The following is a 247,990-nucleotide window of genomic DNA, read 5'->3' as shown; positions in this document are numbered from 1 at the left end:
ATTAAAAAATTAAAAAATTAAAAAAAACCTGACCAAACAACTGAGCCATTGGGTTGCTGAGCTGCGGTGGAAGCTCGACGGAGCCGCATTCTGAGGCGACGTCAAGACGACCCATAAGAGTGGTGACCTCCAGTAAACGCAAAAAAAAAAGAAAAAAAAACACAAACAAAAAAAACAAAGACAAAAAACTAAATAACATTAAAAAAAAAAGTGACAGGGTGGACTCGTCAGTCAGTACTGTTGTACATGAAAGACTGTGAAACTCCAGACCATGGCCCTTTGTAGCGACACCTGATATTATGCTTTTTATAAATATCTATAAATATACTTGGTGTTTTTTTTTTTCCTTTCTTTTTTTTTTATTATTATGCCTTTGCTTGTTTTCTCCCACGTTTTCGCTCCCTCTGTGTCCGAAGGAGGAAGAGGACAGAGGTTTTGGGCAGGCCTTCATTACCTACCGCTGCCATGAATCTTTTCACGGGGAGAGTAGAGACGAAGTCACTTCACACCACGGAGGCTCGGTTGTGGCAGCGCCTTGTTCAAGCAGGGAAAGGATGTTGGGTTTTCCCCCTTTCCACCATCGCAAGAGGCTGATCAGAGATTTCAAAAGGATCATACGATATTATCACCTAAAGACTGCACTTGTACAGGGCCTTTCAGTTCATGTGACATTTTTTGGAGGTTCAAACTCATGTCATTAAGTAGCATCAAAGTCGATTCAATCTGAAATCAAATCTACATTCCTTGGAAAATAATGGCTTGACTATTTTTACCACACAGTTTTGTGAAAAATGTTAATATTCTAGTCCAAAACAAATTCAACAAAAGTTTTGGCTGAATTGTATTACCATCTGCTCAACATGCGAGCAGATGTGTTGATTTGTATCAACGACTTTAAAATAACTTTAAATTTACATGGATTCGAGCTGCTTTCCCATTAACTGCAGCAGTGAAGGCAAAGCGTTTATTAAAACAAATCCAAATAATATGATACCTAATATGATTCCCTTAACATTGAATGAATTATTTTCAAATGAGAAATGAGAAACAATCATTCCTGTCTGGATGTGGCTTCTCTCTCTGCTCAGCCCAGTTGGTGGAAAGGATGTATTTGTGCCAAAAAACACCATGTATATGAAAAGAATGTTGAAAATGTCAACTGTTCTCACTTTTTGTGTGTGCGTGTGAATCAACCTTTTAGTGTCCGGAGAGCCAGCCTTAAACGGAGTACAAACAACAACCAAATACATTCAAATGAAGTCCAAGCTCAGAGGGATGTACTGTAACCCCATAGTGAGCTCCAATCCAATCCCGACGGCGCAGCAGGTCAATGTCGGCTGCTGATGTGCATTATTGAGCCCAATTGGCTCAACCCGGCAATGCGGAAATGCAGAAATATGAACCCCAGCTTTCCAGTGCTGCACCCTGGGCCCAACAGCTGGAACAGTGGGCTAGTTTTTATAAAGTCAAAGGATATTCTTGTCAGCTCCTCTGTGCCATACTTTCTGCCAGCTCAGATCCATAAAACTACGGAGAGCTTAGATTGTGATGAAGTGAAAGTAGTGCTCGGATCAGCAGTCATGGAGCCGTAGGTTTGTAAAATGAATACGAGGAATTGTTAATGAATCGGAATACGTTTGGACAAAAAAATTGCCATGTAAATATTACTAGCTCTCTTTCTTTCTTTGTTAATATATAGGTACAGATTCTTTAAGCCAAGGTTACCACATAATCATAGAGCAAAGGAAAATGATATAATCAATAAATGAAAACCTTTTCATAATGCTTTTGAGTGTAAAAATGTTTGAAAATTGAGGAGTAGCAAGCAAATGTTTCAACCCATAGCTTTCTCTGATGGGTGTTTTTTATAACATAGATGCAAATGATTGATTCTAATATTGATACTCTTACTATTTAGGCTTTGACTATCCAGGGCAGGCTCACTGATGTAGCTAAACATTACAAGTGCTACGGTTGAATCTTTTCACACACACAATATCTTTCAAATGAGCTGTTGACATACGATAAATCTAAATCGCAACCCGCTAAGACGTGAAGCGTGGACCGGTGTCGAGGTCGAGATGGCGCCTCTGAGTATCTCAGTGGAGAGAGTGCGTATTGTGATTTCAGACTCTTTCCATTGATGAAAAGAAAGAGCAGCATCCCCCCCCGGTAAAGTGACAGGTTTGCAAAGAACATGGAACAACACTCAAGGGCTTGTATATCACTGTTCATTTGTACAAGGTCTTTCTGTAACATGATTTACAGTGAAAAGGCAACAAAAACACGGTCTGTCGATCGCGCTACCAGATATTTTTACGGTTCGTTTGTTTTGTTTGAGAATTTGTAAAGCGTTGGTCTCAATTCATGTCTGTATAATGTTTTTTTTTTTTTGGTCAACAACCCAGTCAGTCAAAGAAAGTCTATTGCCGACCCGTCTATTAAAATCTAATATAAAATTAACCATTTGTCAAGACATTTCCCTCAAGGTAAGGTCGATATCACATGCCACAAGATCACGTGATATTAAAAATGTCATGGTATATGTAAATAAAAATCTAGTGGTTTAATTTTCCTGTTAATCACTCGCCATGTTCACCAAAAACTTATTTTGTGTCGGTAGGACCAATATTGAGTTGGCTAAAAAAGATTGACAAACGTTTATTATCACCAATGATACATGCATCTTATCAAACCATGATCAGCGCAGATCCATGCAGTGTTTTCGACTCAAAAATGAGGTAGTATCGGTAGGAGCAAGAGTGATGTTACAGTAGGGGTAGAGAGGGAGGGAGCGGTAAAGACTTCTCACCCAGAGGCCAGGTTTTCACACTTGCCAGTAATTTTAGATTTTCAAACAAAGGTGAAATTAAGGATAATCACCTACACCAGAGGAATAAGAAATCTTTGTCAAGAAAAAATACATGTAATTATTAAAAATTATAGCATATATTTCTTGTGGAGTCAAGATGGCGCATTGTCTCCTCTCGTGTTTGCGTTTTGGCTCATCCCTCATTACAACACATTGGACCATCAAAGCATGGGATTTTTTTTCATATTATTGATCCAACCTGTACTTCAATCTTTAAGTCGCCTGAGAAATTAATCATCCTGCGCATTTACAAGCATTTCTGGTCCACTCTGAAACCGCAAAAACATCAAGCGGGGCCGCACTTTTCTGGCTGACTGGGTTGGGAGCGCTTATACCTTGTGCTTTCCGCGTATCATTTCTCGTCACGTCGAGTATTCCTGTTGGCGGAGCGTCCATCACTTTTCCAACAGGGCTCCCGACATCGACGTTCGCTGTGGCCTGGCGCAATGGGAATTTACCATTACCTGTCCGAAAATCAATAAGCTATTTGCGATATGACCACCATCCGTTAGCCTCCGTATCCTTCTCAAGTCAAACCCCCTTTGGTTTATACATATTGGTGTTAACCACGCATTCTTATGAGAAACGATTTTCTACGTTTTGATGTCCGGTGGTATTTACGCATATGTAAATGATTATACATATGGCCCCACAATTCCTTATGAAGCGTGACTAATGTATTTTCTATGGTAGAGCCCATTTTCACTATTGTTGGCACAGTAGCGTATAATATGCACCATCGTCCTCAACTGTTTTCTAATTTGTGACTTTTATGTTGAACAAAGCTGTATTTTGGTACGAATTGTTAGAGATAAAAAACTATAGCCGACATTTTGAGATATATTCCCATGGTGTTGCTATAAATTTGTTACGGATCTTTTGGATTTTTCTTTTTGTTGTTGATTTGCAAAACTGACAGTATATCACCATTGTTCTATATACGACTTTCTTACGTGGCAATAAAAGATGACTTCTGTAAAAAAAAAAACTCTCTCTGCTTTTTGTGGGCTCTTTTTCATTGCTTGTCTCAAAGTCAAGCGCGTGATGTTAAATGAGCGCAAGGATGAAGAGCGCAGACTTCAGAAACGCGTTTATATTTGGAAGCCGAGACTTAACACGAAGTTTACGTAAGTGACAAAACAAAAGCGCATCTTCACAGTGTCTAAAAAAAGTCTGCACATTTTAAAGCTAATAATAAGCTGTCACTTTTTTTTGTTCATTTTTATCTCGAGTCATTGGTGTAGCTGGATTGTACAGTTATTAAAACATTAAATGGTCCTTCACTATGCTTTATCTAAGCCTTTTAAGCTACTTTTGGAGGTGGTCAGCAACAAAGAGTTTTTGAGGATCTGAACTTTACTTGAGTCGTTTTTTTGTTTGTTAAATATATTTTCTACTCTGCTACAGTTCTATAAAGGCTCCAGAGTGTCTTGTTCATTTCAAGTCGTAAAATGTACCCTCCAGAAAAGTAGGTGGCGCTGCGCAGGTGACTCACAACAAGGAAGAAGGTTTGTCCTTGTTGTCTTGAACTACTGAGGGTGGATTTGGGTGCAGTTTTTATACTTTTGGAGCTGCAAAGTGAAGTTATTATTCATACTATTTATATAGACGCACATTATATAACTTTATATGTGGGGAAAAGTTGATATTATAGTGTCCTGGGTGGAAGTAGTATGGGTGGTTAGCATAGCACCTCTATTTTCCATCACGGCAGGCTCTTGGACGCTCTTGGATCAATAGTTTTTTGGGGGGTTTCTGGTAGGTTTGTGCTTTATAAGATAGATGAGTTTATAAGCACATTTTACAACTTCCAGGGAGCAACACTCTCACGGTGATGTGAAGAACTTTACTTCACAATCGCCTACGCCTTGCATTTATATGCACATGGCTTTTCCCACAAAAGTCTGGTTTTATATACAAAACAAATTTCGGTCTGCTATGGATAAAAGCTCTAGTGGCGGCAGGGCCTTTGACTTGTGCCTGTCTCATTCTGTCTTTCTTTCTGAAAACAGACGTTTTAACTTTGCAACATTGTGAATTCAAAATGCACAGTCAACAAGCGGATTCGGCATCTCATCGAGCGCAAAGCATGCTGGTCCAGGTTAGAGGTCAGGACTACCCAGATCGCATCCCAAACTGTTCACATGACCGAGTGTGACACAGATATTGAATAAATTGAAAAATAACTCGTGGCCCTTGCTAAACCAATAAATAAATAAATCAAACAGTTGTTGAATGAAGTATATAGACGTATCAGTTACAAATAGCATTAATAGTTAGGTATGTGTCAAACTTACTCATTTAATCCATTTGCGTCACAATGTTTCAGATGTTTTCTTTCAGTAGGAAATGTGATGAGTACGTATGGCGGCTCGCATATACAACGCTGTGAGGTTCCTTTATTGCACTTGTGAATAAAGCAAAACTCTTCCATAGACTGATTAAGCCCACGTGGACAGTCGCACTGCAGTGGAGAATGAATGTGAACCTACATATCGCCGTAAAACCACTTTAAAGGGACAAATTGAGTATTTTCCTCCCCCTACATGTTTCTACATGTCCTAATGTGTAGAATGAGCCCAGACCTGTTCACCACAACTGCCTCTAAAATCCTGCACTGTCACTCAAAAAGGTGTTAATTCGGGTCCGAAGTGCCGTCATGCACGAGCTTAATATAGAAGCTGCAGTAACACATAAGACCTGAGGTGGCAGTAGTGAGTATAAAATGGCTAACTTGCATCTTGCCCCTTTAAGCGTCGTAATAGTCACTAATAGCCGGTTGTTCTACTATGATAGTATAGTTTTAATGGGCTTTGTTGACACCGTGGGCAGATGTGAACTTTGACCGGAACATTACCGCGCTGACAAAGCTGATTTGACTTATTGCCCACATAGGTGAGTTTTCCAAAGACCCGACGCTCTTTGTCACTTTAAAAATGAAAACCAAAAATCTTAAGAGGGTTTTCTGTTGGGCCTGACAGTTATAGAAAATAGAAATGAGCGCCATTATGGATTTCACTTCATTTTCCTCAATCAAACATCATCAGCCGACTTCAAAAACGCATTTTGGTCCTCTGCTACCTCGTGCCGAGCCAACGGCGGGGATGTCCTTGGGCTGCACAAAGGCAAATTCCCTGCCAAAGTACATCAAAACATCCCACACATATGGTGGGTAAGAGCTAGCTTTTAACTGCTAAAAACATTGGCCGTCCCAGCGTTTTTCGCGCAGCCACACACCTTTCCGTTGCATCTGCGCGCACGAGCTAATTGCTCGGGCTGACGGAGCGGTTGGCAGGGAGGGAGTTGTCCAGGGAATTTCCTTCAGAACCGGAGAAGCAAACGCCGCTTTATTCCCAGAGTATTCCGCTAGGCTGCCTCAGTTCAAGGGGAGTTTGAAACCATCTGGTGTTGGTGTGTTGATAGCGGCGGAGACGTGCCGGTGTTACCTGTACACTGCTCAAATCGCGGAAGCGTTGTTGGGAATTTGGAAAGGGGGAAATAAGTCTATTATTAAACTTTGACACATCCAAAACCACCAAAATGTTCTTCTTCTTTATCTTACAGAATAAATTGCGGTGGTTAGAAGAGTGAACGTCACTTCAGTTATTAGGCAGTTATGTGTCGATACCTTTCGATCTGACACAGCAAGTCTTTCTCTTCTCTCTCTCCTGAACCGATATAACACTCAACCAAGCAGCGAGGACAAGTGGTGGATCAGCTCCATCACAGCGAACAGTCATGTAGACATTTGTCAATGAAAAAGAAAAACGGTAATGAGGCCTAATATGATTTTACTGGCGGGGGGAAAAGCCCAAATGTATTCTGTATTTATGACAAATCTGAATCAGAAAACCCAAGGGAGAATGGTTTTCATTTAAAAGTATAATTTAAACTTGTGACCTTTGCAACAGTGTCCTGTCACAGAAAAATGGCTGAAAGTCACAGCTCCACGTACTCTGCCCACATTGAGGATTTGGTTGAGGTGGATAGAGGACAGGAGATAAGAATGAAGTGTGACTTATACATTCATATATCAAACACTATCTATCTATGGTATCTATCTATCTATCTATCTATCTATCTATCTATCTATCTATCTATCTATCTATCTATCTATCTGTCTATCTACGGCATCTATCTATCTACGGTATCTATCTATCTATCTACGGTATCTATCTGTCTATCTATCTATCTATCTACGGTATCTATCTGTCTATCTATCTATAGTATCTATCTGTCTATCTATCTGTCTATCTATCTATCTATCTATCTATCTATCTATGGTATCTATCTGTCTATCTATCTACGGTATCTATCTGTCTATCTATCTATCTATCTCTGGTATCCATCTCTGGTATCTATCTATCTATCTATCTATCTATCTATCTATCTATGGTATCTATCTATCTATGGTATCTATCTATCTACGGTATCTATCTATCTACGGTATCTATCTATCTATATATCTATCTATCTATCTATGGTATCTATCTATCTACGGTTTCTATCTATCTACGGTATCTATCCATCCATCCATCCATCCATCCATCCATCCATCCACCCATCCATCCATCCATCCATCCATCCACCATGAAAGGGCTGGAGAGATCCCTGTTTTGAGCTGTTGAGGTTTTTCCTGTAGAATTATGAAACTGAATATTTGGTTAATGAAATGAGAACAAATGCTTTGAATTTGAATCTTTTAGGTCGGCCAAGTATTAATAATTAATATGATTATTCGAGAAAAATGTACATTCAACACGTCGGATTAATCCAATTTAAAAAAGGTTGACAGCGCTACTAAATCTGGAGGAGTCTATTGTTCATGGCCCAATACGTTGTCATTCCCCAAGTGTAGCCCAGTCAAATGCATTAAAACACTGGCACCGCCAACCTGGACGGCTCTTTCTGCGGAGCTGTCCGTAGTGCTGAAAGGAACTTTTCATGATGATGTTTTATTTGCAGCGTAATGTGGATATTATTGTCCTCTTTAACAAAAGGAGTGGCTCTAGGGATGAAGTGAGTCACATTCAGTAAGCTTTACACGCACTCAATAAATGACAGTGATACGGTTATGCAATACCCACAGCAATAGGAAGCAATTACACCGTAGCCTCTTAAATACATTAGCAATCATCACTTGTAATTGGTAGACTAAACCCGAAGTAGGAGTATGTGAATGGCGAAGTCAGTCCCAATAGTGAAGATGTTTGGTCAGCCACTACCCCACAGGAGCAGAAAACTTCCAAATATGACACGGCATTTACTGTACGTGATGTTTTTTCTATTTATTTAAAAAAAAAACACACACACACCAGTAGGCTTTTCACCAGGGGCGAATGGCCATATGTCCATTCTGGAAGAGCACAGAAGGGCCACTGGCTCTAGGGCCACCGGTCCCGCCTCAACCGAGCTTTACCCAAATCTAAAAGCTAGAAAGAAAAGCATCAAAATAGCGAGAAAAAGAGGATGAAAACAAAACAAAAACATGAGAAAAACCCAAGAAAAAATGGTTTCAAATGAGGCGTTACATTGTTGCTCTCCAGTCGAGAGTCTTTTAAATTTGGGTAAAGCCCAGTATAAAAAAACATGAATCTAAAAGGAATTCCATGGAGTATGGTGCACCACAAGGTTCAATTTTGGGACCATTATTATTTATTATTTAAATTAATGATTTTGCTTCTGTTTCTACGACCACCTTTCCCGTTCTTTTTGCTGATGATACCAGTCAAAAAAATAATAATAAAAAGCCAAACTGGGGAAAATGCTCTCGGTTATGGCGGGTGGTAAAAGGCTAAAATATGTATTTGTGGAAGTGTCGCATTTACGCTAATTTGGGCCAGGCTGGTCAGAGTCCAGGGCTGTTTTTCAGTCCCAGTCCACCCCTGCTTTTCACACAATTTCATGGCCCTGAACAATGACAAACACTTTTTGCCCGCCCTGCACCTCCTCTGATTGGTCCATTGTGCAGTCAATCACTCTATCAGCCAATCAGCGTCACCTTTGCTGCAGTCACTCCCTGAAACATCAAAAGCCGCTCCTTTTAGTCTTTCTGCGAGCCTTAATAAAGAATCATCTCTGTTACTCCCAAAACTGCCTGTGACTTGCAAACACAACAAGCCTTGAAGCAGAACCCCCCGAGGACGCGCAAACCTCGCTCCCTTTTCATTCCTCCATCATCTATTATGTCCCCAAGCATTTGCGTGTGAAGTCCTGTGCTGGGCGGCAGAAGGCGGAGGCCGCGGATGAGGCGCGCTGTATTTCCATGGAGCGGCGAGCGGGCCCCGGGACACAGGGGCACGAGCGCGGAGCACCTGGACGCCAGATGGTCCATCAGCAGGTCTCCGTCCTCACCGACAGGAAGCGCAGCGCCGAGACGCAGACTGTTACCTAATTACTACAGGACCACACACGCGCCGTCCCCAAGCAGAGCACACTGCAAAAAGTATTTAACTAGATCAGTATAAACATCTTAATTTGAGCATAATAATCCAAATTTTTGTTGTTTTGACTAGTTAAGAAGTTGTTGGGCATTTGTCCTAGATTATTTCACTTGTTCTGAGATGTTTCTGACTCGTTTCGATACATTTCGTCCTTATTTCAGGTGATTTTCTTTGCCAATGGGGTAAGAAAATTGGTCGTATCTCATTGGCAATTTTACTTTCTTATTTCAAGCGAGATTTACCCTAGAACTGGTCTGAAATGTCCCCAAACAAGCAAAGTAAACTCGGTTCGATCAGGAAAAGTGTCTAAATGAGTGAAAACCGCTCAAAACAAGATACATTTCCTCAATTCAAGTCATTTAAGCCAATGCTTGATATTCACTTTTTGCAGTGCAGGGGCTCCATTTTAGCCTCTTTTTGGGGGACTTGGTGATTTCGTTTGGAGTGTGTTAGACAACAAACAAGTGAGTGTTTGAAAAAGCCTTACAGAGCAGGACGTGTTAAAGCAGGCTTCATCAAATTACAAGATAGTCAATAAAATCCATAAAATGTCGATGATTACTGACCATAACCTTTGTCGAAATTACCTAAAGCTACAGATTCATTTATGATTTCCCCCCGAAAACGTTGACATCTTTGCCACAGTTCTCCTTTTCCTTGCCCTTTCCTCTGTTATCATGCCCGGGCGGCGCTGTGCCAAGCCATTGCTGACCACAACCTTCCTTTGCACCGCCACAATCAGCCCCCCGCCGCCTCCCCCAAAGGGACTAATCACAAACGGTACGAGCGCCGCAGAAGTGAACTGAGAGCCATCGAGCCGACACTGAAACATGCGTCTAATAACGAAAGGTTGTGAATGACAGCGAGACATGACGTTGGGTTGGCTCGGATCATCAGGTTCTCGTGCGGGTGTGCATCAGCGAAGTGCGCGTCGACAAAGCTTGTTCACAGAGCGCAAAGAGTTCTAGCTTTGTACAAAGGGCTAGATTTGGTTAGATCTAACTTTCAGTGTGTGCTCTCAGTGCATAGTGGCGAATCAAAAAGGTCCCAGACCGGGAGGAGTCTTTCTGGACTTTGATTATCCTATGAGCGTCGGTATAAGTTAGATTTCCTCCGGGTGCTCTAGTGCCTGAAGAATTCATCCTGTTAATACTAGTAATAATGGCTTACACTTGAATTGCACTTTACAAGCCTGTATTACCAAGTTTCTCAAACCGCTACACTGTCATTTCACTCCATACTCAGCAGTGTTAATTTCGTCGACTAAAATTGGACTAAAACTAAACAAAAAATTTTTCATGAGACTAAAACTATGACTAAAATTATTTTAGTCGACTAAAATAAGACTAAATAAAAATGAAAGGGAGAGACTAAAATCATCCAAACTTCTATTGACCATCTGAAAGAGCCTCAGATCATGTAAATTCTCTGCCAAAGGATCAGCTCTGAGCTTTGTTCATGTGGGACCAGCTCCATGAAGCAGAGGAACAAGATTAAATATGATTATAATAAACATTATAAATGCAAAGTCGACTAAATACGTCTTAAATTTAGTCGACTAAATTTACTTGCAATTTTAGTCGATTAAAACTAGACTAAAATTGAAGATTTTTTTTTTGGACTAAAACTAGACAAAAATCAAACTACATTTTTGTCAAAAGACTAAAACTAAATTAAAATATGTTGTCAAAATTAACACTGATAAAAGTGGTAAGTTACTGTCTAGCCACGGCTGCCCTCAGGTAGACTGACGGAAGTGAGGCAACCAGTCTGCGCCATCGGCCCCTCCGACCACCACCAACCACTCACTCACTCTCTACATTCATTCTGGCCTATTTGTGGCAACACCAGTGGCGATAGCTGTACTTTTTTAAAGGAACAGGCCACCATTTTTTACATACTGAGATACTATGTTCTTACCTGAGCTTAGACGAGTTGATGCGTAACTGTCCGGTCTTTACTCGTATGCTCAGTCACGCAAAAACACCAAACATGTTGTTGGCATTTAGCCTCCTCTCCTCGGGGACCAAACAGGGGTGAAGTTAGAAGTGAGCTCTTCCACGTTTCCCCTATTTAAATACGGCTACGTGAAAAGTAACACGATCCAAGTACAGGCACACAAAATGAAACATGTTGATTTTCTAAGGGGATAAAAGGGGAACTATATAAAGGTGTAATAATAGCTTAGGAGCACTACAGCTTTACTGCGCGGACATGGAAGTGCTCCTAAGGTATTATTATGCCTTTCAATGCCTTATACAATATAGTTCCCCTTTTATCCCCTTAGAAAATCGACATGCTTCATTTTGTGTGACTGTACTTGGAGGTAAGAACATATCTCAGTATGCAAAAACGGTGGCCTATACCTTGAATACCTTGAAAAACAAAATGAAAATGAAACCAAAACACCACCCAGACTTGCTGAGAAAAGAAGGAAAATGCTTCAGGCGCACGGGTTCGTTCATTGGTTCGAGGCAGACACATTCCAGTATGAAAATATATGAAAATATATTTGCTAAAAAGGCTTAAAGGGATAGGGCACCGTGTTTCCATACTGAGATATGTTCTTACCTGAGCTTAGACGAGTTGATACGTACCCGTCTGGTCTTTGTGCCCGTGGAAGAGCGTGGTCGCTTCCAATTTCACCCCCGTTTGGAGCCATAGGAATACATTGGGAGAGGCCAAATGCTAACAACATCTTTAGCCGTTTTGCGTGACTGAGGGCACGCACAAAGACCAGACAGGTACGCATCAACTCGTCTAAGCTCAGGTAAGAACATGTCTCAGTATGTAAAAACGGTGGCCTGCTCCTTTAAGTGACAGGTGGCTGGTCTGGCTCCTGAGAATGTACTGGACAAAAATATCCCAGCATTGGCTTTTCTTAACAATTAACCTAACAATCCAGGGCCGTTTGAGCCGCGCTCTGCAGACAGTGGCGAGCGTACTTTTATTTTGGGCCACATCCTGTCATGTCTCTTAGTGTGCCACTGAAAGGATTGCCGGGGCTACAATAATGGCACTTGTTACTGTACAAACAGAGCCAATTCATCATTTGGATCACTCTGACCTTTACAGGAAATTGTTGCAGAGGAAAGAGGAGGGAGAAGCCGCAAACCGTGAGAATGTAATTGGAAGCATCCTGGACGCTGGCTCTCGCTCTGACGGCCTGTTTACTGTGGAGCCTGAGCTGTGACAGGAGCATTTCCACACTCGTCCGCCGTGATGCAACGCTCTGAGTCCACCGTCAATGCTTGGTTCAACACAAGAGGGAAACAGTTCGAACAATACTGTCCTTCGATATTCATTCGATTTTGTAATGCATGTGATTTGAGAGAAAGGGAAAAGATCAAGCTGGGGGTGACTGGAACAGAAAACCAAGATGTTAAAATGGATAAAAAATAAAAGGTGTGTAAAAGATCATTTCAAACAAAGGGGAGTAAAAAGGTGAACTAAAGAGCTGCTAAAGAGCTTTACAAGTACAATCGAAACCAGTTAACAAAGGTTGCAAACTAAACCAACAAAATCAAGGTACACAGACAACTGTACTGACAAAATTAGGCTGACAAACATAAACAAAGTCATGACTAGACAAACGAGTGTCACTTAATTCCAAGTCACATGCAAAGGAATATTCAGAAAGAGCAAAGAATTCCTCATTAAGAAATAATACAAAAATATTCAAGTTTCAACATGCTGTAAATAAACATGTTTTGTGCAAGGGGATGCACGTCTTGACAAGGGTACATGTCTCCACAGGAAACACTGGCCCCAGTCCCCTGACCAGGCTCCTCCTGAAACAACGAGACACCAGTTCTTCAGAAGGATCTGGAGAGATCCTTGTCATGAGGAATGGTTTCAAACTCATGCTCATGTTTTCTCCTCATCAGCAGTTACGGGAGTCGCCAAAGTCCACACTGAAGGGGTGCAAATAATAGTGGTGCACTGGTCAAAGGCAGACACTGCCAAGCTTGTAAAATTTCATTGCATCAAAGCAGGTCATAAAACAATAGTTACCACTAAGACCGTCCACAAGGACCAGAAATACAATCAGAAAACGCATTAGACTAATGAATGACTTTTACAATGGTACAGCTGTAATACCACAAATCTCTTAGATATTCTCTCAACCATTGACACGTTACAGCCCCTCTCGGTGCAACCTGTCAGTGTTCACTTCGCTGCTCTTTGAATCTCTTTGTTGTCAACCAGACAATGAACAGAGACTAAGGAAACGATCTGTCAATGCGTTTCTCAAAGAAGCACTTTACCGGATCTCCATTTGAACTTGACACTAATGTATGCCGCATTTCTCCGTTTAGCTAATAGGTTGGGATTTATCGCCAAAATCAGCCATTCGGGAATTTGGAAAAGGCAACAACGCTCATAGTAAAATTAGTCACTTAAAAAAAAGAACGAAAACAAAACAGTCGCTGAATAAGCAGAAAGAAACTAAATGAAATGCCTTACTAAAGCTACATTTTCATGTATATTACAGAATCTTGATCTCACACACAGGTTTGTGCTGGTCGGTGGGTCCGTTGGTGCTGATGTGTGTAGCTGCGCCTCTGTCAGCCTATACCCTAAGGGAAACTGTGGCTTCATCCGTAGCTTACCACCACCGAGCGTAGAGCGGATGAAAATCCCCTTCCCTTGTGTGAATCGCTGTGGATGACTTGTCACATGTGAAAAGTGCAACACAAATAAGATTCCCTTTCTACAGCACCATTCTTTCCATCTGAGAATCCATCCACCTGTTTCTCCTTCATCCAGGGTTGAGAGGCAGCAGTCTCAACAGAAAAGCCCATGGAGATCCCAGGGCTGGGATCTAGGCCTGCCATGTGATATAGTCTCTCCAGCGTGTCCAAGGCCTCCCCTGGGGCCTGCTGTGGATTTTCTTGCTTAATAAAGCTTAAGAGATGTTTGTCTAGTCATGTGAAGTTTATTACACAATGCATTGCATCACCTTTTATAGGTGAGCACGCCAAAGACACCAAAGGCACCCCACAAGGGAAGCACAGAAACACATAGAAATGGTAATACAGTTGGAGATGTCAGTGCAGGCCACCAAACGGCGCTTTGCGTGGTAATTCATCAAGGTGGCGTTTGAAGGCAGAAGGAGATCTTTGTTGAGACGGGCCATTTGGGCCCTATTGTCTAAAAGGTGCGAGGGCCTCGTCTGGAGTACAGGAAGAAGCCGGTCTCTCAACCTGGTTTAGTCAAAGGCCCAGCAGGGCGCCAGCAACAGGATGCCAGTGTGGTTAACAACTTAACTGACTAAACTTGTCACAACAGGCCTTCACCCAACAGGAGGATGACCCAACTCCTCACCACATTTCCAAGGGAGCACCTGGGAATCCATTTTGATAGCTTGCATTGTGATTGACATTGTTGAAAGTACAAACATAGATTGACCTGGTAAATCGACAAAGTAGGATTATCAACACAGCTCCTGCCACTCTCACGCTCCATCTCTCAGTCACTCTTGGTTGAGGGGACTCTCCAAACACCATGGTCTTGGATTTCGAGCCAATGATTTTAATCCCGGTTTCTTCACACCATCTGAGATTATTACATCAAACTCCAGATTCGTCGCCAAATAACAAATGCCCCCTAAACAGCGACACAATCATTCTCCACGCTCTGGCCTGGTTAAACAGATGAATCCTCTTGTAAACCACTCTGCCAGAGCGCAATCCCATTTACTGTGACATCTCCGAAGTGCGTTTAGTGGTTTGGCACGGTGCGTGAGAATGCCAGTCTCCTGTTGCTGGCGTAATAAGACGCGTGGTTGCCAACTGGTTTTGAAAGCCTCGTGAGTGGCACGGCATTCTGGGACCCGCTGTGAGGCATTAGCATGTGCCACACTATCTTTGCTTCCCCAGCACGGGGTTGCAGTAAATTTAAAGATTTGTCGGGACTTACTTTTGTCTCCTTAGCACATCAGAATGAATGTATGAGATCTTAGCTTTTCCTATTATCCTCTCGATGGGAGAGCAAAAACACTGGTTGTGTTAATTTTACTTAATACTTTTTTCTCTTTGATAGTAGCTCTTTTCATCTGCAGTTAATTAATTTGAACATATTTCGGGTTTTAGCTAAAGAGTGTCTGCACCGAAATAAATGTTTCTGAAACAACAACAGCCTTCAATGTGCCCGAGAAGGTAAGACGGCAGAACTCGTGTGCTCTTTTATCTGGTTTATCGTCTGGTCTTGATGCTTCGGTTTGATGATGACTTTTATGTTTCATAGCCCTGTTTTAAAGCAGTACTGTTATTAAGTAACAGTACTAAGTTACCTTAATAAATCCTTTTCGTAATGGTGATAGGATGATTGGGGGGTCTTTCATCTCCCCCGGCCAGAAAACCATGCTTGCAACTTTCCCTGCTCTGACCCAGAGCACCAATACACACTAATGGAATCATGAAGAAGAAGCTAACAGGCTAACGGGCAAAGCTAACTGCGGGCTAGCGCCACTTAAACCGTTTTGACAGCCATCCCTCTCTCCCTTTGTCTTTTCTGTCAGAGTAGTATTTACTCTCACGGACGATTAATGAGTGAAAAACCGTAACATGCTACGACACCTGCAGTGGCGCCTATGGCCTCTAGGGGCACGAGTTACGTAGTTCTGCTTTAATATTAATACAGAACTGCAAGTGGGCTATTGAACTGATTACAGTTTTGCTTTTTTTTTTTTTTTTACATGAAATGTAATTAACCTAAAGTGCATTTTCTCCAGTTCGGCTTTACCCAAATCTACAAAGACTTTGAAAGCTAAGACCAACAAACCCGATCTAAACTTTTTTGTCTCCGCGTTTATGTCACATACTTGTTTTGTGTTTATTGCTCTTTAAAATTGTGTTATTCTTGCTTTTCTGGCACATTTTTGTCACATTTTTGTTGTCAAATTTGTCACATTTCTAAGGTTTTTTTGTCACGTTTTTATTACTTTTATGTTGCTTTTTTGTTGCTTTTTGTCACGTTTTTGTTTACTGCCTATATGCCAGTGCATTGCCTCATTTGAAAGCTAAGACCCTATAGCATCTGAAAATATGTATAAGATCTGCGTGAGTAAAACACAACTGGTGGTGGATGGCAGGTAACTACAGTATATATAATAGCACATTTTGAAGTATATTTACTGTTAACAATGTAGACTTTTATTTCAAGTTTTTGTATGTCAGTTCCAAATGAATGACGTCAGAGGTGGGACAGGGGTCAGACCAGGTAAGGACCCCCGCTCTCCGCTAATTGGCTGTGCAGTGGCGCGTGAAGCCGTCCCACTACACATCCCGCCCTGCTATGTCTATATTAAAGCCTCCACTCAGATGTCGGGACTGCCCAGGACTTGAAACCCAAATCAGCCTGAGCTCAAGTCCTTCCGAAACTCACTGCAACTCCTGGTCAAGTCCCAAGTCCTCAGTTTAACGTCCGAGCCCAGTTTGGATATCGCCGTTACCATGGGGAACCACTCGTGCCGCTGAATCTGCCATTTCGCTCCTAAAATCCCTCCATCTCAGAGCCCACACTTCGAGTCCTGCTCTCCATCTCCTGGCCCGCCTTTGGACGGCGGTCATTCGGAGCGGCTGGAGTGGACCGGCGGGCGCTTCCAAACAGCGGCCTGGAGCCAAGCCAAGCCAAGCGTTGCCGGGGCGACGGGAGGAAAATGTTCTTTTGTATTGTTACCACGGCAACGAGCGCTGGATAGATAGCGAGGCGGCGCGTGTGAGGGAGAAGATGGACAGAGCGGAGAGAGAGGGAGGGAGGGAGAGGAGAGCAGGAAACAATGAGATAAGCGGAGGGGAAGATAAAGTCTTTATTATTGTTGACGCTGGATGCTTCTCGCGCTGCGTGGGAGAATTTACAGTCGGCTGTAACCTCATCCCAAACAAAGTTACTCAGCACATTCTTTTGAGGCAGATGGACCGAGCGGGGATGTTTTTAGGGATGCGGTGCCGGAGGAGCGCGGTAATCACAGTGATAAGGGTTACATCGAGGGAGGGAATGAAAACAATTGCTGTGAAAATGAAAACATACAGCGAAGGTTCACCCACTTTTGAGGCAAATATCAATCTGCTTCCAACAAATACATAAAGATACAACAGAGACATTATAGACACTCTTTACAATCGTTCAGTGTAGCAAACCCAATAGGAAAATTCCAAAAGTAGGGCTACGACCCAAGTCCGATTTTTTTTGTATCTGGTCTTTTCATGACTGTCCGGACGACACAGATCCGAGCTTTTCAAATGTGACCCAGGCCACTCGGATAGATACAGACGGCATCTCTGGAATCGCCCATATATGGTCATTTTTGAAAACAGTTAAGGGGGAAAACAATTTTGAAAAAGTGTAAATTTTCTCTAATTATTCAAAAATAACTGTAACAAATGCTGAATTATGAATATAGTTTCTACTAAATAAGGATATAAAGACTTTGGGAGGAGCAAAGTGGTTCAACAGCCCATAAATACATGAATAACGGAGAATGCTAACTTGATGCTACATGTTAGCATCGGGCAAATGCTAACGGTTAGCTAGCACAAGCTACAACTGCTGTTTTTTCACTTCTACTGAACAATCTGTTGCGACAAAATATCCATATGGGCCCGATTTACACTTGACTTAATCTATGTGTGATAAATAAGTTCCTATTCCACCAGAAAATGGCAAAAAAAGAGTGGAAAAATGTGTTTCTCTAAAGATTCTATTTTCCCCCTCAGTGAAGCCACGCCCCCTTCTATGACTAGATGCCGTCTGTATCTATATGTCCTAAATCCGATGTGATCTTTTGCAAAGTGACTTTAGTCTGAACAGCCAGGTCACATTTATCCGACCTATACGCTTCATCGACGCTCAATGCCATTCATTCTGCATTAAGGTAAAAACAACACGTGCACTTGTTATGAATGTATGAAGTTAATGCAAGTCGCCGCTCACCTCCCTCTCCACCGCTGAATTCCAAGACATCAGTGACTCTGCTCTGAAAAAGTCCACAGTCCAAAAAAACGGTCCCTCCCCCGTCTTAAAATGATTTGGTTATTGATGTACTCGCTCCGTTAGCTTCCAGAAACGTTTACATTGTCAGATCTGCGGCGCTGTTTCCTGTTTACTTCCTCGAACGGCACACGCATGCGCGACACATTCGAGCCGGATCCCGTTCCGACTGATCATCACATACAGGTCGCATTTGAGAGTCATATGAATGACCTAGCAAGCCCTGCAGTCTGAACGTTAGCAATCTATTCAAATTCCCTTTATCGAGATTATTCACAGTAGGACTAGGCAAGTTCATTTACATAAAAATACAAGATGACGGGTAAAATCAATCCATAAAACATCAATATAATCATTACTTAATTACATTTAAAGGGAAGAGTGCAGATAAAACACTCACACTTTACTACTGTTCAGCATCCACACGCTGATCTGTTCGATGCAGTGACAGAGTAAGTGTAATACAAGCCCATGTTGACCTGTCGTCAGTGACACAGAAAAGCGTGTCATCTGCATAGTTGTGATAGGACACATTATTGCAGCGTATTAGCTCATCCAATGGGAGCATGTGTAGATTGAATAAGAGGGGTCCCAGGATGGACCGCTGGGGAACCCCAAAGGTCATGGCAGTTTTGTCTGAGACACAGCGGGCCAGATCTTGTGACGGGCGCAGTCCGTGTGCAACTCTAAACGCAACGTGGTGCAAGCGCGATCTTGCATGTGGTGCAGGTTTTGCGCTAAAGGCTGCGCTGCTAGGGAGTGGCCGTTATTTAAGAAAAAGAGGCCGACTGAGGCGTGGTTCATTACAAGCAGCACAATTGAAAACAAAAGCGAAAGACGAAAGTCTGTTTGAGCGTCGGTTACGCACAGGCTTACTTTAATAGATCAACGCGCACGCCCCTAAAACCAAAACAACAGTTTTACATAAATAAACCACACGTACCCTCAAGTGCCACAACGCCACGTCTGATCTGCGCTTTAAGGAGACGTTTCCATCGTGTGTCAATCTTAAAAACTTTTTTTTTTTTTTCAATTCAGCCGCTCCAAGAATCCTGCAGCTGTAGCGCAAATGTTCCAATACTCTACAGTTTTCTTGTAGCTACTGCATAACTCTGCAACTCCTCCGCAGCCGATATGACAGTTTCTGATCATTTAAATCCTGTACATTTCGTAACTTAGCGCATTCAAGCGGTGTCCAGCGCAAGGCTGCTGCCTCTCTGTCCCGCCCGCTCACCTTGGATCTGCAGTGAGTGGCTGCAGCAGCGGAGGGACACTTTTATTTCTTCGATCTTTATTAAACATTGCGCGCTGCATCAGCATGTTACGCGTGTACAAGAGAACCCCCACTCGCAACCCACCGCCTTCCGCAGGTCTGGGGAATGCATGGGGAGGGGCGGAACCACAACATCGCAATGCAAGTCTGTCCCCCCCTCCTGTCCTGCCCACTTTTTTGCGCCAGGTATGACACTGAAGATTGCAAGGAGCGCCACCCGTCTGCGCACTCGTCTTCTCTACAGCCTGCGCCATGAACCACAAGATCTGGCCCAGTGTGTGCAGGACAATTTCTTCCACAAAATGCTCTGTCTATAATATAGGCCAATATGGAGGCTGACAAATGTACTCTAGAATATTGGCTTCCCTGCCTTTAACAACAAAAAATACATTACAAGGCATTGAAAGATCCAATACAAGAAACGACTTCAAAAGCGATTGCTAACTTACTCTGCAAGTCTGCAAAGTTGCCGAACATGCTTAAAGCTACGACTCAAAAGCTAATTCCGCTATGTTACTTTGTGCACTGACTTGTGGTGAAAGACTCCAACCTCAAGGCTCGATTCCGGTGCCTAATTCTCAGTTTCTAAATCTGCTCCTCTTCGGCTCGTCTCGCGTCTATTTTCTCTTCGGAGTGAGCCGAGCGAGAGTTTTAGAATCCTGACTTTTCTTCCTTCCTTTTGTAAGGCCTATTGTGATGACGTCTGAACTGCGTTGCTCCGGAGGGGGTTTGCTAATTCCCACTGTGTTTGAATCGACTGCATAAATCTACTTGGGAGAACGGAGAAGCGATTCCGGGTTCTGGCTTTGGCGAAACAAAATGGGCTTCATGACGCTATAATACATATAATGAATAATGGAATAATTTAGCTTTCTTCCAACGCGGCAGCAGTGTTGACAGAGCGGCTTGACGGGGGGAGAATGGATGACTTTATTTCTTCAGCTCTGAGTTAGATTTGGCAATGTATATTATCATACGGATTTACGCAACCTTCCCTTTTGCAGATTTTTTCCTTTGCCCCTCGACTTTTACAAATTCTACACTTTGCATTTTCAGAGACAGAGGGGGCGAGGTTCTTAAACCGAGAGTCCAATGTCCAATGTTAGTGCAATGCAGGCCTCCAATAGGTTATTCTTTTTCAGATTAATAAACAAGACAAGTCGAGTAATGTTTGTATTGTCTGGATTATAAATGCTGTCTGAGAGGGGAGGCTATCAACCATTCATCAGCTCAAGCTAAAGGCAGAAAGGTTTATTTAGTAGAGAGAGTCACCTTACATTCCAGCCACATTACTACGGATTCATTCAAATGAGCTCGCTGTCACTCTCGGCTCACCTTTGGCTGCTCTGCGCTCGGTTTGTTTGCACCGGGGTCAGCGCGGGAAGGACTCTTGGAGCATCTCACTGTCGTCTCCGCGCTCATGAGATACAAAGACGGATCACCTTTTTAAATCGATACCAGGGTGGACGGATCCGGACTGACAGCCACTCGGAGAACAGTGGATTAACTGGCGGCTAATGCCAAAGAAATCCAGCCAACCTCCTCATGCGGGACGCGCCACGAGAGCCGTTCTACCTGACCTACCTCTACACGCACTTCCTCAACCGGGTCAGTGTCCTCTGCTGGTGAGACGTGTTCATTTCATCCATGCGTTTTACATTGGGATGCTGTTTTGGTCCTGTAGTAATAGTGAGAGTTAAAAGGTTCTTCCTTCAACATAATGGAAGCAAACTAGGAAAGTCAGTTTTCTCCCGTCACTGACGCCGTATGGTTTAATTGATTGTCCTGAATCATGTTGGGAAGCTCGTGTGCGGCTTTCTGACAGAGACTGGCATATGAACGGCCCTTGCTCCTAACTATGCGATTGCTGAACATTTCAAATGGCGTTGTCATATTAACATCAATCAACTGAAAGTCACGGTAATCGAGGTCATTCCTCCCAATATTAGAGGAGGGGATGGTGCTCTCACAAAGGGAGACATATTGGATAGAAACTCCCAATACCCTGGTATTAATGAGGACTTGGACTTCTCTGTGCTTTTGTAACATGTTATGACATATGCTTTTTTGTTTTTTGAGCCATCGTTTGTACCATTTATTTTGCTATTTATTATTACATACATATTAATTATTGTCTTGTGCAGTTATTGAGATCTCTGTGGTTGTCATGGTTTTACCTACTGCTCACAACATACTTCTTCTTGTCTTGTTGTTATCTGGTCGGGATTGCCGGTCACATTCTTATCTGCAGATGAATATTGTTGCTGATGATTGTGCTCGTATGTTGGTCTGATGTATTTTTGATGTTTTATTGTTGTCTGGGATCACGTGACTTTTCTCACGCAATCCCCCGGTATATTAAAGCAGTACTAAGTAACTAGCTTACCTTAATAAATCCTTTTCGTAGTCCCTCTGGGGGTGATACAAGTATTAATGGGATGATTCATCTCCCCCTGGTGTCTCTGACCAGAAAACCACAATTGCAACTTCGCTGCCACCGGGTTGGAGTCACCAATACACACTAATGGAATCACGAGGAACAGGCTAAAGGGCAAAGCTAACTGTGGGCTAGCGCCACTTAAACAGTATTTACAGCCAAGTTTGAGTGAAAAAAATGATCTCCATTGTGTAATTGGATGTACAATATCCCTCTGTCCCTTTGTCTTTTCTGTCAGCGAAGTATTTACTCTCACGGACAATTAATGAGTAAAAAACCGTAACATGCTACGAACACCTGCAGTAGCACTTATTAGGGCTGAGACGATCCACTTTTGTAATGATCCAATACATATCACGATACTCAGGGGCCGATCCAATACATATTGTGATCATTATTGTTATTAAGTAATAATGATTTGTAATATGTTTTTGTTTTATGTGTCTAAAGGTTAGAAACCCAATGCCATTTGACATTTATTGAAGTGTTAAGATCAAAAAGTGCATTAATGTTACAAAGTGTTGTTACTGCAAAACAAAGCAGTGCAGGATAAAAATGCTTCCACACAAGTATTGAAAGTATTGCGATACTTGAAAAGTATTGATACTTGGCATTGCAGCACAAAGTATTGCAATCCAAATCCGATCCGATATTTTGTCCTAGCCATTGCGCTTATGACCTCGCGGGGCATGAGTTACTTAGTACTGCTTTAAGAACACCTGTGGTTTAATTGTAACCCCTGACAAAGACCGCACTGGTCGAAACGCGTTGGCTTCCCGCTTTTAATAAAGGACTTTTATTCAGTCAGTGTGACTTGGACTATTATTTCCACATGTTTTTTTTTTTTCATTAATCCCTAAACCTCTTGTTGTATTTGTTTATTCGTGCATCTCCTTTACCTTATTGTAAAAGTGGGGCAAACTTAGCATTTTCTCCAATGGTTTCCATACGTGATTGTTGTCGTTAGCATTACAATGACACTTACGATTTGCTGATTTATTCATATTCCTGTGTGAAGTAGCAAGTGCCAGACAAGGTAAATTAAACAAGCCTGAAGATTCAGAGGATTAGTTTGAGCACTTTCTGAAATCATTTCCCTCAAAATATTGACTCGGCAAAAGATCGAGCTAAGTATCTCCACAAACGCATACAGGGCGTGAACAAGCTCCACCCTGGGAGAAAACAAGCGAAACACCCGACTGAATGTGGGATCATTGATGGAAGCATGGCGGCCATCCAACAACTGTATGGATTATTTAGAATCTTTATGCATTTAAGGTTCATTACCCGAGTTCACACAGCATCCAGTCCAAACCTGGCAGAAGAGTCCCCTTTGTATTTGAAATTTTAACTTGTACATGTACGTGATCATACTGCAAAGGCATCTTGTTCGACACATTCACTGCTTCTTTTTGGCTGAACTGGTAACCCGCACACACAAAAAAAAGTCTCTTTTCAGTACGCGGCTTTAGAGTGGAGTGTTTTGACAGACGTCTTGGACTATTCGGTTCTCCATCAAGGTCACAGCAGGAAACACTCGCTGGACTGAAAAGCTCTGCATGAACTAAAGTGGAGGTGAGAAATGTGCTGAAAATGTATGTGCTTTTAATACAGACAGAATATGTCCTTCAAAAAGCCAAGTACTGCAACTTTACTGTAATGAAGGACACTCTAAAACTAGGGAAACTATTTTAATGAATGTTAGCAATAAACAGTAAATGATCAGTTGTATGCTCGCCTTGCCTTACTTACTCAAACAGTCGGTCAAACCCTCTTTACCCCCAGCTGAACCAAGAACATTTTCTCCAGTTACTATCCAGGTATCCAGGCTTTACCCAAATCTAAAAGCTTCTTGAAAAGAAAAAGTAAAATCAATCAAATAGTAGCCAAGACATGACAAAAATGGGACAAAAAAGTGACGACAGAGATGCCAACAACGCATGGAAACACAGCGAGTAAAAATCTAAGATCAGTTTTGTATAGGTGTTAGCCTGAGGCATTACACTGGCCTGTAGGCTGTAAGAAGCTTTTAGATTTGGGTAAGGCTGACCGAGAAAAAACGCTCCTTTAAAGTGGGGTTAGGAGGTTAAAAGTTGATTTTTTTTAAATTCCAAAATATGGTATTGTTTTATGACAAAAACATTACAATCCGATGGACAAATCATTTTAAACTGTTCTTTCAATATTTCATCTTTCTCTGTCATCATCTCCCACCAAAACCTGTCCGTAATCGAATATAAAACGCTAATAGACTGAGATTATGTACTGCTTGGGGATAAAGAGATGTTGTACACTGTGGGACAGAGTTCGCTCGCTGTTAGAAGGTGGCACATCTAGCGATGCAATGTTTGAATGCAATCCTGCCGGTCTGGCTAAATGTCGGGCTTAGAGGAGCTTTAAGCGGGCCAGGCCTGCCCAACGACATGCTTTTTCAAAGATTTTTCAATGATATGTAGTCTAGGAGCGAGCGTGATCTCATACATGATTGACAGATGGGATCAACCAATTAGAGCAACGCTGGATACGACCCAGGAACAAGCAGCAGGAAGCCTTTTCAAAAACGTTTTTTTCCAGAGGAAAAGCTTCAAACACTGTTTCTTACTCCGGTTTTAGGGATTTTATATTTTCCAAATGATTTAAAACAGATGAAAGAGCAGAAGAAAACTGTGTATCAGTCACCGCGCGTCATCTTTAATGTTTTTGGAAGAGTGCGGTGACGGTTTCCAAGCATCTGCCCAGACGGTTCTTGTTTTGAACAGAAAGGAGGAGCATTTGGCTGGCCAGGCAAGGTTTAAGCTAACAAAACTAATTGTTGCATGATTGTGGAGATGATTAATGTCATTTCATTGCATTTGCATATATTGTTGGAGATGAACACCATAGATCAAAGTAGTGCAGCATCAGGGAAATAAGCAGCTGTTCCTGCTGGTCTAACCTTCACTGTCTGTTTACTTAGAGTCACTGTCAATACTTTAGACAGTTGTCCAGGTGACATCACTTTTTGCAAAAACAAAATGAGTGCAATGACTTTGCATCTTGTATTGCATGTTCCCATTAGCAGTAATTGTCATTGGAACCGATCTAAGTAGCTATGGGCCTTAGGTGGGTGTCCTGAACATGTTTCCCAAAGCCACATCCAAGCAAAGATCAATCTGTAAAAATATGCTCTTTCTTCCATCAAAAATAACTGGATTTTATAGTCAAACACTATATACTGTAGATCTCCATTTGACTCACTTTATCTGATGAGTGGCTCATTTTACATGAACATTAACTGAAGACAATTCATTTCAAAAATGTGAAAAAACAAAGTTTTAAAAAGGCCTAGGGCCTAAACGATAATATTTTATTACGTCAATTTCATCTGAAAATATAAGTAATAGTCCACATTACATATTATGACCCCAATCCATTGCTTTATATTATTATCCCAGATGATTTACCAGAAAGTGGCCCATTTGTCCTGACATCCTATGTTTTAAGTTAATTTTCAATATTTGGCAGGCCATAGCCGTAAAGTTATACAACACTGAATTGCATGTTTTAAACCTATAGTACTCCACAATGTGTAGAATAGAATACAAACTGCTGAGTAGCCAGACACGCCCACTTAAAAAATGATTACAGAAACAACAAAACATACCAACTCCAGACACCGCACACACGCAGTACTTTATCAGCAGCGAACAGCCCGTTGTTTTTTTTTCCAAAATGATCTGCAGCCCGAGATATTGTCAGTCTTGCAGCACAAAGATGTTTCCTCTCATTCACCCTCGTGTTCTTACACCCACATAATTGCACTACGTCAGTAACAGGGCTCGCACAGAGGAATTCGCTGCCTTAAATCACAGCGCCATCAATTATTTCCACTTCTGCTCCGACACGTGTCACTATGGCAACCCTCACACACACTCACCTGGATCATTTCCGGTGCCCAAGAGCTTTGGCAAAGAGGACGGGGCTGAAATTGCGGTAATGTTGCAATAATGACGGCGTTTCCACCAATCAGATGGCAGCTTTCCCGTCGGAGTGCCACGAGGCGTGCATCGGAACAGCGCACTTCCAATTAGATTAGCCACGCGGTACAATCATCGGCCCGTTTCCTAATCCAAGCGTTCCAGCGTGATTCATTTGGGAGGCCCGGATTAGTTAGATTGAGAAGGCTTTTTTTTAAACTATTTATTTATTGAATTTGTCCCCCAGTTGGGACTTTTGTATTGATCCACTCTCGGGGTCCGGAGGTGATGGGTCGGCTAACAGTGGGAGAGATAAGTTGGCTATCCGCTTTGGGAGGAAATAGAGCTGAAATTACTCTTTTGAACACGGGTCCAGGCTGCAATTCTCACGCCATCTGGATCTGGCTTATACCGCTTCTGGCTTCTGCCTGAGTGCTGACCTAAGTGCACCGGCACAAAGAGATTGTCCAAAAAGCTTCAATATATATTTAAATTCAGTTTTCCATCTTCAGCTATTTTGAGTTGTGTATCTAAAGGCTCTCAGTTGTTTGGTCAAATACTGGGAGAAGACGCTCGCTTGCCAAAAGCTGTAAAAGTTTTTCTTCGTTTGACTCTACTGTCATACCAACTCCAGCCATAAGGGGTCAGAAAAGTTACAATATCTGCCTTTTTCCCATTTCCGCTCATTCACAAACGCAAAAGGCGGCTAAGGTGACGGTGTAATCCAAATATGGTTGTTTCCTTTCTGGGAGACTGCAGTGGCAAAAATGGGCGAAACATGTGCAGACGTTACAAAACGTTAGAGCCCGTTTTCTTAAAATGGCTTTACACTCTTGCAAGAACATGTCCACTTCAGTAGCTCCTACAGACTGCAAGCTTTCCAGTCTTGGACAGGTTCTTTGTTTAGATTCCAAACAGATAAAAAAAAACAAGATGAAATTTGAACTACAGAATTTTTATTATTATTAGAGTTTATTAAAGAACTAAACAAGACATCCAAAATCAACTCCAGAAAAAAAATCTTTGTAACTAAACTAACAAAATAAAACCAGAAATTTAAACCTGAGTCGATCCATTATTTAGATTTCACCTCTGAAAATCTAGTCAATTTTTTGCTATTTTTATGCGTCATTTTTATATGTTCTTGATAAATAAAGAGTATCTCGCTGGATATTTTAGCCTATTGCGCATGTTTTGTGTTGATAGGGGAAACCGTAGCACCCAATCAGACATGTGGAGAACATGACAACTCCCCACAAGAAGCGCTTAAGGCGAGTTACTGCAGTTCAACCTGAAGAGACTGAAAGACAGACTTCGTTAGAAAGGTTTTACTGAACATGAATCGTGATTGGAGAAGATTGCATTAACGATATGGAATAAACGGCGTCGATGGATGATGGCCAGAATCTTCCCCCGGAGCCCGGACACTGGTGGTGGTCGGACGAGACCCGGGGCGGCCGGTCGACCCGATGAGCAGGCCTGAGGAGGGGCGGAGGAGGGTTGCAGCACGGCTGGGAAATGGCCGAGTGATTGACCGGGGGGCTTAAGAAGGGGACCCTGGCCGATGAATGGCTGAAGCAGGAATAAGCAGCTGCGATGATTGGCTGATGCGAAGGTGCGGCTTGAGCTGGGGCCGTGATTGGATGATTAGGGAAGGTCGCCATTGATGAGGCAATGTCAAGCCAGAATCGGGCCTATATGGATGTTTTTTTTTTTCATGACAAATTGTTCAGTAGAAGCAATAAAACGGCAGCTGTGACTAATGTTAGCATATGTAGCATGAAGCTAATGTTAGCTTACTGGTTAGCATATAAGTATTTATAGGCTGTTGAACCACTTTGCTCCTCTCCATGTCTCTATATCTGTATTTAGTAGAAAATATATTCATTATTCATCATTTGTTAAAGTAATGGTGGAGTAATGTGAGAAAGTTCTTTCCTCTCTTTGTTTGCCGCCTCTGGCTGACACGACCATATATTGGCAATTCCAAACATGCCGTCTGTATCTATTGGCAGCATGCCTTTACTTTAGGGCTTCATTGGTGATTGAATTGGATTGATGTCATCCTTGGAGGTGTTGCCCTGAGAAAAATTACACTTTTGGCCAGGAAATCTTTGTCAACAGATTATCGCTCTTTTTGAAACACCAATAACAGTTTGATCAATGGACGGCTACCTGAGCGTGATCTGCAGCGGAGGAAAACTGCTGCATATGTCAGTGTCACGGGAGACTTTTCTTTCCTTTGAACATCTAACATAAGAGCTACAGTACATAGTGCTTGGTGAAGAAAAAAACGATGAGAATAATCCGAGGACACATTCAATCAAGGTGTAGGACTTGAATTGTGCAAGCTGCAGTGGTGGAAGTGGTAGAAAATTTGAGGCAAAATTCAAATTTTGCATGTCATGCCTCCTTTAAACGCACTTTGGCTCCGGCTGAGAATCTATACGATACTTTAGAGACTGATTTTCATCCCTCAATGTCAGAGCGGATCACAAAAGCTCCAGATCACGGCTCAAACAGCTTTGGCTCCGCACGACAGGACAACGCTGTACATCAGAGGGGAGAGTTGACGCTCACAACCGAAAAGTTATGTACGGCCGACTGATGAAGAGTGACAAGTGGCGTTTTTGTGACTGCACCTCTATGAGCAGTGGTTAAAGGCTATTTCCAATCAGCAATATGTTTGTGAAGGCTCTCATTGATCCAGGAAGTCATCGTCGATCTAAGCTTCGCTACCACCAATCAACAGTGTTCTCTTTCAGGCTGCACGGTTTTGACATTTCAGCTTCATGCAGCAATAAATCTGCAAGAGTCAACGAGGCATTTTATAGGGTTGTCAGAAAAACATGCTCAGTTTGAATCACCCTCTAATAAGAGTGGTGCTCACACCCTTTGTCCCTCGCTATTCAAGTAAATGCATTGTCTGAATCACAAGCTGCAAAACGCTGCTTGTTTTACGAAAATACGCCTCATATTGACTCTCTCTAAAGATGTTACAATTAGACACAGCTCAATACAGCACAATGGCTTTTTTTGACCTAGAAACACACTCTGTTTCTTACCAGCGGTGTGAATAGTTTGCACTGCGCGGGACACACGTGGAGTTTGTTTTCAGCGACTGCAGCACAAGCAAACTTGATTCCCCTGAAGCCACTTCTGACTGGCCGGCAGCCAAAGGAAGCCAGGCCAGTTCACTCAAAAGTCGGAGGAATAAAAACAAAAACTCAAACCCTAAAGGTTAGATTATTGCAGTTGCTAAAACCTTTAAAATTCGATAAAGGTTAATCGTACATCCTCATCCTTTCTGTTTTTAATTAGATCGGCAACATTTTACTAGAACTAGAAATGTACATCGAACCATAACGGGCACATAAAGTTCTGTGACGTTAAAGTCTCACCGATGCAGCGCTTTGGAACTCCCTCACTCTCATACTGTACGCTGCTTCTCTTGCCTGTAATCCTCTCCCTTTCCCTCCTGCTTGTCCTCACAAACACGCCGCCCGCCCCGGATAATTGACTGTGACAGTAACTCCTCGGGGGGGCTGCTGGCAGGTTACCGGGTTAACCTGTAAGAGTTGACCCGCCTGACACCTGCGGGTTGGACGGGAGACGCACTTGAATCAGAGCCATAAAGCACCGGGGGCACACACCAAAAGATGTTCCCTCCTTCATTACAGGTGTCACAGACAGCACACGTGAGGAGAGTGTGTCTGCGACCTTTACATAGAGATGAGATAATGAGGAGACATTCATCCTTATCAAAAGGGAAAGGTATTCTAGCATATCGGGAAACCAATGGTATTGTTTGTGTGGATATTGTGATGATGAGCAGATATAGATATATATTTATATATTTATATATATATACATCGTCATATGGAAAAGCACTGCAAACATCCTGCCTCACGGCAACAAGATCCCAAGCTTGATTCCCGAATCAATTGGAGCAACAGACTCTTTATGTGCAAGCTGCTTCTGATCTTTTCTGAACACATTAAGGGCTTTATTTACAACCGTACAACAAAATAGTGTTCAGGTGTTAGTCCTGAGCCGCTGCGACTGAGCGCGCCATCACTGTGGGCCAACCTGACCAGCATGTTTTTGGAGGTTGGGGAAACTGGCTGACTTTGGTGCTCCTCTGATTCTCTGAAACGGTGAACCGCCTCCTGGGTTTGTCCCTGTTTCAGAGCGTGGTGTCCTGCACTGCTCTGCTCCACCTTCCTCTTGCTCCTGTGCAGCTCCCTCCGCTCCACAACAGTCTTCACCGTCTTCTCCCCCCGGCAAACGCGCCCCATGCCACTTTCATACAGTCAGGTCCATAACTATCAGGACATCGACTCAATTCTTATCTTTTTGGCTCTATAAACCATCACAAAAGATTTGAAATGAAACAGCCAGGGTATTTACATCCAAATCAGATAAACATGTAGGAATGACAACCGTTTGTATGTGAGCCTCCCACTTTTTAATGGACCAAAAGTAATGGGACAAAGTAACAATTTTAAATCAAACTTTTTCCTTTTTAATATTTGGTTGCAAATCCTTTACAGCCTGAAGTCTAGAAGGCTTCAGACGTCAGCAGACGCTGGTTTTCATCCCTGCTGATGCTCTGCCAGGCCTCTACTGTAACTGTCTTCAGTTCCTGCTGGTTCTTGGTGCATTTTCCCTTCAGTTTGATTTTCAGCAAGTGAAATGCTGCTCAATGTCTGGCGATTGAATTGGCCATTGAATAACATTCAACTTCTTTGCCTTAAAAAGCTCTTTGGTGGCTTTGGCAGTAGCTTTGGGTCATTGTCCATCTGCACTGTGAAATGGCGTCTAAGCATTTGGCTGAATATGAGCTCATAATATTGCCTGAAACACTTCCACTTCATCAATAAATACAAGGGAGCCAGTTCCATTGGCCCAAACAAGCCCATGCCATGATGCTGCACCACCATGTTTCACTGATGGGGTGGGATGTTTTGGATCATGAGCAGTTCCTTTCTTTCTTCATACTCTTCTCCTCCCATCACTCTGCTACAAGTTGATCTTTGTCTCATCTGTCCTAGGATGCTGTTTCAGAACTGTAAAGGCTTTTTTTAGATGTTTTTTGTCAAACTCTAAGCAGCCTCCTGTTTTTGAGGCTCACCAGTGGTTTACACCTTGTGTTTAATCGTCTGTATTCTCTCTGCTAAAGTCTTCTCTTGTTGTTGACTTTGACACACATACACCACCTCCTGGAGAGCGTTTCTGATCTGACCTGTTGTTGTGAAGGGGTTTTCTTCACCAGGGAAAGAATTCTTCGGTCATCCACCACATTTGTCATCCTTGTCATCCATGTCCCAATATTTATGGACATGACTGTATGTAGCTCTAAATCCTATAAATAGCTCAATCAATCAAAGTTTATTTCTATAGCACTTTACAACTACAATACACCAAAGTGATTTCTATTCAAACAGAACAGAAAACTCCGGCAAAACAAGACAAAATACAGCATCAGGCTGTCCTCTCGTCAGGAAGTCTCGAGTCTGTGTCAGTGAAGACGCTCCGTAAACGCCCGAATCTGGCCGTCTTCCTCCTTAAAACAATTAGAATGCAAATGTGTTGGCTCAGTAGGCTCAGCGCAACCTTAACAATGCCAGATTTGCAGAGCCGTGTTTCAGTCGGTGTTTACTTCCTCAAATACTGTGCCTGAGACACCGTGTTTTCGTCTGCACATGCCTCACAAACGCCTTCGCTCAGATAAGATGTCAGACACATGTCGCCTTGAATTAGGAATGTGAACAAATACTCCAAAATGAAAACTGAGCGAAATGAAGTGAATGAAAGATTGGTCAGAGGACAGACTTTTCGACAAACACTATATATATACTTGGCGTACAAAGGAATGTGGTCATGCATAATTAAGATGTAGCAGACCATAATCTGGGTGCAAATGGCCATAAGTCAGATTTCATTATGCACAGGCAGATGAACAGATTGAATTTGGTAACCCTAATGGGAAAAGCCAATTGGAAAGATGAAGTTATCCATGGAAGGTGCGGAGGTCACCAAGATAATGAAAATGAGGCGGTGCCGAGGTTAGCGCAGAAAGAAGGTCCCTGGTTTGGATGGGGTCGTTCTGCCTGGAGTTTGCATGTTCTCCCCGTTATCGCCGATGGTTTCCTCCAGTTTCCGATAAGCACATGTACAATAGGCCAGGATGGAGGAAAGTGTGTTTGTGAGAGAAAGAGCGGGGACAGCGGATGGAAATCGAAATTGTCCAAGCTCAAATGTTGGCAAAACAAACGCAAAAGTTGCCATCTGGATTTGACTAACTGTTCTGATCTGGGGTTGCTGCAGTTGGTCAGGTCTCGGTTCAGCAACACCAAAGAATGATGAATGAATTATGACAGTTGCTTCATTGATTTATTTTTCTAGCACCACAGTAAAAACAACAAAACATTCAGCAAAAGTCCATATTTGAAGGCGAGACACTGCAGGTGAATAGGGAAAAAATGTATATTTACAGATATCAATTTGAAACTTTTGCTGTAGATCACTGGCATAAATGTGAGAAAAAAATACATTGCAAGTTTTCTGTCAATTTATCTTTTCATATAAGAACAAGGTGTTTTATGCCTAAAAATGCCCCGAATTTCCCATCTTTTCGGCGACAAAATCTGAATAATGGATTGAGCTACATTCAAATTTATGGTTTCATTTTATTGATGAATGAGTTGCCAACACTTTTGCAGTGGGGATTTTGGATTTCTTATAAAAATTTGTAAAAATGTAATTTTCGCCTTATTTTTTGACATTCAAAACTCAATAAATCGGGCTATTGATTAAATAATAAAAAATCCCAATCCCAAAAAAATCCCCAAAAATCTTCCAAATATTGTTCAGTCCAAGGCTGGAAAATTTGAAGTCTTTAGGTCCGACTGACGTGGACATAGCGTCGCCACAATGACAGAAAAATGTGTTTTGAGAAAAAGGCTTTTGAAATCGCATTGTCCCATATAAGTCTATGGGGGAACATTGAATCAGCGCAATATTTAAACATGTTATTGTGAAGATTAGGCATTTTTTCTGTTTCCAGGTGAAAGCTTGTATGTTCAGAGACCAATTTGGCCCAAAAACTGAAAAAATTGAGTTTTGCCTGTAGTGTCTCCCCTTAATGGCAAGTCAAATAGAATGTGGTTTTATTTCAGTCAGAGACATATCAATAACGTGGTTGAATCCTGAAACACTAACCCCATTGAGAATCTTTGGGATGTGCTGGAGAAGGCTTTGCGCAGTGGTTACACTCTCCCATTATCAATACAAGCGCCGGGTGAAAAATACTACAATACAACATTGGATCTTTTGACATTACAGAAGCTTATTGAGACAATTCCGCAGCGAAAGCAGGCTGGGATCAAAGCTGAAAGCGGTCCAACCAAATATTAGTGCGTGTGACATTTTTTGGGTCAGGCAGTGTATTATCAGTATCAATCTTTTTTTTATATTTAAAGGGGGGATATTCTGTAAAATCCCTTTCACGTGAATACAAAGAACTGTACTTGGGCCGGAGGTTGCACAAACTGTAAGCCAGCAGTGAATACCAATATTTTCCACCTTGATTTAGACTTTCAAAACAACAAATCCCCCCCTTGTGCTATCGCTTTGAAGCAGCGATCAATACTTTTGCACCTGTTAATACCATATGTTGTTGCCGTCAATTAAAAATGGGAGATTCTTTTGGCCCGAGGCTTTCGCGCTTCCATATTGACGAGTCAACGCAACTGGCGCACCTGCAATCAGTCAGGCATTTTTTTATCTCAACCTTCAAAAGTCTATCTAGTCTACTGTGCACCACCAACAAAGAACGAGTATGATGAAATATACTGCAACTGCTGGGTTGTGCTGGATGCAGTGTTAATGATGACGCGTCGAGGCACAGTGAGGGGAGACTGACTGGTATCGGCCGTCTTTGAGTCTTTTTCATGACCAAGTTGTCGCTAATTGATAGGATTTGCATATTGCGACGTCCCGGTGAGACAGACATCGTTCAGTGCAGAATGTTTTATCTGTTATAAAGGGTAACACACTTTTTGTAGCTTTCTAACTTGTTATAATGGCATTTTGTCATCCAAAACGCACCTAGATTTGTGTTTTGAGTCTTTGACACTCTCGCTCTAAGCTGTTTGAAGTGTCGTGACTTTTCCCTTGGTTCCCCGATCATCCTTATGGATTTCCATTATGGATTACAATTTCGTTGTACGGTTGTACAATGACAAATAAAGCACTTACTTACTTAGGAAGATTTAAATGGTTAGCTGTAAATAGTCTATACATTCTATATACACCCCTCCTGGAACCGCCACCTTAACGTGGTGGAGGGGTTTGAGCGCCGAATGATCCTAGAGCTCAGTTGTCGGGGGCTTCGTGCCCCTGGTAGAGTCTCCCATGGGAAACAGGTCCTAGGTGACGGGTCAGACAAAGAGCGGTTGAGAAGCCCCTTATGAGAGACCAACAGGCCCGGTTTGAACCATGACGCCGTCCTTCCGTGGACCCACCACCAGCAGGAGGAGCCATAAGGGGCTGGTGCAATGTGATTTGGGCAACTCCAACAGCTTCCCCCACGACCCGGCAACGGACACGTGGAAGAAAATGGATGGATGGGATGGGATGGAATGGGATGGCTCGATCTTCTGGTGGCGCAAGGACAGCGTTGCTCCAAATGAGTTGGCTATCTTTCACATGCGCAGCTGTTGACTACGACACTGGGGAGGAGAGGGCAAAAAAAGAAGAGGTCGACGAAGGTGTGGTTTATTACAAACAGCACTGAGAGCGCTGCTGTTTGTGGGCTTACATCTTTTTCTCATGTATATCACGCTGCCTCATGTTCTTCCTTTAGCATTATTGGCTTTAATAAGCTCCATCAGGTCAAACTAAAAACTTTATTTATCCCACCGTGGACACTGTCTGTGTCTGGTGCTGTAATTGCTTTAAAAAACAAAAGCACATGTTCACCCTCACTCCCCCACGCTCTTGCCCTGGCCACAATTGGCCATGGGTGTTTGTCCAGCCCACATACAGCCCACTTAATGCGCCAGGACTGGAGGTGGAAGATCTCACAGTGCGCTCCTACTAAGGGGAAAAGGCTTTGTTATAGTCTGCATTTAGCCGCCTCTTTTGCCACTTAGAACTTCTTCTGTCTGTAACCATTTGCCACTTATCACTTTGCATTAAACTTAGGGCAAACTCTGCTCATTTTGGAGTTGTATTTATAAGCATTGCTGACCCTCTCTCCTCTGCTTAGCACAATTCAAGAAGGACCAAGGTGTGAATATAAAAAAACTCGCACCTCTTTCGCACAACAAAGTGGGATCAGAAAACATGAAAACTGCCAGTAGCTCTTTGAGAAAACAGACAGGTTGTAGCTCGAGGAAGTACAAGCTAATACAATCAAAAACTAAGCACACAAATCTTGAACACAATGTCACACAGCTTCACACAGCTTCACACAGCTTCACACAGCTTCCGGAGACCTGGGAAGATTTAACCCTTCACTTTCCAGTGCAAAAAAACCCGGCAAGCCTCTAGCAAGTTTCATTCCGGAGACATTCGTACCGTCCTCTCCAATAGAGTAAGATTATTAGTATTAGACTCTTTTTATTTCAGTAGAGATTCTATAAATGCATTTCAGATCATGCTGATGGGTTTTTCTCCGATAACTCTTCTCTGCACTTTCTTCTTTCAGCATTAGAATAATATGACCGCTCCAATCACCCCTGGCCATTGTGATGAGTTCAAAAGCCCTGCACGTCTCTTTTTATAGCCTCTTCATTACCTCCATCAGTGATATTATTCCCCGGCCTTGCTCCCTCTGATTGCCATCTCCCTCTCCATTTTAATGCCCCTGTGTGATCTCGCCAACAAGAGCTCACCTCACAGTCTCCGCTGGTCGGGATCAAAGCTCTGACATAGCCTTAAGCTCCATGATATTACGCTTGTGAATTTGTTTGTTTGCCAGTGCATTCCTTGGCCACGCCCACCTGTCTTCCTCTGTGCTTTTGATAGACGGGAAGTCAGTCTGGGGCCTTGTTCAAACGCAGAACGATATTATTTCTTAAAATATAAGCGTTTTGTCTTCATGTGGATATAGCCTGGGACCCCTTGGTTTGAGCTGCCTAGACTGAAGGCGGGACTAACAAGCGCTGAGTGAAGCACAGAGAACCAATCAGAGAAACACGGCTGGGACGCGGCTGTTTGTAGCCAGTTTGTAGTTCGCAAACAATCTTGGGAATCTTGTAGACGCTCCAGTAAACGGGAAACAAATCTGAATACAAGGTGCTGCACTGATGTAAACATGGCCAAACACATTTCTGTACTTTCTGATATGAATGTGATGAACAGGCCAAAACTATTGGTCTTAACAGAACTCCACGAAATCAACACCAATTCTAAAGAACTGAGTCTGAACCCGGACTAATCCAAGAACTAAACCAGGACTGGAGAACGGAAGATTACATTTGATACAAGGCACAGTATTCCGCAGTCGAAGTTGTGAAACTGCTCCTTTAGCGTCTGCACTGGTTTCCACCGAAAGAGGGCATAACTTGTCCACGTCTGTTGCAAAGTTTAATATTATTTAAAGATGAGTAATCAAGCTGCAAAACACCTTCCCCGCCTCCCGCACTGTGATTGGTCCAGAAAAATCAGGCTGGAGACTTGATCCATTCAAACCTGAGGGGTCCCAGACTGTATGTGTCTAAAACATGGAGGGGCGTGGTCAGGCTATCATTTAAAGGAACAGGCCGCCATTTTTACATACTGAGATATGTTCTTGCCTGAGCTTAGACGAGTTGATGCGTACCTGTCTGGTCTCTGTGTGTGCCCTCAGTCACGCTAAACGACCAAAGATGTTGTTAGCATTTGGCCTCTCCCAATGTATTCCTATAGCTCAGGGGTAGGCAACGTCAGGCCCGGGGCCCCCAAGAGAATTTTGAAGAAACATTTATTCATAAATCAGAGAGCAAATACATGAAAGGACTCTAACATGTGGAAAATACTGTCAATATTTTCACATTTCCCAGGAAAACGCCCCATTACGTCATATATCATGAGCAAAACTTATATTTGTAGAGAAAAGGTGCTTTACTTTGGGCTAAAATTGTGAGTTTGGGCCCTTGGTGTTTTGGCGATGAAGAAAATCGGCCCTCCATGACACAAGCTTGCCTACCCCGGCTATAGCTCCAAACGGGGGTGAAGTTGGAAGCCACCACGCTCTTTCACGGGCACACACAAAGACCAGACGGGTACGCATCAACTCGTCTAAGCTCAGGTAAGAACATATCTCAGCGTGTAAAAACGGTGGCCTGCTCCTTTAAGTTCCTGATGTAAACGGTCAGGTCACTTTAAGCTCCTGTATCCAAATGTTCCTGTCCAAACTGCCGACCACATTCATTCATGTAGCCGTTAGCGTAGCCCTTTCAATTAGCTGGGGCGCTATAGTCTCCCACCTGCGACCCGACACATCTTAACTTTTCAACCAAACTTGGCCCTGCCGCTCACCTCCGCATCAGCTTAATCTTTTATCCTTTGGTCCACCATTCCTTCCAGTGAGATTAGCCCCAGTTTGGTTTGCTTTGATCCCCTCTATCACACTATGCACACCCTTCTAATCCATGCCGAGTCAATATGTGCTTTACCGAGGTCTGAAACAGCCTCGGGAGAAAGATCCCAGGCTCCTCGCTCTGCTCCTGAGCACGCTGCGTTTAATTTTGATTATAATTTGTTACAATGTTAATCTTGCGGCTTTGTCATAACGGCAACTTTTTTTTTCTTTTATCAATCAAAAAGATTCCGACCTGTCCTTCATCTCCATTTATAGGTTGTCTCGATTGTTATGGCACATGAAAAGAACCCATTACTTCTTCTGATTCTTTCTGGTGCACAGAGAGCTGAGGAGCGTTAGAGCGGATCACAGGTGGTAGGCAGACTAAACGCGTTTGTACAGCCGACCGTCACATCTTCATCTGTCGCCCCGGGCAACAGCTGTGGAAAAGAGCCAGAGGTTGCTATGGAGAGCCACGTGGAGTTGTGCATGTGTGTCAACATTTACGCCGGTTATGATCATCTTTCATGTTCTGATTGAGTTTGTTGGTTTAGTGGAAATGAATTTGACCATCCTCGGTGCCACTAATCAGAAAAAGGCGACGGTTTTCTTGGTCTTGGTCTTCAGTTATTAGTGTAGAGGGATAACATAAGGCACTGTGGACAATATAATATGCATGCACATTGCACACTACTGATGGTTTTGACTGGAGTCAGGACCAGGGGAAGCTAATACTGTGCTCAGCATCACTCAAAGCAGCATAAACATGACTGTGGAGGCTTCAGGGGCTAATGATATGACGCATGTTGCTTTAAGGTAAGGTAAAGTAAGGTAAGGTAAAGTGCTTTATTGATCCCTGTAGGGAAATTTGTTCTCTGCATTTGACCCATCCTCAATGCCGCTGGGGCAGCCTGTGAGCAGCCATGCTAGACCCATCTCCAGATGTGGGGTCAGGCTAATGGTCAGAAGCAGCAGGATGGAGGATTAACCTATTGTACATGTTTTTATTGGTAGAGGAAACCGGAGGAAATCTACAAAGACACGGGGAGAACATGCAAACACCACGAAGAAAGACCCCGTCCAGGTGGGAATCAAACCCGGGACCTTCGAGCTGTGAAGCACGAACGCTAACTGCTGAGCCACCGTGCCGCCTTGAGTATCATTAGCGAGAAAAGGGCTCACTAAAGATTCACCTCTTGGATGAACTCTGACAAGTTGTAGCATTGCCCGGCCAGCTTTCCTGAGCCCGGCCCCAACAACAACACGATGGAGAAGACCATGAAGAAAACCATGATGCAAACGTGGTTGAAGGATCATTTCCATCATCAGGATCATGTCCACTATCACCAAAGCACAAGCAAAGAATGAGGAAACAATTTTCATTCAGCAACAGTGCGTGCAAATCTCCTCCTGAAGTGAACACATGTGAGCGACTGATTGTAACCGTTTAAAGCGACCTAATAGAAGGTTAGGTACGCACCTTTAGAGATCGCCACTTCTTCATGTTGAGAGGAGCCAGCTGAGGGGGCTCGGGCATCTGTTTCGGATGCCTCCCGGTTGCTTCCCTGGGGAGGTGTACTGGGCACATCTCCCATTGGGATGAGGTCTCGGGGAAGACTCAGGATACCCCTCAGGGACCATGTTTCAGAGCTGGTGTCACCTCAGGATTACACCAGCACAGCTGGAGGAAGAGTGCGTGGATAGGGCAGTCTGGGCATCTGGTCAGATTGCTGCCTAAACGACCCAGCCCTGGATAAAGTGGAAGAAAGGGGATGGATATTCCTCTTTTATACTGTGATTTAAAATTCCTGACCATGTTGCCCTGCTCTAGTAATGAAATCAAGTACTTTGACGACCGCTTTCATTTCATTTCTGTACATTTTCCAGCACCCCCAACACTGAACATTTAATTTGGTTTACATAATGGCGTTTCTCATACTTCCATATCATTTTCCATCTCGTGTGCTGTGATCCCAATCAAAGTCACATCTCAAGAACTAATCCCTCATAGAAAAACAAGCCTCCCGTTAACGCCGCTCAATTCATCTCATCAGCGCAGACCTCCAGCTACATGCTCCTGTGGGAACTCACTCGGGATCTTCTGCCTGGTGCCAACCTCTTCATTATATATAGAGTGCACTGGCTCGCACTGGCAAAGCTACACACAGAATAATGATCGTAACGCCCCTCCGATGGGGAACGCGGGACGCCGGTGTTTATGCACTGTATATGCAGCCGCACGATCCAGAAGGGAATTCTGCGCAAAGGTGTGAGCCGGGCGTGCGAGGGAAGTTTTGATGACTTCAGAGACAGACGTGGGTTGTTAGAAGTAGGGATCGCGAGCCTCCCTGTGGAACGAAGGCACGCGGCGAGGGAGCGTATGGAAAATATAACGCGGGATGTCGATTCGGTCCGCCGGGATTACCGCGCCGACATGTCTGCTGATGGGAGTCACATGAAGAAACGTGTAAACACAGATGTTATGCATGACTGAAAGGGGATTAGCGGTTTTGTTGGTGGATTGCAGTTTTGATGGTGAATATTAAACAGGAAGCGTGTGATGAGCGTTCAAAGGGAAATGCTGCCTCATTCCGAGTGCACAGTGCAGAGAGAGAAGTACTTTGAGCCCAGGTTGTTCTTGGGAAATGGTGCACTTTGTGGCACATAATTAGACCATTTTTTTAAATCAAAATTGGTGCTTTTGCGCTTTTACACATTTCATTAACACAAGGGTCCAGGAAGTGTTTGTGTCGTTTTGTTGACGTCTGATACTGAAACTGTTCAAAATATGGGTTAATTTTCCAAGTGAGGGTGCAAAGCTTTTTACAGTTACAACACATCTGGACCACGATCCATATCTTCCAGTTTCAACACTGGCCCTATATTCCACTTCTCAGCAAACCTCTGGCTCCGTGGATGTGGTGCACTGTCAGGACATCAGCGCTCGAGTCAGGGTTGATTATTATGGTGTGACAGTGGCGCTGTTGGTAGAGCGGGTCGTCTCATGATCGGATTGTTGGGGGTTTTCAAATCCCAGCTCTTGAAAATGCACACCGTTGTTGTGTCCTTGGGCCACCTCACCTCCAGTGTCTGCGTACATTGGTGCACGAATTGGTGACTGGTTCCTGTAAAGCGCTTTGAGCCTAGGTGGAAAAGCGCTACATCTGCTGGGACCATTTATAATAATAAACTTGTATAGCGCTTTTTGGGACACTCAAAGACGCTTCACATGTGGAAAAAACAAAACAAAAAAGGAGGTTTAGGAAAAAGCTAGTTAGAACAGGTGGGTTTTGAGTACGGATTTGAAGGTTGGTAGCGAGTCAGAGTTTCTGATGGGCTGTGGGAGTGAGTTCCAGAGAGTGGGGGCGGCGATGGCGAAGGCTCGGTCCCCCCCAAGGTCCGGCGGTTAGTGCGGGTGATGGGAGTGAGGCGGTTGGCGTCGGCTAAGTGGAGGCGGCGGGTGGGTTGATGTTGTTGCAGGAGCTCGGTGAGGTAGGGCGTGGCCAGGTTATGGAGGGATTTGTAGGTGAGGAGGAGGAGCTCGTATTGAACACGATATTGAACAGGGAGCCAGTGGAGCTGCTGGAGGACGGGGGGGATGTGTTCTCTGGACCGGGTGTGGGTGAGGAGGCGGGCAGCAGAGTTCTGGATGTATTGCAGTTTTGGAGGTGAGTGGAGGCTATTGCAGTCGTCGAGTCTGGAAGTGATGAATGCGTGGATGAGGATTTCAGCTGTTGACTGGGTAAGGGAGGGGCGGAAGCGGGTGACGTTGCGGAGATGGAAGAAGGATGTTTTAGTGATGTTGTTGATGTGTTTTTTGTGGGTGGAGTCCATTATGATGCCGAGGTTGCGGACAGAGGGGGTGACATCTACCATTAATTGGCCTGTTGACGTTATCGGGATTGTGTAACTGTGCTACATTTGGGGAACCTGTAGAGGAGAGGGGAAGAAGCACTCCCAGGTTACGTCGGGCCGTGGAAGGAGCTGGCGGTAAATTGGAGGAGTATTGTATAGGCGGGCGTCGCAGAACTTTGAATCACCCAGGCAGAATATTCAAAGATTACTCAAACATGCGCAAATGAATTACAACGTCAGGCGTTTGTGATGAGGGAACAACGTTGGTAACATGGTAAAAACAACAAAAGTTGAAACGGCATAATACAAAAGATCCTCAATCCGGCTTATATGGAGGCTGCTCCTTTCGGCGTCATGGGCAATGAATGCAATTTGTTTTGTACAGGGTAAGAATAACATAACATTGTATCTTGAAGTGTCGAGACTGTCAACATTTCAACAACAGAAGAGGACTCAAGAACCTTCACTAAAGATGGACACCTCCTGTACGACCGAGAGCCTACACAGACAGAACACTGTATCTACGCAACTGTACTTTCAGATTTTGCTCCCACATATTTTTTCATGACTAATTTGTAGAGTGTTCAGAATAGAAAATAAACATAGACTGGTCTGAAAACCTCAAACTATTGTAATTGCCTTATTCATAATAATAATAAAATTGAAGAAGCTATGGTTAAACTAACCTTGTATGATTGAGAACAGTGAACAGACGACTCTTAAGCCTCAGGTCTCTCAAGGAACATCGACGTTCCTGTTTCACATACTGTCCAAACAGAGAAAAAAAGGAAACAAGAAAAGCTACTGTTCCAATTTATTCAAGGACGATGGAAGAAAACATCCTTTATCCTTTACACACTCCTTTACACATGAATGAGACGCTGCATGCACACACTCGCATACCACTACGACCACAGTAGGATGGACAGAGTATGACAAACACGTGCAGGGTAATTGGTAGAGTCAGGACGTTTCCAAGTGGGCCGCGCATGTTTTGGGTCAGTAGGGGAGGGCTAAATGAATTCATAACACAGCTGTGCAGGAGCTTGGCCCGCTGTTTTAGACGTAAAAAGGTACCCAAATGGTTTTGCCACGTAAATCTATCGGTAACACTTTACATCACGGGCCGGTAAGTCTGTGGTACTTACAGTGGTAATTACTAGTAATGACAGTGGTACTTATTGTGGTACTTACAGTGGTAAGTACTAGCATTTACAGTGGTAATTCTAGGTTCTTACTGTGGTACTAAAAGTGGTAATTACTAGTAATTAGGGTTAGGGGTTAGGATTAGGGTTAGGGAGACACAGAGTCACCACTGTATCTCTCATTACTAAGAGATAGAGTGGTAATGCTCTTAGTAATGAAGGTTGTACTTCTATTTACTTTGGTACTTTAAGTGATAGTTTCTAGTAGTTACAGTGATACATCTATGGTACTTATTGGTAATTCAAGGATACTACAGCAGCAATTCATAGGTAGTAAATGTGGTACTTCTACAAACAGAAGTAATTTCTAGGATTTTGTGACTATAAAACAACATAAATCAGCATAAATCAGAGAAAACAAGAAGTACAACCTTCATTACTAAGAGTTACCCCTGTATCTAGAAGTACATACCTTGTAATTCTCACTATAGTATCCTTTAAGTACCACATTAAGTACCTAGAAGTACCACTATTGTTACTAGAATTTACCACTGTAAGTACCACCATAAGTACCATTGTAAGTACCACTGTAAGTACCACCATAAGTACCTAGAATTACCACTGTATCACTGTAAGTACCACAATAAGTATCTAGAATTACCTCTGTAAGTACCAAGGCCCGCAATGTAAAGTGTTATCAATCTATCAAATAATGTCTGATGTATTGAAATCAGACGGTATTTTCGCATCGCACAGTACATTCATGCTCTGTAACGGGAGATACCCTTTGAGTTGAACTGCAGTAACTCGCAGGGGTGTTCCTGCTCCGAGTTACTTCTAGTGGGTGAAGAGTCCAACAATCTGCTGGAGAGAGATGTGTACGCGTGAGTGGTAGTAGTGGACAGAAAACAAGGCAGGTGGTATGATAAAGAATGGCATTAGGTACTCATGTGTTTCGGCCGATTGTGGAGATGCATGAGGACCCGATTATGTTGGCCCATGTGAAAAGAGAAAGTGTCATCAGGTGGAACCAATCCTAAAACGCCTGAATTACAAAGTTCACGCCATAAGAGGCCGAGGTGAGCTATAGCTCTTTCCTCAAAGCAGGAAGGTCCTGGGTTCGATTCCCCAATATGGAACGGGGAGGGTGGAGTTTGCATGTTCTCGTTTGTTTCTAAATGGATATACATGAAGCTTTCCGTCCGTCTTCTGTCTGAATTCGTCAACTCCATCAGTGGGAGGATCCGATCTGTACTACGCACTCAAGTGACGTGGCAGCCTGTGTGTCCAAGACAAATTTCCTTCGGGACAAACGAAAGAATCTTAACATACAACACTGCAAACGTTACCTCCAGCAATTGTGGTGTCAAAAACATTGCAGATGCCGCCATGTTTGTTTTCGTGGGTTGACCTTATTCTTTTCTTGGGGTAAATTGTCTATCGGACTGTGAGCGCCCTTTACCCAATTAGATAAAATGACGAGGACGAAGAAAATAAAGTCTCAGTGCTTAGGCGAGATTCAAACACCTATCTCTCCTCCGCCAATAAACCCTCTCAACTCCACACAGATAAACACCTTTGAAAGACGGCGTTAGAATGCCGAATTCACCGTTTCACGTGGCGGCGCGAGGTGAAACGGTGAAAGCAAATGCATTTGAGATAGCGAAAAGGAGGAGCTCGTCTTGGCCGTTTCTCCGCGATGGGATCTGTCACAGTGATGCATGGCTCTATAAAGACTAAACTGGAAGCACTGGGAGAGAGATATCAACTGCACTGGTGCTCCGGAGTACTCTCTGACTCAGACCCTTTCATCTCCTCAAGCTTATTCAATGTCCTCAAAGCGTTGCACCGCAGTACAGTAGAGCCAGTGTGAAACAGACTCCGCGGGCTTTGTTTTTCCAAAAAAAAGGTTGCAAAGAGCCCCATTTACGTCGTCAGTAATCCACTCAAAGCGCAGTGCCTCGGCGTACGGTCTTTCTTTCGTAATTGGGACGACAGAACATCTTGTCTCCACGAGAAATGATTACCTCACTTGACTTCACATCTCTGCTTAGCAAATTCACTGACTGGTTAAATCAGAGCAAGGAATAAAGAACATGGGGCTCGGATGTAAAATATGCAGTCCGAATTGTTTAAGTTAACGTTTCCGCTGTGTGCGAGCGCAGTTGTTTCAGTGGGATCTTTCAAGGCAGAGTGAATTTGGAGTAATTAGAATGGACCAGTGAGTCGTGACTAGTGAACATGAGCACATTTATCCACAGGACACATGCGAGAGCTGGGTTGAAAATCTCATTCTGGGCAGTTTTCTCACAATTATGGAAAGGCAATGTCTTCACACCTTCACCTGATCATTTTGGTGCTTCCTTCACCACAAAACTTGATGAATATAGTTGAACAGCCCAGTATGTATTACATCTAAAGCCACACTGCGTAAGATTCCAGGCTATACTGTATGTTTCTATATCAGGAGCAAATGTATTCGGTATTTTGCAAAATCGACTAGACATTTTTACGAGTGATGGGCGAGTGAAGCCTTGTGACACTTCAAGAGCTTCAGAGCTGCGTCATTCTGTTTAAATACTGATCTCTTGTGGATAAACATTATTATTGCGACTTCTCACGAACATGACAGAAGGACCAACACGTCAAATCGATGTGCGAGATACAAGTTTCAAACAGGCGTGTGGCATTTTCATAATTTGCGCAACAATCTGATATTGATGTTTGAGTGATCAGACAAGTCATTGGCCGATAAATAAGACCATGCTACATTTTTTTGCAATGTGGTTCTGTGCTCTGCTGAGCTCCAGTGGGCGGGGCCGACTCAGGCATCTGCAGCTCCAAGGCAGGTCATCAATGCGCAATCTTTTTGATTTCATTTAGTCAGAACTAATTCAGCCAACTGTAGATCGCGCTCCTTAAGTTTCCCATGGTGAAAAGCAGCAGATTCAATTATGGCTTACAACGCCAAAGTATGGACCAGAAAACATCTGCGTTAAACGTATCTTCCCCTGGCGTCCTACATCAGAAAATGCTTTCCTCATCTGTCAATCTCTTGCTTAATCCTTTCGTCAAATGAAAAGCATAGCTTCCCGACAGCCATGCCCTTACATATATTTTATATATACAGTATATACTGAAACTGCTGCACAGCGGAAGGGAGAAAGAGAAGGGATCAATATTACATTTTCTAACCAACAATTGTCTTTCCTCTGAACACGGCTCTACTGCACACGCCACGATATGTGCTCCCATTGTCACGTATCGACTCTACCCAGTGCACACGTGTGTTTCCACTATATGACACAAGCACAATTGCCACAAACACACAGATGTGCACGCTGCACAGAACGTCATTAAAGGTTTTGTAAGCCGCGATGAGAACAAATGTGGACAACTGCTGCCCTCTAGTGGGGATTATAACATCATTCAGAGGTGCCAAGGCAAATACTAGAGGAAAGAAGCAGCTAAAATACAAACTATGGAGGAACATGCAAATGTTATGCTAACACCAGCTAAAGTTGCGCTAAGAGCGGCTAAATGCTAACATTGGCAAAATCCCCTTTTAGATGTATGTATGTATGATGTTAGTATGATATTGTGAAATATTAAATCCGTATGACCTGCATGTTAATAATCCTCTCTCTCGTTTGCCATTCAGACTCCAGCTTCTGTTCACGTCACGTTAGTCACGGTTTAGCACTTTGGCCACAGCCAGAGGTCAGTGCCAATTCCTATACCTGGTCAGACCGGTTTGGCCCCTAAAGTGTGATATAGTGATACAGTTGTGTTTGCGGTTAGTCCCAAATACCAGCAAAAAGCATAATAATAGAAAAAAGTATGACTAATTTCGAATTGTAAGGTAAGGTGCACAAAAGTACAATCCCTAAATAATGCATAGTTTTGAATCTCTTGTGCCTTTGTTGCATAGTCTCCACCGCTTGCCATTTTCTTTGGTGCCATTCCGGTGTTTTACTTTTTTGTTGCGGACCACCGGGCCTTAATCGTGCTACTCCGGCTGATTAAAAACGGTGTGCTAAGCCAATTATAGGGGAAGCCACAGGTGGGCAATTACGCAAGTGGGTCAGACTGGCCTACAGGTCGGGGACACCGGCTCCTTTGATACAGAGACGCTCCCCGCGACGTCAGCAACAACTTTTCCCAAACAGTCATTAAGAGTTTGTGTGTTTTCTCAGGGAACAGAAAAGAGCCCCTATGAAAATAAAGAGGTGGGCTTTCGGCTTTTGAAATATTTAAATTGGTAAACATGAGCCGGTGCACTTTGGTGAACTTTCCCCCTGTCCCTCTTTTATCCTTTCAGTTCAAAGTGTGTGGACATTAGTTGACGGGTTTATTATTGTCGCCTGCACCTGCGGTCGCGTCCTAATGATGTTTACGGCCTGTATTTAGGCAGCGGATGGCCACGAGGGCGAGAATATAGAGCTCCATTTTTGAAGGTTGAGAATGTAAAAAGGTGGAAGGGAAACTCCACTAATTACTGAAGATTGTTTAAGTGGACGAATCATGTGTAATTGGTGCCTAAAAGAGCTTAACCCACGCCAGAATTGAGTGCATTTTCCGACCTACAAAACTCATCTAAATGGATCTTTTTCCTCACGCCGTCAACACTTTTAAAAAAAAAGTTTTTCATCGCTTTTTTTGGTTTGGTTTTCATCACATTTTTGCCACTTTTTCCATCGCTTTTTGTCACATCAGCAGCGGAAGAACAACGTGAGCCAAAGTGAGTAGTAGTACTAAACTGCAATGAAAGTAAAATACCACTCCAATTATTGTTTGTTTTAATATATATTAATAATAATATAATATAATAGATTTTTTTGTTCTTTTTTCTTTAATTGAATATATATATACAATAAATGAAAATCCATTAATAGAAAGCTGTGACGACGGCTGTTTTTTTTTTTTTTTACTTTAACCCTAGAACACTATTGCTGGGTGTTTTTCACCCGAGCAAATACATTCTGTGATTTTCATTATGATGGTTTATCTGAGTGTCCTGGGTCTCTGGGCTTCAGCTTTGTCTTTGACATCTTTGATGGCCTGGGCGTTTTCTCAATCAAAACACACTTTTTCCTACAGGCACAGGAGGGAGGTCAGGGTTAATGTATTTAATCAGGCATTCTTGCCCCCTTTCAAGGTTGACATTCAGGGCTGCCACATTTATTTTGCGACTTCAGCTACAGCTTTGCTCCAGTCGCAGAGTTCAGTGTCTCTGGCCTCACAGCAACTGAGCAACACATTTTAGTCAGCTGGTCATTTATACCCATTCAAAATATGGCAAATTTTGTTTCTCTCTCCTGCGGCTGTTTGTGCCAAGGACACTGAGCCTGAACAAGAAAGTCTCACATATCCCAGGAATGGGTGGACCAAAAACCAACTTCATTATTTTATTTTTTAGGAATTTTTTGTTCCCAAATTTCTAATTTTCCAGTAATTTAGGGGCATTTTTATATGGTCTCCTGATGCTTTTGTTTCATTTTATTAGACATGACACAGTTTAATATAAAAGAACACAACTCAAATGTATTGTCATGTTTTGATAGATTTTGATGGAAGCACTTTTTATCGGTTGTATTAAGAATCACCCGGCGTTAGTGATGGTGTTATGAATTTAGCTATAGTGTTCTAGGGTTAAGCATATGCAACTAAAAAGCATAGTTAACATCTTGTTGAATTTGCTAACTTTAATACAGTAGAGGTGAAGTTATATGTCTGACCTCTAATGAGAGCCTCAGTGAAAAAAGTTTGGACACCCCTGCTGTAGACCAAGGGTTCATACAGTTTAACAGGAGAGTGTAACATTACTGAGAATCACTGAGGTAGACTTCATTGGCCCAAGAGCAATATGATTTTTTCCACTCTTGACCCTCCCAAGGCCAGAGTGGGTTTTATATATACAGCACTTAGACTGCTCTTCTATGAGGCGAGAGCGCTGGCCTCTGCACCGCAATAAGTGACGAGCTTTCACTGACAGACATCATGTGTACATATAAACACGTTGCATAATAGAAATCAAGATAGCATTGTCATTTCATATTTCATAATCACAGTGCAAATCATTAAAGAATGGAGACTCAACAAAAACACATCTATTTACAATACAGTGATTGAACATTAGCCAGGAAGTCGTAATCTCACCATCTAATGACAAGTAATGTTCAATTTCCTTTTTGCGCCACAGAACGATATCAATCAATTTGCCTTCTCACCCGCCGCTGGCTCTTGTACTGATCCCATATATAGTGCGGTGGTGAAGAGGGATAGGGCCGAGCTGACCGCTGTGAGATTGATGTGGATAAGACGCCGCTCCCTGAAATCCCAATCACAAACACTGGAGTGGAGGAGATTGGACATTTATCCCAGTCTCCTCATCCCATGTGCCCCACGAAAAAGGAGAGATCCTCGAGAGGGAAAAAAAAGAGACTCGATGGTTGGTGGTTTTGGCAGTGGATGAACAGAGCTTTGAGGAGCGCGGGTTCAGGATTGTTGACAGATGTGTGTACCCATCATACTGCAAAGCCAGTCCACTTAGATATTTGGAACGCGTATACAGTCTCTTATTATGTCATTAGTACATGTTGTAGTAGGTCTTAGCTTTCAAATGAGGCGTTACACTGGCCTATAGGATGTCAGCTCTCAGGTCAAGAAGCTTTGAGATTTGGGTAAAGCCAAACTGCATTTAAAGGAACGCTCATTAACAGAGGCATTTTGGATATAGTAGTTCCATTAACAGCCATTAAACATTTTTAGAAGTATCAAAAGTACAGATACTTTTACATCAAGCTGGTAGATATTAAAATGATGAATTTAAAGGTGCATTATGCAACTTTTTATATGAAAATGAAAGTTGATATTTGTGCGTATTTGACCTTGTAGTGAACCAGCGGCTGTATGAGTGGTTAATATGGCGCCTTTACTTTCCATCACAGTGGCCTCTCCGACGCTCCAGGATCAAATGTTTGGAAGGTTTTCACTGATGACAGTGCCAATGTGCCATGTTAACTGCTCATACAGCTGCTGGGTCATAATAATAATACACACAAATAACCTTTTGTTGTTGTTGTTTTGTTTTGCATAAAAAGCTGCATAATGCACCTTTAATCCATAGCTGTAAGCTAAGTTAGCTGTTTATTGATGCTTTCATCTGCAAAAAAATATTGCAATATATTTCCAAATAATGCATTCTCCCAGCCTTAATGTTTATTATATTTAAATCATTTCTTTATTTTAACCTCTTAAAGCAGTACTAAGTAACTCATGCCCCGAGAGGCCACAAGCGCAACTGCAGGTGTCGTAGCATGTTGCGTTTTTTTTTTACTCATTAATTGTCCGTGAGAGTAAATACTACGCTGCTAGCTTCTTCATCGTGATTCCATTAGTGTGTATTGGGGCCTCCGACTCAGTGCAAGCAAAGTTGCAATTGCTGTTTTCTGGCCAGAGACACCAGGGGGGGATGAAAGACCCCCCAATTATCCCATTAACACCTGTATTACCCCCAGAGGGACTAGGAAAATGATTTATTAAGGTAAACAAGTTACTTAGTACTGCTTTAACCAAGCACATTTTCTCCAGTTCGACTTTACCCAAATCTAAAAGCATCAAAATAGCCACAAAAACGAGATGTAAATGAGCATGAAAATGCACCCGAAAAAGTGCCAGAAAAACGTAGCTTAGCTTTCAAATGAGGCGAAACAATAAATGCTGTAAGCTCCAGTCGAGAAGCTTTTAGATTTGGGTAGAACTGAACTGGAGAAAATGATTATTTCCACAACATTTCTCAGCTGTGGCGCCCCCTGGTGGAGTGGTCCCCACGTGCCTATAGCCTGCTTATCGCCAAAGCTCATAGTCCCGCTCTGAATATTAGAACATTGTACATTTGACAGTGGGAGATCTTGAATTTCAGAGTCCAATGTGCTTGCTCTCCTCGCCCCAGTTTTCATGATCATTTTTCAAACATGCCACCCGTCCATGCCTCCCATCTTAGAGCGAGGGGGGACCCGTAATGGCGCATCTGCATGAATAAGGCATTTTCCAGTGGAGATGAGAGCTCTGCACAAAGTACCTGAGCCTATAGGATATAGCTGAGGGTTGAATTAATCATTTTATCGTGTGCTCCGCGTGTGGCATAAATAGGAGGGGAAATATGTGTGTGCCACTTTCACTACTACCACAGTGAGAAGTTTCCTATAGTCCAAACTTTACTTTTCAATAATTCAACAACTGGACAAAAAAGTGAGGAGTGGAAGAACTTGTGGCAAAACCTCACCAGCTTGCGAGAGGAAAAATTTCAATTCGGAGAGTGTGAATTTATAACCGAGAGCCGCGGCTGTGTTACCTTCAAATATTTACTCGAGAGGGGAACAATTTGGTGATAACTTTTGATCAGAGCCGTTTCAGGTGTGATGCCTTTTACTTGCTGAAACGAGTTCCAAGTAATGTTTGATTTCAAGTCATCAGGGAATTGATCTCAAAATTAAATTGGATTTTAATATGATAGCAAAACACATCGTTCTGTCACTCAAGACAGGAGCTTTCCCAAAGGCCCTGAAAACAGCTGGAGTGGTCTTGATGCCACAGAAATGAACAATTATCGGCCTATATCAAATTTGCCCTTTATAGGAAAAGTCTTGGAGTAAGCGGTCTACAGCCAGCTTACACAAGTTAGAAATCTAGCCGTAATTGTGGACTCAGACTCAGTCATATTGAGTCTATTACATCAGCGGCCGGTTACCATCTAAAATAAAAAACATAATGTCTAAACCAGACCTTGAGAGGTAATTCGACTATTGTAACGGCCTGCTCACTGGCCTTTCCAAACAAACTGTTAGACAACTGCAGTACATCCAGAACGCTGCTGCTCGAGTCCTGACCAGAACCAGGAAATACGACCATGTTAGTCCAGTGCTCCGGTCTCTGCACTGGCTTCCTGTCGCTCAGAGGCTAGACTTTACAACAGCTCTGCGTGTGAACAAATCTCTTCGTGGTCGAGCATCAAAGTATAGCTGACATGTTACAGCCGTATGAACCACCTCAGGCCTTGAGATCCTCAGGGAGGGGGCTCCTGGTGGTTCCCAGAGTCGCGAAGCACGGTGAGGCTGTGTTTCAGATTCAAGCAGAAAAGGTCTGGAACAGTCTCCGTGACGACAGGCCTGAGAGCTGCTTATTTGCTGCTGCCTATGGCAATTGATAAGGGTGTTACAGTTCAGCTTTCTCACGGTTCGGTTCAGTTCACGGTGCAAGTTTTGAAATAATACGTTCACCATTGGGCAGTATTTCTAATCTCGGAATAAAATTGGCAAAGCTTTCTAATTTTTCAAAGCTGCTTCATAATAAAATGTGGCCCTGGATTCACAATGCAATTCAACAAAATAGAAAACAAAACTCAAAACAGCAGCTCAGTCAAGGCCATGTGCGCGTTAGAGCTTTGTGCTTGATGTGAGGCTCATGTTTGGGCTGTTCCTGTACGACATTACGCTTGGACATTTTTGGAAAGCGCTTTTGAGGCGGATTTGAACCAAGACTGGATCTTGAGCATGTTTTTGGCGCACTGGATCATTTACCACAGCCTTTTCATCAGCAGGAGAAACCTTTACAAAGTGACGCCCACGTGCTCTGTTTGTGAGAAAACACACACGTATGACACGAGCCACGCAGCTTCAATTTTAACAAATATAAACTAAAACTTGCGCTGTCACTTTCACACGGTGCATATCGTCGATTATTGAACCGCAGTGGCACGGTGCACCCCTAGTTTATTGAACATATTCTCACTATATTTTCTTTCTTTTGTTTTAATCTAATTGTATCAATTGATTTGGGTTTAATGGGTTTGCTTTTTATTGTATTTTCATTGTATTTCTGTGTCTAATCCCTTGACATTTTGTTTCTGCTTTGAACCCTAAAAAACAAGGCAGGAATTTAATTTTTAACCCGTCTAACCCGTCTCTGCTCACTCAGCTTTCACATATATTATTTTATAGTTGCTGGTATTGTATTGTATTGTATTGTATTGTATTGTATTGTATTGTATTGTATTGTATTGTATTGTATTGTATTGTATTGTATTGTATTGTATTGTATTGTATTGTATTGTATTGTATTGTATTGTATTGTATTGTATTGTATGCAGACCGGTCCTCAGAGCCTCAAGGTAAAAGGTCGCCCTATTGACCCGCTATAGAAAAGCGCCGCTCTGCACTTCCTCCGGCAATTAGCCATTTGCAAAACATTCTGTGTCTTTTTAAGAAAATCATCCAACAGATGTGAGCACACCTTTGCACTCAAATTCAAAGCACTGTCAAAAGGTTACCAACAAAGGCGCCAGGACGAAATCGAAACACTACCATTTGGAACGACAAACAACATTGTGTACATTTCCCGGGGAGCCAAAACATTAGCCGTGTTTAGATTAAGTCCGCTAGTCCAAAAGCTAATTTGAACAGCTGCCTCCGAGCCCCATCTGCTTCATGAGGGGGACAAACAGCCGCACTTTCACTCGGAAATAACCGCCGCACGGGCAGATTCTGGACAGACTTTCTGCCTGGGATGTACTTGATGGTTTGTTTGTTTTTTTAAATAGACATCACATGGACCTAATGACACTCAAAAGCTTGGAAGCCAGAGCGACTCGGTGCCGTCGCCGTGAGCCAGTTCTCCGCAAAGTGCTTGGCTCAGTCCATCGCTCCGCGTCCCGAAATAGGATAGATGAAATCGCCGCAATTTGTGGCCAATCACGGACTTGATTTTGACATTTATTGCAGTTGGCTTGTAAAATGTCATGTTAGCGCGGCGCGGGTAAATAAGATGAGAATGTATTTGATCACAGTGTGTGTTTTTCGTCTTGGCATTCAAAACATCTTAATTGGAGTCGCAGAAGCATTTACGCCTTTTTACACATAATCTTCAATTACCCATAAGCGTGTGTCATTTTTGTGGCTGGTTTTTGGAGTGTATGACATTAAAGTTTGGTATCAAAACTTTTTAACTATATTATAATGTTGTTCCATCGTGAAAATGATTCCTGAAGTCTCTCTTGTATCATTGATGAGTCGTTGAGTCGTCTTTGAGCAGTGGGAGGAGGCCAGGGGATACAGGTGACCACATGGATCATCTGAAACCCCAATCTCCTCATTGTGCACTTTGGGACATGATCCGCTACTCTCACTGATCCATCCATCCATCCATTTTCTTCCGCTTTATCCGGGGCCGGGTCGCGGGGGCAGCAGTCTCAGCAGAGATGCCCAAACTTCCCGATCCACACACACCTCCACCAGCTGTTCTGGGGGGACCCCGAGGCGACACCAGGCCAGCTCGGAGACATAGTCCCACCACCGTGTCCTGGGTCTTCCACGAGGCCTTTTCACTGAATCCTTATAAATTGGAGTAAAAAGCTGTATTTATGTTCATCTAATGTCCTCTGTAAATCGTGTCCTATTGCAGGTGACCCTACAGTTCAGACATCCACCAACATGTTCTCAATCGTAAGTAATTCTTGCATTATTAACAGTTTAGATTTTGTAAGTAACTGATCTCCTTCTGGGGTCGCTGCAGTGCAAATTGCGAAAGAATAAACTTTAGGCGCATTTTGTTGCTGATTGGCTAAAATGAGGCGCGCTTGAACCAATCAGAGCCAGGTATTAAAAGGACAAACCGCAAATCCATAAAATATTTAGTTTTGAAAAATTGTTGTGTGTGTATGTACTATTCCATCCTGTTTTAAATTAGTATCCATATAAGTGCTTCTTGTTGTCGGCAAACCTGTGGTGGTTCAGTTTTCAAACAGATCGCCGGAGCAGCACAAGTTGGATTCTCCGGTGCTTGTAAACTCACAAATACTGTGAGAATTCAGCTCGCAGGCAAGGCTTAGATTTCAAAACATGGAGAAACAGCAGAGACAGACGGGTCGGCATGAACTTGACAGCCCTTAGATCAGACCTGGGGGCCACTTCCAGCTTGTAGGGCATAAATTCTCGAATATGTAAAGTCTGTAGCCCATTCCTGTGCGGAGTTCCAGTTTTTTAAAGAAATCAGCACAATAGTCACTCCATCCACTAGGGGGCAGCTTCAATAAAAATAAAATAAAAGGAAAGAATTCCACACGTGTCCAGCAGAGCCACTGGCATAATGAAAGATCAGGATATAAACAACACATTATAGCCACGTGGGAAATGGACAGTCTGCCCCTGGGCGGCTGTGGCTAAAATAGTCACTTACCACCAAGTGTGGAGTGAATGAATAATGACCACAGTGTAGGAGAAACTTGTGACACCGGCTTGTAAAGTGCAATACAAGTATGAGCCGTTTTCTATGAGGCTTCAGTCCTGTCAGACTCATTATTATTCATTGAAAAAAACTTTCCTCGATAGTATTTTCCCAATCAAAACATATTTTTATTTTGGAGTTTTTGTTCATGGACCCCGGCAACACACTCCCCATATATTTTGGCCCCCAGGGAAATGGAGATCCCTGGTATTGTGTATCGCTTCATTTCCCACAAACTTCATTTGAAGGAAGCGCAGAGCAGGTGCTTTCAGTGCGATGGTTAAGAAGTTGAAAAACTTAAATGACAATGCACACACATGCGCGGCTTGAGATGGCTAGATATTTACAGAAAATAATAGTCCTATGAAATATCAGTAACATTCTAGCTCAAAATAAACAATTTAGTGTAATGTACAAAAGGATCAAATTGAGCAGAATAAGTTTGAGTTATTGTTGGCCCTCGAATTCAGGCTTCTCATGAGGCCCCTTATGAAAATTAATTGCCCGCCCCTCTAGATGGCAATAACAACAATAACCTAGTCCAATTTTTAATCAGGATGATAATGTTTCGGCATGAGCCTTCATCAGATCATTCTTTTTTTTCATCTTAGAACCAGAGATTTTCCTCAACATCTGCACCTCTGAGAGTACTTCTGGTGTGCGTTGCTTCTATTTTTTTCCAAATAACAACAATATCAACGTTTAAGCTTTAAGACACTCTGTGAACAATGAAATCCATCAAGCCAAATATTGCAGTTAAGTCTAGCTGAAGCTACAAGCTTTATCTGCATCAGTCTAATGGAGTAAAGCCCCACAGAAAAGTAAAGTGACTTTGATTTTGGGTCCTTTTTTTTTTAATGCAAAATGGCTTTTAGATCATATACTCTGGCAGTCACTCCAGTAAAATATTCGGCCTTTTGGATAGATATCCGTCTTAAAATGTGAGGGATACTGGAGCTTGGTTGGGGTGGTGGACGCTCGCAGTAGGTCCCTCTTTTTTAAATCCAAAACTTGACAGGTATGGGTTGTTTTTTTTACACCCTGCGGTAAAGGTTTAGTTTTGCTCCAGTTCTGTCTTTGCAAACTTCTGCTGTCTACCCCCCCTGTCCTACCTTGAAGTGACCCACGCCCATCTCTGTTCCCGCACCGGCTGCTCCGAGTGGCAGCGGGTCACCTCGGCTCTTCCCCCGGCTGGCAGGGCGCTCGGGCTATGCCTGACCGGCCGTTCCGCTCTGTTTAGCACACCTGATCGCAGACAAGCTCCTTACAGCCACCCCCGTCTCACAAACCCGTGTCGTCTCGTCTTTCTCTCTCTCCTCTTCTTCAGTCCCATCATGCACTCTGCCAGTCACCGAGCCGCGTCTCAACTGTCATTAGCCTAATTGTCACGCTGCCTGGCTTCTTTCTTCTTTCGTCTGCCAAGTTCGGGGGACTCGTCAACCTGAATGCCAAACAGAGGAAGTCTTCCAACCGCGGCATCACACGCCACCGCCGGCGTCTGGGCCCGAAAGGCGGGTTTGCTGAGCCGGGCCAATCCATCCCAATTATCCTAACAATCCTGATGGTCCACCCGCGTTTCAGTGCACAACAGTTGGCCACTCACTTCCACTCCCAGCACATAATTATCCGTTAGCCTGGACCACGGAGGCTTCCTTTTTGGGGAAGGATGTCACCATAGGAGGCAAATGTCATGTGTAGCGCCGACGTGACAGCTGTGCACGGGCCGACTGCACTACCTGTTCAGAGCCATAATTAAGAGCATGACTTTAAATTGGAAATTATCATCATGGACTAGCCGCGAGCTATTTTATCACATGTTCAAGTCATTAGCATTTCGTAATTTCATTTGGAATATGCAAATGAGAAGCAGGTATAAGGAGAGGCGTGTGAGGGCCTTGAGCAAGATTGATAATTTGAACAAATACTAAACGACAAATTTGAGTTCCCTTTGGCTTTACCGTGTCCAATCTCGGCCCGTCATCAATGACCTCATCATCAAAAACATGCCTGCAGTAGCATTTCACTTCCTTCAGTCATGTTTTCAGTTATCTTGCTTTCTATCTTGCTTTTTTGCATAATATAGATGGAACCCAGAGTCGTTCTGCTACATTACTGCTCTGCTAGAATGCTGTTAGCTATAAATGAAAGTTTGTATTTTCCGTTTGTCTATATCTCATTACCATGGACTAATTCCACGTACACTGTCAATGCTGAAAGTGTCCAACAGAATGTTCAGTCATTACAGATGATGTGTGTCCACACGTAGCAGGGCGTCTCATGATTTTCCCATGACTTGGCCTTTCATCTACACCAAACCACAGATTTCTGTCCTTCAAAACAAAGGTTTCTAAAAACCTTCAGCCAAAGTGAAGATTTTGGAAAACTCTGGTTGTGCGTTTGAGTGTGGACATAAATAGCCGGAGTTTTAGGCCAAAGTCTGTACCTGTGAGAAAACATGCTCTGATGAAACACACCGTCTGTGTTTACATTTAGTAACCAAATGGATGCCTCAAAACTATAAAACTTGGTTTTAAAGATTGTTCAGGCGCTTTCTGCTTGTTTATTTTTACAAGCTGAAGTACTGCTTCATGTCGAAGAGCACAGGCGAAGGAGCACTTCACAGTCGGCTATTTTCCGCCAAATAACCACCCCACGTCCAAGACATGTTCCTCGAAGACGCCAACCACCATTTTGGGTCGGACCGGGATGCGCTGCCAGCTACTGGGAGAACTTTGAGATGAAAGCCGTCCCCCAGAGGAATGGAGAGACGACACTGTCACGGTCCTCGTTTCTGCCATTGTCAGTCATTACGTACGAGAACAGTCTACTGTCAGTCGATCACCGGTCAGTGTGGTCAAGAGAGTCGCTTGCTCTGTTTATCCAGGAAAAACAGCAAATGCATTTTGTTCTGTAAATCTATACCAGTGCCCTTGAGACCCCTGTTCATACAGCTGCAAAAATTTAGTTTATTTTAGTTTTTTTCCAGACAGAGGGTGGTTTTAGAAGTATGGACCTCCTGGGCCACACCTAAAAGAACACTCTGCACGGCTCAATAACTGATTGGATCAAATGGTCAAAAAGCCTGCGACATGTTCCCGCACTGAGCTACAAAGCCCTGCATAATAACAAAAATGTAAACAGCAATTACTGGCAGCACAGGTGCACCTCAATGTGTTTACTGTGCTTCCTTTGAACTTAATGGAGATGATCAAGGTCAGCGGAGGAGATTGGAGGGGAAGGGGGGGGGGGCTATTTTTGACTGATAGCCCTCAGCATCCCTTTTTTCGGACACTTTCTTTGATCCATTTCGGCGGACCATTTGATTTATCAGGAGACAGATGTTATCATGAAAGGGAGATGCAGGTGACAGATGAGTGCGGGGGGGCGGCGGCGCGAGGAGCGAGGGACAGGAAACATGACAGTGAGTGAATGATTGGTGGTGGGTGAGCAGAATGGAGGAGATTTTCGGGTAGCAGGCAGGCAGACGGGCTCGGTAAATTGCCGACAGTGGAGGGGAGGCATGTGCCACGTTCAGGAAAGTGCAGAAAAGGTGAGAGAGATGTCACACGGGGGATTCGGAGTGAGGCGTGTAAACAAGAGGTACTGCTGAATGCATGGACGAGCAAGGGCATAACCAGACGTGGATAAATGAGAGTTTGATGCCTGGGTAGAAGCAGCCAGGACTCTGCTTTTTCAACCAGCCATTGTGAGCTTATAGATGCTACAATGCCGTCTCCTCATCAACATACCGGAGTCACTGAGGAGGGAGAGACTGGGTGGGTCAGGATTTGTATTGGTCTGGAGTAGGATGTCAAATGGGTGAAAAATTCCTGATACATTTCCGGACATTTTCCATAAACATTAAATTGATTCTTGAACTGCTCCACTCTCATCTCTGGTCATGAGATTATGGATGGATGGATGGATGGATGGATGGATGGATGGATGGATGGATGGATGGATGGATGGATGGATGGATGGATGGATGGATGGATGGATGGATGGATGGATGGATGGATGGATGGATGGATGGATGGATGGATGGATGGATGGATGGATGGATGGATGGATGGATGGATGGATGGATGGATGGATGGATGGATGGATGGATGGATGGATGGATGGATGGATGGATGGATGGATGGATGGATGGATGGATGGATGGATGGATGGATGGATGGATGGATGGATGGATGGATGGATGGATGGATGGATGGATGGATGGACGGACATTCAATGGAAACTTTAGCTCAGAAATTTGGGGAATTTAAAAAAATAAAAAAGGTATGTTTTTTTGTTGAATAAACAATTAGAGATCTATTCGTTACCCATTAATTATGTTTTTGAACCTTGCACCCCGACACATACATGAAGTGTGAGGACCATATTGTCATGTCAAAACACAACACACTTTCCTAAACCTACATTCTGCTTAATGCTCTTTCTAATGACTTCTGGGACAAACTTACACTGATTTTGTTTCATCACACTGTGATTGCATAAATTCATCTCTCTCTAACTCTCAAAGATCATCACAAATGGTGACCAATTCCGTGTCAGGAAGAGTGGGCGGGGCTTGTTGCTGAGCACAGAGCTGCATTGAACTGAACAGACCTAAACTATTGAACAATCTCTTCTGACACAGGGCACAGACTCTTGTAACAATGTTATATTGTAAAACTGCACACACTTGGACACAAACATGGAATAAGTCTTTTCCATTTCAAAAAGCCCTTCTTTGTATTGGCCACACACAACACTGTGCTCTTCAAACCCTGCTGCTCAGACATGGCAATGATTTATTTGAGACTTTTCATCTCTGGTGTGATAGATTATTCAGTTTATAACTATCAAATCAGATTCTTAAGCAGTAGGCTCTGTTTATATCTGTTTAAGTGGACGTATCATGGATATGGGGCTTAAAAACACACACATTATGCCTGGTGTCATTGCATTGATATTTTACGTTGCACAATTTGAATGTATGTCTCTGTAAGAATTCATGAGTAACAATGAAATCAGGAACTAGAGTTGGTAGAGACTTTGACTGGGGCTCCTCCTGCTGGAACGATTTATTGAAAAACTAAGTTTTATTTTCGGTTTTGAGGCCTGGCTTGAAGCCTTAGCACGCTGTGATAAACACACAGACCGACTTAGAACCAACATAATGTTGGATTATGGCCATAAAAATGTGGAGAATAGTTTTAGCTTTTAACAATGACACGATTGTATCCAGGAAGTACAGAAGTGCGGACAGTCGGACACCGTAGAAGAAGAAAGAGCCTCAATTTAACTGCTTGTTACATACTAGTGAATCAGTGACGCCGTGATGAACACATGAGCACAGAAGAGCTTAGAGGAAGTCCAATACAGATTGTAGCAGTCGAAGACGAAAAAGCCAAAGTCAAAGGATTACTTCAAACTCAGTGCTGCACGACACAGCATGGTGAAAGGCTCAAAGAACATCCGTCTCCTTTAAGGTTGCCTGAACAAAAGTGCCATGTGCAGATCATGTTGTTGTTTTTAGTCATGTTCATAATTGGACACTTCTAATAATAGCAGCAATCTGGATGGATACTCAAACTTCAATATGCTGTTAAGACACTGCATGAGCCTAGAGCAGACTTGCAAATTTATGTGCACAGTGTATATTTAAATGTGTAAATTGATGCAGAATTTGCCACTGTAGATGGATGTGTGATAAAACACAATGGGACTAATTTACAAACGTTACAGAGCCGTGAAAGTGTGAAGAACAGGCATACGCTGATCTCTTATCGGTCTGTTCAAAAGTATGGCTCGGTCGGTAGGAGTTGGATTGAAGCTTGATGAAGTGGGGACGCTGTTGTGAGTTTGCAGATCATTGTGCTTTTGGTGAATGCATTGTGAGGCAATAGTCGGCTGTTTGAAGCTGTTTGACTGCAGTGCACTGTGAAGACTTTAGCCTTGTTGTGAGACTACATGGTCGACACGTCGGTTCTGATGCTCCGAGCTCTGGGAATGAGAAACGCCTGGTCTGTGGGTATTTGCTGACGTGTGGTTAAATGCTTCTTTTTAGTCTGAAAAGCAGCTTTAGATGTGTTTAAGAAGATCTCATAAAGTTAAAAAATGTATACCCAACATGGTCTGCAACAGCCCCATCGAGTTTCCATCACCACTGTGGACATGCTCAGCCAGTCCTCTTTTTTCATGACTTAAAACATATGGTTGCAGGTGCACTAAAAGCTTTGCAATTTGATATATTATGCACAATTATTTACCAAAAACATTCCTGGTGTTCCTAAATATTTCATTGAGTAATCTTGTTTTGTCTTCTGCTACAGAAACCAGGACCAAACCAGGATTAAACTTGGACTAAACCGGGCTCATTGTTGAGCTGAGCAAAGAGGAGAAACACAGCACTGCATTGGCACATTGTGTATATTCTATTTAGAAACCCAAAATGTCATTTTAGAGTAAAAACAAAACTATAATGAATTGTGGCATTGTTTTCAAAGCACACAAATTATTGTTCCAGACCTTTGCTTGATCATTATTCAATGTTATTTTTTTGGATGGCCGTGAAATTAAACTCAGGAGCCCTGTTCTAAACTTAAGTTCTCTCCCCTCGCTGTTTCCCTTCACGAGGTGAGAGCTGTTGGTCAGTGTTTTCTCTCTGCAGCATCAGGCTGAGGTTCACAGTCTGTATCTGAGCGCTGCAGGGGCGGAGCTGAGAGAAGAATCAAGGGCCTGCACCCCATGAAAGAAAACTGATCCATTACATTATATTTAAAAAAAGCTGCACCCTATGTAAATTAACCAGAAGTTATTATTTTCACAGCATCATAATAGCCAAAAAATGTATTATTTATTGCTTAAAATGCACCAGAATGCAGAAAAAATCCACCCCAAAAGTAGCCGCTCTCCCCCACCACAGACTCATGTCATGTATTGTCTCACATAATGCTCTAGACCAGGGGTGCCCAAACTTTTGGTCTCCGAGGGCCAAAATTTAAATGTGCCAGTGGGCATTGTCAAAAGTGAAACACATATAACTGAAAATAATAAAAGTTACTTTATTTTATTTTTTGATATACATTTGCATTTGATTCTATCTATGCAAACATCATGCTACATTAAAACAAATGTTAACTATGGCAAAAGCCTAGTTTTAGTCAAACAAAATCAACTATTGTAGCAATTTAGTGCAAAATGTAAACAACAACACCACCTGCATCTGCAGCACCTTCAGTGACTTTACCTCATTCATTTAACTCAAAGAAAATGCCACATTAGATCATTTTGAAAGTGTCAGTTCGGCATAAATTCTTTTATAAGTCAATTTTTAACATGTACCTTTGTTGATGTCAAAAACCTTTGCAATAAAAGTTGGAAAACTGTGAAAGTTGATGCTACAACACTCTGTGATTGATAAACACCAAGACACCACAACAGTGTTTCCTTAACTTTGCGAAAGGAGTGAAACAGCGCCCCCAATTTGAGGCTGGTGGCCAATAAGTGTACTGCATCCATATTTACCATTGAGAATGAATAGAAGAGAGTTATATTAACCACACGCAGCGCAAAAGTAGGTCACTCTCGGGCGGGCCAACAGAATTGTTTCGGCGGGCCAAATTTGGCCCGCGGGCTCCACTTTGGGCACCCCTGCTCTAGACGCTACTCGGGTGCTTACAGAGGCTCACTCACTACATTTTTGACAGGACAAAGAATTACAACAACTTCATAGCTAAATATGGAGCCACCCCTGCACATATTATGGACAATGCTATAATTTTTATATGTAATATTGGGAGGATCAAAATTGCCTTGTGATCAAGCAAAACTTGCGTATCCCCGCTATAAACATTCAACATTGTAAAATGTGTTGCCATCCCAGAAAATATCCCTGACCCTGCTTGCCACCCCGTGATTTTTTTTCATAGATCCGCCCCTGAAGCCGATAATCCATCACCAATCCCATTCTGGAGGGTGTTGAAATTGAAAGCTCGTTTTGCACCATTTTAGATCTCGTCATTCCCACCAAGCAAAAGTCTTTACATAATAACAGAGATCAGTTTTATATCTGTTGTGGAGCGGTCTTTCATCCGGGCTCTCCTGTTCACTGCTGTTGATGTTTGCCAGACCTCCAGCCTGTGTTTCCGCAGTCTGCTCCTCCGACAGAAGCCGTTGCTTATGTTTACACCTTTTTTCCTGCCGTTGCCCTCTGAAGAACGCCGCTCTGCTTGACGCTTGCTGCTCCGAGCGTCTCCAAATGCAACAAGTCGGTGGCTGGACACACACGTAGCCTGCGTGCACCCCAGCCCCGGTCGCTATGGAAACAGGGCCCTCAGAAAACCGCCGCACTCTCAAAGAATTCAAAGTGTGTTTATCGAGTTTTTTTTTTTTTTTTTCCAGGAAAAGTCTCGGTATTAAAAGAATGTTTTTCATTTTTGATGCCGGCATGAAGTGTGTTTTTTTTTTCTTTTTAATGCAGCACTGAAAGCTTTCTCCGCCCTTTCACGGTAGTTTGGTATTCAGCTCAGCAAGTCGACGATGAACGGTGCTCGAGGAAGAGGCAGCGAACATTCACTTCTAGTCTTGTAACCATTTTGTAGTAAACGCTTATTTCAACATCCAGGACAGTGAACTAATAAAAGGTATTTAAGGGCCTGTTTTACCTTATGATCTCACTCTTTCTTTTTAAAGATCTATCCTCCCGTCTTTAAAGTGCAAATCATTTGGGAACTCGCTTGAAAGTTTGTGCTTTGTGTCGCACAGTGATTGAGATGGAAGATTTTCTAACTACACTGCAAATTTCAACTCATTGCGCTTACTTGGAATAAACAGTAACCCCGATGCGTAGTTCTTGTACCCAATGTTAAGCAATGGTTACGTGTAGTGCTAATATGACTAAGAGGGATTTCACAGCATTCATGAATTGATGATGCAAGCTCTGATAAACAGACATATTAGTACAAACAACTTGGAATTCCTAGTACTGACTACTATGGTTACTTAAATATGGTATTAAGGGGGGGGGTGTTATGCAAAATGGACTTTTTCAAGCTTTACATCATGTTATCATGTCATTCCCTCATTAAAAACATGCCTGAAGTGTTGCCTTGGCACATTCACATATTTTTGAGTCATCTGTAAAAACTCTGATGGCGGCCATTTTAGGGATAGCTTTGCCTGAGTCCTCCTAGGAACGCCCCCACCTCCTGGAGACGCCTCCGAGCTTCCGAGTAACCAACCACTGCTCCTCAGCAGAGCCCCCTCCCCACTGATGCCACAGACAGCGTGTGGAGGGGGCGTGTCGGAAAGAGTCAGAGGTTCTTAAAGAGACAGAGGCCTATTTCAAGACATTCGCTACAGCCATTTTGAGAGAGCAATTTTATACAAGGCAGTTATTCTAATTTACTGCATTTACAGACCAACAGAAGGTTTGGTCATCATTGTAGTGTGATATAGACTGGTGCTATGTGATTGAAAAAAGCATAATACCCCCTCTTTAAGCAATGGTTACGTGTAGTGCTGTATGACTAAGACGGATTTCACAGCATTCATTAATTATGATGCAAGCTCTGATAACTAGACATATTAGTACAAACAACTGGGAATTCCTAGTACTGACTACATGGTTACTTAAATATGGTCTTAAAGGAACTATACAGAGTTTAAAAATGTTTAAATGATGTATTTTCCTCCCCCTACATGTTCCAGCCATATCCTAATATGGAGAATGAGCTGTTCACCACAACTGCCTCTAAAATCCTGCACTGTCACTCAAAAAGTTGTTACTTCGGGTCAGAATTGACGTCATGCACGAGCTTAATATAGAAGGTGCAGCTACATATATGACCTGAGGTGGCAGTAGTGAGTATAAAACGGCCAACTTCATCTAGCCTCTTTAAGCTATTATTCTCAGTAATGGAATATTCCTGTTCTCTTTATGCATTACTTGTTATTCCCATTAATGAAGTTTTAATAATTTAGTACAAGATATAAATAAATGAAAAAGCAAAACAAAAAAATATACCAATGATCCGCTATACGCTTACATCAGTCCAAACAGGTAGAATAGTCTGTACTGACCTGATGAAGCCGAGGAGCTGAAGTGTCTCAGAAGGTTCCAAACAGAGCAGGAGGAAGAGGATCTTTGTAAGGTTCACTCCTCAAAGTCTTCATCAGCCTGGTCAGATTTCTGTCAGACATACAAAGATCAAAAACAATGTAATACACAGGATTACAATTACCTAATGACCTCAGGTAAAAAGCAAAGACTAGAGGGTAATTACGTCAGATTTATGGTCTCCTGGTAATTATTACACTTCATTTCATGTAATGACACTAACTGGAATTTACAGTGTAGCGACTTGTACCTCAGGCTGGGCGACATCTGATCGTGATCTGATTCTGGTGACGATTTGCCAATTTGGAGAGATTGTTTTGTGACTCAGTCTTAAATTGAATCATTATTGAAAGTTATACATAAAAAGGGAGCAACGTGAATGTCTGATGATAAATTGACAGCCAACCCCAAACCTGTTTAACGATTTCCACACATGCAATTTGTGACACGTGACGTCCGAGTGAATTCTCCGGGGGCCACTGTCCTTCACCATTACCCCTGAAGGGCTTTGCGACGTCTTCCACAGATCAATAACAGTGAGTTACAGACGGACAGTCGTGTTAAACGTGTTAAAGACTTTATGTGTGATGTAAATACTGGACTGGAAGCGTCTCTGTCGAGAGCTAATGGCTGATATAAAAATAAGTATTTATACTAAAGACAGGCTGATTGTTTTTTGAGCAGACTCGCTCATAATCTTGGTGCCATTTCTGTTTTTATTTAGTGTTAGTCATTAGCTTCAAGACAAAAACACCTACTGTGATGAGCACGGAAATACCCTCCAATCAAGTCGTGATGTTTTTACCATGATAATAGTGACTGTCCACCAGTACATCACTGCCCACCAAATAACGAGAGAAAGAGCAGCATTCACGTGTCACTCACGCTCATACAGCCCATGAAAACATTCAACTCAAAGATGATATGCAGACGTTCTTTTGGCTCCTCTCTTGGCCTCTGCACTGACTCAATAAAAGACACAGAAGCAGACGTCTAATCCCTTACAAAAAGCATAAATCCTTTTTTAAATTTTCTATCACCATACAGAGGAGTGAAAAGTGCCTTATTGCGGGCTTTCAGACGGGCCTATTGTTATTTGGAGAGCCCCCACCACCACCCACACATACCCGACTCATCCCACTGTGCCACCCACCAGCCACCCACACCAGCAGCACCATTCCACTCTCGCTGTGGGAAATCCTCCAAAAACACTCTTCAGACACGAAACTGAGACTAATGCAAGCCTTCTGCCTGTTGTTTTCAGTGCCTTTTTGTGAAGCACGAGCCGGAGCGGCTCTCGACAGACATGACGCCGAGCTGAATACAAGGATCGGGGGTTACGCAACCAGACAAATGTGTCTAGAAATGGTGTTACAAATTGGTGCGACGTGTTAAAATCATAATGTTGTAAACCAATTAGACTGGGCATAGCAGAGTTGCTGAAAATATTGTACGTGCAGTGCCCAGAGGAACGGACAAGGAGACAGTAGCTGCACCATCTGCTACGGCGATGGAGAGCGAGTGTTATGTTTTACAAAGTTTTCTTGTTTGCTAAAATAGCTTTTGTGTTGCTGTGTAGAAGTTTGAGAGAATCTGGAATATTTATTATAGGTGTTTCTACAGGTGTTAGCAGTCTAGACCAAGAGTTCCCAAACTTTTCATCCCACAACCCCTAAAACAACCAGGCAAACGATTGTAAAAAGAAATGGGCACTCAAATCTGGTTCAATTATATAATATAGATAATAATTATAATAATAGTAATGAGGTATCGAGGCAACCAGACTGTGTGCTATCGGCCCCTCCGACCACCACGAAGTGCTCACTCACACTACATTCATTCTGGCCTATTGTACATGTTTTAGTGGTAGGGGAAAGCGGAGTACCCGGAGGAAACCTACGCACATACAAGAAGAAAAAACTCCACACAAAGGCCCCGTCTGGCCGGGGATCGAACCTGGGACCTTCTTGCTGTGAATCACTGTACCACTGTGCCACCCATGTATAAATATAACCTTATTTCTGCACGGCACGGTGGCGCAGCTGTTAGCGCTTGTCCTTCACAGCAAGAAGGTCCCTGGTTCGATTCCCACCTGGACGGGGCCATTCTGTCCTGTTCACCCCATGTCTGCATAGGTTTCCTCCGGGTACTCCGGTTTCCCCTACCACTAAAAAACATGTACAATAGGTGAATCCTCCACCCAGGTGATTCTGACCATCAGCCCGGCACCACATCCGGAGATGGGTCCTCACGGGTTGCCCCAGCGGTATTGAAGGATGAGTCATTTGCAGAGGACAATTTTTGTACAGGGACAATAAAGGTAACCTTACAATGCTGCTTCCTGGTGCTGCAGAAGGTCGACTTTGCTTGTGTACAAGGCTGGTGCCCAGAGTCAGGACTAAACAAGGCTGTGTTTCAGCTGCTACGACTGGAACAGTCATGGGTTGCTCTATATCAGTGTTTCCCCTGGGGGTACTCGAGAATATAGCAGGGGGTACTTGGAACAATTCAGATTTGAAAAAAAAAGGAGAAACTGAACATTATATTTTGATAAGAAAAGCTATATTGTGCCGTCAAATGTGTTTGGGAGTTTTGGGAGAATTTTAGGTTTATTTTGAACCTTATTACATATAAATCGCCCGTTTAAGTGATTGCTTTCAAAATAAACTGCAACACCATTGAGGTAGGGGGTACACGGATTACCACTGAAAGGTCCAGGGGGTCCACAAGACAAAAGACGTTGGGAACCACTGCTCTATATATTGGAGTGTGTTTGAGCGCATAAGAGGAAGACTCAATAAGCAGGAGGAATACAATATTATAAAAGTCGATCTTCCATCATGATGAAATAACACTGTGTATATTAAAATATATTATATTATATTGGAGCAACATCTCAAGACATCAGCCAGGAAGTCAAAGCTTGGGCACAGATGGGGCTTCCAAATGGACAATGACCCAAAGCCAGACTGGTTACAAAGGGGTAGTCCTGATCTCAATCCTCCCAATTCTCACACTGAGAAAAAAATGCATGTCTTTTTACATATATAGTGTAAGTAAACATCTGGTTCCCACTGTCCTTAGAGGATCAATTTATGACGTCTAATTTTAATATAAGAGCATTAGCTTGACTTTCTTGTGGGTTTTAATTTTGGCATTTTATTGGTTCATGAGGTATTAGGATGGAATCTCTTTAGACTAGCCGCCCCCCAAAGTCGGAAACGACCCTTGCTCTCAATCCACCATTTCGGACACGTTTCGAGCAGTAGAAATGGTGTGCCACACGCGCTGTAATGTGCCGTGGGAAGGTATATATTTAGTGTCGAGTATTAAAGGTCACGATGGAAAGTGCAGGTGAAATGAGTTCTCTGTGGTCGGGTGCTTCAATCTCTAGTCCCTGGAGCAGAAATACATGACGGCTTCGTTTGTGCAGTGCGCAAAATTGTATAATTACGATATTGTGATTTGAGGATGAAGGATGCTCATGCATGAATGACGCAGAACACAATTGTGGGTATGTTTTTCATGAGGGAACGGAATGTTCTCAATGTTCTGAAAGTACCTCTGAATGGCATGTTTATAAAAAGATAATACATGTAGACAGGCAAAACCCTTCTTTAATGAGCTCCTTTACTCTCCCGCCACCAACCTGGAAGTTGTACAACAAAAATGACACAGTCCATGGATACGTGTGTGCACTGTGACTCTTTGCCCACCCGGTGATGCAACATACAGTGCCTCTCGAAAGTATTCATACACCTTGAACTTTTGCACATGTTTACAACCCTAAACATAAAGATTTTATTTTGATTTTTTTACTGAACGTTCACACACAAGTAGCAGACAACTGTGAAGTGAAAGCTAAATGATACATGATTCTGTTATTTTTTTTAAATAGAAAACTGAAAAGTGGGGCTTGCATAAGTATTCATACAGCATGCATGAATACTTCGTGGACCCCCTTTTACTGCAATAACAGCAGAAAGTCTATTGGGGTCTGACTCTACAAGGTTTGCACATGTAGAGACTGACATTTTAGCCCATTCCTCTTTACAAAACAACTCAAGCTCGGTCACATTAGAAGGAGAGCGTTTGTGAACAGCAGTTTTCAGATTATTCCACAGATTTTCAATAGGATTTTGGTCAGGACTTTGATTGGGCCATTCTAACACATTAATATGTTTTTATTAAACCATTCCATTGAAGATTTATCTTTGTGGTTCGGGTCATTGTCCTGCTGGAAGGTGAATCTCCGCCCCAGCCTCAGTTCTCTTTCTGACTCCAGCAGGTTTTCCTCCAAAATGTCCCCAAATTTGACTCCATCCATCTTCACAACTATTCTTACAATCTCCCCAGTCCCCGCTGAGGAAAAGCAGCCCCACAGCATGATGCTATGCTATATTTGACACTGGGGATGGTGCACTCAGGACGATGAGCAGTGTTAGGTTTGCTCCATACATAACGTTTTGCATTTGGGCCAATATGTTCAATTTTTGTCTCATCTGACCAAAGCTCCTTCTTCCACATTGAGCTGTGTCCTCCATATGACTTCTAGCAAACTTCAAACGGGATTTTTTTATGGCCTCCTTTCAATAATGGCTTTCTTCTTCCACTCATCCATGAAGGCCAGATTTGTGTAGATACGACTTATAGTTGTCCCATGTACAGATTCCTCCAGCTCAGCGGCAGCACTTCACAGCTCCTCCAGAGTTATCTTGGGGCACTTGGTTGCATTTCTTACCAGTGCTCTCCTTGTTCAGTTTGTTAGTTTAGATGAACGGCCGTGTCTTGGTAAGTTGGCAGTGGTGCTTTACTCTTTCCATTTCTGAATGATGGATTGAACAGTTGCTCCGGGAGATGTTTAAATCTTGGGAAATCTTTGTATAACTTAATGCTGCTTTAAACTTCTCCACAGCTTTATCCCTGACCTCTCTGGTGCTCCTGGACCTTCATGATGTTGTTTAGTGACCAATACACTCCGACCACAGCTCTGAGGGCCTAAAAGAACAGCTGAAATTATACTGAGATTACACACAGGTGGCCTCTATGTAATGGTTAGGCCAAGGTGTGAACATTCTGGAGTCATGAGGAATGTTATAAAGGCAATTTAATGCACTCAGAAATGCTGTATGAATACTTATGCACGCCCCACTTTTCACTTTTCTATTTTTTGAAAAAAAACAGAATCATGTATCATTTAGCTTTCACTTCACAGTTGTCTGTTACTTATGTGTGAACGTTCAGTAAAAAAAATCAAAATAAAATCTTTATGTTTAGGGTTGTAAACATGACAAAATGTGCAAAAGTTCAAGGTGTATGAATACTTACGAGAGGCACTGTACGTGGTCATAGGCGTCCTACACAGGAGCCCAGAGACAGTAATAGCTGTTTAATATTCACACAGTTAATTGCTTCCTCCTGGAACTTAGCCACTGACTTTACCCGTTTTGGAAGCGTTTCTTTATAGGAAACGTACCTTAACATGAGCTTACAGACTTTAACTACTCCTTTGTTCACGGTTTTATTCTAATTGAGTTTGCAACACAACACATCTATTTACCACAACAGAACTCTCCTCTCCCACTCCCATTATAATGTCTTCGTCAATACAACCATTAAACAGGTGCTAATAGTGCCTTGACACGCCGCCTTGTTGCATTAGCCCGCCGCTTTTTGCCCTTTGTATGCGCTCATTATCCCCCCGTTTTGTCAATGCAAAGTCCATTTATTTTCCCTTTGCCCTCCTCTCCTCCAACAAAAATGCCACAGCGACTCGCACGAAGCGCCCAAGTTTCCAAACCCAAACTGACACATGGTTTAGCTACTTATTGAATCCATTTATCATCGGATTGGCACTAATGAAAGAGCCATTAGCCGCTGAATGTGTGAGAAAGACCGCGATGATGGGTTCGCTCTCGCCCAGACGACTGCCCGCGCGATCGTCGTCAGCGGCTTCCAGTGTGGCCCCGCTGTTAGCGCTCCTCCGGGGGCTGTTACTGTGATGTATATGGGCCAGCAGCTCCACGTTAGCGCTGCCTTCCGTTAGCACTTAGCGTGACTCATGCTAACAGATGGGGAAGGGTCGAGATGGTGTGTGGACCTGCCTTAATGACTGTGGTTAGATGTGGTGTGGAGAGACAGGCCCAGATGCTCCTCTGTGAACACGGGCGAGCAACAGATAGTCGGGATTTACGTTAAAGAATCAATCAACGGGAAGACAAACTTGTCAGCCAAAAGATTCAGCGTACGTGTGACACTTTGAGGTGGGAAATTCTCAGACTCTTCCCATTAAGACGGAAGAAACAGAAGGCAACACCGACACATACAGGGTTTCAATGCGCAAGCTAATGTGTCGTTCTTAAAGCAGAGCTAAGTAACTCGTGCCCCTGGAGGCCTTAAGATCCACTGCAGGTGTCGTAGCATGTTGTGTTTTTTACTTATTAATTGCTTGTGAGAGTAAATACTACGCTGACAGAAAAGACAAAGGGAGAGAGGGATATTGTACATCCAATTACACAATGGAGATTTTTTTTTTTTTCACTTAAACTTGGCTGTAAACACTGCTAAAGTGGCAATAGCCCACTGTTAGCTTTGCCCATTAGCCTGTTTGCTTCTTCTTTGTGATTCTATTAGTGTGTATTGCGCCTCTGACCCGGAGCAGGAGTGAAAGACCCCCCAATCATCCCATTAACACTTGTATTACCCCCAGAGGGACTACGGAAAGGATTTATTATGGTTGCTTAGTTCTTCTTTAAAGGGACTAGACAGAATTTCAAAATGATGTATTTTCTACCCCCAAGCTCCAGCAATGTCTGAATATGTAGAATGAGCCCAGACCTGCTCACCTCAGCTGAAGCCTGCACTGTCACTCAAAAGTAAAAAAACAAAAAAACAACTTCCATCTAGTCCCTTTAACAAGCACATTCACTTCTCACTAGGACTGGCTCCCGTTAACCTCTGAACACCCGCTTTAACAAGTGCATTGTATCCAGTTTAGATTTACCCAATATAAAAGCATCTTGACTGGAATCTACAGCCTATAGGCCAGTGTAAGGCCTCATTTGAAAGCTAAGCCCTACAAAACTTATCTGAATGGATCTTTTTCCTTACATTATCGTCACTTTTTCCCATTCTTTTCCGATCTAATTCTTTTTTTGTCTCCTGTCGTGTCTTTTCATTGCTTTTTTGTTCTTGCATTTTTGTACATTTTTTGTTGCTCTTTTGACACTTTATTATGTCATTTTTGTTGTTGCGTTTTCATGCTCGTTTTGTTCTTGCTTTTGTCGCTATTTCAGCGCTTTTTTGTCAGTTTTTGTCGAACTGGAGAAATTGTGCTTGGTTCAGGTGGGGGCTAAGAGGCTAAATAGAAAATAAACATCTTCTATCTTTAGATCCAAGTTTTGATGGTGTTGGTCCAGGGACCGCATTAAAGGAAATTACTTGGTTTCAGCTCAAATAAATGGCTAATTTCCCCCATTTTTGCCCCAATTTCTCTTTTCCCTATTTTTACCCTTTTACCCTTTTTACCCGTTTGCCACATTTTTCCTCATTTTTTAATAGAATTCCTCTTAGTTTTAACCCCATTTTTTCCCCCTCCAATTTGTTCCCCCTCATTCTTTACTACATTTTTGCCCCATTTTCCACACATTTCTCAACATTGGAACTCGATATTGTCCATTTGTCCAATGACAACTATTTGAGCACAGGTATGTGTATTGAAAACCAAGCATCGTTAAAGTACTAGTATCAAAAAAACACTTCTTCTCATGAAATATTTTACTTATTGAGAGGATTAGAGAGATTAGGGCTTGGACAACGTATCGTTTTATAATATATCTCAATTTGTCTGTGCTGTGGGCTACAACTTGTACGCAACGCATTCAGGTAGGACATTCATTCGATATTCTCTCCAAACGTCTCCCATTCGTCTGACGCCTTTAACTCGTTTCTGAACTTGTTTTTCTGTGAATTTTGTTTTTGACACATCCGTCTTTCTTCCCTGTCAGATCCTCCTCTCGAGCCAGATTACGCCACAGCCTTTAGGGAACCTTCCGACTCGACACCCCCGTGCGCTCCATTGTGAAGCCCATCGACCACGTCTCGCACTCCCCGTCTGGCGGAGGCACTTCAACGCCGCTCTATTACCACGTGTAACATCCATACTCCTTTTTCTTTTTTCTTTTTTTTTTCCTTGAAACTTTCAACTCCGCCGAAATTGCGACATCAAGGTTCGATTCCATGTTAAATCAGGCCGCGCACATGCTCTCACCCTCGAGCCTCCCCGAAACTTCTCATTGAAGCAAATAGCTAATTAATCGCCGCCGTTGACGCACTTCATAGGCCTCGCGCTTCTCCAAAAAGAAGCCCATTATAATCAAAAGAACATGGGAGCGCTCGCTGAGGGGCGAGGCGCTGTTCGCATCAAAAGAACAAGTGCGGTAATTGACGATGATGTAGCTTTGCGGAGTTGCGTGCGTCGTGTTGAACTTTGATCGCGAGTCGGCGAACTCCAAAGACTGCGGGGTTTTCTCCGGCAGGAACTCAGGGGCGGCGCATAATGAGAGCAAGAGGGCAAAAGAACACGGATTTCGCCATAGTTTTTAATTAATAGCAACAACGCGCCGGCGGAAGTTCAAATCGCAGACAGCTGTGGTATTCAGAGCTTCATTCTGCCCCGACGCCGAAATCAGCGCGCGGCGAACAAAATACCATGATGAAAGAAAATGAGGAGATTTATTAATTTTTTTTTCCCACTCGTCACTCATTTGGGTCAGAGCCGCCGTCGCTCCTGAAGGTGTGACTAAATGGAAGCGTGTTGTCAAAGACGTCGCCATAATATTTGGACAGGCCGCGCGATAGGTGCCAAAGAGAGTCGCAGCTGGCGGCGCATTGGCAGGTTGCTTTTTTTTCTGTGTCAGGAAATGTGTAATTGTGCATCTGCCATCGCAATGTGGTTTTATTACACGCACTGGAAGGCGATGAAGAACAGCCGCTGACACTAAATTATACAGGACTGTAGTGTTTTCAACGTCTCTCTCTCTACAGTAATGTGTTTATTAAAAAAAAGCTTGTCTTGTTATAAACTGCTGTTGTTTTAAAGCAGTACTAAGTAACTCTTCCCCCTAGAGGCCATCAGCGCAACTGCAGGTGTAGTAGCAAGCTACGAATTTTTAACTTTTTAATTGTCTTGGAGAGTAAATACTACGCTGACAGGAAAGGCGAAGGGAGAGAGGGTTACTGTGCATCCAATTATACAATGGAAATATTTTTTTTCACTCAAACTTGGCTGTAAATACTGTTTAAAGTGACATTAGCCCGCAGTTACCTTTGCCCATTAGCATGTTAGCTTCTTCTTCGTGATTCCACTAGTGTGTATTTCTTTCTCCGGACCGGTGGCAGTCAAGTTGCAAGCATGGTTTTCTGGCCAGAGACACCAGGGGGAGATGAAAGACCCTCCAATCATCCCATAAACACTTGTATTACCCCCACAGGGACTACGAAAAGGATTTATTAAGGTAAACACGTTACTTAGTACTGCTTTAACCTCTGACCCCCCCGACTGAGCTGAGTGCATTTTCTCCAGTTCGGCTTTACCCAAATCTCAAAGCTTCTTGACTGGAGAGCAACAAGTGGAATGCCTCATTTGAAAGCTAAGATCTAAAGCTTTCAGGTTTGGGTGATGCCAAACTGGAGACGTGCTCAGGTGGGGGTTAAGAGGTTAACCATGTTTTGGGTATTGTTACTTCACTTTAGTTCATGCGCCCTCAGCTGGCCACGACAGCTTTAGCATAGACATATTATTAACAGACACAGGCCGTTCTCAATCTGTGTACTTGTGTGGACTTCTGTGTACTTGTGTGGACTCCTGTGCTCCTGGACTCGTGAAACATCACGCGCGGCCCGAGTCCAGTTCCAATTCGAAGTTCGCTTCTCAGTAAGTCCGCTGTAAATCCCCGGATGAGAACTTGCTCCGGCCGTTTTACCGAGGATGCATCAGGAGACTTGTGCGTTCTCCGCCAATGGCCGCTGGCTGCTCTGCTTTTTGGCGACAACACTAGAGGCCGCTATTGCTCCGCCATTTCTGTAGTACCTCCATATCGCCGCTAGTCTCCCATTGAAATGCACTGGACTTTAGACACATGAAAAACAACTTTAGAGCCTGGTCCCTAATTTTCTTAAACTTTCTACAGCTTGACATTGCTCCTGTGATAACCCTGGGTTAGTTACAATTTTGGGGACCAGGCTTCAACATTTTGAAACCTCGTACTAATGAGGGCAGGACTGTTAGCATTGGAGCTGCGCGAACTATATGTCACACAAGGGCCGAGTCTACAGTGAAGATCCCGCCCTTATGCCCTTTTTAGGAACATGCTTCGTTAGAGTCTCTAAATCCGCCATGATTTCCCCCTCGAGCGTGGTCATTGTGGCAAATGGGGAGGCGTGAGCAGGAGTCGTCCATTCCTTTTAACGCCAGCTACATTTCCTACAGTCCTTTTCACTTTGAGCATGTGGATCACCGCGAGCCTCCGCGCACCGAGCTGTGCTCCAGCTGAACAACGGCTGATCGTGATTAAATTGTTTTTAAATTGTAATTTGCAACCCCCAAATAAGTTAATAAATAATATTTGACCTATTTTTTATTATGGTTTCAGTTTGCTCATCAGAGAGATATCTTTTAATTACTACACATAACGCCTTATTTATGTAGGACATAATTGTATAAACAATTTGAAATTGGCTAAAATGTAAAAATGTAAAAATGTAAAACATCAAACGCTGAAAAAGCCGAGTCCCCACTCGTGAACTCTTCCCGTTCTCTGAGTCTGCCCCGCAAGTCCGTACCCCGGAGTTCACAAGTACAGAGTCTGCACTCTGAGAATTGAGAAACGGCCTCCGTCTCCTCGTTCCTCCCCGTTTGCCATAATAACTACGTCCGAGGGGGAACTCATGGCAGATTTACTGACTCCTACTGCATAAGAGTGGGATCTTCACTGAAGACTCGGCCCTCACATGACGTGTAGTTCGATCATACCCGCGCCATTAGCTCTAATGCTAACGGCCTGTCGATCAATGTCTGTCCCTCATTAGTATATGAGATTTCTAATATGTTCCTTATGAAAACCAGCCTGGTCCCTGTAATTGTGCCTAACCCAGCATTATCGCAGGAGAAAGATCTAGCTGTAGAAAGTTTAGGAAAATTAGGCATCAGGCATTAAAGTTGTTTTTAACGTGTCTAAAGTGCAATGCTAGCTTATGGAAGACTAGCTTGTTCTGCCGCCCCTGTATGGAGGTACTGCAGCAATGTCGGCCCCTATAGCATCATGGTCATAAAGCAGTGCAACCAGAGGCCGCTTTTAGTTATTTTCATCACAAACAACAACTCCATTTTGTTGATGACATAAAATGATGTAAATTCACTCAAATTCAACTGAATATTGTTGGACTTTTATATTTTAATTTACACATTTTTTAAGATTTTGAAGACGAGAAGTTGAGTCCCCTTTGATTCCTATATCTGAAACGCTAAATTAGTTTCCTGACATAATTCCTTCCTCAGTCGAAATTTCATTTTTTAATTCTGATTGAGCTTGAGGCGAGCTCATGATGCTGCACTTGCCCCAGAGGCATTGAAGGCAGGCCGGTTCAAATGCAGAGAACAAACTTTCCTTTTAAAACATATTCTATTCCTCACCTTACGCAACATAATACATATCCCCGAGTCATTCCAATCTTGTCCCGTAAAATGTGTTGTTTTATGTAAAAAAAATATTTCATCTTATGCAGCTCGGGCGTATAATACCTCGCTCAAAACACAATTTCCTCAGCTATACAGATGCAAAGTGCTTCCTAAACCCAACAGGGCCTTTTCTTCTGTGCAAGTCTGGGGCCTATATACGCATATATATGGCGTAATGCATATGAATTACGCTGCCCAGTCAACAAACAGTCACCTGCTGTTTGCCCAAGCCCACTAAAGCGGAGTTAGAGAGGGGGATAGAGAACTCCTCAGGCTCTCAGATGGTCTCGAGCAATCAGCGTCTTTTACATATTCAATCTGCCGGAATCCTCTTTCGATAAACAGAGGCGCCCTGTTCCCCACTGGGCTATGACTATGATGAGAGAGAGCTCCAGGGAGGGCCTCGCTCTGCTCCTACATTACAGAGAAACAACATGAATCGTTTATCGGATTGAATAAACGTACGCAGGTAAAGGTAGGTGGGTATAATGTAAGCTGTTCTGGACTTTCCGCCTTTTAGGTTGAACCATAGCTGTTAAAGGAACAGGCCATTGTTTTTCCATACTGAGATATGTTCTTACCTGAGCTTAGACGAGTTGATGCGTACATGTCTGGTCTTTGTGCCCGTGGAAGAGCTTGATCACTTCTAATTTCACCCCGTTTGGAGCTATGGGAATATACTGGGAGAGGCCAAATGCTGACAACATCTGTGGTCTTTTTTGCGTGGCTGAGGGCACACAGTTCTTGCATTCTGTGATATGTTCTTACCTGAGCTGAGACGAGTTGATACGTACCTGTCTGGTCTTTGTGCGTGCCCGTGGGAGAGCGTGGTGGCTTCCAAGTTCACCCCCGTTTGGAGCCATAGGAATACATTGGGAGAGGCCAAACGCTAGTAACATCTTTGGTCGTTTTGCGTGACTGAGGGCACGCACAAAGACCAGACAGTTACGTATCAACTCATCTAAGCTCAGGTAAGAACATATCTCAGTATGGAAAAATGGTGGCCTGTTCCTTTAAGTGTCCTGTTTTTTGGCTAGAAAATAACCGTATTTTACCCCATGTTGGAGCTTGGTTGTGGTGATGATCATCCAAAACTTGATAGGCATGGGCAGAACACGGAACTGTCCTGCACCTTTTCTAAATCCATATATAATCACCGAACCGTTCTGCGCTCACAGTCTGTTTATCACGGTGGCTTGATTAGCTAGCAAGCCGTTGGCTGATTCGAAACCTTGCATTTTCTGGCGTTTCTTTCTCATTCCCAGTGCAGCCTGCAGAGGGTGTTCCAGGCAAAATCTTTACCAACACAGTCCTTTACCAACTGTCTTTTCCATACATTACTTTTGGCCCTGAAATATAAATCCTCAAAAGAATACGCCACAATCATGCATGATACTCTACTGTAGAACGTAGGTATTGTTTTGGGCAACCTGTGTGAAATTCAAATTCAGGAAGTCAGGTTTGGCGAACAGCTTGAAACGGGAATACCATAGTAGCTAGTTTATATGGGAAAATGCTCACAGGCTTTCCCCCGCCGTCGCCGCGTATGTCAGAGGTTAATGCAGCGCCGGCTCGTAGTGGAAAATAACTAGCGTGCCACTGCGAGCCGAACACTCGCACCTGGGTAAGTATGGAAATTGATTCATCGGGCCCTTTCTGCCGCTTGACCACAATGTCCCCGCGACTAATGCCTCTTGCTCTTGTGTTCTCTGCGCCACAGTGAAGAGGCTGGAGACAGAAGATAAAAAATGCAGCTTGTGTATGAGCCCGTAGATCGCTTTAGCTTCTGTTTTACCTTGTGGAAAGTCCAACACAGTACTTTTCACTTCTACAAATTGGGTCTATGTAATTAATGTCACCTAAAAAAAAGTCAACCTTGCTTGTCTCTTTTAAAACAATTGCAAATTTGGACCGTTTTGTCTTCCATATCGGCACAGATCTGATCCACTTTAACCAAAACCAAGGCTGAACAAGCGCCGTCTCCCCGCATTCGAGCCATCTTATTTGCTCAAACTCTCTTTTCCCCACTTTGTCTTAATATCTTCAAAGAGAGCATAAAATTGAATGAACATCGGCGTTTCCATGGCGACTGGGCTGTGGGGTGAGGGGGAAGCCCTGCTGCCTTGGGGTTTGGGGTGTAGATTGAGTTAAAAGCTCCCTAAGTACTCTGTCAACACATTCAGACAAACTCCCGGGACAGACGGAGGATATTCCGTCACAGTAAAATCCCGTGTGATTAGAGATGGCCACATTTAGCCAAATTACTGAGTTAATGTTGGAGTAGAATTCATACACACGGAGGCAGGAGTCCCGATCACAAATCGCTTCAGCTGAACTCCCTACACAAGAGTCTCGAGTTTGCTTTGATAACTGTCCAAAATCGTGGGTTCTGAGTAAAGAGGTAAGGTGAACTACGGCACACCTGTTGCGTCCCTGTTGTTTTGGTCCCTCATCCACAGAATGATGTTGGGGGTGTGGATGTGTCCTCCTAGGGGCAGTATATTGGGTCTGTCTACTCGATCACAAAAACTGAAAACACCCGCAAGCGGCTGCATGTCATTACATCCCTGACAAAACATCGGAGTGTGGAGGGAAGAGACTGCGAGGCTTTAGAAGAACCGCCAAACTCAATCTGTCTCTTTACTTCAGAGCGTGGACGAAAGAAAGCACAAGTCCAGGTTCCAGTTATAAAATGGTCATGAAAAAGCCATTAACCAAAGTCTAGGACATTGCAGCCCCCTTATCAATACAGAAATCTCTTAGGGCACCCCCAACAATAATATATTTACTCTATTCAAAGAAATGTGGCATTATTCTATAACTAAAATGACATAAAGAGCAACATCTACCAATGACTGTAGTCTAAATACTGTTTTAGAGTTGTACAATGTTGCAAATAAATGTACATTTCCTTTCCAGATCGATTCTTTCATCTGTTTTTTGCATCTGTTTTGCAAGCAAGCTTTGGGGGCCCCCTTGAGTGCCTCTGAGGCCCCGGTCCCCACTTTAGGAACTGCTGGCCTTTACCTACAGAGCTACTGACTAGGGCTGGGTTTAACTACCTGTGCTTGGGTGCGCAATGGACATAAAAGCCAGTTGGTTAAGAAAACAGGCAGGTGCACGTGGAGAACGAAGTGCTGGAGACGTGGAGCCGCATGGGCAGCTGTGGCTGCCACAGTCGCAGCCAGTAGGAAGGTTGAAGAGGGGGCCGGGATGTCAGGTCCACATCGGCCACAGTAGCAGCTGTGTGTGGAACAAAACGGATGGACGAGACGGACGGAACTGGGGCGCGGTGGAGAAGGCAAGGCTGCGCAGCGCTGGTGAGGCTGGAGCAGCAGGCGGCTGGAAACGGGGGTGAGCGGCAGGGCATGAGCCCGGCAGCGAAGGAGGCGCAAGGAAGGACCCGGGAAAGAGCACCATAACGCGAAACACTACTGGATACTTGTACTTTGATGATGTTAGTGGTGCTCCAGAAGCTGGCCTATGGCGACGGGGTCTTGGGGCGCAGGTGCTCTGCTGTGCTCCTTCACTCTGCACAGGTATTCGGAGGTGGACGGCTCCTGCAATAGGGGATCGGTCCAGGCACACCGGAGGACGGCCCACCCGGTACAGCACTGCTGGAGCCCCAGGAACGCAGTGTTTGGAGGATCTCTGCTGGCCACACTCTCGTGTATGAATGGATGGACTGGGGAGCCTCACGGGAGATGATTCGTCTCCGTCGATTTAGTTTTAGCTTATCTGTTTTTAATAAATTGTAATTTAATACCTATTTAACAGCGTCTACCTTCTTATTGGTTACACTGCATACAGCTCCCACCTCAATTTAGTTATTTTGTTTAACCTAGAAACTGTTTTCAATCCTACCGTAGAACAGTCCACCCCGTGACACGCACATGTTTCCGTGTCCCGCATATCTTCCAAACAAAGATTTAGTGGTTTATTCCCAGAAATCTTGCAATGGACAGCTTCAATCTGACTGTAGTAGGGGGGCAGCCATGTTGTTTACTGTCAAAAGCCAACCTGATTGGCTGTGCCAGTAACTCATTACACACATGGCAACAAAGTGGAGTTCAATTAATTCCTAATGTAAATATTGATATTTTTTACTAATTTACCAAGTTTACCAAGTTAGTTTCTACTATTCACAGCATAATTTCTTGTAAGACTGTCTTCCATATCCGAGTAAAATTGGTACTGTGTGTTATCGAAAATCAATCAAATTGAATCGTGAATTGAAAATCCAAATCGATCCCCAGCCCTAATACTGACCTCTCTTGACAAGAACAAAATTTGACCCCACTTTAAGAATTTTAAAATTGTGATCTTCTTGGGGAAAAAAAATATTAAACGAAATACTGAATTTGAACATCTTTCAAATGTGGAAACAAAATCTATCTTTCTCAAACAGAGCTCAGCATGAAGCTGCTTCTAGTGCTGCTTCCAAAAGCAGTTCCAGGAATGTTTGGCGCTACAACACTCCTCCATAACAACAGTTAGAAGAAAGTGCGGTGGCCCTGCTGTGAGGAGGAGACGGCAGCCGATCGACCTGAGCTGGTGATAATGCAATTAGCACGAGAACCTAACTGGAACAAAAACAGCGCTTGTGCAAACTGTCAAAGTCTCACCCCACATTCCCACATACACACACCAGAGTTTAATCCAGATAACACAAATGTACGCCGTTCTAACACTTTGGAGAAGCGAGGGAAGCCTGTGTGGGCGATGGGGAATCTACTGTCAGCTTTCTAACAACACTTCAGAAATCACAAGACCACCACATCACTTTTAAAACTCTTACATCTACACATGTGATCCCTGAGAGAAAGTCTGTTCGATGAAGTGCCAGACGAATACATTTAATCACACATTACAGATGCGACGATGTGGAAGGAAGTGGCACTTTTCAGCTGTTGTGCACTCTCACTTCATGTTCTTGACTCAAAATGGCAAGATGTATTTAAAAGGAGACAAACAGCCAACAGTGAGATGTCAGACCCACAGTTTTATAATCAATAATGCACTTAAATAAGCTGGCACGCTGAAAAGTTGCTACGGTTAGCTGCTTACCTTTAGCTTGAGCTGTTAAATGATGGACAGCCTCTCTTCTCTGGCAAAGAGTTGTAAGAATCCAGGTCATTTGCTTCATGAATGTACAATCCATGAATCAAACATCTCTCTGTTAGGTTTGTGTTTCTCTTTGCAGAGCTGGGGGAGGTCAGGGGTGTGGCCGGCTCCTCCTGCAGCAGATGAGAACCACCTGCTCGATTTCAATCTAACAGATTACACGGGACAGTTCAGTCTCCTCGCTGCTAGATTATGCCATTTGGTTGTGCTTTTGTGCTCTTAGTCTGTTCCTGTTGAACTCGATCTATTTGGCATTTGTACAAAATAAACAGTTCAAACTTACCTGTGTTTGGGGTCCACTTGACAAAACCGAACAATCTGACTAATTAGTGCTTCGCAATCTCAACTTCAGTCCACTGTTTGTCATTGGGTTCCTGATATGGGAGTTCGGAGGAGGCAATGGAAGTGTTTTGTTTTTTTGCGTGTTAAATGATATTGTAGTACAGGAATATTTAATTAATTGTTTTGCTGGGCCAGACATTTCGGAGGTCATTAGCCACATGGCCGGTATTAATATTTTTGGGATAAATAAATAATTTAAAAAAATCATTAGCCTCATTGCTTATGTAGCATCAAACATAAAAAAAAATATTTTTGATCCTGCACACTGCTTAAAAAGGGGTGTGCGTGTTTTTTTGATTACATAAGGACGTACTTTAATCGCTCCGGTCAAAGCTGACCTCTGACCTCTGACTTCTAATGGAAGCATTGCAAAAGTACTAAGAATTCTCTGTAATAATGATGTTTTTTTTGCAGGTGCAGAGTCACCTCAGTGAGAGCATAAACTGCTGTGAACACTAGCTTTAGCCGCAGTAACATTAGCATGCACTGCACTAAGCCAAAGAGGCTATTATTTATTTGTTATAGGAAATTGCCAGTGGGCCTGACCAGAATATTTGGCGGGCCACCAGCTGAATAGGTCTGCTATAGTTTTTTTTGTTTAATACTATGCATATCTGGTAACATTCAGATTCAAATAATTTTTGTATTTCCTTTTCAGTCAATTATTCCAAGTACTCCCTAAAAGGAGATACACAGACTGTGGCTGTGGCTATTTTGGATCATGAGGTGCAATCCTTGAACAAAGACTTTCAACTTCTTCCATCTGGACAAAGGTATTTAGATCCAGTATTTAAAAACTCAATCACTGCGTCTGCCTGCCAATTCTACCTACAGGTTGAGCATGAATAAAGTTAGCTGAACCTGAACTAAGTTCCAGTGTTAAACTTTGTCATAGGCCCACACCAGTAGTTATATTTTTACATTGACGATCAGCTGAAAGGCTTCGAGTCATAAACAAGTAACAGAAGAGAGAACTTGTTCAAGGACTCTGCCATCGTAGTATCATTAATCACAAACGAGGGCGTTCCAGCCACTTTGTATGCAGCCATCTTTATTCACATTCATGAAGGGCATGTGCTCGACACTCTCATGTATTCCACAGTGATCGTCGTGTGGTGTGAGACAGAACACATCACAAAGTCTTCATGTCTCATCTGCTACAGGCATTGTCCTCTATCTAATGTCCCGCTGGTCTTCTGAAGGACTACTCGTCTCACTGGACAAAAACATCAGCCTGACCTTTGTTCGACGGACATGTGATGGATTTTCTACAGACGGTTTGGTTCCTTTTACCTCCCCATACTCTCACTCTCCAAGCACAAACAGAAGTCAGGATAGGAGAATGCACATTTTAAATGGACCAAAACAAGATACACACAGCATTTTCCACATAAATCTTAATTTACTTTTTTGGCATTCGTTATGTTACTTCTTATGTTTTCAGTACATGCCCTTCCACCTGTGTGTTAGAAAAACTGCAACTAGAGACTAGAGTATTTTTCCAAACTTGTACATCCCCGTGTCAGCTGATATTTCCACTGACTCTTCTCATACCCATTTACCAGTTATTCTTTGCTCTGTTGTGCTTTCTGCACCAACACAATAGAGATCTCTGTGGAAAAATTGAAGCACCGTTTGAGTCCACCAGTTTCTTTGTTTTGCACACTACTAGAAAACAGACAAGAAATAGACAGAAGGCACAGTTAAATGCACCACTGCTTTTTCTAACTTATAAAATGTAAGATTGTGAATGAACGTGATGTGTTTGAAATGACTAAATAGTTACAAAAATGCACTATACTCCCACATACATCTGGTTGATATTTATGCTTTTTTTTTTGGTTATGACAAGTCTGTGGCTGTAGATCATTGTCAAACATTGGGCACTAGGTGGTACACACACCTTCCTTTTAACCCCGTATGTTCCGGACCCTTGCTTGACCTTATTTTTATTCAGGACCCTTGCACTAGACTCCATCCTATCCATCACTTTGGGCCGAGTTTTAGCGTTTGGTCCATGCATTCCATCCCAGCGCTCAGCCAATTTGCCTCCCCTGACACTCGCGCCGCCTCTTGATTCCATTAAGGGTCATCAGTTAGGGCCGAAACACCACTTCCTGTGATTAAGTGTCCAATTACAAGGCCATTTCGCCACGACGCCTTTATCCAGCGCATTAGAGGGCATTCCGCATCACGCTGTCCTCCGCTTTTATTGGCTACGGCCCATTAGGAAAACAAGATGTATTTTTATAAGAGCAACAGCATGCGTAATTTGTTCAGGAGGGTTGGACATTCATTTTAAGGAGAGAAAATGGAGAAGATGACGCAGCAGATGTGCTTTGCTGAGGCCTTATAATATAATAATAAATAATATTCAACATGTTTTAGTTTGGGCCTTTTGTGAACAATGGTGTCTCATGTTTTGCCCATTAAAATATCCTTTCTAGTTTCTTTTTATCTTTTATTTCCCCCTTCACATTGCCATGGTGCGCGTTAGCCGTTAGCTCACCTCTGCTCAGCTTCCCGTCTCCCCCGCCGCAGTTTAATCGAAGGTGTCCACATCAAGCTCGTGGCCTTATCCAAAGCGTGAGCGCACAGCAGCTTACTGATCACATTCTGAACGATAAACAAAGTCAAAATCGAGGACAAAGCGCTGCAAAAGAGCCACACGGGAGCCGCTAAACCGCGCTAGCACAACAGGCTACAAGATAACCGTAGGAATTAGCATGCTGCCTCGGCCACATGCAACCGTGTTTCTTCTTATCAAGGCCGCTACATGCTAGGAATCAGCATATCTTTTATCTGATTGATGTTTGGGGACGCTGCCTTATTAGCGGAGAACTTAATAAACAGCTAAGGGATGAAGCCGTTCCCATGTTCCCAAAACAGATAGCATATTAATTAGCATAATCCGTTCTATGTTACGAGAGGTGCCTTGTAGATTGCTGATCATGTTGGCACTGCAAACTCAGCTGATGCAGCAAATAGAAAAGTTTAGAAGAAGAAGAAGAGCATTTTTAGCTAAGTCGTTTTCAAACTGAGTGCTTTTTTCTTTTTTTTAAACACATCAAAACTGTGTTAAAGTACTACGTAACTTGTTTACCTTAAATCCTTTTCGTAGTCCCTCTGGGGGTAATACGGGTGTTAATGGGATGATTCATCTCCCCCTGGTGTCTCTGGCCAGAAAATTGCAAATTCACTGCCACCGGGTCGGAGTCACCAATACACACTAATGGAATCACGAAGACGAAGCTAGCAGGCTAACGGGTAAAGCTAACTGTGGGCTAGCACAACTTAAACAGTATTTACAACCAGATTTGAGTGAAAAAAAATATCTCTATTGTGTAATTGGATGAACAATATCTCTCTCTCTCTTTGTTTTTTCTGTCAGCGTAGTATTTACTGTTATTACAATTAATGAGTAAAAAAACATGCTACGACACCTGCAGTGGCGCTTATGGCCTCTAGGGGCACGAGTTACTTAGTTTTGCTTTAAAACACACCTGAAGAAATAATTTGCTTTGAGAAATCCTTTTGTTGCGTCATAAGAGAATCAAATATATCAAATGAGTGTGAGGCTTTTAAAGTTGCGTTGCTGTTTAGTCCTACCTTTGTTCACTACAGTCACACCCAAAAATGAAGTTTGAGCTTTATCCATCACTAACCGTTTTAAAATGCAGCAGCAGTGGCGAGGGGAGGGGGAGCCTCCACGGGGCTGTTCTGCGCTGCTCTCTTTCGTCTTGTTGCTAAATAGGTAATAAATAGCAGCAGCCACTGACAGCCTGAGTAAATCCGGAGTGCCAGGCGGGCCGTGTCTCGGAGGGAAGAGCCGTGGACTGACAATGAGAAGTGATCGGGCAGACAAGGGAAAAATTGCAGTCAGAACAAATAGGGCAGAGCAGGGGAGGACATGAGGGCGATAGAGAGGGCGACGCATATCAACAAGTGAAACAAGAACGACGAGGCTCATGAAGACAAGTGTACGAGGTTCAGAAGCGGAACCAGGAAGTAATCTTTATATTCTGCCATGTCAAGTCAAGTCAATGTAAATACTCCACTTTCAGAGTGCTAGAAACGTTTCTGTGCACATTAGCAGGAATCACATATTAGGCCAGTATCTTCCAAAATGTCCGACTGTTCATTAAAACAAAGCCTGCTCGCTGGCGCCTCTGCCAACCATTGTGCAGTGCGCATTATGGAAAGGATACTATTATTCAGTGACCTTGTATAAACCAGGCCGGCCCACTCCGTCAGGTCCTTCGCTCAAAGGTAAGAGCTTGGTAATTATTCTATTGCCTTAAGATGAGTCCAGCGAGGATCTCCATATCTTCAAGGCGACGCCACAACAATGACGCGGAGATAGGTGCTAATGTAGTCGTGATAGAAAGAGGGAAAAAAACAACTGCTGAGAGCTGCATTTACAATTATATCAGTGTAAGTAGGCTATGGTTTTCGAAGGTTGTTTCTTGTTATGTTGCCTTTACTTTTATTATCAACGGAAAGAACCGACTACTTAGTGCCGGTTTGACAAACAAGTTAATCCATCAGTAATCTTTGAATCATCTCCATTGGCTGTTTGCAACGCAGCTCCCAAACAGCTCCTCCTGGTCCCAGAGTTAGAAATAAAACGTGCCACACAGGCCGAGCAGTGTACTTTTGTTTTGTCTTCCTTTGTTTTTTACTCTTTACTGAAACAGCTGCACAGCAAAGGGGAGCAAGGGGAGCGAGGGAGTGGGAGGGGCATTTGGTAGCTCACTTGGAGGATCAGGAAGTGAAACCACTGTACATTTTGTTCCAGCTCCAGCAGTCAAGATTGCATTTTACAACCAACAAAGTGTGTATATGTTTACATTATTACAAGTTATTATACGGCTCTTCACAATGCAAGGAGAACGCTCCATTGACTTGAATGGGATTTTCCAACATTCTACCGGTCATTATTTTCTGATAGAGGAGAGAAGTTAGGGGAATGGCTCGTGAAGTTAACGGGAGTCTGACTTTCAACTTACCCAGAGACTCACCACCATTCCTCTTCTCCAACTGCACCTTCAACTAAGTAGCTAGGCTAGCAATGTGTAGCTAGCCTTGCTGCTTCTAGCTAAGCCACACTGCGGGAATCATAACGTTTGGGAACTATTTGCCACGGAAGTCATTAAATAAACCTTTCGGCCTTCATAAAAGTGTATGAAGTTTATGTTGTGTGTGTTCAGTTGGCAACCCCCATGAGCTGCCACCTTAACGTGGTGGGGTTGTTTGAGTACCCGAATGATCCGAGGAGCTATGTTGTCTGGGGCTTTATGCCCCTGGTAGGGTCTCCCATGGCAAACAGGTCCGAGGTGATGGGTCAGACGAAGAGCAGCTCACAAGACTTCTATGGACGTACACCAATCAAGGACCGAGACGTCGCCCGGCATGGCGCAGCCGGGGCCCCACCCTGGAGCCAGACCTGGGGTTGGGGCCCGAACGCGAGCGTCTGGTGGCCGGGTCTCTGCCCACGGGGCCCGGCCGGGCACAGCCCGAAGGGACGACGTGGGCCCGCCCTCCTGTGGACCCACCACCCGCAGAGGGATCCGTAGGGGTCGGGTGCTAAGAGGACTGGGTGGCAGTCGAGGCCGGGTGCCTCGACGACCTGGTCCACATGCACAGCTTCTGGCGTTCGGGACATGGAACGTCACCTCGCTGGGGGGGAAGGAGCCTGAGCTTGTGCGGGAGGTTGAGAGATACCGACTAGATATAGTCGGGCTCACCTCCACGCACAGCTTGGGTTCCGGATCCCAACTCCTGGAGAGAGGCTGGACTCTCCATTTTTCTGGAGTTGCCCGCGGGGAGAGACGGCGGGCTGGGGTGGGTTTGCTCATATCCCCCCAGCTCAGCCGTCACGTGTTGGAGTTCACCCCGGTGGACGAGAGGGTCGCGTCCCTACGCCTTCGGGTCGGGGACAGGTCTCTCACCGTTGTCTCGGCCTACGGGCCCAACATCGGTGCAGAGTACCCGGCCTTCTTGGAGTCCCTGGGAGGGGTACTAGATAGTGCTCCGACTGGGGACTCCATTGTTCTACTGGGGGACTTCAACGCCCACGTGGGTAACGACAGTGAGACCTGGGAGGGAGTGATTGGGAGGAACGGCCTCCCCGATCTGAACCCGAGTGGTGTTCTGTTATTGGACTTCTGTGCTAGTCACGGTTTGTCCATAACGAACACCATGTTCGAGCACAAGGGTGTCCATAAGTGCACGTGGCACCAGGACACCCTAGGCAGGAGGTCGATGATCGACTTTGTAGTTGTGTCATCTGACCTCCGGCCGCGTGTCTCGGACACTCGGGTGAAGAGAGGGGCTGAGCTGTCAACCGATCACCACCTGGTGGTGAGCTGGATCCGCTGGCAGGGGAGGAAGCCGGTCAGACCTGGCAGGCCCAAGCGTGTTGTGAGGGTCTGCTGGGAACGACTGGCGGATCCCTCTGTCAGTGGGGTCTTCAACTCCCACCTCCGGAAGAGCTTCACCCAGATTCCGGGGGAGGCGGGGGACATGGAGTCCGAGTGGACTCTGTTCTCCTCCTCCATTGTTGATGCGGCTGCTCGTAGTTGTGGCCGTAAGGTCTCTGGTGCCTGTCGCGGCGGCAATCCCCGAACCCGGTGGTGGCGCCCGGAAGTAAGGGATGCCGTCAAGCTGAAGAAGGAGTCCTACCTAGCCTTGTTGGCTTGTGGGACTCCTGGGGCAGCTGAGAGGTACCGGCAGGCCAAGCGTGCTGCAGCTCGTGCGGTCGCAGAGGCAAAAACTCGTGTCTGGGAGGAGTTCGGGGAGGCCATGGAGGAAGACTATCGGTCGGCCTCGAAGAAATTCTGGCAAACCGTCCGGCGCCTCAGGAGGGGGAAGCAGTGCTTCACCAACACTGTGTACAGTGCGGGTGGGGGGCTGCTGACCTCGACTGGGGATGTCGTCGGACGGTGGAAGGAGTACTTCGAGGACCTCCTCAACCCCGCCGTCACGTCTTCCGATGAGGAAGCAGAGGCTGGGGACTTGGAGGTGGGCTCGCCCATCACCGGGGCTGAAGTCACCGAGGTGGTGAGAAAGCTCCTCGGTGGCAAGGCTCCGGGGGTGGATGAGATTCGCCCTGAGTACCTTAAGTCTCTGGATGTTGTAGGACTGTCTTGGCTGACACGTCTCTGCAACATCGCGTGGCGGTCGGGGACAGTGCCCCTGGATTGGCAGACCGGGGTGGTGGTCCCTCTCTTTAAGAAGGGGGATCGGAGGGTGTGTTCCAATTACAGAGGAATCACCCTCCTTAGCCTCCCCGGTAAGGTCTACTCCAGGGTGCTGGAGAGGAGGATCCGGCCGATAGTTGAACCTCGGATTCAGGAGGAACAATGCGGTTTTCGTCCTGGTCGTGGCACACTGGACCAGCTCTATACCCTCCGTCGGGTGCTCGAGGGTTCGTGGGAGTTCGCCCAACCAGTCCACATGTGTTTTGTGGACTTGGAGAAAGCGTTCGACCGCGTCCCTCGTGGTGCCCTGTGGGGGGTGCTCCGGGAGTATGGGGTCCGGGGCCCTCTGCTAAGGGCTGTCCGTTCCCTGTATGACCGCAGCAGGAGCTTGGTTCGCATTGCCGGCAGTAAGTCAGACCTGTTCCCGGTGCGTGTTGGTCTCCGCCAGGGCTGCCCTTTGTCACCGGTTCTGTTCATTACTTTTATGGACAGAATTTCTCGGCGCAGCCAGGGGCCGGAGGGTGTCCGGTTTGGGAGCCTCAGAGTCTCATCTCTGCTGTTTGCAGATGATGTTGTTCTGTTGGCTTCAACAAACCGGGACCTTCAGCACGCACTGGGGCGGTTTGCAGCCGAGTGTGTAGCGGCCGGGATGAGGATCAGCACCTCCAAATCCGAGGCCATGGTCCTCCACCGGAAAAAGGTGGTTTCCCCTCTCCGGGTCGGTGGGGAGTCCTTACCTCAAGTGGAGGAGTTCAAGTATCTCGGGGTCTTGTTCACGAGTGAGGGACGGATGGAGCGTGAGATCGACAGACGGATCGGTGCAGCGTCAGCAGTGATGCGGTCGCTGTATCGGTCTGTCGTGGTGAAGAGGGAGCTGAGTCGGAGGGCAAAGCTCTCGATTTACCGATCGATCTACGTTCCCACCCTCACCTATGGTCATGAGATTTGGGTAATGACCGAAAGGACAAGATCGCGAATACAAGCGGCCGAAATGAGTTTCCTTCGCAGGGTGGCTGGGCGCACCCTCCGAGATCGGGTGAGGAGCTCAGCTACCCGGGAGGAGCTCGGAGTAGAGTCGCTGCTCCTCCACGTCGAAAGGAGCCAGCTGAGGTGGCTCGGGCATCTGTTTCGGATGCCTCCTGGTCGCCTCCCGCGGGAGGTGTTCCAGGCATGTCCTAGTGGGACAAGGCCTCGTGGAAGACCCAGGACACGGTGGTGGGACTATGTCTCCGAGCTGGCCTGGTGTCGCCTCGGGGTCCCCCCAGAACAGCTGGAGGAAGTGTGTGTGGATCGGGAAGTTTGGGCATCTCTGCTGAGACTGCTGCCCCCGCGACCCGGCCCCGGATAAAGCGGAAGAAAATGGATGGATGGATGGATGGTGTTCAGTTGGCAAATGGCCGTATAATAAGCAGGGTAATGTATACAACGCTGGTCATTATCGGGAAAATTAGCACCCACAGGGCGAACCCGGGCTTTTCGCCCTGAAGCTACTTATTTAATGACCAGCGTTCTATACATTATCCCTTACATATCTGCAGAAAAGCTTATAAGTTATATATATATAAACCCCTTTAGTTGTAGCTGCTTCATTTGACAGACTATGCCAAGGTCATGCACACATGAATTGAATACGGAATTATAAAAAAAAATTGGCACTATCAGGAGTTTTTATGTGCTGAAACGCTTGACATTTTATCTGCAGAAACAGGTAAAAAATAAATAAAAATCCATTGAAATTTTTTTTTAAACCTTGGCCCGAGAGCATTCAAATTTTATACCTTTGTATGATTAAGTGAATGATTTTTGGTGGATGGAATGGTCGTATTATTCTTGTTGGTTGGGCGACTGTGGCTCGGAGGTTAGAGCAGGGCATCTCATCCTGACCAGAAGGTTGGCAGTTTGGACCTTTTAGTTAACATTAGTAGAAGGTCTAAAGTGGCAGCGGGTGGCAAAAAACTGGCAAAAACCAATACTGAGAATGCTGTTAAATAGCTATGAAGCCGTCGCAACAATAGCGCAGAAAACTGATGTACTATTGATGTGAAGAGGGAAATTGCAAACAGGTGCTGTGCTTTTGTGATGGCTGTGGCGCCCGCTGCTGTAATTATAGTTGAGGTTATTTCTTGTCATCAAGTTGCGGCAGGTTGGTGAAAACAAAAGCCACCCCTCTGCCTACGCTCGACGCCGGAGAGTGAGGAGACTGAGGAGACTGACAGGGGAGCGGCCCGTTCATGAACCGGCACTAACTTAGCGTCATAATGCAAAAGAAGAGGGGAGAAATACCTGCTTGGTCCCCACACCTTTCTGCGTTTACTCCGCCAACAGATAGCACTGTATTCTATGGTAAAGAAGTGTATCGAGCAGCGTGTGTCAGTCTGAGGCAATAATTTCATTCTCTTTCCCTATCTATCGATTTGAAGAAAAGGATAAAGAGAGTGAGGCCATTGTTAGGAACAAGAATGCTGTGTGTTATTTAATGATGTAGCTGGAGCTTTTATGTAAACCATCAATTAAAAAAATCTGACGAAATGTCTCTGTCATAGTTCAGTTTAGTCAACAGTAAAACATGCCTTGCATTTTGTGCTCTGGCCAGACAAAAGCAGTCACCCCCGAAGTGCACATCACTGTTCAGCTCAATGGAGACAATTCTAATTTGCCTCCATTTCTACCATGGCCATTGTTTCCACTGTTCGTAGCAGCGTATCATCTGCAGCAGAGAACAAGAAAGAAAGACACAGAGGCCGTTTAACAAGATACACTTCACAATCCCGACAGATAAAGGTGGTTTTGTTTGGCAAAATATCTCCTTCAGAGACTGTGGAGATTGTGACGAGGAGGAGAAGGGGGAGGCGGAGGAGGCTGATGGTTCTGCTGCTGCGGTGGACGTGGGATGAACGCTATAGTCTTGAGACAACTGAGAGGAGAGACGGTGAATTTATGAATATATACAGACGGCATCTTTGGAATTGCCCATATAAATCGTCATGTTCGAAGCAGCCAGAGGGGGAAAACAAAGAGGTGGAAAAAAAATAACTTCTTATTTCTCCACCATTATTTTAATAAATGCTGAATTACGAATATATTTTTCTACTAAATAAAGATCAGAGACAAGGAGAGGAGCAAAGTGGTTCAACAGCCCATAAATACATAAACGGACAATGCTAACCAGGAATCTACATTAGCTTCATGCTATGTATGTTAACATTAGCTGCGAGTGCCGCTTTTTGCTTCTGCTGAACAATTGTATGACGTGTTACCGTCTGTATCAAGAAGAACTGAAGCTCCAACAAGGACTGGACGTTCGGCGATCTTGGCCCGTCTGCTGAGGGACTCCCATCGCCCCTGGGTCTCTAAAGCCTGTCCATCCATGGGAGTGGATCACTCCTTCTGTGGTTCTCCCCAAGGTTTCTCGTTTCTCCCACTGGGTTTTTGAGTTTTCCTCGCCGTGCCGGAGAGTCTAAGGACAGGGACGCCCACACGGCTCGTCAACACCTGCTGCCGACACTTATTTGGACTTCATGTTTGCCTGGATGCTTCATTTGCCTGAACTTTACATTGTCTTATTTACTGTTCTGTTTTATTGCCTTTGTGTTTGGTGCAGCCCTGTGATGCAACTCCTGATGTGATATTGGGCTTTACAAAACAATTGATTGACTGATTGATCAATAAAGCTCAACAGTCCCACCCACTTGTGATCACATGTCTTGTCCGGACTTATAATTTCCCAAATAATTTTAGCATAGATTTTTTAAAACATTTTGAAAATTAAGAGTTTAAAAGCACGACGCCAGCTAATCAGGTATGTGCCAACTCAGGGGCGTAAAACATACAAGGTTAAATTGAAGATTTGACTAAAACGTTACAAATTGACCGGTACTCAACACAAAGCTGATAAGCCGGCAATGTAAACTTAAATGTTAAACTTACATTATTCAAAAAATCGACGATAAAAAGAAATGGGATATTTTTACGTCGGACCCACACATGTGACGGGAAGTGGGTGGGACTACTATTTAAGACATGATTGGTCAAAAGGCTCTGATAGTGACAGCAGAGGCAATAGGAACAAATTGAGAAAAATACGTGAATTACGCCCCAGCTAAATAAAATCAAATTACAATTCTGTGAGCCAGAGCCATTGTTAATGATGAGACTGAATTTACACCAATCTCGTGTTGTCGACAGCACCAACTCTCTGTCGACTTCATTTCTTCTACGTACCTTTTTAATTAAAGCCTTCTTACCTTTTTAATTAAATCTGCACCTGAGCACGGTTCAGTTGGAAGTGTTTGCTCCGTCAGCAGCAGCTCTGACGTATATCAGCAGAGGCTCAGGTCGTCTGTTTGGTGGATGCCTGTTGGTTTGGGGTAGGATTGCAGGTTATAGCGTCTCATCTCATTCTCTAGTGCAGCAAAGAAAAGTCTGCCTCATGCGCATAACTGGACGATGTTGTCAAAACAGCTGAAGGTTTCACATAGGCACATACACTGTGTATAAAATGACATACAGTAACATAGACCGAAAAAAGGCGGGACACAGTTATTAAAAATCATACTATGCGGTTTAATTTATTTCTCATAGACACATTGTATATGAACGAGTCCCTGTAAAGCCCCCGCTCTCCATCCTTGTGCGGCGCAGGAAAACTGGTCTCCTTCCTCCAATGGCTGTGTTGTGTTTCCAGCGCCGAGTTTGTAAGTTATCCGTACTTGCGTGTACGGTACTCCGATTCTCTCGGCTTTTTCGAAGAGCCGTCCCATTCGAGTGTCGAGTCGTGACATTCATCGGCAGCGCGACAATCTATATAGCCTGCTAAGACATAAGGGGTGACAACAATCTCGCAATGATGAATACGTAAAATCTGTAAGAACGGTGGCAACCAAAATATTCAAAATGAGCGCCATTTTTAAGGCAGTACTAAGTAACTCATGCCCCAGAGGCCATAAGCCCCACTGCAGGTGTCGTAGCATGTTATGTTTTTTTTACTCATGTCTGTGAGAGTAAATACTACGCTGACAGAAAAGACGAAGGGAGAGAGGGATATTTTACATCCAATTACAAAATGGAGATCATTTTTTTCAATCAAACTTGGCTGTAAATACTGTTTATGTGGCACTAGTCCACAGTTAGCTTTGCCCGTTAGCTTCTTCTTTGTGATTCCATTAGTGTGTATTGCGCCTCCTAGCTGGAGGCAGCGAAATTGCAATTGTGGCCCCCCAATCATCCCACTTGTATTTCCCCCGAGAGGGACTATGGAAAGGATTTATTAAGGTAAACAAGTTACTTAGTACTGCTTTAAGAGGGTTTTAAATAATACCAGGATTTCTACGGGTGGCAACAGGTCAAATATAATGGTTTGGAATGCCATTTTAATGCCTAAATACTATATATTTAATGCCACAAATGTAAAAAATCTTAGCATAATTCATTCAGTAAAAATTCGTAAACATGTAATCAAACAGGGAAATTTTGAGTAAAAGATGTAGACAATTTCAGCCAGAGAAGACAAATGTATGTTGAGCGATGTCTATTTTTGTAGAAGTTTAGATATGAATCCAATTTAATGCTTTTAAATGCCCTTTTAATGTCTTCATTTTGGCATAGCTCATTGACTTTTAATGCTTTTTAACGCCCTCCGCAGAAACTCTGGATCCACACACCCCTGATAACAACATGACCTCCTCTGTCCATTACAAGTTTGTTTGCATTGCCCCACTTTTGAAAATTCATACAAAGGTATGAGGACAAGATTAATAAAGAATTTAGTTTTTCAACATTAAACATTTGCCGTATTGGATTTTTTGGGGGGGCTATTCAGGCTTTTCTGAAAGACCAGGAGCCAGAGATTTCCTGCAAAATTTGCCGCTTTTTTGATATACTTTTGCAACCTACTGTTTTATGTTGAGCAGGCATTCTGTGTAAAGATAGAAAAAGTAGACGGTTAACAGATAAATTGAATGAATTACAGACAAACAACACATTTAAAAACTGCATTTTGTCGAGGAATAGTGAAATTAAGCTGATATGCTTCCCTGTCGACGATATGCTATTGGTTTCCCCCCCACAGCTCCGCGTGTTCACACCCGGAATGCCCAATGTCTAGTGGTCCACACCGGAAATTCATTGTAAAAGCGACGGCAAATATATTGGCACCATGAAGCGGACAACAATCTTTAAAGGGGACATACCGTGCTGAATTGAATGATCCCCCTCCTTAGAAACACACCTGGAGACCGATTCTGCAACCGAACGACATTCATTGCGGCGCCGTCCATTTGACAGCATGCCGTTAGCAAAAAATACTGCTAGTATAATCTTTTTAACATGTGCACTCCAATCTCATTTTCAGCAGGGTTAAGGGCCACAATAACAAGCATGATATGTCCACTTTAAATATAACTATAGGCGTGCGTTACGGCTCCCGTTCTTTACGTTTAAGAGCGGGAAGCAGCTACAAAACACTGGAGGCACTGTGACCGTCGACTACAAAACTATAGGCAAACGTATGAAAACGGTCCTTTGATATTCCATTACGGACAACTTCATGCCTGTCCGTTTGTACTTTGAGGTAACTGGTGCTGTGTCGTCAGCGTTTTAGGCAGCGTTTAGGATCGTTTTGTTTCTTTTTAGTCCGGCAAGGTAAAAGTGTTTTTTCCCCCTCTAGGTCCAAAATGGCCTCTGTATAACAAAGTCTTTGGCCTATAGGAGCTGACCCGGCGGGACAGCTCTTTAGCTCATAGGTCGCCGCTCTGGGGTTCGGGCCGCGCGTCCGGGTTGCGGCTGCGTCCCAGTCGCGGGAAACGGGACGCGGTTCGGGAGCGGGGCGTCTTGGCAGCGTTGTCGCTGTTGTTCTGGGGAGTGTCTCTGTGGAAGGGAGAAAACAGAGGAAGTTAGCTTGATGGTGCTCTAGACACAGGCACACACAAAAAGCCGCCATAAAATAGACCATCCACTTTTGGGAGCGGAAAGAGTGGGGAAATTGCTTTTTTATTGGCGAAGCGACTAACAACTGAAAGTCTTTGCATTTTCGGTGATAGGAACCAGGATAAAATGTAATTGGATGCAACGGGCAAACCTCTCAGCAAAAACTAATGTAAATCTGACAATCAATTTAGCAATGAAATGTGCTTGGGTCATAATTTTTTATTAACTTCTGTAGGAAAATTGTTGAGAGATGTCATCATTTTAAAAAACTAGCCGATTAAATCAATACAAACAATACAGACTTGGCTGGAAAGGGATGAGAATCTTAAATTTGCTGCTTTTTCAGGAATCTGTTTCATTGATGTATATTTCAATAAATTCTTCAAGCCTTATTGAATTCCATAAGTTTTTGTGTGTCTTTTAGTGTGTCTGGGTATATCAGATATCTGTGGAGATTTCCAAGTCAGACAGTTCAGCGAGAGGCTAATGCACTACTGCACAGTAATCTGTTGTTTGGTAAAGCCAGGGGACATTCTCCCTGGAAAGAGTCAAGCAAAAACAGTGCGGAGACTTCAAAGAAACTCTGCATTAAGATGCTGAGAGGAAAACTTATATTTAGTGATGACCGACTTAAGACTAACTTTAGTTTATCCCCAAAGATTTTTTTTTTTTTAATCTCACCAACTGATGCAGAAATGTGCACTTAATCAAGTAATACCCCTGGCTTTCAAACACAGATCTGATTTTTGAGCTTCTAAGATTGTGACAAATTTTGTGAAAAATGATTTAGCGGTCTATCTTTGTGCATGAGTATAAGTATGAGTATGGCAGGAGAATGAGTATGAGTATGGCATGAGTATGAGTATGAGTATGGCATGAGTATGAGTATGAGTATGGCATGAGTAAGAGTATGAGTATGGCATGAGTATGAGTATTGCATGAGTATGAGTATGAGTATGGCATGAGTATGAGTATGGCATGAGTATGAGTATGAGTATGGCATGAGTATGAGTATTGCATGAGTATGAGTATGAGTATGGCATGAGTATGAGTATGAGTATGAGTATTGCATGAGTATGAGTATGAGTATGAGTATGAGTATGGCATGAGTATGGCATGAGTATGAGTATGGCATGAGTATGAGTATGGCATGAGTATGGCATGAGTATGAGTATGGCATGAGTATGAGTATGGCATGAGTATGAGTATGGCATGAGTATGAGTATTGCATGAGTATGAGTATGGCATGAGTATGAGTATTGCATGAGTATGAGTATGGCATGAGTATGGCATGAGTATGAGTATGGCATGAGTATGAGTATTGCATGAGTATGGCATGAGCATGAGTATGAGTATGGCATGAGTATGGCATGAGTATGGCATGAGTATGAGTATGGCATGAGTATGAGTATGGCATGAGTATGAGTATGAGTATGGCATGAGTATGGCATGAGTATGAGTATGGCATGAGTATGAGTATGAGTATGGCATGAGTATGAGTATGGCATGAGTATGAGTATGGCATGAGTATGAGTATGGCATGAGTATGAGTATGGCATGAGTATGAGTATTGCATGAGTATGGCATGAGTATGAGTATGAGTATGGCATGAGTATGGCATAAGCATGAGTATGAGTATGGCATGAGTATGAGTATGAGTATGGCATGAGTATGGCATGAGCATGAGTATGAGTATGAGTATGGCATGAGTATGAGTATTGCATGAGTATGAGTATGGCATGAGTATGAGTATGAGTATGGCATGAGTATGAGTATTGCATGAGTATGAGTATGAGTATGGCATGAGTATGAGTATGAGTATGGCATGAGTATGAGTATTGCATGAGTATGAGTATGAGTATGAGTATGAGTATGGCATGAGTATGGCATGAGTATGAGTATGGCATGAGTATGAGTATGGCATGAGTATGGCATGAGTATGAGTATGGCATGAGTATGAGTATGGCATGAGTATGAGTATGGCATGAGTATGAGTATTGCATGAGTATGAGTATGGCATGAGTATGAGTATTGCATGAGTATGAGTATGGCATGAGTATGAGTATGGCATGAGTATGAGTATTGCATGAGTATGAGTATGGCATGAGTATGGCATGAGTATGAGTATGGCATGAGTATGAGTATGGCATGAGTATGAGTATGGCATGAGTATGAGTATGGCATGAGTATGAGTATTGCATGAGTATGAGTATGGCATGAGTATGAGTATTGCATGAGTATGAGTATGGCATGAGTATGGCATGAGTATGAGTATGGCATGAGTATGAGTATTGCATGAGTATGGCATGAGCATGAGTATGAGTATGGCATGAGTATGGCATGAGTATGGCATGAGTATGAGTATGGCATGAGTATGAGTATGGCATGAGTATGAGTATGAGTATGGCATGAGTATGGCATGAGTATGAGTATGGCATGAGTATGAGTATGAGTATGGCATGAGTATGAGTATGGCATGAGTATGAGTATGGCATGAGTATGAGTATGGCATGAGTATGAGTATGGCATGAGTATGAGTATTGCATGAGTATGGCATGAGTATGAGTATGAGTATGGCATGAGTATGGCATAAGCATGAGTATGAGTATGGCATGAGTATGAGTATGAGTATGGCATGAGTATGGCATGAGTATGAGTATTGCATGAGTATGAGTATGGCATGAGTATGGCATGAGCATGAGTATGAGTATGAGTATGGCATGAGTATGAGTATGGCATGAGTATGGCATGAGCATGAGTATGAGTATGGCATGAGTATGGCATGAGTATGAGTATGAGTATGGCATGAGTATGAGTATGGCATGAGTATGGCATGAGTATGAGTATGAGTATGGCATGAGTATGGCATGAGCATGAGTATGGCATGAGTATGGCATGAGTATGGCATGAGTATGAGTATGGCATGAGTATGGCATGAGTATGGCATGAGTATGAGTATGGCATGAGTATGTCATGAGTATGAGTATGGCATGAGTATGTCATGAGTATGGCATGAGTATGGCATGAGTATGAGTATGGCATGAGTATGGCATGAGTATGGCATGAGTATGAGTATGGCATGAGTATGGCATGAGTATGGCATGAGTATGAGTATGGCATGAGTATGGCATGAGTATGGCATGAGTATGAGTATGGCATGAGTATGTCATGAGTATGAGTATGGCATGAGTATGTCATGAGTATGGCATGAGTATGGCATGAGTATGAGTATGGCATGAGTATGGCATGAGTATGGCATGAGTATGAGTATGGCATGAGTATGTCATGAGTATGGCATGAGTATGAGTATGGCATGAGTATGAGTATGGCATGAGTATGGCATGAGTATGAGTATGGCATGAGTATGTCATGAGTATGGCATGAGTATGAGTATGGCATGAGTATGGCATGAGTATGAGTATGGCATGAGTATGAGTATGGCATGACTATGGCATGAGCATGAGTATGAGTATGGCATGAGTATGAGTATGGCATGAGTATGGCATGAGTATGAGTATGGCATGAGTATGAGTATGGCATGAGTATGGCATGAGTATGGCATGAGTATGAGTATGGCATGAGTATGTCATGAGTATGGCATGAGTATGAGTATGGCATGAGTATGAGTATGGCATGAGTATGGCATGAGTATGAGTATGGCATGAGTATGTCATGAGTATGGCATGAGTATGAGTATGGCATGAGTATGGCATGAGTATGAGTATGGCATGAGTATGAGTATGGCATGACTATGGCATGAGCATGAGTATGAGTATGGCATGAGTATGGCATGAGTATGAGTATGGCATGAGTATGAGTATGGCATGACTATGGCATGAGCATGAGTATGAGTATGGCATGAGCATTGCATGAGTATGGCATGAGTATGAGTATGGCATGAGTATGAGTATGAGTATATAAAGCATCCATTTCGTATTTCCAAGACCAGAGCTGACAGATACGACTACTGACTCTCACATTTCCCATTCCTGTGGTCGGACAACCCTTAGCAACCGAATTATCCACTCCAATTACAACTCAACAGGCCCAGGTTCAAACAACAAGCCACTGCATGACAGATCATCATAAACCGTTTGCTTTTAGTGTCACAAGCTTTCACAAAACAATCGCTTGCCCTGCCATCAACGGACTCTTTTTGTGTGTGTTCCTAAACAGTAGTTCTCCAAACGTTCCAAAACACCCTCCCTACAATCGAGAGTGCAGCCAACAGAAAGTCCAGTTAAAACTACAAGAATAAAGCTAAAACACTTTAAAAGTCCTGCGTTGATGTGATAATGAGTGGATGGGAGCGCTTAGATGAAGGTTCAAACACGTGGCTTTCGCGGCCGCCTTCATCCTCCGGGAGCAATCATGTGCGACGCGGCCGATCAAATTATGGCCGTGAGAGTGACATTAAGACTTCCCGCGCTCACGGAGAAAATCCTTGTGTTCTTCCCCGTCCGCCCGGTTACCGTGACGACCTTCTGCGCCCCATGTGAGCAGCTGATCCCCGCGTCTTAAGGGATGAGAGGCGAGGGGTAAGACGACGGAGAGTGTGGTGGATGGCGGATCTAATGTTTTCTCGTTGTGGGAAGCGATAAAGGAGGTGAGTTTGGCCCCGTCTCGCAACCGACCTGTAAAACGCCACAGAGCTGGAGAGGGGACAGAGGAGAGCGGGCCTCAAACTGGGATTTCGAGTCATTTTAGACAAATAAAGCATTTTATACACAACGCAGTGGAAGGTGGTGATGTAGATGTGTTTAAAATGATCAGATACAATTCAATTTAAAGGCTCAGTACCTGATTTGTTCTTGTAACTGTGAAAAAGGGGAGCAAGTAAGTATGACCTCCCTTTTTCCTAATACAGTTCTCACATCTCAATTCTTCCCAGGAATAGGGCTGGGTACCGTTAAATGGTACCAACTTGGTATTGCCTGGTTTTCTTTTTCTCTCCAGATGCCAGATGTCAATAAATGACGTCAATAAGTCTAAAAAAGCCTGAAAAAAGCCATAGGTATCGAAAGAAGTACCGTTAAGGCACCTGTACCGAAAAGCAGGTAGTGGTATCGACAAACATAAAAACTGTACCCTGCCCTACCCAGGAATCACTTTTTAAGTATGTTTCGCAACTTTGAAGGCAACAAACAACAAACCTGCTGGTCCATAGTCGATACAAAAGGCTTTGCAGAACCCTTAAGTATTTTTCCACAAATCACTGCCATAACAGTGTATTGAAAGACAAAACCTACAGCTTCACATGTAGCACGAGACTTCCTCTTGAGTTGCTAGCAAAGTGTTATAAAATGGCTAATGTGACACATAGTGACGAACACTTTCTATTCTGATAAAAGAGTGCAGGAAGAAGAGCTCCATTTCCTTTAAAGCACTATACCTGATATGTTTCTAATAGTTGAACGAAATGTGTTTTGTCCTCCTTTAGTATAATGTAAACTCATACAAGTGTAGGGGAAATCACTATCCATCTTAAAGCCTTTGTATCAATTTCAAGACGTTTCAGGCTAGTTTTCAAGCACTTTAGTGAAATTCGCCGTGAAAAGTGACCCTGCACGTTGTGAAATGTGCCTATAAACTTGTCCCTATGAAAAATTCGAAAGCTACAAATATGTTTGGAAAGTTAGGAATGAGGTTGGACCACAATTAACATTTTCATTTAGTGACTTCCCGTTTCATTGTCTAATAAAAAAGAAAACCCCTCCTAAAACTAAAACAAAAAACAGTTTATGCTTAAAGTCACATCGCATAACATTTCACCTAATACATAGAATAAAATACAAGCATTTAGTCTTATTACAGATGTTTTTATTCTTTAAATATACCTGAAAAACAATGTTTGTTGTGTGACCTATGACCTGACTGTGATTTTACTGTGAGTGGGACATCCCCAGCTCGTCTCCATGGAGATGTTGACTAATTAACTATCATCTATCTACTAATTAGATAGATGATATCACCATCCAAATCTTTAATTACCCACTGCCAAAATTGCCTTTTCTGTGTCGAGCAGGTCATTGGGAGAATGGTTGTATTGTTAGCGGCAATATAATCCACCATGTTACACAGTGTGTCTTTAAGTACAAGCATAAAATCGACTTACAATTGTGCTTTAAATGAAAAAATAAAAATATTAAGATTAATTTATACTTTTTAATTATTATTATGATGTTTATGATCAACACAACTTTGCTGCAGCTTTGACAATCACCACAGTTCATCTACTCTTCAAAAAAGATAGAGATACGTGCTCCAGTATGTGAAGTCAACAGTATTCATTATAATAATGTTCCTTTATGTAAATGAAGGTGAGTGAGGTTTACATCTGTGTCTTTCCGTGTATAAATGTTGTATTCCACTGGGCCTTGTCACTGATCTGAATAATGTGATTGGTTTCTCCATGTGCTGACCTCTTTAGTGCCTCTCAGCTGTGGTCAGGTCTATCTGGGACATGTCGCCGACTGCGCTCTGTCCCAGTGGAGCACAGCCTAAATAGCAACGTGCTCAGGCTGCAGACAGGAGACACAGAGCAGAAGTGATCGGCGAGGCGGCTTTCACTTTAGCTCCTCTTTAGATCCTTTTTCTACTAAAATGCATTTGCAACTAAAACAGAGTCAGATTCATTGTTTAAAAATCACCCTTGGTTAATGCGGCCCCACGAGACGTTGCCAAATCGTACTTTATTTTTGTTCAAAATCTAATAAAAGGTTTTGTTGAAGGTTTAGCAATGACATTAATATCACAAAATTTAAGACAGTTTTCTGATCATTTCAAATGAATTACACGAATGTTCAAGGTTTTTATGATGGTATGTCAACATTATATCATGGTAAAAGTTTAAAAAGTAAATTTTACAAGGAAAGCACTTTCCCGTTTTACAAACCCCCTCCTCCCTCTTCCTTCTCCTCCGGGTGCACCATCAGAGTGCCTTGGATTTATTTTGTCTGCTCTCTTCCATCAGACAGACGACCTCTTTTATCTTAGCTGAAGCAGAAGGAATCACCCACCTGCTTCCAAAAAACCTCTGCAAAGTTATTTTTTCAAATAGAACTTTAAAGGTTCATGTCTAAAGATTCTTGATGCTTACCCTTCTACAAATATTGTAGCGTAAAAATTAGGCATGGAACGACACTGAGCTTTTGGCTCACAATTATATTTTAAAAATAATTGTGTTTAACGATATTATCACGATAAGTACTGCGCATTTTCTGGAATAAGTTTACTATTTTTGTATTGCAAAACGGCTAGTCTTGGGCAAAATGCTAACAGATTTAAGTGCCAATCACCTGGTCTTTTTCCAAAAGAGGCACATAGATGTGGGCTGCTGCTGCTTTGCATTTAGCATTGTCACAGCTACCATTTTTCGCTAAACCCTGAGCTCACACGCCGGCTCAGACCTTACAAACTCTACTACTAGTTCACATCATCACGTAGAGTAGAAGCAGAACTTTGCCAGAGTCATGCTGCTGAGGCTGGACTGACACACTTTAGTCACCTTTCCACTGAACACGGTTCTACTGCACACGCCACGATTTACATACTCGCCTTGTCACGAATCGACTCTACCCAGTACACACTTGTGTTTCCACTACACGACACAACCACAGTTGTTGTGGGCGGCGCCCCCACAGATGTGCATGCAGTACAGTCATTAAAGGTTTTGTGAGCAGTGATGAGAACAAACGCTGCCTCTGAGGGGGGCGCTAGAGTTGCGCTAACAGCGGCTAAATGCTATCGGCAAAATCCCCTTTTAGCACAGCGGTATGATGTTGTGAAATATTAAATTTGTATGACCTGCATGTTAATAGTGAGGGCTGTTCACTCACGGCTCAGCGCTTTGGCCACAGGTCAGTGCCAAACCTGGCCTCGGCAGTCGATAAGCTCGCCCAACTGGGTTGACCAGGCACTGATGGCTTACACTTGTAGCAAAACGCGCTACACTGTAGTCATTATTCAGTCACTCCATACTCTTTGATGAGCTACTAATGTAGCCACAGCTGCCCTGGGGTAAACTGACGGAAGCAAGGCCATCGGCCCCTCCAACCACCACCAACCGCTTACTCACACACTACACTCATTCTGGCCTATTGTACATGTTCTTAGTGGTAGGAGAAACCGGAGTACCCGGAGGAAACCTAGCAGACACGCGGAGAACATGCAAACTCTACACAGAAAGGCCCCTGGAGATCGAACCCGAGACCTTCCAGCTGTGAGGCACGAGCAATAACCGATGTGCTACCGTGCCGCACTGGGCACTGGTGTAGCGTCTGCCAGTGGAAAATGGCTTTTGTTGATGTACCTAACTGTTGACCAGGTGCAGAGACTTTTCCGTTTCTATTCACCTTATTCCGGAGGCTCGTGTGGGCGCCGCCATGAATTGTGCCCGCCCCTTTTCTCCTATGCGTTAACATGGGACTGGAGGAGTCCCAAATCAGTCACTACACGAAAACAAAGCCGTTTTCAGGCCGCGGTGAGAAACGGTGCAACATTGGCCATTTTACACAAATCAATCGAGTAAAAAAAATCTGATTTGAGCGGAGAATATTTTCCCTCGTTCTGCGTTAAAATGAATGGGCTTCGCGCTCGACCGGAAGTCTGGACAACGGAAGTGCCGAGACAACGCAAAAAGTGGCAAAAGTGGGCGGGGCGGAATAAGGTGAATACACACATGAATCTTGACCTGGGGGCCGCTCTTGTCTTCAAACACATCACAGCTGCAGTTTTATTTGCCTCGGCCAAAGTGCTCGGCGACAAAATGGCTTCCATGAACTCTTCATTCCCCGTGTAGTTTTTGTCGTGCCACTTACTCCCATCTCCCTATCGCTCCAATCCCAACGCTATCACGACCGCAATCGAGTGTTCCCTGGCAACTGAGTAAATGGAAGTCAGCGTAAGGAGCTGAATCTGCGGCCGCCTCAGTTATTCATATCACACTGGGCAAAGGGGCAAAATGTACTAAATTAATTAGGATTATAGATTTTCTTGCCACTGGCTTTTACAGCGAGCATGTCCGCGATTTGGACACAATATCGACTTCGCCTCACAATAACTTGCCCTGAATATTAATGTGAAAGAGTGTAATTACAGCGACAAGGGCAGAAACGACAGCTCAAAATTGATTAAATAACAAATAATGGAGCCGGTCTAAGCCACAAATCAAACACTTAATCTTAATCAGTTTGGAAACAGCCGTTTAGTTGGTAGGAAAATCAAGAATAGATTTGCGATCTTTACTTCCACATTAGCGAGGGATGAAAAAGTTGATATATTTGGTGGCAGGCGGTCTTTTTTCCCCCACAGATTGTTGCATTTACAATATAGAATTTTACTCCCCTACAAGAGAGAAAATGAGGTATCCCAGACTTAACCTAAATCCTTTGAAGATCGAGCAAAAATCTCTCCCAACGGAGGTACTTCCATTCCATTGTAAAGTAGACAAACCATCCTTCTTTTGCCCATTTTGTGCCTTGTTTGAAATCTGAAACTTTAGTTAATGGTCCTGGTTCTGTTCGAGTCTTTTCCAAACCATTCAGAGAAACAAAGCATCGAATCATAATGCTGAGTACACACTACAAACTACAAACTACGGAAGCCTCTGAGGGACGCATTCGAATTCCCACAGGCTTTAGCTGAGTTCATCAAGTCACAGACCAGGAAGTGGCTGGTAAACAACTACTTGGACAAAGTCATTCTCACGATTCAAATCACAAAGCGCAGCTGATGCAGGGAGCGCCTGCCTGGTGACCAGCAGTAGGTCACGGAGGCGAGAACCCAAAGTTTAGTCAGAGTCTGGTGATGACGGAGTGTGAACGCGACACTGCAGTCAGCATAAAGCTCAATGAGACGGAAGCTAGAATTCTTCAGGCATTAACGCTGCTCTTAAAGTGGATGAATCATGTGTAAATTGTGGCTTCTGGCACTTACTTGGTGATCATTTATGCAGTACAGGCCAAAAGTCTGGACACACTTTTTATGTCTTGGCTTTTCTTACACACTACAGTTCTCATTGAAGGCGTTAAACTATGAATGAACACATGGGATTATGAAGGAAACACAAACAGGTGAAACAACTCCAAATATGTTTTATATTCTAAATTCTTCGAAATTGCCACCCTTAATTTTTGGCATTTTCTCCATGAGCTTCATGAGGTCGTCTTCTGAGATAGTTTTCCACATGTTTGAAAAGTCCAAACCATTTCTGTAACGACATCGTGAAGCTCACCGACCAAATGTTAAAAGTGTAAAGCACTAATCAAAGCGACAGGCGGCGATTTGGAAGAAACGTTTTTTTTGGTTTAAAACACAATTCCGTATTTGTTCACTCATAAATGAACGGCTTTGGTGAGAACCTACCATAGGAACAGTTTTGAAATGAAAGGAAAAATGAATGAAACTTTTGGCCTGAACTGTATGTTTGGTTGGAGCGCCCTCAGCTGGCAGCACAGGTACATGTAACACGCAAAAAAAAAAAAATACAAGCCTCCATTTTGACCCAAGGGCGTGCTAACAAAGCAATGGCGTCATGATTAAAGCAGGGTATCGATTTGGATTTACCAAATTGATTTCATTCTCTTCACAAGGGCCCGATATGAGCGATCGTTCTTATTGTTTATTTCCGCAATTTTCGCCGCATGTTTTGGTGAATGGTTGGCAACAGCTGATGCATCCAGGCCTCTAACATGGTTTTATAAAATGATCGATCTGTTACAGCGCAAGAGAAGCAATGCCCAGTTTATGAACACTGTTTGCTGATCATAGGACTCTTATCATTTGTTTAAAACGGCCCCCGGATGTGACGACATCGCGATCGCTTGTATTCGATTCATGATTGAGTTTGACTTATTTTCGATTCAGTTAAGGACATTATGCAGACATTCTCAGAAGAACTAATGCTGCAAATAGTAGAAACTAATTCTAACTTGGTAAATCAATGAGAATATAAATATTTACATAAGTAAAAATCTGAATATTCAGTCAGGTTGGCCTTTGACAGTAAACGACATGGCTGCCACTACAGACATCAGACTGAAGCTGTCTATGGCAAGATTGTTGGAAATCAACCAGTAAATCTTTGTTTGGAAGATTTTTAACTAACTTTTTTGGGCCCAACGTGGTGCAAAAAGTAAATCTCTTTTCTCTTTTAGTTCCAAAGTTATTGTTAGTGTTTTTTGAATCAATATCGGCCTATTCAAAGGAAAATTTATTCGAATCGAGTAATTAAACCCAGCCCGAGTCATGATGAATGAGAAGAAAAGCTCTCCTGATGGTTTACAGGCTTTAAAAATGTTGAGAACTCTTTTGGATTCAATCTATTCAGCAACATTATTCAATAAATAATTATTGGAGCAGTTTTACAGTAGAAAAAAATCACCCAGGTAAAGACTGTTGCTGTAGGGAGTTGAACTCAAACCATGAGCAGTACTGTTATCATTCTAACACAGCTGGCTAAATGACTTTACAATACATTAATATAAGTTATAAACGTGAAATACCAACGCAAAGGTGTCCAGGACAGCTACACTAAATCAGCAGTAGAAGAAGAAAAGGCCAAAGTGGACGAAAGAAGCACTTTCCCCACTCTTTATAATGATCAAAGCTACCTCTTCATGTATCTAGTTCAATCAAATCAGTCCAAACCCTCTCGTTTCCGCCGCTCGCTTCTGTCAAATCGGACTAATTGCGAGAGAAGAGGGGCAAAGGAGCGGGAGATTTTTGACTGACAGAACTTTTCCGCTGATATTTAGGCGAGATGACAAGAGCTACCCGGCGTCTCGGAGGCCGGGGAAGTGGATAGCTCAAAGTGATGATTCAGAGTTAGCTGGCCTACTTTAGCAGATAAAGGTCCCCGCAGCCAAACGGGCTTTCGGAGGCGCAGCTAAAAGTCTCATCTCCCAAGCGCTCACCCCCACTTCATCCGTCTCCTCAGCGGACCTCGCCAGTCTACGGGAACAAAGCTGCGCTCGCAGTACTGTAAAGCTAAATGAGTGAAACAGGAATTGAAGAAAGTGAATCGTCACCGAGAGGCCTGGATTATTTCAAAATGATCTGCTAGTTCTGTTAAGTCAAAAATGTCGCCAAGAATTTAAACTACGACCTGAAAAAGAAATGTCGTGATTATGATATAATAAATTATCTAACACAATATTATGGCAGCAAACTTAGCTCACACCTGCCTATTTTTTTTGCTAGACACACTTCTTTATTTTTCTTCCCATTACTCTGTGTTACTATTTGTTTTGGTTCTCAATCCCAATCAGAAAACAGAATAGCCCGTCTCCAAGTCCAAATCCGTGCTAGTGCAGCCTCCATTTGTGAGACTACTGAAGTGGAGTCATCGCTGCAAGAGAGTTAAAATACACATTTGAGAAAACGGACGAGCGATCCACTTAATATTGTATTAAAAGACATGCAAATAAAGCAGGTTCATGAGGTATAACTCCTTGGAGTTACTTTCAATGAACTTTCATCTTGGGATAAGCACACTGACACTGTGGGTAAATATGGCATGTACTACAAGGTGCTGCTCATTCATGCATCTAGAGTTGTGGTGTTTCAGTCATTGGCCTTGTCTCATTGTACTACTGCCCCTTGGTGTGGTCAGGTGCAGCTAAGAAACACATGACGAAATTGCAACCAGCAAAACAGGCTGCAAAGTTCTCTTTTAAAAGACCATGGAATTTGTTTGTGTGGGTCTGTATGTCTAAAATAACATAAATACAGTATATGTGTATATTTAGATTTCTTTGCATGTATGTATAACTGAGGGGCAGTTTGCACTGTGAAGTGTTTTTTTTTTTTTTCAGTTCAGTTGAATGATGTGAATATTGTAATTGCTTGAACCAAAAAAAAACTGGTTGAACTTCCGAACGCGGTATGACATGTCCATAAATGAAACTAATGTTTGTGTCCTCAATATTTGGAGTAAGTCGTTTGAGAGCATGTTACATAATCTCCCTCTGCAAAAAGGGAAGATGATAATGGTGAGCGTGATTCCTGGGGGTTTTTGTTTTTCATGTGTCAGCGGGTTTCTATTGCCCTATGCTGCATTTACATAACCTTACTTAAACTAATCATCTTTTCTGCCTCGGCCTCCACACCCCCTCTGCCTGCTGTGCATGTGTTGGATTCCTCATTACAGTCCTGGGACCTGGCGGATCAGACTCCCCTCCCTCTCTCCCTGTGAAACTAGAGCAGCCTTTAATCACCTCTCGGCAGCCTCTCTGCACGGACAGTGACGAGGTGGACCGGGGACAGCCGACTCCGATGAGACAATGTTGAATATTACAGACTCGCGGCTGCGTAATGAGTGCGGTGAGGAGCGCCATACCCCAAATAGAAAACCATCGAAATAACTAATAAGTCATCCGCCATCCACGACGACAATGACAGGGCAGGAGCAAATTACAACACTGGTCAAGTCATTAACTGTACATTCTGAGAACACGCACACATTTTCAAATCTGTTTCTCTCCCCAATCACATAGTTTGTCTATATATATATGCACATCACCGCCGTTGTCGCACCGAATGACGTGTGCGTTCCTATAGCCGGCCGATGACTACATGACAGTTGGGTTGGTCAGCAGATGGAGATGGAGGAAGTTTGATAACTGCCTTTCCAAATGTCATCCCCCACACACCCCACACACGTGCATATCGAGAGCCACAGAACGGCCCGGCATGTTGTTATGTGTTTCTCTGATGACTAAGGAGGATGTGACATCGCCGTGTGACATGCAAGAGTACGGGGTCGCGTTCTCCGACAGCAGGTTGGAGGGAGTGCGAGGGAGAGTGTAGCGGGATGTACACTTGTTTGTTTACAAGGGATTTGGCATTTTCCCTGACATTAAAGCTCCCTGTTTGTAACCTGGAAGTGCGACGTCTGGAGCGGCTTGCGAAAAAAACATTTCTGTAAAGTGGTACGGAAAGAGTGCGATCGCTTGGATTCGTGGGGGGAAAAAGTATGCATTAATGATGAAGTAGCATTTCGAACCGGTGTCAGTCAAGATGAGGAAAAGACGGATACATCTCACAGGTTTTGGCAAGATATGGTTTGAAATGGAGGCGATCAAAATGAGCTGTGGAGCAGAACCTCATGACGTCAAACATTTTGAGTCTTAAAGGTGCATTATGCAACTTTTTATGTGGAAAAAGAAGTTTATATTTGTGTGTATTTGACCTTGTAGGGACCCAGCGGCTGTATGAGTGTGAGTACTTTCCATCACAGTGGTCTCTAGGACGCTTCAGGATCAATTGTTTGGAAGGGTTTCACTGCTGACGGACCCTCTCACCAGAAAACCTACAAAACGATTGATCCTGGAGCGTCCTGGAGACCACTGTGATGGAAAAAAACTCATACTCACACAGTCGCTGGGTCACTACACGGTCAAACACACACAAATGTAAACTTTTTCTTCCGCATAAAAAGTTACACAATGCACCTTTAAGAGAAGGGACACGCAGCAATGGAACAAAACACAGGTATGATTTTACGTTGTGACAAAAGTCCCTGTGTGTGCAGCTGTACTCACTGGCAGAAGGGCAGCAGGGACAGTAGCGTCTCTTTGGTGGGCTGCGCGCTGAACTCCGGGAGAGTCTGCACCAGTTTGTTCATCACCATCCGCAGGTAACACTGGAGCTGCTTCCTGCGCTCCTCCACGAACTTGGCGTCCTGCGCACAGGCACATGGTGGGGGGACATTTGTGAGGCTGCAGGAGTGCTTAGGGGTTAAGTAGCAATGATGATCACATTCTGTATTGTGTTTGACCACCTCTCAATCACACACACACACACACATCCACACAGCGAAATGGGGAAAGTGTCTTGCCTGTAGACACACTGATGGTGTTGCCTGAAGTGAGACAGTGCTGGGCTCTGGCTGGTCCTGCTTTTGATTGACAGGTGCAGATATGAGGCCAAGGCTCTGGGCACATATGCTTACACATACAGTATGTGCAGCGTCAAGGGCAGGTGAGCACTGCTGATAGGAAACCATCTTAATGAAGTGTTCGTTAGAGCGCTCACAAGTGTCGGATTCTCAGGCATATATGTGGAGTAAACCTTCTAGGGCAGCACAATTCTGAGGGGCAAAAAAGGGGAATTAGGCTCGAATTTATGGATATGTGAGTCATCCAGAACTTGATACTTAGTTCTCATTGAGTTCTAACTTTGGGTAGGTTCGGTGAGAAAGACCCTCTGGGACCGAAGCCAGAAGATGATGTTGAATCTTTAGAGAAGTAAATGTGTGCGTGGAGGTTTTGGGGCTTTTTTTTTGTTAGTTATTGTCTCAAAGGTACCGTAACCCTCGGAAGAACCACTCAGGCCAGAGTCGAACCCACGATCGCACGGCAAGGGAGAGTCTTTTAATTACCTCATGACGCTGGACTACAGAAGCACACTCCAACTCTGTCAGGAGTTACTGCATTCATTCTGCTCAGATTCATTGAGGTGTCTGTAGCTCAGTTCATAGAGCAGTTTTAAGACGTGTCGCCTGGAATCTAAAGGTTGTGAGTTTGAATCTCACTCCCACACACCAGACACTCTAAAAAGCTTTCAAAGTCATCAAATGAACTGTGCCACATTCAAGGCTTCAAATGTCGTCACAAGCAGGCATCACATCTACATTTAAAAAATAATTATAGTGAAGACAGTTCCTCTTTTTTTTTCCCGCCATGTTCACATTTTTCTCAGAAGTCACCTGTGTCCATTTTTCTGACAATATCCATGTCCCCACGTTACTCTGTGTATGAGAGTGGTTGAAATTTGACCGGCTGCTGTGTGCATAGACCATGAGTCATAAACAAATTCTCCCAGTTTAGTTTTATTAGCTCCTAGATCCAAAAACTTTGCACCATTTCGTCCCTCGGCGCGCTCTCCGGTCATCGACCTTCTCCTGAAATAAACAGGATCAAATTAGCCGCGCTCCCTAATAACCGCTGTACTTTAGTCTGCTGCTTTGGATAGAGCGCTCTGAGGACACACTAAATACGACCCTCTAATGAATTAGTGCAGAGAATAGCCATTGAGGCCGTCGACAGACACATGAGGAAATCAAGCTGAAAACTACAGTGACTTGGCAAGCTTTAGCTGTAGTCATAGGCAATGAAAATATATTTGCTACATGAACAATTGTCCTTAAATCAGCTTTAAGTCGAGACAAGGTCAAACCCTCATCGATCACACAGTCCTCACTACATCGCCTTCAGTTGGTGCAAATCGCAGCTGCCCATATCACTCCAATCCTCTCCTCCCTCCACTGGCATCCCGGTCCGTTTTCGAATTGAATTTAAAATGCTGGCATTCGTTTTTAAAGCTCTTCAGGGACATGCTCGCCCATATCTGTCCGAGCTTCTGTCCATCCACCTCACAGACGGTTTTGGATGTGCCCAGGTCCTGGTCCAGGCCGTGGGACGATCATGCCTTTCATAACACCTGCTGTGGTGCTGCTCTATTTGGTCTTGTTTTGATATTTGACGTCGTTTAATGCTGATGTTTTCTCTTTTTTTGTTGTTTTTATGTAAAGCACTTTGCCATGTGTTGATGTAAAGTGCTCTAGAAATAAACTTTGATTGATTGATTGAACAAAATAAAACCAGCTACCAAAGTTTCAGCTTGATATCACTAAATACTCTTTTCTCTTGCTATTCACCTGCATTATTTTTTATTTATTTATTTTTTCTTGAATGAACTTTCAGCCCTTACACAGTACAATGCTGTGCCTCAGGACACGCTTTAATCCCGCGTGCTATTTGGCATGTACAGGCACTTTTTCTCTCCATCTGCAGATTGTGTGGCGTGTTCTACATGCCTTTTCTAATTGCCCTGTGGGGAAAAATAAGTCATTTCAATCGCATTACCATAAAACTCATATATCTTCTATACAGTATCTTATGTCTGCATCAAAAATGTGAAAAGGATCATGTAATACCAGGGCCACCAAGGAAATCCATGTAATCACGGAAGACTCAAAGGGAGAACGAACACAGATTTTTTGACTCTTACTTTCAATTCTAGGTTTAAAGCCCATATCTTTGTCTGCAAGTGAATTTCAACTGGATAACAGTTTAATTCACCTTTCCTCCTCTGTCGCTGCTCCAGAACGGATTACATTGGGTACAGCAGCTAAAATTATACACTGCCCGAACAAAAAAAAATAGTTGCCACCTGGATTTGACTAATTGTTCTGATCTGGGGCGGCTGCAGTCGGTCTGGTTCAGCAACACTATGGCCCCGAACAAAGCGGACTGACTCACTGAACAATCCTGAATGACCGGGTATAGTTTCATCAATGAATTTCTTCTTCCCTGATGGCGCGAGCATGTTCCAAGATGACAATGCCAGGATTTATCACATTGTAAAAGAGTGGTTCAGGGAGCACGTCATTTTCAGACATGGATTGGCCGCCACAGAGTCCAGATCTTAACCCCATTGAGAGTCTTTGGGATGTGCTGGAGAAGGCATTGCGCAGAGTTCACACTCTCCCATCATCAATATAAAAGATCTTATTGAAAAATGTGTGCAACACTGGATCAAATATTAGAGCGTGTGACCTTTTATTTAAGGCAACTTTTTTTTTTTAGTTCAGACAGTGTATGATTATGATACATCATTATATAGTAACTTACAGATATTCAGATATTCCTACACACTAAATTATGGATATTATGCAGCTGTCAATTAGGTTGTGCATGTGAAAAGAAAATCTGTACATGATTTTCTACAGTCGTGCATAAAAGGATTTTGTCATGTAATTTATTATGTTATGTAAATGTGTATTGAATTGAATATGGGGTAGGCACATACAAGCTTTACTCTTACAGCCTACTCAGCCTATCCACAATTGTATACTTGTAAATTTTGAAAGAAAAAACTGAATGTAAATTGCTCAAATACACTTAAAATACACATCAAAAGTAGAAACACTTCCTGTTATGCTTGTGATTTCCTTATTGCGAATACAATGTGGATACAACTGTCAACAAAACTTACATTATGTTCCAATCAGGTTACCCTTGGAGGTCAGAACTTACACTGAAACAAAAATGATAATAAAAAGTGAAGCTTAAATCCGACACAAGGCTAAAATGATGTTCATACATATAAATGGTAAATGGTTTCATCTTATAGTGCCTTTCGATTAGGCACTCAAAGCACTTTACAGCAAGGAACCACTCACCCATTATCTCTCATTCATACACCAGTGTACGCAGACACTGGGAAGGAAAATTGTGTTATTTGGTTTATAATTTACATAAATAATTGAATAACATAATTCAACTTTCAAAATAATGTCGTATTAATATTGCCTGACACCACATCCCTCTCCTCAGACGTTTTCGTTAAGACAATGGTTCAAAAAGGCAGATAAAGCGTTTCACTGTCATTCCAATCCTTAGTGACATGCCTATAAGTACTACTGTTGCTCTCCAGATGCATGCTGGGTAAAAGGTCCCGGCTCTTCGGGGGTTAATGTGATGTGTCAGATTAGGCAGCGGGTGCCAGCATGAGTTTCACAGCACGTCCTGCTCCATAGGGAACACCCCGGCTGTCTGCGCTCATGTCCCGGGCAGTAATAAGTCTAATGGACACAGTGACACATCCATCGTCATGCGGAGAAAACACACGGCGAGGCACCCGCCGCTCCCCCGAGCTAATACTGATGGTGCTGAGGTAATAGGACAAGTCGGTGTGTCCTGGCCAACATCCAGGTACTTCAGAGAGGCCGGGTATATCCTCCAATGTGACAACAGGGGAGCCGCCTCAATCCATCACTCGCAATGAGGCGTGGAAATAAAGGTGTGTACAGGCATGCGGGAGGGGCATCGGAAAACTTCATTCTCCTCCTATAACTGCTTTTATTATATTATTTCATGGTACTAGCTTTCACTTTCATCTAATGGCATGCTAGCAAATCCACGGCTTCATGAAGAACTTATATTGAGCACAAAACTGGGCTTTGACTTTATTCTTAAGCAGTTTTGAGCCATGTCCTCCTCACAACCAGTTTTGTCATTTCTTTGTTTACTGCTGAAGAATTTCTATTTGTATTTTCTAGATTTTGCTGAGCCATAGATGGAAAACAAAACTTTTTTAGATCTGCGCTCAAAGTGGGCTCTTCGTGGCACCGTAAATCTGATGGCAATCCGTTATCTGAAAGTGAAAGCTTAATGTATCATGTGTCATTCCTATTGCTGCCAGCAGAGGGCGCGCAGACTTTCAAGTAATTTGGACATTTTCTTCAGACGTCAGCGTAACAACAAAGCGTAAGAGTGGAATATGAACACTTCCTGAACCCATTGTAATCTTCTAGTGGCCTTTGATATCTTTCGTACATGTGCCCGTTGTGCTGCACATGCATGCACTGTATTCGCCCCCTGTAAGCCATGTGGCGAGCCGGGGGCTTCCTCTGTAGGTCTCACCCCGCGCTGAAAATGTCAGGCGCAGTAGATAAGGCCTTTCTGAAGTATATACATTCTTATCTGCCACAGCTGTTTACAGGCGTGGCGGCGCGCTCGCACGGACGCGGATAAGGCGCCTGTACGCGACACGCTGCTGCCGACCGTGGCTAAATGTCAGCGCTCAGAGGGTACAGATAGGGCCAGGAGGGGGGGCACTCCATGGAAGAGTGGAGGATAGTAAGTCGCATATTGGACTGTTTGAGGAGTTTTCAGGAATAAAAAAAAAAAAAACAAGAATCAAAAGCTGGTTGCAACCAAGACACTTTAAAAAACATATAGTCGATATATTCAGACAATAAATCTAATAAAATACAGTAAATGTTTGACTACAGACAGCCACATCGATGCATATTTGACTACCTGCTTATTTATTACATACATTAACTCCACTTCTGAATGCTTAATTCAGACAAAATACAAAAACAGTATTGTCAAAGCCTCGCCAACAGACAGCACGCTTTATATATTCAATAAGAAGATGTGTGGGGCTTGGCATTATCTCTGTAACTGACAGACGGATTAACCAATCAGAGAAACGTACTTTACGTCCACAAAGATGGAGGCTTACCCACGCACAAATAAATATGAACAAATATACTTGATTTGAGAGGCAGTCTTCTGCATTTGCGAATGAACAGAAACTAGAAGTGGCTGAGACTGATGAGGCTAGTATTGTTGATGTTTGGCTGACCATTAGCGCATTACTCCAATAACAGCAAAAGTAGCTGTGAAAAATAACACAAATCAGTTTAAACACAACAGGGACAAACATTCGCCCTTGTGGTGAGTCAGTAGCATTGACGGGACATCGTCACAGCACCACCTACTTTTCGGGAGTGTTCATAATAAGGTCTTTAACCTGTTACAAGCCGTCCCCCCTGGTCAGGGGTCTCGGGTTAGGGATTTGATTGGGGTTAGGAATTGCAAATGTGATGCTAGTTGTGTTCTACTCACACAGATCTTTAAAAACTAGAAGGTCTTTGCTTTCAAATGAGGCATCACACTGACATATAGGCTGCAAGCTCTCCTGTCAATAGGCTTTGAGATTTGGATACCCCATAATGGAACAAAACACACAGCTAACTTTATCCTTGTAAAAGAATCACTAAAAGTACTCAAGGTTTAGTTGCTCTGGAGATGTAGCAACATAAAACTTGGAATGTTCCGCAGTGTGGCTTTAAGTAAAAAAAATAATCTGCCCCCTATGGTAAAAATCCAATATTCGCTTGTAAAAATCAACGCTTTGGAGTCGTGCTTGGGTTCTGCCATCGCTTCATGTTTACAGCAGAGACAATCACAGTTGCAGCTGGTAATACAGTGCTTTCTTATTACAATAAACGCAGTGATTAAAGACTTTCCTCAAACGCAATTAAAAATCTCCCGCTGTCAGTTTAAACGCTCCATTTTTACCGCGCAGGAGAATTAGCACGACTAAGCAGTTAACAGTCAATGGAAGGTGCGCATGAAGGACAAAGAAAAGCAAAAATAAAGCACAAAAAGCTTCTATGAAAAAAATATCCAGTAGCTTCTCCATGTGTTTTTAAACTCTAAAATCTTTGGCAATTACAGCGACTGCTGCGATGAAAAAAAAAGTCACACGTGAGCCTGGAGTGCTCTTGTGTTCGATCAGAGTGGACAGCGTTGGCAACAAAACGAGGTCAACATTTTGCACAGAGCCAACCCACACCGGCCAGGCGCGTGCTCCCCGCACACCTCGCCGATATGCATAAAACATCACAGCCCCGCACCTCCGCAAAGTCTCCCCTGTCATAATTAAAAGCCCCAAACATGTATATTGCATAATAGGTGAATACAACATGCTAAAAGTGGTTAATAATTCACTTTGGAGCTGGTGATGAATTAATCAGGAGCAGCCTCGGCTCGCTCTTGCATGTGCGCGGAGGGCGAGGGCTGCGGGGGAGCTGCCGCTGTGTGGGACTGGTGCTTTCTGCAGTGATTTGTAGTGGAGGGTTAGCGAAAAGTCCAAGTGCAACAAATGTTGGATATAGACCTGCACCGGTTTGTCAAGGCTCGTCTAATAATATTTATATATCTATTGATTCAAACTTCATTTAAAGTCGGCATTGGGTTTAGCATTGATATTTATGATCTCCAATAATCTAATAAAGATGGTAACAATGAAATAATGGTGCAAGAGCTGGTGAAGACTTTGCCTGGGGCTCCCCCTTCAGGCAACTGTGCGAATGACATGTGATAAAACCTCTGAGCGCATAATGGCTCAGAACCAAAACAAAGGATCATTGACTTTAAAAATGTGGACGACAGATTTGTGTTATAAAACAAATCAAAAAACACAATACTACTCAGGAAGTACAAATCAAAGTGCTGAAACAGTACAAGAAGAAACAGCCAGATTAAACAGGATTATCTGAGAATTACTCAAAGCTGCGTGAATGAGTTTATACTACTCCAGGTATGTTTTTGACAAGGGAAGAACGTTATAACAAGGTTTAAAGTTTGAAAAAGTTGATTTCGCAATATATGTCTCCTTTAGGTGACGTCCTACTGAAGGGACCCTAAACCTACCATGGAGAGGACAACCAAGTTCCACTCAGCCCGGAATCAAACCTAGGACATTCTTGAATGAAGCCATAGACCTAACCACTGGGCCTACAAATCTGCTCTCCATGTATCACCAGATCTAAGCTCATTTATTAACAGGACTAGACGTGTTTAAAAGAGTCCCTTTTGTCTATCAAACAAATCGATCACAAACGCAATACTTGTCAGAAAATTCGCCATCCGACAATTTTCCAAAATGGGACAGCCCCAGATGGAAGACCCTGGCTCGTGATAAGAAGAACAAAGCACTGGTGGACAGTGGCCGTCACAGCCGTATAAAGCGCATCTATGAGCGCCGCTGACAGCTGCACTGTGGGCCCTCTTCTCATCATCCTGACAGCGCCAAACAGTTATCCGACCCGCTGGTCCGAGCCCTTACAAATCAGCTTGTTAGTACCGGTCAGAGGCCAGTGATAGATCTATGAGTAAACCGCGACGAGAGCCAGAACGCACAGCTGGACAGCCTCGGCCCGGGAGCACAGCGCGGCCCATTAGCCCATTAGGAAGAGCTGATGGACACACACAGAGTCATTTGGTGGTGCCACTGTCAGGACGCCACACTGTTCACTGCCCTTTGACACAGAAAGACACTTCTTGAAATGAAGTAAATGCTAATGAACAGTGTTTACCATACAGGCCCGATGACACCGGCGCCATCTAGTGGTGAAGTAACGCAGGCGTGAGGGAGCTCGCACAAAGGATCAACAGGTTTTTTTCAGCGAGGTCTGGGCCTGAGTCACATGACAGACTTTGGATGAGTGTATTCTCTGGCTTGTGGGGGTGATCAAACTGTGCCTGTGTAAAAGCCTTTTTTCGTCAGCGATGACACGTCCAAGGACATTAATAGAATTTTTCCCAAATGAATTACTTTAAAGTGCTAGAACCAGTTAAGTCCTAATGTGATCTTGATCTACGGTTTCATACTTGGAAGGTCAAAAATGTTATGAGGTGGCGCTAGGTGTGAAGAGTTTGAGAAAGACAGCTCTACCATATGAGCACAAAAGTCTTTCCTATTTTGCCACATATTGAAAGTGTTTCATGAGAGCTAAACCTGTACCGTGACTAGGGTTGTGCCGATGGACGATATCATCGTGGAGAGCCACCATCGTGATGCCACGCCCCCCTGTCAGAAATACGCACTGGTCTTCTGTAGGCCTTGTAAACCTACAAACTTTGCAGGGATTGCACTGTAAATTAAATCATGAATATAAATAATATGCACGCTAGTTTCAGTACCTGCCAGAAGCCATATTATTTAAGTAAAGACGCAGCGCTGCTCTATTTGTGACGTGCAGTGCTCTCTCTCTCTCTCTTTCTCTGCAGCTCAGAGTTTAACAGCGCGTGGTTTTGCTTTGCTTTGCTTCGTACAGAAACTTAAACCGTTTTAAAATGACGAGATGGCTCTCACATCGGAGCTAGCTGAGCGCGCATGGGTTTGGATTATTCTCAGGACCGAGAGAGAGAGGAGGGAAATGCGCGGTGCAGGAGGTACAAGGCTACGAGCTCACGGACCGGGTGGCGCGTGGAGAGGCTTCAAAAACATAAGCTACGACGCAAACGTGTACATATTGTCCCGTTCACCCACTGTTTCTTAAACATTTCGTTACAATTTAGCAAATGCAAATAATAAGCTCCGATTTACATTTGTATTAGTGTGATAAGAGCCTTGGTATTGAGGAGCAGACGACGTTCTCCTCAAAGACTTTTACGTACGAGTTTTAACACATTTCTGTTGCAAAAGTCGTGTTCCGTGACTCTGTTCAGATCATGTTTAGTTTAGATCCATTTATCCTGCAATCTCACATTTTCCTAACATAAATAGTAATATGCAGCATATATATAGGCTATGTAAATGTCTTTAAAAAAAATGCTTATAATGAGAAATGGATGATATCATCACGATGGTTCACTGTAAACATCGTCTACGGCCAATTAAAGGGACATCGCCCAACCCTAACCGTGACAACACATTTTCTTTCCGTCACTGAATGTTGATACCATATTAATTAAGGCATGCAGGCATCTGATCAGGCCAATCAAAACGTCTGGCTTCTCAACGCTTTCAATCTGCTATAGTGACCCAAGCAGGATCAGCAGTAAGCGCACAGCTAACATTAGAATTCCTTGCCGTTAGCGCTGCATAATGGGCCCGGGTTTCTGCGCGTGTCAAAGTGAGATCTGCCCAAGTCAGTGATTAAAGTGTCAGGAGTGACGGGGACAAAAGGTGGACCAGGCTCTGGAAAGTCAGAAAGCTGCAGAGATGAGAAAATTAGACAAAGAGTGATTATACTGACAGAGGCTAATGACACAGATGTGGGGTGAGAGCAATTGTCTGGGTAAAAAAAAACATACTACATTTGTTTTAAAGCAAAGCAGATATTCAGTAATTCTATAAACATCTTAATCACTATCTTACATTTTGTTGGATAGAAAATATTCATCTATATTGATTTAAAAGACTCCAAGTTCATTCTATTTTCCAGTTATCATATCTCAGTTTATTGCTTGATATGGGTGCTAGTATCAGGTGATGGTGAGAGGAAAGAATAGTGCTTAATGGTTAAGTAGAGTCACGGAAGGAGTTCGGGGGGAATTGGAGGAGCGCCACGGCACTTTGAAAAAGCTGGTGAGGTTACTGCTTTGATGTGGCTGTTTAAGTTCAAGCCTGAGTCCATGATTACTTTTGGTTTAAGAGGGAGAGACTTGAGGTGACTGATGTGGGCCAAAGACAATGATTTTGGTTTTGTCTCCGTTTAGCAGGAGAAACTTCTTTTATAATAATAATAACAATAATAATGCATCGGTTTTCTGGACAGTCAAAGACGCTTAACATTGCATTATTCATTCACTCTATACTTTTGCATCCACAAACTGCAGTAACAGTGACAGAGTGCATCTACAGCCCCATGTTCACCTGCCGTCACATAGATATGAGTTTCATCTGCATAGTTGTGGAAGGACACACTATTGCTGTGTAATAGCTGACCCAGTGGAAACATGTATAGACTGAATAAGAGAGGTCCCAGGATTGACCCCTGGGGAACCCCACAGAAAATGGCAAATTCGAGACATAGAACTTTCAATTATTATCATGGCTCAAATGGCTCAAACACAATTCTATATATGTTTTTGATGAGGGAACAACATTGAGCTTAAAAAAAGTCAACTTTACATGATTACGTTTTTAAATCTTATCTACTATACAATATGAAATTATTAATAGGTTCAAGTTTCAGCCTCAAATTTATGGCATATGCATAAGCAAAACTGGCTTCACCATCGTCTTGTAGCTTGAGTGAATGTCTTTGGCCCCTATCATATTTATCAATTTATTTTTCTTATGAAAGTAACAACAATAACACAAATATCTAACTTGAAGAGGCCTGACGCCAACATATCCATCGAGAAAAGCAACACGAGGGCATATCTAAGCCTGTGTTCCTTTACGTATTTGTTTTAGTGAATGCAATGCTAATCTGGCTGCAATTCCTGTCGCTATTTGCCCCGCACTTCACCGGAGCAGAGAGGTCTCTGAGTGCTGCAGACGCTTCACACAGCTCCCGCAGAGCCCCAAACAAACAAACAAACAAATAAACCTGGCGCTGATTGAAATACCAGAGACAGAGAGCACAGCAGGCCTCACGATCACTCCACTTACACTCAAGAAATGTGTCCAAAATAGATCTGTGTGCACTGGGGGAAAAACATATAGGCTGCCATATGTTTTAGAGATGCTAAGCCACTCCATCTGCGGCAAAGTTCTGTTCAGAAGTTAAAAAAAAAAAGGGGTTTAAAGCGTCCAGAAATGGAGAGCGGAGAAAGATAATATTTGATTTGGCCTGGAGCGCTCTCTGCAGGCAGCAGTGGGATTGACAAGTCAATTCTGCTGGCCCAAATTCTGACAACAATCTTAAAAATCAATCTCAAATTTACAAAACAACGGAACCAAGACCTCCAAAGACAGTCTAGTCATGTCAAACCCTTCACATTCGGCGCTCTTGTTTCTTGAGGTGAAAGCAGCGACTGTAGAGGCTCCTGTTTTAAATGCACACAGCATGAAACAAAAACCACGGCTTATTTTCTGCTTCCCAGAGACACGCGGGCCAATCATTCGCACAAAACCGCGGTGTAACAGGCTTTAAAAGGAGCCTTCCAGGGCATCGACGGCCTTCGCACTCTCTCTCAGTCTGTGTGAACTTCAGTAACCCTGAAGCAAACCAGCGACAGCCGTTTCAGCCAGGGTCTGCTGTGCATTTGTGACGCATTTGCAAAGCATGGGCAAAGACTTCATTTGTTTAGCAGAAAACAAATATAAAGCTTTTTCTAAACATTTGTTTGCACCTAAATAGAGGCTTTCTGTGTTGCCGTAGAAACAGTGTGCACCATCCCTGTGTCTGGTTGAGGCGAGACACTGCAGGTGAATAAGGAAATAGAAAGCTGATAGGAATATAAAAAATAAAGATAATTGCTTGGGCTGGGGCGATACACTTTAGTCGATCCGATACGTATCACGATACTCAAGAGCCGATCCGATACATACTGCGATATAGTAAGCAATTATGTTAAGTAACATGTTTATATCTTAAAATGTGTAAAAAGTCATGTGTCCAAAGTTTATAAACCAAACGCCATTTGATATTGATTGAAGATTGAAAAGGGCAGGAACACAAATGAAACAAAGTGCTGTGTAACTGTTACTGGAAAACAAAGGGGTGATGATAAAAAGGTAAGTATTGCGATCCAAATCCGATCCGATATTTTGTCTCAGCCCTAATATTTTCATATAGAAAGTAGACATACTATCCAGAAAAATGGCCAAAATGCATATATTTTCAGTAATCTGTAAAAATTCAAATTTCACCTTGTTTTTATGGGTTCAAAGCTCAATAAATCAGACTGGGAATTTGATATTAAAAACTCCATCTGAAAAAAACTTCAAAGTATTGTACAGTCCAAGACTGGAAAGTTTGGAGTCTGTAGGAGCTACTAAAGTGGAGATGCTGCTGCATAAAAAAGTTAAAAGTTTTGCAACGTCGGCGCATACCCGTGTACATCTCTCCCCTCTTAGCAGCAGCTGTCTCCCAGAAAGGCAAAGATCATACTTGGAATGCAGCAAAACCTTTCACAGTACATAAGGATACAAATAATGCCAATATTTGTGAATGAATATGCGTGGTTGTAGGTACTTCCTGTATATCTCTGCCTCGCTAGTGACAAAATGTGATCAAATAAGCATCATAAAGGGAAGGTTTGTAAGGGAGAAATCCAGCAAAAAAATCACAAAATTCTGCGTGAAAAGTCATTGTTTTCAACAGCTGAGTCTCGAGTTAAGATTCGGTTTAAGAAAAGGGTCGTCTTATTGAATCTGAAAGAGGAAATAGTAGTTTAGCATATGATGAGCCCTTTAAAGCAAAGGCAGGGGGAAAGGAGGGGAACTTCCTGCTGCAGAATCCAGGTCAGGACCAAATTATGTCCCAAAGGTCCGAGGAGGATTGAATGAAGAGGTTGTTAGCGAGGTTGTGCGTCTGCAGAATCGCTGATGTGCAAAATAGTCGGGGATGCAAGTGGGGCAGTGGTTAAACGCAAGTGTGCATTTGTTTTTTTGATCTACTATTTCTACTATTGCTGCAATCATCCGTGGGGAAACAAAATCTTGAGAAATGATCGACTTTTGAATTAGTGGTTTAATAGTATTTGAAAAGGCAGTACGGTATAGTGTTAATGTCAATCCCTGAAATATCAAGATCCCTGTTTTAATAAGAAAGGCAATAAAGCCCGTGAATGGGAGTGGACTGTAATTTTGCGGTGAGAACGTGACATTTTAACAGCCAGCTGCTAATAAAACAGCTCACTGTCATCTTTTTTACGGCTGCGCATAAACCTTTACGAGAAAATGTCCTATCACAACGACTGGTATCAAATTCTATTACCTTTATGGGCTCAAAAGAGGGTGCGGTTCGCTGCGTCTGACGGGGTTTATGGCGGCACAGTGGACTCACCTTGTTCCCTAGGGCTTTCTTCGGAGGGAAATTGAAGGCGTCCACTTGGGGAAACTGCTGCCGGAGGAGATTGTGGAGCTCTCTGAACTCGGTGTAGCGTCTGTAGACGTTCCACTCGTTGTCCAGGATCCGGATGTAAACCTAGAAATGAACAGATTGCGCATTATTAGCCGTTGACACAATGAAAGGTTAACGATAAGTAAAAGGAACTCATCAAGAAGAGCTGTTTTGCTACATTTGACTATGAAAACTTGTCAGAAAAGTCACCAAAGTAGTTGATATGCAGTCCCTGTAGTCGTACCGTAAGACCCGTAATACTCCCTTCAGAGTCGTTCTTTGAAACCGTTTAAGAGTCCGTAATCTACCTGTTTGTCATTTGAATGCCCAACCAGTCCAGCTATTTTCACTTACAGAGACCGAACCCAGAAGAGAGGAGAACGTCTGCGTCTGGAGATGTGTCTTTGGTGCCACTATTTCCATGGACCATTAGCCGCTTTATTCAGCCTCATGAAAGATATGGAGAGCGGGCCGCGGAGGAAAGATGAGCCTATTACCGAGAAGAGAAAGATAGAGCCGCCCCGTATCCCCCCCCCCCCCAAAAAAAAAGACTGATGGCTTTTCATATTCCACTTTTTGAATGGCAAACGGCATATATTCAGGCATATGAAGGTACAGTTTGGGTTTGAAATTAACAAAGGTGGCCAAGATGGGGTAGAGAACAGCTAAAGAAGCGCCGGAAAGATTATTTGAGAGTACATAAAAGCCATTGAAGCCAAGTGGTGCCAGTCAAAGCCTCTCTGTGGAGTTGGAGGGTCAGGCAGAGTTGAGTGAACACAAAAGCTGTTATCGTAGAAGCACTAGGGTTAACACTGGGAGCGAGCTGACCAGAGCACTGGGCCGCTGGGCCGAGCTGGACCACTGGAGCAAGCCTGACCAGAGGGCATCGCCAGAAATTCAGGACAATTTCATCGCCACTAATACAGGGAAGCTTCATGGCCAAGAGTGGGATTATTCTCCCCTGGCTGTTTAAAGACTTTCCACATGTTGCACATTTTCCAAAATGTAAACGAAGACGTCCACACGCAGCATATAAAACCACACTGCAGAATACTCCTCCTAATAAGTAGAATAAAATGCAAGTATTCACTGCATTATGTGTGCTTTGTTGGTGATAAATGCCTTTGTAAATACATTCTTCTTTACTGTGAATAAACTCTGTGTACGTAATGTTTTTGGCTAACTTCCTGTGGGCCAGTGTCGTTTGACGACTACTTCCTGTCCACATTTTTTATGTAAATACGAAGTCAAATACGATTTAAAAACAAAGAGAAATGCTCAATAAAGTCAAATTGAGTGACCTATTTTACTACAACAAAAAACCAAACCATTTTTAACATATAGATTTGATATTTTAACATCAGATAAACATTAGCCTTTAGCTTCAAGGCAAAATACATTAATCTATAAACACAGACGTCTCTTGTCACTGGTGAAGTATTTACATCCTGTGAAGTTCAATGTCCAACAGCTGCAATTTCTCTGCCACGTTCTGTTACGTGTAATATTTGTTCATTTCAGTGAGACATGGCTAACTTGAAATAAGAAAAAAAAACGTCATTAGCAAACACAAAATGCTAACTGCTAGTATCACCTATAATGTACTGTGTTGTGTAATTATATCAACAAAGTAAACTTTATTCCACCCTCAGTGCATCCTTTTGAAACCGCCGATCTTTTGTCAGCGCCGAGCCTCCCTGCGGTCTAGGTTACCATAACAATGACATATGGCCCGAAACGAGGAAAGTGACATTTTAGACAGCCATTAACAGAAGACTGACAGCTGTGGCTTTGTTAGCTTTCCCCCAAATGTCCCATTCTTCTGATTTTTTAGCCGCGGCGGTCTGGTCGAGACAGCTGCAAACTTATCAAAATACTTTCCAAGATAATACAAAGTCCACCAATTAGTCTGTATACAGCTTCAATATACACAAAATGCCAATTAGCAGGAATGCATTCATGCTATAGCAAAACTTTTGTATTTGACTTTTTGGCTATAGTGCAGTGGTGCGGATACCTATTGTGACTTCTCCCTGGCAGTGTTGCTTGACTGAATGGTGGAAAACCCGGAGTTGAGTGACAGCGCCGGTTGACAGGTTGGGGCAGACGAGGAGACTAATGGACCCGTCATCGGTGCACTTTCTGTCTGACCTACACCGGCTCGGCTCAATTTTCTGCAAGTTAGCACAATCCCCAACCTGTGTTACGGCTGCTCACACTTCGCGATCTGAGAGACTTGATCCACTAATCTGGACAAGCGTGAACCGGGAGCGAAGGCCAACGCGCGGAAACTGACTCCAAACTCGCTGTCATTCGATTAGCATCTCGTGGATCTATTTTTGTGATGTTTTGTTTTCCTGCTGACTTTCACACGGAACTAAGAAATTGGCCCATCTCCACAAGACGGTGTTCTTTTATTGCATATTATGTGTTTTTCCATAGATTCATGAAGAAATAACGTGAAAGGTTGGGTTTTTTCACACATTGTGGCGACAGTATTTAACAACAATTTTTATCAGTCTTGTACTTAAAAGGGCTATATGCCAGTTGGTAATTTTATACTCACTACTACTCACTACAGCACTTCAGACCCGAATTAACACCTTTTTGAGTGACAGTGCAGGATTTTAGAGGCAGTTGTGGTGAACAGGTCTGAGCTCATTCTTCACATTAGGACATGGTGGAACATGTAGAGGGAGGAAAATACATCATTTTAACATTTTTAAACTCTGTATAGTCCCTTTAACAATATTCTGAAGTATTTTTTCATAGGGATTTGTAGCTAGCTAATTCCATAGGCTGACGTACTGAACCCCCCAAAATAAGTTCAATAATCCCAGATCTTTCCACCACAAATATAAGGCAAATTTGGCAATTTTTAAGGATAAATAAGGTAAAGAAAATGGCAATACATTTTTCTTATATTTATTTCAGTAATATACAACAAAAGTTTTAACTTATATTGGTAAATGTGTCTCTCCTTAAATCTGAATCTGAGTTAGTCTGTTGATCTTGAGGCGCCACTAAACGCACAACACAAGAAGTACAAAGTAAAACTTATACTTTCCGAAAACATTCAGTTGTTCTTTTCCAATGTTTCTGAGCTTGTGCACTAGAAGCTCCGCAAATGTAGATGTTGTAACAAATCATGCGCAGTACAATGGATGTGTAATGCAGCGTGTTTTAAGTGGAGTTCCGCAAGGGTCAAATTTAGCCCCCACACTTTTAACCTATATGCCACTCCAGCAAGAGAAACTCAGAACAGACGAGGGTCACTGCTTGAATACCCCTCAATATACATCTAAAAATAGCATTTGATGATTTTGTGGGGGAAAGTAGTTGCACAAGCACATGCTACCCTTATCTCCACAGCGGGACATCTGATTATTTATTCCATAGGTTCCACGACGACGATTCAGGTCTGAGCTTACATCTTCTATATGTTCAACTCCAACGCACTGCTGAACACGGTCATGATAAGAAAAGCCTTTATGCATCAAACACTTCTGTGCCGGTTTTTCTCATACGCAGATGCAAATTGCCTCACGGCGCTAACTTTTTCATTAACACGGGTGACATTCTATGCAAACTAAATCGAGTAAAATAATTCAAATACAATGTTTGTTTTGTATGAGACCATTAAATGTCTGGAGATGCTATCAGCGCGGTGGGATCAGTCATTTCCCCACATCAAAAACCTCCTTGCAAACGGCGGTATTAGGCTGACGAGATTAATCCACTCGGCACAATTATTTATGGTAACGCATTAGCTCCTGCGCGTGGCTACCCGCTCCATACTGATGACGAAATAGGCAATTATTATGGAGAATTTGGGGTGTTAAGTTTTCATATGGTCTGCAATCCCGGTTCAGAGGGAACTCATTGAAAAAATCTGAGCGGTTTTATTGTTGCTGTAGTAGTTGCACTGTTTTCGGAGTACAGGGGCAGCAGAAATGTTGGGAAGAAACATAGCACAGTTTGTTCATCAAAGTGCAAATCAAAAGCCTGTGAGCACAGAAAGTAGTCATCGTCTCAAAATGTCCATCAAAGGCTCCTCGGTCTAGGCATGAAAGGGAATTCTCAATTGAGCGATTTGATCAAATTGGCAACAATGTAAATATCTCAGAGGTCGATGGTTGCACCCAAGTCTTTTTCTTCTCACACTCTGAGCGCAGAACTGCTCCGAACGAGTCTGGTAATGGATTGTGGGCTCTTTCTCTTCTCTTCTTCTGTCCACGACAAAATGAAGGACATACAGATTGGGGAGATTCGGCAGCAAAAGAAAGTAATTCCTCAAAACTGCGAGAATTAAGTTATCTTCTATGTTGTGAAATAATCTGGTGTAATGTGGCGAAAAGAAAGATAAAGTTGGTTTTGCAACGATGTGATTAGAAATATTTACTGTGCAGAACATCTATGGACCCAATCAATATGTAATGTGCTGTATTATTTAGTGTCTATAAGCTACAGATAGAATTGTAAAGTTACAGAAAACAGACTGAGGGGAAATATGTGAATCGCATGTGATTTCTCCGGGATTTTTGTCTCTCAGTTATTGATTATTTATAACATGAATGAGGCTAATAGGATTTCAAGTGCCACTTTGATGAGACGCTGTCGTCATTCACCAGTAAATGCAGTCAGTCATGAATGAGTCACAAGCCCTATAGAAAACACGGGAATGACATCTGAAAGCAGAAAAATACAGGTTGTGTTTGATTAAACGTATTATACTGATGTATTGAGGACCCTCTCAGACGCTTGGACCGTGAATATTGTGAATGAGCACAATCTGTGAGTGCAACCAGTCAATCAACTCCACTTTATTCATAGAGCACCTCCATGTACAGATCTTCAAAGTGCAAAGCTCAAGCTGTGGGGGAAAAAACAGTAGCGGCTTATAGTCTGGAAATTACGGTACATTTCAAGAACGACTCGATATCGATATACAAGGGTTAGTAGAAACTAGTTATAGTTGTTGTGTTGAACGCAGTTTCACCATGTTTAGTCCGTACACCGGGACCTAGCATCAGACCAGTGACGCTCATGCTGGGTTAAGATGTCACATACACACTCAGGACCTTCAACACAAGAGAACCATCAGAAGCATTTCAAAATCGATTCTTTGAGGCACCAGGAGCCATTATGTAAAGGAGACAGCCTTAAGTGCTTCGGTGTGGCCTTAGTGTCAGTTTAGACATAATAAAGTCCAATTTAAATCTATTTTAGAGCCTTTTGAAACCTCATTTGATCTTGGTCTAGGCCTGGTGGTACTTGGAAGGTCAAATATTTGATGAGGTTGTGGTTAATGTGAAAAGTGTGAGAACCGCACTGAAGTAATTCATTTTTGTTTCCTTTCATGCCATTCAATGTATTCACTAGCTCCCGTGGTGTTGAAAGATGGGTAAAACACCGTCCGTGGCCTGCCATAACTAAATATTAGTCAAAGAACATCAGTTGAACCAGGCTTCACGAAAACAAAAACGAATAAAGATGTCCGACCTTTGCAATTGGAGAACACACTGTTCTTTACATGCAATCCAATATGACAAAAAGCTTCTCCGTGTGGCTAAAGCTGTATAGATCAGTAGTGACATTTAGAAATTGACTATATTGGACAGGGACGCTAAAGAAGAACAACAAGGTCCAATAAAAAGGGGATTGTGTCTGTTTTTCCACCGCGAGACAATTTATTCCCGCAATCAATGCCCGCTGACAGTCCGCGGGTCACGGAAAATAATAAAAGCTTTGGCTGCCCCTCTCCTTTATGGACACTGCCTTCATTTATTTATTCGCTTCCCCCATTAGCGACACCTTAGCATGCACGCGTCTTTGGCGGAGCGTCTACGGCAATGCATGATTTAAAGTTTCCATAAGTAGAATGGCGGGGGGGGGAGAAAAAAAAAGTCCTGTGAAGTTTCAAAGCGGTGCTCAAAGAAAGCCATTGTTAACGCCCTATCCGAGGAAACAGTGTCAGCACGGTAGCTACCTAGAGAAAAAAGAGAGGAGGGAGAAAAAAAAAACATAGCATGGTGTGAAATAACTTCAGAAAGAAAAATCTCTGACAGGAAGCCGTAATTACACCTTTTTCTCTGCTTGACATTTAGCCTGATCTTTAGCCTGAAGGTATTCCAACAAGCTCGAAATAGCGGCGTGCTCATGAATGGTTGAAAATTGGCTCCAAATGCAAATGGTGAGGGTGTCTGGATCCTTTTGGCCTGTTGATACTCTCTCCAGGGTAATGGTAAGAGAAAAACTGTGAGCAGAAGCCATTTTCAGCTCGGCGGGAGGGCCTCGTACAGAGACCTGTGCTGCTCCACACAGCGGGGGCAGGCTGTGTGCGACTGCGGCGCTCAGGCACAAAATGGCAGGCGTCTTTTCTTGGACGGGCTGTGATTTTGGTAAAATGACTGGGATTTGTGTTGCGTACATACAAGAGATGTCAAAACTTTTTTGGTAATGTGTTTTTTTTTCTCCCTTCTTCTTTCCAGATGTTGGCAGACTTGGGGTTTTCAATCTTCACAGCAGTTTAGTACGTATCTCCCATGCTTTTTTTCATTTCACATATAGTTCCAATCATTCAAACCAACTGGATCTTCTTGACATATTTTTGCAATGAAACATGTTTCTTCTTCCCAAGCTTAATCTGACTGTGTCTTACAAACTCACACAGTGGAAGGTTGCTCAGGCATTAAAGGGGGCAAGATGCAAGTTGGTCATTTTATACTCACTACTGCCACCTCGGGTCATACGCATAACTGCAGCTTCTATATTAAGCTTGTGCATGACGGCAATTCTGACCCAAATGAACACCTTTATGAGTGACAGTGCAGGATTTTAGAGGCAGTTGTGGTGAACAGGTCTGGACTCATTCTACACATTAGGGCATTGTTGTAACATGTAGGGGAGGAAAATACATATTTTTCTACATTCTTAAACTCCGTATGGTCCCTTTAACAGACTTTAATTGACATTAATGTCAAGGCGGAACCCCTTTATCGTGTTTCAGCGGGACAATAAACAGTGTCACACCTAGGCTAGTTGCCAATAGCAGTTTGTTGTTTTTGCCGGTTAGCGATAACTTTTACTGCTCTACGTATAGTTTCGCCCGCGTAATTACTCATATTCACATATTCATCTGATATGAGCGAGCTGAAGCCGGGTCAGTCTCTCCACCGTCACTGCGGCCCATTACAAGCACAGCTTTTAACTTTTCTTTCACACGGACTCATTCACATGGAATCAACTACGATCTAACCCCAGACCGAAAGCTCGTTTACTTCAGACATTGGATTAACAGTGAAGATGATCCTAACAGTACAAAGGATACAGATGAGGCCAGGAGGAGATACTCAGGTACTCCTGAGTATTACACCTAGGAAGCTGCAAAACTTGCTTACATGTGAGCCTACATTATTACATGACGGATTTGGACGTGAACTTAATGTACTCGATGTAAATCCTTATTCCTCCACTGTTAATATGATGACGTCAGTAGTTGTTAATATCCTAGTGGTTTAAAAGTAGAGAAAATCCAGTTGGTTTGACTGATTAAACGTATTTAAAGCCACACTGCAGACCATTCCAGGTTATACTATGTTCCTTTCGACAGATACAGTGTTGGCGGGATTACTCCATAAAAGTAATCTCACTGATTACTGATTACTCCTTCTCCATGTAATGTAGCTACTTCTTGATTACTTAATGTTAAAAGTCATATGAGAACTGATTACTAGTTGCTTTAGTTTTAAAAAGGAATCAAGCCAGTCTGTTCAGGGCTCCAGTTTTAGCGTCTGTTCTGCCCTTAAAGAATCTGAATAAATTCAATGCCGTTGACGTCTTTTTCACAACAATCTTTGCTTTAGATGCGCTAAACTCAAAATGTCCGTATTTCTAGCCAGACGTTGTGGTTTTCCATTGCTTCTGACATTTCATGAATAGTAAGATGTTTTTCTGTACTGAGTGTTTTCCTCACTCTTATTGCCGACAAAAGCGATCGCAGGGAAAGCTTCAAAATGTCCTCGACGTAATCCAGCCAGTTCAGTCAACATTATTTAAAGATCTTCTACGCTCCAAAGAAACGAGTCTGATCTGAGACAAAATCAATAAAAAGATATAGAAAATTAGCTTGATGAAATGTTATGTAGCATTTTGAATCTCTCTGTTGTTGGTCGAATCAGAGTTACCTTGTGGAGTGCACGCCTGTGTACTTTTGTGTGTAACCGCCCACTGTGAGCATTTAGGGGACACAGTCAGACCCGGCCTATGAAGAAGCTACAAAGCAAACACAACATACATAGCACTAGGCATCTTTCTGACACAATGAAGAGCGGATAGAAGTGTTGTCTGCTTCAGTCAGACGGCATAGTGTTTTGTTTTTTTGGTTCACAAAGGCCTCAAAGATCTAAACTTTGGAATTATTTTGGATAAGAGTTCTCCAAAGTTATCTGAGAGTGATGCGCTGGAAACTCCTAACAAAAGAACATAGATGAATGAATATGTCCTGAAGAAAAAGACCTCTTCAAAATCATGTTCAAGAGACTGTTGAGCAGATCTGTGATTAGGTCTGCAGCTTCATATACACGTCTGTGAGCCACTTGCACTGATTATAATGGAACAATAAGGAAATGGAAAAAGCCTAAAGAGGTAGAACAATGGACAGACTGCTTTATGTCGCTATGAACACAAAAAAGAAACAACAGCGTTCTGTCTGGTGCATTTGCCCAATTAGGCAGAAAATAGAATCTATTTGGAAAGCTCGCAAGGCGATTAGGAGGAGACGGCACGACACCGGCAGCTACGCCCTTGTTTGGTAAAGCTCGGCATAATTCATGGGAGCGACTTTGACAAGAGAAAGTCAGTACAGAGGAAGTTTGTTTACCGTTTATTAAAAAAGAATTAGTGAGAATAATCCCCCTCGGATCCTGCCGCGATAAGAACCAAAGATGTCTCCTTAATCCCAGATAACAGTCTTCAGATTACTGCACGGCTGATCCCGGCTCCGCTATGGAAGAAAGTTGGGAGCACACGCAACTTTGTAAAACGACTGAAAAGCTGATAACAAAACACTTTTTAGAAACGGGAGCATTGAAAGTCAAAAACACTTCTTTGCACTCAGATAAATGGGATCAAACCAAAACCAAACCTTCAAATTAACTCACAATATCTCGTCAGTAAATCACCCAAAATAACTCGATAAAAAGGCACTTTATAATACAGGGACTGGCCAAATAAACACTCTGTTTTACTATATTTGCTTCTTCAGTGCCTCGTAAATTCCAAAGCTGAGCCGAGGAAGAAGGCGGTGGGTGGAGGGGAGAAGATGAGAAGAGAATGGCAACGGCAACGAGAAAATGGGCGAGGTCTGACGGCCAAACAAAGTCCGCGAAGGATCCGGGAGCGCGTGGAGCGGCTGAACGCACGGGAGGGGAGATCGAACGAGTGAATGACAGCTCCAACAACGGAGTCTTTGTGCCGAAGCGATTAGGCGCGGGGAATCTTTTGTCGTGCGGCGGCCATTATCGGCGTTTGGTGAAGCGAAAAAAATAAATAAAACAAAAACAAACAACAACAAAAAACCCTTCTTTGCCAACAAGATAACCCGCTTCGTGTTGCTGCTGATAAGACCGGGCTTGTTCTTTTTTTTTTTATTTGGCAGGTAAAATAAATGTGCTCACCTCTTTGTCCTAGTATGGGCCCGCTTTGGAATCAGATGGAGGTAAGCTGAGGTGATGATCGCGGCTTTTTAGGAGAAGTAAACTTTAAGGAGGAGCAACCAACCTAGCGTGGAGATGTTGCTGATTTTGTATGAAATCACAAGGAAATGTCCATTTATTACATTTATGCAACATCCTTTCCATTGGTGGGGGAGGAGGATCAAGGAAGCAGACAGGTGTTCGACCTAAGACATGCTAACACCGAGCCCACGTCTGGACATAGCATCTGGCGGCGCCTTTCATCACATCTCACACGAGAGAGAAGCCGTTTTTTGCAGTTTTATAGAAGGAAACCACTGTTCAGATGTTTGAGGTGTCACTGCAGCAAAACATATTAGCGTCAAAGTCACTGTGCTTGACGTGCTTCTGTTTACAATAAGCTTGTTGTCTGACACCTGAACACTATTTCAATACTATGACAATAAAGCACTTACTTTACTAACTTTACTTACCTCTCTCAGCTTTTTGGTCAGAAACTGGTGTTTTCAGTGAAACTTCCCTATATTCAACTGGTGATTATGGAAGAACGAAACAAGCTAGAAACAAACCTTTTCTTTACTGATGAAAGTGATTTTATATAGTCATAGTACGCTGACTCTGTGGGTCTTGAAAAATCAGTGAAAATCATCTAAAACGTAAAGTTATTTTCAGAAGGATTTTTTTTTATATATTTAAATCCTAAGCTTTGAAACAAACAAAAAAACTAAGCAAAGTTTGACTTTTTACAGATGTTGTCATATCTTGCTTTTTCATAAACTAAACTTCCACATTTCCCTACGAGCTTATCTTTTTAACTATTATTTCAACAAAATAAAAATACAACAAATTTAAACCTGGCTCTATCCATTATTCATATTTGGTCATCGTAAATATAGGCGATTTTGTCAAACTTGGTCAACGAATTCTCCACACGCTGAGCAAAACCATATGCGGACACATTGTTCTATGGAGTCCAAAAATACCAACACCGAACTTTCAGGATAATCCGGAGAACAAGGTATCAAAAACCAGCTGGTACAGTAAGTACGGCGGCCTGCCCCCCCCCACCCCCACCCGCTGCGGTTTCTGTTTATTTTGAACGTACACTCCGAGTTAGACATTCAGCTCTCATATCCGCAGCCCCTGCTGTTTCCCTGAGAACTTGTGCTGAGAGCTGGAGAGTCAAGAAAAAAAATAAAAAGCTCACGGCGTCGGCACTACTGATGGCTATTCTGCATAAGCAAGGCAAATGGAGAAGGGCCTCTGCGCTCCGCGGGGACTGGGCGAGCTTATTGCGTATGTTCGGCGTGGGCGAGCCGGTTCCATGAGCAGTTAACCTCCTGACATGGTGTACCTGTGCCGCTCTGTTCTGTTTCAGGAAGGCAAAGCATTTCAGATTGTGCTAAACAACAGCTCGGGTAACTACAATCAAGTAAAGTTAGAAGTGTGCCCTCAGCAGGTGTTTGGTGAAACCGCATATAACTATTATGCATAAGTAAGGGTATTTTCTAAACTGATTTAGCCGGGAGCTCCCTCAGCAGGCAGCAGTGGGAACCTTCAGTGTCTGTTCACCGCATGGTAGGACACAATTGGGGGGTCAATTTACTAAGCCTGGAGCAGCACGTAAAACTAGCGAGTGGGCGTGTTGCTCCTGATTTACTATGAGAAACTGTGTATTATTAGTGCCACAAATGTAATATGCAAATGACTTAACTGCGTGACCACAGTCTGCGCAAAACTGCTGCGGCTCTTATTCCTGACTGACCCTTTAATAGAAAACAAATTATTGTTAGGCTACAGCAAATAAATACTCTTGGCTTTAAAGGACTAGCCAACAGCCTGTTATTTGTGCCTGTTTCCTTTAGTTATTTAATCGTGTATGTGCACGTGTTGGCGCAGGGGAAACAAAAAAAAACAACAACTCCAAGCCCTCCACGCGCTGTCACCTGCGCGTACGGAGCGCCAAGGCCACGGTCATATCTGGGATGGAAACTAGCGGGAAGCAGCTCAGCACAGCTGGATGTTTGTCCAAAGACTAAGAGGTTTTTATCATGGACTCTTCTAAAGAAGAGAATATCGATCCTGCAGGAATACACGCGTGTACCGGCCTGCATTTTGGAGACCCCGGGGAAGAGCGGCAGGTGAACATGCGGCTCGTGCCTCCTCATGTAGCCTGTCATCAATACACTGTCACCGCTGTGCACAAACACCGCAGATTTCGTAAGGATTAAGGACTTTGAAAGGACGTGGGACAGATTCGTGGAGCCTTTTTTTTTGACAGAGTTCTGCAGTTCAATGCACAGACAAGGGAAACAAGGTCGCAGGTAACGTGCACTTTCTTTATAAACCCCCACATCATTAAAACAACCCCACATCATTAAATCATTAAAACAACCCAATTATTATTGTATTTGTAAATGAGCCAGATACAAACACAAGTAAACATTTCCAACACCACGCTGGTGCACAAACTGCATTATATTGCTCTGCGTGAAGGTTTACACCTGCTTCTCCCACAAACTAATCTCTTTGTGCAGTTTTGCTTCACATAGTCACATGATAAATACAACAGCGATCGGTAAACGCAATCATTTGCATTTTCCCCGCCTCAAATTTTGCGCATTGTGGCAAAATGGCCTCCGTTTGCATCTTCATGAGGACCCGTGCGCGAAGTTTGCTCTGCGGCCTTTGCTGTTTTTTAGAAACACAAATATCCACTGCGTTTGCTTGTGTTTCATCTATGACAAATGCAACGCTACATCGGCACAGCAACACCAACCCTTTTGACCAAACATGTGCCCTTTTTTTTTCATTTTTAAGCTTTTATTAAAAGACATGCAGTGAGGTTAAAAGTATCTTTATCTGCATCTTTCAAAGTGAAAAAAAAAAAGTTGAATGAGGACCTACCCTTTTAAAACCTCATATTTGGTTGCCTTAGTCAACGTCTCCATTGAGACAAGGTGGAGACGTCCCGATCCCGGTAAACTTACAGTCAGGTCTTACGAGAGCTGAGCCGCTCACAAGCCTGCCCGGTTGTTACTGTTAGGCATTTTTCATTTATAAAAATATATTTAATAAAGTAAATGCTTGGATTTTATTCTATTGGTGGGGTGAAATGTTACGTGGTGTGGCTTTAAGTACAGTGCTTAAGCAAATGTACTCTACTGCTGCTACTGGCTACCTGTGGATGTGGAGTCACCAAGAAAAGTGAAAGAAGTGAAAACTGTTGCTGGTTTTGTGCCTATTCTTATTAACTTGGATAAACTGCTGCTTTGACACTATATATATTATGCATACATACAGTATAACAGCAGTCGGGTCATTTTTATGTAAAATACGGCGTGAGGCACAATGAGAGAAGGCAGGAGCCGCCTGCAGAGAGTGTTTGTGTTGACGCGTGTGTGTGTGTAAAACGACGCATTATTTTGCAAATGAGAGGAGACGACACGCCGCCAGCCCCGGAGAGCATCCACAAAACAGACCGAAGCCCATTTAGTGCACATTACACAACGCAAACGCGACGACAAGCATTATTTACAAGTACGCTGTGTCAACACGGGCCACAAAAGCACCCAGCACAACTGCCGTCCCAGATACACTGCCTCTTCAAGACGAGTGCGCCATCCCCAAATAATCCCCGGAGCCAGGAGCGGTAATTAACTAAGAGCAGATAATGTATTCAAATAGAGAAATTATGCAAATAGAAATGCATCTATGGCGAGAAGGTTAAAGGCTCCAGAATACAAAATCGACTTTGAGCTTTATAAATCCTCATCAAACGCATACCTGTAGTGGTGATTTGTTTTAAATGCACATGTCCCGTTTCTACGCTCAAAACAAGAAGGTCCCAGGTGCTACTTTCAGACTATTTCCAGAATGAGTGGGAGGGTTTTCGAGTCTGAAAGTTAGGGCATGTGGCTGACGGTTTTGTTTACGCCGTATCCCTCTTCCATGGTTTGAAAACAGGAGAAAAGTGTCTTGTTGCTAAAAAAAACAGTTTCATTGTGTGTCACGAATCGCAGCGGCCAGCAGGAGGTAATAGAAATCAGATTCAAACAAAGTTAACAAAAAAAGTACTTTTAAATGACAATAAGACAATGACGGTTTCCTCGGCTGATGGACGCTCTCACCAGAAAACCTACAAAACAATTGATCTTACAGCGTTACAGAGACCACCGCCATGCTGACAACTCACACGCACAAATATAAACTTTTTTTTGTGCATAAGAAGTTGTATAATGCTGCTTTAAGACATTGGATTAACAGTGTCTCGCACAAATACATTCTAGATTCTGTGTGAGAGCGGGAACTTCACCAGGGGAAATGCTTCTGTTCGTTAATGTTATTAAATGTTACCGTAGCAAATCCAGATGTTGGGTTAGTCCTGAGCCGCTGCGACTGAGCGCGCTGCCGTTGTGGGCCAGCCTGAGCAGCATGGTTTTGGAGATGGGGGAAACCAGAGTATACTGCCTTCAGTGCACCTCTGAAACGGTGCAGCGCCTCCTGGGTTTGTCCCTGCTTCAGAGCGTGGTGTCTCACACTGGTCAGCTCCACCTCCTCCTCCTTCCTCTTCCCACTGAGCAGCTCCCTCCGCTCCCTCTCACCGTCTTCTCCGCCTTCTTCTCCAGTGAGTTAACCAGCACAATGGTAGGGATAGAAGGCTTGTGTGGCTTAGCTGTGAGTCTTGCCGGGATACCTCCTCGCTTGTCCCTTTTTTGTTTCTTGCGACGCCTCCACTGTGCTGCAGGTGTGAGGGGCTTTTGGTGTCTCTTCACTGTTTCAGGGGAAGAAATGTGTAGGTCTCAAATGTCTTTAGCTCATAAGCTAGCAGTTTGTTTAAAAACCTGGGTCCTTCATGGCTCGTACAGTAAAACATCCACTGAACCACCTGTACCTTACTAAGAGTTACCAAAATATCCAGTAAAACAATGTGGAAAACAGGAGCTACAAATGCAGTCCGCAGAAAAAGGCAAAAAAATGACGCTGTACCAAAGAGAGGTTGCTTCATATGATGAACCGGGAAGTAGAAGAACAGCCACAGTCTGAAAGTCTGCAGTTGGAAGTCACATGACGCTTCTGTGCATATAGTTAATACAAAAAATGCAAAAAAATAATAAATAATACGAGACAACAATGAATACAATTAATGCATGACGAGCTACGAATCTAAATAAAAAGCATGTCTTCTATGGTTGTAATGAGAAGAAAAGTGGCTCATAAAAACAAGCTTCTTTTATGCGATGCAATGAGACAGAGGCAATCCCTGTCAGTGCGGCTAAATGTAACTAAATGAGAGGAGGGGACTTTGTGAAGTGATGGGGAAATGGAGCATAAGAGCGAGAGATGGACGATTAGTGCGACAAAGTAAATGAGTCAATAGGAATCATAACAAGGGAGACAGCGCAGAGACAGAGTGACAAACGATACTGCGTGGCAAACTTTAATCAGCTGTCTGAGGGATCAAGCACACGCCATGGCTCGCTTCAGGAACAGAGGAGTTGAAGATTAATGCGCGTTCAGAATCCAAACTAGTGAAATGAACTAGGAAAAAGGGCACGTCTCTGTCAGAGGAGATGCACTGTATACTGGTGTGTGAATGTGTGAGTGTAAATGGGACAATGGATGCAAAGGATCCCCACGGGTACAATCCGGTTTACAAGCTTTGGTTTCATAATGTGCACTGTCCTCATCAAACAAATCATCAGCATCTGGCTCCATAACACGCTTTTTTACAATTAATAGTAGAGCACAGTACAAAGCCTTCGGGAATTTTACAATCTTCATGGGAGAAGAAGGGAATCTGATTTGTAATGTATACTGTTCACATGTCACAAGCCACCAAAAGCATTTCATTAGGGACAATGTTTCTTGCACTCCTTGCTCAGTCACTACAGTGGGCTTTTCAGACAGGGCATAATAGTGAACAAATGGAAATAGATAGTAAAAGAACCAAGGCCTCAAGCCTTCAAAATCAGATCATTAGCTACAGTGCACTGTAACTTGTTTATAATGAAACACATTTTGAGGAATCAACAGTAACAGGTGCAACACATTATAATTGCCATTACATGAAGCCGATGCACAAATAAGCCGTTTACTTTCTGGTCTCAGTGCGTTTGCAGTAGAGCGGCTTCATACATAAACAGAGGCGAAGCATAACAGCTGCGTAATGACAAACTTCTCATCGTGGACTGTGGCAATTTCCAAAGCCATAATTGGCCTTTACTTTTTGTCAACATCCAAAGAGTCCTGATGCTGGTGAATAGTCAATGATCGTGTTGTCAATTCAATATTCATCTTTTCTGTGCACCAGCAAGAATTTCATACAATTTCATCACCAAGTACTTGGTATTTCTCTAAAAACACCAGATGCTTTTTGCAGTCCCTCCTCAGCGGCCAACTTTTCTCCAAATCTAATTTGGCACAATAAATAGATCGGTTGGGTCTAACATTGACGAAGTACAACACAAAATATGGAATGTTAATAATAACAAAAATACTGAGCACAAACTTATTATCCAAGCTGAGAGATTCAATCAAGGGGGTCGAAGGGCAATTCCTTTCAAGGGGTCTAATAAGTTACATTAGTTAAGTTTGAATATTGGAGAGGTTGTAACTCCCCTATCCTCCTCACATTTTACGCCCATGGATTCAATCAATCCTTGCACAAATCTAAAAGTAAAAGCAGAAGGCCAATATTCATCATGTTTAATTCTTAAGGCGTGTATGTGTATTGCAAAACTCCATCACTGTGAATGCTAGTTTGAAGTACCTAAAATGTGATGAAAATGACCATGACACTCACACCAAGGCAGTCCAGGCCGATGAGATGAGCCCCATTATATCTCCCTGAAGCGATTTAAGCCGGGGCTTGATAAATGGATTGCCATGACAACCACTGTAATCATCATCGCCAATGGCGAAGTAAAGCGTTCGTCATTACCATCGCCAGCATATCATTATCTGTCTGTGACACCGAGCTCACATTATCACAGCCATAATCAAACGCATTATGTCATATATGCGGGGAAACATGCAGGCCATTATTGGAGTTCATATTAGCCAAATGAGGTCAACGGACTTCAATGTTACACTCTGCCTCGTCACTTGGTTCTCAAATCTGACACGAAGCATCAAATAGGTAACTTTTTAGGTTTTAAAGGATGTTGAGAATGTGTTTGTGTCACTGTCTATTCAAATGAGCGGATGAAAATGACTAAGAAAGCAAGCTCAAAGCATGAACATTTCCATAAAGATGAGGAGAGGAAGAGTGCTCGCTGGATCACCGTAGTAGCAGAATAAATGCTAAAAAAAAATTGAAGAAGAATTTAAAGACTGCATAGAATTGAAAAGGGCTCAGGCAAATTTTAGCCATATACAATTCCTGAGACTGGGGTGGGCAATGGAGTACAGCAACAGGATTACTGAACTCAAGTGAGATTTGTTCTCCTTTACATCAGAAGACCTGGTTGTAGCAATATTGTGCACCTCAACATAAGTAGCGAAGGTAACCCATTAAAACTGTCTTTGAAGGAAGATATACCTTCACTGTCAAAGCGGCAACAAGTCGGAAACAGTGGGGGACCGAAGTGCAGCCCTTGGGGAGCCATCTCCAGATCTTGAGCTTCGCTTGGTTTGAACTCGGGGAAAAAGCTGGATATTTTTTACTTATTGTGCGGAAAACCAGGGCAACCACAGAAACCATACCCAGACACGTGAAGAAGATACAAACTCCCAACAGAAAGGCCCCACTCGGGTCAAGACTCAAAACAGAGAGGCAGGAGTTCAAACTTCTAAAAATTTAAACTATGAAAACTCGAGACAGCTTACTTTGATGTATCGTTGAATCCAAAAGGCGCTGCAAATTTACAGTGCTGCATGAGACGAACATGCAGACTTTACACCGAGACTGCCCAGAGTCCACGTATAACATTTTGCAAGATTATCAAATGACGTCAATGAAACCTATAATCCCTGGGAGAGCATGTCAATCTGCAAAACTCACACTTCCACATCAAAGGAATAATGTTTTCCAACCAATTATTTTAAAATGACTTGCCTTGGTGTAAGAAAATGAGCATTCCCCTCCGGTCTCTCCGTAGCGTAGCAAACGTCATAGCTATAGCATAATCTCTTCGCGGCCTTCAGCTAATCACACGCAACCTCAGACCACGTTAGCATGCAAAGCTCCGCGCCTCACCCTGCAGAGGGTTAACCCGGATACACCCGATGGATAATGCCCAAATTAAAGGTGCTAACACATTTCACACTTTTCACCACTCTGGGGAACAGCCATTGGAGCATGTCTGGTGGGACAACTCAATTATTCATTCACCCGCCTGATTCATGTACATTCCTACGGCGCATATTAAACGCCACACACCGCAGAACATCACATTACAACATCCACTTCGGTGTCTTCTTAGGCGCGGCTTAAAGTGCGCTGTTAAGATAAGCGTATGCAAGAGATGAAGAGATTAGTTTTTTTTACATATTTCATCAAGAGCGTAAGTGTGAAGGACAGAAAAACAATGTGCAAAATAAAAAGTTGTGATTTGCATAATTAAATTGCAGAGAGGTTTGCAGTAACTTTGAGGAGAAAGTATAGACGCAGCTTTTTGTTGATCAAAGGGAGCTGCTTGTTTGGAAAGTACAGACAGAGACCGCATACTGTATATACTGGAAATTGGGTGGTTATAAAAAGCAGAAATTGAGCATTTTGAGCAAATTTGATCATAATCCAATCATATGGTAAATGGTAAATGGTCTCAACTTATATAGCGCTTTTCCACCTACATTAGGCACTCAAAGCGCTTTACAGCAAGGATCCACTCACCCATTCATACACCAGTGTACGCAGACACTGGGGGCAATGTGGGTGAAGTGTCTTGCCCAAGGACACAACGACAATGTGCACTTTCAGGAGGTGGGATTCGAACCCCTGACCTTCCGATCATGAGACGACCCGCTCTACCATCTGCGCCACTGTCGCCCTAACAATGTTATGACGAGAGACAGGGATGCTGATACAGGCACCATCTTTGAGATCGGTCACGTTTGAACTAGCTGGCGTGGGGGGAAATAAGCTATTGTAAGGGGAATAGCTACTACCAAGTAGAGATACAGAGACATGGAGATAAACAATGTGCTTTAACAGCTCAGATTTGAGCATAAATAACAGCTAATGCTAACCATAATGCTGACATGTGTTTTTCACATCTATTCACCTTATTCTGGAAGTTTGCGTGAGTGTCACCATGAATTTTGTGCGTCCCTTCACTCACATTAGTTTACATAGGACTGGAGAAGTCAAGAGAAAATCAGTTCTACACGGATACAAAGGTGTTTTTAGGCTGTGCAGAGAAACAGTGCAGTTCTCTTGTTGAACTTTGGCATTTTACACAAATCAATCTACTGTACTTCATATTTAGCGGCGAATATTTTCCCCCGTTCTCCGCTTAATGAACAGACTGCGCGCTCTATCAGAAGTGTCAATACAAAGGAATCCAAAGGCAAAAAGAGGCAAAAGTGAGCGAGACGGACTCCAATGCTTCCACGTTCGGAACAAGCTTTCACAATCTTCACAACGCTCTTGGAGATGTGGAGCAATGAACCAGGAGCTTTGGTAGTATGTCAGATTTAAATAGAACAAATGTTCCATGTTGAAAAATAACAAAGTCTTAATTGCCCACTTTGAGCAGCAGAAGGCCTAATAATAATACAGTGGAATGGTTCTGTAACATTCCCGGAGAGGACCGCCATAGATATGTTCATTTGTTTTGTTTGTTTTCAAAGGGACAGTGCAACATGTCTTACTAGATTGTTTCTTATCCCCCACACACACACACACTCACAAACACACTCAATCATTCTGACAGTAAATGTGTATGTTTTTAGAGGTAGGGGTACTTGTAAACTTCACACCGAAAGGCCCAACCTTTACTTGCTTCAGAACTACAGACAGAGAAACCCGTGTAGGTGTTGAACAGAAGTAAGACAGATGAAGATAAAGCTTTATCCAAACAGTCAAGGTTAAAGTGAACCTACTCCTCTGTGCCCCTCTTACATCAATGCCACTACTCATGTTCTATATGCTTCTTCACTTAAGTACGTCTACAGGGATTTCAAAGGTTTAGAAAGGTGAAGGCGTTTCATTCTTTTTAAAAAAGCTCTCCTAAGGCATGGAGTCTCGGCGTTTCATTCCAAGTAGGTCAAGTGAACAAGAGCGTGGGGAACCTTCACAAGTTTATGATACAACAGTTGATAACACCAGTTACTGAACTAATTTAACCCGATAATCCAACAAGAAACGTGCACTCTTGTCGGACATGTCCACTCAAAGATGGGTATGTGTTAAAAATCTGTGATAAAACAACTGAGGTTAAGCAATGCAGATTTAAAACGGTGGTTGCCAGCCTCCGGCCCACGGGACAGTCTTGGCACTTTGCCAATCTTTTTGTAGAAAAAATAAAACATTGCATAATTCCAAGTTGTGTGGGCTTTTCTGAGGGCTCACAGCTGCCCAAGAAGGCGCAGAGGTTAGCACTCGTGCTTCACAGCTAGAAGGTCCCAGGTTTGATTCCCACCTGACATGGTTTCTGTGTGGAGTTTGCATGTTCTCCCTGTGTCTGTTTCCTCCAGGTACTCCGATTACCCCAACCACTAAAAACATGTACAATAGATGAATCCTCCAGTCAGGTGATTCTGACCATCAGCCTGGCTCTACATCTGGAGATGGGTCCTCGGGGACAGTACTGCCGCCGCCCACTGCTCCTCAGGGGTCGTCTCATCGGCGTCGAAGGATGGGTTAAATGCAGATGTTGTATAATGACAAACAAAGAACCATATGTCTGTTAAACAGGATTTTTCATCATAGATCGTGAAAAACAAAGGTTTTTTTTGGACATCTGAAGCAGCAGGGGGCACACAGCACAAGGTGTGCACACTAGTTAAGCTGGCCTTAGACTTTAGACTTTATCACGCACACAGTGCATGTTTGACAAAGGACAGACAGAACAACAGAGAACAAACAGTATGGAGTACACTCAGCAGGGTCTGTTGTTAGAAATTCGATGGTTGACAGGATCAGGCATCTTTTAAAACCAGCCTTCGCACATCTAAGTGTCCTATACCCTTTGTGTATTTAATCACTTTAAATCATCTTATTCGATATCATTCATTCAAACATATCAAGTCATTCATGTCTATTTCCATATATCATTTGGAATTTTATAGGCCGCTTAAAGGGAAGGCACAGACACAACAAAATTCAGAACCTCCAATACTTTATTTTATTTATTTAGTGGTTTATTTGGTAGGGACAGTGCATGTTAATGAACACACCACACCGGATTGTAGCCATGGGCTAATTTGCATCCGTTGACCCACACTCACCCTCTCATTTATCCTGGCCTATTGTACATGTTTTTAGTGGTAGGAGAAACTGGAGAACCCGAAGGAAACCCACACAGACATGAGGAGAAAATTCAAACTCACAGAAAGGATCCAGTCCAGGTGGGAATCGAACCCGGGATCTTCTATCTGTTAAGCACGAGCACTAACCACTGAGCCACCGTGCCGCCCAATATTCCCATAAATTCCCCCATTGTCTCTCTTTAAGAAAATAAAACACCCAACTTTATTTGCATCGATTTGTCTTCTTCAGAACACAAACGATTCTGAAGCCACTCTCTTTCTCAGAAACAGTAGCTCCCCCCCTTAACTTCTCATTATGCAGTATATATCGCTACCGCTTGGACACATTCATTCCTATTACGAGTGTTTGCTAACAGCCTTATTACACACACCTCATCCTGGAGCGCCGGCTTCTGCCTGGTGCTCATTTTCAAAAACCCACAGATAATAAAAGCGGGTCTCTCGTGTGCCCACAGAATAATTCGCGGCGTTCGCTGATTGCGTGCAAACGAACCATCGCTTCCTTCCCCTCTCGTGCGGCGCGGGGGCGGAAGACAGAGACCCCCCCCCCCCCCCCTTTTGCCAAGGCTGGATTTCGCTCATTAGGAGTTCAGAGGGTGACGCCAAGAGGACGGGGAGAACGGCGTGATGGAGGCCCCGGGAGCGAACAAGAGCAAAAACCTGCGGATAATGGAGCAAATCTATCGGTTTTTGCTGCTTCTGTGTGCCAGTAAATGCGAGGGGAGTAGTTTTTACAAAGGCTGGCAAAGAAGTAAGATATAAAACGGAATAGTGACGAGTTTCGATTCCGGGGGAAGACGGAGAAAAAAAAGGGAAAGCAAACGATCATAACAATTCGGTGTTGTGAAACTGTGATGTGCTGGCGTATCTTGTTTCTCATCAATTCAAAAAGGTTTGCCAAGTTTTCTTAAGGGAAGGCCAAATCTAGAAAAAATTAAGTCATCCATCAAGTCAAGAGTAAAGCAATAATGAGGCCTATTGTGTTCACGTTTTTCTTGTCCGTTGAAACGCTTTGGTTTAGGGAATTGTACAAAGATGAACATAAAAAGAAGAGCAGCGAGGACTTTTCTAAATAACTCACGATACGGTGGTGTTTGACTCATTTGTCATTTAAGATTTCGAGCCCTACTTGTGAGAGAATAAGAAACTGCCGAGGCCAAGGGATGCTGCTTATTCTCGCTGTGATCCTGTCAGCTCTTTAAGACTCCTGGCCACTGTGTTCAATCACCACAACCACCTCACCTTAACAACAATGACTGGGCTAACCTTGGCCATCCATTAACCTGTCTAAGAACAAAAGCCCTTTCCGTGGGGAGCCATTAGGCCAATATAGCTGTGGGGAAAGAGGGAAGTGTCCAATACACCAGATGGGCTGTTTTTTAGAAGCGCTCCCGGGGCTGGACAGCAGTCTCGCCGAGTTTTAGTAAAAGTGGTAGAATTAGGCTCAAATCAATGAGGCACAGCGTCGCTTTGTTGGTTTCAGTCCACGAATCCCAAAGTGCAGGTGGAGGCTGAACATTGCCCAAAACATGGCCTATTTCTGCACGCCTTCAGGGCACAAACCAATGAGTAATTATGCTACAAACTGTAACAGTTGAGACTATGTGGATTTACATGTGCATCAATGATGAGCCATCATAAATTAGGCCCAGATTTAAAGTTATAGATGAACACCAGACAAAAGTAAGAAGCCTATTTTTCAGAGACTGTTATCATGGAAAATTGGAACTATGTTATTAAGTTAAATCCTCATGATTTCCTGCGTATTTTGTCCGTCTCCCTCCACTTCTACACTAAAAAGATTTCCATAACTTTTCATCTTATTTTTATACTTCAGACATCTGTTTCTAACTTGTCCTGTCTGCGATCCAACTCCTTTCCTTGCGCTGATTATCATGTTTGCTGGTACATATCTTTTTCAAGTTTCATTTATGCTCTGCTGCCCTTGTTGCCGGTGTGCACAAGAGGAAGACGTGTGCTCGCCGAGTTGTATAACTCTGCATTCTATATCATTTCGACACTCAAAAAATATATACTCTGGCTAAAGCATCTAATGTAGGGATGCACCAATCCGATATTGGTATCGGATATCGGAGCTAATACTGGAAAAAATCTGATATCAGGTTCCAAATATCAGTCTTGGATATTTGGAACCTGGACCTGAAGTGATACCTGTTTTGGCTCGCACAACTTTCACCGACTAAATCAAAGTGAATATGTTAGCATGGACATGCTGCACCTTATCATATCTATCTTTTGAAGCTTCAATCACAGAGTTAGTTTTAACCTCCGCAAACTTAATTTAGATCGCTGCACAAAATGCCGTGGCTGCAACAGTATGTTAATACCAGTGCCCACACCGGATCACCAGATAAAACAAAATATTTTAGTTTCTGAAATGCTGTTAAAGAATAACTTAAATATTTGTAATAATCAAATGACTTTATGTTGTGAATTAATGTAACCTAACAGCCTGTCATATAAAGGAAAATTAGTAGATAAGTCCAGTCATTCATGTGCAATGTTTTTACCATTAGTTTATTACTAGATATAATTGATAATATTGATCTTGCTTTCCAGAAAAAATAAAACTTTATTGATCCCACACTGGAGACGTTTTTTCACTCACAGCAGCCATTTTTAAGAGAGACTCTTGGTATCGCTTAATATTGGCAGCTATTCACGCCCCCGGTATCAGTATCGGATGCAAAAAAGCTGGATCGGTGCATCTCTATTGTAAGGAAGTCTGAATAAAGCACAATATTCTAGAGATCTTTAAAAAAGTATTTATTAGACAGGATAGAATAAGAGAAAGTGGGTCGACCCCTCCTTGAACCGCCACCTTAGCGTGGTGGAGGGGCTTGAGCACCCGGAGAAGTGGAAGAAAATGGATGGATGGATGATGGATGGATGGATTGACTGATGGATTGACTGATGGATGGATTGACTGATGGATGGACTAACTGACTGACTGACGGACGGGCGGACGGATGGAGTGGGTCGAACCATTCGTTCATTAGATTGCCGACACCAGAACACACGAATTCTGTGACTTCAAGCCTTCAATTATGATTCAAGGCCTTGTAAATTGTGATTGATAATAATCTGACTCATAACTTGACTTAAGTAACACTGAACATCCTGACTTTGGGATACAATTTCCATACAAATTGAGAAATAGCTTGCACGTTGCTTCTTACGGGTTTTAACGGTAGCACAACTCAACGATCTTCACGGGGAACACTTTTGCAACCTGTCACACTAACCTCTCCAACGCTATGGCAGAATCAGAGGTCAAACAGCAGCTCAAGAGCCTTTGCAAGGTGACTTCAAGGAGCCAGCACATGCCAGACTCCTCCCAAAAGCCAGGGCGGCATCTTCCGTTTGTTTTGAACGCTCGATCTGGGACAATTAGCACGTCCGCTTTGTTGTGATGCATCGTACAAAGCGAGCGTCAGTGCAAATAAATGAAAGAATTCAGATCGAAATAGGACTTAATTGCTTCTCTCAAAACAAGTCTACAACAGATAATGAATCAAACCGTCTGGTAATTCGGCGGGACAGAAACAATGGGATTCGTTGGATCCACTGTGTTAGCTCGGTGCGCTGACAGACTGCTGTCACTGCAAGAGCGATGTCTTTTTTTGGGGGGGGGAAACGCAACATCTATTAAAGATTAAACAATCCACATTTGTTTCTAGTGTTGTAATCCACCCATCCTATTGTTCTAAATGTCATTATCAATTTCGGGCGAGATGAGAGGAATGAGAAAGAATGAGGTTAGCTCTCCAAACCCGTAATCCAATTAGTCTGCACGGGCTGGACGCGTAGTACGTCTTTTTCTGTTGTTTTGACAATTCAATTATTACGCCACACATGCCAACATCTATTCAGAAAAAAAAGTTTCGCTGTTAAAATACCAAGAGATTGCAGTGCTAGTCTTAAATTGCTCTTCGATGTCATTTTCAACCGGAGCAACAGCATTTGATTTTTTTTTACGAGTCGAGCCTGCCAGAACAATTCCGATAACTGGAAGACATTGTCATTGCTGCATCTATTATGTATAAGTGGCGCTCACGATTCGGTCATTCAAACCTCACTATCAGTTGAGGACGTGTCAGCTGTCAGCGCAGATTCCCTGTGCTTTCCCCTGAGTGCAGCATTTGGGCTGTACCTCCGAAAACCATGGGCGTCCATGTCCAACTCCCTCCCCCATCAACACACATCCGCTGAAAGTTATACGCATTGGACGGCCAACAAAAAGTCGCCAATGGACTGGATTTGTTTCGTTCGATCTCGGTAGTGACTTTCATTTGTGTGTCTGTCGATCGTGTCCGGGCTCGTCGAAACGAAGCGAGGGGAGGGGAGACGAAGGGGGAATGGCTGGGGGAAAGGCGGGAGTTCGGAGAGCAACACCTTGTTAATCTGACAGACGCGCTAAAACAGTCACCCGGGGAATGAGCCGCTGTTGTCTACTCGGGGCCGATAACTTGACAGATACGAGAAGCGGCAGCAGTCGCGGTTTGTTAGGGGAGCCCCGGAGTCCGCTTCCCAGAGCTCCTCGCAGAGAGAGATAAGTGCCAGGCGCAGGGCCCAGACAACATTGTTTTAGTTAAAGAGTGGAAGCTATCAGCAGCTCAGGACACGCCATTAGCTTTAACAGCCTTATTTACATACGGGGGAAGGGCGGGTAAGTTTCAGAGAGTGCCGGGATGAAGGAGTTGTGAAGTGAAATGCAGCAGGAGGGTTTGAAGCTGCCTCCTTGCCCAATTCTGGATTGTTGCAACAAAAGGGGCATCCAACATCAAACCATATCGCAACTAAGTGCTCCAATCCCAAAACCATAAGGACAAGAAATTTAGATGCACAATTTGAGTTAATAATCGCTGGGTACAACCAACTAACATCGCTTCACCCTCCTCGCCTCCAGTGTCTGTGTACATTGGTGTATGAATGACAGTCTGAATGGGTGACTGGTTCCTTGCTGTAAAACTTTGGGCCTAATGAAGATAGAAAACACAAGTTGAGACCATTTGCCATTCATCATAACAAATATTAACCCCATCACGCCATGTTGTCTCAAAAACACAAGAAATTCAGCTAAAAGGCAGACTACAGCTTAAAGGAAGTGCAATTATATGCCTAAATGTCAAAACATTACTGTTGTACCACTTATGCTAATAGCAGACAATGCTTTTGTGTCAAAAGCTTAACGAGGGGGTATTATGCTTTTTTCAGCCACATAGCACCAGTCTATAGCACACTACAATGATGACGAAACCTTCTGTTGGTCTGTAAATGCAGTAAATTAGAATAACTGCCTTGTATAAAATTGCTCTTTTAAAATGGCGGTAGCAAATGACTTGAAATAGGCCTCTGTCTCTTTAAGAACCTCTGACCCTTTCCGACACGCCCCCTCCACACCTGTCTGTGGCATCACAACAACACTGCGCTCGTTGTCTCAACTGTATTGAAACTACGATTGTTGCATTTTAATTTTTATTGTTGGAAAGGAGCTACTGTTTATCACTTTGTGAACAATGGCCACACAGGATATTATTTGGAGACGAACCTTCCACACCGGACGCTTGGAAGGGGCTCTTGCCTGAAAAATAACTGCTGTTTGGAGGCTTCTCTTTGCATCTGCCATGCCCTATGGATCTCTAACTATACCCCCATGGACGACACCAGGATCTGCAGGAGCCCATACGATTCAAAGACGGACATTATCTGTGCAGGTGGACAGTGGTTTTTCGAGGTTACCCGTTAGCTTGTTATAATCGACTACAGCTCATTGTTGATGAAAAGTCTGCAATAAACCACACATGTGTAAAGCCAGGCTCATTGTGTGATCATCGTAAAGGCTGCTTCAAGTAGTTGCTGCTTTATTGACGTTATTTGTGCATAATATGCTGCCTGTTTTCAATGAATGTTGTGAAGGTGAAGGTTGTTAGCTTGTCGCGGCTAATAGTGCCTTAGCTCCGGGAGAAACCACCCGGCTACGACTCACTGTAGATGAAATGTGAGCAGTAAACTACAAAATCAACAAGCCAGGCTCCGTGTGTGATCATCATAAAGGCTGCTTCAAGCAGTTGCCTGTTTTAGTGACGTTTTCAATGCATAATATGCTGCTTGTATTCAGTGAATTTTCCCGTTAGCTTGTCGCGGCTAGCTTGTTAGCTCCGGGAGAAAGCCACTCGTCTATGACCCATTGTAGATGAAATGTGAGCAATAAACTTCCAAATCAACAAGCCAGGCTCCGTGTGTGATCATTGTTAAACGGTTCTTTATGTGTGTGGTGGTTTTATTGACTTTATGTGTGCATATTTCTCGTTTTCACGTGATGACTCGAGGTTTAGCTTAGCATTAGCTTTCTCCGGAGGCTCTGTGCATCATCAAGGCCCAGCGCAGAACCAGACACTGAAATAAGTGTTCTTGTCACCGGTTTTAATCCTGGGTGTTTCGGTAACAGAAACACTGATGTGTGTCTTTGTAAAAGTCTGCTGTGGCTCCGGTTCACAACACATGAAGCTAATCCTCCATGATGACTCTGTTTACATCTTAGGGCTAGACACTGCGGGGAGGGGGTTCTGCTGAGGAGCAGTGGTTGGTTACTCGGCTGGTGACGAAAGGTTGGAGGCGTATCCTGGAGGTCGGAGGCGTTTCCTGAAGGAATCAGGCGTTTTATCCCTAAAATGGCTGCCATCGGAGTTTTTACAGATTACTCGAAAATACGTGAATGTGCTAAGGCAACACTTCAGGCATGTTTTTAATGAGGGAATGACTTAATAACATGATGTAAAGCTTGAAAAAGTCGATTTTGCATAATACCCCCCCTTTAAATGATTCAAAAGCTACAAAAGCTGTAGCTACAAAAGCTCTGATCAAATTAAAACTAACCAGAAAAGTCCAACAGTTCAAGGCTTATTACAGGGTTTCTACAGGTCAATTTCATTGCTTTTTCATGCAATTTTAAAGGTGCGTCATGCAACTTTTTGTGATGGTTGTGTGTATTTGAAGTTGTAGTGTAGTTACTTTCCATCACAGTGGTTTCTACAACGCTCCAGGATCAATTGTTTTGTAGGTTTTCTGGTGAGATGGTCGGTCAGCAGAGTAAACATTCCAAACAATTGTCACTACAAGGTCAAAATAGTCACAAAAATAGAAACAAAATGTCCACATAAAAAGTTCCATAATGCCCCTTTAATGCCACAAATGTAAAGAAAAAAAAATAAAAATAAATTAAATCAACCAGGGGAATAAGAGGAAAGTGTGATATTCAAAACTAAATTGGACATAAAAGGAACTTTTGAGCAAAGAGTGCAACATTTCTGTCAGAATTGCAGCTGAATTCGTTTTCAACCAGAATTTTTGTGTTTTTGATGAATGTGTGCAGTAAAAGTAGTTGAGCAATGTCATAGTTGTGGGTTCTGCCTCAATTTTCTAAGAAATGTAGATTCAATGCCAGTTTGAATCTGATTTGATGCTTTTAAATGACTTTTAAATGACTTCCTTTTGACATGATTCATGAAATGACTTTTAAAGCTTTTTAATGCCCTGCTGGAACCCTGTATTACTTAGTTGTTACAGAAGCACTAAAAATCAAAAAGAAAGAACAAATAGGCAGAAATGAAAATATTGTCTTACCTTTCCTGTTTTCTCATCAAAAGTAAATAAAACTTTGTGTTTCGATCGGTCCACATAAAAACAATCCAACTGTCTGAGATTCCTTGATCTTGTTTTCAGTGTGTTCCCCCTCCCTACTACATATGTTTCGCTTTCATGTACATATTCCCAGTGGTATATATCAGCCAGAAAGCCCGAGGCCTCAGCTTTGCTTAGACACCGAGATCATCCATATAAACCTGTGGCCTTTACAGGTTACGATGTTTCACTTCGTTTCAATTCAGAAAGTTACAGACGTTATAGCTGCGTTTTCTGACTCTTCAGTGCACAACATATTCATCAAAGCTCGCGTACCTTATCGGAGGAGTAATGTCTCATGTAGCTGTTGCCATTTAGTAACTGACTTAATAACCCGGACCAAGAGTGAACGCCGCCGAGCGTGATGCTCCGCTCATTTAAAGTTACAAGACACATTTGCCACAGACGACTCCGGCAGAAGTCCGGCGGGTGCGCTTTAATGTCCGTGCTCTTATCTCCGCTCGCTGTTAATACTTTGTTTATTGGTTGTAAACAAAATTATCCCTTAGCTTGTGAGCGTACCTGATAGACGTGGTAGGCGTTCGCGGCCCGACCCTGAAGGAACACCGACGGGATCCAAACGTTGATGAGAGCGCGGTGTGCACTGAAGGGGAAAAAAAAAGAAGAGAAACGCATTAACATAAACATTAGTGCAAGCGATGGCGGGAGATTCTGCGGGTAATTACTGCCCACTTTAGGACAGAATGAGGCACGTGATGCTGTCGTTGGGAAGTGGCGGAGCAAAAGTGAAGTGCCCTTTAGCTTTGGGAAACTGTGGGAGAAGCAAAAGAAGAGTCTTACGTTTCGAAATCGGACAGGCTGGGGTCGTCCGACGTCTGGCTCAAATCCCCTGGGAGCTAGAAAGGGCAAAAAATAAATAAATTAGAGGGAAATTTGTCCATGAGTGTAGTTATTTGCCGGACGGACAAAAGAGCGGACTTTAGCCCCGGGTTTGGAGCCGTCTTGACGTCCTCAACAGGACAGGTGAGAGCGATCCATTACGTTTCGTTTTTGTGTGTGTGTTTACCGCAGCGCAGTTTGTGCACCTTTTTGCTGGGCTTTTTCGGGACCAGAAGACAGTCTATTACTGGATTTGGCGTGGGATTTATATGTTTGTCGTCGGGTGGTTCAAAAAGACTCCGCACATATCAAAGACTTTACATTAAACGGGCAGAGCGCCGCGTTATTTGTTTAAAATGCAAATGTGTTGGCTTGAATAAGAACAGTCTAGGTTTTTTGTTGCTTGGTGAAGTCCTGGTTGATACACTAAGGCAGTGGTTCTCAACAGGTGGGTCAGAACCCGAAAGTGGGTCGCGTTTTCAGTTTTCAGTTTTCAGTGTGTTGAAACCCTTTCAAAGATTTATTTTGATATTGTTGTTCATGGAAAGGTATAGAATCACTACTTAAGTCAGTTAAAGCAGAACAAAGTAGCTTGTTTACCTTATAAATTCCTTCCGTAGTCCCTCTGGGGGTAAAACAAGTGTTAATGGGATGATTGATTTTATCTCCCCCGGTGTCTCTAGCCAGAAAACCACAATTGCAACTTTCCCTGCACCGGGTCGGAGGCACAATACACACTAATAGATTCACGAAGAGGAAGCTAACAGGCTAATGGGAAAAGCTAACTGCGGGCTAGCGCCACTTTAGCAGTATTTACAGGTTTGAGTGAGAGAAATAAAGAACAATATCCCTCTCTGTCTTTGTCTTTTCTGTAGTACTACTAGTAGTAGTAGTACTAGTAGTAGTAGTAGTAGTAGTTAAGTAGTTCACTGTCATGGACAATTAATGAGTAAAAAAATGCAACATGCTATGACCTGCAGTGGCGCTTATGGCCTCCAGGGGCATGAGTTACTTAGTTCTGTTTTAAAATGACTGTTATCGCGTTGGGTTTTTTTTTTTTTTTAATCAAAATTTGAGCTTTTTTGGCTTATTTAACCCACACCTTAATCAAGTGCATTTTCTCCAGTTTGGTTTTACCCAAATCTAAAAGTTTCTTGACTGGAGAGCTACAGGCCAGTGAAACGCCTTATTTGAAAGAAAAGACCAACAAAACTGATCTACACTGACCTTTTTCCTTGCATTGTTGCTGTGTTGTCATCACTGTTTTGACTTTTTTTTTTTTTTGCATTTCGCCACTTTTTTGTGGCTTTTTGTTGCATTTTTGTAATATGTTTGCCACTTTTGTGTTGCACGTTTTTGTTGCTTTTTTTATGTTTTTTTGGTGCACTTCCTTACTCGTGTTTGTCTCGCTTTGTTGTTGCTATTTTGACGATTTTTTTATGAAAGCTTCAGTCCACTACCTCCTCCTTTCACAATTCAAAAACGTGAAAAATAATGTCTCTTTTCCTAAAGACATATTCATAAAATATGTATAACATATATATAAACTGCGATAAGGAAGGCAGGGCAACTTTATTTATGCTGCGCATGTCAAACACAAGGCAACTCAATGCGCCACATAAGCCAAATAAATACATAGACATAAGTAGCCGTGCACTAGAATCTCATGAAGAAGACTTGTTAAACACTTTCTTGCGATCGCCAATGCTCATTACACCATCTAAAGAGTTTCTTCATTTGAAAAGTCAAGTCTGCGGTGTTAATGGGGTTCAGTCTGTGTCGTAGTGTCCTATTGATGACTCTCGCCCTTTTGTTAATGTCTTTCTAACGTTTTGGCGATGCAGCCCATCAAATTACAATTAGATTCCTCAAGAGCAGCGGCACGCCAGTTCAAAAAGTCGCGAAAAACACAACAACGAGTTGAGAGCAGAGCCGTTCAAAAAAACTAAAATGGGCAGTCAAAGAGAAGGGGCGGACTTTGGGTCATCTTTTGGGAAACTGCAGCAATCAGAGCCATTTGCAGCTGGGACACGGGCAGAGGGAGCGAGGCGGAGAGAGGGGTCCGGCGGAACGGGGCTGGAGCGGAGGGATAAGAGCGCTATCTCCCGCCCGAGGCTCTATCACGGCTAATGCGAGGCTGTGGACGTGCGAGGGGGGGGGGGGGTCTTGGGCCGATGCGCCGCCAGCAAACCAAGACCAGATGCGGCTGTTCTGTTTGTGGTCATTGTGAAAACTTTGGTAACTGCTGAGAGAAAAGTGGGGTGCTTGGAGAGGGGCGTTTCTAGCATTTAAGGGCCCGATGCATCGAAATGTTGTTTGTGGAGCCTTCTGTGCTAAACTTGAACGGAGCGATTGCCAAACCTTGGGTCAGCTGGCTTTAAAGAAAATCAAACTTCTTCAAGTAAGAGGCGGTGTTCATGTGCAATTTACGATAATTCCAAGACCACATGAAGGAAGCATAAAACATGACGAGACGTTTATGAGTTTACGTTGACGTGACGAGGCGATAATGGGAGAAAGTGTTTTGTCAGACCATTCACAACAGGAGCTTGTGTGCAGAGCGGGAGAACACAGTCGCTACACGTGACACCGAGTGGCGCCGTCAGGTCACGTGGGCTCACATGTGGCACCCGTCGCTCTCCATGGTCTGCATGCAACTGACATCGATGTCACAGGGACGAATGTGCAGATGGTGTTGTTGATAAAAAATCTCAAAGAGATGCCCATACGATGAGAGCAGCCGCTTTTGGGAAATGTCATGTTCTCAATGAGGATGTTTCTACCAGTGCCTACTGTGGTGTGGTCTGACTGTGAAAAGCTTAATACAGCCAGTCAACTAAAACTAGACTAAAACCTTTTGAGCTATCGGTGTCTGTGTAAGCTCTCAGTCGTACAGGAGTTGTCCATCTTCAATGACAGTATTCGAGTCGTCTTCTGTACTCAGTGGTTGGAGTCTCTCATCCAAAAGGCTTCGTCAGCGAACTAAGGTTCTGTTCAGCTCGCAGCCTCGATAAAGACCAAAAGGGAGCAGTTGGGGTAGGACCAGCTCCTCCACAGAAACTACCATTACTCTCACCTGTCAGTAAACACCATTGAAGTAGAGCGTCTCTAACGACCTGCTCACTCCAGAGTACCGATGTGTCCTGAGCTCTTCAAAGCTTTTTTCAAAGCTTTTGAGTTATCGTCATTTATATTAAAACTAGACTAAAACCTTTTGTGTTTGTGAAATCATGAGGTGTGAAGAACAATGGAGACAATTAAGTGGATCGAATATTTACTGGGAGAAGAGTACAAAATATAGTCACATCTTCGCAATGAACAACGATAGACATGGAGTTTTTATCCTAGTATGCAAATGAGGTATGTTCAGGGCGTATCTTAAACATGATAGGCCGGCCCAAATAACTAAGTAATCTCTAAGTTATTCTCGGTGAAGTTAGTTGAGACAGACCGTCTGTCTGTGAGGCCGCGTATCCGTCAATGTCATGGTGGCTGGACAGCTATGTATAGATAGAAAAACACATTCCTTGTCCTATAGGTTATCTTACTTTCCGTTAGCGTAGGCAGAGTACGTTTTGCACACTCATAACTGAACACACTGGCATACTTATTTATTTATAATATAATTTGAACATAGCAATGTTAAAATTATGACTTCAGTTTCCGTCGAAAACAATCATATTTAGAAATGACTAAAAAGTGACTAAAACTAAAATGGCTGCCATAAACAACACTGCAGGCTCGAAGCAAACACATTCATTTGTGGCACGGAATAGCAAGTGAAGTGTTATAATGCTGCATCTATTTTCGATCTTGCAAATGAATAGAAGCATAGGTTTTCCCTTTCTACATTCAGACAATCTGTATGCACACCACCTTGGAGATTATGAATCATCCTGACGTTGCATAATCAAAAAGATATCAGCGGTGTTAATCCTTCAAGAGGAATTAATGCATATTCAGATGAGTTAATTTGTGAAGAACAGTCGGCGAAGCATCTTGATAAATAGATGCCGCATGTGTTGAGCGTTGACATGCTTATTAATCCATTTATTACCGTCACAGTGAAACAGAATGAACAAATGGGCTTTAATCTTCATTTGCGGTTAAAAGTGCATTTTAAAGCATTGGCATATGCACATTAGGAGGCCAAATTTAGAGCTAACATCGTAAGAATAAACACGCTCAGCACAACACAGATGTCTTGTAAATCTCTGGAGAGCGCTACACTTTATTCCTGATCAGCCATTTGTGAAAGCCCGAGATCTCGCTGAAACATTAAGGTCCATTTCCGCGTTTCTGTCCAACACTGACATACTGCCCCCTTTTGGCCAGTGCTGCAACGGTAAACATGATCCTGACCCAAGACTGATGCCGACTATCCAAGTAGGAACATAACCTCCACAAAAGGTTGAGAACTTTCTAGTTAAAGGGACTATAAGGAGTTTAAAAATGTTAAAATTAAGTATTTTCCTCCCCCTACATGTTCCAGCCATGTCCTAATGTGTAGAATGAGCTCAGACCTGTTCACCACAACTGCCTCTAAAATCCTGTACAGTCACTCAAAAATGTGTCACTTCGGCCCGAATTGCCGTCATGCACGAGCTTAATATAGAAGGTGCAATTACACATATGGCCTGAGGTGGCAGTAGTGAGTATAAAATGGCGAACTTGCTTCCAGCCCCTTTAACTTGCGATGACGACAGTAACTGTTTAGGAAATGTCCAAAGAGGCTGTGACCGAAACGTGTGTGTGTGTGTCAGTGTTAATTTCGTCGAATAAAACATTTAGTCTTAATTTTAGTCAAAGTGATATTTTTGACGACTAAAATTGGACTAAAACTAAGTTTTTCATGAGACTAAAACAATGACTAAAATGTCCAGATATTTTAGTCGACTAAAATAAGACTAAATAAAAATTAAAGGGAGAGACTAAAATCATCCAAACGTCTATTAACCGTCTGAAAGAGCCTCAGATCATGTAAATTCACTCCCAAAGGATCAGCTGAGCTTTGTTCATGTGGAGCAGCTCCATGAAGCAGAGGAACAAGACTAAATATGATTATAATGAATATAATCAATGCAAAGTCGACTAAATTCGTCTTAAATTCAGTCGACTAAATTTACTTGCAATTTTAGTCGACTAAAACTAGACTAAAATGTAAGATATTTTTTTGACTAAAACTACACTAAAATCGAATTACATTTTTGTCAAAAGACTAAGACTAAAACTAAATTAAAATATGTTGTCAAAATTAACACTGGTGTGTGTGTGTGTGTGTGTGTGTGTCTTACCGGTCCACGCAGGTCAATGAGTTCCTGTTTCATCTGAACAATAAGGTGGTCCTTGGCCATGAGGGTGCGGTACAGGCGTTCATTAAACTCGATGAGCTCGCCGTGCATCTCAGCCACCTGCAGGGGACACAGACAGAACAGAATGACCTCGCAGCTCGAAGATGCACAGGTACAGTTTTCACCTAAAAAAAAAAGGCTTTATTACTTCCAGACACCTTTATTTTGGCGTGTCTCCTTTTATGACTTTAATGTGGGCATATTCTTTTGGGTCCCTTAGCATTGATGTCTATAAGCACCATCTGCAGTGGGAATGACGTGTGATCGACACTAACAAATCAATGGCGCTGTGGTGAACACACAGGACACTTCCAAGTTCTGTCACAAACTTTGGAACATGCGCTTCAGCAGCAAAAACTATTCGAGGACACAGAATTCCTCAACACTCAAACACCTCAAAGTACGCTGCCTGATGAAAAAAAAAGTCACGGTCTGACTGACGTTTGGTTGGAGCGCTTTTAGCTTTGATGACGGCACGCCTTTGCTGTGGCATTGTTTCAATAAGCTTCTGCAATGTCAAAAGATCCGGTGTTGCATTAATGTTTCCCCCAGATCTTGCATTGATGATGGGAGAGCGCGACCACAGCGCAAAGCCTTCTTCAGCACATCCCGAAGATTCTCAACGAAGGTCTGTCCATGTGTGAAAATGACGTCATGCTCCCTCAACCTCTCTTTCCTAATAGGAGCCCGATGAATCCAGGTATTGCCATTTTGGAATACGCCCGTGCCATCAGGGAAGAAGAAATCTGTAGATGGATGTTCAGGTAGTCAGCTGATCTCATTCTTTGGGCAACAGAAAGATTAATCGAGGTAGTGTTTTTTGGGGGGTCTTGACGACGGAACAATATTCTAGCAACATAAAAAAAGTTGATTGTGTACAGTAGAGAACAAAACAAAAAGAGATTTGATTAGTGTCCAACTTGAGTTAGAAGGAAAAATGAAAAATAAGAATTGTGGAGTAAGTTTTGCGTATTAAAAATACTAAACTAGAAGGCCAGAATATTATAAGGAACAAGGAATGCTAAAAATGATTCTGAACTGCCTTTTGAAGATTACCTTTTCAAGTGTATTCTCAGTTCCGCCTGCTATTATGGGCTCCAACAACAAACAGCACAGAAGCACAAAGTTGACGGATCTTTTCAACGATGTGTCAATTGTTGCCAAATGCCACCGCTATTTCTTACGCCGTTAGACGCCATCAATATTTCCTGCATGTGTTTAACTCCGCAAAAGACAGTATAGCACCCCGGCGGAGACTTAATGGATGCTGTCAGCGGGACACATGGAGAGGGGGGGGGGGGGGTTGGGTTAGCGCTATACCCCTGACAGAAGCGGGACGGGCGCCACAGGGAGAAGCAGACAGCCCTATCCTAAACAGACTCCTGCCAGGCCCCGGAATCAATTCTCTTCAGCGCTAACTAACCCTGACATGGCGTTACCCACTTCCCACTGTGCGGATGTGTGTGTGTGTGTGTGTGTGTGTGTGTGTGTGTGTGTGTGTGTGTGTGTGTGTGTGTGTGTGTGTGTGTGTGTGTGTGTGTGTGTGTGTGTGTGTGTGTGTGTGTGTGTGTGTGTGTGTGTGTGTGTGTGTGTGTGTGTGTGTGTGTGTGTGTGTGTGTGTGTGTGTGTGTGTGTGTGTGTGTGTGTGTGTGTGTGTGTGTGTGTGTGTGTGTGTGTGTGTGTGTGTGTGTGTGTGTGTGTGTGTGTGTGTGTGTGTGTGTGTGTGTGTGTGTGTGTGTGTGTGTGTGTGTGTGTGTGTGTGTGTGTGTGTGTGTGCGTGTGTGCCAGTATGCTAATGTGGCGGTGTGGGCACACAGCAGACAGCGGTGACGGCTGAGGGGAGCAGCTGCCGCGGGATGACAGTGACGCAGTTGGCGAAAAGCACTCGTCCGGTAACTGGGATGTGGCTGGTTCCAACCTCACCTGAGCGTCAATAGTGTTAATCATTGTTCCAGGAGCGTTGAATTCATACATGGCTCTTGAATTAAATGGTTTCATCTGGAGCTTGGATCGCGTTTTCATCTATTCTGTCTGTTAACTCTCGTTTAGTTTTTGTGTTGGAAGCAATGGTCAATGTGGCAACACCTGTTAATATAATGTATATATAGTGCACTCATTCTGTTGGTGATTTGGACACACAGCCCATAATTGTCTGCCAACAGAATGAATGTGGTTACTATAAACTCCCTAAACTTATAATAATAATGGATTTCTGCAACAAGTGATGGTGTAACATTTTATGGATCAAGATTACCGTAATTTCTCTAATACTGGCCTGTATTCCATTAGCGGCCAGGTCTCTAACAGGGGCCGGGTCTCTAAAAGTGGCCGGGTTCGCGGCTGGCGGAGCCAAATTAAAGCCGGTCTCTAAAACAGGCCGGGGCTTTTATTAGAAACTATAGCGGTAGAAATATTCCCCATGTTAGGATTTTTTCTCATACTCGTGTAAATGATAACTCGCATGCAGGAAGTAAACAAACGGGAACCCGGGTCGATGGAGACGCTGCGGAGGAGCTGATCCAAGCGTAACTTTGACACAGATTTAGCCACTTTTCAAACCTCCACAGACTATTTGTGGAAACAGGGAAAGCAACACATGTTTATGACCCTCCAGGGTTTTAATAAAGTCACCATTGCGTCTTCAAAGCACGTCCAGCTGCTCCGTGTGCAGGTCAGTCCCACGTCTCAAAATAACTCCTCCCATCAGCGCGAGCGTCTCGTCATCTCTCGGGTCCATTTTATGATCGATCACAAACACAAACGCTCCGTCTAAACTCACCTTTTACACAAGATAACAACAAATAATCCGGTCCACGGTAAAAACGAAACAGAAACCTGCAGTGACACTGATGTCAAAGCTCCGCTAACAGCAACGAAAAACTTTCTGTTGTCCCGACAAAATAAAAGGCGTCAATGTTCCAGCCGCTGTGACAGGGTTTGCAATGTTAATTAATAAATGAACCTAATATTTTAGGTGCAAATGGACACAAATCTAGTTTTTCTTCATGATCCTGGTCGTCCGTTTTGCTCAAATAGAAATAAAGGCCTGTCTCTAATTGTGGCCTGGTTCCAATAAAGGCCTGGTCCGAGATGCCTTTGAGTAAATAAAGGCCCCGGCCTATATTAGAGCATTTACGGTAGTTACTTTTTATATTACATGAATGAAGAAAACGTCTCAGATCCTTGCCTTTTTGTCTGAGGCGGGGCGCTATCGAGCATTTAACAGCTCAAACTAAAGATAAGCAGCTAACGTTGTTGACTTTTCATCAAAACAAGAGGTTTATTGATGAAAAATATGCAACAAGTGATTAAAACAGCTTTTATCACTCATCTGTGTTTGTGTTTAGTTCACAGACCTGTCGGCTGTTCTCCCCCGATTCTCCCAGTGCATTGTGGTCTATATTGACTTGTCTAGTGGCTGCTCACTACTTTTTTCTCTTTGGGCATTTGGACATTCAGATACAGACAGAAAAAGGTAACGGGTATCTCAAAATTTCAGACTGTTGTGTTTTAGACATGGCTAAACAACAATGGTCTGGCCTGTTCAACAGACTTTTCTGTAGCAGAGGGGACAGGGTTGTCTCAGAGGGAGATCCCACTTCAACCCTCAATCAGGGAGAAGACTGTGGCCAGGTCTAACAGATTGAAGGACTGACTAGAGGAGGAGGCTGAACTCTCCGCCCTTCCTCCCCTCTATGCCCCCTATAAGCACATATATTAGACGCTATATGGGCTAGAATTTAACTTAACATAAGAGACTGATTTATTGATTTGATCGCAAAAGTTTACCCAAATATCTAAAAGTCCTTAGCGCAGACCTCCACCAGGGCACTGGGAGCACCTCGCAATGGTAGAGCGTACTGCCCAATCCCAGATTCATAACAAGAATATTGTTGTTCAGAAGTCGGCTCTTTACAGATGTTGTTTTGTTTAGCCATCTTGATAAACAGCAAAGTGAACAACTAGAGAGTTAACGCTAAAACATGCATCAACACTAATGAGGCAAAGAGAAAAGATCATCCTTCTGTTAATAGTTTACAATGATAGCAAACATCCTTCCTCTAGTATTTCATCTCCACCTAATTAAAGCTTTACGTATAATCAATGTTTTCAGCCGATGCCATTTGGCGAGGCCTCGTGCGCTTTGTCTTCCTGCTCGTTTTCCCTTGTAATAAGTGAGTGTTCTACGCGAGTTACTCAACATTTTCAATTAGACCTGTGAGGCTGCCACATCCAACACACTGATTCATGCGCAGAGATTGGCCGGCTCGCAATTTGTTGCACTTCACCCCAGATTAATTACAGACACAATGTGGAAAGCTTTTGCAGCACTGGTATTTAACAAAGGTTTTGTTTTTTTGTTTTTTTTTTTTGTCCCCCGCACAGGCACTCAAAGTAGTGATCTGAAAAAGAGATGACTACAAAAGCTGTCCAAGCAAAGGGCTATACATATTCAGCATAATAGGCGTGGTTGTCATGGCAACTGAATGCAAAATCACTTTGCTGTAAAATATTTAGTATTTATGATTACCCCCCAGAGTCATGAAAAGGAGCGATCCTTTCAGTGCTGTTCTATTCCCCAAGATTATTTATTGATAAGTACATTGTAGACATTTGTATTATTCTTTTCTTTTAAAGAGCTTTATTATTATTATATTCGTCTTCTCAAATGTTATGGTTTTGCAACATAACTGACAGTGTTAAGACATGGACTGTGCTAAATGTGTCCACAGAAATCCTATTTTCCGAGTTCCAAATGGAGCACCCTTTTCAACCAAACTCAAACTCAGCTCATGACCTTGAGAATTTACATGGTGGCCGATTGGAACCCAGATTACGAACTTTAAATTTTTTATTTCTACCAAACCCTTTAGTTGTCCATTACTGCCCGAAGGCTCTCCATCACCCAGCTTCTGTGCGAATTCCGCTCTCCAAATGACTTTACATTGTTGTAACAATCAACCTGTCCAGATAACTCAGACAAAATGGCTTTCCCAACTCCAAGCTCTAACCTCGGAGGACAAATGGAACGTAGTAATGTTTAAGTGCCTATTTACCAAACAGCACACACTGACAAAGATCCCTCTTTTTTAAAGTCTTTACTAGAGGTGTTCAGCTACAGTACAATATAACAAATAATAAGCTGCTTTATAATACAAAACAAATTACAAAACAAAACTGTAGTGCGCCTGCTAAGTTATACTTTCAGTTTTGCTTTAGACGGCAGCGAAAACACTCACAGGGCAGCACGTTTGAATTCGGGCGTTCTGCTCTCCCAAAATTTCATCCTCTGAGCGGCGCTGTGATCAAAAAATGACTCCGTTCGTAGCCTAGCGCACTTCCTGTTGCTATTACACTGCATTCAGACCGGACGCGATGGAGACTTTTCTGTTCTGTTTTATTGCCTTAATGGTTTGTGCAGCCCTGTGAGGCGACTCCTGTTGTGATATTGGGCTAAACAAAACCATTGATTGATTTAGACGTCAGGGGCGAGTGATTTTGAATGTGTTCTGAAGCAGGAAGGAGCTCTTGACTGAAAAAGAACTGCTGTTTTGGTTCTAACTAGTCCCTCTTTGTTACTGCCATGTCCTATGGATCTTCAACTATAGCTATACACACGATCTACGCAAGGATCTCCACAGTATTTAAGCACATATCCAGCCCATATGTCCGAATAAAGGACTATTCTTTGTGCCAGTGGACAATGGTTATTCCCCGTTAGCTTGTTACAATCACCTACAGCTCATTGTTGATGAAAAGTCTGCAATAAACCACAAATGCGTCAAGCCCAACTCAGTGTGTGATCATCTCAAAGGCTGCTTTATATAGTCACCGGCTGTATTGACGTTATTATTGCATAATACTGGTTTTCACCGGATCTATGCGCTGCTAAGGAGCTAGTTAGCTCCGGTCGAGCGGCTAGCAGCTCGGCTACGGACTTATTTTTTGACATGACTGATGTGAGAGAGAGATAATCAGAGGCTGTCAGTGCTTTTTATGATAGTCTTCCAGGGACAGCTCACAGACACTGGGGGTAACAGTTAGCTATCCCACCCGGCCTCCGAGGCTCCGAGCCGGGCGGACGTATAGCGGGGCAGTGTGTGGCTGAGTGTCCGCTGAAGGCAGGAGGGGAGGCGGGAGGTACGAGCCCCAAATGTAGGGAGTCGGAGCAGTCGAAGTCTGCATCATAAAATATCAGCTACAACCATAACCACCATGGTTATGGTTGTGCGACAGCGGCGTTTGGGTACGGAAGGTGGCGGTGGTGGTGATAGTAGTTGCGGTGTTTGTATTTGACAGTGGCACTAATGGTACGAATTGTAGCTTAAAATAGTCTACTGGCTTATGCCATACCTCATGTGTGTTGTTTTGTCTCTCTTTTCTTTTTCTGTTTTTGTTTTTGTTTTGTTTTGTTAAAAAAAAAAAAAAAAAAATAATAATAATAATAATAATAATTAAAAAAAAATATATATATCAGCTACAGAGTTGTATTCCTCTCTTAGCAAAAGATGAAGCAAGCAGAGCGAACGAAAACGCTCCGGCAGAACCAGAAGTTGCGAAGACTATTGTTACCCATAATGCACCGCAAAATTCAGTCGCTCCCCCGCCCATCGGATGAAATATTGGGAGAGCAGAACACCCGAATTGAGGCTTGGGTTTGGGCTGATTCTGCTTGTACTTACTACTACTATTACGTACTGGATATCATTCACCCCAGCCTGGTCATCAGCAGGAGTAAACCATAATCACAACGCTTAATCAACACTTTCTTTCTTTTGCTAACTGCTAAAAACCAACCAGCAACTTATCCTATTGCGGTCAACAACAGCACAACCTTGGTGCCAATGCAGCAGTGAAAAGGTTACGTAAAACCATTATTCCAAAAAGCGCATTTGAGCAGAGACGACTTCATGCTAATTAATCTGCGGCGCACTGCATTCGACCACAGTTCATCTTTGATAATTTTAAGGTCAAGGAAAATGTCAGCCGTCTGAACCCTGTCGCACTCCCCGCCGCTCCTCTGTAAATTACCCATTCATCACCATCCACTTGTTTAGGCGAAGCCACCGCTCTTAACAGGACGTTATAAAAAAATAAAAAAATAAAAAATCTAATTCATTTTCAGCGTGAAGAAACTCAATTAATTCTCAGCGTGGGTCGGCTAATTAGTTAAGCCATTGTGTGGCAGTGTGTTCGTTTAGCGCGCTAACTAAACCGGGGTGGACTGTGCTAGCGTCACCAATGTGTTTAACAGGCTAATTGATCATCCCAGCTGTTATTAACGCGAGGCCATCAAGATGCAGATTCTGTTCATGCACCATGACCAGGCTTTAACTCATGTGGGGATAAGGTCAGTCTGTCTCTACCAAAGGGCGGATGAAAGGCAAGGCACTTCAGGGGAATAAAATCATTTCAAGATACTCATTTGAATATGTGGGGGGTGTTGCACATTTAAGTTATTTAAATACTGCACTATACATAAGCGTTTTTGAGGATCTGTACTACACTTGAGTAGTTCTATGTTGAGCGTGTACTATCTTTACAAATAAAATACTTTCTACTAGATTTATATACAGTAAAAAGTGTTTTGTTTAAAAGCCTTGTGAGGAACACTCCAGAACAGCAGGTGGTGTTGTACTGTCAATGCCCCGGCTCACCACAAGGAAGATGGTTTGTCCCCGTACTGTTGTCACACAGGGGTAAAATAAGGCACCATTTTCATGTTTCTGAAGCCGCAACGTTATAATCCACATCACTTACTGAAAACTTTGTACTTAAAGGCACTCCACCTTCTAGTAGGGGAGTGCCTATTTTGTCCTCCTGACTAAACGCAGACACTTGTGGGAAAAACATTGTCTATTACAAAGCATTTGTATCAATTTCACAAACTTCCAGGCTAGTTTTCAAGCATTTCTGTGACAATGACCCGGAAAAGTGATCCTGCGAGTGAAATGTGCCGATAAACTCGTCCCTGTGAGAAATCGGGATATTACAAATATGTAAAAAATGTTAGGAATGAGTTTGGAGCACAACTAACATATTCATTTAGTGGCTTCCACTTTAATCGTTTGTAATTAAAAATAAATCAGATATAGGGACGTAAAGTATTCTAGTTTCTTTAATACAGATATTCTTATTGTGGAAAAATCCCCCCAAACTGTCCGAACAGCTCATCTCCATGGAGAGACTACAGGCAGCAAAATATGAGATTTACATAGGGTAGGTCCTCATCAATATCCATTCTCTAAATACCTACTGCCAAAATAGCATTTTCTGTGTCGAGCTGGTCATTAAAGAACGCATGCTACACAGTGTGACCGAAGTAACTACTTAACCAGTAGTACCTGTACTTTTACTCAGGTAATGAAATCAAGTACTTTGTTCAGCCCTCGCCAACATCCCGTGAAGAATGGGCTACATTCTAATTCTACATAAAAAATGACCTGGTTTAAGGTCTGCACTTGTCCTGTTTGCTGCTTGTTTTTCTCAGTAAGAAAATAAATGAGACCAATTTGTCTTTGTTACCTTGAGAATCACCAACACAGAGGACAATGCTTCCTGGATGTAGTTGATTTATCTTTTCAGTCACTCCGAATGACAAGCAAAATTCCCACTGATACTTATTATTCCAATGACAAATGTGAGTAGGACAATCATGCTTTATGGACTTTCTGTATTGTGCAAATGGGTTAACTTTGCCAGCAGACATTTCTGTTATTTGAGATCAGAAAAATATACATCTCTCTTCCCTGAGAGTCTTGCTTTGTACATACTGATACATCCCTTTACCTGATTACCCGAAACTAACGACCTCTTTTCCCTCCTTCTCCACCTCCTGCCCGTGCCCCCAACCACGCGCCGCCATCTTTACCGAATCTCTTTGTGCTCCTCGCTCTCATCTCTCCTGGTGCATGATCGGATCAGAGGCACGCTGAGCAGAGCTGGCCTCAATCAAAAGGCCACGGAGAAAAAAAACCCGGCTGCGCGCGAAGCCCCAAAAAAGACTCGAGATACAGGCAAGTGGAGCAGCAGTGGCGCGCATGACCCCAAAGTAATACCATTCATTTGACACGTACAATGAATGTGGACGGGGGAAATAGGTCACTGGGAGGTGCGTAGTATGTTCACGCTTGAACTTCATGCAAGAACCACCTGTGCTCCTAATAATCAGCCCCTCCAGGATTTCGCGGGCATTTTTTTGTGATGGCTGCGGGCCATTTTCCCAAAAGTTGTGATGAAAAGTTGAAATGAAATATCTGCTTATTTTGCTCATTAACACTGAACTTTGTCTCAACAAGACTGTGACTATGAAAGTTGGTGCAGTGGAATACACATCACTGAAAGAAACACACAACGGCGATTAAAAGTTTTGTAAGCCGCGATAAGAAGAATATGGACAAACAAAGCATTTAGTTGGGGTTTTGGAATTATTCAGAGGTGCCAAGGCAAATACTAGAGGAGAGAAGCAGCTAAAAAAACAAACTATGAAGGTAAGCTACACGCAAAAGTTACACTAACTCCAGCTAAAGTTTTGCAAACAGTGGTTAAATGCTATCATTGGAAAAATCAACCCTTTTCAACAGCGGTATGATGTTGTGAAATATGAAATCTCGTTTGACCTGCCTGTTTCAGTGAGGTCTGTCCTCTCTTCTCTGGCCAATCAGACGCCAGCAGTCTGTTCACGTCACGTTAGTATCAGTTCATCACTTTGGTCCAGGGGTGAGCTCCGTCCCAAAACTTGCCAGTGGACACACTTGACTACAGACCTAGCAGTCGGCTTGATAGGAATTGACAGTGGAGAAGCGGTACAAGGGTGTGCCCAGCCACCTTGTGAAGGGAACTACTTTTGACTGCTTGTTATTCTGACTCTTATTCTTTTGGTCATGACAAGTTGAGGGTAGGAATGTAGATCAACCGGTAAATAAAGAGCTTTGCCTTTCGACTCCACACAACAGATCAAAACAAAAACTCCATCACTCCTGACGCTGAACCAACCCGTCTGTCAATCTTACGCTCCATGTGTCCCGTGAACAAGACCCCGAGATACTTTAACGCCTACACTTGAGGCAGCAGTTCACAAAACCCTTATGAACAGTTTAAGCCCAGCATAGCGGAGTCAGAGTCCCACCATGAAGCCAGGCCTGGGGTCGGGGCTTTCGAGCGCCTGGTGGTCAGGCCTTTGCGCACAGGACCCAGCCAGGCTCAGCCCACCCTCCTGTGGACTCACCACTGACAGAGGGGGCCTTAGGGGTCATGTGCAGCGAGGACTGGGTGGCAGTCAAAGGATAAGCAACTAATTATGAGGGTAAAGTATCATTCGCCTTTTCTAATTTAATAAGATCTCATCAAACTCAATTGATCAGAAGCTTGAAACGGGCCTTTCAAAGCCTTTATGGACTCAAAGAATACCCACTTTCTGTAGGTTTGTGTTTATTGTGATTTATTTGCTCCTCGTGTAACCCGAAAACCTCTACAAAAATTCACTCCACACACAAATACTCCACCCAGCCTGGGAAACAAAACCAGAAGGAGTAACTTATAAAAATGCTCAGACTAAGCACCTTTTATCAAGCATCTGTAAAAAGCTGTAAATGTTTTAGGATGAAACAACCCTCCCTCTGAGATTCATCCTCATTATAAGTATGTTTGTGCTGTTGCATAATACATAAATTTAGGTCACCGCTTGCCTGACAGTAACACTACGAACACTGGCAGAGAGTTGCTATTGCTCTTAACTCACCGAAAACTGGAGCTGAACTTCATTGCGTCCAGCACAGTCTTATTGTAAATCTATATGCAGCCTGTTCCTTTCTCTGCGCCTGTCTGTGAGTCACTCCAGCACAGCTGCTGCAAACAGGAAGCACCCAGACCGAGAGACAGAAAAACACTGAAAAAGAGCGAGGGAGAGAGGACTGATATAGACATCACAAGCTGCCGTCCACTCTGAAGCTTCGAGAAAAACACACACCAGAAAAAAAGAGCGCGGTGGAGAGAGCGCATTAGAGCCACAGATGGACCAATAGAAAACACCCGAAATAGGCTGCGATACAAAACGACTAAATCTGGCAGCAGGAAGCAGAGTGGCGTTTTGTCAAGTCGGGCTCGGATCACACGCTTCTGGGCTACGTTGACTTTGAGATGTTTAAGTACAGTGTGTCAGCTTCCATTTGGGGCCGGTTTCATCAGCCGGATGAACCAAAGCTCCAGCGTGCGGCATGTTCACCGCCGCGCAGAAGACGTATTTTGGACAGATTAAGATTAGGGTGCATCTGAAAAGGGACTCATATCCGCCATCCAAAACTGTAATGTTCGCTGACAATCTCGGGGAGGTGGGAAAGGATTTGTTCTGGACTGACAGCGCACTAAAAAACTATCTGCTGGTAGATCGAGGTGAGACAAACTATTCAGAGATGGTATTGTTAAAAGTAGCGCAAAAGAAAATCACTCAACTGAAGCGACTTTGACAGTAGAGGCAAATATCTAACCCAACAAGGCACCAGCCAGGTTTTCTTTAGGTGCTCCGGTTTCCCCTACCTCCAAAAACATGTTGGTCAGGTCGGCCCACAGTGGCTCAGGACTAACCCAACACCTGAAAGCATTTCAGCTGTACAATTGTACGATGACAAACTTACTTACTTACTACTTACTTATTTATTTGACGAGTTTGTGAACTCAGAATTAAACAATAGGTAAAGCAGGTAATGCAGCATGTAATCTTGAACTAAAATATCATTAGCTTCATAGCATAAGTCATAATTTCAAGGCGATGTTTGTTCTCTCATCAAAAACATGCCCGCAGTAGTATTTTTGCTTCGTTTGTATTCTTGTTCGATTTGGAAGTTTGGAAGTAGCAGAAGTGTCTTGATCTGTGATTCCTAGATTTTGTTACAGAATAGATCAAAACATGTTCTCATAAAGCTCATAACCCGGAGACTGCAACCTTCAACATCAATCTAGCCACTCTGGCCTGTTTTAAAATCAGAAGAAAGTCTCAAAGAACAGCAAAAGTATTTTTATCCACAAACAACAGAGCTTTTTGAAACCTTAAGTTCAAGGTCCAGTATTGTCCCCGTAAGGAAATTTGTCTTCTGCATTTGACCCATCTTTCGATGCTGCTGAGGCAACCTGTAAGGAGCAGTGGACGATGACAGTGCGGTGCCCTGGGCCCATCTCAAGATGTGGTGTCAGACTGATGGTCAGAATCACCTGGCAGGAGGATCCACCTATTGCACATGTTTCTAGTGGTAGGGAAACCAGAGTACCCGGAGGAAATCTACGCAGACACGGGAGAACATGCAAATTCTACATAAAAAGGCCTTATATACTGATCCTATTAGAAGGAAATACTGGTGGGGAAGAACTTCCCTGGAAAACATGAGCAAATGTATTTTGCCACTGCTGTCATTCTTGCTCTGATGTACTGAGCATAACACTATAGCAGCTTATCACTCAATAAATACTCTCTATATGCTTTAAGAGCCAAACCAGAGGCATTCAAGAGCTACATGTGGCTCTTAAACTATCACTGGACGAGCTCTGAGCAGTTCTGTACTCAAACTGCGTCTATTACAACATCATTGATTCATTAGGCTGCTGTTAACAATGAATGCAAGCTTGTGTTTCTTCATTCGTCAATTCCCTTCTCTCCAGCCCACAACACACAAAATGCTTCATACGAGCAGTCCTTACTCACCTTTTGCACTGTCTTTTCCACACATAAACATTAAGTATCAATGCTGCTGTTCACAAAAACGCATTATAAGCCACAATCATGCAGGATGTGTCCACTTTTTCCAGGAAAACACAAAACCAAAATCCAAATCCTCGTACAGACAACTTGGACAGGAGGTGTTAGTGTTTGTTGTTGTAACAAGCTTTCTAATTAGTTGAGAGCAAAGCCAAAAGATGCAGCAGTGTTTGAAGAGTGCAATGAAACAAAAATCTCTGTTTGGCCAAAAACATGAAACGGCCATTGTGCAAAGAGGCTCATGATGCCTTATGTGCAGTGTCGGTGCACAATATCCTGCATTACATTGCAGATATGTTCGGCAGTTGCTACTGTTGATTATCCGACATTTTCCAGTGCAGCAGTCGAAGCAGTTGTGCGCCCTCTGCTGGTGTTTTGATTCATTACATTTTACAACATCTGGGGGGACATTGTGAACACTTTAAATCCAGTTGTTTCTGTAGAACTGACTGCCATACGTATATACTGTATATGAAGAGCGCTTTGTGTCATATTTCTTGAGTTTGTAATACTTCAAAATAAAGACATTTCCTTCTTGACAGTCCTCGCCGGTGCCAGCCCGTGTCTGAATCTGCAGATTATGCGTGTGAATTCAGCTCCGACTGCCGCGCAAGCTTAGCGCCGCTGAGCCACTGTGAAGTCCGTGTGGCTTACAAAGACTACAGTTAATCAAGTTAGGTGCTTTAGCGACTTTGAGACATCAGAGCGTGGCTTCAGAATCTCCTTCTCCCGCGCCGCCGTGCAGCACTTCAGACGGCTTCATCTACCCCCCCTCCGTTTCCAAAGAACCCCCCCGTTCCACAGCGGCACATTAAGATTTAATATAACCATTGTGCCACGCCGGAGGTCCCTAGATTATTAACACCGTCATTTGAATTGAAAGAACGCGCCGTCAATTTTTATAAGTTACAAGGAAATGAATCTATTGTAGCACAAATCGCATCAGAGAGCATTACAAAATTCACTTGGCACGTTCGCTCGCGGCACAAAAACAATTTAGGTAAAGGCCGTTTTAATACGGAAAGGTCAGCCATTTGTAGTTCAAAGCGGACCTCGAAATCCCATTCATAATGTAGCAATCTGGCTTTGTGATTCGCACCCGCTCGCATTACAATAACTACGGCGTCTTAGCTGCAGGAGGATGGTCTTGTGATTGTTGCTTGATCTTAGCGTAGTTTTCGGGTGATTAATGTGCACGTGGATCAAAGCGTGGAAAGTTCTTGACCCAAATCACTGTACAGTAGCTCGCCATGTGGAAAATGATAAAGGTATGCTGTTATTTCATTCTAAAACTGAGTGTCAAAACAAATACAAACAGTAACTCAACTTTGACACTTGTTTTTCTTCTGTGACATCATATTTTTAATCTAATCGTGAGTTTAATAAAGGTCGATCACGATAAAATGCTGCAGGGCCTGTCAGGTCAATCCCAGGGAAACACTCGGCCCAAACAAAACAGGAAGCATGGGGCAGCATGAGGAGAGGACCTGGTGATTTTAAGTGTAAAATCAGCTATAAAGTTGCGTTAACTCGTCAAAAGGGCAAAGCAGAAACTCGTGAGCCTCAGAGGACCAGGACACGCTCAGGGATGAAGAGTTTACCTTCGAAAACTATCGATCCCTATTTGGACCATGTGGATTTGTTTTGAGGCTGCAGCGGTGGATTAGCGGGACCTCTAACAGTGAATTGTAAGTTTGATCATCTTTTTGACTCAGTATTGACATATGAGTTTGACATATAACCAGTAATGCTATTTGTAACCAATACGTCTATTTACTAGAACTGTTTTTATTTATTTATTGGTTTAGCAAGGGCAACAAGTTATTTTTCTCTTCCCAGTAACACGGTGTCCCCGTTTCTTACAGAATTCTTCTAAAACATCGATTTTCAGCGCTCAAAATATTCAATATCTGTGTCACACTCGGTCATGATAACAGTTTGGGACATGATCTGGGTAGTCCTGACCTTTAACCTGGACCAGCATGCTTTGCGCTCGGTGAAATGCCGAATCCGCTTATTCGAGAATGTTCTATGTATTTGAAATTGCAAGATGCAGGCCAATCCCTTGGTGGATGAAAGAGCTTTCTCGAGCTCACCTAACCATTTCCGGAAAACACATACTCCTGAATTTAAACATTTTGCCCGTTAAAACTTTTTGATTCATTGTATGTAAGATACCTCTATTTACTATTAAATTGTTGGCACATTTTTCCTGTCTATTTGCACGACACCCCTCCGAAAGTATTTCTTGAGAGCTGATGTAACATGTGAATTTGTCCATTTTTTAGATCAATAAGGGCTTATCTTAACTTATCAAAAATGTATGGATTATTTCTCTTTCTCCCAAATGTGCACTATTTGCACATGTGCACATTAGATTATATGCAATTTAAAAAATATTTCACCCAAAGTTAATATGGACAATTACAAGTAACTGCTTTTTCAACAAATTGCATCAAAATCATAGATATAATAATTAGAGATTCATGTGTGTGAATGAAATTACCCCTTGCTCCTCCTACAGATCATGGTCCTAAAAAAAAAGTGCAAAAAGGCGGGAAGTGGAGCCTCCACAGTTCTCTAGAGCCGGTTGTTGAAGTTGTTTTTGACTTGTGTAAAGTCCCCATTGGTTCCCATGTTACAGCAAACTTTCTGGAGACGTCCCTCGCCACTAGGGGGTGGTATCGCAGCAATATCAGCCCGACAACAAAGAAAATGCAACCCAGTGGTGCTGCAGCAAGTGGCTGAAAATCAAAAAGAAAGACTTTTTACAGACCTTTATGATTCTGCCCGTTTTTCCCTCACTAATGGACAGTTGAATAAGCATCTTTTCCCAACCATAATCCTTTATCACTTTTATATAACTCAATCTGTCTGACTCATTCATTTTGCACCCGGTGAATGGAAAACCTGTTTCGGACCGCGGCCTGTTGCACAATATTGGAGCCAAAGCGCGGTGCTATTTTTTGCACGGCGCGGTGAGTAAAAAAAGCCGGCCGGCGGTGGGCCTGCTGGCTTGTTGAATTGATGGGCAGACCCCGGGAGCTCGCTCAAGCCTTATGTTCTGACACCAGCCGCCTGTGTGCTGTGATATAAAAAAAAACAAAAAAGAAAAAAAACATGTTACATCAGCGGTCGAGCATTCCCCTTATCGCCCCGGACAGAGAATCAATGCCAGGCAGGTTTCTTCATAACCAACTGTGATCATGTGGGCACTGTGTTATGCAATTTCAGGTTTCTTCATCACTCAAGTTAAAATATACACCGTCTTTCTTATGGCTCTCAAACTGGTGCTAAATATTACCCAAAAGAGCAACAACAGAAGCATTATTGAAAGCTTAACATGTAACTGAACCTCGGCGAATACGATCTATAGTCTCCCCAGCCTTGTTTGTAGTCGACAAGAAAGCGAGTGACATTTTCAAAAGGATCAATAAGTCCAGTTGGAGGGCTTTTGTCTCGGCCTTCGAAACAAGACATTGTGAAAGAGGACATTTGACAGCTACGAGTAAATCACTCACCGCTGAACGAGTGACTGAAACCCGAGAGTTACGGTGTGTAATGGACAGAACAACAAACAACAGAGAAGGAAAAACAGGAGAAAGCTAACGTGTCTAAAGGCATTGATCAGACAACAAAGTACATAAAAGGAAATGTAAAAAAGAAAATGGACTGAGAGTTTAAAGTGCGTTGTTGATGCTTTAATCTGTGCTGAAACAGATTCCAGAACGTTTATGTAGCGCCTTTTGTTTGATATTGACAGTGTAGGGAAAGCAAATTTGTAAAAAATGTTTAAAAATAAATAAATCTCGTCACAGCATGATTCAAATTAAGAAAAATGAATGGATTTCTCATTTGTCTCACATTCAAACGCCACAACATGATAATTATACAGACTAAAGGACATGACAGGGTTGCTCGTTTATATGGGGCTGTGAACTGGAGGAACAGCAGGACTTGGCAGGGACAGAAAGATGGGAAAATTCAATAATAAAGTTGTAATGGGATATAAATCTAACATAGTGGGGCTCTGAAAAGTGACAAGAAAAAAGTATCATTAGAAAAAAAGTCTTTTCACCAACCTGTTTTTCAATCCTAAAGGCGCATCTGCCTATTTTTCCCCCACGCTAATGGATATTCGCATAAGCATCTTTTACTCGGCATCATCTCTTATCACTTTAATATGACTCAATCTGTCTGACTCATTTATTTTGCAGAGAAACTCTCCTAATGGAGAACATGCCGGAGACACACGCAGGGCAAAACATTTGTGCGCAAAGTCCTTTCTGGGCCTTTTCAACCAGAATTGAATTCAATTCGATACCGTTCGTAACCTCAAAATTTAATAAACAACTTTTGGACAACTTAAAGGGGCTGTACCAGGTTTTTTTTTTTGTTTCTTGTTGCGTGAAATCAATAATATTTCAACCACTTGGGTGAAATTCGCCGTCTTTTGTGGAAGAATGAAAAAAGGGACCAATGCATTTAGCAATTTCAAACCCTGTTATCAGAAGCCCCTCCCATCCACTTGCTCCTCTTGGCTGCACAGCTGCTTCATTAAAGTTTTTGTGAAGCCACAACAAAAACAAAACCAGCGTGATTAAACCTATTGTAAGAACAGTGTCCACCGGGCTGTGAACGTGTGTCATCCACTGTGGGCGTGTACAGAGTGCGTTACTTTATTTACTAAAGGCTTAACATGACCAGAGGAGTGAAAACAAGTGCTTCTTCCTCTCTCGTCTCTGTCCATCACAGACTTTTAAACCTCTCCGTCCGGCCTCACTCCTCGCTCAGCCTACAGTAGACTCTGCACGGGTTATCGGGGACGTTGTTTTTGTTGTGTGGGCACCATCTTTGCAGCAGGGAAAATATGTGAGTAAATGTATATAAAAATGAGGTGTATTTGCCCAATGACTCCTGTTCTCACGGTATGTTTCTCTGTGATTGAGTTTGCGTTACTTCTGCTTGTTGCTCCGTGTGCCCCCCTCCCTGCTCACTGCGCTCTGAGCAGGAGGAAGAGAGAGCGGGATGAGACACGTTGGTCCCATTCATTTCTGAATGAATAAAACGACTCCTCATTCCTACATCTTGCAGATTTTCATCTTGTTGCTAGTTTTAGGCAACTTTCAAGCTACTTTTCTGATGGAATTAAAGCTGTGGTCCATTCAGACCTATCATATTTATAATGCATCTTTAATGGGTACGGGGCGGTGCAGGTTGTAAAAATAGAACCAACGTTGCGCTGGGGTGGAGTAGAAACTACTCCAAATGCGAGTCTCACGGGCTGAAAAAAAAAACCTGACATGAACATCACTATTCTGAGACTAATTTCTATACATTTTGTCCAACCCTTATCCCATTGGCAGTTTTACATTCTTATTTCAAGCAAGATCACCTGAGAACCTGAAATGTCATGAAACAAGCAAAGTAAACTTGGTCAGATCAGGAAAAAAGTCTGAATTGTAAAGTAATTTAAACCCATGCTTGATATTTACTTTTTGTAGCTTCCTTTGCCACGGTTTGACAGCATGACAACATAGGTACAGGGGCTTTAAAAGTCATATTAAGAAGTGTGTTTGATACAGTATATACCAAGAGAAGCCTGTCCATTGCTGATAAACCATGTCCTGTCTGTTCCCCCTGTATCCGTACCTGCCGACGGGCCCTGGACCGTAACATGAACCTCGCTCCTGCTCTTTCCACTCCACCACTCGTTTCTGCTTCACAACCTGTTACTTATCACACAGGAACACACGCCGCTTTCTCCATGACACTCTTGTTTGAACAAAGTGGACTAACTGGCAAGGGACCGCGGTGGGGCTTACGGTGCGGGGGCCCCCGGGGGGGAAATCGAGGGGAAATCCCTAAGAAAATGGAGGCATAAATTAGTGAACGGCATTAAATATGCATCGTACATACATGTGCATAAATAAGCGTGGTTTATGGGAAATAAGACATAAGTGGTGGTTGGAATATTTATGAAGATGTGCACTTATTAAATCACGCCCTCGTCTCCAAACTGTGAGCGTGAGTTGACTAAATCATACTGGGTTAGAGGATTACACAGAAACTAGGGCCCGGATATTCATTTAAAGATTTTGACGTAGTTAATTGCATTTTTAAAAAGTCTTGAGCCGGAACATTTCTATTTGCGTGTTTCTGGTACGCCCGTAGATCTGACGCACGTGCTACATTCACTCCTCACAACAGTGGCTTTGTCAGACTGTCCACCCTCATCCCTGGAAGCTATCGACCATCAACATCTCAACAGCTCAAACTGAAGGTCAGCAGCTAACGTCAGCAACTTTTCACCAGAACAATTTATATTCAAGAACTTTATTCATGAAGAAAATGCAACACGTGGTGAAAATAGCTGCTCTGTGTTGTGCTTAGTTCAAGCAGTCAGCTGTCTATGATTGCTTTACACTACTTTTCAAAATGCATTGTGGGAAATGTGGAGTCAGTGCACTCCTTTTTTTTCTCTCTGGACATTCGGACACCACTTTCTCAATGTAGTTTTACAGACAAGCTTTGGGGACCCCCCTGTAGTGCATCTGAGGCTCCCAAGGGACCCTTAGTCACTGTTTAGTGACTGTTACAAATGACATGAATGAAAAGCCACTTTGCACCAATACGTTTGCTGAATAGCTGAAGTTGAGCTCATGCCTCCATCTATTTCTTCAATAATTTAGCGGCAAATTTGGGTTTTTGAATTGAAAATTTTGGTTTTGGATTGAATTTAAAATGCGATTAATAAATTATAGACCTGCAATTACCTTAAAAATGTTTAATCGAGTCCAACTACTAACAGAAACATTTCAAATTGCTATGTAAAAAGATCACTTTAACTGGAAATCGCATTCTTAAAGCAACAATGACAACATAATGGTTATCAAACGTTCTATGTCCTCATCCCTCCAGCAACGTTTTGGACATTTAAGGCCCCTCCCTGCTTGCCTTAGTAGGCTATACAAGTTATTTGGAAGTGTAGGTTACTTTCAAACGAAACAACACTTTAAATCTCCAAAATATCTCAAAAACATCTAGGACATTACTCCAAACACGAAAAAGTCCGGCGTCCAATTTAAAAAACAAAACGGTTTCTTTTCGCTGTCTTGGAAATCTGCCGCCACTTTCGTCCATCCCGCTGAGTGCACCCCGCGGTCCTATTATTCGGCAAAAGCTCGCGCAATCTTCAATTATGAGCCACCAGCTTGCGTATTGCGCTGGGATCAATATTCGTCAGAAGAAGAGAGTCGGGCTATTGGACGCACTGAGTTTTGAATCGATGCGGCGAGGACAAATCGTAGCTTTTGTGAAGATTTTCGATTCCGACCACAAATAGTCCTCGAGAGGCTGGAAAAACGGCAAACATGATGGACGACGATGTGCATTTTGTCAGCGGTACATGAGAACAAACAAGAGGAGGAGTGTTTATTTAGATGTATGGAATCATGATACCAAAGACAAACAAAATCTCCTTTTTTCTTTGATCATGAAATTATAGTGGTGAAACGAAATAATAATGTTGGAGGAGACAAGGAATGACCTCTTATTGATCGGCTAATGATCAAGACATGCAAGTCAATAACACAATGATTGGATCTAAGCCAGGGCTGGACTGGCAGAAAAAAAAATCGGCCCAGGACTTTTGGGTCACGACCGGCATATTGCATATTCAATGCGATTGTCAATAAAAGTCCCCAAAAAGACAAAAACATTCTAAGTCCTTTCAATGGAAACCAGAAGCTTTCCCAAACTGCGTGCACTGACGACGAGGGGCAAGAGGGCGAGTCACCTGACAACGCCCAACATGCACTTCTTTGCAAACATTTGTTTAAAATGTATAAAAACGGAGGTCTGAGGCTCTCTGGGTCCTGGAGGTTGTTATATTAAACTCTTTTCACTTATATTGGCAAATGTGATGTCAGGGGAATGAGTAATGTTATATCCGAAAGGCCCATTGCTCATTATATATGAGATTATCTGGGAGCCATGACTCATGACAGCGCCACCGGAGGGGTATAAAAAGCGACAGACACACCTGGTGGATGAGTTGTGTAATTGCATCCAACTAATTATCTGAACGTCAATGGAAGTTGCAGCTTCTATTGTGGGCCGTTGTGGTGCAGTACAAGCCTGTTGACTCATCTGGTCTGGCTGGCCCAAAAGTACGTCGGCCCATCGGGAAAACTCCCAGTGCTCCCGACGGCCAGTCGAGCCAAATGTACTTATTTCATTTTCAAAAAACATACTTCTATATTACTTTTTGCCATGCAGGCTAATCAGCTAATCTATTATATGTAGCGCATGTAGACTTTGCATATTCACACAAGAAAAGTGCCTTCATCTGGGGGATGGAGGAAGTGGGGATCACAGATATATATATGCTCTAGATGTCTTAAGGCAGAGTCACTTACGGCATAACGGGCGGCCATCTTGCCACAGGGAAGCAGCTCAAGTAAATGAGTGATCAGCACGAACACAAATCCCCATATCTCGCTCAAATTTTCACGGATTTACAAACGGTTTGGTTATTAACTTGGCTATAGTTCTGAATGGAACATGAAATATAGATTTTCTTTTTTTATTCATATTTATGCAGTGTCATACCTACATCAACAAACCAAACTGTTTAAAAATCGGTAGAAAATCTAGCTAATCTATTTAAAAGTACATGCCCCATAAAACAATGTTGTGAGTGAGCGAGCTCCCTGTGGCAAGATGGCCGCCGTGTGCGGGCGTCGCCCACCATTGGCCAGCAGCGCGAATGAGACATCTAGCCTTTACCCTAAATCTATGGTGGGGATGACTATTTACTAGCGCAGGGGCTAACAACCAGCTAGTAACGTTCTTCACATGTGCTGCAATGTAAATGCAAAAGTTTTTTCTATATGTTCGGTAATCGTTATTTTTGTTTTATTTGCATGTATTATAATGCTACATTCTTTTCAAGCTTGTTATGTTAATTAAAGCTATTTTATCATCAATAACATTTGAACATTATACTAAAGTTGTAGTTTTTTTTCTCTAATGGACAATGTCATAGAAAGACAAGTCTCTGGGATAAAACAGTAATCACTACTTAGGTTTTACGTTTAAGCCTTTTGTGTTGTATTTACGTTTTGTTGTGTTCGTTGCAGAATTGCATAAAAAAAAAAAAAAACAACAAAGCTCGGCCTATTTATGATCTTTTCGGCCTACTTTCGAACGACTGAATGATCGACCCTTTTACCTCGATGAGTTTGCGTTCGTAGCTCGCCGCCTGCTCCTCGATGTCTCCTATGCACTTGTTCTGCGGAGCGTGGGCCACCTCTTCGCCGTACCGCAACCCCGACAGCGCTGTGGGTGCGGAGAGAGAAACAAACAGTTAGACACACATATATAAAACTGGAAGGAAAAAAAAAAAAACTTCCACAATGTGACGGCCAATTATAACAACCGTGGGTTCCTGTTAATTATTCACTAGCAGAGTCGTCGGCGCCGCGTTTTGACACCTGCGGCGGGTTGATGCTTTTGTTTTCTGCTCCGAGAGAATAATTTGCAGGGAGAACTTGAAGCACATCTATATAATTTACGCATTACCAGTCGAGCGCGGGCCATAAATCTCCCAATTTATTCAATTTATAGAACAAAGAGGCGCGACCGAGTCAGGCACATGAGAACATTGAAGAGCATGCGATGAGCGTAAACATGGAAACAGCACAATATGGGGTTTGAAAGTAGGATGGAGGGACTTTCTATAGTGGGTTATTATGTCACGCTTTGGTTGTAAATTCTCCAAACGGCTGTGAACCTTGTCTTCTATCATCTCTGTCCTTTTCTCTAGGGTTGTTCCGATACATACAGACGGCATCTCGTCATAGAAGGGGGCGTGGCTTCGCTGAGGGGGAAAAGATCATCTTTTGTGAAACCCAATTTTCAATATGAACTTATTTATCACACATGAATTAAGTCAAGTCTAAATCAGGTCCATATGGATATTTTGTCACAGCAGTCGTAGCTAGTGTTAGCATGTAGCACGATGCTAGCACACACATTTATGTAATTATGGGCCATTGAACCGCTTTGCTCCTCTCCATGTCTTTTTGTCTTTATCGTGTAGAAAAGTATATCCATAATTCTGCATTTGTTGACGTAGTTTTTAAATAATTGGAGAAAGTTAAGATTTTTCTTTTCTTTATTTTCCCCTTCACTGTTTCAAACATGACCATATATGGGCGATTCCAGAGATGCCTTCTGTATCTATATGGTGGAAAATATGAGTTTCCCTGTTACCTCTGATGCCTTCATTTAGTTTTTAGAGTGATAGCAGAACTCTGGCAGTAAAAACAAATGGCAACTATACATTTATTCCTCCTACAATGAGAAACACACCAAACTTTATTGTCAAAAACTTCTTGCTAAACTATTACAAGTTCATTCCCCTTCACATGAATTCCATTCTTCATGAAAGCAAAAAGTATACACGAAATAGCATTGCATCTCCAGTGATAAACTAATACTTTCTCTTCCTTCTCTCGCAGCACTTGTTTTTTGTTTCTTTCTCAAATGAAGCTTATTGTTTCCTCGCGCGGCGGAGTAGCTGGCTAACCACTTCAACTCATTACGATGGCAGTGGCGCGCACATAAACGCAGGCTAATCGGGTTCGGGGCGCTTGCGTGAGGGCGGAAGGAAGAAGGGTGGCATTTTTCACCTCAGCCAAAGCGAATTATCGCTGCTCTATCACCTTCAGCGCACTCCGAGAAGAACGTCCCAACTTTAAAGAAAGAGAAAGAGGGATTGGGAAGATACAGATTCTTTAATGCGATAGTAAGACAGTGACAACGTGTGAAAGAGCTGCTTCTATACAGTTGATAAAGTTGCCAAAGTGTTACGGGGAAAATCTAGCAATACCATTTAAGAGAAGAAAAATGAACTATTTACTAAATAGAAGAATCAGATGTATTTTAGAACATCTTCACACGAGGTCTGAGCAAAACGGTTAGTCTGTCTTTCAAATGAGATATTTCGGTCGCAAAGAACATTGTTATTTTCCAGTTTCAATCATTCAAGTTGCAATTTTAATTCAATTGCAATTTATAGTGCAGCCAGAGGAAGTCATTTCTATTAATGTGAACAATGAAGCGCGGGGAAGATTAATTATCCCCAAAGAGCATGAAATGAAGGATGAGGCAATCCCAAAACATAAAAAAAATATATATATGGTTTTATTTTCAAATATATATATAATGTAAAAGGAAAAAAGGGCCACAGCAAAAGTTTGGGTCTCTGCAGAAGTAATAACTTGTAGAATTTTTCAATTTAGTATAAAGATTTTAGCCCTTTCTTCCTTTCTGAGCTGCCTTGCACGCACTGCTCTATCCACAGAACAATGTGAGGACAATGTGAAGGCTACAGCAAATCCTTCAGACTGCACTTTTAAGGTTTTCACAGATGGTGTGACGTTTTCCTCCAGAGTTTGTTTAAAATTTATTGAAACCATTCTTAGCCATCTGCTTTTTAACTTCCGCTTTTTCAAAGGTGGTGTAACGTTTTCCTCCTGAATTATTGGAAATGATTTGAATCCACGGAAAGGTTCCCTGTGCCATCGGCGGCAACACAACCTCATATCCACCCCCATGCTTGATAATTAATAGGTAGATTATCACAATTAGAAATGTAACTTCCAATCCAAAACTGAACCAAAACCCAAATGACACGACACGCTCTGCCACAAGGACAACCGTCGAGGCACTTTTCCTCCTCATACTAGACCAAATCTCTCCAATGCAGAGCCCAGATAGAAAGGCATTAGGAAGCTCCAGCAATCCCCCTTTCTTATCTGCAGCCCACCAACAGCACTGCAGTGTATCTCAGTCGGCAATGGAAAACTACTTCAACATATCAACTCTCTTAGATATACACACAAAGCGCCAGACACAAATATAGAGAGAATCTGAAATGAAAGGGGAACAATGGGGGAGATTGCTGACGGTAGATATTGAGCGACCAATTTGCCTCAGCTTAAGGTTTTTTTTTTTTTCTTCCCCCCCTTAACTTGGAATTGTGTAACTGTCAAAGTGAAAGGGCCTTAATAATGGAACATAGAGAGAGATGGGGAGAGGGAGTCATAGATACAAACCCGGGAAGGAACAGATGGTTAAAAAGTGTAATGTGTCGGCCGTGGAGCTTTGTGACGTCTCTGCTCTTCGGTAGCACTAGAGCAATTCTCAAACTACTTCAATCTGAAGGTCGCCGGCTGCGATATTATTTTTGTGCCCATTGGTCGGCCATGTCTTGTTCTAATGTGTGTCTTGTCAAGTAATGTTTTCGAGATTGATCGCAACGAAAGGACAAGGTAATCTCTCTCTCTCTCTCTCTCTCTGCAAACTAAATTATCCTGTCTCCACGGGGTCATAATCATAAAACTCTCCAGCCTAGACCTCTATGAACAAAGTTTTTGAAGGCTTATGGTTGCTTCAACTCATCGCTCTTGTGTGAGAAGAAGCCTCTGAAGATAGAGGCTCAATCAACCCTGTCCTGTCAATACTATTTGGAAAGTTTCCACCATGAAACCAGTGTAATCCATGGATTTGTTTAATGATTAAAGGGCCTATACAGAGTTTAAAAATGTTAAAATGAAGTATTTTCCTCCCCCTACATGTTTCAACAGTGTCCTAAGAATGAGCCCAGACATATTCACCACAACTGCCTCTGAAATCCTGCGCTGTCACTCAAAAAGGTGTTAATTCGGGTCCGAAGTGCCGTCATGCACGATAGAAGGTGCAGATACATGCATGACCTGAGGTGGCAGTAGTGAGTCTAAAATGGCTAACTTGCATCTAGCCCCTTTAATGACAGAGAATTTTATATGCACAGCACATTTCACACGCAAAGGTAGACAAATGTTGGCGCAGATGTACCCTCCGACCACCAACCAGTCACATGCCACTGACCCGGGACACTCCCTCACGGTCTCAGACGAGAATGGACATTCATTTGTAAGTTACTATCACGCTTCGTCAAGTGTCAGTGCTCCTTGACTTGTTGAAACTTTGCAAATGTTCAGTCAATCGTTTTATTCAGAGTTGTTCAATCCAGCTTTGTACTTTCACAGACCGCCATAGACTCTTGCAGAAGAACCGTTTCATTCCACGACATTATGAGCCCCATTGTGTTGTTGGATGTAGCCTGGCAAGCTGAAACGGTCACTGTGTACTAGCATTGGCAGTGAGTTCCCAACGATAACAAGACCCTCTCTGATACGGGCAAATAATAACCGGAATGAGAGAGTCTTCACACAAGCAGCTCATTTCAGCAACACTCGGCACGAAATGTCCAAACAGAAAAGCACAGTCGAGGAATTCATCAACTTTCAATTCCAAAAGCAAAATTGGTACAGGAGAGGAAGACACTGCGCGAATAAGATTTATGCATCGCTCCATAATTGAGACATAATAAACGAGCTCTTGTTGATAACATCTTAATTCCACATTTGAATTATGATCCATTATCCGACTAATCCAATATTAATGTGGGGAAATGAGAACAGGTGTGCAGTTTGGAGCAACAACAGTCACTGACAAAGAGTAAATTACGAAAGAAAACTCACAGCGTGACAGACTCTTATCTTCCAGATAAATATGGAGAAATCACCGGATCTGTTTTTTTAAGATAGTCTGTATTCCCCCCCAAAAACGTTTCCGCAGACCTTCCCTTCTATATTCAGGCTTTTACAACTACTTTAGACACATAAAGCAGTGAAACTAGGGTCTAGAAAATATTCCTGTTGAAGGCAAGGCAAGGCAAGTTTATTTGTAGAGCACAATTCATACACAAGGCAATTCAAAGTGCTTCACAGTTGAAAACAAATAGAATCAATAAAAACATCAAGATACAATGTTATGTAGAAATACAAAATGCCAACAGAGGGAGCACTCTTTCCTATTACTTAAAAATAAGTGAATGAATCTTTTTGATTTGATTATTTTCTTTTCTTTGATGTTCACAAGTTTCTCAAATAATCCTGCAGTTTTACCAGATGTGAAAAGGATGTAGACCTATATACAGACAGCAACTACTCTTTCACCTTGTATTACACAATTACAGTGTCACATTCTGACCACAAGATGTGAGAAGAAGCGAAACGTCCTCAACTCAACCAACCCAGTCGATGATTTGAGCTTCACTACGATACTTCCACAAATGCTGAATTAATGATGCATTTTAAATAAACACAGAACAGAGAATGCAAACCACGAGGCAAACGTTAGCAGCTACATGCTAACCAATAGTTGTTGTTTTTTTCCATTCTAGAACTAGATATTTCTGTTGCATTCCTACAGACCCGATTTTCACTCAGTTTTATTAGTGTGTGTTAACTATGCTTACAGTCTGCCAGAAAAATTGTGATATCTATAACAAACGGCCTCCCCCCTCGGCTAGGCCACGCCCCCTAATATGCTGCAATGCCGTTTGTATCTTTACCTCTTATAAAGCAGTAGACATGGGCGCTTGAGACTCGGACTTGGAATCGAGTCGCACTAAAGTCGCTATTTTTAGAGACTGACAGGCTCGTCCCATAAAGACTCGAGACTGGACTCGGAACCGTGGTCTGACTGAGACTCGTGAACGTTACGCGGCGCTTTGATTCCGATTTGATTCTCGATTCCGTGTTTTCCTTTCCGTCGGCCGCTCCCCCGTTTCCCCTGTGCTGTTTCTCTCACACATATGAATCTGGCAACCCAAAGTGTGGTGCTCATTCTGCTTTGTGATTGGATAAACGTCTCAAGTATCAGCAAAAACAATATTCGATTGGGACATTTTTATCATACATTTGGGTCATTTTGTATGAACCAACAAACTTCCATACTCTACCCTTAAGTTCACGACCTTTACACCTTTTAATACATTGTTTTCCCACTTCATGCTACAGCCTTTGCAACTCAGTATCTATAATCTGATCATGCGACCACTTAGAGCCATGAATGTGCGCCCCAGAAGCCCACGCTAATCAAAAGCGGCTATACGTTTGATAGAGGCTGGAACAGGCGGGCGGCGGCGGCTAACTCAATTAATGAGCGCTAATCACAGGCAATCTTCGTTCTATGATCAAAGCTCATTTCATGGCACTATCATTCAGATAGCGGCGTGTATGTGTGAAATGTGAGACCAAAAAAAAAAAAAAAAAAGAATCCTATTGCAGAGTGGTTTGTCCCCTGTGAGCATGGAGCAGAAGCACAGTTAGGTTTAGCGCAGAACAGAATGTACAGTGCTAATTCAGTTACAAAAGGACACGGAACCGACAGAGATGGTGCATTTTCAAGGCTTTTCATCATTAAGTTACATCTTTTCCAAAACATACAGTGTTGTTTTGCTTCAGAAACCCTTCAGCAAGTCTCGTTATTAGGACGCCAGCCCACACTCTGATATACGGTGCGTCACACAGACAAGGATGGCAAGCATGTATTGTTAAATAAACTACGAGCCAGAATAAAAACATAATATAGGACCTTTAAAGTCCAGACAGCTTCGCCATACTCATTCTAATCCTTTCAACACGCAACTTGCCTCCACTACAAAGCATTTCATTATTATATATAGCCGGGAACCACTGTTTTAAGCGCCTGAATGAAGCATACTATTGGACCTTCAAATTGTTTCAGCTCAGTATGTGTTTGAGAATTCAATTTAAATAATGGTTTGCTATTTTATTTTATCGTAACTAAAACCACCAGTCCAATTAACGTGAGAATGCTTGAAGGCAGCGGACGTGAGATTGACAGCTCACTGATGGTCATTAGAGTAGCAAGTAGCAGTAGCTTCAAAGGCACGTAGATGGAAGGCTTGTTGTTTTTACATCAAAGTGTAAACGGTTTTCCAAGGACATCTACATTACAATATATAGTAAGAATATTTGTCATACTGCATTACTTTAGAAACTGTGATCTCCTCTGCTTCCACATTATTAGGATGGTTGGATTTCTTTTAAACTGCCAGTATAAGGTTCTTCCTAACAGGTCCTAGGGGACGGGTCAGACAAAGAGCGGTTCAGAAGCCCCTTATGAGAGACCAACAGGCCCGGTTAGAACCATGAGGCCGTCCTTCTGTGGACCCACCACCTGCAGGAAGAGCCATAGGGGCTGGTGCAATGTGATATGGGCAGCTCCAACAACTGCCCCCACGACCCGGCAACGGACAAGTGGAAGTATAAGGTTCTTCCTATGCCAATTCGGGCCAAGTCTGTGAGACAGTGATATACATTTCCATTGTCGAATTGCACACAACAGAAGTTAAAACAGTTGTAAATACTCAAAAATACAATAAATATTGTCATTTTCTAAAAAAAAAATCGTGGATACGGACCCCCAGACCCCACTATTTAGTTTATGTGGACAACACCACCACTATTTGTACAAAGTTGTATTGGTTTCTTCACCATCAAATCTGTCCACACGTCTCTCCTTTCATTCATCATGCGTTAATAATCCGATTTAAAAGTATATCGTGCATGCGTGTATTTAAGGCAAAGCAACACATTTCCAAAGCTTCTTTAGCATTCCACAGTACACTGCAGTGCTGTGGTGTTTGCTCATGATTATCGCAGGAGTTCATTTGTGACATCAGGTGAACATGATTTTATTTGCAGAGCCCTTAATCAGCCTGTGTAATCAGGCAGTGGTTGATCTAATCTCACATGGTGCCTGTTTGGACAAATGTGGAACACTGTCCTCGGCAACGACCTCTGCACTCCATCGGGTCGGAGTTTTTGAGATGTTCACTTTTCCCTAATATACATATTTGAGCAGTAGTACAGTATATTAGCAAATCTTACAGTCAACAATGGAACAGCAGCAGTAAAGCTCTGGCGGGTGTTTTTACCTTTCGCTGCTCTGCGGAGGAGAGGTGAGCTGCTCCAATAGTTGCCATGAGATTCAAAGATTCAAAAAAATTAATGAATTACTCAAGACACGACTACAGGTACAACATTCTCGCAGGAAAGGATATTTTCATAACCCTCCGCAATCTCTAATCTATTGCAATTACTTGAAAACAAATGTCCCTAATCAGAACACGACGTACCGTTTTATGCCTTGATTTATCTGCCCATATGGCGGCTTTTCCTTCTTATACATATTGACTGTACATACATACCGCTTTTGATTTGAGTGATTGCTACGGCTCTCGTTTCAAAAGCCAATCAATACTGGGATTATGAGTAAGACCGCGATTTAATGAATATTAATAGCAACGTCCCAGGCATATAATTGCGAATGCACATAAACAGAGTAAGAGCAAGAAAATGGATTATGGAGCGCTCTTGTACACAATTAACGTGCACAAGAGCGCAACATTTAGCCTCGATTTACATGCTGTTCGGCAACGGAAACACTCGCATACTTTGTCTAAAGAGACGGAAGGACAGAACTGGGCGTAACCTGAGCCAGTGTCCTTTGAAAGTGAGCGACTTCATGTTTTAGTGCCTTTACGATTATATTGATTCACTAAGAAGTCGAACGTTTTGCTCTAATCTATACTTGATTGTTTACTTTTGAAATTTCACTCCCTCTCTATCCCTTTAAATGGCAAATTAATATTTTCGATGAATCTTTGAAACACAAAACGATCGCCATATTCCAAACAAACAGGATTGTCTGTAAACCTATTGTTTAAAAAGCACAAAGCCAGTTTCCATTTAGATTCCCTTCCTCAAAAACGCTTTAATAACACCGACTGCACCTGTTCGCATTCGCCGATAGCCGCCAATTTGCGGGGAACACGGCGCGACGTCACTCACCGGAGCGCTCGCATTCCGAGGGTAATAATGTGAAGCTGTGCATGAAATGGCGTCGTCTCCAGCCGCTCGTAAGTGTACGCACGCATGACCTTCTCAAAGTACAGTACGAGATCAATAGACCCGACAAGCGCGGGGGGAAAAAAGATGAAATTGACTCTATTGAAGGAGATATCGCCGACATTAATTGATTTGTGTGGTTATTAGGACATAGGGTTGGTTTAAAATGAACTCCTGACATTGCAGACCTTTATTGAAACACTGGCACAGCAAATGCGTGCTGTCAGGCCGTGAAGTGTTATTTGACACCCAGCTGAAGGTGGTAGGAATGCAAATGTTGTGAATTTTCAACATGAGAAGTTTTTCATGAGAATTATTGGTGAATTATGGGAATAAACAGGGAATTAACACAACTGAAGATTGCAGATGTAAAATGAAGAATAAACATTTCATTGGAAAGTTATACACTGAAATATCTATCAATATCTATCTGTCTTTTTTTTACCCCTGTGTTTTAAAGGAACAGGCCGTTCTTCCATACTGAGACATGTTCTTGCCTGAGCTTAGAGGAGTTGATACGTACATGTCTGGCCTTTGTGCGGCCCCGTGGAAGAGCTTGGTCGCTTCTAACTTGACCCCGTTTGGAGCTATAGGAATATACTGGGAGAGGCCAAATGCTAACAACATCTTTGGTCTTTTTGCGTGATGGAGGGCACACAGTTCTTCCATTCTGAGATATGTTCTTACCTGAGCTTAGACGAGTTGATGCCTACCTGTCTGGTCTTTGCCGTCAGTCATGCAAAACGACCAAAGATGTTGTTAGCATTTGGCCTCTCCCAATGTATTCCTATAGCTCCAAACGGAGGTGAAGTTGGAAGCTATCTCGCTCTTCCATGGGCACGCACAAAGACCAGACAGGTACGCATCAACTCGTCTAAGCTCAGATAAGAACATATCTTAGTATGGAATAACGGTGGCCTGTTCCTTTAAGAGGACAGTGTTTTAGGTTGTGGCCGATACAAAGAAGAGCTTTTGGAAAATGGAACAGACACATTCAGTGTTTTTTTTTCTATCTTTTATAGAAAGATAGAAATCATTGTAATACAGCTGTGCAGTATTACAATTTTATATTGTTTTAAAAGTCCATAATTTAGGTTTGTTCTATTTAATGCAGCTCTGTGTCAGACACAGGCCCCGCCGACTCCTCCTTATTAGTAACAGAATTAAGCAAAATGTTATGTTTTGACCTGACGATATGGTCCTCACATCCTCTTCTTGTGCGGAACTGGGATGTGACATCTCTCAAAGCATTTTTAATATTTTAAAATTCACAGCATTTCTGAGCTAAAGTTCCCACAGAAAGATTTCCTAGAGATTATCGGGAACTTTCTTGCCCCTTTGCAACCCTAATTCTGAAGCTACACCAGTTTCTCGTCTCGCTCATTTGACCATCTTCCCCTCTCGGACTCTCCTCCTCTCTCCCCTCTCTGAGCAGCGGTGTGTCCAAACTAATTGAGCTTTTTCGAAAGTCAATCTAATTGCTTTAAGGTTGTTGTGCTAATAGGTGGTGCCGTTAAAGGGCACCTCACCCATTAACATCCTCCTTAATCACACACCATTTTCAGTGACGAGAGCTTTCTGCTGGCCATGTACAGGATCAGCAATGAGCAAGGTTCAACTGCTCAGATCGCCAACACTGACCAAACAACTGCATAATCTGAATAATAATAAAGAAGTGTATTCAGATCAGCAACGCTTTCTTTGGGCACATAATGCTGCTTAAAATGTAGCACTTATCCAATGGGAAGCTCTTATCTATTTTGTAAAGTAAAGTCAAAGTTGTTTTTTTTGACTGTGCTCTTTTATTAAAGCTCCAAGCACATAATGTTCAACCGCTGATTTTCTGACAAAAATGGGAAAAGTACAGACTCTCTGACAAATAAGACGGTGTAGCCGTCATGCCTTCCGTGGATCACCCACCGCTTTCGCAACGAGCTAACACTCACTGCGCCGCCAGTCCGACAGAAAGTACAAGAGCTGCAAAAATGTTCTGAAGGAGTAGTTCATTATAGTGCCGACTGACGTTTGAAGTGTTCAAATTTACATTATATTGAGAGAAAATGGAGCCTGAAGGAACAAAGTTATGCACTGTGCAAATTGGCATGAGAAGGTTTGTGAGAAAAGAAGGACTAATCATGTTTTAATTTTCAGGTTCTGCCTGAAGTCATTATAAAAGGCCGAAATTTTGTAGGGAAAACATCTATTGAAACATGCAAAGTAATTATTTACTTCGATGCCTAAACAGTGAATGGCAGTTGGTGGTTGGAGAGTAAGTCAGTCTCGCCTGTTACCTCCACCTAATATGGAGTGAATTGAAGAAAGTTTACCCTTTAGCAGGCTCAATTAAAGGAACAGGCCACTGTTTTTCATTCTGAGATATGTTCTTACCTGAGCTTAGACGAGTTGATAAGTACCTGTCTGGTCTTTGTGCCCGTGGAAGAGCGTGGTAGCTTCCAACTTCACCCCCATTTGGAGCTATAGGAATATGCTCGCACAAAGACCAGACAGGTACGCATCAACTCGTCTAAGCTCAGGTAAGAACATATCTCACTATGTAAACGGTGGCCTATTCCTTTTAGGGATGCACCGATACCGATACCAGTATTGGGTATCGGGCCGATACCACAGGCTTGTACTCGTACTCATTCATGAGGTCCCGATACCAGAAACCGATACCATTTGACGTGCGGCCAGTGCTCCTACGAGGCGCAGCTCTCAGCTGAGGAGAGAAAATAGCAACAAACTGGAGAATTGTTTAGTGTAAATACAATAATCCACATAGAGCTGACTTTATTACAGACTGCGCTCTCTAAATCAGAGTCTGTGCTGGATTTAACCAGAGCTTAATGTTGTTAGTGCTGCAGCGTCTGCAGTGTTTACAACATACAGGCTAACGTTGCTAACTCGCGGCTAGCAGTTTTGGTCATTCTGACGCCGTTTTATGCCCAGGGGTTTATGCATCTGAAAAACTAACCCAGCAACTAAAAAGTCCTCAGAAAATCCAAACTAAAGACATACAGCATGTTTATATTGAGTGAAAATGAGCTGCAGCAGAACAATGAAAACACTGTAGCTTCTCGCTAAGTTGCTACAAAACACAAGAAAATCTACAGGAGCTGAAGTAAAGACGAAAAGAGACCAGTAACATCTCAATACTATTGTTAAATAAAAATACATAAATGAATAAAGCACAGACATTGGGGAGCTTTTGGACATGGGCTTTTCTGTCTATGATGGACAGTGCAATAAAAATTAAAAATTATATTGAATGAAAATAAAAACAAATAAATAAATGACATCAGCACAATTCTAATATAACTGCTCTTAAAAGCGTAGCCTACTTTACTTAAGGAAATGTAAATGAGTAAATTTACTAATTACAAACCAATCTGCTGTGAACAAAGTAAGAATGTTGAAGAAAATGCCTTGTACTCGTAGCGGCGAGTACTTTAATCCACGTACTCATATCGTACTCATATCGGTTTTAGAAAAAGTGGTATCGGTGCATCCCTAATTCCTTTAGTTTGTGATTCGAAAGGTCTTTAAGCAGCAGGCTGAATATACCAGACTTAGGAGGTAACGCCTTCCTTCGAGACTGACGTTAATTCAGCCACCTGCTAAGAGATGATTAGTCACTGAAGAAGCCATTGATGAAGGGGTAAGAGGTGAAACATCCACCAAACAAAACAAAAAAGCAGATAAGCTTAATCTGCGATATATCCAAGTCTGATTGCCCAAACTGGAGATTGTAAAATGGAGGTTCAGTAGTTGACTTTTCCGTGACTCTATGCTCGAACACAGACATATGAGGTCTACTTTACCCTCCAACCTAAGAGACTGATAAAACCAATCACGGTGAATTGTGAACCTCTCAGGAGAAGCAGGCGTCTTAAAGGCGGTCTAACAATGTTTGCTCATGCCACAGAGAGAATATGACTGGGGCTCTGTAAGCTCCTCCGTTTGCCCGCAGGGCGAGGGCACCAGCTGAACCACCATTAACTATTTATGTTCCCATCTGCAGAGACCAATGTTTAATAATCACACACATGCCCCATCCCTTAAAGCAGTGGTTCCCAACTAACGGCACGGGGGCCCACCATCACCAAAGAAAGAACAGTGACCCAAATAAAACACAGGCTGTTTGAATCATTCTTCAAAAATCAAAAATCCTGGGAAAGTCGAAAAAGCACTTCTTTCTATCAACTAAATTACTTTATCTACTTCAGAATTATGACACGCTGAAGGGACTACGTCAGGCCTTGCAATGCCTCAGAACCCCCCAGAGGAGCTGGAGGAAGTGTGCGTCGATAGGAAAGTCCGGCTGCCTCCACAACCAGACCCTGGATAAAGCGGAAGAAGATGGATGGTCACTCTGGGAATGTCCATAGACTATTTCTGGACTGAGATGCTGAAAGGGTCAGTGGGAGATCATAGACATTAGGGCAAACAGTCAGTGACCGGATACTCAATACTTAGCTGAAGGATTGGCAAATGTTTTCGCACGCTGGGACAAAAAAATGTGGTGCTAAGAAAAGAAAGTCACCCAGACACACATGGGGAGAAAAGTCCCCCCGGATAAAGTGACAAAGACAGCTGCAAATATGCCTCAAAACCCAGCAAACAAAATGAGCAAAGTTTGCACCGCCGACTTTAGACATGACTTCATTAGAATGACCATTAGAAATGCATTGGACCATCGGTGCTATGAACCATTCACGGCTAATCCATAATGAATGAGCGAAATTACACAGATCACTGCTTCCGCCCACACCCAAGAACAAAAGGCTGCGAGAATTAAGAGAAGAACTATGACTTTGAAAGAGATAGACAGCCATATTTATGATTGCTTAAAAAAAAGCGATGTCGGTTTTTAAAAGCTTTTTTCCCCCCCTGCTCCGGACAGTGAGGTGAGGACACAGCCGAGCGGAGCGGGTGATGTCTTTCCGAACTATTTAACAGTGTACATCTCATTTGCTCCCGGGCCATTATAGTAAATCCACATTATGGGAGGCCTGTCACAGCTGTCTGCATGTGCTCGCGCCACGGCAGGAGAAAGGGGGAGTCAGGAGAACACTGCCATCTATGGGTGACACAATAATCATCGAGGCACATTTACAGTGTAGTTGTTTGTATCGTTTAGAATTGAAGTGTCACATAAGAGCAAGAGCTTGACGAACTCCTCACAATGTAGCACATCTTTCAAGCGAAGATCAGTTTAGTATGAGTCATCAATAATTATTATTTATTTTTCCTTCAGTTTAGATAACAGTGATTCGGGACCCATTTTAGTGGGTTGTTTCCAGAGAACATGTCTGTGAATATTTATCTACACTAAAAAGAGCATATAAAATCCAATGACAATGATCACAGTTCAGTAAATCAACAAAAATCTGTAGGGGAAATACGCTACTTAAAGAAACTCATGCCCCTACAGGTCATAAGCGCCACTGCAGGTGTCGTAGCATGTTATGGTTTTTTACTCATTTATTGTCCGTGAGAGTAAATACTACGCTGACAGAAAAGACAAAGGGAGAGAGGGATATTGTACATCCAGTTACACAATGGAGATAACTTTTTCCACTCAAACTTGGCTGTAAATACTGTTTAAGTGGCGCTAGCCCACAGTTAGCTCTGCCTGTTAGCCTGTTAGCTTCTTCTGCGTGATTCCACTAGTGTGTATTTGTGACTCCGACCCGTAGGCAGGAAAGCTGCAATTGTGGTTTTCTGGCCCGAGTCACCAGGGGGAGATGAAAGACCCCCCAATCATCCCATCCCAACACTTGTATTACCCACAGAGGGACTACGAAAAGGATTTATTAAGGTAAACAAGTTGCTTAGTACTGCTTCTAAAATGGTATTGGTTGGAAGGAACGTTTTTATTTGGCTTGTCATTGCTCAAAAGGCAAATGCTCCAGCTCAAGAACAAATCAAGGATCTTTGGGAGCTGCGCTGCCGTTGTCCATGGGTCAAATACAGAAGTCAGATTTCCGTGAGAGCGAGCAAGCCACCCAGCCACAGCCCACTTCAAAAATATTGGTTGCAGCAAATTCTGTCTGTAAAACTCAAGAGTGGGCTTGTGCACTTTAGAAAATTGGGCTTTTGCCAGCCCCCAAGCAACTGACTGGAAAACACAGCGCAAGGCCATTCTGAACTATTCGCGTTATTTTCAAACTTGAAAACCTGTGTATGAAAGAGATCCAATAAAAAGAAGAAGAAGAAAGAAGAAAAAAACAGCCCCAGCCTCCTGTGAATGTGTCCTTACAGAGCTTCTACAAGTGCCATTTTAACTGCCACTCAAAACACATCAGCACGAGTTCACCCACTTCTCCAATCTCCAAAACAAACACTAAGGACGTGCATATGTTATTTAATCAATAGAGGAGCCAATTACGCCGGAGATGAGGCTGCTATTACACTCTCAAGTCTTCATAATTAGACGACTGAGTTTCCACCTGCTCTCTTCTCCAAAAACAATGAAACTTTATCCCTGCTAACTTTTTGTACAGTCAGTAATGAGTTGTGACAGCCAGCGGTGTCTAAGAGTATTTAGGTGGCCTTTAATCAAAGCGACTTCCTGCTGTCTGGCGAGCCTAATCACTTGCTGTCCTGCGGAAGCACGAGAGAAGAAGCACTGCGCACAGCAAATAATCTCTGTCGAGCCGTATTTAAAAAAAATAAAATAAACGAAAACAAATCAGCAAGGTATTTTCATTTTAATTGGTCAGAGTGCTGAGGAGCCAAGACGCATCCCTGAGGAACTCCTTTACCCTTAAGAATGTAGCTGATTAGTTTTGACAGTAATGTTTGCTATGTTCAAAATCACCCAGGAAAAGGCGCATTATGCTCAACTTTCTAATATGTAGATAGAATACAACTTGTACTGTGTATGACACCTACGAGAATCAATATCACTGTTACTGTGGCAACTAAAGTCATATTTTGAACTGACCACTGGACATCATTAGGACCCAGAATTAGTGCTCCCGGGTGTTTTGCTCAAACTTGGTCGAAGTCCAATGCTTTTCATATACTGTATATATTAAGGTCAATGATAACTTAAAATTGCCTTTTAACCATGTTATAACCTTGTTCACTCGCCAAAATTTCTGTTCACTTTAGTCGATTCTTCTACTGCCAAAATGCCCCAAGCTATACTTCCTGGGCAACATTACGTAAGAGGGCACACTAAACTATTAAACCGTCACCAAACCCCATTCTGATCAGTTTTGTGCTCAAAAGGTTTTCATCACAGCATTATGGATATGCTGTCATAGCAGAAAAAGAAAACAGTATTCAGTGCACTGGTTCTAAAGTCCTGGAAGTCACTCCACTCATTCCCAAGGTAAAAAAAAAAGAAAGAAAAAAAAAAACACTTCAGACTCAAGACTCAGGTTTGAAAGGATGAAAGGGAAGAAGTAAAAAAAAAAGACTCAACTGTGCTCCAATGTTTTTTTCTCTCTCCATTATTTTCACAGTGGCGCGGGACAGGTGAATATATAAGGCTTTCAGCGCATGGTCAGGAACAATCAAATATACATACAGAGAAGTGCTAACAAAGGCACAGTGCATTAGCTTGGATTATTAATGTGGGAAGAAAGAGGTGATGGCAGTGGAACGAGCGGGATGGGAAGTAAGCAAAAAGGTATAGATACAGCCACTTACTTTACTTCACCTCTACTTTAACGCGCAGGAAGTAGGGCCAGAAATGCAGCACAATGGGGCGTTGCCAGGCCAATATACTCCACAAAGATATCACACCAAATACTTTGTTGGATCGCATTTGCTGTGGCATTGTTTTGCTCAGCTTCCGCCGTGCCACTGTCCTTCTAGTCTCTTAAAATGCATTGTACTTAAATTTGAGATGTGCTCTCTGCTTGTTGTGTCGCCAGAAAGATTCAATAATGCATTATATACTTTGTTGTATAATTGTGTACTTTGTTGGCTGCAAACAAACTTCCTTCAAATATTTGGAAACGTATATTTCCATCGCTAATAATAAATATGCGTCTCACCAATAAAGTTGGATTGATAATAAACAGCAAAGTAAAGATGAAAGACACAGACGGACGTGATTGAGTGCGGAGAAGTGAGGGGAGTGAAGCGCTGGAGATTGCAGCCGGCTCTGTGCCAGTATTAAATATTTCAATCACACATTGAGTTGCTCTGAACGCGCTTTTGATCCAGACTCCAAAGGACTTTTACAAAACAAGCATTTCTTTGAGTTCACTCAGTTAGGATTCACTGAGGGAAAAAGTCCAGAGGAGGGAAAGGAAAAAAAAAAGAAAAAAGTGGAAGTGAGCTATCTTCATTATGTTGTAGAAAGCGGTTTTTCATCTTCAGCAGTTTTGTTGGAGATAAAAGATACTACGGGTCTGTGGTGTAGAGAAACGCGAATCTGCGGCCAAACAAAGAGAGGAAGTGAGAGACAGTGACTTATTGCAGGGGCTACTACTATTCTGTTAAGTAAAGAGCGAAAATGAACGGTACGGCGCTCAAAGGAGAAATTTAATTTCATTAGCAAAGGGAAACTTCACAGACTGTATTGTGTTGCAGAGTGAGCTCACTACACATTTCACAATACTTTCTTTTAATTCGAATTTTCAATCCCAACTCAAAGATTAAACATTTTCTGTAATCATTTTTGTATAATCTTCATTGCTGCTTTGTGAAAACCAATGTTTGATTATACAAATAAAGCAGAGCCTGCATCAATGTTTTTCTTTTTCGAATTAGTCTGAACTGGAAAATGTGCAATGCGTACAGAGAACTCATTTATTTGTGCATTTTGATTCGACTTCAATCGTCACGAGCAAGAAACGGCCCAAAACAAATCTCGAGACCGTTTTAGATCTTTCCTTGTAAGACAGAGCTAAAGCCATGAAGTCTGACACTGTGAAAGATTCATTAAGGAAAATTAGACAATATCAAATCTCAAAATAGGCCCCAAAATATCATATTAAAGCAGATATTCCAATCAAGAGAAATGATTTAGTCTTATTTATAGGTGGCCTCGGCTGCACTCTAACCAAATGTATTCACACATCGGACTGATTACTGTGCCTCCACGGACCCATATATCTGAGCACGAGCTCCTAAATCAAACCACTTTGTTAAATGTGTTAGGATTTACAGCAGGTGGTGCCGACGCCCCGATCCCTAATAAATCAATAGATTCATTTTGACCAGCAATTTATTTACAAGCCCACAAATTAAAGCGTGTTTACCCTTGACACATAATAATATCAACAAAAGGGGAATCAATCAGATAGAACTGATCAGATGCAGCCTGGCGCAACCACTTTTCTTATTTGCAAAGAAAGACAGGTAGGCGATCCCACTGGGGGGAAACACAGGCCCTTGGAGATGTGTTTTTATCCTGAGCTCAAGGTCTGACCATCACAAAGCAGCCCCAGGGGTCCACATGAGAAGGCTGTCGGGAAGCATTACATCTGCTGTCAAATCACTGGGGCTTTGCTTTCACCTTTACGCTCTTTTGTCTTGAAAGAGAACCATAACCGTAACTACATTTCAATGAGGGTAATAGGATCCTACTGAGGTGGTTATTGGGACAAGGTTATCCATCCACAGTTGTTCTTTTTTGTGTTTTCCCGCAGTTAGCTTTTTGTTTTGCCTCGGAAAGAGTACATTTGGGCAAATATACAGTAAAAGTATGAGGGTTCGAAGACCGATCCCTGGGGAACACCTTTACCGGAACACAACACGCACTTAATTAGGATGTTTTAATTGTTTTTAGGTTACAAAGCCAAATTTGGAAAACATTATGTACAGCCCAACACATACCTATGGAACTATATATCCTCCAGACATGGCTAGCAATAACCTTAACTTAAGCTACAGATAGTTAGCACTTGTTTTGATACATACAGACTATAGAACTAGTCGCTCTCACCATGTATTATTTTTATTTATATCCTTAATAAGTAAGTATCATGGCAATAGCTAGTTTGCGGCAACAATATTTGGCACGCCTCTGGCACATTTCGCTTTAGTGACAAATGCTTTACTTGCTGCCAGATCAAATGGCTGCCCTGAAGAAGCGAACATCAAAGTTTCTCACTTTTAGCTGACACAATGATATAGCGTATCGGTGCGGGCCTATGTAAAACATGAATTTAACATACATTACACACAGCACTCGCGGTTCTTGCCAATCCATAATTACCAAAAAATGCATATAAGAAGAGCATTACCTAAAGACCAGTAATCTTTTTATGCAGCTATTTTCCAGAGACAGCGTGTGCGCCTCGGGCCTCTGGGCAGTGTTCCCCGCGCTAGCAGTTGACTGACATCTGGGGGCCTCAGTTGCTAGGTAACACGCAATCAACTCTTATGGTCCGCTCCTATGTAGAGTCATTAAACAGCAGCTTTGTGTATGCATTATGAGGATGGCCAACTATGCTTCATGCTTTGTTCCACAGCACTTTGATGTTCTGGCTTTATTGTACGCATTGAAGCCGGTTAGACTTGATGGTCCTCGCAGTGATGTCTGTGGAGTCGGTATTTTGGGACACGCAGAACCATTCAGTGCAGCAACGCAGAATAGTTCGAATTTGTTGGTAGGGAATCAGTTTTCTAATCTAAAACCATGCAATGATTTAGAAGTATGATTGAAGTATGGTTGTTTTGTTTCCATATCATTTCATCAAGCAGTGAGCGTCAAACCATGAAGCAAAACAAATTGTGATGAAATAAGTGAAAGCCTTGTTTTGATCGAATTGTGATTTTTGATAAGATGTCATAGTAAGTCGAGGATTTAATGTTGTAAATTGAATGTTACCGTACAAATCTGCCATTTCAAGATAAATGTGAGCAAAAAACAACTACAGATATGTTCACATAAAACGTATCTAAAGCATCCGGTGCGGGGGATTTCTGAGAATATGAAGGTGCGCAAGTGCAAATAGCTGTTGAATGCGATATTTGCGACAGGAGGAAGTGGAGTCCAATCCACTCATTTGGGCAGATCATCTGTGTGAACGTGGAGCTACACAGCCTCACCTCTCCTAGATCACTGATGGCGTTTCTGACAAAAGCCGGGGCGATGTTAGCGTTGGAGGAACTAAAGCTAAAGCTAGTCAAAGTTGGGTTGGGCGATGTCCCCTTAATTGGCCGTTGACGATGTTTACAGTGAACCATCGTCCATCGGCACAACCCTAAGTCAAAGAATCAGGTTGGTCAGTTCTAGGTTCCTCAACACTATGTGCTCAAAGAATAAGATCAGCTGATCATCCTGAATGACCAGATCAATGGGTTTCTTCTTCCCTGATGACAATGCCAGGATTCATCGGCCCACATAGTGAGAGAGTGGTTAAAATTTCACACATGGATTGGCCACTATAAAGTCAAGACCTTAAAGGGACTAGATAAAGTTGTCATTTTTTTTACTCACCACTGCCACCTCAGGTCTTACGCGTAACTGCAGTCTCTATGTTAAACACGTGAATGGCAATGGAGCAAGTTGGTATTTCAGTCCGAAGTAACACCTTTTTGAGTGACAGTTTTTAAATTCTGTCTAGTCCATTTAACCCCATTGAGAATCTTTGGGATGTGTTGGAGAAGGCTTTGCGCAGTGGCCACACTCTCCCATCATCACAGCAAGATCTTTGTGAAAACTGTATGCAACACTGGATCATTTGACATTGCAGAGGCTTATTGAAACAATGCCACAGCGAATGTGCTCTGTAATCAAAGCTAAAAGAGCTCTAGCCAAATATTTGCGCATGTAAACTTTTTTTGCCATGAAAACAATCTCCATGGATTTATTGTTATGGAATGTGCCTAGAAATCAGTTTTTCAAATGAATCAATGCGAATGAATGCAAAGTGTAACAATGGAAATGGGCTAGAGAGAGCCTGGCCTTTCATGGTGAAAACCAGTGGCAGGATTTATATTTTCTTCTAGTTTCGTTCTAAGCTGTGATTAAACCTCATAACGGCCACTGAACTGCCATTCAGTGCGTCGCCAAACAGATGACCTTCAAGGTATTTCCATTAAATTAATCAACAGAATAGTCTGGGTTGTACAATGGCCAGACAGCATGAAATATTACGGCAACTCTGTTCTCCAAACAGTTCATGACACACCACCTGTCACTCTCAGGGGCTAAGGAGTAGATTAGTAAGAAGCAGGATCAAGTTGTTTATATGGGGAAGAGTCATTCCATCTCCGCACACACTACACTTGGAGGGAAAAAATTATAGGAGGTCTAAGAGAAATCCACCGTGGAGTTTAATATGCTCTGTGGCAAAGATAAGGAGATAGACACTATGGCTTTGACTGGTGACACTTATTCAAGGGAGAGTTTTCAAAAGCTCTGTGGGGTTTCCAATGAAAGGCATCCAAATGAGAGTGGATGGTTATCTAAGTAAGACTCTAAATATTCATGCCCGAATCCCAGCAGCGCTTCCAAAGTGAAAAAAACGACAGGCGATAATCGAGCCATGACTATCCACTCAAAGCAGATTACTCCAACAACTTAACGCCCGCCATCGGAGGTCAGACGAAGGAATGTGTAGGTTGAGATGCGTTTCTTGAAAATGTTACGTCGTCCTCTTCTGTTTTGAGTAATCCGTGAATCCTCCGCAGGGAACTATTTGAAGTTCGCTCCTTCGACTTACCTCAAGTTCACCCCGCGTCCTACGAAACCAGGAAGCACCAACTAACTCCTCACTTCGTAGAGCCCCAAACAGGCAAAAGGACAGCAATCCCTCGGTCCAGTCAGTCCAAGACCTTCAATTCAGCTCATTTTCTAGTGAGAATTTGACCCGAATGTTTGCTCATAATATTGCAGCGCCTTTAATAGGAAAAGCAGGCACTTCGCCACAGTCCAATTGAGACTTACAATGCTTTTATTTCAGCACAATAGTCTCTTCCGTGAACTTGCAACTTGTCTCGCTGATATGGCACAGCATTGCAGCTCTGACCCTCTTCCGTCCTTGTGCTGTCATCTGGTGTAATCTTCGTGATGAAAGAGCAACCTCGCCGCAAAATAACCCCCGATAAAACCAAGGAGGATTATTTGAAACTCTGTGCCATTTTATTATCCCACCACTTTTTTTATTTTGTTTTCTCCAATGTGCCAATAAGTTGCTTTTATACAACTTTTTTTTTTTTAAATCGTCTGTTATTTCCAAAAGGGATTGAGTCTCCCCACTGAACGCAAAGCAACACCAGGCAATCAAACGCATTCTTCTAGATATTTCCGAAAGAGTGCAAAAGGAGTGATTAGATTGTGCTTGGCTTTTGTGGGGGGAAAAAACAACAGTGCAAAAAGATATAGTTTTTAAAAGTCCAATGCTTCAAGTGGGAGTGATGCACAATAAAACAGTACTGTACAGTCTTCAATACCACCCATCACTTCCGATAATATATTCATCACAGCGTGAACATTAGACAACATCTGCCGAGGTGCGCTGGAGGTCCATTTGCAATTCATGACTACACAACTTTTAATCTAACGTTACAAATAACAACTTCAAGTCTGGTGACTACAGAGGATTCATAGTAAGTATATATTGTGTAGGCGGCATTCCCTTGAGTCTGAACTTAAAGATTGGAATTCAACTAAGTGAAAAGCTCTAAATGCGATTTCTCCTAATGAACCTGTACCACAAGGGCTAAGAGTTCTATATGACCAAATAGCAACAAGAGGCAGAAACGGAATGACTCAAATTGTTTGTAATGAGCTTTCAATAGCGACCGAAATAACCTCAACATTCAATCAGAAAAGTCTGACGAATGCATACTTAGAATGTCTAAAGCAAGATGCTCCATTAAAGCACAATCTCAAGTGATTCAACCTTGGCAACCGAGGCATTTGTAGAAGTGAATGTGAATGCTGGGGATGAGCCAAAATCTGATGCAATGGTTTCTCTACGGATTGATGTAGGAAAGGCCATTTTCGCAAAACTTTTTTCACATTGAGGGGCGAACGTCTCCACTTCAAGTAGCTCCTACAGAGAAAAATCTAATCTTGTCCTCAACTTATTTTGAAGCTGAGTTTTGTTTTATGTCTGATATCTAGTCTGATTAATTGAGCTTTGAACCACAAAAAAGGAAATTATGTTTTTTTTACTGATGTTTTCAGTAGAAACTAGTTACAAGATTCCAAAACACATCTGGATTAAAACCATGAAAAAAATAGTTGAATTTTAAACCTGGTTCAATTCCTTTCAGTTCTATCTTTGGCCACTTTTATGCCGTAAAGTTTCAAAGTGATCTCTCTAAATGTATTTTCCCTTTTATTCTGTTGGTCGGTTATACTTATAATCCAACATTGGGGCAAAGTGACACTAGAGCTGCATCGTGCCATTACTTACTACATTCCTTAACTGTCGAACTGTAAAAAGTTGTAACTCTTGTTATCTAAGGACAGTAATAAGGACGGAGCTAAGGACACATGAGGCAGACGCTGCCGTTTCATTAGTGGCTCGGTGTGAGGCGCCTCCCACTGACTTTGATTAAAATTCCGTTCGGTCAAACATGGCCAACGTTCAGCCCCTAAAGTCGCCCTTGTGGTGTTGAAGCTAAAGAAGGAATTTATGTCTTGATTTCCATTTATTTAGACTTTTCGGTCACCAATTACTTACTTTGACTCAAATGATAAAACAGTGTTCTTAATGCTCAGCACACAAAACCAAAACAAAGGACTCACTCTCACACGCAATATTCCACTGGAGCTTTAGGAAGAGGATCTAGGGGCAGGAACTAGGAGTCAAATCAAGCAAAGTGTTCAACGTCACACTTCTCTTGTTCCTTGTTGTAAAGTCCTGGTCCTGGTTACATGTTTCACAGATCTAAAGTGGCTTGATAATTGCGACCAGAACATGTCTAACAAGCGGACGCACAGCTCGCCCCAGGCCCGTGACATATGCTCTCGCTCTCTCTCTCTCTCTGTCGTGTGCGAGCTGAAGGAAGTGCGCAGTGCCCAGTGATCATCAGAGTGTTCAGCCGTGCACTTAATGACTATCCAGCCTCAGCCGCTGCTATTTCAGCACCAGCTCCTGCACAGGCCCGAGCCGACAGTCTGTACATCTGACAATACTGTTAGGAGACTCATTTAGTCATCGGCTGAATCTGACGTTCTTGTGGCCAGAGATGGAAACCAACATTTTACAGGCAGAACTGGCAGTGGTGTCTCAAACTAAAATACAGGTTTAGGGCATGGTTTAAAACTCTGCAGTTCAATATCTGAACACAATAGATATGAGACAGCGGGTAAGTTGATGATCATTATATGTATGATTTTAAAGTGATAGTCTGGAAGTCTACATGTATTACAAATTTTACTAAATGTTCAAAATCTACCACCTGGATCCGGATCTCTGAAACTAATCAGAGTCTAGTATCCTCCTGTGTTGACCAATGAGACCAATGACAACCCTGTTGTAATGCGTATATAGTGAAAGGAATGCATAGATTCCCGCATTAAGTCATTATACAAGTTTGATTCACTAATAAGACATAAAAGAAGGACTTCTCTTAAAATGTCTAAAAATTCTCATTTTTAACAATGCACATTTTTAGAAAAATATCATTGCTAATTTCTCTGAGAAGTGCAATACCCTTGTGAGCCAGTTTACCTCAGAAAAGAACAAGTATTTCCAGGCTTTGATGTGCTATGTCGTCCACAGGTGAAGTATAGGGGTCACTTTGAGGACGTGCACTTCCAGTGGTTTCCCTGATAAGGAACAAGGTACAGGGATCGCCCGGAGCCATGCATGCAGATAACTTTACATGTGTGGAAATCAAGACCCTGAGGCGAAACGGAGATGTAGCAACACCAGGTAATCTCCTCCTCTTTCTGTCCTCCCTGCACCCTATACTCAATCTTTACACCAATAACATACAGACCATCCACATAATCTTGGGGAAAATGGAAAATGGAATTAAAACATGATTTTGTTTGTTTGTGTAATTATCGATTTTTTTTCTTATGCAACTGGATCATAAACAGATTATTCCAACAGTAATTTCCTAATACAGCAAAAGTGCCACCCCAGTGAAAAATGTCTGGACACGCCTCAGATTTCTTGACCTTTACTTGATCACTTTACTGACAAATCAAACGCAAATCACATAAATCAAACCCCAGGAATCAGCACACACTATTCTCAGATCGAAGCCAAACAACAATCAGATGGGAGTGCTTTTTTCCCCCCACATTTATCTGTGGGACAAAAACAGCAGACGTGTCGCCGCCCGCAGCAGGCTCTGGCATTCGTCTCCGTGATTAAAATGTTCATTAGCGCCAGCCCCGTCCAGGTGACAAAATCCGTTGCACCCCCCCACTCGGGCCCGCATGGAAACGTGACACAGAAACAGCAGACTGGAGCTGTGACCACCTGGCCCCACCGGTGATGCCCAGCGCGAACTGTCGCCGTCTCGGCTGCCAGCTAAACAAACACGTTGGGGGAATTAATGGTGAACGAGGCGGACCGCCCTGGGCGCAGTGAATGAGGGTCCGCCACGGCTCGCGAGAAGATAAACATCGAGGGGATTAAAACCTGCAGGATAAACCGGCAGCACGGGCACATGGAGGTAGTTTGAAAGGGAAAAAAATGTACGATATCTCTAAATATTAATAAAACATTCATAATAAAAAGTTGCAGTACAACGATACTGAAAACGTTTTGGCAATTAGAACAAAACAAGGAACTTTTGATACCAAGTTTTTAAGCATCATGAGACAACAAAGTCTCAATCCATGTCAGGGTTCATTTGACTGAAGTATAGCTTCATTCACCAACGGGCAGTGAGGAAGCTGAACTCTCCACTTCCCTAACATATATTACATATATTTGACACTGCCTTGTATTTCACTCTCATCTTTTTGCACCAAGGGTTTGATAATAGTGCAATTTTTATTTTACATGAGATTGAATTGCCAATAAAGCTGAACTGCCATCCTCTTGTGGAGTGCCTCAAGGATCCATTCTTGGGCCTCTCCTCTCCTCTTCTCATTGTATCTCCCCCTCTTGGGTCAATGCTTCAGAAGTTTGGCATTCATTTCCCCTCTATGCAGATGACACACGCATGCCTCTAAGAAGAGATATGTGTAGTCATCTTGTATATGTGTATGTCAGCTTTTTAGATTTAGATATGAAAATGTGGGGGCGCAGTCTCAGTATCTGCCTGTTGAAACAAATCTTGGTGTGAGATTGGACTGTGACCTTAAATGCGGTGCGCAGGTTTTCTTCCAGATTCGGCAACTGACTAAAGTGAAATCTGTTCTTTCCCAGCACCGCTTTGAGATGTTAATCCACGCCTTTATCACTACCCGCGTAGACTATAGTAATGCATTGTACTTGGGCAGGCCGAACATTGTGGAATGCACTGCCCCTGCACCTTAAACAGGCAGAGTCACTTTGTTTTTAAGTCGACTCTCAAAACTTATCTGTTAACTGCAGCTTTTCATTAAGTCAGGAATTGTTTGCCTCTTTGTATTCCTTGTATTTTTTCTTACCTGTGTACTCCTATTTCTAATGTGATTTTTTGCCTTTATGTTCTGCACTTTGGTCAACTGTGTGTTGTTTAAAGTGCATTATAAGTAAAATTATGAAGAGCAGAGGGAAAAAAGTGATCTGAGGCACTCTGACTTAGATAAAGTCCTTTATTGAATGGACGCGTCGGCATGTCTAGACTTTTACTAAGTCAGAGTGCCTCAGATCACTTTTTTTACCTCTGATCATCAAGTTTCATACCTGATCTCTGAAGAGCACCTGCGCCTACTTTTTTGGACCTAATGAAGCACTCACTTTTTTCTGTTTTTCATAAATAAAATTATATTGGATTGAAAAGGTACCAGCACAATTAAATGACAAAATGACAATGCTTTATTTTAAAACAATTGTAAACCAAGGATCGTAAGTGCCAACATTTGATCAACTAGCGTTTGTTGCTTGAATGCGCCAGAAAACATTCAAAATAAGTTTGATACATTTAATGTTTATGTATCGCTGTTGGTAATAACTTCACTTACAGCACTTGGGACACAGCGGTTAATTCCTCCGGCATATGTGCAGGACAAACAGTCAAACCTTGTGGGGGCCGTAATCAAGCTAATAGCACGCTCCGGAGCTCTGCATGTGAACCTTCCCTGCCAAACGGCGCTGACGTGTGGGCACACTTAAGAACGGTTCACATGGAGCGTGACTCACTGGTTGCTCTTTTACAGCGGGCCTGTCGGGATGTAAATAACTTTTTAAACACAAACCACTCACGCTCACATAACAACAGTCTCATATCCACCTACAGCCGCTAATGCACAGGTTAATTTAGGCTGCGAACAGTGAGACGCACCTACACGCGCTCTAGGGGGGGCCAGGCTCTGCAAAAGAACAATTAAAACCATCGCCCAGACGATCTACAAGCACGAATGTTCAGACCGACGGTCCAAATTTGGGAAGTTAAGGAACTAAATTTAAAGCACAGTTCTGTGAGTAACACTATACTACACTGTATTACCAGAACACGTTTTTGAGTCACAACAATTCAGATGAAAAATATTGCGATTTGACCACTGTTCACAATGATTGCAATTAAGGAAGAAACTACGGGCATTTCTAAAAACATTTAAGCAGTCTAAATGTTAATAAAAGAAAAAAAGACTGTTTTAACGAAAAACAATCATTCAGCCAATGTTATCTTTTATCTTTGCTTTCCCCTTATGCAAACTGGACACTGGATTACTGAACCCAGGAGGCGGTGCACCGTTTGAGAGGAGCACTGAAGGCAGCCAGACAGGCTTCCTCCGAGTGCTGAGGTTTCCCCGACCTCAAAAAAACAAAATGTGTTAAGGTCGCCCTCAGTCGCAGCAGCTCAGAACTATTACAATGAACTACTACAATGACAAATAAAGCACTTACTTACTTGAGCCTTTCCTGGTAAGTGTGTACCGTTTGGCACACAAATACATGCTACAGCTCTTAAAACGCAGTACTGAAGATCCTGAGTTGACAAGCCTTTCCTAATTAGAACATGAGTGACCTGCTTTGCCTTATGTCCTTACTCATCACTTGTCAAGTAATAAAAGTGAATTTTATAGTTCAATTCAGTAGGATAGATGAGTAGATCGTGCACCCGGGAGGATGTGTGACCTCCCTAAGGCTCGACTAAGGCAGAGCTGAGAATGCAAGGGGCGCACAAAGCTCCCCTCAGAGAGCAGTGACTGGTCTCCGCTCACCTATTTGGACGGGCGGCAGTGACAAACGCCTCTCATTCACTCATTAGGCCAGCGGCAAAGCGAGAGTTCAAGCAAGTGCAGCTTATTGGCTCCTAAACGCCCTTGTAATCCGTTTCCTTCTACTGGAGATGAATAAGCTGCTGTCCAACGCCAAATTTATTTATGCAGGGATTAGACGCGGACACGGCGGACGGGAAAGAGAGGAATTCATCAAAAGAGAGAGCGCACAGGTGGGTGAAGTGGAGACCCGAGCAATGTCATCTGTCAAAGAGAGGGATTCATGATGATTAATCAAAGAATGTGCACATTGTGGCAAGAGCATCGTGAGAGATTGCAGTTGCTGACTACCGACTTTAGCCTACATATTACAACTTCCAATCTCCACATCTTCAATTACAAATAAACATATGCACTGCTATTGTACATATCACAAACAGCAATTAACTGAGTACCAAAAGGATGAAAAAGCATGAGCATTATTTTGGCTTTGTTGAACAACTGTTGTGAACTCAGAACATAAATCAACCTGAAAGCCAAATGAAGGCCTAAATATGCATATTAGTCAGTGGGTTGTCATCAAAATAAATCATTTAAGATATGTAATGTGTGCTAGTTCCCTTCAGGAAGAATGAAATAACAGGGTCCACACACAACCCGGTTCCTTACATGCGAAGGATATGTGTTGTTTCGAGAGAAACAAGCCTGAATAAAACTATTCTAAACTAAACTGGACATTAGCAACGTTCTTTAGTAATGCAACAAAATACCTGGTTCTAGAAATGTAATGTTTTTCACTACTCACCAAAAGAGGGGGCAATAGGTCAAGTCTCCACATATTGTAGACAATGCTGTTCGTATTCATAACTCATCACGGCCGTCTCACGACCGCTATACTTGCTTCATTCGTTCAATTGATGGTTTTCTCTTCCCAACTTGGTCAATTTTATCTGCCCTCAGGATAGCATTCCTCGCCTTATTGATTTGATTTGTTCATAAAATTAACAGCCATGGGTTTTTTTTGTAATTCATGTTGGGGTTAAAGTTGCACAGTATTTTTTGCTCGACACGGTCTCTTATTATGTATATTTTTATTAATATATTTTTTTTAATGTATCAACATATTTTTTGGTAGAATTGCATCAATACTTGCAAAGCTGAATCTTGAAATAAAATAAAAAATAGGGCCATGAGGTCAAGAGAAAATCCATACCTTGAGATTTCCTTTTATCGGTCTCATTAAATAGAATACTTCTCTATAACACATCGCACAAATAAAAAAATGTGAGGGAAAATGGGAAAAAAGATCATCATAATGGAATCGATGGCAGGAAAATGGAGCAACCAGGATCCCATCTCTTCACTGCAGCTGAACTTTGGCCCCTCCACCATCTCAGCGAGTGTCTTTAGCGCGCCGAGCTAGCACTTAAAGAGGCTAATAACTGCTGATCTCTATCCGGCTGCGAGAAGGACAATCATCTGTACAAACACAAGCGGACGCTGCAGACGAGTGTGAGAAGCTCTTGAATGTAAAACAAACAAAAAATAGAAGGGGTTTGAGGGAATCCCCCTGTGCACACACTCCTCCGGGGGAAGCGCTCTGTCAAAAATGCAGTGGGCCATTAAACGGTACCCTGGGGAACACCTTCAAATACCAGCAGAAAGGATACAGTGTATTCGGTGGAGTGCAGAGTCTGTTCAGCAAAAACAAACCAACAAAGGCTTACAGTCGTGTTCATTAAACCACAGCGGGAAGTGGAGGGTTTGATTCTCATGATGGATTTGTATGTTTGATGAATGACGTGTCTTGCCCAAAGTCGACACGTCATCCATCGTGCCAATGTGCTGCCGTGTGAAAGGTGGTGATCGGAGTTAATCAAGGTTTTCTTTATTGTTGTGATGTTGTAGCTAGGGAATCGGAATTGGATATCGGAACCGATACTGGAAAAAATACGTTATCGGCTATCAGCTACAAATATCCAATACTGAACAAATACTTTTAACCTAGTGGACGTATTTTTTATCGTTGTACAAAATTCCGCGGCTAGCAACAGCATGCTAAAGCTAGCCAGAACATGTTAATAATAATAACAATGCATCGGTTTTACATAGCGCCTTTATGGACACTCAACAACGCTTTACATTGCACTATTCGTTCACTCCATCCTTGGTGGTGGAAAGCTACTATTGTAGCCACAGCGGCCCTGGGGTAGACTGACAGAAGCGAGGCGACCAGTCTGCGCCAACGGCCCCTCTGACCACTACCACTCTCTCACCCGCGCACTACATTCGTTAGGCTTCCAGTCTCCCATCCAAGTCCTGCCAGGCCCTTCCCTGCTTAGCTTCCGAGGTCTGACACGATTGGCAGAGCAAAGGCGGTAAACCTAATGCTAGCCGGAGCATGCTAATGCTCGCGGCAACTAATCAAGGCAGGGTCAGAAACCATAATAGAAATACGTAAAGTAGCCTAATAAAATAAAATCAGCCACTGCTGGAGAGGCCAAGTGTTTGTATTGTAGTTTATGAAATGCTGTTAAAGAATATCTGACGTAAGATATTTGTAATGCACAAGTTGTAACGATCAGATCACTTTATGCGAGTTGTTTTTATTCATGTAAAAGAGTCTGTCCCAAGGATAGTGTAGAAAACCCAGTGATCCTAGTTAAATGAATAAATATAATTGATAATTGATCTGTAACACCATGACAAGAAAAGATAAGACTTCTTCAGAACATTTCTGACTGGCGCCAAGGTCAATCTTGCTTGAAATTACATCATAAAACTGCCAATAGAACAAATAGGTGAACTTGAAATGAGCAGCAATGTTTTTTTATGGGGGAGTCTTAAACCTCCCTAAATCAATATTTGCACTGGAGTCAGTTAAACTAATCTCTCTAAGGCTTTTCTTTTGAAAATACGGTTTTGCCATGTGACCGAATCAGGAAGTAATGTATAACTAACTTACATACATCTCTCTGATTGGTTCACTCTGCATCCGTTACATTCGAGGGAAGCAGAACCAGACTGACTATGGATTACACACACATATAGTTATACTTCAAGATGTGAGTGGAAAATCCCATTCAAGTTCTATTATATTTATAGGCCTAACGTCCCATTTACATAAAGCACTCACTGCTTTGACCCTGGGCTTCACACAGCAGTGTTTCCTTTTCCGCCTCTATATTCTTGTTTACACACAAGAAAACATATGGTTCTTTCAAAACATACTTCTTTCGCAGGCAAAGCATAGAGTAATGAAAAAAGGGCACGCAATTTGGAGAGCTTGAAGGATTTCGTAGAGCCCACGGGAAATGAAAGAAAGTGGATTTATTTGTACATCTGTGAAAGAAACATCGTCCGCTCTCAAGGGGTTTTCAGCATATCTTCAATAAACATACAACTCTTCCACGACGAGAGCCTCTCCGATATAACACGGAAGCAGAACAAAGAATGTGGCTGCATTGAAATACTGGGATATTTAAGGTATATTAGCATAGCTTTTATGTCTATAAAGGAGTGTACGGAATGAATTCTTGCAACACTTGTGTAAGCCACATTCATCAAAGCTTTGGGACCATTAAATAAAGGGAGAAGGAGGAACAAACTCAGATCGATGGAAACGGAGGGGAGACAATAATTACCGCTGCTCCGAGAAGTAAAACCGCAAAATGTCTTTAGCGGGACGTGTGTGGAGTCAATGGAGTCAAAGAAACAGGGAAGAGAAAGTTGAAGTGGTGTGTGTCAGCGGAATACAAAATATGATGCTGGTAAATAAGAAGAGTTTAACCCCTTAACTCCCTTTCTGGAAAAAAGCTGTGACGAAAGCAATGATGGAAATGTGACAAAAAAGTGAGAAAACATTGACCAAAAAGTGATGAAAAATTGATGAAAAGGTGGCAAAAATGTCAAAAAAATGTCACAAGAAATTGACAAAAATGACAAAAAATGTAACAAAATGTGACAAAAAAATGACAAAAATGAGACAGAAATGTGACAAAAAATTGTGACAAAATGTGACAAAAAAATTAAAAAATGTGATAAAAAATTTGATAAACAAATTACAAAAAATGGACAAAAAAATTACAAAAAAATGACCAAAAAATTACAAAAGTGTGACCAAAATGTGATTTTAAAAAAATTGACAAAAAAATGACAAAAATGTGACAAAAAATGACAATAAAATGACAAAAAAGTTACAAAAATGAGTTGAATACCCAACAAAATCTGATGACGTGAGGAAAAAGATCCTCTCGGTTCAGGTGGGAGTTTAAAGGGGACGTGCACAAATTCACTTTTTAAAGCTTTTAACCATGTCATATGTTTTTACCTCATCATAAACATACCTGGAGTGGTATTTTATTCATATAAAGGTTTGAGTTGTATGTATATTTTGGTAGTTTGTCAATGTATCATCTACTGAAAGAGATAGAAGAACACAACAAGGTCCGCAGTATTTTTAAAGATCATAAAACATCACTAAATATACACTAGTATTTCCAAGATAAAAGGTCTATTCAATACAGAAGACTAATTTAACACTGCTAAGTCACAATGTGGAGAAAGAGAGAGAAGGATTCAGAGAACAGAAGTTTGATCTGTGGATCATAGGTCCTTTTCGCAATTGTATCACAAACCGTTCGTGCATAATTAGAAGACAAAACAGCGGAGGAAAAACCTACTTTTAAAGACACAGAGAAGCTTTCACATCATAGAGACAGTGATTATCCCACTGTCCGGTGCATATTTTTAAAATATAGAATTATAAGTTGGAACAGAAAACAGAAAGCGGAAAGACGATAGCACTTCTTTGAGACAAGAAGGCACAGACTAGATGACTTGTCTCGTTCACAGCCACTACTCGCATCACATACACATAAAACACACAGTAAAGTAAACACACAGCTAGCTCATGAGCTAAAGACATTTAAGACCTACACATTTCTTCTTCTGAAACACTGAAGAGGCACCAAGAGCCCCCACACTTGCAGCACAGTGGAGGCGTCACAATGAAACAAGGAAGAGACAAAGGAGGTGATGCTGAGAGACTGTTGTGAAGTGGAGGGAGCTGCAGGAGGAAGAGGAAAGAGGAGGTGGAGGAGCTGACCAGTGCAGGACACCACGCTCTGAAACAGGGACAAACCCAGGAGGCGCTGCACCGTTTCAGAGGATCAGGGGGGCACTGAAGGAAGCCAGCCAGGTTTCCTCCAGGAACTACAGTTTCTACTGAACACAATTTCGTTGCACGGTTGTACAATGACAAATAAAGCACTTGCTTACCTAAACTTTCAAAAGTATAACATGTTCTGCACATATGGTCTGCTTGGTCAAGCACTATGTGTTACACAGACGCTATAGAGCGTCTTCCTGCCTCCGCCACAAGCTGAGCAGAGCGCTCAATGTGAGACTAGGTCGACTCTATTAGTCAAACTAATATTACAAATGTATGTGTATTAATATGAATATCAGAAACGGCTTTCAAAGCAAGAGCACTAAACACACATAACAAACCTATGACTGCAGAAAAATCAACATATGTGCCACTATTTGGGTTTTACAACATAGGAAAATGCCTTCAGCAGTGGCGTCTTGCACTAACACAAGACTTCCTGACAGCACATGAAGACTCTTCCCGTGGATCTATCAGAGTATATACAAGTCGTTGGTATTCCTTGTCCTGGTATAGCCGGGAATGTTGAAAGCGACTTTAAAGCTCGAGAGAACCAGGAACATCATTAGCAGTGGGAAAAGCAGATCGGCAGCAAGGATGTAATCATTCAGATGCGGTTAGGCGAGGAATTACTACGCCTGTCGGAAACGGGAAAGCTCCGAAGACAAAAGGATGGGGAAAAAAGAGGAGAAGAGTGGAAATGTCAACAGCGATGGGGGATAATAATGTGTAAGGACTTTGATTTGAATGAACACATGGCTACTTCCTGGTGATGCATGATTTTTTCTTAAGCGTGGGGATTTCCACGGGGAATAGGGCCTTGTCTTCAAAAACGTCAGCAACCGTGTTTGGCATGTTTGAAGGAGGTAATTATCAGGAGAGGACAGTGGAAGGTCGTGCCATATATGATGTGTCTAACAGGTGTGGGTGAGAGGGGGCTGTGCTTGACAACTGAACTTTAGGAGAAAAAACAGACTGAAAATATGATAGAGATAAAGATGAAGGTAAAAACCTACCCACATCCCGCCTCCTCCTCTCTCCACAAAAAGATCAACATAGAACAAGGCTATAACAACAAGAGATACAGCAAAGTACTTACAACTTTTAGTCCGTGTCCAGTCGAGTCAAAATGTTCAAAAAAGCAGTCCATGTCCGACCGTTCAAAGTCACCTTGCCTTATTCAGACAGAACATACTGTACACACTTATATTCTGCTTAAGGCTTGACTTGTTTTTGTAAATTCGCTCCAGGATGTTAAAAGGCCTGTGCTTTATTCAAGCTTTTACCTTAGCCCTGGTATTTTTTAGAAAACTTAATACTAAGTTGTGTCGAGAAAATACCAGAAGCCCCGAAGATAAAGCGTGATATTATAAAACACCAATAGAGGCAGAGCAGAGCAAAATTGTTCCTGTTGTTATTAATAGGCAATAACAATAATAGGCAGCAAACATGCCAATCTACGCAGGAAGAAAGTTTGACCAAGGTCAGGTTCTAACTTTAATACTGGATGGACACCAGTTCGTGTGTGCAATTTTACAAAATGCAAGGAAGTTGCTGCTTATTGGAACAGGATTCTTGGAGAGTCCTGTTCATGAAATGTGCTCTTCTCAGGTGTAGCCTATACGAGGAGCAGCATTGATGGCAAAGGAAACGAGATGCATCTTACGACCGCCTCTGCTGCTGTCTTCATTCATCAAAGCGGCACTGACACACATTGTAAATACAGCCTTTTCTCACTTTTTTCCAAGACAAATACAGGGATGACGGATAAGGAGCTCATGACAGCTCCTTATCCTGTGCCTGTGCGCATACCTGAGCAACCGTGCAGTGCTCCAGCCCACCTCCTCCAAGTGGGCAAAAGTCTGGAACAGAGCTGCGCCTGGACACGGCTTAATTGTGCTCACACTACACATAAAAAACGCACTGAAGGAGTTTTCTGTGCTTGGACACAGTTCGGATGGACAAGTGGGAGTGCACCCTAAAAGCAGAACTCTACGACATGACAAGCTGATAAGTGGATCATTCCCCAATGAGAAATCGGGGAGTGGAAGTGTAGGTTTTCAGTGTTACATCCACAAAGCCTCAGGTACCTGTCATTAACATGAATTGAAACACGCAAGAAAGAAACAAAGGTATGATTTTTGATGAATAAAAAATGATGCAAAAAAAAAGATAGTTTTGAACAAAGACTTGATAGCTCTGTAATAGCTTGCTTTTGAAACAAACTTGCATTCTTTGTGCCAAAATGCTCCCCAGCAGAAAAGCACGAGCATTTTTGAAAACAGCTTGAATCCACAATGAAAGTGCTTGGGTGAAAAGTACAACAATTTGCAACGCGAGTCTTTCCCCCAAAAAACGAAAAGTTCCCAGCAAAACGCTAGGATTAAGGCGACAGAACATCACAAGTCCGTGTTCGCAGAGGAGGCAAACTAGCAATTAGCGTTTGAGATCTTAAAACCGGGGAGCATGACAAACAAAAGAAAACATGCGCCACTGTTACCAAATCCGCCAGATTTCCCTTGTGGCTGCTTCAAAACGTGGAAAAACTAACACAAAAGGTATTACTTCATTAAAATCAACATTGTACGTGGATATAAATTTCTCCTGGGTAAAGACGAGATCTCAAACGAGTAAACTGCGCTCATGGTACATAGCTGGCAGCAACATTTTCTCAGAGAAAGTATCGGAAAATTGCCTTCTCTGTCCCAAAAGCCGTAAAAAAAGTGCGCAAGACAGGTGCTTAATGAAAAACCGGTCACGAAATGGATTAAATTTCCATTTACTAACCCTTGTACATCATGTGGACCTAAAAAGAAGGTCTGGGGCTCCAAAGGTTTGTTTGTAGTCTCCAGAAATGAGTTTCCAATCGAAAACACCTTTGATTTAAAAGATAATATCTCCAGCAGCAGAGAAAATAACAAAGGACCCAAAATTGACCCTTGAGGCACTCCACAATGAAGAGGTGACACAGATGAGAAGCATGGGCCAACATTAACTGAGAAACGTCCATATTTTAAGCCTACCCACTCAACGATAAAACTCGCAGAGCCCTTGCTTTGAGGGGCCAGATCGTATGGATAAAACCTGTCGTCATCTTGTTTTTATTTACTGTAGTTCTCCAAACTCCACAGTATTTACGGAATCTGCGGATGTCATCCTCTTACCGTCATTGCTGCCCTCTCTCTTCAGCATCTGCACAGCTCCCACGTACTTCTTCAGCTGGACCTTGAGCACCTCGTTTTCCCTGCAAACATAAACACAAGACTTTATCCATCCGCAACACAGACGGCCGTGGCATTTTCTGGCATCATTAGGGTCAGATTTGTGTAGCGGGACCATGTTGGCTCAACCCAAACTCATGAGACGCTGCAGACGCATGAGCGTGAGTGGATTGTTTTGAGACCTTTGACTACATTTATGTCACGTAGAACAGTCTCTTCGATCATGAGTCACGAGTGAGGCCTTCTGCTGCTGGCGCTTACATTTAACTTCCTTTGTCTCGCCGTGGCCCTCAGTCTGAAGCGGTGATTTGTCAGCGTCCCCACTTATCTGCCCGCATTCACTGTCAAACTAAACCATTTCAGCTCCGAATCTCCCCAGACTCCACCACGTGACCATCCAGACATTGCATCACTATCTTTTCCGCCGCAGCCAATACGAGTTTGACAGGGCGTGTGCGGATATTCCGATAAATGGCATGAAAATGAGAGTTGGGAAGGTTAGCCGGAGAGGCAGGACGTGAGGGAGCTGACCTTTTAATGTCTTCCTCATCACACAGTCTGACAGTCGTTTGCATTGATCTGCCAGCAATCATTTGCAAGTAACGATTTGCTGTAAAACTAATGTGAAAGGCGGAACATCGTGCTGTCGTCAAGGTTGTGGGTTCGAATCCCAGCGCCGACGACTTGCTGAATGTCTCTACCCGCTCTTCACTCCTTTTCACACTGTGTTTCCTTTCTGATGAGGCCAGAAAATCCTTTGAAGAGAAAGTATGTGAAAGGAGAAGGAGAAAAAGAAGTCGAAAGCAGTTATTGATATTGTAAACCAAGTATCGGTAACAGAAATATTTTTTTTACAGTACCGAGTCCTATATATTACTATACAATCCAGTAAAGAGCGCAGGATGCTTTAAACAAACGGTTTTGAAGTTTCCGACTTTGAAAACCTCTACTGCAAAGAAAATCTCCTGGACGACTGACAACTCACACAAACACAACCATAAATATTTTGTTGAGGCCCTCTATGTTGCGAAATGAAATCCACAATGATTTGTTTGCGATGGAATGAGCGAAGATCAGTTTGGAGAAGAAGGGGAACAAAATCTCACGAAAGGCACAGGGAACATTTCATCGGTAGAACGAAGAATTGAGGTGCAATCTGAAGGTTTTCCTGTGGCCTTCACAGACACCTGACCTAAACATCATTGAAGATTTGTGAAATCACTAAGTTCTGGAAGACTTTTGTCAAGAAGAAAGGGCAAAAATTCCTCACACTAGAACTCTTTGCTGCCTTTAAAGTGTCTAAAGCTGTGATACTTGCCATATTGTGGGGCTTATGAGGTATTCACTCAAATCAAATCAAATCAAATCAAATCTAATTTATTTGTATAGCACATTTAAAAACAATTGTTCACCCAAGTGCTTCACAAAAGGTCTACAGTACAAAAATATGAAACAATTCACAATATACAAGAATCAAAGCACTAATAGATCAGGCCATGACATATCCTATACAGTGTTAAAAGCTTTTGAGTAGAAATGTGTCTTAGGCAGGGTTTTAAAATGGTCAAGTGTCTGTGTGCTGAGCTCGTATGTGGAGAGGCAGCTCTTTCCACAGAATTGGAGCTGCAACAGAGAAAGCCCTGTCCCCTTTGGTCAAACGCTTGGAGCGAGGAACCTCCAGCAGCAGAGAAAAAAAAAAACAGGACCCAAAATTGACCCTTGAGGCACCCCACAATGAAGAGGTGACACATATGAGAAGCATGGGCCAACATTAACTGAGAAACTTCTATCTTTTATATTGGAAACAAACCATTTCATTCATTTAGCAGGGTGCCCAAACTTTAGCAGTGGCTTTTTTTTTCCTTATATGTTATTTTGATGAAAATAAAACCTGCTTTTATGGGGGGAAATGTTACGGGAATGTCTCATCTGTAACTTTATGCCTAATTTAATCTTCCCCTTGCTTCATCGCTCACATTAATAGACATTTTGATCTGGTGTGCCTAAGCTTTTTGCACCCCACTGTACGCTACAATCTGCCGCTCCCACTTTCAAACGCTTCTCGGGGGAAATTTGAGCGGAGCGTAAACAGGCTGCTGACGCCCGATATTACAGCTCCTGTCAGGGGCCATGTAAATACGCCATTGTCCCCCCGCTTCCTTCAACACAGCGCTCAATCGCCTCGCCCTCAGTCACCACATGTTCATATCCAATTTCCGAGCGCCGATAAAGCACTGGTGCGACAGCTCCCCCCCCTCCCCCCGGTGGTCTCTCACGCTAAGTTCAAAAAGTCGTCACACTGAAACTGAAAACAATTCGGATTCGTTAACTCTTTGAAAAAAAATCTATTTCATTCTATTTATGGGAGATAAGAGACCAGCAACTCCTACGCTCATGCATCACGATTCGCCTTTGTTAATTTTCTCATCTTAGGAATCATTATATTTGCGTGTCATTTGCCGATTAGGTCGGAAAAAAATTAATCCCCCCGGCTTCCGAATACCATCTGTGGAGTGTTAATTTTCAGCTAAACAATATGTCAAGGCGTCATTTGAAAAACAAATAGTCGGGAGACTCGTGTAGAGACTGATCTAGGTGTGTTCGATGCAGATTCGCGTCACGGGAGACGTACGTGAATATATTAGCATAAGTGATGTGTGAATTTGTAATGTATGGAATGACATACACATGCCAAGAAAAATCATATCACAACAACAAAGCTTTAATGATGGATATTTCTCTTTTCTGTAGGATTTTCATGTCCATCTTTTTCTGCCGCTACGAGTCTAGAGCTCAGACAAACCTGCTCATTCATGAAAAAGTAAGCGAGTGATTGTGTTTTATGCTCATTAAACAAGGATCGCAATTAAAGCTTAAATGTTCTATTGCAACAGAGTAGATAATGCGTTTAGTCGGTGAAATAAGTTAAGACGTAATAATTAAGAGTTGCAGCCATGTGTAAGTGCGCACGCATGATACAATCATTTATCAACCAATTAGCAACGCTTTCGGTTTGGGAATGATCAAACCAAGCAATCTCCAACTAATTAACCATGAAAAAAACTAATGTGCGCACTTCTTTTGTTTTATTTTATCAAAATGAGTTATTCAACCTCATTTGATATGATAATATAAAGACGCGGGGCGGGTTACTGTTGCATTTTTCAATTCCAGTACTTAAACGATACTTGGTTTTCGATACCGACACCTGGACAATTCTTTTTCCGATACCTATACTAAAATGTTTGTCGTCTAGAACCAGACAACAGAACAATAGTGTGTGGAAGCTCTGCAAATGTAGAATATTGGGTTCATCTCCAATGTCAAAAAATGTGTGAAAAATGGGGAATCATTTGGGGGGGGAATGAAAAAACTGGGAAAATTAGAAAAATAAGGAAAAAAATGGGGCAAACATTGGGCTAAAAAAGCTCAAACAACCAAGTCCCTTCCTTTAATGCAGTCCCTGGACCAACAGCATAAAAACTTGGATCTAAAGATATACGTACTATATACTATATATACTATATACATATAAATATACTTATTTAGTTACTTTGGTATCTACAATAATTTCATTGTTTCGATACCAGTAGTACCAAAACTTTATTTCCAATACATTACTGGAGTTAGTTTTTATCGACATAGTATTTGTAACTATTTTCTGCTTCTATATAGTAAGTCAAGTCAGTCAGGCGGGAATGTGAACGAATAAAATAAATCAGCAATACTTTTACTTTGAAAATGATCAAACCAGGCAATCTTCAACAAGGTTAAATGAGGAAATTGACATCAAACATTTTTACTTTTTAAAATGAGGTTTAAATCTAACTATTCATCATCATTCATCATTTTTCTGAGAGTATTTTGTTAAAAAAAAAAGACACATTTCTAAGAATAAAATGAACATAAAAAGAAATGGGTAACCACACCACAGTGTACGTGCTGACATGTCGTGCTGACCACAGGTGAACGAAAAACTCTGAGTATGTTTCAGTCATTCAGTTCTTGTATTTCACTTTTCAAGCCTCCAGGAAAAAACCCACCAGCGTGTGTTCCCCATGGCTGACAACTTAAACTTAATTTAGGGAGTTTAGCATTATTCTGAGCTTTGACGGATGGAAAACACCTCTACAAAGCCCTCAGGAAGCAAACACCGCACGAACAATTTCCCTCAACGCTTATGCTAATGCTTCAGGAATCACTACGACGCGTTATGTACTTTGACATTTCATTCGATGCTACGACAGAACGATAAAGAAGTGGGAGTTGGGAACTTATCTGTCGTCTCTGCCTTTGGGGAAAGAGAAGTCTCAAGTGTGGATAAAGCTACAGGAACAGCACAGCAGCGTAAAAACTACTCCAGAGCAGGGCTGGGTGCCGCTAAACGATACCAGTATGGTATCGGGGGAAAAAGGTTAAGGTACTTTTGGTACTTTCGAAAAAATATGAAAAGGAGGTACCGAAAAAATATATAAAATCTCTAGATTTTAGTTTAGTTTTGATGCCTGTTGGTCATCAAAAAAATTAGGAAAAACCTGTCAAAATTGGGAACAAAATGTGCGGGGTTAGGAAAAGAAGTGAAAAAATGTTTAAAACTAAGAACGTTTTTGGGGGGAAATTGGGAACAATTTGGGGACAAATGTGGAAAAATGGGGATGGGGATTGGGAACAATTTGGGGAGAAAAGTGGACAGAAATTGAAAAAATTATGAAAAATGTGTGAGTGTTTTTTTTTTTTCTTGGTTGTTTCACCTCAAATAAACTATATAAATGTAAAAGACATTAAATGAAAGAAAAATGAATACATCATTATTCTGTTTTATGGTTCAATATGACAAATATTTCAGTATAGGTATCAGGAAAAAGTATTGTTCAGGTATCAATATAGAAAGCCAAGTATCGTTAAAGTACTAGTATTGAAAAAACATGTAACGGTACTCAGCCCTACTCAGCCACAGAGCCCTCTTTCTGTAATATGACGGCATGAAGCTGTGGCACAGCTGATTGTTTGGCCTCGGTCTTATTTACTGCTTTCATAAGTTACTGCAGACTTTGATTACTGCTTTGACTTGATAATTAAAAAGAGCACTTTCACATTTCACTGCGCACAGTCACAACTGACTGAAGTCAAGAAGCCATTTTGCTCTGTTGCACCTGCCTTAAAATAAAGAGCCTTGCACTAATGGTATCAAACAGTTTGTGCTGGAACACTCAAAAAGGTGCATGAAAGGTCAGAATCCTTTAGCTAGGTCTGACCATGAAAAACGAGCGTCCTCCATGGGCGTTTAAGGGTCAAACGAGGTGAACACATTTCCCTACAGGGACAATAAAGTGCACGGTAACCTCAACCTGTTGTACAATGTTGCGTTTCTGAAGTGCGCGAAACTCCACTCTGCTTTTGTTTGAGAGCACAAAGTGGCAGCCTTCTGAGACAGACAGCCCCACAAGTCGGAAATGCTCTTGAGTGCAATTTGCCGCTTTGTACAGAACAAAAAAAGAAAAAAAAAGAAAAAATACTCCAAGCCTATACTGTTGTGTCACTGTAGTAAAGGCGTATTTCCTCTGCGCCAGAGACCACAAGGCTTTTGGAGTTGTTCAAACTTCCAGTGAGGGTCCCCTGGGCAGGCGGACGTAATTGATTTCCCAAAGACCAAAACCAAAAAAAAAGACAGCTAAACTTCAGACGCTTCTTAGATGAGTGGGGGGACTCCTCACAGGGAAAAGGCTTCAGCGCGTGTTTGTGTGTCCGTCCGTCTGTCTGTCCACGCGTTCCAATCAGAGACGAGCTTTCTCTGGACACTTGCCCGACCGCCCGCTGCGAAAGGCCTGTTTTTGTTGCGTTCAGCCAAGGGAAAAGGGGACACATGGCGGAAAGAGTACGCGCGCATATGTGTTAGCTTTAGGGGAGAATAAATTGGGTTGGGATATTTGGGGCAAGAATTTTCGAGCGTGGGGGGGTGGGGAAAGTAGTGAGAAATGCTGCAACTTTTTATTTTCGACTTTTACTGATTGTCACTATGGAGGAATGGAATCTATCACATTTCATCCAACAAATTCTGAAGGAAATGCATCACTGTCTCTGAAAAAGCTGAAAGTAAAAAGCAAAGGGCATCTGCAAACGAATATAAACCTGAAACACACATCAAAATCCCCAATAGACGACCACAAGAGTCGCAGTCTGAAGGCTTTGCCATGGGCCTCCAAAAGGCAGCCCAGCAATCTCTTCAAATGGGAAGATTTTTGTCAGGAAGAATGAACAATAATCCCATCCATCCATCTATCCATCCATTTTCTTCCACTTTTCCATTGCCGGGTCGTGGGGGCAGCTGTTGGAGCTGCCCATATCACATTGCACCAGCCCCTATGGCTCCTCCTGCAGGTGGTGGGTCCACGGGAGGACGGCCTCATGGTTCTAACCGGGCCTGTTGGTCTCTCATAAGGGGCTTCTGAACCGCTCTTTGTCTGACCCGTCACCTAGGACCTGTTTGCCATGGGAGACCCTACCAGGGGCACGAAGCCCCCGACAACAGAGCCCCCAGGATCATTCGGGCTCTCAAACCCCTCCACCACGTTAAGGTGGCGATTCCAGGAGGGGACAATAATCCCTCAAACTAGAATTGAACTCTAGGACTCTTGGCTGCCTAGAAAAGCATTTAAAGTTAAAACAGAACTAGGTAACTTGTTTACCTGAATAAATCCTTTTCGTAGTCCCTCTGGGGGTAAAGTGTTAACGGGATGATTGGGGGGGTGGGGTCTTTCAGGCTGCCCCTGGTGCCTCTGGCCAGAAAACCACACTTGCAACCCTCCCTGCTCCGACCTGAGACACCAATACTCACTAATGGAATCACGAAGAAGAAGCTAACAGGCTAACGGGCAACGCTAACTGCGGGCTAGCGCTACTTAGTATTTACAGCCAAGTTTGAGTGAAAAAAAAGATCTCCATTGTGTAATTGGATGTATAATATCCCTCTCTCCCTTTGCCTTTTCTGTCAGCGTAGTATTTACTCTCACGGACAATTAATGAGTAAAAAACTGCAACATGCTACAACACCTGCAGTGGCGCTTATGGCCTCCAGGGACATGAGTTACTTAGTTCTGCTTTAAAGTGATACTTATTGAGTAACTCTGCAAATAGCCAAACTTCAGGAGGACCTTTTGGAGATCATTTCATCTCCCCTTTCTTTCATTGTTCACATAATAAGAAATTTGGATCCGGATGCCTAAAAGTTCACACCACGCTTTATGTGTATGTACACTTTCCAGAGGTAGGAAACAAATAAAAGGATTTCTGTGATGACGACCAAATTTAAGTGACTGCTCAATATTTATGGGTAAATGTTTGTCAGATATATTATCAACCATGGATTTTACATCAGTGAGAAACAATTGATTAGATTAATTCAACTCTTTTGCCTCTTTACCAGCCTTTAACAGCTCAAGTTATCGACTTTTCTCCGTAACAGCTTATTAAAGTGGTTTATTCATATTCGCAACGATGCAACACAGCATTAAAATACACTTCAGTGCACTATGGGGACAAGTGCAGACATTCAGACACAGCCTTTGCTTCCACCGGCGGGTTAAGCAAGTTACTGTACCGACACTGCTTTTTAAGTCCGCTCGCTTGTGCTGGGACGACGTCAGAGCCGACTATCTCTGGCCTGTGCCTCATCCTGCGCCGCCCCCGTACTCAGCCGGAGCAGGCGCACCTTGGTTTCTCCTCCGCCTGACTTTGAAAAGGGGCTACTGTATTATTAGGAGACGCACTAAGTAAGGCAGCTGATTGGCAGACTCCTCCTGAAACAGCAGGACCATCTGCTACAGGAAAATAAAAAATTATTCACCAGAGAGTTTTTAATAAGCTCACAAAGAATCCTCTTAACCGACCTGTTTCATTAAGGGCATGGTCGGAGGCGCTGCCCACGGATGGGGGGTAAGGGCGAGGCGCGTTTCATCATCCCCGTAGGGAAACCTGTCGTTGCATTTGACCGATGCTTGGTCCGGTCTCTTCAAGGCACCAAGTATCGCTTCAGAAAAAGATAAGTACTGTAAATTCCAGATCTGATAAGATATATTTTTTTTTTACATACAAAGGCACTGGTCTATAAGCCGCAGCCGTCCACTCTGTTCCAAGCACATCTGAAGCGCCATCATGTTGGAAATACTGGACTTTTCTCTTACAGATACTGCAGTCTCTATGTCAAACTCGTGCATGACGGCACTTCGGACCCGAAGTAACAATTTTTTGAGCAACAGTGGACAACTTTTACCACCTAAATCTAAGTGAATATGGGCATGCATGGGCTGCATATCATTGTAAAGCTAAGAACCTGGAGAATTCAATGGCTACGCAAAATGCCGCGGTTAGCATCAGTATGCTAAAGCTGGAACAGAAACATAGCAATACCTAAATTAGCCTAATAAAATAAAATCGACTGTGTTTGTATTTCAGTTTAAGAAATATCTGATCTAACTTATTTGTAATAAGATGACTTCATGTAAGTTGTTTAATTAATAATACATTTTACATTTTTTATTTGTTGGCGCCTTTCACAACACCCAAGGTCACCTTACATGAGATACAGTGATGAAATCATAACAGGACATAATAAAAGCACATCAAAGTGAGTAGCTAGAATGTAAGTTTGTCAATAGAGATAATTGATCTGTATCATCATGACAATGAAATATGACCCTCTTAAAATGGAGAAAAGAGTCAATCAAATTTTTCACTCTCTTTCACTCTTCAACGGGAGGACATCCTGCTGAGGCAGGGGTATAGTGATAGTATGACACATGAAACAATATTCAGTATGACCATAAAAATCTATAAATTAGCCGCATCGTTTCACAAGCCGCAAGGTTCAAAGCGAGGAAGAAAAAGAAGTGGCTTATAGTCCGGATATAGGATATAGAAATATATAGAAAAAATAAAATATGGGGGCAAAATGTCTTCCCCCCAAATTGCCCAGCCTAACTGTAGATTAAAAAAAAGCAACCTTTACAAAATAAGTGACAAAGCGTGACTCGCAGAAACTAGACCAGAATACCACGGTCAAGCGCCAAACCAGCAGTTTAAATGTGCCTTTTTTAGTGGCGCTCCTCCTGTCAAGCCTTTGCTGACTCCTAATTCACCCCCAGTGTAAAGTGAATCACAAAGCATTGTGGGAACGCGCGTAGCAACGGTTGCCAGTTGCCACTTTTCACTGAGCGATGCCGACAGCTTGCGGTCCCCCTGCATTCACTGGCTAGCTGTTCAAACTCCCGAGCGGGTATTTATAGCCGGCCTATTGATCGCGCGAGGGGGGGGGGGGTTTGGCACTGGAAGATTTTGCGGCTCGTCTATAGAATAACGCTTGGCACGTCTATAGTGTCACCTGCAGAAAGCCGAATGAAGTCATCTCCTCGATTTGGAGCTATTTTAAAGCTCCACAAGTGTCCAGCTGCCTCACACAGCTCGCACACAATCGCCTCTAGTTGCTGGGGTTGTCAGGCGATCGCGGATGGCTGGCTTGACGTACTGTGGCGGGGCGTTTGAATGGAAGCGTATTGTTTAGAATGACTAATCGTCTATTTAAAGGGCTTAGAGGGCTCGACTATGGCTTCTGGCAGCGGCAGTCAATGGGACATGGCGAAGTGACGCAGTGGGACTGTGGGTGGTCACTCAGGAAGCGTTTACACCCTTTCTATTCCCACATTGTGCTCCTTTCTGTACCGTGGGGTCTGAATGCAATCTGTCACAGATCGAAACTTTTAGACAACAAGAACAAGCCAGCTATGAGCAATGGGTCTGCAGTCGTTGTATGGCGCCTCAATTCGGGCTGTTCAATGTATCACCAAGTTGTCATTATGGCAATGTCAGGTGACGCCATTTCCAAATTGCAAGACGCCTCAATGAGATTTTCAGGTTTTTGCGAACACAGCTAAAAAAACTACAGCAAATACAGAAACATAGCAGAGGAGGGGATCGACTAAAACGATTACTTCAAAGGGAAACTTGGTATGTCTATAATCTAAAAGCTACTGCATACCGTGGATTAAATGAGGAAATTGACTTTAGCTCTTTGCTGCAGCTGCATTTATCATTCATTATCACTATTTTTTCCTTTTTTATTATCATTATTAATCTGTTTATTTTTGCTTTTCTTTCTTGAGCGTCGTAGAAAACCAGCAATATCTTTAAAAGATTTTAAGATTCATCAGGCCAGCATAATAAAGGCTTTTTAAATGTAAATAGAGAATTATGATGTTGGAGGAGCGCCTTGGTTTTTTGTTTTTTGAGTCTTAGTTCCCCAAAGGCAAAGAGCACCTTCCCCCCAAAAAACTATTTTGGCACATTTTGTCACCTGAGCACTTTGTCTAGTTTTTTCCTGCACAGCTAAAGAAAAGTTCAGGTTAACATTTTGGATTACAGCACATGAGTTCCATGTGTAGAGACAGGGAACAAGAAAGCACAGGTAATTACACATTAAAATGTGAGGTAATAAAGGTGCCCAAAGAGTAACAACTGTATACAATGTGTAACATGTGACTGTGGCTTTATAATGTCATTTTTAATGCCCAAATAGTACATTCTAACACCACAAATGCACATATTTCATTTCTTCAACAGAGGAAATCGAATTGGAAATTTTGATGCTTGGATGCTTGACATTTAAGGCCTTGACTTAGCATAATTTAACCCCTTAAACCCCCGCCTTAACTGAGTGCATTTTCTCCAGTTCGGGTTTACCCAAATCTAAAAGCTTCTCGACTGCAGAGCAACAGTGTAATGCCTCATTTGAAAGCAAAGATCTAGAAAACTAATCGTAACTTTTTTGCTTCTAGAGGCCGTAAGCGCCACTGCAGGTGTCGTAGCCAGTTGCGATATTTTATTAATTGTCCGTGAGAGTAAATACTACACTGACAGAAAAGGCGAAAGGGAGAGAGGGATATTGTACATCCAATTACACAATGGAAATAATTTTTTTTCACTCAAACTTGGCTTTAAATACTGTTTAAGTGGCGCTAGCCCGCAGTTCGCTTTGCCCATTAGCCTGTTAGCTTCTTCTTCGTGATTCCATTAGTGTGTATTGGTGGCTCCGGTCCGGTGGCAGTCAAGTTGCAATTGTGGTTTTCTGGCCAGAGACACCAGGGGGAGATGAAACACCCCCCAATCATCCTATTAACACTTGTATTACCTCGAAAGGCACTATGAAAATGAATTATTACTTTCTTGAGGCTTTTTTTGTCATGTTATTGTTGCTTTTTTTGTTGCTTTTGTGTCAAGTTTTTGCCACCTTTTTGTCATTATTTTGCCACTTTCTTCAAGAAGCTTTTAGGTTGGGGTAAAGCCAAACTGGAGAAAATGTGCCCGGTCCAGGTGGGGTTAAGAGGTTAATGACTTTTAATACTTTTAATGCCCCGCGCAAACCCTGTAATGTGTAAGTAACTCCACATGAGCGCGGGCTGGAATCTTAAGTGAGACGGAAAGTACACCTCCTTTAATGTGTAGTTACCTGTACTTGCATGTGTAATTACTTCCTTGTTCCCTGCACCTCCACATGGAACTTGTGGGCTGAAGAAAACATTTTTTAACCAGTCTGAAAACTTTGCGAAGACACAGTCTGGGATGTTGTGACAATTTGCCGAGACTTAAAGATGCCTCTTCCTGGTAGATGTAATCACTGTTATTATGCTTAAACAGGGTGCTACTGTAGGTGTCATAGGCGTTAATCACAGCCATGGAGGTTAGGCTGTTTTTTTGCCTCAACATAGTGTTTACTGATGTGTCTCAATGACCGTTCAATGTTATTAACTAGTGGAAAGCAGCAGGGCAAACCGCGGGTGAGTCATCGCTAGAGTGTAGCCTCCGAAAGTGTGCACCTGCAGAGCTAATAGTTGTAAAACCATGAACTATGAAGTCGGATTCCAAGTTAGAAACGACGGGGACTGCGCATCATCACCGAGCCATAATCAAAAGTGCGCCGTGACAAACATCGGTGCTGCTACAACGCTAATCGCCACCATTTTGCTTAATCGTAGTTAATTTCATTAGCGACACGTGGACTTCCTGTCAGAGGCCTTCATCGCCGAGCCTTCCATTACGACTTCTCCGGTGAGTGGGCAATTAAATCCGCGTTCCCCTCAACTGTTTGCCGTACCGGAGCCGCCATTAAGGCCCGGCGGGGGGCTGATAGGCTGCTGATCAATACTAATGGCACAAGCTTTTGAATGTCAAGGGCTTGTCGGAGCCGTTTTCGCTATTCACGGCAAATGAAGAATTGATGGAAGGAAAACGCAGTGTGGTGAAGAGCGCCAAGGTTCAGGTTTTTCCCGATCGAACAGTTTCAAACAACTGGTCACTGACTGCCCTCCACAAACCGGGATGAGGGGGCCCTTTTGCTCTCACACACCTGGGATATAGTATTGAAGAAGTTGCGCTGCAGAGGGAACTGTCCTCCTATGCCTCGCAGAAGGAATACAGCACCAAACATTTTTAAATCAGCTGACAGGACACACAGCGACATCATGTGACATCACACTTTTGATTTATGACTATGCCACTGAATGTAATAATTACTTCCATTGAATTTGTTTCTCCAGTCCACAAAAGTGATAATCAAGGTTTTAGACCTGGCCTTCACAAACTCGGACCTTGTTGTCCAAGTTTGTGAAGGCCTCGGACCTCAAGAGCTACAATAAGCTCTTGAGGTCCCGTCGAGATTATTGGCTTGTATCAAAATCATTGAATAACACTAACAAACCGTTTTTACTGGTGTTGAGGATGAATGAATAGCTCTCTTTTGAAACATAGTGATGTAAAACAAGAAATGACAGACCAATCCAACTTCAGTGGCATAAAGCTCTGCAAGATTTTAAAGTTTGAAATTGGTAAGTGGCTAAGAAAGCAAAGCAGTGATCTGGATCAGTCTAAACTGGAATATGAGGAAAAAGATATTTCAGAAATAACTTGTCAAAGTGAATGTGTTTCTCAACCATTCACTTTTTAAAGAACTCCAATTGCAGCATCAGAGTGATGGACATTTAGATCAGTCCCAGTTCCTTGACTGAAACAGGCAGTGCTCTTGTTAGAACTCTTCAATGTCCCATCATAGGGCTGTTTTTTACTCTTGATATTTTTAAATAAGTAAATTCCAATATTCTGCATTTTTTTTTCATATTAAACTACTACTACCACTTACTATTTAAATGTTTACAGTTTTACTGCAATGAGCAGCTTTTGGTTTTGTAAAAGAATACAATTTCCTTTGACATCTACGAGTTTTATTTCTCAGACCTTAGGACTTAAAGTTTTAGAACCTCTGTTTTAGATCATCTTTCACAATTACCTTTCATGGTAATGGTCTTTCATGCCAAGTTCGATTACAGTATTTAAAAAGGTCATTTTCAAATTGTCTCTGATGCTTGTTTAAAGGGGACATAGACAAAAATCAATCACTTCTCTGAGCTTTTAAACGTGCTTTTATAATCTCTGATCAAAAACATACTTGGTGGTTCATGCGTGCTTCCCCCTGCAGCCAGCAGAGGGAGCACACACATACACACACATTGATATGAATTATAAAAAGTGATCTCAGCAAGTTCATAAGACGCAATTATGCATGACATGCCCACTAAAACATTAATACCTATCTTTAAGTATAACTGAAGCCGTATGCTAATGCACTGCTCACAGGAATTCCCCCTCAGCCAATGAGCATAAACCTCGAAATAAAGAGAATTTCTATTATCTTGCTCCCACCTGGCCAGCGCCTGGACCTTGGCTTCGTGCCTCTCCTCCAGCTCCGTCAGCTTCTTCTTCAGCAGCTCCGTTTCCTGTCTCAGAGCGGCCGAGTGCTCCATCTCCCCGTCCAGCAAACTGCGGAGCGACCTGCCAAAAGCACAAAAGGAGGAAACGGGAGTTAAAGCAAGGATAGAGTCTGAATAAGCGCTACATAATTCATGTTACATTTGGGAGACGTTTTGACGAGGGCGATGGTGGAAACGGGGCTAATGACGCCGCCGACTGTTTAATTTGTAAAGTGGGAAAGTTCATCCTTGTCACTTTGGATAGTGTGCACAGCAGGCTCCACTGGTAACTCTTTCACCTTTTAATACACACTTAGTCTGCACGCTTATCCAAATATCTTGCGTACTAATCCGCACATGACTTGTACACAGCTAGTTAATCACTTTGTTTATGTAGCTGTATCTGTGGCTTCCATCTAACCACACGTAAAGCTGTTTACTTCCTGATCCGTGTGCGCCGCTGTTCCATCAGTGTAAATCACAGCCCCCAGTGGCTTATTAAAAGTTACACAACAGAACAACAAGCCCCGCTTCCTGCCCCAAGTCGGCGCAATGCAGCACCTTGTCGGAAGCAGCGCTGACACGGTGCGAGCCCAGAGGTCGTTCCAATATCTTCTCTGCCTCTATCTTGTCTCCACCTCTTTCCCTCCCTTCCCTCTCCCTGCGGTGTGACGGTGTGTGTTCAACATACGCGTTCTGCTCCTCCAGCTCGTCTTTGCGGTTCATCATGGCGACGATGGCTTGACGGAGCTCCACTGCAAAGAAGGAAGGAAACAAAAGACAAAAGATTTGACCAAGAATGTGACAGTATTGGTAACATAGAGGTGCTCACAACACTATCAGATTTTATGAGTTTGATGACATTTTAAAAAGGAAATGAATGTAACCAGTCAAACTAATGAGTTCTTGGCAAGGCAAGATTATTTGTAGAGCACAATTCATACTCAAGGCAAGTGCTTCACAGTTGCATAAAATTACAAGAAAGCTGATCAAATCAATCCAAAAACATCAACGTAAAAATTCATGAATTACAGTACAAAGCAAGAGTGCAGATAAACGGGTAAAAAGAACTGTTTTCAGCCTGGATTTGAACATTGTCAGAGTTGAGGCCTGTCTCACATCCTCATGAAGACTGTTCCAGATTTTAGCTTTAGCCTCAGCATGTTTAGTAGTGATAGGCTAAACGAGCCGAGGCACCGATACACGTCTCATGCACTGAAAGCAATGCCTCAGCTGAGCTGTATCACCGAGTGAATCACTTTGAGAAAAGTCACGTGACCGACACAGTCACTGTGTCATTTTGTATCATGTAGTGCCATACGCAATGAGCAGCAGGGGGCGCCAGTTGAACGAGAGCATCACCTGGCTCATGTTGTCATTTGTGATTTATGTACCCCACGCTGATCCCGCGAGTGCCCCCGGGCTCGAGCGCCCGGCCTGGGCTGCCCAAATCTTTGGGCACGAGGCAATTCTGCCCTGATAACAAAATTATTCAATAGATAGCGTGTAAAGCACAAGAGTCATAGTTTTCTTCTCTTTCATGTCCATATTGAAGTGCAACACAAACACAGACTGATTGGTCCAGAAGCCGACATGAAGCCATTGACACACCGTTCGTGTAGCTCTGTAAGCAGAGCATCTGGTTAGCACACAGGGGTCGTGAGTTAAAGTCAGATGATGGTCAATGGTGGTTTAGTCCTTCCACTGGTAAACAAAAGCAGAAATACTGGTGTCATATTATTGTCACAGGCACTATCCTTTATTAAATCTTGGTCAGTGACTTCATTTTTAGAAGGTTGTATCACTGATACTTCTCATTAATTCTCATCAATTTCTTTCTAATCTCATTATCTGGAGCAGTTTTCCTCTTTCTAATTCTCACTCTCAGCTGTTAAACAGTTAAATCCTGAAGTTTTGGTCATATTTGTGAATGAGAATAAATGAGCTCAGTCAGTGTTGAGTTTGCTTTTTTTCAGGCTTACTGCTGCAATGCTTTTTCACCACCAGATGGCGCCTATAAGCCTACCAACACTGTGTGATACAGTGTGACACAATTTGTGACACACACATTGAGGTATCATCTACCCATCACTACTGTTTAGTCCTGACTCTGGGAATCACCAGGAGACCCCTCCCTGAAGTTCTCAGGGCCCGAGATGGTTCATACGGCTCTAACATGTCAGAGATGTACTTTAGTGCTAAACCATTCATATACTCTGAGCGACAGGAAGCCAGTGCAGAGACCAGAGCACTGGACTAATATGGTCGTATTTCCTGGATCTGGATGTACCGCTGCTGTCCAACAGTGAGCAGCTGTTAAAGTAGTCTAACCTACAGGAGACAAATGTATGGATAAGTCTCTCTAAGTCGGGGAAACTGCATTATGGGCTTTTGAGCACCTTATGAAACTATTGTATATGTGTGCTTTATTAATTTATGTGTGAGCAATCTTCCATTTTTAGTCTGTTTCCGTCTCTAGAGCTACACTTTTGATATTGGCAGTGCTCAAATTGGCCCCAATTAGCAACTTTGGCATTTGCTGCCATGGCTTTTAGCTCGTTTTAGAAGTTTCTCTTCACTTCACAGCCGTCACCGACGTTGCAATAGCTTCGCTTTTAGATTTATATTTCTTGACAAAGAAAGGCAGCAGCTACTTTAAAGTTACACCACAGGAACGACGAAGGCTCAGGACTCCAGCATATTTTAAAAAGCATGAATGATTAGGTGTATAAAGGACTTTGAGGAATATGTTTCATTATATTAAAACAGTGAGATACTTTCCAAAACAAACCTTTCCTTTTCAAGCCATTCATTTCCCGTCTCAACTTTTTTCGCACAGTATCGTTATGATCCCTAATTGAGCACAAACTCTAAAACCACATTTGCTGTACTGTTTCTATTCTATAGCGCATACATAATGCAGCCGTAGCTTCAGGGGATTACCAAATCAGCGCATTTTGTTGTATTAACATTTTACACAGAGGGATAGACAGGATGAATGAGTAATGAGCTTTGCACTCATTGCTGGCTACAGTATATTGCATTGCTAAGTTTCTCAAAGACAGACGACTTGGAGGAAATCTAGTTAGAGCTTTGTGCGTCATCAAGAGTGACTTTGTGAGACGTGATTCCACTAATTCAAGATAAATGAATGAAGCCGAACAATGACGTTTGGCTTCAACTTCAACTTAGTTCAGCCATATCACAGGTTTGAAGCATTTAGATTGAAATTTCTGGTCCTGTTATACTTTTTCCCAGCCACTTTGGTTTCGGAGTTTCTCAAAATACTCAAAGTGTGTTCGTTCGTGGTGCCGTTGATTTGTGAGGATGCCATTTTCAGAGAGCGCTCCAGCCCAATAGAAATGCTGAATAATAAAATACTCCTTTTTATAAGAGTATTTTCCATATATAGCCATTATTTCCAATTTTTTTTTAAAAAGACGACGTAGAAACGTATAAAAAGGACGTAGCCACCCCTTAAATTTTTCTCCAAAGTCCCGACATAAAACTGACCTTTCGCTTTTTTTTCTCACAGCGGGCTCTACAATCACAATTCCATTAGGCGGCGTCTACAAGAGCTCTACAGTGTGAGCATGCGTGTCCCCCCGGCTGACACTCCCGCCTCTGAAGTTCCCGCAATAACAGATTCATGAGAGAAGCCAGGGCGGTGTAATCAAGGCGCTTTGTGACAGAAGGACCTCCACACTTTCTGACCATTAGCCGGTGTTCGGACTTACGGTATGTACGTGTCAAAACCCTGAACATCGGGTTCCTCCTTCCTCCTAATCACCAGTGCCTACACGCTTTCAATCCTGGCTCCTCATACAATTTTACTCCGCGGTTGTGATAAATTAGGTGCGGGTCATTGCAAGTTTAAAGTACAATAAGAATAGGGCTAGATATTTCCATTTAACAGCTTGGGCAAATTATAATTTAAACTGTACAATCTGAATTAGCTTGCCATTCCTACTCAGTCACTCTTCAGCTTTACAATATACAAGAGGAGGAAGTATATAACGCACGATTCATTCTAATTGATGCATTATCCACAGGAGCTTCGTACTGAGCGAGATGGGATCAGCCTCTTTACATGGAAAGTGCTTCTACAATACATAATGGTCCGTGACACTTCCTTTTCATTGTTAGGTTAGATGCAGTATGCAATATCTCGAAAGTCTTCAACAAGTGGGCTGTTGCATCTGCTCGTCCATGTAGAAATACCTTTAATGCAGTTGCCCTTGTGACACAACTCACCGTATCAAAGATTATTCGCATCTTTTTATTCCCTCCTCGACTATAGCTTGAAGTTTGAAATCATCTCGTCTCAACCTTCACTGAACTTTGAAGACTATTTTTATTCCTTTTGTCGCCGTGTTCCTTTTTCTTTTCTTTTTTTTCAGATCTCCATCTCCATCCATGTAACCCCCCGCGACCTTTTTCTCACAAAAACCTAATAGACTTTCGCTCTCCTCCTCTTTTTTTTTCTTCAAGTGGCCCCCAGTCCGTCTCTGGCTGCCGTCTTCGCACAAACGCCAGCGAATGCCGTCTGTGTGGCAGATTGAATGGAATAAGGCGCTTGGTGCATTCGTGAATCAATTAAAGCTCACATTTTCAATCCAAACCTCAAATCTGTTAGCTGATATTAATAGGAGTTGTTGTCGACAGTATAGCTCTCCTATTTCTGTTCTTGGAGGAGCGTAAGGGTTTTAAAAGGGCAATGTGTAGTGCGACAGTGCCACCTGGTGACGCAAGTATGAATTTCACCAAAAGACATAGTATGAAGTCTGATGCTATTATGTAAAAATATCAATGGTAAGCAGTTACGCTTTTCATAATAGAGCATTTTTGTAAACCTTTGTAGTATTAATAATGAATATAATAAGTACTTGGGCTGAAACGACACGATTATTGAAATAGTCAACAACTATTTTAGTAGTCGATTAATCGTTTTCTGGTTCTCAAAGACTCAAATAGAGCAAAAATTACTGGAAAATGTAGTATTTTTGATGAAAACCTTCTTTGTTTCTCATAGTTAGTGTATGTAGTGTTTTATACATTGTACATTTCAGGAAAATCTGTTTGTGTCTCGTCCAATCAGAAGCAGAATTAGCGCCAAGAGCCGCCAACAAACATTTACTGTAAGTTTACTCCAACAGGGGAAAATGTGCTCTGTTAAAGTGGGGGTTAAGAAGTTAAAATGAACAGTGATTAATTGTGATTAATTCAAAAAGTCTGATTAATCCGATTTAGATTTACATTTCCTATGCATTATTGTCAAATAAATCAGTGCCGAATCCTTTCCAATAGATTTAAATAATTACAAAATAAAACCGCAACATAATAAAAAATAATAATAATTAAAATTGGACACTGCACTTTTTCCTTCCTTTTAATAATGATTTTTCCTATAGATTCATATTAGATCATCTTTATGGTGCTTTTAATGGAAATTCGTCCACTACGTCTGTCCCATTTGTCAATAATGGGGCGACCGTAGACTCTGACATGGGTTGAAATATCAATAAAGCCATACATTGCTTGGGAGTCGCACTTGATTGGGACCTTCTTGTTTTGAAACGATAACTACTTTGCGAGGCTATAATTAAGATCAACAATTGAACATAATAATGTCAGGTAGTTTTGCACAGCGGCGTCAAACCTCCTGATGCTCCGTTGAAACAAGTTTGTCTTGACATGACTGAGTTCCTCCTTGGCTATTATTATATAACTTGTCGATAAGCCACTTCAAAATTCACCTTTACACAGTCAGACACCGCTTGTCATGTGGCGTAAACTTCCTCTAAAAGCTGATAAGTGGGATCTCCCGTGACGTTTCATGCCACAAAACAGGTTCAGCAAACAGCCTGAACAAGACGAGCCAGAGAGAACAAGAACGCGGCGCTCAGACACTCACCCACTGTCATGGACTCGGGCAGGGCCGAGGCAGGCAGCCCGCTGGATATGGGAGCGGGATGGGCAGGCGGACTGGACTCCATACTGACAAACAATGCACACATAAAAAAGAGTAAAACCTCTACAAGCATTTCAAAGGACTTAAATGATGCTTATTTTGTGCCTTACGTGAAAGTCAGCTGGACGCAGTTGGCCTCGCAGTTCTCCATGGGCCCCGTGGAGTCACTCTGAGCAGGAAATGCGGCGCTGTCTTCCACGGAGCTTACTGGAAGAGTGAGTGAGAGCACGCGGTTAAAGAGACTTCCCAGATTTGATGTGATCTGTGCTGTCAAAGCAGAAACAGCACAGCACAAACGATGCAGTCATGTTATACATCAGTTTACGATCAATCCATGACAAATGAATGATTGGTACTGAATCTGATATTGTTTTAGCTTAATTCAAACAGGGTCTTCAGTAACGGATATACAATGGGTTATTGATTGGAAAGTTATTGACTGGAGAAAGTGATATGGCTTTACCGGGCTGGGGGTGTGTGGGGTTCACTGGGATGAGAATGTCAGAGCTATTGTTCTCCACCATCGCCTGTAGGGGGCTCCACGTGGACACACTGGGCAGACTGCCCACCACCAATCTGGGGAAAGAAAGCGCACAGCATGGTCAGCTTGTCATCATCAGTGTTAAACTTTCAGTAAACTGCAGCTCCATGAGTAGAATATCCTTTGCACAGATTTTGTTTTTGTCAATGACAAAGAAAACTCAAAATGCCTCAACTTTTATACTGTTCTCTAATGCCATTAATTTTCTTGTTATTGCGCAAAACTGACTTCATTAGTGCATAATTGAGTAATTCTCTATGTGATTTCTTCTTCTTCTATGTGATAAAAAAAAGGAAAAAAAATGTCACCTTTCACAGCCAAGCGATTAATCGATTAATAGTAAAAAATAATCTTTACAAGAGTGGTGCACACTGAATGGGTGCTGCTGCCGGATGCTCTCTCATCGAATGTAATTTCTCCATCTGTGAGATCAATAAAGTATCATCTATCATCTATCTATCTAATTGCAGCCCTACTAAGCTTAGTCTTTTCATGGCGGAGTAAAAACATTCGCCATGGTTTCACTACAACCACACGGACCACACTGTCTTTTTCTCTCCTTATTAAAACAGCTGCACAGCAAAGGTGAAGATGTGTTTGAGATAAACCACCTGCACAAAGCATCATTCTCCCTCTTTAACCCCTTAACCAAGTGCGCTTTCTCCAGTTTGGCTACAAAACTGACAGTAACTATTTAGTTGCACTGTCGCTGCATTTATGTCATATTTTTTGTTCATGAAGCTTTATGATTTGGGTAAAGCCAAACTAGAGAAAATGTGGTGGGTTCAGGTGGGGGTTAAGAGGTTAATACATAGCCACACAGCCCTGCGCAACTGGGACGCTCTCTGGTGCGCCCCCTGCACACGGTCAGTGCAGCACAATGGTACGTAATGAAATGAAATACTGCATCTTACTGTTCAGAACTCGTCCTCTCCTCCTCTTGTTCCTGTGCCCGGGGCTTGTATCCCTCCTCCTCTTCCTCTTCATCATTATCTATCCTCTTGCTGTCGGGCAGGGCCGGCGTGGAGATGGGGGACGTCCTTGAGGGGTGAGGGGAGCCCACCCAGCTCACGATCCCCTGCTCCGCCACGCCGTTCAGGGCAGGAGAGGCCGAGTAGCTTCCCTCCAAAGGGTCGACTCCCTCCTCCACGCTGCTCTGAGGCTGGGCGGCGGCGGGGGCGGTGTGGCTCTTCCTCATGGTCTTACCCTGGTCTTCCTCTGCGTCCTCCTCATCCTCTGCGCCTCCGTCCAGGTCGTCGTCGAAGGAAATGATGTTGGTGACTTTCTTCTTCTTGCGGCGCTCCTTCCTTAGCCCTGAATCTATGCACAAGGGGGGGGAAAAGTAAGCTCTGACTCGTATTTGATGAAACTGCAGCGCCTTACCCGCAGACGTGCTCCGCGGCAGCACCGGCAGTGGGTCCGAGGCGCCGTCTCCTCGAGGGGTGAATCCGGGTACGACAGCGGTGGCCGTGCTGATCTCCCGGAGCAGACTGCTGACTCCCTGAGTGGACTCCTTCAGCAGGCTGCCTATGCCCTGTGTGGACTCCTTCAGCAGGTTAGACACCGCTGAGCCGCCGCCTCGAGTCACGCCGCCGTTCAGGTCACTGTTGTCGATGTTGATGGCGAACAGGATGGAGTTCAGGCCTGAGGAAACACAGCAAAGTGAATGCGAGTTATAGACATCCACAAAGTCACACACACCTCATTGATATCTATGGAATTATGTGGAAGTCTGGATTAAGTTTTTTTTTTGTATGTTTTCCCTGTGCCAATCCCTGCATCCGTGCTGGCTTTGCTTTCTTCTACCTATAAAAACATGTATAATAGGCTCCTTATCAGGACCAGGATGAATGAGAGTTTGGGCGAGTGCAAAGCCAGTGTTAATCATATTATAATGGAGCTTCTCTCACATGAAGAGCAGACTGGTTCCTTGAGAAGTGAATAAGAAAAGCCTGGCCTTTGTCATTGGAAACATATGTGTGTGTGTTTCACAAAAATATCAGGGGATTTTACTCATCATTTTAGTCATCAACTGCTTTTTATTTGGATTTAGCCTCATTTTAAAGCGAAGACGTAGACATATTTACATGCTCAAGTTCATTAGCATGCACTGCCCCAACAAACACACAAAATGCCATTGTAACCAGGGTCCAATCACAGCCAATAGAAAATAAAGACTGCTCCATACAAAAATAGAAAGGATTAAAAGAGGGCTGCGAACTTTCTGAACCCACTGAACACGACGCTGTGTTATTGGAAGTGATTAGTCGGCATTTTACAGCCTGCGTGTTTGGGGAGTCAGAGATCTTATGCAAGTCCGAAAAGATCGTGAATTCTGGCATGAGATCAGTGATACATGACATTAATATTTCAGGCTTTGTCTCAATTAAGCTCATCAATACTTAAACAGCAGAGACATCATATTTATTTGGGGGAGGGGGGGGGGGGGCACTTGAGTCTCACTGAGCTGTGAAAAGTGCAGAGTCATGGATCTAATGAGTAATCCTTAGGGGAGAATTCACGAGAGCGACAAGTGGAACAACGAGTGGAACAGAGAGTAATAGTAAGTGATGGCTGGGATTTTACACATTTGCAAAAAAGTATCAATGTTTGCGGATCTCTATGGTAATATTCAGTTTAGAACATTTCATCACAAAGTCTATTCAAACAAGCTCACCTGCAGCCATAGTGGGCAGCATGCTCGCTCTTTCCTCGTCCAGGATGAAGGCCCAGTCTTCGTAATATGTGCTACAAAAAACAAAAAAGTTAGTTCAAAGTTAGTTCAAAACAGTAGATTAAGGCAAGACGCTGCAGGTGAAAAGGGGGAGAAACTACATTTAGGAAAATCAATATGAAACTTTCGAAACAGCAGATTACGCACATAAATGTGAAAAAAAATGGATTGCAGGTTGTCATTTTCTGTTTTCATCTTTAAAAATAAGGCAAAAAAGTGTCATGAAATCTAAATAATGGATTGAGCCAGGTTTGAATTTATGGTTTCATTTTGTTTTAATATTACACAGGATACCAAATATGTAAATATTTGTGAATGAATAACCATGGAAAAGACGAGGTTCTGCCGTGATGCTCAACAATCTGCACATCAGAATCATGGATAGTAATATGCAACTGATTCCTATTGTGACAAAAATCAATAACAAATTCACAAGTTTTTGAAGTGTTCCAAAGCAAGATGTTTTCTTTACTCCGTTGAACAACATTCTGCAGCTCCTCACGATAATGAGATTCATTGTTCGAACTGATAAGTCCAATGATGGTTGTATCAGGCATATTTTATTATCGCATTAGTATCATGAATTGCTACAAGGTCATGAGTAAACAACGTGGACAGCAGGGGGCCCAAAACACACCCCTGCGGAGAAACCAGCGCTAACATACAGCTCATCAGAAATACAACCATTAAAAATCCATTACAAATGGCATCATTAAGTCCAAGGCATTTGAGTTTGTGAATGAGCTTTGTTGGAACCATTGAGTTTAAAGCTGAACTGCAGTCCAAGAATAGCCATCTAGCATATGATTTCCGAGGCAAGGCAAAAAGTAAGAAAACAAGCATCGTAAAAGGTGAGTTTGGTCTATTTTTTTCAGATGCAAGATGTTAAAGGAGAAAACTAGTTAAAAATAATATTAAAAAACATTCACCTGTCATGTCTTGCCTTAAGTCAATTAATAAAGAAATGAAAGCTCTTTATTCTAAAGTGTTTAAACCTTTACTGTATTCTGTGTGTATTCTGTGTAGCATGTTGCTTGATGATGCGTGTAAACAAACCTCAGGCGTGGGTGGTCGGCCACCAGCGAGTGCAGGTAGCGTTCCAGCGAGTGTTCGTTGAGGGCGCAGCGCAGCCAGGCCCGGCCCCGCCCCAGCTCCGAGGAGATGTGACGCAGCGAGTAGAACCTCTGCAGCTCGTGGCGATTCAAGTGCTCCTTCACGTAGAACCAGAACGTGAAATCTGCAGAATACACAGGAGAACAAAGGTTAGCAAACAAGGAGAGCAGTAAGGACTCACTCTCTTCTGGTCCAGAGGCGACGTGTGGCAGGTAAAATGACACTAAAGACAATGAATCCTTTAAATGCTTGTAAATATTGGGGTGTTTTGGGCAGACGTGGCTTAGCCGGAGGTAAAAGCAGGCGCTGAACTCGATGTGGAGACTGATGACAAGCGTTTGTGAACAAGTTGATTGTATTTTTAAAAATGGAGGATGTTGAGACAAGTCACTTTGTTGAAAGACTTGACAGTGACTTCACTTTAGTATAAAACTTTCAGCCGATGTGGTTCATATGGCTCAAGCATGTCAGTAATATATACACTTGGTGCTCAACCAGGAAAAGACTTTAAGACAAGCAAAGCTACTGTATTTTACTGTCTATTCTCTGAGCAACAAGACAATCAAGAAAAAAATGAAGTGTTGCGCTGTATTATGGCCTTTTACATCTGTCGTTGCATGCATAAGTGTAATTTTGGGTTGGTAATGTGTATTAGCTTTAAAACCACCACAGCACTCTTTGTGAATTGAAAACTGATTGTGTGACAGCAGCACACACTTTATACAACTAGAACTCTGCAAGATTTCTCTATCATTGTTTAAAGGGACTATACAGAGTTTAAAAATGTAGTATTTTCCTCCCCCTACATGTTCCAGCCATGTCCTAATGTGCAGAATGAGCCCAGACATATTCACCACAAACTGCCTTGAAAATCCTGCACTGTCACTCACAAAAAAGTTGTTGATTTGGGTCCGAAGTGCCGTCATGCTTGAGCTTAATATAGAAGCTGCAGTTACGCGTAAGACCTGAGGTGGCAGTAGTGAGCATGAAATGACCAACTTGCATCTAGTCCCTTTATGACAGTCAAGAAAGTCTGTTTTGCTGGATTTGTGTGTCGCTTCCAAAAACTGCTCGCTCCGTAGTTCGAGCGCTGAAATGATGAGGAGTTTGAAGACACTGAGCAGCTTTGAGGTGAGTTCTTGGGGAAACAGGTTGACCAACATTGTAGCATGATTAAAACCTCCAAAAAGTAATGGCATAATACAGGCGCGTTAAAAGGGAGAAGAAAAAACAACACGGTGTGGACGATTAGCATAAAGTTGGAAAAACAACTTTGTGAAGTGTGTCCAGGTCAGCCGAGACTTTTTACAGCAGATTCTCGTTAACGTGGGAGTTACCGTTACTTTACAAAATGACCAAAGATGTTTTTAAATGCTACGTTTGGATGAGCTCTAATTAGGAGGAGTCTGCTGTGTGAGCATATCACCTTTATTGAAGAAGGTGGAAAATATGTTGTTGTTTTTTTTTCCCCTGGTCCTTGCAGAGGAACTGGCTTCATTAATAAATCCGAAAAATCTGCTTTCCTTCTTTGAGCCGAAGAACTGAAAAACGTAAGAAATGCTAATAATCGTGAGACAGCAGCAGCAGCCATTACAAAAGTCGTGACCTGCTCAACTGAGTGGAATTAATGGATTTTCTACATTATGGTGAATTAGACAGGGCGGATAAATGAGCACAATATAAAACATTGGTCATTTGAAATCGCTGCAAATGAAGCTGAAGTGTTGCATATTGTTAGGGAGATTTGCCCATTTAGAAAGTGCAATAATTGGCTAGAATTCATATTAGGCGCTGCTGCTAATTCTTATTAAAATGTATTAAAACGCTCATTATACAATTCATGGGTTTCAATCACTAGACTATTCCCACTTGAGAAACACATTTTCAAGACCATTCAAAGGGGAACAAGGATGTTTTTAACCTCTTACCCCTTCACGGAGCGCATTTTCTCCAGTTCGGCTTTACCCAAATCTAAAAATTTCTATAAAGGCCAGTGTAACGCCTCATTTGGAAGCCACAAAAATGATCTACACTGAGCGTTTTTGACGCTTATTTGTCGGGGGTTTTTTGTCGCTTTTTCATTGCTTTTTTGTCGCTTTATTGACACTTTTTTGTCACTATTTCATCGCTTTTTCTTTGTCACATTTTTGTCTCGTTTTTGTTGCCGTTTGGACACTTTTTTTCAAGAAGCTTTTAGATTTAGAAAAAGCCAAACTGGAGAAAATGTGGTCGGTTCAGGTGGGGGTTAAGAGGTTAAATGTTTATGACTACTACATAACAATCACCAACTTGACTGGGAGTGAAAGGGATTCACAGTGGTTGTTTCGCACCTTTGCTGCTTGTTTGTGTAAGCTCTCTGATCTTCATTGCAGAGAAAGGTTTTCAAGCTGTCATCTGCACTGGGTAATTTTGAATTGTCGACGTTTCCTCAGCTGATTATATCCTTTTTTTTTACGTTTATTTTTTGGTTGGGACTTATATCCAGTTAGACTTGGTATATGTGAGGTGAGAGCGGGTACAGTCCAGATGAGGACTTTGAAATCCCCTTTGCCATCTTTTAACAAGCTTGTTCAACTTCTAGATTTCTTACCAAAAAATGTTGATGCCACATACTTCTTGAGATATTTGAAATATATTTTGAACATGGATTTGAGCAACCAAGCTCTCCCATTTATATAAGGTTACAGTCCACGTATAGTTTAACAAAATAAGACGTCCACGCAGTAATATCTTCAATTTACTGCGTGGAAGTTGAAGTGAAGTTGGTAATACGCCTCACAATATAGTTCCCCTTTTTATCCGCTTAGAAAATCGACACGTTCAATTTTGTGTGACTATACTTGGATCGTGTAACTGTGTTTAAATAGGGGAAACGTGAAGAGCTTGGTCACTTCTAACTTTACCCCGTTTGGCCCCATACAGGAGAGGAGGAGAGGCTAAATGCTAACGACATCTTCTGTCTTTTTGCGTGACTGAGCGCACGCACAAAGACCAGACAGGTACGCATCAACTCGTCTAAGCTCAGGTAAGAACATTGCTCAGCAGCGACGTAAAGCTGAAAAACACTATCATCTCTGTGTATCATTCCCAATACCTCCTTCTGACTTGCTGCTGAAGCCGGCGGCCTGTTTGAGTGCGGCGGCGGTGAGGGCCAGTCCTCTGCTCTTCCTCAGGCCGTGCTGTAACACGGCTTCAAACTGAGCGCACAGACAGATCACCCTGCAAAAGACACAACATGTTTAAGACACGCTTAAAATCTCTGCAAACATGTCCTGGGATCTATGAGATTATTGGACAACTTTGGCACATTTCGCTTTTTTTTTTCTTAGCTAAAGCATGCTAACAAATCGACGGCGTTGTGGTAATACAGCATTTTTCCTTTTGTGAGGACCATTAGCATGTCACTGGGAACATCCGGCGGTTTCAGGTGACAAATAAGTCATGTCCACAGGCAACCGTAATGCAAAGTGGTAAAGATGTTATATCGCGTGTGGGATTCACTTCAGTGGTTTCACTTCAGAAAACCGGGCTCTCTGCCAACGCACTCGAAAGGAAAACAGTTAACAAAGTGCACCACAAGTCAACTGGAACACGGGGTCAAACACTGAACAAAACGGGAGATATTCTCTTACCTGCTGTCAGAGTCCGTGGCAATCTCTTTTCTCCCACCGAAACGGATTTGGCACTGAAAAGCAAAGGAGAATTTAAGACTGCGCTAATGGAGAAGTGACGGTTGCTTGTGTTAAATGAGATTATGAAGGGGATTAAGTTTCTTTCACTAACAGCTTCCTCTTCCAAAGCATTACACTGTCATTGAGAGGTTGAAAAAGTGGGTAAACACAAGTGCAGTGTGGCCTTCACCTGTTTGACGGCATCCAGCAGCCTCTCCAGGAGGTGCTGTCTCTTTGTATCAGTCTGCTGAGTGCCTGCAAAGAACAGGGCGCATTAGATAAGTCCCCTTTCATAAAGGACACAGCAAGCATCACGTTGTGTCATGACAAGACATTTCTTTAAAGTAAGTTGTAAAGCAGTGATTCCCTACAAGAAAATACACGTTCAATACTATACAATCTCATGTCAATAGCAGCTACAGTTTGGAGGCATGTTATTCTCCACAAGGGCCCATGAATGTTATAGGATGGAGGGGCTTCCTCACTTGTGGGTGACCAAGGACCAAAACAATGGAGTTGGCAACTTTTGACTCACAATCTGTCAGTGGTTTAAACTTGATCTTAAGAAATACTCAAGTCTTTGCAAGATTTGGGAAGTACCCGTTTTACCAGGCTACTACTACACTTGAAACTTGCTTATTTACATAGTACTGCAAAGATGGGATGCATGTGTGTTCTGTTATGCTAGTAGCTAACAATTAATAAAAGCAAGAAATAAACTTACCGTTCATGCTGACAGCCCTTCTTCTCCGTTAGCAATAGCATCCAAGCTTGTATTAAAACTCCACGGATTAAAAAAAACCAAGGCTAGTAAGAGACCGAGTCCATGCCCGCGCCGTGCCCCGGTCTGCAGCCACTCAACTGCGGCTCGAGCGCTGATGCTGAGTCGGTAAACACACACGAGAGCAGGCAGGCCCGCCGGGAGGGGGGGGGTGCCTTTCAAAGTGTGACAAAAAGGACTCGTTCCCGGGATGTAAACATGCTAAACTGCGGCGAGTGCGGCGGACAGGCCATGCGGGGAACTGTCTAAAGCCTGCGGGAAGTGTTGAAGCGAAAAGGAAAGCGTTTTCGGAGCCAGTGACACGGTGAAAAGAGGACAAGACTTGAGAGGGTCACGTGACACAACACACTGCTGTCATATGACGCGCGCTGCCTGCTGGGAGCTGTAGTTTTCTCTTCATATGAAACGCTAAAACTAGTAATAATCATGGAAGGAATAATGATGATAGCAGTAATGATGATGATGATGATGATGATGATGATGATGATGATGATGATGATGATGATGATGATGATGATGATGATGATGATGATGATGATGATGATGATGATGATGATGATACATTAATAATAATAATGGGTCAATGGATTGGATGCTTGGAGTAATAATAATAATAATAATAATAATAATAATAATAATAATAATAATAATAATAATAATAACAATAATACTTGCTTACTTTTTATATCAGTTAACCCCTTTAACTCCCACCTGAACCGAGCACATTTTCTCCAGCTTTACCCCAATCTAAAAGCTTCTGGAAAAAGGGTGTGAAAATAGCGACAAAATTCAGACGAAAACAAGGATGAAAATGTGAAAAAAGTGAGAAAAAATGGACGAAAAATGGAGAAAAAATGATAAGAATTTGACAAAAAATGCGAATAATTTGACAAAAATGTGACAAAAAAATGGACCAAAAAAAAATCGAAACATTTGACGAAAAATTTGACAAAAAAGTGAGATGACTGCCCAACAAAAAAAAGTGATGAAAAAAAATCTGATGATGTGAGGAAAAAGATCAATTTAGTTTTGTAGATCTTAGCTTTCGAATGAGGCGTTACACTGGCCAACAGGATTTGGGTAAAGCTGAACTGGAGAAAATGCTCTCGGTTCAGGCGGGAGTTAAGAGGTTAATAAATGCTTCACAAATATGTACCCTCTGACCAGATATTTATTATGGTTGTTGGTGCAGAGTGGTAATTAAGCCTTCTCTATCCAATAGTAAATGTTTATTCTCATTGTTTCAGTAAATTATGATAATGATAATTCTGCATTAATTGACAAAAATCCCATGCCATCCCATTCATATAGTTTCTTGACTATTCAAACCACAACTCCAAGGATCAAGAGGAGAATGAATAGAAATGAGCAACAGAGAGTTTAGCGGTGTTGTACAGACTTTATTCAGCTAGAAACAATTGCCTAAGAATATATTGAAAACATTGCAACATATTATTCTATACAGTATTATCAGACATAGATCACAACAAAAGTACTATATGGAGTGCAGGTGGTGAAAATAATAATAAATTATATAGGTGAGATAATGGCTTCTGTGCATTTATAGACTTGTTTTTGGTAGTCCCAAACTCAGATAAATAAAGGTTAAAAGTCAGGAAGGGAATCTGACTTGAAAATAACTGAACACTGGAAACATATGTGTGTATGTTTTGAATAGTCTATAACAGCTTTTAAGACTTAGTATATCGGACAACATATCCACCACCATTCTAATCTTGTGAATCAGTGAATTATCATCAAAGATAAAAGGTTTAACATGATCCATCTCCACTTGTGACACTGAGAGGA

General features: G+C 42.7%; 1 protein-coding gene across 1 annotated transcript; it reads right to left on the bottom strand.

The window, feature by feature from the left end:
* Positions 1-95,235: 95,235 nt before the first annotated feature.
* On the bottom strand, positions 95,236-246,519 carry snx29 (sorting nexin 29). The gene is made up of 21 exons (XM_079577454.1): positions 246,125-246,519; positions 245,591-245,655; positions 245,362-245,414; positions 244,824-244,948; positions 241,673-241,853; positions 240,560-240,630; positions 239,266-239,526; positions 238,797-239,202; positions 237,805-237,917; positions 237,452-237,548; positions 237,285-237,367; positions 232,062-232,125; positions 231,324-231,452; positions 217,524-217,603; positions 181,387-181,493; positions 159,347-159,463; positions 154,014-154,069; positions 153,735-153,816; positions 124,321-124,461; positions 110,813-110,952; positions 95,236-96,209 (listed from the first exon to the last, which is right to left on the bottom strand). Exons 1-21 carry the CDS (start codon positions 246,129-246,131, stop codon positions 96,080-96,082), a joined length of 2,508 nt encoding a protein of 835 aa, XP_079433580.1. The 5' UTR covers positions 246,132-246,519; the 3' UTR covers positions 95,236-96,079.
* Between the last annotated feature and the right edge of the window lie 1,471 nt (positions 246,520-247,990).

Source organism: Gobius niger (genome assembly GCF_951799975.1).
Source record: "Gobius niger genome assembly, chromosome: 19".
NCBI classification, from domain to species: Eukaryota; Metazoa; Chordata; class Actinopteri; order Gobiiformes; family Gobiidae; genus Gobius; species Gobius niger.
The sequence above is the reverse complement of the archived record's forward strand: the minus strand, read 5'-3'. Positions and strand labels throughout refer to the sequence as shown.

Coding starts and splice junctions, on each gene's coding strand:
- snx29 (XM_079577454.1), bottom strand. Junction 154,070..159,346: donor TCATTGACCTGCGTGGACCG/GTAAGACACACA, acceptor TGCCCTTTCTAG/CTCCCAGGGGATTTGAGCCA. Junction 124,462..153,734: donor ACGCCTACCACGTCTATCAG/GTACGCTCACAA, acceptor GTTCATTTCTAG/GTTTACATCCGGATCCTGGA.